The 243793-nt window shown below is 39.6% G+C and overlaps 2 protein-coding genes across 5 annotated transcripts; both read left to right on the top strand.

Annotated features, from left to right (window-relative positions):
• The first annotated feature begins 6881 nt into the window (after positions 1–6881).
• Positions 6882–149739, top strand: XIRP2 (xin actin binding repeat containing 2). Of its 4 annotated transcripts, XM_067549307.1 has the most exons (11): positions 6882–7283; positions 78520–78673; positions 105479–105642; positions 111698–111829; positions 129485–129592; positions 129915–129987; positions 130931–131064; positions 131828–141314; positions 141844–141845; positions 144852–144970; positions 147157–149739. In XM_067549307.1, the coding sequence occupies exons 1-11, from the start codon at positions 7122–7124 to the stop codon at positions 148742–148744; spliced, it is 12123 nt and encodes a 4040-aa protein (XP_067405408.1). In that variant the 5' UTR covers positions 6882–7121; the 3' UTR covers positions 148745–149739. The 4 variants fall into 4 exon arrangements, with proteins under 4 accessions (XP_067405408.1, XP_067405406.1, XP_067405405.1 ...); XM_067549305.1 differs by lacking the exons at positions 6882–7283; positions 78520–78673; positions 141844–141845 and adding exons at positions 91014–91216; positions 102386–102482 and having other exon boundaries at positions 131828–141317; positions 144837–144970; positions 147157–147294; XM_067549304.1 differs by lacking the exons at positions 6882–7283; positions 78520–78673; positions 141844–141845 and adding an exon at positions 91014–91216 and having other exon boundaries at positions 131828–141317; positions 144837–144970; positions 147157–147294.
• A 2715-nt stretch (positions 149740–152454) lies between these two features.
• Positions 152455–154594, top strand: LOC137154176 (zinc finger and SCAN domain-containing protein 29-like). Its single transcript, XM_067549873.1, has 2 exons — positions 152455–153078; positions 154068–154594. The coding sequence occupies exons 1-2, from the start codon at positions 152697–152699 to the stop codon at positions 154151–154153; spliced, it is 468 nt and encodes a 155-aa protein (XP_067405974.1). The 5' UTR covers positions 152455–152696; the 3' UTR covers positions 154154–154594.
• The last annotated feature ends 89199 nt before the right edge of the window (positions 154595–243793 follow it).

Genomic DNA, 243793 nt, shown 5'->3' with positions numbered 1-243793 from the left:
AGAGGATTTCCTGGGCATCTATAATACACCAAGTGACCAGTAGCATTGCCAAGAGAGAGAGAGAGGGGGGGGGAAAAAAAAAAAAAAAAAAAAAAAAAAAGCTCTGCACCAGAGCTTTTGGGCTGAGTGCTAGCTAAAAAGGTAGTTTCACTGTGAGTAAGAAGAATTTGTCTCCTGCTGGTTGATTCCTGCTGTGCTCAGAGAAACAAGACTGTGTACATGCTTTGTAAATAAATAGGATTGCAACAGATACCAGGCCTCCATCATCAAATTCTCCTCCTAACTGAAACAACCCACAGGATCCTGAATTTTATTGACCCCAGAGCTGTAAAAAAGGGGTAACAATATGCTTTTCACATTGGTTGCCTAATGTTTTCTGTACTAAGGATTCCAATTTAGCAAAGCATTTAAGCATATGCTTAAATCCATCCCTATTTAGTGGTCAGATTTAAGCACGTACCTAAAGTTGAGAATGTGCTCATGGACTACTGAATCAGGACCTAAACAAGAAGCCCAGCTACCTATCTTTTTCACAATGGTTAGACACTAGTTATGTTTGACTTGTTTAAGATTCTCTGCTACTAATACCCACCTCTTAGCGCTTTTCATCAGTAGATCACAAAGTGCTTTGCAAAGGGGGTAAGGATTGTTATTCCCATTTTAAAGATGGGGAAACCGAGTCACAGACAGCTTACAGTGACTTGCCCAAGGGCACTTAATAGGCTAGTGGCAGAAGAGGGACTAAAACCCTGGGGTTCTGAGTCCCAGTCCAGTGCTCTATGTACCAGGTCATACTACCTCATTGTCTGCTAAACACCCTTCCCTTTCATTAGGGAAATTTAAATTGTATTTTAATTCTGTTGAGTTGAAATATTTGTTGTTGGGTCACTTTACATAGATGGAACATAAATTCAAACCTCAGGGGAGGCTGATTCAGGAGTATGGTAACAGATTTCAGCACTTGCTCAAAAGGAAGGGAGTTGTGATTCTCCTCTCCAAACAATGAGTCACAGAGAAGGTCACTTGATCTCAGGGATGACTGACTGGGCAAGATCCACAAAAGGTACTTAGGCATCTTAATCCTAGTTTTAGGCTTCACTGTGATCTACAGAACTGCTGCCAAACCCTGTGTGCTCCTAAGTGTTCAGAATAAAAGTTGTAGCAGCACCTACAATTCTGCCTTTGGGCAAGTGCACTGGTGCCTTTTTCTAGGTGTCCAGGAGCCCCATCGCCCACCTAAGCCCCAAAGCAGGCTATTTAAGAATCTATCCACAGTGGAACAGTCATTGGGCCAGAGAGAAAGTGCACGCGCACGCACAAAAGAGAGAGAATGACTCTGTCCTCCAAGGTTAGGGCACTCACCTGGGCAGTGGAGATCCAGTCCCCCTTCCAGTCACTTTTGTGTTATTTATCCACAATGGAACAGATCAACAGGAGAGAGACTGAGGAAGACTCACATCAGAAGGTCCCATAGCTTAATTGTTGGGAGAGCCCTGTTCAAACCCTCTCCCCCCGCCCGCAAAGAGGGGAGTATTGAACATATGTCTCCCACATCCTAGGTGAGTGCTCTAATTACGGAGTTAAAGCTATAAGGTGGACAGCAGCTCCTCCACCATCTGTTTTTGTGTGGAATGATGCAGGCATCTAATCATTGCTGCAAGAAACAGCTTAAGTGCTTAAGCCACCGGACTCCAGGAGACAGGGTCTCTTCATGGACTGCTAGCAGAAATAGGTGCCTCCCTGCAGCTTCAACTTAGGCACATAGCTCCTTGAAGAAGTGGGACTTACACACCTCTCACTGGCATCTCCTATTGGATAGTTTAGGAGCTTTCCTGTCTAGCCTGCTGGCCTTTGGATTGAATTCTAAGGCATCTCTCTTCTTTCATTTATTGTATAGGAAGCCTAGGCACTGAACTCAGGCTTTGTGGATTGTAGTGTTGTTCCTAGGATTTCTAGCCACCCAGAAATGAGGTGCTGTAGATTTCAAAGCCTAAGTCCCTTTGTTGATCCAGGCCTTAATATTTTTCAGGGTGGAAGAATGAGCAAAGGTAATCTCTTTACTGGATTGTGCTAGAAGGTTTTTTGTCATAGCCATACAGTGCCTGTAACTCATATTGCATTAAAATGCAGTCTCTGCCCCTACAATACTGACAGCTGTATCAAATCTGAGAGAACACAGCTCTCGTCTGTCATCACAACCTTCATTGCAGCACATACTGATTACCTAGCACTCACTCATCAGCCCCCACCCTATTTGAAATTCTCCCTCATTAATTGTGAACTTGCTCGTTTTCCATTCATGATACACAGCAATGCTGCTGGCACTATCAAAAATAAAATATCTGAACAGCACTCTAACTCACCAGCCAATTAAGATATTTTTATAGTATCAACACATTAAGCCTTTCAGTGACTCCATTAATTATAATGAATCTGGTTTAAAAAGTTCAGCCTGTGGATGGTGCATTTAAAGGTTTATATTTTTAGGGCTTTGAAAAAAAATGTATTACTTCTTATTAAATCTTTTCTAAAAGGGCCTTTTTTCCTCTACTGTAGTGTCAGTTTAATGTCTGACACTTCCTTTTTAGGGGATTATTGTTGCTCTTGCTGGAGGTGGAAGAGGACTCCATGATCTAATGGGCCTTTTCTGTCTCCCATTGCTATGATCTTGTATATCACAGATAATGCAGTGTAAAAATGCAGTGCTTTTTGTTAAATGATTTTTATAGCTGTGGAAAACAAATGGCAAAATAATATCCTCCTTCCATTTTTACAAGGCTGTTATAAGGAGCCAAACATTGTGAGTTACAGAGAAGGAATCTATAAATCTTTCAGACCACTAGTCTAATATCAGTGGTCCACAAGCAAGAAACTTAATCATCATCTTACCTTTAAACTGATGTGCTAAATTCTGTTATCAGTCAGACTAGTGCTCCAGATTTAGACAGCCATTATCAAAAGCAGAATTTGGTCCATATGTTTAAGTAAACATGTTTCTCCATCACCTATTTAATTTCTTTTTATGCATGGAGGGGGATTTTCACAGGGATAAATGAAAGCAGAATTTAGCCTATCGGTGTTTAACTATTTTTGCCCTCAGCCTTCACACCTTCATTTCCTTTCTCTTCATGTAGCAAAGTGATATTCTGTTAACTGAGTAGCAATAAGATGCATACCAAGATACTAGGATAATGAAAACAGCCTGGATGTCTGAGTCACCACTGCATTATTCCAATTTTATGCCATTGTAACTCGATTAAATCTTAATATAATTACACTAGTATAAAATTGGAGTTATACACTGGTATATCAGAGCCCTGATTTTTTTTTTTTTTAAATAGAGATGAGAAACCAACATACTGATGGAACCATGAGCAAAATAGTTGTCCCTAAAATACTTAGGCTGTAAAAAAGAAAAATCAGTTGAACTAAATTTAGGACACTGCATAGGAGGGGATTTGGGAGTGGGGCTACCACAGATCCAAGAGCCTGCCACAGGCCATAGAAAACTAAAGACCCACAGAAATCAACAGAAGTTTCCCAATTAATTTCTATGGATTTTGAAGCAGGCCCTAAGTACCCACCTTGTAGCCCATAATAACCTGCTGGCCACCACTGCACTAAAGAAACTAGTTTTGGCTAGAGTCATACTTTAGACCCTGATTCATGAGAAGCTATGAGGTTCTTTCCCCATTCTTCTCTTGCATATGGAGGAAGATACATTTTATAACATGGCTTTATACCACTTACCTGGTTTCCCAAAAACAAAACTGTTTTTCCTTCAGGGTCTGAAAAGCCTGCAGCTTCATTGAAAAAAAAAAAAAAAAAGAGACCACAAATAAACTTAATTGCATTTAATACACACTAAATCTCAGTATGCAATGCATAAAAATAACCTCTAAATACCATTACTGTGATGAAATCTGCCACATGGCCAAATACCATGCTCATTGAGGATCACAGGTGCAAGAGCAGGCCCTACTTCTGCCCTCTCTCTACCCACACTTTACCCACAAGTTTCTCAGACATCTATTTAGAACAGAAACCATAGTCCCTCTTCTAGCCATGACTAGCACTCAGGCTAATCCTTAAACTAGACTACTTCCACCCATGTCCAGCAGGACTGGACAACATTCTTTTAGAAAGACTCAAACAGTGTTTTCCAAAATTAAGTAACTACCTCTGCCTCTTTAATATTTCACTTCTAACTTGTTGGGACAAATTAAGCTTTAACTGCAGTGCCCAGGGTCCATGTAAGGGTTCTCCACCACAGCCCCCCCCTTCAGTCATCCTCCTAGTCACAACTGACTCCAACACCCCCTAGTTTAGCAATCACCAGTGCAGTTTATTTACAGCATACAGTCCCACTGCCTTCCTACAACATGAAACTTGGGCTTCCTAGCCCAATACATATCCATGACCATAACCAGCTCTCCTCCTCCCTTCTTTATTTCCTTCACCTAGGCCTGTTTATAGCCCCTGGCTAATTAGGCAGACAGCTGCTTTGCCCTCACAAATCAGATACAGGTGTCCCTAGCCAGCTCCAAGTGACCTCACTTAATTGGGGCTGGCATGACAGAGGGCTAGCTAAGGAGTTAATGCCCAGTGCTCTGTCACAGTCCTGTAAAGATCTAGTATGCTATCCTATCAACTTAGATGCATAGGAAAGAAGATTAAATTAATAGTACTGCCTTGCTGCTCCCATGAAGGAGATGCTGTCTTAGACTCAACAGCTTTATACTGTCAGTTGTCACTTGCTCCTCTTAGCTCAATCCTCTAAAATATAGGCCAGTCCCTTTTTCATCTTTGCTCGTTAAAAAGAAAAGATATAACTTTCTTTTTATTCATTTATAGTACATAGTAGCTCCATACTTTGGCTGAACATTCATTCATTGATATATTTGTACTAATTTAGAAAGACAGTGGTTAGTGACTCATGTCTCATAGGGTCTTTGATCTAAGTTTGTAGTAGTGGTATCACTGTCTGAGATATATTTAATTAAACCTTGCTTGTCCTGCTCCCTAGGTAAAGTAAAAGTAACAGAACTTTGGATATTCCAAAAGCAATGAGTTTAACAGGAAATTATTAGACAGATGGAACATAGAGGTATCTTATTAATTTCTCCTTTCTTCCTTTCCTCCTTTCAATCTGCAGAGCAAACACAAAGTTGTATATATTTTTCAATTACCTTTCTCTATCAAAGTAACACCCTCCCAGCCCTGGTTGCAGTAACTGTCAAATTGAAAGTTCAAAGTGGTCTGTGTCTCTGGCATTTCTAATTGTATATGCTATATACAGTGAAAAGTAAAAGTTCTCTAAAATAAAGATTTAACAATACAATTTTCTCATTAGTGCAGATGCCTCCTATATTAACATGGACAGTGGCCTTGAATCAATAAACTTATTAACTATCCTGATGAGGTCACCATCATCAGTTGTGATGCTTAATAAGATCCCTTTTACATCCCTCCTACACCATAGCAAAACTACTGAAACATAAAAGAGACAGCTCTACCTTTATGGGTCCAAATGAATGCACCTTGCATCCACCTATGGCTATAGGGGCAGTTGTATCAAAGGGGAGAAGGACCTCCTTAAAATATGCAGTAGGGCTCTATCCAAGCCAATGATGTCTGCTAAGGAGCAACACTGAATCAGCTCCAGGTGAATTTACTGTTGCAGAAATTTTTCAGCCCGGATTGTGCAGAAGCAGACATCCAGCCCAGAGTATCCCTTTTACTGTTACTTATTAAACTATTGAAGTCTGCAGTTCTTTTAGCAATTCTCTAGTGCCACTTTTTAATGAAGTTATGTACAAAGGCTTTGTATTTCTTGTGTTCAAGCTAATTCCATCTATTTACCAGTCAGGCTTTGCATGAACAGAAATGGTCTTTCCCAAATCTGGACAATTTCTTCTGTTCTGAAGGAAAGGAATGCCTTTTTTTGGAGGAACTGCCTGTTTATTCAGTGGAATTCACTGTGCTGGGTAGGAAATCCTCCACAGGAGAAGGTGACTTTTAAGGCACTAGCTCTGTTTGGTTGCAAAGCCCCATGACAGGTCTCCAGATATCTCCAGGCACTTGTGTACAGCCCATCCCCTCATGCTAGTACAGCTCTATACATTTGAGATTTGATCTTAAACAGTCCTGGATTGTTATCCAAATCCAGTGTGCAAATAACTGCTTTCTAATATCTAATACCTCTGAATCTATGGTATGTAGGAAAGCACAGGGGGCTTTGGTCAATGGAAGTCAGGACCCTAAATACTTTTGTGGATTTGGGCCTGACTCTGAAATACTGGTTTGTGGATGGGACTTTATTCAGTGTGGTTGCAGCACCAGAGTGAAAAACAGCGTTACTTAATTTCAAGTAAGGTGTTTATGGTAAGGCTTTGTTCTAGACTAGGAAATCCTGGCAGTGCTCCAGACCATGAACTTGAACGATATTTGTTTTTGGAGCGGAGGCTATTAGTGATGCTTTTCCCAGCACTTAACAATAAGGGGTTTCCTTCGATGGGTTCTGTGCTGCATGGAAGGAAATGAGGGGCAATAGGCTTTTCCTGCTTCTGTTTCCTGCAGGCTGGGATCTTTCTTTCCCTTGCGAAGTTGCTTATGTCATTGACCCTCTGACGCTGCCCTTCCAGGCCAGCTCGCCTGCAAAGAAGGGTTCCAAGTGCCTCGGCTGACCTGACCTTCGGGGCCCAGAGCAGCCTGGGCCGGGCCATATGATGTCTGGGTGCGCCAAGCGCAGACTTGGGGCGGGTGTTTTCTTCTTCTTCACGCGTGGGTGCCCCCACGTGTTTTGACCCAGCCGCCTGGTGCTGCTTTTGCAGGGCGCCCTGGAGCTGGCGAAGTTCCCGATCGAGAAGGGCTCCCTGGAGCGCCTCAAGCAGCAGTGGGAGTCGGCGGGCGATGAGTTGAGAGCCGCTCCCCCGGGGGGCTCCGCGGGAGGCCGCCGCCGCAGGCAGGCCCCGGAGGGGAGGAGAGCTTGCCCCGCGCCAGCAGCCGAGGCCGCCGCCCCGCGGGAGGAGGAGACCCGAGCAGCTGCTGCAGCCGGCGGCCAAGAGGGGCGCGTTCCGAGCCGGCCGCCGGATAAGAGCCGCGGCGGCGGCGGCGGCACCATGGAGAAAGCGCCGCGGGCCAGCGTGGGGGCTGAGGTGGCCAAGGAGGAGCCCCGGGGCGGCCGCCGCAGGCTGGAGCGCTTCAACATCCCCTGGGAGGAGCTGCGGAGCAGGTTTGAGGCCCCCAGCGGCGCGGCAGCTCCGGCAGCGGGAGTCAGGCAGGTAAGCGCCACCGGCCGGTGTCAGACACATGCGCGCCCCCCCGCGGCACTGGTAGCCCCCGGGCCACCAGCCCTGGGCAAGGCAAGGTCGGGACCTGCCGCTGCCTGCCCCTGAACGCAGGTCAGGGCTGCTGCACGCACTAGTCCATCCAGAGCCTGCCTCTTCCCAGCTGTTTGATCGGCCCATGGTCCAAGGAATGGAAGGAGCCAGCCACCGAGGCACTGACTAAACACCTTTGTGGACCTAGGCCCTAGTGACTAGCGTCAAGAAATTCAGAGGGGAGGCTCTTCCTCCATCCTGCGCTTGCCCGTTCCCCCTTGTGCCTGTAGGTACAGAGCGCACTTTTCTGGGAGTTAAGGGCTCAGATCCTGCCTTGCCGTTATGCCCAGCACGGGGATGGAGGAAGAGTCTAACTCTGACTCTAATTGATTTTGTCATGGTAAATCCAGACTTGCACATCTGTATAAAATGGGCTCTGTGGCAGAGAGTGATGGGGCAAGGGCCAAAATAAAATAAAAATCGGCACGTGAAAGGGGAAAAAAAAAATCAGGGATAACATGAAGCATTTTACAAAATGAAATGAAGGTAAGATCAATGAGTACACTAAAGCACTGATAGGGTACATTGTTAGGATTTCTGATGTATTATGTGAATTCACTGTGTGAAGCAATTTTAATGCTGTAGTCCTCTGTACAAATATGAAAAGTTATAGGGAAAAGTTACTAAGTATGCACAGCTACTTTGTTAACTTAGCAATTTTATTTATAGAATAGAATTTGTCTTTAATTAACATCTTTGATAGTCAAGGTGTCCCATGGTGCTTTATCAGAATAAGTTTGATAGACAGTACAGGGACTGTGTAGCAAATGAGACAGCCGCTATGCATTCCACATACTTCACACACTAACTTGCTCTTTAAAGACTATTTTACGGAAAGAAAGAAAGAATAGGATCTGCTTGAGAGGGATTTTATTCAAGTACTTCTGTGAGATCTTTACTTCCCACAGTGGACAGCCACTGAATTCTTTTTAATAATACCTAGCTCTCATCTGTAGATCTTAAAGTGCTTTACAAAGGTCAGTATCATCAGTCCCATTTTACAGAGAAGTGAAGTGACTTTCCCAAGGTTATAGACAAATTAAGAATCTGGAATCAAAAAGATTTTCAGCTATTCTAACCAAAAAACAAACAAAATCACTCTGTGATAGAGAGAATGTGTTTTAACGATGTTAAATTAAAAGGAAGTCTTAAGGATGGTTGGTGGTGGAGGTAAAGACTGGGTCAGTGTTCGGACAGTTGGAGAAAGTATGTGCCATGGTGGTTACCATCACTACAGGTATGAAATCAAGTTCACTTAACAGAACTATTAATGCAAATTGTCCAGCATACAGCAAACATTTATCACATAAAGTTTTCATATATGTGTGTATATATTTATAAAATCAGTTAAAAAACAAAAGAAAAACTAAGATGTTTAATTGCCTTCTTGATGTGTGTATGCTACTTAGACATCAAGCCCGAGCAATCAGGCTTTGTGGAGATGTAGTGTGCAGGTGTTTGAAGTTGGGGGCTAGAATCCACCCTTTGAACTCCACAGCTGCTGCCTCAACCGATAAGGATCTTAGATGGTGTATATGCTACAGCCCCTGGGTTGTTAGGCCTACCGAAGCTACGTGATGACTGATCCCGGGTCCATCCCTTCTTGTACTCCAGTGACATCTTTTTGTACCAGACTGTGCCCAGAGTAGGGCAGAAACTATTGTATAGTTCCCATGTGAGGCTGAAGGCCCTCTTCTGTGGTGAGTTTCAGCCAAAAGAAAGAATAAATCTATATAGTCAGCACAGTATAGAACACATATTATAATAAGCCATCTTCTGTAATTAGGGTAAAAATTAAAAACATAAGAATGGTCATACCAGGTCATGCCAATAGCCCATCTAGCCCAGTATTGTGTCTTCCGACAGTGGCTAATGCCAGGTGTTTCAGAGGGAATGACTAGAACAGATAATCATCAAGTGATCCATCCCATCGGCCATTCCCAGCCTCTGGCAAACAGTAATCCCTGCCTATACAGGCTAATAGCTATTGATGAACCTATAAACTTATCTAGTTCTTTTCTGAACCCTGTTATAGTCTTGGCCTTCACAACATCCTCTGACAAGGAGTTCCACAGGTTGACTCTGCCTTGTGTGAAGAAATACTTCCTTTTGTTCGTTTTAAACCTGCTGCCTATTAATTTCATTTGGTGACCCCTAGTTTTTGTGTTATGAGTAGGAGTAAATAACTCTCTTATTTACTTTCTCCACATCCATCATGATTTTATAGACCTCTATCATGTCCCACCTTAGTCATCTCTTTTCCAAGATGAGAAGTCCCAATCTTATTAATCTCTCCTCATATGGAAACTTTTCCTTACCCCTGATCATTTTAGTAGCCCTTTTCTGTACCTTTTTCCAATTCTAATATATCTTTTTTGAAATGGGGTGACAAGATTTGCACACAGTATTCAAGATGTGGGCATACTGAGGATTTGAAGAGGCAATATGTCTTCTTATCTATCCCTTTCCTAATGATCCCCAACATTCTGTTAGCTTTTTTTGGAATGCCCCTGCACACTGAGTGGATGTTTTCAGAGAACTATCCACAAGTTCCTCCAAGATCTCTTTCTTGAGTGGTAACAACTAATTTAGACCCCATCGTTTTATATGTATAGTTGGGATTATGTTTTCCAGTGTGCATCCTTTGCATTTATCAACATTGAATTTCATCTGCCATTTTATTGCCCAGTCACCCAGTTTTGTGAGGTCCCTTTGTAACTCTTCACAGTCTGCTTTGGACTTAACTATCTTGAGTTTTGTATCATCTGCAAATTTTGCCACCTCACTGTTTATCCCTTTTTCAGAATAGATATGTTTACTTATATTTTAATAACTTATCAAAATAGGGAATACTTTTGTTATTGCTGAAGTCAGTGGAAGTTTTGTCTATGAAAGCATATGCTCCCTTCAATTATCACAGAGTAGAAAGGATCAGAATGGCCCTGATTCCACTGTGGGATAATCAAGGAGAAGAAAGTTGGCTAATATATGTCCCCTTTCCCTCTGCTACCAGAATGTGATACTCTGCTTCACTTGGCAGATGAAGGCATGGCCAAAGGGGAAGGAAACCAGTAATAGTCTCTGCTGCTAGCATGCTCATCTCCTTTCAATGCTGTCCCAAACTGCAATAACTATGGCTTCTAGAGACCATGGAGAGATACGTGGTACAGGGCTGGTGGGCCAGTGGGAATACATGCTATAAACTGTGCTCCCATAGCTAAGGAAAGAGGATGGGCTGGAAAGTGCAGACATAGGCAGCGCTGGGAAAAACATTTGTTTGGTTTGAGATTTGCTTGGTCTTCCCCATTTGTTTATCTGGTCACAGGCTGATACCAAAGATCCTGAACTGCATATCTGATGTCAAGGCATTTGTGATGGGAAGATACCATGCATTAGTGGTTTTTGATGTGCTGTGCACCTTAGAAGGCATGTATTTCCCTTATATACACTTTTACGTGTGAAGGGGAAGCATGTGACCCTGATTAATGGCTGTAGGATTTGGCTCTTACACAAATCTCTTTCCTGTTATAGTTCTTAAGCCAGCATATATGAGTTTACTATGTAAAAGTTATTTCCTTGTATACAAGAAACAAGTATAAATGGCTTATGCAAAAAGGGGGTAGGAGACACCAATGCAATTAGGAATAAATCCATGCACTGTTTAAATGGTCAACTGAACATCAGTCTCTTAAAGGAAATATAAAAGCACTGTGAAATCTACATGTAAAGAAGACTAGCAAAAATGTTTAGGAAAGTGAAGTGTTGGCTCAAAACACTGGCATAATGACAGTGATTTATTCAGAGTATCTTGAAAAAGCTGGGGGTGAGTATTTGATACTTTTGATTTTTCTAAAATAATAAAAAAATGAAAGTTGAGGCATTATTGCAGGTAAAGAGCTACAAAAAGCAGCAGTCACAATGTTAAGGAAGAGGGTAAACTGATGGTAGAAGGGAATTTTAAGCACATTAATATAAGTAATAGACAAATTTTCAAACATGATTGCTTGAAGTTAGACACTTAAATCAGTATTTTGACACCTAGACCAGACTGGCCTGTTTTTCAAAATAACTGACCACCAACAACTCTTATTGATTTCAACAGGAGTTGCAAATTAGAACATCTGAAAAATCAGGCCACATCAAATTAGATACCTAAATATGGATTTAGGTGGTAACTTTACGTATTGTATTCTTCAACGCCATCAATAGTCAGCAACTAGTGCCATCAGCAACCACATCTCCATTCATGAGCCAGCAAGACAACTATGCTCCTTTAGGACCGCACAGCCAGTCCTCAAAAGTCAGGACGAAGCACATAAGAGCTGGAGACAAATTATTCTTGGCCGGGGGGTTAGTTTCTAAAACAGAGTATGGCAGACTAATCTGGAGTGTGACCACTTTCAGAGAATACTGCAAAACTCTCCCTTTTTGACAAAACTTTCCTACCACAGATAAATTAATGGGGGGAAAGCAAAAGAGAAAAAGACCTACATACATGTAGATCCTAAGAAGACAGTCATCTCTCAGGGAAAGGAGAAGAACAGAAGACACATGAAGTCCACTAGGGACCTCGCCAAACATACCTAACTGACTTGGGAAGTGCTTAGATGCAACAGGGATGGGCACTGAGGCAGATAGATTCATGCCTGAAAATTTTGACAAAATATCTTAAAGATACATTTTATTTACATTTAAATTTGTCTTGTGGAATAATTTGTTTTTGGATTATTTTGAATTAGAGCCTTGCAATCTGACCTGAACCCAGTAGGACCCAAACTACAAGTGTCAGGGTCGAGCAAGTCAGAAAACAATCCAGCCCACTTGGGCTTGGGTCATGTGGTCTCAGCTCTTCCTCCTGCCCATGGGGTTGGAGTGGTGTAGCTGTGCGCCCCAGTCATGCTGACTGCCACCAGCTTACAGTGCAGTGTGTATTGCATAGTGAGTGTGCCAACAAGTTACTTTGCCCTGTGTGCACTGCAGAGTGAGAAGCAGAGAGGTACCCATGGCTGGCAGGAGTGGGGCACACAGCCATCACTGCGCCAACCTGCAGACACGGGGCGTGGGAAGCCTCTACTAGGCTGAGCCCCAAGGATGAGATGGTGGCAGGGCATTCAGAGAGCTTCAGTGGGAAACTCTGTGTCTGGGTCAGGTCTGAAAAGGATTTGACATTCTTGGATCAGCTGTGCCCAGATTGGGTTCAGGTCCAGCTTTAAAATTAGGTCCAAGCAGACCTCTAATTTGAATGGTGAATAAATGGCACCATTTTCCAGTCTGACAACTGTTATATAATCTGGTTTGCAAGAGTATCTATCCAGCGCTTTATTTTTGCTGGACAAGATATTATGGACTGATGGCAGACTTCCCTAGTGAAAATATTTACAAACTTTCAAAGGCAACTGCAATCCCATCTCATTTAGGCATGTCACATTGATGTACAAGAATTTGAATTGAAATGCCAGCCACCAGACTAAAACAATACTGACTCTCTTTCATCTGAGAAAGCTGCTGTCAGTCCATACATTGGCTTTCACTGACATAACAAGGCAGACTGGGGCAAATCAAAACTGTCTTTGCCAAGTGCATTTCCCCCCATTTTCATTCAAGGACTAGGTGTGAACATATTGAGACAGAAGTCAGGATTTATTTAAAATGCTTTGTGAAGAAGCAAGTTTCTTCAGCAAATATCAAATGCTATGTCTCCATTTGTACATATCTGAAGTGCCACATCCTAAATTTAAAAAACAGATCCACTCTTTTTTGTTTATCATCTTTCAATGAACACCCCTCAGTTAGCTGTTTGCAAAAAGAGAAAATATATGCCTAAATATTTGTGCAGTAGTGATTTATGAACATCTAGTCTGATTTTCTCTTATTATGGCACTTGATATTTGTTTGTCCTAATGCAATAACTTTAAAATATGTAAATAGCTAATGCATTTTTCTACTTAAACCAAAAAGGATTCTCCTATTTAGTCCTTTCCTCATATTTAATGGGTAGAACTCACTGGATTTCAGACACCTGAAACTCATTCAAGCTCTATTAATGTTTCTGCTCTCTGGAAGCTACCGAATATCAATGATTTACGACACTTAATAGTGTGCTAACTTGTTTTATGTCAATGTAAGTCATTTAGGGTATGTCATGAGAGAAGTTGCTGTGAAGCTTGGCAATGCATCATACATATTTTTGAGCAGGTAGAAAACAGTTCAAGAATGCAAGTTTGAGTGTAATTTAATCAAATGCCTACTCTGCACCAAACCTAGGTATGTATGAACACTTTCAAACTGACAAAGGCAATAAGAAAAAAACATAGCATCTCATCCAACAAGCTGTATAGTTAAGGCTGTCTGAAATTCCATTTAAAAATATTTTCAGGTTTTTATAGTTCATATTATTCATGTGTCAACCCCAAAAGAGTATTCATTCTAATTCCCCCCAACTTTCTTCAGCTCATATATTTAAACCAGAAACTGCTCCTTTGACGTGATCACTATATTGTGGATGTTCTTATTTTTTTCCTGAATATTTATACCAGGCAGGCAGGCTTTAAAAAAGTAGCAATAAACTGCTCTCAAATGACTCTTGGAGACTTTTTTTTTTTTTTTTTTTTTGGGGGGGGGGGGGACAGAGGTAACAAAAGACATCTTCAAGAGGTTGACAGTGATTCTTTAAATTAATAGACTGTCTGTGCCTCATGGACAACATTTTCAGAAGAATTTCTGTTGACATATCATGTAATTTATGTAATTCTTTAACTTCCTTTATCACCAAGGATGTTTGTATGAGACTGGGGTCTTTATTAGAGGGTTTATTAGCCCCCTGTTGTTTGTTTTCCACTTGAAGTCTTAATTCTGTTTGTTCCAGAGGGGTAGCCGTGTTAGTCTGTATACAGCAAAAACAATGAGAGTTCTGTAGCACTTTAAAGACTAACAAATTTAATTTCAGCAGTCATAAGCTTTTGTGGGCTTCAGCCCACTTCCTCAGATGCAGTTGGTAGAAATAATACAGCAAATATTGACTCTATGTTGTCAATATTTGCTGTATTATTTCTACCAACTGCATCTGAGGAAGTGGGCTGAAGCCCACGAAAGGTTATGCCCGCTGAAATTAAATGTGTTAGTCTTTAAAGTGCTACAGAACTCTCGTTAATTCTCTTTGTGATGTCCCAATAAGTTTTGATATTATTTTAAAGGTTGTTGTCTTCAAGTGAGGAATAAGCAGATCAGATAAACACTTAAGAAAAAAAGACACCAAAAAGATACTATTAATAATAAAGAATGAGGGGACTGGTATAGAAAATATTATATCTAAGGAGAATGGCTTCCACACAGAATGCCTTTCAAAGTTTTCCAAGAGGCACCCAAGAAGTTTAGAGGAAATGAGAACTATATGATTTAAGACTACTTACTGCAAGCCATTTCCCATAACCTTGTATCCTACCTGGAGTTCTCAATTGAGCACCCTGAGAGGTTAGTGACCAATGCTGCATGGATTTCAGAGGAACACTTCTATAGTCCCAACCCATTCAACTGTTTTTAACAAAGTGAATTCATAACAATAGATACACGTACATCAGAAATTAACAATCCCAATGTAAAAATGCTAAAAAAGCATTCCTGGGGTTGCACAGGTTTTTAAAAAGTAGATCTATCTCCAAACTAAAGGCAATCAAGCAAAAACAGTAGAGCTCAATTTACATATTGAAAGATTATTTATTTTGATAAAAAGAATTCAGATCTTTTTTACATGTTAATAAGCCTGAGCATTTAGAAACTTCTCTATAATAATATGGACTATACTGTTGCTAAGTTACACTATGGTTCAAATCAAATGAAAATCAAATAATGTCAGTTTCTTAATTATTTAGTGCATCGATAGGAGAGGATTAGATTTAAAGCACAACCACCACTACACCTTCTGATCTATGCACACTCCATCCATAGCCCCACAAAGTTGCGAGACCTCCTTGTCAACCTCCTCCTAGCGCTGACCAAAGTGGTCATCTACAACACCAGGGAGAGGATGTAGGCTGAGAGGGATGCTCTGTGACTGTGGGGCCTATTTCCATTCCTCCATCCATTCACGCATCCAGGCAGAGTTCCTCTGGGCCACATCCACTGGCTCCCTAGATACCTTCGACGAGCATTGGGCGCTGTCCTGGTGTCTCCTTCAGGTTCCCAACATTTGACCCCCACACCTGTTCCTGTTTTTTCATTTGTTGTCCCCTGCAATTAGTTGAGTCTCAGACTTAGCAGTCCCTTCCCTTAGGCTGGGGGAAGGCGCCTGCCCACCTCCCGGAACTCAGTAGGATAAGGTGCCTAACTGGAAAGTAAAGCACCAAAATCATTCTCCAAACCCAGTTCTCCAACAGACTAAGTTACTATGTTATTCAGTAAAGCAACAAAATTACATCCTGGTAATCCAGAGACTAGGTAGGCAAACAGCACTTGCATTCTATGATTGCTCTCACATGAACATTGTTATCCATTTTTATTGGCAAGAGAATATGGGTTAGATTTCCAACTGCCTTCTTTTATTAGTATCTACTACTTAATACAAAGTATTTCATAGCAATGAGAGCTTTAATCAGATGGACTTTCACTTTACTATTCATATAAAAATGGTTTTCAAAAAGAGAAATAGAAGATACCGAGGTGATGATTTCTAGAGATGGGCTTGGACTTGGGCATGTTTTGTGAAAGACTCTTTGCCTTTCCAGTGACAGAACAAAAACTTCCTTTTGGTTTCAGTTGCAGATTCAAAGCTTATAGGAATATAGAGTATTTTACTCAGTCCACATAGTCACTGCTGATTTCTGACATTATCAAATTAAAAAAATAAATCTCATTTTCCTCTCTGAATATATTTTGCCCTGCCTTCAGGAATGTGAGGGGAAGAAATGCCAACTTTAACAAGTTGATACACTATTTAGGAGTATGCAATAACTAGCCTTCAGCCTAGTTATGATTTATACAGGAGCATGCATTTAGCCGGTCGCAAGCATCCCATTACCATGACTTCATTCATGTAAGAGCATGAGGTGAGATTGCCAGACACAAGAATATTTGATCTGAGATCCCCTCAGTTTACTAGTATTCTTTCTTTATGTATTGTGCGGAGGTATACTTTAAACTGAGGGGCATTATGTTTGAATTTTGTGGTGATATTGCATATAAAATCAAATCTGTGCGCACATTATACATTTTAAAATATTAGGAATTATTACAAATAAATAACATAAATGACTTTTCCACTTTTATTTTGTTTCTTCTCTTTCCTTTTTTTCCCCTGTCACTCTCTGGACTCCTGGCTTCTTTTACTCCTCTTCATTTTTTCCAGTGCATTTCCATTCAGTCCAATTTCTCCTCCTCCTTCTTTCTATCTCCCCCTTCTCTGCTTCTGTTGTGTTCTCCCTCCCTTCTCCCAAGTTCTTTCACAAGAATCCCTCCTTCAGTCTGTTTTCTTCTTTCTCACCTTATCTATCCATATCAGTTTCTCCTCTCTTCTTCTCTCCCTTTCCTCATCCTCAATTTCTCAATTTTTTTCTTTTCTAATGTACTCCTCCCTCAGTTTCTCTCATTTCTTTAATTTTCTTCATCTCCCTTGTCTGTCTCTACTGCCTGTAAACATCCATTACTCATTGACTACCACGAGAGACCCCCTTCATTCTACACAGCCATCCACTTCCTCTCTCACCATATTTTCAAAGCCAAGAACTGGGACAACTTTATGGGAACATTTTTTAGAGTTGTGCAATATTCATACCATATTTTTCCAAGAAAACATGTGCTTATATCACTACTGCCAGTTACTGACTCATCAGTGACACATGCATATTTCTCAAAGTGAAGGATTTTCCCCCCAGTATTTAGTGTTCTGAATGAGTTTATCAAGAGACACTGAACAAGGACTAACACCCACTTTGAGCAAAAGAACAGATTTGATAGTGTTTACAGCTCATCCAACTTTTCTCTTTTCTCCAAACACTATTTATCACACTGAACACTCTTTCCACTGTACTGTTTGTTCTTGATAAACACAAAGCAAATTTTATTTGTGTAGCTACAGGTCTTGAACCAACATTTTGTATTTTAATCCCCCCTCTTTCCCTCCCTCCCCCCAAATTTCGATTGATGGAATGAAAAAACAGGAGATTTCAGGCATTCTGAAAGAAGTTCCTGGGACACCGTACCATCATATGCAAAACCAGGACACATGGTCACTTTGTTTCATCCACCAATACATCCACACACTTGCCCCCCAACACCATTCCTAGAGCCTTAGGGATCTTCCAAGAGGAGAGTGAAGGAGGAACTAAAGAACAGCCAATGGAAGAGATCAGTAGCTGTCATGAGGAAAGGTTTATGCAGTGGACCAGGGGCCTACCGGCATTGGCTGTTGTTATTCCACCCTGTCCCAGAAGGAAAAGCACCCTGAAAGAGGAAAGGCTCACCTTTCCCAAAAGGTTGAATCAGATTTGGATTCAATAATACATGGAGTAGTCAGGACCTTGCCTCAGACGCGAGAGCCCTCACAATTCGGTAGCACTTGGATTTGGAATCAGCTTTAGGCTCCATTTCTGATAGCTAAAGATGGTGGCAAGTGTGGAATAATGTGCTGTTTACTAGCCAGACATTTTTTTAAAAGTGACATGGGAACTTTAGCTTATACCTCAGTATTCCCTTGAGGAGGACAGAAGAGATGTCGTTTGAGAACTTATTTGATGGATGACAGGTCTAACATGCAGCGCCCAGAGTGACTTAAACACACACTTTTCTGGCCCAGAAACTAGAGTTCAAAATAATGTATGCCGGTCCCCATATAGTTCATATACCTTATAGTAAAAAAATGCTAGAAAGCATTTTTATATGAATATTAAAGTGAAAATCCATCTGAATAAAGCTTTTTCACTGGCACTAGATACTTGATACATTAAGTAGCAGGTACCAGTAAAATAAGTTGTAAAACTTGATGGGCCTGTTTAGCACTTTAAAGAACATATAAAATATCCCACAGGCTATGTTTAACTCATATTCTCAAATTATTTTAAGGTGGAGGGTCTTTTTAGTTATCAGTAGTAACCGTAGCAGAGAGTCACTTTTAATACTAACAGGAAAAAGGGTCTGTTTTGTTTTTGCTGTAAGGCAATAAAACTTAGTAGTGCAAACTCCACCATTCTCGCAGGAGTAAACAATTTATTTTTCTTTTAAAATCTGTTTGGAATGGAGAGCTGCTTTTTTAACTGAGAAATAATAATTGTCAGCACTTTATACAGCACTATAGATCTCAAAGTATTTTCACCAAAGCATGATTACCAACGTCACACTGGAAGTTGTTTTCAGAGATGGGAATAGAACTCAGGTCTTCTGACACCTGGTCCCATGCCTTTCTGGGGGTGAATTGGTCTCCTTTGCTGCATCAGGAAAAATATAGAGTGAATTTTGTTAGTTCTAGAGCCAAATTCTGTGCTCAGCTGCCTGCTTATGTGCTGACTTCACTTGGAGCGTGTGGAATCTGGCTCTAAATGTTATGATTTCACAATGTGGGTGTATGCCTCTGTGCTAGATGTTCTCAGAATTCAGTATTTCATCCTCTGTAGTAGGGTACAGATGGGAGCAAAAGCATAGCAAAGTTGTGGAAACACAACTGGTGAGGCATTGTAGAGGAGAAGCACAGCTTTGTAGGATGCTCCACTATGCAACCCCTCCCTGTCCCCTGCTATTTGTTTTCGAGCAACCTTTCCACACTAACTCTATATGAGCCATGCTCCAAAGCTAAAAGAATCTCTTTGTCTGGCCAGTATGAGGTGAGATCAGAGAGCATATTCTCTACACAGCCCTCTTGCTAAACCAATGAAACTCATTCAATAACTGCAAGTAAATTGCCACTTTCTCCAATAGTAGTCACTTGCCTTCTGCAGCTTGCACAGACTATTGGAAGGCAAAGAGTGCACAAGAATTGGAAAATGGACAGTCAGAGTGAGAAATAGCATTTTTGCAGATGTTGTGCATGACAAGATATGTAGGAAATGCCCCTGTTCTTCACACAGATCCTCAGGGACTGCATGATAGCTAGGGCACCCACTGTCTCTGCCGCAACTCTCTCCATTAACCTTTAACACAAAGACTGAAAAGCATGTCACTCTTCAGAGCCATAGATCCCACACAAGAAGCCCCTCCTTTTCAGTCATTTTATTTATTTTTTAAATTCAAGTTGGAAGCTCCAGCACTGAGTTACTGAATTGGACACCCAAAAAAAATGGGTGCTCGGTGGGAACAAGATTGAGCCCCAAAACTCTTTTTTGTTGCTTTGGAGGATCTGTCTCTTTTATATTTCTCAACATGTGGTCTGGGATCAGTGGAAATGAAAAATAATGGAAAATGAGAAGAGCTTCTGTGCAAGATTGCTCTTACATAAAAAAGTCAAATAAGACCATTAGTTTATGCTCCCATCTCTTTAAAGCCAATTTCATTTCTATAGATTTTGTTTAAATTATAGTCTTGGTACAAGTATCTATCTGAAGTGCTAAATAATGCAATCATAGTTGTTTTATGCAAAAAGTCGAAATGAAAGAAAGACTTGTCCGAAGACAAGAAAAAAAAAACTTTTCAGAAAAAAGTGCTGTCAAGCTGCTTTATCACCCACTGCACTTTGCTTAGGGTTTGTCTATACAAACATTTAGTTTGTAGCAATCTGGGGTGTGAATCTATCCCACACTAGCCTGCTGTGGTCTAACTGTCCATGTGGACCTGTTGGTGTGCGTTATCAGCTTGTTAATGCATTTTGATTTACTCCCATTTCAAAGAGGACTTCCAGAATTCAGCTGAAATATTCTATCCAGAATTCTGCCACACAGGCAAATGTCTTAGAAAATAGGCTTATGTTGTAGTCTTGAAATCACACATTGGAATTTACTTCCCCAGGTTTCTGAAAGAGCTAGGGGCCTCACATGCACATTGAACAGAAAGGGTGGCAAAAAGGAATCCTCCATAAGAGAATCATTGGGACATATGAGCAATTGTCCAATACCTCTTCTAGATTCTCAGTTAGGAAGGAGCAAGACATGTCTGCAAATGAGTAAAAAATCCAAACTTATGGGTAATTGTGTCAAAGGCTTCTGATAGTGCAGAAAAAGTCAGCATGGACACTTAAATTGTGTCCATTATCAGAATGAGCTCATCCTCCCACAAAACTAGCATAATTTCTGAGCCATACATGTGCAAAAAGCCAGACTGCAAAGGCTCCAGAAAGTCTATAGACTCCAAATGACATGAAAGCTGTCTCAAAACAACTTTCTAAGCAATATTACTCTAAAAGAGATTGTGAGAAGCAGAGTGATACCTGTGCTGCAAGCATTACTGTCAACATCTAAAGCAACGATCTAAAATCCACCTCTTAGGGGAATGCTGGTACCCTGCTCTTTCATACAAGGTCTTAACCAACAGTGGACTCATAAACCTCAATGATCCTGATATTGGCAGTGTGTCATCCAGAAAAATCCCTTGTGCCTCAGCAGATTTCCATTTCATCAATGAAAGTGGCTACACCTTGTGCAAACCCAAAAACCAAATGAAATCAAACCAAAAAACACCAAACCAAAAAAACAGAATAAGTTACAAATTCCTCCTTTGGGAAAAGCAAGAATATAAATGGCAAAACTGAAAAAGTAGATAAGCTGAGGTTGATCCCTGGCAATTTCAGGCCTTACATGTAACCCAGACTCTATGCAAAAATATTAACCTCATATATCATTAAAGTTATTCAAAACTGAGACAAGGTGGGTGAGGTAATCTCCTTTATTGGACCAACTTCTGTTGGTGAGAGAGAGACAAGCTTTCAAGCTTGGTGTGAGAGAGAGAGAGAGAGAGAGAGAGAGAGCTGTATAAACTTGTCTCTCTCTCTCTCTCAGCAACAGAAGTTGGTCCAATAAAGGAGATTACCTTACCCACTTTATCTCTCCAATATCCTGGGACCAACATGGCTTTATTATTCAAAACTGGGCGGTCTGTCCAGATGTCCATCAAATCAATGGCAGCATCACCAAATGTTATAGATGGCATAATCTTAATTTGAAAATGGCTTGCAAAGTGCTATCCAGTTATTGTAATGTACAATTAGTATTTTGTTAGTTAAAAACATTTCATCACTGTTAATATTGTCAAATATTTCAGGCATGAAAAAAATAGTACCTAATACTGTATAAGTGGCTCTAAAACACTGCAACATGATGTATAAAATTGAAAACTCCTCATACCCAGAGGGACTCATTTCAAATGGCCCAGCTTCTTGATAGCACTATTTAGAGAGGAGAGTCCAACCTCTTTGTCCTTAGCTATTACCTGTACTTGTGACTCAACCTAAACTGAAGTCAGAGTTCAGTTTGTTTTTTCTCCTGGGCATTCAAGAGTGGGAAGCCTGTGGTTATCACATCCAATTCAAGTTATGTTATGTAAAGTTAAAGTGTATTTGGCTACTTTATAAGTTAAAGAGAAACAACACAGAATAAAAATAGCTAGTTTAGTCACTGAAAAAGTTAGCTAACCAGGCTTTGGGCTTATGACTTATATTCTTAGTGTAGTGGCACTTCACTGGTATAAAAAGTGACTTTCCCTGGTGCTGCTTGTCCTGGTTTCAAATTTGGGTAAGTGGCAATGTCACTTTGTACATTGATGAAATAGGTATACAGCAGGAATTTGCATCAGTACAATGCCGGTGCAGCTATATTGGGGGACTAGTGACTATAACCAAGGTAGACAAGTTACACAGGACTTGATTCAGCAATCCAATGGAACAGGCCCATCACAGGAACATTTGCATTGTCCTAGTACTAAAAGCAGCTTGAATGCATGTTAGTTTATGAGAATTATACCCCCAAAATTTCACCCACATATTTAAACAGCAAATATTTATTGTGTGTTTTTATTCAATGTATGTCTTAGTATGACAAAATAAAAACACAGTATTAGGATAATTGCCATTAATATCCACTCTCACATATTTCTGTAAGAAACTGCTTCAGTTCACCTCAGCCTCTATAATTAAAATCTTTTAACCTGCACATTGAGAGTTTGAGCTCTCACAAATAAACAAGGAGACCACATACAAAATAGTTAGTCATAGAAACCTTTTATAATCTTTTTAGCAAATAGGATTATTCATCCATAAAGCACTTTAATGTCCATGTAAACCACTTAGATTTGTCAAAGTTCTTTAACCTTGTCTAAAAAGTTCCTACTTTGGCTAAAACACCACAAGCACATTTAATAAATCAACTGTGAAGGCAAAACCTGTTAAATGGTTTATAGTAGCCAATATCCATTTGTAATAAAATAGGGAAAAAATTCTAAAAAAACCCCAGCACTTTCTCCGGAAAAAGAGTTTCTCTTGATCACAGAGAAACAAAAATGAAACATCAAAATGTAATGTAATAATATTTTCACTTTGGGGTTTTTTAGTGAGACTCACAACCCAGCTCAGAACAGCCTTCTTTAAGGCAGTCTCTCCCACCTTTCCTCTTGGAGGACCTGCTTTCATGGGCTGTACCTAGAGCACCTGTGTGAGCTTGAGTTGCTGTTAATCCCCAGGACAGAGTTGGCTGTCCACAACCTGTCACATCACTGGTCTGTACCTGGCCCTTTCTCAGGCAACACTTCCATTCCCATAGGCATTTATCTCAAGATTCATTGTCAATCTGTTTGTTTACTTATGTAGCCCTTGACTTTGGAGCATCTGAGCACCTTCCAAATGCGAAGTCCCTCCTATTCATGTGCAAACTACAAACCGAGCTAGTAGAGTAAAGCTAAATCAAAGGGAGGGTGCTGGAATGAAGTTCTAACTGCTGTGAAAGCCATGGTCATCTTTAACTCCTGAAAGAATAATTGCCCTAGTGTATATGTAGCTCCTCTGAAGGTTCTGTCTCCTGAATTCATGGTTGAATGTAGCGGCCTTGAGAGGTTAAAGTCACTAAGACACAGGGAATCTCTCAAGCAGCTAGAACCAATCCTTTTCAGAGGTTTGTATTTCTGCACAGACTTCGAACTGGAACCTCTGTTCAGTGGGGGGTGGGGCAGTGGAGAACCACCTTAATGAGCTCACTGGGCCTGTATTACTGAGCAAACGGCCTGGTGCATTTTGCTTCCTGTTGGAGCTATCTGAGTCTGTTTGGCTTTATTCCCAGATATAATGAGTTGCAATAATCAAGCCTAGAAGTCATGAATGTTGCCTTCTGTTGCTTGTTCCAAGTTTAACTAACCCCATTCTATTTACATTTCTATTAAAAAAAACATAATAGCTTTACCCCCATTCCCATGACCTCATTTCCTTCCTAAATATTCTCCCTAGAGGTTTAGAAACTCTCTCCTTTTGGAAATACCCTACTTGTTAGGTCCTATTAATTGAAACAGGATACCTTCAGTCCCTACAGAGCTAAAGCAGAGAGAGAGGGATTTTCCTATTGCATTCTGTTACCCAATCTTTTCCAGTCACTCCTGTGTGCACATTCTGGGTCCTTCCACTCTTTCTCTTGCCTTTCTTGGATTACTTTTCTTTCAAGCTGTTTCTCTACAGTCCTGTTCTCCAGCCGTGCTATCTGAGACTTACCCCGTGTTGAATCTGTTTCACTGGCTTAAGCTATGAAATTCTCTCGCCTTTTTCTGAAACACGGCTAAGAAAATACCAGGCTTTGTCCTTACAAGCAAACATTTGGCAGTGTCACATGGGGTGTTGGCCCTGGTGTGCTTTCCACCAAACCATTCTTTCATTTTGTTTTTCTGCTGTGCTGCTTTGGGGATCTTTGGGCATGTAACACCTGTAAGTTCTCACCAGGTTAATTGTAGTGCTTGGGATGTTAGTGCCAGATTTAATAATGTTAACATTAAACCTTTTTATTTGGTCCTTCAATCCTTGATAACTGATATTTCCATGGCAATAGATACACGTTCCTGCAAATACCAAATCTATATATCTTATTTCTCCCTGAGGATCTGGTTAGCACTGTGTCCATCCTGCTTTCCCCAAAATGCCCTTCATTTCAGAGTTTTTCCTCTACATTTCTCCAGATTTTTGCCTCCCTGGTCAGAGGTGATGAGCAACCCCAGGCTGTCTTGTGACCAACTTTAAGTCATCCTTTTTAGTAGTAATTGTTAATTATTTTCATATATTGCTATGTAATGGATTTCTAGAGCACTGGGTCCAAACTCCCTCTTCTAGCATACAGCCTGAGTAAACCGGCTGTGTGCTGAGAAGGACCATGGGAATTGAAGTGAGGCTGCTGCATTACTACAGCTGCTGCCGTCATGTCTGTGATGCTCTACCCTCCTGCAGTGTGGGAATGACCATCAGATCTAAAGAGATACAGATCTCGAGCTGCATTCCTCGCTTTCACAAACTATCCCATGCCCAAACCCATGTATTGATCTGAGGGAAGGAACCCTTGAAGACCACGGATCTATTGTAAATGAGGTATTTGTTGGGGAGGTGCACAAACTCCCTAAATCCCTCCCCCTTATGCAGCAAAACTACATCAGTTCCTCTGTATCCAGGGCCTTCTGCAGCTGTGGAGCTTGGGAGAAGTGTGTCAAAATTTGTGTCATAGCCTCCTGAGCTACATCTATAATAGGAACTGGGGGTGTGATTCTCAGCTTGAGTACACATATTTGCACTATCTCTTGTGGAGCTAGCTTGCTAAAAATTGTAGTGTAGCCATGGTAGCACAGGCAGTGATGGGAGGTGGCAGGAGCTAGGCATCCAGAGTACAAACCCACCTGGATCTCCTAGGTACCTATGCAGGGTGTGTAGTCTTTGCCACTCCCCGTGCTACCATAGCTACACTCCTTTTTTTAGTGTGCTAACTCTATGAAAGCTAGCATGAGTATGTCTGTCAAGCTGTGAATCACTCCCCCACTCCAAGGGTAGAGAAGCTTTAGAGTGACATGGTGCCACTTTGTTTATCTGAGAAAGATGGGAAATAGCCATCCTTTACAGAGTTTCCTGTCTGAGCACAGGAATAGGCATATGGCATGTTCAGGATACATGTATGCTCAGATAATTTCAAAAAGATAAAAATAAAATAATAAACTCTAAGACGAAACTCCAATAGTCTATTGTCTTCTGAGAGCAGAACTGGGTCAATAATATTCTGCATTTGGAATACAGAGTTTGTTTTTAAAACTTGTTATATACTCTTGGTGTATGGAGTATAACTATAAATGCTCTTTTCACTAGGATACAAGTCCTTAGTCAAAAAATAAATTAAATTTCAGCATGTCAAGATAAAGAATTATGTATATTGCATACAATACATAAGGATAACATGACTCCTTTCAACTCCTCTAGAAATACTGCTGCTTTACTTTGCTTTGTACCACATTTATTTTTAAAGCTAACTTGTGAGATGACTAAGATTTCTGTCTATAGCTCCTTTGTTAATTTAAGAGTCATAAAATTGCTTTTGCTAGATTGAAATTTGGATTTCAAAACTAAACCCATACAAAAATCCCTGATGATTACATTTCCAGACTGTCCTTTTTACCCTTTTGAACTTGCTATCTTATTAAATGAAGAAAGGGAATAACAGTTGGCATATCTGGGTATTATAGGAAGTTCCATCAGAGTGAAGTGTTGCTTAATTAAATCCACACGGGTGAAGAAATAAAGCTATTAACAATTCTTTAATAATATTTTATTCACATTGATTGACCTTACTGGAGATATAAATAAAACACTATTGGTAAATGCCAATTACTTCAGACTGGAAACGTCCTATGTTTGTGAAAAAATTCTCAGTGATTGTTTTGCAGTTTGAAAAATCTGTACAGAATCACAAGTACATGTTGTCACTGAAGCAAAAAACTAATTTAATTCATATTAAAATATCTAGCTTTCCCATTACTATATTTAATTGTAGTGAGATCTGGGGAGTAGTCAATGCCCTTTGATATAAGGCTAAATGAGGGTAGAGTTGTTGGTTCTGACAGCTCACAGTTAAATATTTTGATGGAGAATAGGTTCAGCTTGATAGGAAGCCAAAGCTATGAAAACCTTAATTAGTGGAAGCCTAATTGCAGGGAACCATTGAATAATAAAGGGTAAATTCAATTAAAACATTTTTTCAACTGATTTGTAAGTTTGAAAATAAGTGTTTTATGCTATAAGCAATTTTCTCTACATTCTTGCTAGTCCTTGAAAAATTCCTAAATTAAAATTTAATAGCAAATTAAAAAGCTGTACTCATTATTTGTTGTTACCATTTTTCTTGCTTTCATTATTTTGGGAGACTGGGTTATTTTCTGACTCTCAAGAATCAAGGCACAACATAATTAATGTTCAATAGATTTAGATGCATACACAAATGCATTCTGTTTGGTTTATTGCACCTTCCTATTTCTAGAGTTCATTTGACAGAGTCAGGTTCATGGAACATTAAAGAGGCCCTCTTGTAACTAATTTGACACCACTGTCTACATGCCAATGGATTGTATCCCACATTATGCAGTTTATTGGTGAAGGTCTATGTCATTTCAGATGTCTAATCTAATACTGATGTCTAAGATCCAATACTGACAGGGTTGGACTTTTATTAAAAATTTCTATTAACCTCTTATCAGTGCAAGCACAATTTAATTCTTACCAATTTTCTGAGGAATCAAAGGAAGTTGTGATATCTGATAGAAAATACTTCGCATGTAAATCATCAAGTTAGAAGAATAAGAATTTGGACACATATGGATTAGCTAGTTAAAGGTTAGATTAAAAGATTTATTTAGGATGATTTTGGTCCTCCAATAATTTAGGTAATCTACACGATATGGAATCGTGTTGGCCCTAATCATTGCTTGTTTAACTTGAGAATTCAAATAAATAAATTTTTATTGGCATCACAGATAAAATCAGCTGTCTTTTCTTCTGGTGTAAATGGTGTTAGTCCAGTTTTACACGATTGTACAGACAGCAGAACATAGCCCTAGCTCTTCATCTCACTTAACTGAAGTTCTGTAAATCAAATCAATAACTCAGATTCTTAGGCTTAAATCCTTTCTTTTATGTGGCCAATAGATCAGTTAAGTGTGTATCAACTGACTATGGCTTCGCAGCCAAACCCCGAATCCTCTGCTACCATGGACAGAGTCTGACGAGATCTCTGCAACATGCCCCCATCTGTAGAGTGGATCTGCAGCAGTTCTACTGTCTTTTGGGTCACTTGCTCCTGCAGAGTAGGTGCACCTAAGAGGGGCTCATGCACATGTGAAAACTTAGCTCAATAGAAATAAGTACAGGCAATTTATCCTGACAATTTTTATAGAAAAAATACGATTTCTGAGGTGCTGTCTGAGTTATCATTGTTGTCTCCTTTGGAAATTTTGAAGAAAGGAGCCAAGGTAGCACAATGTTTGTTCATAGCTATGAGCTATTCATTTACAGAGATGTCCCATACCTTAAAACACCTTTGAGCAAAGAGTGGTGGTCTAACAAGATTTGCAATCCCACGGACTGAGATTGCTTTTCAAACAGGAGTGAATGTGTGTGTTCTTGTGGCATGGGGAAAGAAGCGGGAGAGAGCCCCCTTGAAATGTTTTCATTGTTTTAGATGGGAAATGAGAAGTAATCTAGAAGTTGTTTGAGAGCCTGGGAGCAAATCCCTTTTTAAAAACAAGAGACATGCTTTGGATGGAGAACTTCTACACCCTGCTGTGAAAATATATCCTTAAGTATTTTCACTAACCTCCCACTCTATCTTGTTTGGCATAAATAGCAGAGGTTTTGAAACCCTGCCTGCCTCTCAGAATCTGAAATATACATTAGTGGATTAAAAAAACACCAGGCTAAGGGGTTAAACATCTACTGGAAAAGACATGTTCCTGTAATTTTCTTTGTAACACCAAGAGAGTCCATTAAAACCAACAAATGATCTAATCAAGCTGAGAATGGGCGTAAAATGTGGGGAGAGTTTACTAATGTCAAAAACATAATCGGATAAGAAAAAAATAAATAACTTTTATGTTTATTTCTCATCAGGGTTGAGTTGTATTTGGTCTGATTTTTTCATTTTAAAATAAGGTAACCTTCAGCATGAAAGCAAAGCAGTACAGTATAGGATATACAATTTCTTGCTTTAGTCTATGAAAAAAAACCCTAAATTTTACCAAACAAAGCTCCTAAACACTTCTGGAGCACTAGCAACTTTGGGATTAAGTTCCTGCAGATTTCAGAATACAGAGTTTGGGGTCAGTTCTCTTATCCATATAATCTAATATGAAGTACCTACATTTCTAAAAACTTACATGGAAAATAACTTGCAATGAGTTAATTTTATGAGCATTCTAAGAGCTGTCTGAATTGCTGACTATAGGCTATATAATAGCTAATTATTATGATCCTATTTCAATGTTTAGTTCCATTGTCATTAATGAGAATTTTACCTGCATAAGGGCTGTAGTATTAGGTCATATGCTAACAGTTTAAAGAATACTATCCCAAGACTATGGTCTCTTTTTCCTTCTTCTATTACTCACAGGCCAATCTAAAATTCTCCTTAAATGACAAGTTGAAAGGAAAGGCACAATATGTAACATACTTTACAAAGAGAATCTGAGATCTAAAGCATCTAGTAGTGACCTTGGGAACAATGCATTTCTGGAAGTAGCAAAATCTGAATTAGTAGCATTCATTAGATTTGCTAAAATGGATGCATGTGATCAGATTTGGCACTCTTTCACAGATTTTTTGGTATCTGTTGAAACATAAGCCATAAAGCTAATCAGTACAATATATATTGGCTAATTATGTATGTAAAGTAGCAGACTAATTCTGATGAGACTTTTAAAATTTGTGGAAAACATGAGATGAGGTGAAGCCACCCAAAATACAATCAGATCTCGCTTTGTTACATCACAGATTCCATTCTGACCTGCAGGGAACGTTTCCCCCATTCCAACCCCTCTCTTTCTCCTTCTGTGATGTGATACCAATATTTTAAAAAGAGATCATAAAGGATGCCTTCCTTCATCTGTGATAAACCCCATGGGCTTTCAGGCAGGAAGGGTAAGATATGGGGAATCAATTGATTCTCATTTAAATGAAAATGTTTTCTCATATCTATAGCTAAGAAAGGAGATAATGCCACTTGGCAAATAGACTTATATGAAGTGCATTTTGCTGGAGAAGTTTACACATTGTTTCTGAAAAACATACTGAAGGTATAGCACAGACAGGAGAGAGGGAGAAGAACGTGGAGGGGATCTCAGGGTATCCTTCACCATGACTTTTACTTTACATTTGGTGCTATCTGATCCACTCCTAAGTTAAAAAAAAATTGCTCCTGCTTGTAGTAACTTGCATAAAACTTGGAGTAAAGAGCACAGGTTGCAGGAGGGAAATGTTTGGAAGAGACACCAGGAAATCAGTCAGTATGCACATGGCTATAGGGCTAGCTGCAGTTGTGGCATCTTTGTAAATAATTCTCTTTATAAACAGCCAGTTGAGTTTTACAAGCATGGAATCCTTTCTTGTAATACCCAGCATGCGATACATAAAGCATAATGGCTGCGGTCAATCTAGTGAGACCCACCGCAAGGTAGAGTGCAAGATTAGCAGACAAATAAAGCTGCACTTAGAAACAAAGTAAACAGGGAATACCGAGGGACTCAGACCAACAGGAATGCTGGATTTCCAAACAAAAAGTCTTGCACACACATAGAAGAAGTGGAAGGAAAAGTGGAGTCTGTATACAGAGCTGTCTATGTGGGATAAAGATGAGAAAATGAAGGTAAAACTTTCTTTTTTACTATTTCACTTATGAAAAAGGATGAGAAGTGAGTGAAACAATGTAATCAGAAATAATGCCCAAAACACTGCAACAGCTGATAATAGTGTCTGAGTACTATGACTGCAGGTAGAATGAAACTGTAGAGAGATACTGGTTTTTTTAATCTCAAAGCAAGAAGGAGAAGAAGGAATACATGCTTACAATTACAGAGCTGAGGACTTTGGCATCTACACTCAATTTTGGACATATTAAAGATTACCTAATTAAGGACAGGATTATTTGTGGGACGTGATTCCACTTACTGGAGAGGTTGTGGAGAGAACCAGAGCCTACCCTAGAGAAATGCCTCCGAATTGCAAGGATAGCTGAACTGTCCAGGGAGAGGATCTAAACAATAACAGCACAAATGCAGAACAAATACACAGGCTCAAACTAAAGGAACTCAGGACCCAGGACAGAGACAGACCAACTGAGAATTCAGAAATTGTGATCCAGAGCATACATTGTAGAAAACAATGTGAAAGACAAAGAAAAATGCCCAATGGTGCAAGGAGGAAACAGAATGACTTTGTCACAATATTGCAGCTACCCCAGGAAAGAATATCAGTGAATGCAGTGTTTGAGGATGTAGAGACTTCCAGTGAAGAGGAGGCTATCGGAAATGTGACTGTAGATCCAAAGACTATTAATATACTGCAGAAGAAGGCTGCCACCCATTCAATTGCCATGTTTGCAACTATGTTATTTAGATCAATGACCAGTTCAATTCCAGCTGGATTGTAGGGTCAGCTGCAATGTAACCGCAACAACAATGATAAGGAGCAATATTAGACTGGGCAAATGTGACTAAGTGCTAGTGATGTACAATAAAACTAGGCTTGGCAGAATTCAATTTTTTATAAAGTCAATATATAATAATATATTTTAAGCATCTTTTCCAATTTTTATCCATTTAATAATCATAGTTGCAAAAATTATGGAGTTTTAAGCTTTTTTGTTTTTTATCAATTTAAATAGTCAGCTGTGGGAAATTACAGGAGAGTCAGACAAAGGAGAGGGGGTCAGACAATTATTTAATGATAGTAGACATTGAGATTAAAAAAGTTAAAGATTTATAACCATTAAAGCACAAATTGTCAACTTTCTATGTCAAAATATACAAAGTAAATATCGTTCAAGCAAGCACTAATAAGCATTCTTTTTATCTTGCTTATCTGTTAATTTCAGTTATTATCAATGGAAATATTTTTGTCAGTTTGTGTATGTATGGTGAAGTTGACATTTGTCAATAAAAATCTAAAATTTCCAAGCCTAAATAAAACCATTCTAAGACCGGAGCACAAATGCAGGTAGTTAAAAATAAACTCACAAAACAAAGAGACGTTATTGCTTGTAGTTTATAGTAGTTGACAAAGAGAAGTACCACAGATTGTTGGGCAGCCGGGCAGAGCAAGCTGTGGATTTGATCACAGTACAACACCAGAACATCTCAGCTTGACTGAGGAGGGAGAATAGTCATCAGGTGCCTGGTCCAATATCCCAGTAGAATATAAGGACATATTTCAAGGAGATGGAAACCTAAAGGGTAAGTATCAATCGACTCCCTTATATAGCCTATCAGAGTACTGAAATGTAGAGTTCCATTCGCCCTGGTGGAGCCAATGAAGAAGGAAATGGCAAACATGCAAAAAGGAGGCATTATTACATCCACTGAAACCACACAGAATAGATCAGCAGTCTACTAGTGGAGAGCCAACCTGCAAGTAAACTGAGGATCTACATTGACTCAGAAACATTTAAGGCATTGAAAACAAGTCTCTGCACATTAGCAGTGTCTGAGGACAGACTATCCAGTTTATCCTGGGCAAAAATGTTCACTGTTTATGATGATAAGGATGGGTTCTGGCATATTGAGCTAAATGAGCCAGCCAGCCACCTGACAACCTTTGCCACACCTTTTGGCAAGTACGCTGGGGTATGAATGCTGTCACAGGGCATGCTCCCCACCCTGGATTTCTCTTTGCAAGAAGGCCTCAGACTCTGTTATGTAAGTTCCCCACAGTGTACTCTATTTACCATGTCTTATGCAGCTCCATGTCCTATCACCATACGGCTTTTCCCAAGCATCAGGGTATTCCCTTGGCACAGAGTGAGAGGTGGGGTGAGAGGTCTCACCTCCCTAAGATCCTGAGCTTCTTTGCCTTTCCATCCAGCCTTCTCATCTCCCTCCCTGTCTCCCATAAAACTGTTCCAACAGACAAGCCAGATCCTCTTGTAACTGGCTAATCACCCAGTTGTTATTAGTTCTCTCTCAATTTGTCCCATGTGGGGATTCTTGCAAGGTGCAGACTGTGAGCTAACCCTAGGCTACTCCCACTCTGTCTCAAATGTCTGTGGGCATCAGCCTGGCCCCATAGGTGTTCCAGTGGAAACCAGGCACTAGAGGGACACTAAGGGATCAAGATTGTACCTGATGACATTCTTATTGCAAGAGGAGATATCAAGAAAGAGGAAATCTAAGACCATGATACCAAGCTGCAACAACTCGTAAACATGTGCCAGGAGTGGACTATTAGGCTGAATGCAGACTATCTGAAGCTGAAGAGCCAGCTAGCATTTGCTAGGAGAGCCCTGGCAGACACAGAAGGGGGATATGCTGAGGTAGAAAGGGAGCTACAGGCTATGCTCTTTGGAGCGGTACAGTTCCATCAGTTCACCTATGAGCACAAGATGGACATGCAGCTTGATCACAAGCCAATACAAGGTGTCATGAAGAATCCACTGCTGAGTGCACCCAAACAGCTAGGATGCATGTTACTGAGACTCCAGCACTATGAGGTAAAGCTAAGGTACTGTCCAGGAAAGCCACTACTGGTGAAAGAAACACTGAGGAGTCATACTTTCCAGAATACACCTCAGATGGCTCTGTGGAACAGGAGGCAGAGTCTATCGGCATGCTATGCTATCTTCACATCTCTGATGGGAGGCTCCAAGCAGTCCAATAAAGCACTGAACAGGAGGGGGTGCTACAGGCAGTAAAACAATTCATATTTCAGGGTTGGTCAGATCGCAAGGAGCAAGTATCAGAGGAGATCACCCCTGCTACCAGGTGAGGATTAAAGGGGACCAAACCGTAATCCCAGCAGATTTAAGAGCTGACGTCCTGAGACACATACATGCTTCACACTTGGGGAAAGAGGGATGCCTGAGACGAGCTGAGGTCAGTAGATGACCAGGCCCAACTGAGAGTGTACATGGAACAGTGCAAGGTGCGCAAAGAATATAGTGATTGACAACAGAAGGAAAATCTACAGCATTATGAAATCACAACCCGCAAAAAGGTCAGAACAGACGAGTTTACTTTTAGTGACAGGGACTAAATGGTCACAGTAGATTACTGCTCAAATTTCTGGGAGGGAGATTATCTGGAGGACACTCAGGCAAGAACTGTGATCAGGAAACTGAAGGCAAATTTTCAAGATCTGGCATACCTGACTATGCTCACACAATGGGTCACAGTACACTGCAGCAGAATTCAAATGATTCAGCACTGAATGGGAATTTGAGCACTAGATATCTTCCCCCTGGTACTCACAAAGCAATGGATGGTGGAGTTCTCAGTAAAGACTGCCAAGATACTGATGGCAAAGGCAAATCAGACAGGAAGGGATCCCTACCTAGCAGTGTTAGACCATCATTATACACTCTTCCAGGGACTAGATAATAGTCCAGTACAGGGACTGATGGGTTGGAGAACCAAGACTCTGCTTCCCATGAAAGAGAGCTTGCTACAGCCCAGCAGAGAAATGACAAACAAGATACAGAAGGAGTTCAAGGATGCCAAACTAAGCAGGCAGCCCAATACAAGAAAGAGGGCAAGGACATGATGCCACTACACACAGGTGAGCAGGTCTGGGTTCAATCAACAAATAGCCACACAAAACACTGGCAAAAGGCAAAAAACAGTCCAAGCTTTAGTGGGACACAGGTCATATGAGGTAGCTACAAATTCAGGACAACAGTGTAGACAAAACCAAAGACAACTGTGGAGTAATGGCAGACAGCAGGCTCACCCAGACAGCCAGGGACCAGAAAGATATAAAAAGAGCCTTAGCCACCAGGTGACCTGACATTGGAGAGTCATGTGAGTATATGATCAGTACAGAGGACCAACCAGATGCCACACAACAGAATGAAGGCAATAATAGGGTGGAAGCAAGTCCCCCACCAATAGCGATAACGAGAATTGAGAGACTGGTTTGAAGACCAGCACACTTCAATGACTTCAAGGCCTAAGAGACCACAATGGTGTAGCAGTAAATGCCATGTCCCTGAGATGGGCTATGTACGGTTAATCTCTGGCCCAAGCAAGTAAGTAAGTGCGTGTACAAAAGCCACAATAACAATAATGGTTAAAAGAAAACATGTAGCAACCTGCATGGAACATGGAGGAAGGAGCACAGACTGCCGGGAGGGAAAAGTTTGGAGGAGGCACCAGGAGTTCAGTCTGTGTGCACAGGGCTAGAATGCTGGCTGCCGTTCTCTGTAAATAGTTCTCTTAATAAAGAGCCAGTTTAGTTTTCCAGGCATGGAGTCCTGTCATGTTATTAACCAGTGTATGGTATATGAAACACCCAGAAGTAATTTTAAGAGCTGCAGGAGTAAGTCATTTCCATTAGAGATGATTTAGCAGCATTCAGGAATGAGTGGGAAGCGCCATCAGAGGAAGGGAGATCATCTGAACTCATCCTTCATTTTAGAGCCAGATTTTTAGCAAGAGACTCTTGTAAGCCTTGGAAAACCCACTCTAGCTTATTGCTAGATTTCCTCATATAAATGAATACACACATTGTTATGGCCTTCACCTTTTTCTCAAAACAAGACGACCAATTGTGGTAAACCACATTTAATTAATCCTTATCTTTACTCAGGCAAATTACTCTGAGTGGGGTTGAGTGAGAGACACACATAATTTGGAATCTTATACTTAGCCTGTACACCAGAAATAACATTTTTTGATTGGAGCTGTATTTTGATTGGTAATTTATAAATTAAAACAACAATAAACACCGATATTACAGCACGCTAATACTGCAATGCAATTCAATACTGTCTTGCATCTCTGTAGTGCCTTCAGACAAAGCAACAGAGGAGATTTTGCAATGAACGTAAAGTTAAAATGGTTACAAGTAATAAAGACCATAGAATTCCCAGTAGCAGTTTTAAAAAATATTAAATAAGATAGCTGGCTTTTAAGGCCCTGATCCTGCAAAGATCTGCTCATGAGCTTAAAGTTAAGCACATGCATAAGTCTTTGCAGAATTGGGGCTTATGTTTAGATTTAAAACATACAATAGTTGAAGGATTTTTTTTTTTACTTTAATAATTAAGATGCTCAGTGCTGGAAAATAAACTGAGTAAAAGTTCTAAAATAATAACACTCCACATAGGATTTGTATTCACAAATCCAGAATGTGCTGTTATCTATGTCAGAACCAATATATGGAGAGAAATAAGAGCCATGAAATAAAATATAGACACGCTATCCTGTGACTTGTAAAGCATCATAACAATCCTGTAGCAAATTTACCTCTTTGAATAGAATCAGCACACTTCTTATCACACAAACAAACTAATATGTACAACTGAGTGGTTAGAACAAGGGACTGTGAAAGATTCATAGTTCTGTAGCTAACTTTGATACTGAATCACATTATGCAAGTCATGTAGCCTCTCTTTGTCTCAGTTTACCCAACTGTAAAATGGATGTAAATTCCTACCTGATAGGGGAATGAGTGGATTAATTACATGTTTGATAAGTCCTTTGGGATCCTTTGATAAAAGGTGTTATAAAAGGCCATTTGACTATCTTGTATTATTATTTATATCCCTTCCTCCCTACAGCAAGGCTGAGAAGCAGAATGATTGGCCTTTTCCTGTATGAAAAATAATGAATTGTGATAAACTGATTATACATTCAGTTGGGAGAGAAGAAATCAACTCACTGTGCTGATATTATATTTTTACAAAATGACAACTAATTAAATTATAATTACTGTAAATTATAGTAACATTTAAAGTTGTTGGATTTTTAAGACAACTAAGTCTTGTGCTGATGGGACAGCGACTATGTATGTTTTTCTTAAAATATGTTAAAGCATCCCAACTGGGAAAGTAATTTTATGAATAGATTTCTCTAAAAAGGAAGCAAAGAATTCATTACCACCACCATTCATTTAAATAATCTGGTATATATTCATTGAGCTGTGTCCGCTGCAGCAAATTTATGAACTGGTGCCAGAAAGTAAATGAAGGGAACAGATGTTTAATGTAAAAGGTTAGACCATCATTAAAATTGTTTAAACAAGCAGCAACTTTTCTCCCCTAACATTTATGAGAAATACTTATATTAATTTAGCAAAGACATGTAATGGAAAGGGGAAAAAAGAAAATTCACTACCACTGTAAATCAATTTCATAGCCTTATAGCACTTGCATCATTTATGCTTTGTATTTCTGTTAGGGATGAATGAAGGATACATAATCATTGAACAATAAAGAGTGTGATGTTCCAAACAAAATGATTACTTCAGCACAAAGTATAAAGGTTGATCTTAAGGGGTCTCTATACAATATAACTTTGGATTTTGGCATAAGCATTCATTTATATATTGTGAGTTATACTGCAAGCTTTTCATTTTCTTCCTTTGGTTTCCATATTTTATTCCTGAGGCTAAAAGAGCTGTTAACAGGGAAATGCCAAATTATCTATGTTACTTAAGTTATAACTTCGGAAGAGTAGCTTTTATTAAATTTGATATTAATTTTTCCCTTAATGGAAGTACTTCTATTTTGTACTTGTAACTTCTCGGTGAATATACTAGATAATTATATATAATTTGAAAAACTGAAATCATCTAAAGAAATAAATGTTCGTTTTGCTTATTCTTATTTCATTCATCTTTGAAGGGTTCTGCCATGTCACAATGTAGCATGATGCACTAAATAGCTGAGCTACTGGACGCCAGACATCCAGAAATGATGTGGCAGTTTATTGTCTGACTTCTACAACCTTTCATTCTCTTTAAAAAGTGAAGGGACAGGTATTCATCTGCTGTATATTGTCAAAGCTTCATTGAAGTCTGCCTCTAAATCTTTTTCTGCTGTCTATCTCAAATCTTCCGTCTGTTGGAGGTTTTCAAAATTCCTTCACTCACAAGTTGTGCCAGATCTTCACACTTTTCATGGCAGTTATTTTTATTATATTTATTTTTCTTGTTGATCAAGTACTGTCAACAATTACTCTTTTTTCCCCTCACCTCTTCTACCATTTTTTATTGAGTAATACAAACATATCAGTGGTACTTAATGATTATTCTGTATGATCTCCTTCCCATATCTTGTTTGTTTTAATAGTTTAGGCTGGTTTTTTTTTAAACATTCATATAGGTTTATAAATAGAGATTATAGTGATTTGTGAAAAATATGTACCAATCCGTCATAGTATTCTGCAGAACTGAATGTGAACTTGCCACAAATGATACAAATTTAATGACAACTCACCATTTCCAATATTACTTCTCATTATGCCCTTCCTAACCCAATTTCCACGTTCCTTCCCATAATAAGTAGCTCTTTTCATTCAAAATATGTGAACATTTTCCAAATAATTTGGAGCTTATTTAGTTTTGTATTGTTTAGTTACATTTAATATAACAGACACAACTTTCTTACTATTCCATCTCAAACGATTATACACTTCAGATCTGTTATTTTCTGCTTTCCTGATTTGGAGATGTGTATGGCAGAGGGAACAAGCTGCAATAAAAATCTCCCACTTATGTTTTAAAAGAATACAGTCAAATTATCCATGCTCATTAAAAACCAGATTTATTTCACCCATTTCTCCTCCCCTCCTCTTCTATTGTCCAAATTACTATGACAATGATGCATGTTTGCTTGTTTAGTGAAAAGAGCTGCAGATCATCTTGAAAAGTGAAACTTTTGTGTTACTCACAATTTATGAAAAGTAAAATTTGTTTTTACCCTTATTTACATGTGAAATATTTTTGAGCAGACTACATTAATATTATCATCATGAGGTATAGCTTGTTAGATAGCACCAGGAAAATAATCATACAGGATCAACTACTCTCTCTTTAGGATGTCACCTTTAAACTGATATTTTGTTCAATAAACCTATTGCTTAAAACTTTACTTGGCTCCTGCTACCTCTCCAGATTTCCCCTATTACTGTATAAATACATCAAGATTCACTAAGTGTACCAGTGTCTACCGATGAGGTGGCTTGACCTTAGGATTGCTATATTTGTCTTCAATAAATTGCACTGAGGTCAAGTATACTTTAAATGGCCATCCTTAGGTCTCAGGTTCTCCTAGAGTGACCAGATGTCCTGATTTTATAGGGATATTTGGGTCTTTGCCTTATGTAGGTGCCTATTACCTTTCACCCCGTCCCAATTTTTCACACTTGCTATCTGTCACCCTAGTTTCTCCCAACATGTGGTCTGCCCCCATGTCCTACACAGTTTCCGCTCCCTCCTCTCTTTGTCGTGAACTGCCCTCTATTTTCTTAGCTCTTGCTATGGCAATTTCAGGAGGTTGTCTTTTACCTGTTGTCAACAGTTGCTTCTAGCCCTATGCTCTGCAAAAGCATGTTTCCATCACCACTCTAATCTCTGCTAGGCAGATGGTTCACACCCCTGCTACTTCCTGGGCTGAATGAACAACAAATATTACTGACAAGCCTACCTAAAGGACAGTGGTTAGTTTCTGGCAAAGGGAGGTAGAAAATGATGGTACTCCCAATAGTCAGGATTCCCAGACCCAACCTTCTTCTCAGCAGCACAGGCCCTCCCTCTCCATTGTTCTAGTGTCACTAATAACCTCACCAGACATAAAAAAGCTGAGTCCCCACAGCCACTTTTGAATTGTCTAGTTTCTTAAGCATCAGTACTGCTGTATTTGAGATGGATAAAATTGTGCCACAAGCTGTGTTTGGCTTGTGGGCAGTACATTTGCTATCCCTGTCCTAGAGGCAATTTTGAAGTAAGAATGAGTGATTAGTCATTCCTACTATAATAAATATACTTTAATGGAAGCTAACTGTTCTTAGCTGAGGTTTTCATTTATTTGAAATGAATAATAATTGGGCCAGTATACCTATGTATACTATTTCTCTATGAAAGTTATATTTATGTGACAATGTGTCACTTTTTAAACTCATCTGCATGGTACAAAACAGATAATTAAGTATGAATGCATGTTTTTGCATCCTGCTTTAAAATGTTGTGTGTCTTTGGTTCTGTATATGTCTGGGCAAACTGTGCCTTCAAATGTGCAAAACACCTTGTATGAATATATAAACAAGTATCAGTGGACAAATGAGTATCCCTTTAAAACTGTGACCCTTGCCATATGCCAAATTTATCCCAGAAATGTTTACCCTAACATGCTCAGATATACACATCTTTAACTATTAGGTCACTAATAGTCACTATAATATGAGGCTTTAAGAAAAGTACTTAGGTTACTATTGTGATACAACCCTAATACAGATACGATATAGCAAGAACCAGTTCAGATGGTGAGCAGTGTATTCAGAATAATGGGGAGCTCTGCTGTTGGCAACAGTAGACGATGTGCGTGGGAGTGGAAGAAAATATAGTAACAAACTGACTCACTCAGGAGGGAAAACAAAACTGACATAATAGGAAATTAAGAATCATTTGGAAGCTGAAGGTAATTTAGTTGACATTTCAATGGAGAGAGCTTCTTGGACTGGAGATGGCAATTACAGATTTGTCCATTTTTGCTAGATGCATGTAACTATTTTCAAAATACTGAATGTTATTTGTATGTTACATATGTAGTACAGTTGTTCTTCAACATTATGTCAACATTACTGGCAGATGGCGAGGGTCACAGTTTTAAAGGGATACTCATTTGTCCACTGATACTTGTTTAAGCATGCAAGTTCCGTCATTTGCACGTGCAGATGATTGTTTGTGTTTGTAAACTGAGTTATTCCATGCAGCAGTGCCTGTTCTACAGAATGAAACGGAGATTTTGCATGCAGAAATGTTTGTGCGTATGTAACCCATGTGCCAAATAGGGGGAAGATATCTCTATAACAGATTTGTTGGAGGATGGCTCGGTAGGAGTGAGTTGTGTCTGGGTCTTTGTTGCTAGACAGATTTAGCACTCCACATCCAGAAGTTTTTGGAATTGGAAGTGGTAGTTTTGAGTATGCCCCAGTAGGCTCCTTGTTGCTGGGGTCAGACTCCATGAGGGCAAGTGGTCAGGGCAGCTTCTTTAAAAAAGGCCTTGTGCTCTGTATGAGTTGTTGGAAGCTGAGCCCCTAGAGCAGAAAGCAAGCTGTTTTCCCTAACTCGAAAGCATTTTTAAGCATGTTAGTGATATTGTTAATTCTTCAACAGGAGAGCCTTGGCAGTGTTAATTATAGAAAGGAGGAAAATAATTTTTTATTTTAATTGCATGCTCTGAATGTTGTTTGTTTTCTTAGCCAAATCATTTTAGTTAAATTCTCAAATTGTATGATTCACCGTCATTTCTGTAAATGTGATAATGGGGAAAGAGTCATTTATATTTTGCTATTCTCAGTTTAGTGTTTCCTTGTAACAGGTTTTTTTAAAAAAAGTCTATATACTTAACTGAGTAGTTGGGTTAATCTGTTAGCTGATCAGCTAACAGTTGATTTCAGCAGAGGAGGAGGAAGAGTCTTCATGGATTCCAGCTGAAGATTCCTACAAACAAGTGGAGGGAAGATGTTGCTTTTGACTCAGCAGACTATCGACTTGGTGATCAAAGACTCTAACTGAGACTCAGGTGAACTCAACCTAAGCTTTGGGAACTCTGAGTTTCTTCTCGCTGTGTTTCTGTGGGGACTGACCTGTTTAAAAATGTAATTTGTTTTCTTTATTTTTGTTTATGTAAAACTATGAAGATAGTGTATGTGGATTATAAAATAGCCATGTTATGTTGTAAAAATTAAGTAATTTATTATGTTTCTTTATCATAAGATTTATAAAGTTGGTACTTAATTAGGTTAATTCCTTTTGGGTTTTTTTGAGGGACTTGAATGTGAGGAGGTGGACCCTGTGCAATTATTGCTGAAAATCATTAAAGACTGAATTCTGGGTTGCAGAATTCTGGCTGCTTTTCCATGGGATTTGGATTTTTTTAGACACTGGAGAAGGGCAATGAAGAGAATTCTAGCCCACCCAAAGGTTACATGTGCACAAAAAGGGTCACCTTTTAAAATTTAACTTAGCTTTGTTCTCCAGATACACAGTTGACTAGTTCCCATACAGTAATATCTGTGTATCTCAGGGAAGAACTTGACCTTTTTACACTAAACAGTGAGTTTGCAGATCAGTAGGGTGGCATGAATGTAACTTTGAAAATAATTTATATCATATGACCAATTTTATTAAAGCTTTGGTTATACAATTTCACATGCAAAATATGTGCAAAATTTCATGTCTATTTGGCACAACTTTGTATGCAAATTGAGTAGTTGAGTGCAGAAAAATGGCCAGAATTGGCCATATACAGTTACTTGATCTGTTTATGCAATGCAGTTGTTGCTTGTACATTGTATGTGCATGTTTCTTTGTTTTAATATAGTCCATAATGTCTCAGCTGTGCAATACTACACCTTCAATCATTGTGCACAACTCTTTGATATCAATGGCAGATCTATGCATGTAATCATGGTAGAATATGGCTGCCATGGAGTGCATTTGTAAACTAATATTTTCAGAAAAAAGCCAAAACAAAATGGATAAGCTATTTTTGAGGAATAGAATTACAACAGAAAAACTGGTAGTATTTTTCACACTTCTATATTTGTGTTCCTATGACTCAAAAACGTTTGTTTTTTAAAGAAAAACATTGCAGACTATTAAATCATGTGGAATAATGACTTTTTGTGCTTTGGAACACCACCAAAAATGCTTGTGATGTGTTGCAGTGGCTTAGATAGTGAATTCACTTCACAAGCTTAAGCATGTGTTTTCATGATGCTATTCCATATGGTAACTGACCCGTTCAATACATGCTACATATTTATGCTTTAATTAAGGAACTACAAAACCTCCAGTACTTATAATAATTAAGTAAATACGCAGCCCCACAGCAATAAAATACCCAGTCATCATCTCCTTCCTCTCACCCAGGTATAACTCACATACACATGAACTACATTCAAGGAATATTAAGGTTGCAAGGAAAAAGCTGGAAGACTATAAAAAACCACAACCAAGTATTAAACTTCCAAAGCCTCATTGCGAGTATTAGAGGACTAATCCTTAACTGTGAAAATAGTTGATTTTGTCGGTTTCTAAAATCTTACATAGAGCTTTTTTGTTAATCTGTTTTTGTTGTTTGGGTCCTCAAACATGATCTCTCTCTTTCAGCATGATCTCTCCTTTTCCCCATCTGTCCCTGATAAGTTGTGTGTAAAATGACATTGGATATGGAAAACCCAAATACCAGTTTCATGGGTATTGTCAAGGTCAAGAAAGTGAGAAAAGTCACATGGCCAGAGAAAAGGGTTTACTAATGTGCGCTGGCTTACATTTTTGGTTGCTCAAAAAGGTTGACTATATCTGAATTTTTTTTAAACTTACCCATTCTAAAGATGTTTAGTAACACAGCTCTTATCTGTTTCACTGAACATTTTATGTATGTTTTTCCTGTAGCTATTTCTAAAGGCACAACTTGAGCTGAACTGAATTATTATTGTATTTTGGACCACTCAGACTTCATCAAGTATTTCACCAACTGCACTTTTTTCACGATAACTTGGGGGTAGGAGGGTTCATGGGGAAATTGTCACCACAGGAAAGGGAAAGTGATGGAAAACATACCTTTAAAAAAGACAAAAGTGCAATGGTTAATAAAGTAATACTATTTGAAAAATTGTGTGACACTTCCAACACTAGAGATGGAGCATGTCCAGATATGGAGGTGCCTGCGAATAGTTTTACTTGCAATGTAAAAGTAATTTGCTAACAAAAAATACTATGTTCAAGGCAGGACACAATAGGTTTTCCCACAAAAATGCACAGGAAACTTTTGTGCCCACCAGACATTACAGCCCTATTTCCGTTTGGAGTATAAAAGACAACAGCATCATTGTGAGTTGGGAACCATCTCCATGTATTATTTTTCCTAACCTTCTTTTTCTACAGATGACTTCTATATTCTCAATCTAAGTCTCTGGGCAGTTGTAAAATAACAGCAAGACAGGGAGTTTCTGAGGGGTAGCCATGTTAGTCTGTATACTGCGAAAACAACAAGAGTCCTGTAGCACCTTAAAGACTAACAAATTTCTGCAGGCATAAGCTTTCGTGGGCTGCAATCCACTTTGTCAGATGCAGGGAGTGTGTTCTATCTGCCTCTGTGGAAAGTCACCACCAGCTTTTGGCAGCTGTCTCAGGCCAGAGACTTAAAGAAAGACTCTCCCAAGCTCCCTTCTAGTTTTGAAAAGAGCCATGCTTCCCTCCAAGTGCATTCACGAGTCCCACTCAGTGCCTAAACACCTACCCAAAATAAGATGGCTTTTGTCCCTCCCTTCGCCTTCCCCTGCCTGGCTTCTTGGAGGAGGCTGAGCTTTCTTGTATGCTGCAGGGCCTCTGCCCAATAAATGGGGTACCTCCTATATTCTCTGCTTTTGGTATCTACGTTCTCAGAAGATTCACTCTCATTGGACCATTGATCTTTCCAGGAAATGGAAGGAAGTGTTGTGAGGAAGAGAGAAAATGCAGAACAATAAAAAAATAAATTGTTAAAGGAGTAGTTTTTAAAAACAAACCGGTAATTCAGTTTTTACTATAAATATATCTGTACTTTAGAATAGTGTATTGAGGGAGGTAATCCTCACTCCCACCTTTTAGCTGTATAATCTGATGCTACAGATTAGGAAAGTGATTTACTTTATTGATGGCAATTCTGGGCCATGCCTATAACTCTTTATGGCTACACAGTTTGAAGCTAAAAGATATAGAAATATAGGAGGAAAAATATGATTTTGTTTCACTTTTTGCTGTTTTTACTGCTGACAGAGTGTTGGAAGTTGCTGTATTTGCAGGAGGAGACATTTTCTCTCTCTCTCTTTTTTTTCCTGTCAGAGATGAGGTTTGATATTTTTAGTACTTGATTGAGGATCTGATCCAGCAGAAATTCTCTTCTTGGGAGTCCACATTTCTGACAGGCACCTCCATTGTACTACTGTAATGCTTTGCACAACTTTCCAGAGAGTTTCCTGGGCATGAGGAAGAGGAGCTTCTGTCTTCCTGACTGGAAACTGAAGCTGATGCTGTGGCATTCCCCAATCGGACCGTATGCTATTAAACTGGCTTAAGATAATGCAGAGCTAAGAAAGGAGATGAGGCACAGTGATTGATTTGGGTTCCTAATCACCTACCTCCTCTTCTTTCATAACATTAAATGACATGGCCAGTCATACATGGCCCAGAAGTTAGTCTTTGTAAAAGCTTATTTCTGCAAAACTTAAGACTTCTATAAAGGATTTTAAAAAATCCAGCATCTATAGATTTTAAAATAGGCAATCAGTAGTACTAAAAACTGGGTCAGAGTAACACCTCATGAGGAGTGCTTCCACCCACTTAAGAGGGACATTGGGGGGTCGGAGGGTTGGGGGGGTGGCTGGAAACCTGGGCCCTCAGCTCGCACGCAGCTCCCCACTTTGGAGCCCGGTTGATCCTGGGCTCTTGGCTACCTGCTTCCTGCTGCTGGAAGCCCGACTGCTCCCCTCTTGGCTCCTCACGGGGAACATGGAGCCCAGGCAGCAGCCTGGCAGGGAGCGGGGAGCCAGCCTATCTCTGAACGAAGCTGGTGCAGCTCTGCCCAGAGCAGGGAGCCCAGGGGCAGCCAGACTTTAGTTGGAGCTCCCCATCTGCTCTCAGTGACAGCCCGGCTTTCTTGTCAATTTCACAGCTCCAGCATCTGTGTACACTGACATAATTAGGTCAACTAAGATCAGCCTACCTCTGTAGTGTAGACCAAGCCTAAGTGGAGGGAATGCTCAGTGGGGTCCCTTTCTAGGCATTTCTACAATATTATCCCATCACGGGAGCAGGATTACTACCCCATTGACAGAATCATGGATCCTAAGTTTCTCGATCACCCTTCCCCACAAAGTGATTTTGCGTGTGGAACGGAATGTCTTGTTTTAGTGGAGCCTATTGTTAAGCAACCTCACTGTAGTGTTTCCAACCCATTGTACCACTGCACTAGGGCATGATGACCTGAATGTGAAACTGACTACAAAGTGGTTATTAAAAAATCATGTCTATTTTCATTGTCTAAGCTCAGTGACAAGTAAATCAGATTTTTAAAATATTTTAAGCTTTTACTTGTAACAGACATCTTTGACCCAAGTGCCCATTTCACTTAACTTTAATTTTCAGCATATTCTTATCTGAAGTATTTCTTTCTAGGACATTTTGGTACTTGTGACAGAGAAAGCATTTTTTCCCAACTATTTTCCCTTTTGTGCTGTTATGTCATCTTGTTTGTGTTGAGGGTATTGGGAGAAAGTTTGTGTTTTTGCATGAATGTAATTGGTAAATTTATCAAGATCATGTAGTTGGTTAACAAGTTTTTCTGGCAATTTTAAATAAAGCCATTTAATTGATAGGTGGAAAAATAGGCATTGTCTTATCTCTCCACGATTGTTTGCAGGACTGGTGTCTGGAACAATTGACCCAGTCCAGGACACCTAGATGCAATTCTTGCAGAGCAGAGTAGTGAGGTGGGAAGGTGGCAGGAGGTAAAGAAGTCCATTACTCAGGCAAGAGTGTGAAATCAGCAGTGAGATGGAAATATATACGTGTATTGTGTGAAGAGAGGGAAAGTTGAATAGGAAGGAAATAGGTCTGTGATTTGAAAGCACCAGAAGGGAATGTAGCAGAGCAGATCCATGAACTAAACAGGGTTGAAAGAGGCAACAGCAGTTAACAATGGAAGGAAGAGGGAAATAAATTAGGTGGGCACACTCAGGCTAAAGATCAAAATTTCATGCGCTTGTTCCAGCATCTGACCACCTGATGCTACTTTCAAGCCTTGCTATCAGGCTGCAAATCAGCAGGGAAAATAAACTGCACAAAATGTCTATTCCTATTCCGTTTTCCTCCATTATTTTTAGTTATCCTAACAGAATTTAATCCTAAGAATTTATCCTAATAGAAGTTGTACAGTTTGATCAGTTGTAGCTCCTATACATTTTCTACTTTCACGTTATCATGTTACTTCAGGTTAAGATTTTCAAAAGTGATTTTGGGTTCTTCAGCTTTGGGATAACAAACTTGAGATAGCTTAATTTTTTTCAGAAGATGCTGAGCACCCAACTCTTTGAAAATCAGATCCTTTAAGGTGTTTCAAGTTGGGCTCTGATAATTACCAGTCATTTATAAAATCGTGGGCCTAGTCTGTTAGATATTTTAGTAAAGTGAAAGAAAAGTATTTGAAAGGCCTACAACTTAAATTGGATAGTTGCTGGAAAAAAATGTAATGATTTGCTCTCACATTCAAAGAAAACATGAGCTAGAGTGCGGGAGCATTTTTGGTAGGACACTGAAGGTGATCAGTGCTTCTGAAATGTTTTTAAAATTGTTGACACCAAGCCAGAATAGAGGTTTTTTTTTTTTAAAGGTACTATGGGCAGAGGGAAAGGACAGAAGTGGGAGCTCTTCCTTTCAATGAAGGAACAGAATATAATGATCAAACTATAGCCTGATGCACTTGCAAGCTGCCAGTGAGTATAGCTGGGAAATATAGTAAATAAAATAAAACTGAGCACTTTAATACAGGATCACTCCATTTTAATGTGCTAATGAGTTTTAGCTAGTACTCCATAACTCAGTATTCGCAAAAAAACCAATGCAGCAAACTGCTCAGAATAACAGAAAGAAGACTTTAGTGAAGAGACACTGTCAAGGCTGTAAAAACAACAAGAGTTCTGTAGCACTTTAAAGACTAATAAATTTAATTTCAGTAGGCATAAGCTTTCGTGAGCTTCAGCTCACTTCCTCAGATGCAGTTGGTAGAAATGATACAGCAAATAGGTAACATATATAGGAGGCAAACTTTACTTTTAAAATGTCTCTGTAGTTTAGCAAACACTGAAGTGAGGGTTAGAACTGTGACAAAAACAGCTCTCGCCCAGGAATCTAAATTTCTAAATCACTCAATACAACCCTTGTTTTTAGATAAAAATTTGATCATGTAAAACTTGAGACATTATGCCTTTCATCTTTTAGTCTATTACATATTCACTCACCAATGTTCAAATATGTTAAAGTTACTATTTTAATCCTTCCTTCTCTATTTATTTATTTATTGGTAAATTCTCTCGAATACGTTACAGAACACTCATATAAGATGATCTAAAGTTCTGAAATTGCCACTTTTGTAAAGTGTGTTGAGATCTATGAAAGAAAAGTGCTATTTAAATACTAAATGTGATGCTTCCGGAGGGTACCCAGGGTTATGAGGTGCCTTGCTACCACCTTCTGTTAGCATGAGGAAGCCATGTTTGTGCTAGCCATGTCTGGGTCAGCTCCCCAGCACCACCAGCCACAGGTGAGACTAGCACTCTGCTCTAGCACAGTCACTCTACAAGTTAGCGATAGGAACACTTCAACTGTTGGGCCCACCAAGCATCTCCCTGGAGGGTCCAACCCCCAGTGCACTGAAAACTCTCACTGTTCACTGATCCATTTCTTCCAAAGAAGTGGTGCAATCCAGCTTCCTTGTTGCACCTCAGATCACTGCTCCACTCAACCCAAAGCACTTAGGTGTATTTAACAAAGCATAGACATTTAAATAGTAGCACATAAAAGGATTGGAAACAAATGGTTACATATAAAATAAAATCATAATACGCATTCTAGAGACTAGACTTCATCACCAAGTTACGCTTATGTCTGACCAGGTATTGCTCACTGAAAATCTCTGCAGCGCTTTATAATCAGGCAGACTGTGATCCTTCTTTCGTGAAGCATGCACTCTGTCAATTTGCCTTGCAGGTGAAGTATTCAGTGTCGCTCAGCGTGTGAAAAACTTACAGGGGCACAACTGTAATAAAACCACATAAATGAGCAGCAGTAGCTATGTCGACAGGAGAGCATCTCCCATCAACATAGTGCTGTCCTCACAAGTGGTTATGCTGGCAAAACTTATGTCGTTCAGGAGGGTGGATTTTTTCACACGCTGAGCAACAAAAGTGTTGCTGGCATAAGTGCTAGTGTTGACAAGGCCTGAGCGTAGACTAGCTCTAGTATTTGGGATGGGAGGTTTGAAGGGTACACTTTGCCAAGAAGCACACAACCTGTAACTGAATTATATATTCCACCAATACCCAAGGACTGGAGGGACTAAAATGTGTTAAAGATCAGAGTAATTCATACTGAAAGCAATTACACTTATAGGATAGAGGTGTACTCAGACTCCATAGAAGTTGGAGATAGAAGTGACCTATGGGGTCATCTAATACACCTCTTTCCAGTATAGCACTATACTTTACAATTTATTTTCTAGTGCTTTTTGTACTGTATGAATAGCAATATCATCTATCAGGAATGACAAACCAAAACCGAAAAACAACACCCCCTCCCCAAACACCCCTCAAAACATGGGAAGAATTTTAAACTTTTTTTTTTTGGCTACTCGATCAGCCCTCAAACACTCTCATTCTAAAATCAGTCACATTTTTCCCTGGTCCCCTTCAGTCATTGGTAAAATTTTGAAAAAGAAAAATTAGATATGCTTAGTAATTGTCAAGGAAGATATTTAATGCAAATTATTTAATCACCTAATTTACATATAAGCAGATAATGAGTATATAACCATATACTTCAGTTTAAAAAAAATGTTGTGGGGATTTAGTACTAGTGAAATTTATCAGCCTGCAAGTGCTGCAGATTGAAATTATTTGGTTATCTACAGGCAATGGCAGGGCAAGCTTTCCAGCACACACCGTTCCTTATGTTGGTATAACTACGTTGCTTGGGAGTGGAAAATCCTGGTTTAACCCCCAATGCAGATGGGAGGGCTTCTCCTGTCGACATAGCTACTGCCTCCTGGGGGGTGGGTGGAGTATTTACAAGACGCTTCCCCGTTGATGTAGGTAGCATCTTCATTAAGCACTACAGCAGCGCAGCTGCTCCGGTGCAGTGATGTAAGTGTAGAGAAGCCCTCAACCTTGGTGGGAGAGGGTTGGAACTTCCTTTACAGGTAACAGGAATAGTTCAGTCCAGGGCCCATGCAGTTCTTGTCCTCTCTGTCGAGTCCACCCAAAATTATGAAACTCAGTTTAGGAAACAGAAACTATTAAAGTGTATGACAGTGTACAATCCTGCATCTCTCCTCGCTGTTGTAAAAAGCAATTGAGTGCTACTTTGCCCACTTTGGGCTCTACAAAAAAATTCCATGACATTTTGTGAATAAATACTTGCAATTTTGTTCTAAAGCTGTTTTACAGGCCTAAAATGGCACTTTTCACCAGATGTCATAAATGATGCGAAATGTTGTATGTTGTGTGTGAAAATTGACTAGAATGGAATTTTAAAAACTGAAGGTTTTACTTGAAAATAGGCCCTTTTTGAGTGAAACTGGGCAGTTTCTAATTCCTAGAACATAGCGAGATGGCAACTGTTTCCCCCACCCCTATAACTAGATGATAAATGTTCCCCCTGCCCCACCACATAGTTCATAAAATTGAGAATGCAGTGCAAACACTGTGGGAAATCACTGTAAAAATTGTAAAAAATAATTTCATCTTTATCCAATTTAGAATATTATTATATATTTATATTGCAATGTTGCCTAGGGACCCTAATCACAGACCAGGACCCCATAGTGCTAGGTACTGTATGAACACCTAATAAAAAGACAGTCCTTGCCCCAAGGAATTTACAATCTAAGTACATGGAAAGAGACACAAGTTGGATACCACAGGGCAACACAAGGAAATAATTAAAATAAAAAGGGTTAGCATAAAAATCAATGGTCACAGCACACCAACTGCCTAACCATAGTCACGAATAAAATACTCAAAGTGACTTGGAACGAGACCCATTGATTTTTGTAGCAATTACACCCAATTAATATCAGTGGGAGTGAGATTCAAAATCAGTTTCTTTACGCACAAAGGGAGACTTCTCTGAAAGGATTCCATTAGTTCACTGTTTAAGGCACAATCTCACAGATGAGTTGTTTTTTCTTGAACTCCTTAAGTGCTGGAAATTTTTTTGTTACCTGCTTTACATACCTGGACCCTGGCTGCTGCCAACTCCTTCAAGCCTAGAACTTCCACTCTGCCGTCTGTAACTGCAAAGGAATTATCATTCCCTTTTCATGCTTCAGCTCTGGTCCTTGCTGCTAGGCTGGAGAGGGAAATTCATTTTTATTTCCAATAAAGTCTCACTATCCTGAAGCCCCAGTGCACATAAATTTTTCCACATGCTCCACATGCCTTATTGGCCTTCCCATAAAGTAAAGCAGGGCAAGTGATTATATTGTTTGGGAATTACAAACAGCCTTTTCCATAGCATACTGAGTACCATGTTACACTCCCAGGGGGGGGTATAATACATTTTTTAAGACATATGCAGTATTTAAATAGATGCGTCAATGCTGCTTTAGTAATTGTCTTATTACAAAAGGCTTCCTGTTCCATCCCCAGTCCCTCTCCTCTTGCTTTCAAAGTCCCTCTCAATATGGCTTAGATGTCAGGTGTGACTGACAATTTAAAAACAATCCCTACAGCTCTGCATAAATGCTAGATAAACTATTAGGCTAGAATCAATCAGTCATTAATCAGTCACAATCCATCCCCAGTGTTAAGTTAATGGAGTTACACCAGAGATGAATTTGACCCCGTATTTTTAATGAATCTCAAAGTCTGAGTCATAAGAAGCAGCAAATTTCTGTAAGTACATGAATTGGTCAGAGGCCAAAAAAAAAATTGTAATTGAAATAAGCTCATTACATTGTTGGCATCTAATCTTTTTCATCAACCAAATACTTGCAAGAGATTGGAACTATTGCAGCTTTTTTTAGTTAGAGAATTAGGGTTTCAAAAAGAAAAATCACATTAAATAAAAATGGCCAGCAGTACTTTGAGAATCATACAATGCTCTGCAATAAAAATGTAAATAGTTTTTGAATTGTCAGAAATCCATTTACACTGCTTGTCTATCTTGCTCTGCCTCCTTTTATACGCATGTGTGTGTGACTCACTAATGTCATCCACTTAAATCCGTCAGAATTCTCTTAAGGTACCTATAATTAACGAGGCTAGCAAATGAGATAATGGGTACATTGCATGCTTCACAGTGCATTTGGAATGTTAGTCATTATTCAGTTTAATTTTTTAACTTTACCTTTGTGCTCATATTGAAACATTCAGGAGGAATGATGCACTGATCTCAATCAATTTAAAAATAAAATAATCTCTTTTACCTGTAATCTGCTGTATTTAAATAATAGACTATTATTAATTATTAATATTATAGAATAGACTTTTTATGTGAGGAAGAATGGATAGCTGTTTTTCCCCACATTACTCTGTAGCAATATTGCAACTGAAATGTCATTATTCATGAGCCAAAAATGTGCACAAGTAATGAAAGATGAGTGCAGAATACAGTCCATAAATTATATTCTTTAGGGCAGAGACCATGTTTTGCACTGTGAGTGAAAAGCACCTAGCATACCATGGGCACTGCCACATAAATAGATAGTAGTAATAATAATGTCATAGGGGAAACAAACAACTTACTCTGGGCTGTGAGTAGTAACACTGTAGGAAGCAGGAATAATATTGGAAGAGCCCCTCTGAAATGGTAGTATAAATTGGGGGATGCATTGCTTCTGGAAGATCACGCCTCGCCCTCCCCCCCACCCGACACACACACACTAGGTTTTTTTATTAAAACAAATCTGAGTAAATTGCCTATGAAGCTAATGGTGAGAAATGTGTTTCTGAAGTCCTCTTTTCTTTATTATGTTGATGTCACTTATGTGTATGAGCTATATTCCTTTTTTATTGAATGGAGGTGTTGTGCAGAGTAGCTGGCAAGACATTTCCTCATGAAAAGGTAAACAGTGTTCTGTTATTGAGAGCAGAAGGAGAATATGTAAATTCCTTAGCGTGTTCAAAGAAAGCAGGATTCACAGATAAAGTGTTTGCTTCTTCTCTGTAAATAGCTGAATTCAAGATATTACTTGTAAAGATAGTTGAAATTGCATAATAGCATACCATTTCTTATGCTACCATAAGAATCTCTCTTACATTTTCTGAACAAAGGACCCAACTCTAAATCTCAGTAATATTGGTGTAAATCAGAAGTATTTCATTTAAATCAGTGGACCTGATTGTACTATAAAATTACTTTTGAACTAGTTTAGCTCCATTTGCTTCAGTGATGTTTTTGCCTGATAAAATACTGGTGTGAATAAATACAGCTGTGAGAAGAGAATCAGGCCCATACTTTTGGGTTTGTTTTAAATTTAAGATTGTGTGATTGTCTTGGGTTTCTTTTACTGATTTTTTAAAAATTAACTATAAAACTCTTGAAAGTGTACTTTTCCCTTAAATTACTGATATGCACTCTCAACTTTAATTGCATCATATTTTTTTATTTTAATTTTGATCTCGTGTAATTGTTCTGTTCAAATTGTTTTTACTTGCTATACTCAATGGTAGATGGTCTGCACAGTTTAATAAAATGTGAGATTATAATTGTATATAGAGTGACCAGATAGAACGTGAAAAATCACAATGGGAGTAATGGGAAATAAGCGACTCTATAAGACAAAGCCCCAAATATCGGGACTGTCCCTATCGGGACATCTGGTCACCTTAATTGTATATGTATAATGCATTCATTTCAGGGCACACTTTGTACATTGCATTTAGCTGACAAATATCTTTAGGCCAGATACTCAGCTGGTGTAAATCAGTGTCTCTCCAAAAGCTGAAAATGCTCAGAATTTGCCCATGAACTTTAAATTAAGATTGCTGGTATGTATACATACTGAGGAACACTACATTTAAAGAAAACACCTTGGTATTTATAAGTTTGGAAATAAATAGAGAGAGGAAGGTATATAAATATTCAAAACCACTCATACTTCATAAAATTGTCTCTCCTGGCTATGCGGAGCTGAGGAGATCAACAGGGCTGCTGCTAGCTCTTGTTGCACTGCAGATATCGCACAATGCCTCCAGGTACTTTCACTTGGCTGATGGCCTCCAACAAAAGGCTGTGGGTAAAAGCCATAGTACAGCTCCCACAGTAACATTGCAGAGAGTCACTTTTAAGCATTCAAATTAAAAATTATTTCACCAATTGCTTTCACACTTAAAAAAAAAAGATTCTAGGTACTTTGAAAGTCATAACAAACCCAATAAAACAAAGAAAACTCCTTTTCCTCTGCAAAGTTACAAATACTGGACTGATAGTGAAACCCTGGTTGTAATCTTAACTCTTGTCTTTCAGCTGAACAGTTCCATTTAAAAACATCTTGATCAATTGGCTAATTTTGCAGGAAAAGATACATTTTGGGTAGCATTTTCGAACAAAAACAAGCAACGTAATTACTACGTAAACAACGCATCCTCCTGCAAAGACAGGGCTCTAGCCCTAGAGCGATAGGAAAACCTCTTATAATGATAAAGGTTCCAGTTCAGAAAGGCATGTGCTTCAGTCCATCCAATAGGTCTTAAACGCAGTCTTAGTACTGCCCTGAATAGTGTTACTTTTCTGAATTCAGGCCAAAGGACAGAAGGGCCCTTATGTTCTCTCTCAGCCCTGATCTACACTTACCTGGAGATTCGGTGGCAGTTGACGGGAGTTACGCAAACTATGCAGAGTAGCTTGCGTAACTCCCGTCCACTGCTGTGCTTCCCTTCTGCGAGCCTTCTTCACTGCACTGCACCGACGGGAACTGTGTTCCCATCAATGCAGTTTTACGCCACTTGAGGGGGTGGTTTTACTCAATCAACTTCCTGATCGATTGAGCGGGTCTACACTGACCGCTCAATCGATCCAGAAAGATTGATCTGGTGGCAGTGACATAGCCACTGTCAGTATAGATATACCCTCAGTTACAACCAACTAGCAGTATGCAAACTACTCATACACATATTGTAACCATCCTGATTAACTATCATGATCGCTGATAATTTTGCTTAATTTACATCTTTTTTCTTCAAATATAACTACTGCATGAGTTTTCAAGGGAATTAAATTGTGTGAAAAGTTGGATGGGATAACAACAAGCAGATTTTGAGGTCGAGGAACATAAAATATTAGACAAGTCAAATTTAATATCGGAGCAACATTTTAATAAAATGGAATTCAAAAACAATTTCTTCCAAACTTGGCAGAAAGTTCCTCCTTAGACTTTAGGTTAACTTAGTTTTGCTAGCCAAAAGTGCTATTACCAACTCCAAAAGTTCAAAAAATCATGGGATTAGTGTAAAAATGTGTGATGTTTTGTGTTCTTTTGTTTTTGAGTCTGGTTTCACATTCTCAAGCTTTTTTCCATAGACACCAGGGCTAGGAGAAAAAAAAGAGAGCTGAGAATCTCACAACACCAGTGATTTCAATGGGGCCAGGATTCCACACCAAACATGAGACTCAAATCAAGAGAGTTGTTAACACTTCAATGATATGGGAGAAGGAAGGACATGTTAACACAAAGGATTACAATGGACCTTAATTTCAGCTTTACAGTAACTAGGTGTGGCGTACAAGCGCTTTGAGACATTTAATTCATTGAGCATTAACTTCATACTAGATGATAACATGAAAGAGTTAATCAGTGGTCTGTCAGGTGGCACAGTGAGGGCTTGTGAAATATGGTCATCATGAGTAAAAGTGGCAAGCACTTAAAATACAAAGAGATTTAAAGGCAGCACTCTCTCTATTTTGCATGATTTTCTCATGAATTGTTAGTTGACTTGAATTTGGTCTGGGGTGTTAGCAACCAAGATATCATAATATGGCATGGACAGAAAGAAAGGTTATGTTTACAGAATTAGTTCACTAGAGTTACAATTCAGTTCAAATTCTAACCTAGTCTAATATGTTTTTGTTCACCTAGAAAGAAAGAAAAAAGAAAGAAACATTTCTATTGGTAGAAAAAGGACTAAGCTATATAAAGATGTTCATAACCTCAAGAATTCTTAATGACACAAAGGACAAAAATATCGGGAAATGAGTTACATATTTCATGGACTGAATTTCTAAAGTATATTACTAGCTCTGCATCTAGAAAGAATACCACATTTTATTAATGCATTAAAAACATGGATGTGCATTAGAGCAGTCATTTTCACAGCAAGTCTGAGTGCTTCTATTTGTAGTACAATGGTACAAAGTGCAACCTTCTTATTTCTTCTATGACAGTAAGTGAAAAGTAGCCCAGAGATCCATGTTGTGAAACTCAGACTTTTTGGCCAACAAATCTTACAGTCACACTCTTAAAAAATATTTGAATAGTTTTGCTTGCCAGTGGGAGTTTGGTTCTTTGTTTTTGGAATGCATGATATGAAAAAAAAAATCTGTGACTTCTTTTGATTGAAACTCTATTTTCCTCCTTCCATATCCACTAAGAATATCTCACCTAGAAATCATACATGGTTTCATGTACACTGAAGATATGGTCCATGATCAAGAGCTATACCATCTCTGCAGAAGTGGATTGTTGTAGGGTTTTGTCATTACCAAAATCTGCTTTAAATTTTGTAAATTCCTAAGAAAATGCGTCAACACGTGATGAGGGCGGAAGTAAATTATTTAGCATTTGCTCCATTCATTCTTTCCATAAAAAAGTTTTTAAGCAGCACACTTTAATTAGAACATTGTTTGTCTTTTACTGACATATTTTAATTTTCCAAAGGCATTAGCATTGTATTAGTTAAATGATGCATTGAGTATTTTAATAAGTATAACCACTTGTGTATGTCTCCTGAATATTTCTTCTTTGGAAGGAATTTATGGACCAGGAGATTGGCATGGCTGGCATAAGTTGTAAGAGCTCATTGTAAGGATGTTCTGGTTATAGATGCACCCTACAGATGCCCTGTTCTCCTTCTGCATGTTATTGATAATGCATAATAGGAGTTACTTCTAGTCTGCAGGAACAGAATTGGGCCCTTGGGTATCATTAGGTTTCTTCCAACTTCTAAGAATTTGTTTAATAGTTTTTCCATGTTTTAAATCAATTTCTCGTCACTGATCAGAAGTCAATCAAGATGGATTCTCTCATTTCATTCTGTCCTGTCTACATTAGGACTTTTTGTTTCCTACAAAATGTAGGAATCATTTGGGTGACCTTTGTTTCGCTGTATTTGCCAACCAGCAGTAGTCTGGGTAGTTAAAGATTTTTAGGAATAAAATATCCATGAGTTTTACATTTCTGAGTAGTTAATTCACGAACTTTTCATTCTCACAGTCACCCAGTCTGTAGACATGGATTTCTTGGCAACTACCCATTATAGTTTCTCCTATGGTTTTCATTATTTGGAGCCTTATCCAAAGTATTTTGCTGTAATTGTCTTCATTATTGAATTATATCTCACTAGAAAATACTGTACATTTGTATATATCATAACATACAGTGGATATTATAGGGTCTCTGCCCATGCTGGATTTAGGATTGCCAAGCTTTCAAAAGAAGGGCAGAAAAGCAAACTAGGCCCTTCTTTCTTTCTGGGAAACAATTAGTCTTTCATAGATACCTTTTGATTAGCTTGGCCTACCTAAAACAACCAGAGAAGAAAGATTTCCTTCTTGGCAGGGTGGCCATATAATCTCACTCCTGCTGTTCAGGGACAGGAGAAATAAAAACAAGGTCCCTGGTCTCTTCCCCACTCTTTTCTATTCTGCACCACTTCTCCTTTCAAGGAGCTCCTCCCCATCCCACTGTAAGCCCTATCTTTTTATGGCTTAGTTTTTCGTGAGTCTTAGCTGTCAGCTCCACACTGCAGCTGCTTAATGGGCCACAGCTGTCAGCCCTTCTCTCCAGGCCTGACACCTGGAGCAGTGCCAATGAGATGGCTTCTTCTCCATTTAGTGAAGTGATTTGCCCTTTCATGGTTCAATTGAGAATGGGAGCTGGGGGAGATACAGCCCATCACAGCCACACGACTTATTATTATTGACTGGTTACTTACCATCATATCAATTTGCTGTTCTGCACTTGCCTTCCTTACTATCTATCAAGCCTTCTGCAAACTCTCATTTTTCCTCATTCTTAGCACTGCTACCTTCTTACATTTTATTTTCTCCACTCCTCCTTCTGTTTTTCACCTTGACCCTCCTCCTCATGACATGAATCAGCTATATCTCTTCCCCCAACTCCATACTCCCTTCTGCAAGCATGAGCTCTAGCAGAAACACGTTTCTGTCACTCCCTTTTGGCCCCACTTCTATCCACCTACATATATACTTATCTCAACTTGGCCTTTACCCCTACTGACTCCTCTTCATCCCTGGCAACATCCCTCTCAACTTATGTTGATTCCTCCCCCCGCCCCCACCCTCCCAGTGTCATTCTCTTGACCTGCATATCTCTTGACTTCCCAATTTTATCCTTCCCTTCCACTGGTCTCTTTGGAGGTTCCACTCTATCTTAAAAAAAAAAAAAACCTGCACAGTAATTAATGGCCATCCCAATGATCCTATCATTTCCTCAGACTTCACTCAGACAAACGAAATTCCTCACCTTTCCTCCTAATTTATGTCCTCTTTCTGTTGTTGACATTGTATCAATCCTCCTCATCATCCAGGCTCATAGCCTCACTGCACCGCCAGGGAGTTGTCTTCTCCTGCTTAGTCTTTCTCCACAAAATTTCAAAACTCATTTCTTCTGCAAAGCCCACAAAAACTAGCCAGTGTTAATACTGACACCTGCCCCTTAAGAAAGCAAATGCTCTGAAGATAGGCTCTTCCTCTCTGTATTTTCTGCTTAGTTTATAATATCCTATGAATAAAAATCATACCTTATTATGTCTTAGTTCTTTCTAAGTAAACTGTTGGCACTTAAATAATAAAAACAACCGTGACACTCTTCAAACTCTCTCTTTTCTCTCTCTCTCTCTCTCTCTCTCTTCTATATGGATCTTGTTACAGGAATGCTTTATTAACTAAGTACTATTATCTGTAGACATAGAACTATCCTACATATTCCTGAGTACCATATCTAGGGTTTTGTTGAACTAATAAAATTTGTGCTCTACAAGTGGTTCCTCTGTGCAGCTCTTTATATGGAGCTCTCAACAGATGTTATATTCCATTACTGACATTTCAGGTGTGAGAATCATCCTATTAATTTCGGTTTTGAGACTCATCCCAGATATGCCCACACGTGTCTTCCATAATTTAGTATATGTTTTAGCTCATACTGCATATTTCCCATCCTCCCTGTATCTGTGTACACCTAAATCTATAATACTCTTCTTTTTAAAGATTCCCGTTATTAATCTTCTGTTGCAGAATTTCTCTATTTCCTATCTTATTCCTCTTTTTGGAAGGATAGGACAGATTTTTTTGAGTTAAGCAAGAGCTTATAGTTTTAAAATGAGAAAAAAATATGACAACATACTAACTGTAAAAACTAATATAATTATAATATTGTAAAATAAGCTTCTTTAAAAAAAAGCTTTAATAGAATAGATCATTGTGTGTGTGTGAGATGGATAGATAAGAGACAGCATGCCTGAGAAAATTAGTCTAGCCCAAATAAACTGTATATTAAGATAGATAGCTAAGAGAATGCTTAACTTTATTTGTGGATCAAATTCTACCCTAACGTCTTCTGAGGGAGAAAAAGAGTAAAAGGACATTGGAAAATAATTGTTTGGAGTGTTGTTGTAGCCGTGTTGGTTCCAAGATATGAGACACTCAAGGTGGGTAAGGTTATATATTTTATTGGACAAACGTGCATGAGAGATTCAACACATGTTGTAGGAGACCACTTAGAATGAAGTGGGCAATTAACACCTCTGCAGTGGTAAGGCTACTAATCCTCCATTGTCCTAAGATTGTAGAGGTTGTTAATAGCCCACTTCATTTTAAGAAATAATACTTAACAATCTGTCCCACCTTATATTTAGCTTGGATTCTCTAGTTTCCTTCTCCACACCCAAAGAAGAGAATAGCTCTATGTAAGTTCAAAAGCTTGTCCTGTTGACCAACAGAATTTTGTCCAGGGGGAATTCTGCATCAAAAAATTCTGCACACAATATTTTAAAATTCTTCAAAATTCTGCATATTTTATTTCTCAAAATAACACAATCATGCCAGTTTCAATTATTTTAGTCATTTATTTCAGAATACCTGTCAGCAAGTATGTCTGTAACAATAAAGACAACAAAAAAGAGTACATCAGGACTAGAGAGTTAAAGAAACCACAGCACCCACATTGATCCTCACTGCAGGATCCACGTATAAGTTACCCTAAAGTAGGAAGAGATGGGGAGGAAGGCAGAGAGCAGATTAATCAGTTGAGAGAATGCATTAGCTTAGTGGGGTGTATCCCTGGTCTCTTCCCAGGGAGAGGTGAGCATGCTCCCTGCTTCTCTGATGGCAAATGGACCCCAAGACCCCCTTAGCTGCTCTCACCTTTCTTCAGCTCGCCCTCCTTCAGGGACTGTTCCCCCTCAGCTGCTCTTCCCACACTCAGCCTTATGCCCTGACCTCTCCCTTCCCCTGGAGATTGACTCCCCTTTCCTACCTCACTGGCTCCCCAAGGCTCCAACACCCTCTGTCACTGGAGCCCCTATGTGTCCCCCCTACCCATCCCCACCACCAGTGGGGACCCTGTATTCCCCCCTCCCATCCTGACTGACCCCTTCCTTGCCTGCCCCACTCCCCAGATGCCTCAGCTCAGTGGAGGAAAGTGACCGTGGGAACCACAGCTGGAGGACCCGAGTACCTGGAGGAGGGGACCTGCCTGCATAGAGCCTAGGGTTTGGGCATGTACCACAAGCGGACCTCTAGTGCGAAACTGGAGGAGCAGGTACGCCCTCTGTCCTTCCTAAATGGGGCCCGTGGCCAAGGCTCCCTGTGGCTTCCCCACAGCTGCTTGTGTCAGCCCCATGCCTCTGCCTGGTGGGCACAGCAACAGAGCTAAGGGGCGTGCACTGGAGCTGCACAGAGGTGGGGGGGGGAGGATCACCCTGCAGCCTCTGTCCCTCCCCTGGGACACACAGTCAGCGGCAAGCCTGCACCCGACCCTGACACAGGGCAAGGGCTGGGCCTGCCCCAGAAATACCCTAAGGCCCTGTCCCTCTCTGTACCAGGAGCACCGCAATAGCAAGTGAGCGGGACAGTCTTGCGTGCACACCCAGTCCCAACCCTGCTCAGGCTTGAGTTACATCTCTCCTGGTTGCACCTGACATCCGAACCGACGCGCCAGCTCAGGACCATTGCCGCAGAGGGACACATGACCTTTCTGATGGCTTCCATTTGCTTCCCTGTCACAATATATTATTTTGCAGGGAAACTAAAAAAATCTGCAGAGGACATGAATTCTGTGTGTGCTCAGTGGTGCAGAATTCCCCCAGGAGTAAATAAAAGGTATTACCTCACCTACCTGGTCTTTCTCACTGCCAAATGAATCATTTGCTGCAAGAATCCTTCTAACCATAGCAAAATTCCTCAGGGTGGATCTTGGGGATGAGACACGTGGTGGAGTACACTTTACTGATGCTCTGAAAAGGGATAGCTTGCACTCTGACTAGTGCTGACATGCTGCAGTCTCACCCCAACTCAGAAAAGCACTTAAGCATGTATTTAGGGATGTGCTTAAGTCCCACTGAAGTCATTCAAATTAAGAACATACTTAAGGGAATGATTTTTGAAAATCAACCAAGTGACTGCTTTTGAAATTCCCACCCAAATTGCTTTGGAGCCTGATCCAAAAACCACTATAGTCAAAGGGGGACTTTCCTTCAGTTGGCTTTAGATCATGCCCTTGCTGATAGGGATAGACTTTAGCATGTGCTTTGCTGGACTAATCAGCTGGGAGGACTAGATAGGTTCCCTGCCCTTTGAGCAGCATACCCTTTCCTCTTTTCGTCTCAAATGCTATAGAGGGATCCTCCCCTGGTGTTTGAACAATGGGGAAATGACTTCTCTTGCCCCTGTCCCCTGAGCACCAGTGCATACATGGCAACAGCAGGCCCAGTGTCCTTAGAAGATGTTCTTAGAAGACATTGAGAGTCCGAAGATACGTTGCATATGTTGATATGTGGAAAAGAGAACAAAGAAGAGAAAAATATAGGAAATGGTTTAAATTGGAATGTGCACACCCGATGTCAGAACAGAGCCTCTTATACAATGCTATATAACATAATATTTATATAAACCATCTGGCTCTCCCACTCTGTCAGTCACTGTGCTTGGGTAACTTTACTCCAAAACATATTTTAGTGATTATAAAAACTTTATAATACACTAAAAAAGCAAGAATGCAAATGCCTTCAAAAATTCCAAAATTATGGAAATAGACAGTGGGTGATACTGGAAAAATAACAGGAGGGAGAGACCAATACATTTTAAGGGCTCAAAAGGGTCTTAAGTGGTTCACAGGGCCTCTGCATTGAAAAGAATTTCAGCCAGAGTGTGCACAGAAATACATATGCTATTAGAAATGCCAGTGAAAACCAACAAAATACAAACTAGCAACTTTTTTTCCAACCCAGTACCAGCAATTAACAATAACATTGTTATTTGCAAACTGCACAGACAGTAAAATAACAGTCCTTAAATTTCCACTGTAAAAGTGAAAGTGTAGGCCGTAAAATTATTCTTAAAATGTGCATTATAAAAAACAAACAAAAAAACAAACAAAGTGTTCGCAGTAGTGCTGTTTAAATCTTTGCAGTTTAAAAGTTTATCAATTTATTAACATTAAAATGTAAATATTACAGTTGGCATGGGCAAATATTATACAATAGTATCTTTTTACAATTACAATGCAAAGAGAGCATTTGCGGTAGGAGTTTTAAAAAGAATTATAGTGCTCAAACAGAGAAAGTGAGTGAGGTAATATATTGGACCAACTTCTGTTGATGAAAGAGACAAGCTTTTGAGCTAATACAGAGCTCTTTTTCAGGTCTGGGAAGTATGCCCAGTATGTCCAGACCTGAAGAAGAGCTCCATGTTAGCACGAAAGCTCGTCTCTCTCACCAACAGAAGCTGGTCCAATAAAAGATATTACTTCACCCACCTTGTCTATCGAATATCCTGGGACCAACATGGCTACAACAACACTGAATAGTGCAAAAACAGGACAGTGTATTTGCAGTAGTGCTGTTTAAACCTTTGCAGTGAAAACAACATAAACATTTAATGTTTATCAATTCATTAACAGTAAAATGTAAAAAGATGACAAGAGTTGTTTGGCTGAAATGTTAGGCATATTATCTATGAATAAAGAAACAAGAAAATAGTCTCAGATACTCCTGGTGATTGTCATCATGTTTCAAAGCTTTGATTCTGCCATTCAGTGTGGTAAGCATTTCACTCTGTCTCAGGCTGTGATTTTGGAAAGAATGTCTCTGGCACCATTCTGCACTACTAGACACTGTATGTCTGAAACTGATCCTGAAAGTTAAAATACACCCTTGTTTGTTATAGTGCTGCACTGGTACATTGGTGCAGCTGCACCGCTTTCGTGTTTAGTGAAGACGCTATCTACACCGATGGGAGAGCTTCTCCTGTCGATGTATGTACTCCACCTCCCCGAGAGACAGTAGCTATATCAATGGGAGAAGCCCTTCTGTTGACATAGTACTGTCTACACCAGGGGTTATAATTATGTCCCTGTGGGGTGTGGAAAATCCATTCCCCTGAGCGATGCAGTTGTACCAACATAAGTTTGTAGTGTAGACCAGGGCTGAAAGTAAAGCTGTGTCAATTTTGGACTTTGTTTGCAGAAAGTTTCTGCTGTTACATACTGGCAGAGCTTTAGCCATGATTTATTTGGATTTTTAATACTGACTTAGTATGAATTTTGTTAGGATTATATATTGATTTATATTTGATTTAAAACAATAGAATAGTATTTACTTTTACAGATTCTTCCATTTTGGGATGCCATTTAAATTTTATCTTAACTGGGCATATACTTGATGCGGTGGTTCAATTAAAAAAAAAAAAAAAAAGGCCAACTTTCCTATCCTTAGGCCCTGTTTTTCAATTATGTTAGCTCACTCCAGTTAGCTTTACATGACTGAAAAAAGGCTTGTTAAGACACATGCTAACTAACACCTCTGAAGCCATGTGAGCTGGCTGTATGGGTTAGCCTGGGTTCTCTCTAATATGACAGAATGTCACATTCTTTTTGCCCATCAAAACCTATGCCTAGAAATGGGCCCTCCATGTCATGGTTTAAGCTCATTGCCATGTAGTGTGGGGAAGTTTGCACTGATTCTGCATGTACTACATGTTTTGTGTATAAACAGAGGGAATGTACTGTCCAAAGCTGTTGATCCAGCAGCAGCACAAAACTCATTATCAAACAGCATCTAACTGCTGTGCTGTTGCAGATTAGCATGTTGCAATCAGTAGGCTACAGAGGTTATGCATTATGCTGGATGGAATCTAAATTGATTAATTATGTCATAAGCCCCATACTGCTAACAAAGGAGATTCTCCTTTAGCTCAGATAGTTGTGGCTTTTGCTTTTGAATCAGCAGGACCTGGGGTGCATCTTTAATGTCACAGTGAAGTTCCATTTGGCAATGGGGTATGGCAAATCAATGAGAGTTTTGCCAATTAGGGGCATGTACCTGCCTAAGTTGCATTGACAATCAATGGGTTTACTGTGCATTTGAAGGCAGAATTTGGCCCCAATGTGTGTTTACAATGAACAGTCCCATTCTGACTTCACAATTACTCTCATTTTTCTCAGAGTGACTAGACTAATTCGGAAGGTATTTTTCAGGAGCCCAAGACTGCGGCTGTCTATCAGCTTCTCACAATCTCTGAATTACCATGTAGGCACTCATTAATTGCTGAAAAGGGTAGATGACTCTGGGAGCCAGGTCAGGGGACCAGGAACAAGCTCCAGGAAGCCGCTGTGTTTTAAGAAGCCTCCTGAGAAATTTTGGCTCAGTGAAATGGTGCATTGCAGAGAATGCAGAATCAACTGAGAACACTGGGGTTTGCGTCAATGTTTTTCCTTACTAGCTCCACAGAGTTTGTGCAGCAGGTGTTATTAGCACTCCTCTGCAATAGAGAGCTTAGGGGGGCTTGCAGTCAATCTTTGTAATGCCCTCAGCATTTCAGCAGCTGGTTGACATGATTCTGTGCTGGCTGCTTTCTAAATTGTGCTTGGATATTTTTAATTAACAAATGTGAAACACATCAGAAACTGGCTTTTATCATGTTGACATTTCCAGGAAAGGTTTTTTCAAACAGTCCAGTGTTAATGTCTTTCTGTTGTTTTTTTTGTTTTTGTTTTGGCTTTCCATCACCAGAGTTAACTTCAAGTCACTCTTGACCATTCCTCAATTCAGCACACTGCTGCTTTGAATTAAAATGTAAAGTGCCAGCATCAACCTGATCAATGGAGGTTGTAGAAATCCCTCCTTATTCAAAAATGAAATGACCACAGAATGCTTTATATTAGCAAAACCTAAGGGTATGACATAAACACAACTCTTAACTTGTTGTGCCACAAATATAGAGAGAGCCATCAATCCTTATCTAAACATCCAGGAGAATGACAGAAAGACAACAAGAGGCAGTGTCATAACAGAAGCAAGGTTAAGAATGTATTGAAAATTCCTTGTAAATAAAGAGAGCCAGGCAGTGAAATGCTACAACCAGGAAAACTTTCACTCTACATTATGGTCCTATTTCTACTGCCAGGGATATTAGAAAGCCTGTTATACAGTTGAGTGTATACACTTTATTAGTTTAGGTAAAGAAGGATTTCTCGTCTATATTTCTTAAAATAGACTAAACGTGTGATGTTAGTGAATTTATGAGGTAACAGTCCAGCAAAGTACTTTAAGTATGTTCACTTCACATTCACTTCAGTAGTATTCCTTGCATGCTTAAAATTACACACATAATTAAGGGCTTACTGGATCAAGGCCTTACATATTTGTTTAAGCAACCAATCAGATTTTCAAACAACGCAACCAAGTTACTGGCTCACAAAAGGGTTTCTGTAAAACTTTGGAAATGAAAAATTTGAGGATTTCACATTCTAAATACAAATAAGAAAGCCTACTGTTGTTTATATAATGCTCAAACCACACATCTGGGTCATGGTACCCTTCATTTACAGCTACAGAATCCAGGAACTATTAGCTCTGTAGCTTTTTCAGTGTAAAAACACTGAACTTCTGTGCACGTCCTTTACACCCCTGTTCAGGGATAATGAACCACTATAATGCCTGTACTCCTTGAGTATTAATAACTGTTTCCGCCTAACACCATCGGTAATACCAGGATCACAGAGAAGGGCAAGACAATGGCAGCCCCCACATGCATGCATGCTGCACTCTTCCCGAAAGTGATACCTTGGGATATATTATGGCTCTCTCCAGTATTGTTCACTAAAAGCATTAAAAAATCAGGAGTCAGGCCCCCACAAAATGTTGACATTAGCTTGAAAATCATGAGATTTAAAAATAGTAAATGTAGTGTTCTTTTTATTTGCCTTCTGGTATTGGGATGTTTAGGAATCACATTATCAGCCTTTTCTCCATAGCTACAAGGCTACAAATTTCTTTACCAAAAAAAAAAAAAGATTCTCAGGTACTAAATGGATTCCAGCAGCTGGGGCTCTAAGAAAAACATCAGATATCCACAGACAACACCACAGTGCTACAATGGAACTCAAAATAATGGTCTTGCTATATGGAGCATTGGCCTGAATCACCATGTAATTGAACAGAATGCATAGGAAGTTGGGGAGACAGAGAAAAGGGTGTGGTATTTCAACCAGAATAGCTCCTAGAGGTGTAGAAAAAATATGACTCTTTGGCTAGTATTTTGAGGTACTATAAAAACTGGGTAAGGCATATCTCACTAGGATTTTTTTTATTTACATATTTCTTTGTGTTGGTAAGGCCTCTATCAGCATCACGCTGACTGTCATCTCTGGTCAGATGTCGTTTTAGTTTAAGCTGTAAATCCTGGGGGCAGTAGGGTAGGTCTGTAGACTTTGTCAGTAGTATTTTCAACTGTATCTTCCAAGGCAATTTAAAAGATTAAACGTTTTGTACATTGAGAACTATTGCTTATAGTCTAATCAATATGGTGACACCAGGGCTTCCCCTTCTGTCCTGATCTAAGATAATTCAGTGTATGGAGGAAAGACAATAGTAATTTGGTAAATAGTTCTCTTCTATTTAAAGAATCTTGTGTTCTGGCTTACTGACCTTTAGAGCAGCAAAGCACAGATAGCCAACAAAAATCCACTATATAAATGAAAGAGTAGTCACTGAGGAGGCTAATACAATGGAAATCTTTATCTTTGACATATTCTGAATATAATGACTTTAAATATATTTATCTTTGAAATTTGGGATTCAGATGCTTTATTCTTTAAAATGTTCAAAGGATACGGAATAGTATGCTAGCAGTCGCTTTGGAAACATTAGATTATTAATTGGTAAATGTTAGTAATCATTGATTTCAGTATATACACTCTAACTGATGAAAAATATTTCCATCAATAATAACCCAAAATTTACATATAGGCAAAGAAAGAAAAACGCTGCTTGAGAATTTATTAAAGTCTCACCTTAACGTGTATGAAAGAGTTTGCAGTACTGGTGTTAGTGGAGCTGGAGCAGGAGCACCATTTAGGTAGCTTTAATGTTTTGATATCTACTGTTATTAAATAATTATTGGAGTGGCTCAGACAATTTCCCACAACTGTGAGAATCTAAATCAGTAAAAATTGAAAAAACGCTTAAAAATAAAATTTGATATTATCCATCAAAATTAAAAAAAAAACCAAAAAAAAACCAAACCCCAAGTTCTGCCAACTCTGGTTATCAGAAAGTAAAAATAGCTTTTTGTATCACTCTTCTTTCAATGTCCCAGTTACGTATGAGATCAGATATCATGGCTACTCAGTACATCTGCACCTAGGAGTTCTGTCATAGGCTTGGTCTACACTTAACAGCAGTGATTCAGTGACAGTCAATGGGAATTACACAAAGTACGCAAAGAACTTGCGTGACTCCCATTGACTGCTATGCTTCTCTTCTGTGTGCCATCTTCACGTTCCTGTCGACGCAGCGCTATGCCACTTGCGGGGGTGGATTAATAACGTTGACTTCTGGATCGACTGAGCGGGTCTTCACTGATCGCTCAGTCAATCCAGATAAGTCGATCTGACGGTGGCAACTTTGCCACTGTCAGTGTAGACATAACCATAGAGAGTTAGCTAGTGAACTAACTCTCAACAAATTATGATCCAAAAAGTGGACCGGAGTCTGCTTAATTTTGACTGTCTACTGGACCGTCATTGTTCCAATTAAGCAGCTGTCCCCATTAAAAGATTAATATTTTACACAGACACATACACAGAATCACAAAGAGCTTAACATGAAATAAAGCACTGCGCTCAAGAACAAAGAATAAAAAAGGATACTCCCTGCATTTTATCTGTTTTTTCCACTTTTAATTTTTACTTGGCAACTTTTGTAAGAATTACATACCTATTTAGCACTTAATTAAGCACCACTTGGCACTAGCCCAGTGCTTTCTTATTAAGTGGAATTTATGCTAATTATATCCTAATTAAGCAGCTGTCTTTACTAGTCACTGTCATTAGGCTAATGAGTTATCTGGGGAGACATCCCAATAAAGCAGCCCTCCTGGTTAAGGTTGTCCCGATTAAAAAGAGTTTATGGCAACTGTAATATCTTTCAGTAACTTTCCACGCAACAGTAAATAATGTACTCTCTGAGGGTCAAATCCAGGCTCCAGCACTACAGCTAGCTTCTAGAGAAATGTATAGTGGGGCAGGGAGAGGAATCCTCTCCTTCCCCCAACTGAGAAGCAGCTCTGCACTGCAGCTGTTCCACAGAGGCAATTGGAGACATTGGACTTAAGTAGCCTAGAGAGTGCCCTTATGTGGCCTCTCAGTGGAAGGTAGGGGGAGTAAGAGAAGCTGGGCATTGTCAGATAATTGGCACACTGCTACGTAAGAGGCTTCTGTAGAGCAAGGCTCTATACTGCATTGAGTGTGCACTTCCTCTGCCCAAATCCGGTCCTCACTGTACACTGGAATCACACCAATTTCACTGAATAGTGTCCCTCCATTAAGGAAGAGGTGGGAGCTTGATTTGCCTGTTGGGAGTAGTACGAATATGGCAGTGGATAATTGTGCAATGTAATGACAAAAATATCAAATCATATGAAGATGAGGACAAGTCTGTTTGAACATCTGAGAGAGAAATAATATAAAGTGGCTGCTGCACCACAATTTAATTATATTTCACAAACAAATCCATTGATGATCCCCAAAATTGTGCAACAATGGAGAAAATATATCTGCATTTATTCAGCAACATCCTTGCTCCCTACATATATGTATACAGATCACGGGACTAAAATTAACAAAACAATTTGCAACAGTAACACAGGTCTCCAACTATTTAATTTGAAATTGTACTAAATTGCATTCAATCTGCCATAACTAAATAATCTGTGGAGCTAGGATAACAAATTACTGTCATGGTATAAAACAGGAAAAGAATAGCACTAAGGCTATTAATACAGGGGACTAGTTATTGAAGTCTTTAAAAGCCAAAAGCACTGAATCCAAGAATATTGCAGTCGTGAAAAATAAGGACTGAAGCTCACTGCAAAGCAAAGTCTGAGATTCAAAGAAGCTTACACATGGGAAACTCAACAATAAAGATAAACAAGGAAATGTTACAATAGGATAAATGGATTCTAGGTAGAAACCTCAGATTTTCAGACTTATTTGACAGAGGTGCTTTTCTGAACTTTTAGGAACAACGAAGTAAATTAGATGATAATGTCAACTGGCATTTTCTGCTCTTAAAGGACTATCTATAATAGATTTTGGGAACAAATCTCACTGAAATAGAGCAGATATCTCCAGAATCTTAAAAAAAACAAAAAACAAAAAAAAACAATCTCAAAAACAGGCTAAAAGACAATATATCTTTGAAACTTGATGTCTAACTCCCTATTAAACCAAACTAGCCATTTACACAAAATTTATATGGCAAAAGTAATTTCTAGCACACAGATGTAAATTGGAACAAAGTCTTAGAAAAGAGCTACTTTATAAGTTAATGAGTGTTAAGGCAAATGCAAATCAAAATCTTCCATAGTTTATATGGGATCCCAGCTTTCAAGTACAAGCAAGAGTAAGAAATAACAATAAATGCTGTCATTGCTTAGATGTTATTGGTAACTACTAGCGTTATCAATTTATCACAGTAAATTCATGCAATTAACGCAAAACAAATTAACTAGATTAAAAAATAGTCACGATTAATCACACTGTTAATAATAGAATACTAATTTAAATTTTTGCCCACAAGTAGTTGTCAAAATTCAGGATGAATAATACATAATACTGTGAAAACGACTTCTAAAATTGAAGGCAAATCATGTTGAGTTGCATTGTAAAACATGTTCCTTTTTCCTAACCAACCAACAAACAAAACAAACCTTCCCCAGATGATACTTTCCAATTAAGGATAATCACTATGAGCCACATTCTGCCATTCCTTACTCACAGTAAGGATCCTGATCTATGGAGTGCAATTGATTTGAATAGGACTGCTTATACATTAAGGTATTACTAAGTAAAGATAGTAAAAAGAAGTCCTATATTTGAGCAAGAGAAAACAGAAAATAATATAATGAATGAAATACATATGAAAGTTCAACTACTGTATCTTAAACCAATTTAACCATCTAATATTTCATCTGATTTTAAAAGGAGTTTGTCTTAATTGGGAGTTTCAAATAGCAAATTTGCAACAAAAAAACAACAAAAAAACGAAACCCACCCAACAAGCAGGTTTTGTTTTATATTATCAGGAAATGGGCTTGTGATAATTTGCAGTAGAAACCGCAGGGTTTGGCCATCTAAGATTACTGCTGTCCACATGTACTCCTCTTGATCTGCTGCTCACAAACAGGGAAGAATTGATAGGGGAAGTAGAAGTGGGTGGTAACCTGGGCAGCAGTGATCATGAGATGGTCGAGTTCAGGATCCTGACAAAAGGAAAAAAAGAGAACAGCAGAATACGGGCCCTGGACTTCAGAAAAGCAGACTGACTCCCTCAGGGAGCTGATGGGTATGATCCCCTGGAAGGTTAATAATGAGGGGAAAGAACTCCAGGAGAGTTGGCTGTATTTTAAAGAAACCTTATTGAGGGCGCAGGAACAAACCATCTTGATGTGCAGAAAGAATAGCAAATATGGCAAGCGACTAACTTAGCTTAACGGAGAAATCTTCGATGAGCTTAAACACAAAAAGGAAGCTTACAAGAAGTGGAAGCTTGGACAGATAACTAGGGAGGAGTATAAAAAATATTGCTCCAGCATGCAGGGGTGAAATCAGAAAGGCCAAAACACAATTGGAGTTGCAGCTTGCAAGTGATGTGAAGGGTAACAAGAAGAGTTTCTACTCTACTCTAACAAGAAGAGGATGTTAGCAACAAGAAGAAGGTCAGGGAAAGTGTGGGGCCCAAATTGAATGGGGGAGGCAACCTAGAAAAGATGATGTAGAAAAAGCTGAAGTACTCAAGGTTTTTTTTGCCGCTGTCTTTACAGACAAAGTTAGTGCCTTGACTACTCCATGTGAAGCACAGTACAGGGAGGAGGTGAGTGGCCCTCAGTGATGAAAGAACAGGTTCAGGACTATTTAGAAAAGCTGGACATGCACAAGTTCACGGGCTGGATGCAGTGCATCTGAGGGTGCTGAGGGAGTTGGCTGATATGATTGCAGAGCTATTTACCATTTACTTTGAAAACTTGTGGTGATCAGGGGAGGTCCTTGCATAGGCGGAGTTTGATTACTTAATTGGGAGGGGAGGGGGGCAAGGGGTAGGGAGGTTAGGGCATCGCATGGGCGAAGCATGACCATTACATGTATTCACGCCCCCTGTTGGCGGCAGCACCCCATGGGGAGAGGGAATCTGCAGGCCCGTTTCCTGCTCTCCCCCACTCCCCCCTCCATGGGGACAGCAGGGGTGGAGTACCGAGGGAGCCATGTCCCCGGACACAGCTTGGGAGGAGGCGCTGGCCAGGCCCTCCTCGGAGGAACCGCCCCCTGCTGACATTCCTGGCGGCCGTGCCGATTGGCCCATGGCTCCCTCCTTGAGCCCAACACAGGGGCAGGAGGTGGAGGGGCCAGGTCAGCGTGGCCACTGGGGATGTCAGCGGGGAGGGCCTGGCCAGCGCCTCCTCCCAGGCCAGCCCCCAGGGGCATGGTGGCCCCCTCTGCTATGGTAAGGAAGGGGCTGGGGAGCGGGCACTTGGGGCTGGGCAGGGGGCTCTGCCAGCCGGGGGAGCACTGGCATACTGAGGGGACCAGGCTCCGGGCACCAGCCTGGGGGGGGAATGCCAGCTGGGCCTTGGAGGAGGAGCCGCCTTTCCACTGACATTCCTGGTAGCCTCCGCCTCCTGCCTCCATGTTGGGCTCAATGAGGGAGCGGCAGGCCGAGTGGTGCGGCCGCCGGGAATGTCAGTAGGGTCAGCCCCTCCGACAGCCCAGCCGGTGCCTCCTCCCAGGTTGGTGTGTGGGGGCATGGTCCCCTCCCACCCACTCCCTTGGTACGCAACTGCTGGAGAGGTAGGGGATGCCCAGGGGGGAAGGAGCAGCAGCACTGGGCTGCACGGAGAGGGGTTGAAAAAAATAAGTTGGGGGGGGGGGGGGGTATTGGCGCCCCCCCCCCCCCCCACCACCAAATTCCACCCATGAGTCCTGGGTGATTGGAAAAAGGCAAATGTAGTGCCCATCTTCAAAAAAAAAAAAAAAAAAAAAAAAAAAAAAAAAAAGGATAAGATGAGGCTCTGGGGAGCTACAGACCCTCAGGCTCACCTCATTCCCCAGAAAAATCATGGAGCAGGTCCTCAAGGAATCCATTTTGAAGCACTTGGAGGAGAGGAAAGTGATCAGGAATAGTCTGCGTGGATTCACCAAGGGCAAATCATTCCTGACAACCTGATTGCCTTCTATGATGAGATGACTGGCTCTGTGGATGTGGGGAAAGCGGTGGATGTGATATCTTGAGCAAAGCTTTTGATACAATCTCCCACAGCATTCTTGCCAGCAAATTAAAGAAGTATGGGTTGGATGAATGAACTATAAAATGGATAGAAAGGTGGCTAGATCATCGAGCTGAACTGTAGTGATCAATTGCTCAATGTCAAGTTGGTAGCTAGTAGCAAGCAGCGTGCCCCAAGGGTGGGACCGGTTTTATTCATCTTCATTAGTGGAAGATATGCTGGACTGCACCCTCAGCAAGTTTGCAGATGACACTAAGCTCTGGAGAGTGGTAGATACCCTAGAGGGAAGGTATAGGATACACATTGACCTAGACAAATTGGAGGGTTGGGTCAAAATAAATCTAATGAGGTTCAACAAGGACAAGTGCAGAGTCCTGCACTTAGGATGGAAGAATCCCATGCACTGCTATAGACTGGGCACCCACTGCCTAAGCAGCAGTTCTGCAGAAAAGGACCCGTGGGTTACAGTGGACAAGAAGCTGGATATGGATCAACATGTATGCCATTGTTAACTGCATATTGGGCTGCATTAGTAGGAGCATTGCCAGCAGATCGAGGGAAGTGATTATTCCCCTCTATTCGGCATTGGTGAGGCTGCATGTGGAGTACTGTGTCCAGTTTTGGCACCCCACTACAGAAAGGATGTGGACAAATTGGGGAGTCTAGTGGAGGGCAACGAAAATGATTAGGGGGCTGGGGCACATGACATACGAGGAGAGGGTGAGTGAACAGGGCTTATTTAGTCTGAAGAAGAGAATGGGGGGGGGGGGGGGATTGAGAAGGGATTTGATATCAGCCTTCAACTACCTGAAGGGGGGGTTCCAGAGAGGATGGAGGTAGGCTGTTCTCAGTGGTGGCAGATTAGGAGCAATGGTCAAGTTGCAGTGGGGGAGGTCTAGGTTAGGTATTAAGAAAAATGCTTTCTCTACAAGGGTAGTGAATCACTGGAATGGGTTACCTAGGGAGGTGGTGGAATTTCCATCCTTAGAGGTTTTAAAGTCCCAGCTTGACAAAACCCTGGTTGGGATGATTTAGTTGGGGTTGGTCCTGCTTTGAGCAGGGGGACTAGATGACCTTCTAAGGTCCCTTCCAATCCTATGATTCTATGACTCTGAGATACTTATAGACAGTGGTGCTGTAAATTTATGAAGTACCTGTAGTGTACAAAAAAAGAAAAAAGAAAACAAAAAAAAGACTCCTTGTTCTGTTCCTTACTAAGCTCCTTGGAGCAAAGAGAAATTGGGAGATTTTCTTTATTTTCTGGAATGCTTAAACATGCCCCTATGTTTTCCATTTGGATGACACACTGTAACTAAAACTGAGTTACAAGTCATATAATTAGAAAAATAGTATCTGAATATGGTATACAATTTCTTTTCCATTCTCTCTTTTCTTTGTGCGATTTTCTTTCTTGTTTAATTTCTTTGTTATTGATTGTGTTTAGTTTCTGCTAGGAGCTAGCAGAAGGAGGTAAAAATCAAAAGTAAATGAATAGATTCCTATAGTAATGTATTGAACTTCATCCAAGGATTGAAAATGTTTACTGTATTGTTTAGATTTCATAAGCCTATCACACAAAAAGTCATTTGGGAACAAAATCAGGTAGCGTATGCACATAAAATTAAGGCCATAAGAGAAAAGTCAACATGGGCTTTGATCACACAACACAAATACCAATGGGCCCCTATCCAGCATTTCTGGTAAGATTAATTGCTTTGTTGGATCAGGGCCTTGAGGACCACTGTAAAAAGTCTATGAAGTACAATGACCATTTTAGAAATTACCTTTATTCAGAATGTCATTGCTTTTGTTGATTTAGATTAGAATCTTAATGTTATTTCATGTCTTTTATTTGACTATATATTATTCTTACTTTTTTAATCATTTACTGCTTCTGGGTTTAATTAGCAAAATAAAACAGTATATAGAGATTAGCTGCATTTTTATTTAACATAACTAAATCTCAGCATTTCACTAATTTCATTGCTTTAGAGACAGAGAGGTATTTTCTATAATAATTTGCAGTTCTATTGCACAAGACCACAGGGCATTTAAATTCTGGAAAGGCTTTCACATATAATAATGTGGTGCAAATTAGCACAGTTCCTGTGGAATTTTCCCTTCAAGATGTCAGCCAACTTTATCATAAGAATTAAATAAAGTTACAGCACGGTTCTGGTAAATCCACACACACACACACACACACACACACACACACACACACACACACACACACACACACACACACACACACAGGCGAGGGCAGCTTGTTCAGCCCTTTTGTGGGTACTGTGCCCTCTTCGGCTATGATACGCCTGGGTGGGAGCGGGGGGGCCCCGGTTCTGCCCTGGGCCCCGACCCAGGGACCCTGTGTGGAGTAGTCTACAAACTGCCCAGTCTGTGACTTACTCCCTTCCCTGGGTCGCCTGTCCTTGGCCCCACTGCTTGCAGTCCACTTCCTAGAAGTGGGTGAGGAGGGGTTCTCCCTCAGGCCTATCCCTTGGGTCCCTGGCCGTAGCCGGACAGGTACCCCCTCTTGTCTCTAGTACCTTTTGGGGTTATAGTAAGTGGCAGTGGTTGCTCCAAGTCCTATAGCCAAGCCGCTCCGCTTCTCCTAACTCCCTTCCAGCTGCCCCTATCTGCCTGACAGGGAGGCTTTTAACTGCTGGGGCAAGCTCCTTGATTGGCCTCAGCTGGCCTAATTGGCCTAATTGCCCCGGAATAGCCCCAGCTGGATCACCCAGGGAACAGGGATTTGTTAATTCTGGGGCTAATATAGATTCCCTCCACTACTCTCCTGTAGCCATCAGGTTTGGCCCTGTCAGAATATATATATATAAACTTATGTTTGTTTTTTGTTGTAATTCAAAATTCTGTTTAATAAGATTGAGCCGGCAATGATCAGTTGTAGAAATCTCCCTCAGAAAATGATAGTATCTTATTATTTGGGACTTTTAAAATTAGAGTGGAGAAAATACTGAAAACGTATTCTAGGAAGCTGTTCTATTTTGGCGACCAGATGGATTAAATGACCTAGACTGTATTTCACTTTTGATATCATAAAGAGCCCTTTATGCATTTTGACTAAAAGTTGGCCTTTCTTCAGAAATATCCTTGCTTTTATGCCTGATAGATGGTTTGAGGGTGCAGAATTAAGGATGGATTTTAGGCTGATAAAGAAGTAGTTTGACCTTTACCCCTCCACTCTGAGCTGCTATTTTACTCCTTTGGATTATTCCTAGTGAGCAATTACACACTTACTTTCCTTGGCTTTTGTCAGATGAAGTACTAGTCTAAAGACTATATGCTCCCCTTGATCCAAACAGCAAGCTATCATGTCTGTGTTTTCCTAGGAAGATTGGTTCCTCAAGGATTCTGTTTTTATCTTCAGATTTTACTGACGTTTTCATTCATAGTTAAATACTTTATACCTTCTGAAGGGAAACAGAAAATCCTGCACATTTGCAGCCCCTCCATTCCTTGTCTGGAGTACAAAAAAACCCACACTTTTGCAAGGCAACATCTTAAGCGCATTAACACATCAGTTTAAAATATGCTTGTACAGATTAGTTTTAAAAGGTTTAACCATTAGGGATTCTCCATTGCTAGTAGCAGGGTCAAGTCAAACTAGTAAAAATATTTTAATATAAGCCTTCTTTTCATTACAGTTCTTTTAGAAGTGGATTTAATCTGCTACTAATAAAGATAACAGTGAAATACTTCAGGGTCGTGTTGAAGAAAATGAAAATGTCTTTAGCAAATTAGAAGGTCTTATTCTGTGCTTGAAAGATGTACAGTATTTTCTTTCCAAATAAGGAAAATCAACTGTGCAAATGTACAGCAGCAGTAAATACCTTCATCTCATGAATGATTACATTGAAGGTTTTCAGATCAATCAAATCCAGTACTCTTAGGTTCAAAGATGAATCAAATGAAAATATTAAGAGTCTAAGGGCCTGATGCACATTTACACTAACCCCACAGTACCTCACTCTGGCAATGTAAAGGGCCCTTTAGGTGTGTGTAAATGTAATTTACACCCATTTTATGGCTTCTTTACATTGCTGAAGAGTTGTGAAGCAGTCTTGGCATACCTGAGAATCAGGCCCTAAAACAACAAGGGACAGCAAGGTGGTAGTGGTAAACTGGTAGACCAACCTGACTTGACAAAACCACTAGGAATTCCAAAGCTACCAATAGGAGTTTGCTAAGGACCCAAATACCACCGGTGGAAGGATTGATTCTTTAAGAACTTGGCTTTTTCTGAGAAAATAATTGTATGGGCAAGCTCAAAATTCTTACATGAACTTGGTTAGTAGAGTTCCGTTGCTACCCACTCACCTATCAGATTAGTTTAGCCATGACCCTTATAGATGCAAATATCCATATGATTGTTGTGAGGTGTCTTCCTCCTCCCTCCTTCACCCAGGGAACCAGACAGGAAGTGTGAAACATCGGGACGGGGGTAATAGGTGCCTATGTGAGACAAACCCCAGAATATTAGGATGTCCCTATAAAGTCGGGACATCTGATCACCCTCCTTCTCCCTCCCACCCCATTTCCACATTATTAGATCTGAATGGATTGGGTCTAAGATAGGTCTCACCCAGGCCTGAATTTTCAGAGGAGCAGTTTTGTTTCTATTGACATCTGTGTCCATAATTTTGTACCTGCTGTTCATAGAATACAAAAATAGAGGCTGTGTCTGAAAATCAGGCGCCACATCTTTCAAACAGTACTTTGCAATATACAAGGTTTTATATGTGTATATGTTTCACCCTGTAAATTGTCATTTAGTTTATATTATGTAATAGTGTTTACAAGAGTAACACTACAAAACGTGGAAGGTACCAGAAACAAATTTTATTTCTTTAAATGCTGTGATTAAGTGTATTCAAATATTTCACAACACTGAAAAAGGTGTCAAGTCATTCTTCCTCTTATTTACATTCTCTTCACAAAATTTACCAAGCAGCCATTTATCTAAAGAGCTTTGTCTTTTAAGTTGAAATATATGAGAAAATACAATATGGGAAAGTTATATACTGTAATAAGTGTGTTTGAAAAGCTATGAGATGTTATATTCCATTTTCACACAGCTCTAGTTGCAGTATATTTGAAACACAGTTAATGTCACAAGTGACTTGTTTGTCATGTCTCTGCTTTATAGTTGTTTAGAAAATGTATCCTCTTTATACACAAATTAGGAAAATGCTCTCAGCGCACAGGGACCTATGAGCCTAACCCTTGAAATATAAAGTAAATTTTTACTGCTGGAGCTGTCTCGGCTCACTTAATTTAAAGGCTTTGTCCAGGGCTTTAGATCCAATGTGTCCCCCAAGATGGTGTACAGCTTTGCACTAATTGGCACATCACATGGGGAACAAACAGCACACCAAATCACCCAATTTAGTGACACCAGTTATGTTTAGAAACTGTTTACTCATTTTGTTTTAAAATACTGTAGACATTTTTTGTGTGGTGATAACTGTATTAACTGCAAGGATGGAACTGTGGTCCACTGTGATTAATATCATTCAATTGAAATATACTGGGTTAACATTACATTAAAAATCAAATTGTTGATAGTGTGTACATCTGTTCTCTGACCCATCTTTTAATGTTTATATATGTAATATAGCAGTTAATGAAATTCCTGTTGTCAACCTTTCTTTGAACAAATATACCTCTTTCGTGAGCAGTGGGTGTCTTTTATTGTGACACTTACAACCATAGTTTCTCTTTCTTAGGGGGGGCGGGTGGGGAGGGAACCATGAAAGAAATGGCAAGTGAGAACTGCAAGCTATTGCCAGGCATTACTCTTTGTTCAAATGTAAACTAAGCAGCAGATATGCATTTGTAACCCTCTGCAAAGTTATAAGAGTTTTACCCTGTAGCATATTGGAAAACATCACTCATGTAATGGAATCCCCTTGCTCCCCCGCCTCCTCACACTCCCCTCCCCCAGAAAACCACATCTGTTTCCTACTGATAGCTTTTAACACGCGTCCCCTTAATGTCTTCTAACAGGAAGTAGAAATGGAGAGAAGTTTGCATTCACCAACATTTAAGAATCAGCCTGGGAGCCATTCCATCATTTCTGTGAAAGATTCAGACGTGAAAGCCGGGAAAACATTTTTTGACAAGATGTCATCTGAAAATGGTCAGAACAACAACTTTGAAGGTTAGCCTAACACTTTGATCTCATTTCTTGCTTTTGTACCTTGTACAGAACACGTGAGATAAAGAATGTGTGTGTTTGTGTTTTAACAGTAAAACAAAACTGATGATACAGTATATGGTTCTGTTTTTAAGAAAACAGTAAAGGATGCACTAAAACGTGAATTTAGTTGACATCCCTTGAATTTTTCAAGTTGGGATTTTATTTGTATAGTAGTTGTGTACAATAGGAAGTTATCGGCATTATTGCAAACAAGACCTCAACACACATAACTATCTGTCCCCGTCCCCCCTCCAAAGATAGTGCTGTTACAATAGATAAAACAGTGCATTAATTTCTTCACACAAGAAGTACAGACATTTTTAGAACAATGCACTTTATCATCAAAGTGACAAAGGAAAATCATAATTGTATAATCAAAGCTACACATAATAAAAGAATTAGATGTGCTTATCAACTAAAAAAAAAAAAAAAAGCTTTCCATCTTTTCTTTTTCAGATGATTACCCTAAATGTGTTTAATGATTTTAGGATAAAATATGACAGAATGGTGTCACAGTTTTTGGGAATATATGTTATATAATTTTGATTTATTAATGTTTTGCAAAAGTCATTAAAATGCTAATAGCTCATATGCCTGAGATTGCACTGTTACCATAATTTTCAATAATGACAGAGCCACAAAATACAATACTCTATTAAAAATACAGACACCATTAGTCATTTTTGAAGAGGCAATAACTATATTGTACATTTTGGTAATTTGGAGTTAGCATTGTGTTTGTTAAAAATTATAACAAATAATATTAATAATAAAGCCCTTTTGCACTTATCTCTATGTGTAAACTGCCCACACCTTCAGCTTGCTAGTCACGTTGACCCTAACAATAAAGAAATTTTAAAAAATTAAAAATTAAGAAAAACAAAACATTCCATCCCTTCACTCCCCACAATAATACCTCTTTAGCCACAGTTTAGTGTAATCTGTATTCAGTGCAGAAGAAACCAATTCCACATGATACCCAGGAACCAAATTTAGCTGTTTGTTCTAAATGCAATAATAACGGGACAACGGGATGACTATCATCTAACTCCTGATCCAAAGGTTCTTTTCCCATTTGATAAAGCATGTTAATGCATCAGTTCAAGAGAGGTCAGGGCAAATCCTGGTTCAGAAAACATGTAAAAATTACTTTGATGGTCTCAACTTCATCACCAGATTTTCATGTGTTATCCAGACACTACTACAAAATTTGGCCCAATATTTGCTAGAGAGAGAGAGAGAGGTCCAGTACTAGAACAGCAATGTTGTTGTGACCTGCAGGTCATAGTTATAGTTTGGGGAGGGAGATTACACTGCTGCTATTCATCCCTTATTGTCATTAGCATAAAATACATCTTTATAATTTAAAATGGAGCTGGATTTGAGATGATATGTTTGGATTGAGATCAAGATTTGTATTTAAGCTTTTCCCAAATTCAGGGTAGTTCATACTCAGATTTTGATTCAGGTTCATGATAAAGATAAACCAGAGCTGGGAAGTTTGGATCTGGATTTGGATCTGAAATGTTGCAAAAATGTGTTCATGAGGAGAGTCAAATCCAGGGTCTTGGTTAGGACAACCTACTCCCGTAGATTTTCTGCCACTAAAGCCCTGGGCTAGAGCTTACACAGACCAAAGCTGGTATAAAATTGGACAATCTTTTTGCACAATATACATTCCTTTTGATAATCAGCCAACTGGGGGCCATCTCCACGTACAGATGCCATCTCTTCAGAAGTACTGAAGTATTTACGCCAGTGTCACCCTGAACAACTACATTATAATGCATGTGGGTGAATGAAGAACAAAGCACCTTAAATGTCAGCAGAAATAAAATTAGCTTCAACCTCCACAATAATGAAGGGAACTTTAAGAGTTATTAAGTAGGTGGAGGTTATGACAACACAGTTTTGTCTCTCAGACTTTTCTTGTTAATCCACACTAGAGGTATTTGCATACTGTAGTGTGGCCATACCACTTTCCTCTGTTCTGTCAATTAACTAATGCCATAACATCGTAATTGTCAATCTCATGTCCTAAATACAGGCTGCAATGCGGTTCAGTGAATTAGGAGATTTGCCATTGATTTACTGTGTGATCTTGGGCAAGTCCCTTAATCTCTCTTACTCAGTTTCCACTTCAGTAAACTAGGAATAGGAATCCATATCCACCCTAGTAAAATACTTGATGTTTGCTTGACAGATATGGCAATTTCCTGTAATAAACCTTACTGAATTAAGTTTAACTTTTTTAGGAATTGATTGTACAAAGAATGAAATGTTTTATATATTGTAGAATGGTATGTAACTTCTTTAAGGAGACAACGTGGCTAATATAAACCCTGGGAAGAGATATGAGCTTCAAAACACTCTTTGAGAAAATGTGCCAAAAAAGAAAGTTAAGTGGGATTCCTAGAAAATATTTGGGAGGAGAGGAATGCAAATTACCCATGTCTGGATCCATCCTTTGGAATCTGGGCCTTGAAGAGAGACCCATTGTCTGGCTGATTACCTAGTCACTGTCTCTTCAAAGACACAAACTGGATAAAGGAGTGACTCTCAGATTCATGGGGATGATTGTTCTGAGTCAAAGAAGTTCTCAACTGGTAACCATAGAAAAACCTGTTGAAGGAATGCTCACCAGCCAGAGCCTTTAGTAGAGTTAAGGGTGATCTTTGGTAAGCTTATTAGCTTGTGTGTAGATTTCTTTTATTGTTTTAATATGTTTTTTCTGTAATGCTTTCACCTTAAGAATAAATGTGCTTGCTAAGGAAGAGCTGTATGATAACTTAACTGAAGCAATGACACTGTCCACCATCATTGAGGAGAAAAACTAGGCCTGCTCAAGCAGTCTGACTTTGGTAGGCAATTCACAGTGTAAACAGGTAGCTGTGCAGCCTGGAAGAACTCTGGGCAGGAGGTAGAGAGACATTTGTCTCTGTCCAAAGAAGTGATGGCTGGGAGCTGGAAAGAACAGGTGCCCTTGCTGGATCATAAATAGGGAATAGAGTTGCAGTTGTCTTGACCTGTTACACTATGGATGAATAGTATTGTTCGAGTGCTTTGTATTATTATTGTAGAATACTAATACTGCAGTTGAATGTGATTTTTTAAAAACAACTAGAACCAGCCACAGGAACAAAAGAAGAATTCTACCAAAAGCATTGTCAGTAGTACTGAAAAAACAAAAGAACAAATAAGTGACCAAATAAGTTTATTTGGCTGGTTCTATATATCCCCCTCAATTAAATCTCCAATGGTGAGATCAATTTTGATCAATTTCTCTTAAGAGAAGAGCTATATATAAGAAAATCATGATGAAATGAAGCATCATGAATAAAGAACAAAAGGAACAAAATCTGATACTTGTTTGAACTTGAGCCTATGTGCATGTCAATTAACCATTATAGTTACTGAGACAGAGCAGATTCCAAAGCTGCATTTGGAGGCTGGCTGGTATCTGTAGCTGACGGAAGATTACTATTCTGAGAAATATGCTATTAAAAGGCTACTCATTACATTTTCCCCAAGACAGCTCATAAATCTGCACCCTAGAATGCTGTAAGAGGCACCCTAACATTTATAATGGTTAGGTTGTTAATCCAATTTGAGCCAAGTTAAGTTGTAATACTGAATATTAAGTAAAATGACATCATAGGATGGTATAAAAGATGAGACACCACTTGCTAAAAATCAATTTTTTCACTTGGTCTTAGACAGAATTGAACATTTAAATTATATCATTAAGGGTCTTATGACACTGTATGCCTATACTTTAGGAATTTATTACCCAGCCATTATTTCAATAAAGCTGAAACTTTTTTCTGTTAACAAAAATAATTGACTATTTTAGTTTTAGTGACTCAAAAGAATCCATTTATTTGGTTTCATATAGTTTTGTTCTCATGTTATAGTTAAGAAGAAAGGATTGATTTTTTTTAATGACATCTTTCAGGAATTAAATCCTCACTGTGTAGCCCTATTTCTTTCTTTCGATTCAATTTTTCAATCCTACTTCCAGGTGCATTTACAAATTTAGATCATACAACATGAAAACAGAATTCACACTAGATATAAGAGATGAAATTCTGACTCCATTCAAGTCTGTGGCAAAACTTTTATTGACTTGAATGGATTCAGAATTTCACCTTACATATATAACGTAATAGGCCACCCATCTAAAAGGATAAAAATACATGCCAACCATCACTATTAAAATTATAGTATTTATCACAACTCTCTAGCATTAAGCCCACTCCCTTCCCAAAATCCCCAAAACAATGGTGAGACTCCAAGTGTGCCCAGAAGGTTAACAAATTTAGACTCTGGCAGACCAAAGAGAAGAGTGATTTCCGGACATTAGGGACTTCTTACAGGAAATACCCTGCCATTAACTGCTTACTCTTTAAACTACTGGGATGGTTACTCAAATCCCTCTGCTGATTGCAACTGCTGTGGCATCTTTGAGAGAGAGAGAGAGAGAGAGGCAGTCTCTTAGATAATCAGGATTCAATCCATTTAGAGCTTTATAAATTAAAGCCAATCCCTTAAAGTGAGGTCGATTCTGAAAAAAGACTTTGTAAACACAGTATAGTGGAACTCCATATTCACTGTGTCTCAGTGATTCCAAATCAAGTTTGCTCCATTTGTTGTTTGTTTGTTTTGTTTTGTTTAACAAATAAAAGCTATTTCTTTCTTTTACTGCTAGTCTTGCAAATTTAGCCTGAGTTGAGAATCAAGATTTTTTTCTTTCTTGACCATCATTACTTCTAATAATAGTTCTGCAGGTCAAATTCCACCCTTCATTATTTTTATGCAATCTCATTTCTTTCACATATGTAACAGACAAACTCAGTAAACAGTTATGTTCATGACGCATACATAGAAATAGAATACAGCTCATGCTCTCATAGATGGGTTGGCTCTGTGGGCCTGACAAGTTATTTTTGTCATTAAAGTCAGAAGATAGGATTTTAAATCCCCCAGGGAACATATTTGTTGAAGAAAGTGTCATTTTTATATTGTCACATTTCAGAATAAAACTGCAGTCTAAGCTCCAACGGAAATTAGAACATCCAGCGCAGACCACAAAGCACTGGTCTTATGTGTCCTTGACATGAAACTCTGCTCAGTAAGTGGGCAGCTACATTGTACACTAGCTACAGTTTCCAGATGGCCTCAAGATGTAGCCCCATGTAAAGCTCACGACAACAGTATATTATAGTCTTGAGACAACAAAGGCTTGCTAATGGTATCAAGATCTGTATCTAAAGGAAAAGGTCACATGCTTTTCACCAGGCACAGTTAGAAAAAAGTGCTCTTAGCTATAGTTGTAACCTTAGAAGCACTCTCAGACCTAACACCTTAATTTGCAAACCTGTGTTACAAACGTTGGATATTGCCAACTTTTCTCTTCTCTCTTTAACCCACTAGTGACCTCATATACATATTAACAGGAAGGGTAGCAAGCTGAGAAACTGCCCAAAGGAAGTGCCCAAAACTACCTTCTGGGATCTATCACAAAGACAGAAGCAGAGGCGCTCAAGATGAATACCATCTTCTGCTTGGGTCTGCAACAGTGTCACCCACACCTCTGGTCAATTATAAAAAAGGCAACTGATTTTTTAAAAAAAAATCAAGATATCTTCTTCTCATCCATCATTGACGTCAATGGGAGTTTTTGATAGACTAAGGAATGAGTAAGGACTCTGAGATTTGGCCAATTATGAACAGAATAAATGTAGCATCATATACTATCTGGTTGTGCAGTCTAAATGCAGCCAAAACTCCCATTGAACTAACTGTATAGGGTTTAGTTTTGACCATGTAAAGACTTCAGGATCAGGCTGTGTATCAGATAATATAGCAAGGATTAATTAAATACTCTGCAGAACCCACAGCAAAAGGGTGTTTTCTGAGCCCTTACTATGTCACTGAAAGAAATCTGTGTGTTCCATTAATTTTCTTCCCATATAAAATGGAAGACATTTAGTACAATGTGAATTGAAGTGGGTTTTTGCATTAAGGACAATTAAAATAACAGTAAGGGTTTTCCTTAACTAATTAGAAGTAGAGTTCATTAAGTTAATTAAAGTAGGTTGTCATACCACCACTGCAGTGCTTGGTAAGAACACTGTTTTTATTGGGTGTCACTAGAGTTTAAAGCCCGTATGCTAAGCCAGTTAGTATGACAAAATAATGCTAAACAAGATTCAGAGTTTACAGTTCTGCTACCCCCAAATGGTAGATAAGCATTGAACATAAGGCAATGGCATAAGAATGCAACCTGTAATTTATTTATTTATGTTGCAGCTTGTTACTGGAGCTTTATGAAGTTCATCATAACATACGTTTTCTTTTTGATTTGTGCATTCAGTAATGGTTTTTGCTGATTTAAAAGAGGCATACGCTGCACATGTATTCAAACTGGCCTGTTTGAAAATCTGGTCCTGAAAAGCTTGTAAAGGAAAATCCTCACTTTCTTTGCAGGTAATCTGAACAGTCTCCAGGTTTGCAGGGTTTTGAGAAGTGATTTGCATTTCAAATGCCTCAAAATACACACTGATTCAGACAAATTAAATGTTATTGGGAATTGTTAATTAGTTGAAAGAAACTTGGTTAATTGTTAACCAATGGCCTGTATCCTGGGTGAGGAGGACTTGTTTTGCAACTGGATAAATGGCAAACTGATTGGGAACCTTAGGGTTAAGTTTTACTTTTTAATAAAGAATATGATCCTTTATCTGAGATTTGTTTGCAGAGTTGTAATGTTTGGGGTTAACATAATTTGATGAATGTAGTATTATTGTCAGTGGGCCTGATTCTCGTCTCACTTATGCTGGTTTTATACCATTTAACTTCAGTGGCGTTGTTCCTGATTTATACAGGTGTAAATGAGAGAAGAATCAGAATCATACTATCTGTATTTGGAATATTTGAGTTAGTAATTCAGTAGAGGGATACATTCTAAACAGTCCATATTTTAATCTGACAAGCATTTGGAGAGTTGATGTCAGTATGCAGTCAGTACCTGCTTGTTGTCATGTTTGTAAGTAAACTCAGAATTATTTTTGAATTAATCCCGTCTGATATTTTTTTTTTTACAAGAGACTTTAGTACTTTTATCTTGTCAAGCTTAAATTCTATGTTTGACAAATTTATCACTAAGCTTCTTCTGTTTGACTATTTGTCAGTTTCTTCACACTGTGCTGCAATCTACTTCTTGGTATAAGCTTTCTTGAGAAAAATGATGTTAGTCTGAGGCCTGTGGTCTGTCCACTATCAAACATCTATGATCAGTTGTAATTTTCTGGCTTCCCTCGATCTCTCTCTCTTCCTCTCCCACTTGTATAGATGAGTCATCTTTTCTTGTTTTTATAGATCTTCCTTAATTGTTCATGTAAAATTAATTAGTATATGTCACACACACAAAATTTACAAACGCTAATTTGTGCATGCAAGAACCCACATTTGTACATGAAAATTAGCACCTCGTGTGTGCAAATCAGTTGCACTTGCAAATTTTGCAGGAACGGTTCAGAAGTTCCTTTGAAAACGTGGAAGTCTCATTTCCAGTGATGATCATTTCCAGAGATAAGCCTCTCAAATCTAGACATTCTTGAAATTTGTTGTGAGTTAACATGAGTTATTTTGCATTAAAGTATATACAAACAAAACTTTTTGTTGTGAATCGTCTGGTGTTTTAACATGTGTTATTAAACACACTTTGGTAATGGGTTACCTGAGATATGGGATAAGTTTACCTGCATCAAAGTAGGTGTGGATGCATCCCCATAGCAAAATAACTGTGGTGCACCCACCTTCCAAGCCCTACTATTCACACTGCTGTGCTGTGTACCTGAGTCAGCTTGTCTATTTACTTGTGTGCCTTCCACTGTTCCAGGGTCATCCTGACTGGATTATACCTACCCATTTAAATACTGGCATGCAGTCATGTGTTGTCCTTTGCAATTCCAGCTTGTGGGAATTTCACATACCTATATGATACTCATCATTATTAAGCAGACATGCCTCGTGCTTCAGCATGACCCTGTGCTTGAAATCCAGGACAGCAGTGCTATCCTGTCTGACCAGTTACTGCTCATTAGCTGAGCCCCAAAATGGCAGTCCACTAGGTAAAGCTGCTCCAGGAAAAGATCTAGAAGTTTCAGCCTCCTGCTCCTCCTCATGTGCTTTTATTACCCTGGTTCTGAAGTCATTGCATTGCAGCAGACTGATTTATATTCATCATCGGGGGATCACAGTCCATACCAGTTTCCTCCATGTCGTCTGAGAGTGCTTTGAAAATAGGGCCAGATTGCAAAATCCAAGTGGATGATGGGATAAAGGAGAGGAATCATGGGAAGTTTTTTAGTTTGACTTCAAGTCCTGGAGGTCCCATCTTCTTTTTGATAAGCTAAACAGATTGAGCTGTTAAAGTCTCTCAGTGTAAAGCATTTTCTCCAGCCCTTGAATCATTTTTGTAGCTCTTTTCTGAACCCTCTCCAGTTTTGTAACTTCCTTTTTAAAATGTGGACACCAGAATTGTATGCAGTAAATTACCTCCCTACTCCTGCTCACTATTCCTTTGTTTATATATGCAAACATCGCCTAAGGTCTATTTTGTCACAGCATCACACCAGGGGCTCATATTCAGTTACTTTTCCACCATGACCACTAAATCCTTTTCAGAGTCACTGCTTTCTAGGATGCAGTTCCCCATTCTGTAGGTATGGCCTGCATATTTCCTTATTTTTAGCTGTATAGCTTTGCATTTGGCTGAATTAAAATGTATTTTGTTTGAATGGGCCCAACTTGCTAAGTGATCCAGATAGCTCTGCACTACTGCCCTGTCCTCATCATTATTTATTACTCTGCCAATCTTTGTGTCATCTATACATTTTATCAGCAGTGAATTTATAGTTACTTCCAGATTTCTGATGGAAATGTTGACTAGCACCAGACGTTTATCAGGCCCTGTAGAACATCACTAGAAACACCCCATTAACAACTATTTTTCAGATCTGTCATTTAGCCAATTCTTAATCCATTAGTGCTTTATTGATATTGTATAGTGCTTTTTTTTTTTTTTAAAGCAGAATGTTGTGTGATATTGCCTTTATCATCCAAACTTATCTCATCAAAGAGTGAAATCAGGGCTGTTGTATACAACTATTTTCCATAAACCATGTGGACAGGCATTAATTATATTCCTATTCTATAATTCTTCATCATTTGAATTAGCTTTTCATTTTTTTTTTCCTGGGATGGATATCGGGCTAACGGGCCTATAGTTATTTGGGTCATTCCGCTTGCACTTTTTGAATGTTGGTGCATCACTGGCATTCCTCCAGTGTTCTGGAATTTCCCTGATATTGCAAGGTTTATTAAAAATTAACTTCAGCATGCCATAAATCAATTTTGGCAACTCTTTTAGGATGGTGAGCTGGGATGAGACCCCATCATGGGATAGAAAGTGTTAACAGCCAATTACTTACATTCATTACACCTGTGTCATAATTAATTAGCCAGAGGGGCTGGGCTAAGAAGCATTAGGTGATAACTTGATGAGCTCCTAGGCTACACAAAAGGGAGAGAGTTCAGTCTGAAGAGAGGACCCACAAGGAGCAGAGAGACTCCTATGAAGAGGCCTGAGCAAGAGTCTGTAGAACAGATGCCTCAGTCTGAGCTGAAGTGAGGGAAAAGACACTAGAGTAGCTGAGAAAGAAGATTGAAGACAGAGCTCAGAGGAAGAGCTGATTTGTTTAGATGCTTTAAATATTAGTTTGATCTTTAATTACACCAAAAGGGATTTGAGCTAGACTCTTTTCAACTAGAGGGCTGAATTGTTCACAGAGGCAGATGGTTTACAGGGGATGCTGGAGATGAAGACCTCTTCAAGATCTGTCATGCCCTCATACCAGAGTGTTCTTGGGTGGTGAGAGTGCACTATAATGGATGGTTGAGGGCAATAACTCCTTGGCCAACTCTTCTAGGACTCTTGGGTGCAGCTTAGCTGGATCTGCTGATTTAAAAATGTTTATCCCTAATAGAAGCTAACATCCTCCTTAATTAATAATGGACTGGTAAGTACTTCATCATCCTCATGAAATTAGGACATCATCCTGCTTCTTTCTAAATATGGAACAGAAATATTTATTGAACACTTCTGCATCATTATGAACAATTTTACCATCTCCATCTAGTAATGAGTCTATGCAATTGCTAGGATTTCTTTTGTTCCTGATATACTGAGGGGAAAAAAACATTTATTTTTCTTACTCCTGCCATGGATTTTTCCCTGATGTCTTCAGATGCCAGTGTAAACTCTCGGAACATAATGGCATCTAACTTACATACCTTTTTTTTCTTTAAATCCCCTCAATTGAAAAAAGTGTTGATGAAACATTTACAAGCAGCTCAATAGCTGAGTGTCTATAGCTGTCATTGTTCTCAGTGAGCAGCAGTTGAACTGATGCTCATGTGGCCTATAATGCAAACATATGGATCTTCATCAACAGTAACTAATTTAGTTAATTCCTTGGCAAAAAGTGGCGGAAAGCCAGAGTTCTCCACTTCCTTTGTTTACTGCTCTGTCATCTAGTCTATACACTTTATATAGTTCTGATTAATGAGAAAATAAGAAGGCCTATGTAAAAATTAAATGCATGAGGCACATACAATATTTCATTATGTGGGCCCCATGTGAATCACACTGGAAAGAGCAGAAATTTCATAGCTTCTTCCTGGCTGAAGTAGCACACTTCAGTTTGATACACATCTAAGCTTTTCTGACAAAATATTGTGGAAGAAATACATAATTAATCCTGAAAGAATCAGCAGCTACTATTCAGGTGAGTAACATTTCTTTTCTCTATAAATACAGTTGGTGATTGAAAGAAAGAGGCAATCAAAGGTACAGCATTTAAGGTCTTAAAATAACACCAAGAGTTTCAAGTTCTGCTATACAAATAGCTTATAAACAGCACTTGCAGTCTAAAGCTACCAAGAGAATGGTCTCAGTTACCCTCTCTTCCCAGGAGGTTAATAAAATGCATTTCTTAAAAACAGCCCATTAAACTCACCAACCCCCAATTCAGCAAAGCACTTGAGCACATCTAACTTTTAAGCATGTGAGTAGTCACACTGAGTTAAGTGGAAAGCTTAAAAGCTTAAAAGTTGGGTACAATCTTAAGTGCCTTGTTGAATCAGGGCCAATATCAACAGCTTTAAGCACATCCATTTTCCTTCTGAAAATTAAACACGAAATAAAACTCTAGCTGCTAATGCACGGATGTTACATTTTTTAAGGTACCTGGAAGTATTTAATTGACAGGAATAGACCATATCACCAACAAGGCCACTCTCGTCCTAACCTGGGATATTTTCTTATACAATTTTTCCTTGAAGAAAGCATGTTTCCATTCCTTCTGATTTCTGCTCTCTCAAGATACGTCTTGCCTCCCTCTTTAGCTGATGTTCACTGATTCTCATTATGGTTGATAGAAGTTCTTTCTGTGATGTAGCAATTCTCTAACTTATTGTATGTGATAAATACAATGAAACAGCAAATTGGTCTCATTATACATTTTGGTTATAAATAGTATGAGATAACAAATACGGGGAAAATAGATTTTAAAAATATGCTTACATTGAGGGCCAAAATGCTGCCCTTAGATGCGTGTGTGCGCCTTGTATTGTAATCAATGGTATTCATGCATATTCGAGTGCAGAATTTGGTCTTAAATGTTTATTTTCAAATGTCTATAAACTAGTTTTACCATGGCCAGAAGGGCCTTTACAAAAAGTGTCCTGGGTTTTTTCCTTTTTCAATGAGGTATACTTGATCTGACATTCCATGAAGTGTCCTGGGTTTTTTCCTTTTTCAATGAGGTATACTTGATCTGACATTCCATGACTTCCTTGTAGAAGAGAATGTCTCAGAATGTGCCCTGCACTATGACTTTAAAAAAATGAAAAACAAAGCAAAGGGTGCTTCTAAAGAAAACATGGAAATATTTTAATTACAAACTTTACTTCTATAGGGCACCCAGTGTTTTACTGAAAATAACTCAAGAATCAGAAGTTATCTGGTCATAGTAACTTAGGTTGGAGAAAGTTTGATTGATTGAACAAGTGTTTAAGCTATGCATACATATGACAAAAGCACACTGTAATAGTGCCTTTACAAACAGGTTTCTACAACAAGTAGTTGACTCAGGCACAGGCTATACAGGCCTCGACCCCTAAAAATAGGCATCAAGTTCCATCTTTTACATGTGGGGCTATAATAAAATCAGCTGTCTCCACCTACTTGCTTGACAGAAGGAGAGGTGTATGCTTCAGTGGAGCTGGTCTCCACTAGACTGTATATTTCAGGGGACTGGGAACTTGTTCTGACAAAATTCAAGAAAAAAATTGACTAGGAGAGGACGTAAAGACTTCCTTTATAAAGAGAACTGCAGTTCTTTAAATCTTGTTGATGAGCTCTGAATGGTAGCAAAGGTAAGTGCAGCCTAGTATGTTAGAGAGTATTATATGTATACTGTGAGATAACTAATACCTCATGTAACCAGTGAAAAGAAACAGCTGATTTCTCAGGATAATCATGACAAACTGGGTAAATTTAATTAGCAAAGGATGAAAAAGCATAAAATGAATTGCATACGAAATGTGATCTTAATCATTCATCGCTGCTGTCTAGCTCATACCTAAAATGTAGTAAGTTAATAACTTATAAATGAACTTGTATTTTGAATGAGACACGTACAGCACAATGAAAGCAATTCAGGTCCTAACACTTGTGAGAGTACATAGTACGTCCATATGGGGATACAAGCAAAAATATGTTTCAGGACCTGGATTTCATGTATTTTGCATGAAAATGTGTTCAATTATATATTTAACAAATAAAATTTGGTATTTTATTTTATGGCTAGAAGTACATACAGAATAGCTATTTCTTGAATAAATGGCTAAAATGTCATGTGATCTCCAAGTTGCTTTAAAACGCATGTTTAACACTCAGACAATTGTTGCCAGTTGGATATGTTACGTCTAACTATAGCAACTGTAATAACCTTAACAATAGGGACATCGATTTTTATCTAAAAGAACAGATTTACATTTACAGATGTCATTTACTGTTTTTTACATATGTTTGTAAAACAAATCTTCTGAGATATTGGTGTATGACTTAATTCAGGTCAGCTATGAGCTGAGTGTTTAGATACTGGAGGTTAGAATGATTTAAGATTTATAATTAGATTGATTAAGTCACAAATATGAAGTGAGAGAAACAAAGTTGGTGGAGTAATATCTTCTACCAACACAACTTGGTCCAATAAAAGATATTACCTCACCCACCGGGTCTCTCTAATATTCCTGGGCAAACAAAAAATCTGAGTCTCATTACTTTAAAATCACACAATGAGAACACAAAATTTATTTTGCAAGGTTTAATGGAAAAATATTTTCTTTGCTAGTATTGAATTTTCTAAGTGATAAAGTGTATGTAAAATGTCTGTTTGAAACCATCCCTAAGCGTGAGACAATCAAAACATTATATTGGGTTTTAGCATGCAAATTGGAATATAAAATCAAAAACTTTTCCCAGGTATTGCTTAATATTTCAGATAGCCAATGGCCAATATGATTTAGTTAAGATTAAAATATCAGTGCTAAATAGCACGTGTGTAATACTTTCTGCATCATTATTATTATAATAATTTTTTTTGAAACACTGTTTCGACACAGCTGATATCAAACGTTGAAATTAATCCCATATTCACCTTGGCATATCTAGTTTTATATTTTTCTTTTGTCTTTCATATTAAGTAGTTATTTTCTTCTTATAGTTTATTTACATCATTCTAAGGTGAAGAGCTGTACATATGAGTCAGAACTTGCTATTTCAGTTAGATCATTGCCCCTAATGGTGCTGCATTGAGTAATAGCTCGACAGGGGCATTCAAAAGTGACATGCACACATGCAGGTGCTTTACTACATCAAGTATTTAAAGACCATTACCATGGCTGCCTGTGTGTAAAAATAGACATGCTGATAGTTAAGACCTATGTTCAGATATAACTTATATAGAGTAAGAGAGTATTTATAAATGGTACTGTGCTGTGATTTAAGAAATTTGACTGAACAATCTGCAGGGGAACAGAACTTAATTGTCACTACTGTGTTGCTTTTCTTTTTTTGTTTTCCTCATGAGAACGTTCAAGCTATATTTTGAAGTTTAATTAAATTGTCATTTGTCCTCTCCTAGACCCAAAGCAAATAATTTCTCAGCAGAATTCCAGAGTAAATCATTGCATTTTGGTCCTTATAAACCTAATCCAGGAATTTATGTTTAATACTCACTTGACTTCTTCAGTGTCCTAAAGATATACTGAATGCCTCTACACTGAAGACAAAATTTTTCAAACTTGGTTGCTTACATCAATAGGAGCTGGGATGCTCAGCACCTATGAAAATCAGGTCACTTATTCAGCTGCTTAAATATGGGTTAAGGAGCCTAACTTTATATATCTAGCTCAGAATGTTTTGGCCTGTATGTTTTCACATTTCTTCCAAATCAATGGTGCAGTTTGACCCATCTACATACAACATCTGACACTAAAAGGGTTAATAAATTATGCAGTTTGCTTTTCTGACATCCTCTTCACAGCCAATTAAATTAAACTTAAACCAGAACTCTATAGCAATGCGCCTCTGAAAAAGCTAAGAATGGCCAGTAAATTATATTGAATAACTTCCAGAAATCTGAAGGAAACAAAAATATGAACAAAGACGACAAAGAAAATTATTGCTTTATTTCAGTACCTAGTGGGTAAACTGTGTATTGGCCTTAAAGTAAGGATTACTCGTGTGAGTAAAGGTATCCAGCCTGAGGCAGTGAAGTAGTCTCACTGTCAGAGGTGGTGATCCATGAGCCTGGTAATGTTGGTTAAGCTCTCAGGTAACTGCACTCCACTAAACACAGTGCTGAAAAAACACTTAATTTGGTTCTTATTTTTACGTTTGGAATAGAACAACCAAATATTAGTGCAGGGCTTTCACAGAGTTACCTTTATACAGCCCTTTGTTTATCCCTACAGAAATAATTGCTTCCACAAAAGCCACCATTTTTCATTTTGCTTTTCACAACTTTTAAGAATAGGAGTGTTCAGAGAAAAGGAAAACATTAAATCTGTAAATAAAAGAGGTGACTTTTTTTAACTCTGCGACATACTGTAATCTGTTCATCTTCCTTGTTACATAAGCACTTCTCTCACAGTGCCTTGTCACTGGATATATATAATTTTCAGTGAAAAGTTTTTGGAAGTACTTTAAAGGACTCGATGTCAGGTTTTGCTAATTTTATGCAGGAAATATTGCAATTGCCTGTTGAATCACAAGCTCAGATGTCAGATTGCTCAAACATAAAAAAAAATTACCAAATTGCTCAAGGTGAAAATGTGACCTGCAATAAAAATAATCCTTAAAGGGGCTATTTTTGGAGTTTGCTGTGCTAGTCACAGACGTGGTGGCATCACTATGATAGGATCATGCACATACTCGACCTGTCTGTAAGGATTGATCTAAAATTGGTGGTTACATGTTTAAAAAGGATAAACAGCATGAGAGTCCTAGCTTTAAATACAGATGTAGTAATTGGAGATAGACTGAACTGATTCAGGAAAGTTCAGTTGCCTTCAAATGTAGGGGATCATCCTGTTTTACATGGCACTGTACTGTTGAGACTTTTTAAACCTAATGTATGCAAATCCAATGATGAGACAAAATGGGGTAGACATAAAGTGGGAAAATTAATTTGATTCTGGGAGTTGTAGAGTACCTGCAATTCCTATTGACTGCAGATACCAACGATAGGGGTGAGCACCCACAAGTGTAAGACTCTAGGGCTATGACTATACTGCACCTGGGAGTGAGCTTCCCAGCCTGAGGCCACAGACGTGTGTTGGCAGGGCACATGCTAGTGCACTAAAAATAGTTGGGTAGACACTGCAGCTCCGGCTCTCAAACCCACCCTATCACTCTAGGTTTGAAAGTCTGAGCCACAATGTCTACACAGCTATTTTCAGTGTACTAGCTCAACCCCTGTTACCCTGGTTGGGAGGCTCACTCCCAGATGCATTGTAGATGTACCCTAGGACATCAGACCACAGATCCTGGGTAAAGACTAGAGGATAAGGCTCTTACTAATGTTTTTAAAGAGCCCTTTCCAATCTATTTATGTGTCTCTTCTGTATCTCACTATATTATTTGTATTGGCCTTATCCTGCTCATCTGACTCATGAATTTCATCCCATTGACTGAGTTAGTGGGCTGAATCATGTGTTCAGGTGAGCAGGATTTGGCCTATGGTTTGCGCACTTCAGCACACCTCTTGTGTCACTGTAGTTACCTCTGTACAACATATAAAATATAAAGGTTCACTTGCTTAAAGATCTCTGAGACTCCTGCTAGTCAAAGGCTGAGGGCCAGACTGGGATTGCACCTTGCACAGGTGCCCAATGTGAGGAAGGTAGAAGGAACCATTTGCCTATTCATACTTTCCTGTGCAGGGACCAGCTGCAATCTTGGTGCCTGGCTGTATCTGAGTGCAAGGACTGATCTTTGCTTGTGTCCCGTGTTATGGGGCAAACTAAGGAGGCAGGGGGGAAGTGTTGCTGCCCCCTACTAAGAGATGATGCAGTTGGCAAGTTCTCTCTGTGTGCTGGGGAGATCCAAGAGATGCTGTAAACCACATGATGCCTCCCAAAGCAACTGCTGCAGCTTTCTCCCTCCCTCTCTGCTGCACCCAGCATGGGTCTTTTCACTTAGTCACATGACTGCAGGAACTGGGGTTTTATTGTAGTGGTAGGCAGAGCTGATGGCAGTAACAGACAAATGGCCTACCACAAAGGGTGGTAATATTCTTGCCAATATTCTTCAACATCTACATGAATTATCAACTGATCCATCTCGGCTCAAGAAGTTTGGTCTATGCCAACGACCGATGCATTGCTGCCCAAGCCAAGAATCTCGCCCAGATCGAAGCTACACTAACATTGGCACTCTCTGGGCTCTGTTATACCATGAACCAGTTGTGCCCCAACTCAGCCAAAAAAAAGTCTCTTCCATCTTCAGAATTGTGAGGCCAATAGACAACTTATCATCTGGAATGGGCTATTACTTGCCCACTGCTGGATTCCTGTCTGCCTTGGAGTAACACAAGACTGCACGCTCTCCTTCAGAGCACACATAAAGAAGACAAAAGGCAAAGGTAGCACCCGGAACAACATGCTTAGGGAGCTTGCAAATTCAAAACTGGAAACCAACCCAGCAACAAGAACCACCACACGAGCACTTCGAGAGCCAAATATGCATGACTGGTGTGGGAAAGATTGGCACACGCAAAGAAACTGGACCCTGTGCTGAGTGATAGCTGCTACTACATTACTAAAATGTCTAAAATCAACAAACGTGAACAGCCCTTCTGTGCTTGAATGGTTGACCAGATATCAGGAGAGTAGTCTCAAGCAAAGTGGAGTAATTATGACAGGGTAAAGATCCCACACACCCGCTACATGGCTACACAGGGGCAGTTGGCCACCTGAAATTGCAGAAGAGCTTCCTAACTTCAGTGGAACCAGCAGCTACATGACTGTAAATGTGGTGCACATGGCTCAAAATACTTGACCGGGACATCAAAATGCACATGGATGTTGCTGAATACCTTCCCACAGGTGCAGAACAAGGTTGGTCAAACTGAAGATGTTTAAATCCCCTCCGAACAAGAGATGGCAGGTCCAAAGTCAATATGCAGAAGTGGGACTATTTCAACATTTCAGGGAAACACAAACCATGGAAAATCTGTTGGCTCCAGGAGGAGCCAGGCACCACAGAAGAACTTTCCAGTACTACAGAACTACTGTTATGTGCCCAACACTGCATAAACCTTTGATTGTGGTGGAAAAACACCACAGGAGGAGAATAAGGAGGAACAAAGGCTATCAGGAAAACACCAAATATCATGAGGGTTGGCAACACAAGTTGCTAGCCACTGGTTTGTCTGAGACACAATTGTAGTGTGTAGTATTATCAGAACTGCAAGTTTACTGAGTCTGTAGCACTAGTTGCTGATGACTAGTAATCACTACACTCACTCAGCTCATTGGCTGAGAACACACTCTGGACACGCCACCAGCTCACAAAGGAATTAGGGAACTAAGATGAAATATAGTGTCCAGTGGCCTGAACATAGGCTTTTTTGAGCACTGAAACTGACTCTGTGGCTTTGAGCAATCACTCATCACTTCTGCCACCTCTTCATCATCTCTATAATTGAGAGACTAGCACTTTCTTATCTCAGAAGAGTTGTAAAGATTTAATTTATTAAATAAAAGGACTGCGGCTGCTGCACTGGTGGCTGAAGATGTAGTAGCATAAAATGTTACAACTCCACTACTGGACAGTCCAAGGGACAATCTACAGTCCCACTGGGAAGCTGTGAACCAGCAAAAAAGAATCTGGGAGGAGATGTTACACAAAGCTCCATTAGCAAGGATTTTATTTTATTTTGAGGTCCACAAGGCTCAAGTGTTGTAGGGTTTGTCTCCAGGCAGAAAGCACTATTTAGAGTCGGGAAAATTGGTTTTCATCCACAAATACTGCTTTTCACTGCCCTGCAGTGATGGAACCGTTTCTAGCAGAAAGCAGAACTGGCCAAAAGCCCAAAATATGCTTGTTTTGCTTTTCATGCAAACAGTTTCACAGTTTTAATTTTCACCTGCTCATGTGGTGTCTTTCTGAGGCTTTTGGCAATGCACTTGATTGTACTGTGGGAGGCTCCAGGTTCAAAGCTTGTCTTCTATTTTTATTCTGTCATGTGAGTTTTTTTTCATAATCTTTCTGACTACGCCTGTTATAATTCCTTGAGTCACATCTTTGAAAACTGGTTTCCCCTATTTTTAAATATGCTAAATACAAACATGTATCATGTATGCATTGATATTTAAATGGGCACAGTAATATGCGCTGTAATTCCAACAGAGTAGTCAGAATAAATGTTCAAAGACCATCACATTTGCACTCCCGCATATGTGCTGTGTTTATATACTGTAAACACATTGGGCTGGAATGTAAGGGTGACCTGGCTGCAGGACTCCTCGTCTCTCACTAGTATCTGATAATACCACTCTGTTTACAGCACATATGTTGTTGTTGCTGCATACAGAGAAACATGTTCTCCCAGGAGGCAGTCGGGGCACCCTTATGAGGTCAGGGTCTAGGTACTTCCTTTTCAGCCCTGCCCACCCAACTGGAATTCATTTTTACCAAAGAGGCATAAGATTTGAAAAGCTGAATGTAAAAGTCTCTCCTCTGTAAGTCTATTTGCACATCACAGGAGATGGAAAATGTAACTGTATGCACATGTGCGTGTAGAGATAATGGTAGACCTGAGAGGAAGGATGGTTCAGTAGTTAGGGCATTTGCTTGGGACTTGGGAGACATGGGCTGAGTTCAGTGATCTGCCACAGGCTGCTGTATGACTATAGGCAAGTCACTCAGAGTATGTCAATGTGCATTTACTGGCTGCGATTACAGCTCACATAGACACAGCCAAGCTACCTTTAATCTGGCTAGCTCAGATACTAGAGCAGTGAAACCATGGTAGCATGGACATCAGCCTGGACTAGCCAACCCATGGTTCTGGGCAGCTTGTGATGCCAGCTTCATTGCTCCAGTGCCTGAGTTAGCATGCTAGTTAAAACTAGCTTGGGTAGGCCTGCATGAGCCGTAGCTGTAGTCACATCCCGTGTAAACATACGTTCAGTCTCTCTGTGCCTCAATTACCCAGCTGTAAAATAGGGGAGAATAGCACTTCCCTACTTCACAGGGGTATTGTGAGGAGAAATGCGTTATAAAATTGTGAGGTGCTCATATAATATTGTAAATCATAGTCATTTCATGGGCCGTGTCATGCCAGCAGTTCTGAGATAAATAGAAATTAATAGGCAGCTTTGCTAAAAACTGATGGAATGATATATCCCCTCATTACATCCATCCCAAAGCACATTGAAAGTTCTTAAGTACTGTTATTTGTACTTGCAGAGATTTATGCAGACCATCTTCTCCCTTAAGCCTTTAGAAAGTGAAATAGCTAAGAAAATGTTCTGATACAACAAAGTTTAGCGGCAAAGCATGCTTACAATGAGTAAGGCAGGGATGTGAGCAGTGTAAGAGTATATGACTGGAAAGCTTTAATAGCTAACGGAACACACACTGCTCCTTTTCTCTCTCTCTCACCTTGTATCGAATTTTAAGGTATTAGGTTCTGATACCTTTTGGGTTGGATTACTCATGGGTTGAATATTTCAGTCTGTCCCCTCTCTATTTGTAATGTGAATGCTTCAACCAGTATAAATCCTTGCTCTGTAGTTCCTCTGTCTGGGTATGTTACTCTTGCAGCGTTAAATTATAAGAGCAAAAGGAAAAAGAGAAAATTATAATGCCAACTTCAAGAAACTTAGATAAAGTTAGCTGATTATTACATGAGAGAATAATCTGTGTATCCTGCTCCCAATTTCAATTGATTGTTATGATTATCACTTCTCTTAGCTATGTCAGGGTGCAGCATGTTTCAGATCAAGAGGTATTTTGGTCAAATTATTGATAAGGACGAGAAGCACTAAAATAATTTCTAACACCTGCTTGACTTACCAGCATCACACTCAACATACTCAGTTTCTTTCGGTGCAGTTTATAAGCATATTGATTATACATGAATGATGATGACGACTCTAAACATTTACAACATTACCTTTTCATGTCTGCTACAATTTTGGAACATAGTAACTGAAACCCTAAACAAGCCCACTATAGTTCAAATAAGTCAGGGGTGGGGAACGTCTGGCCCGCGGAGGGGGAATTCGGCGGCGGGCACTGCCCCGTCTCCCACAGAACCCCGCCGCCGCCGTGAAACCGCGGCGCCGCCAAATTCTCCCCCGCCGCCAGGGCCACCATCAGGCCCTTGACATAAAAAAGGTTCCCCACCCCTGAAATAAGTGAAAACATAGCTTTGTACTGTTTCCGATAGCATATTATTATGGAAATTTGTTCTAAAGGCTTTTATGCCACTGTAATCTTTTCTGAGTTAACTTATTTGCATGTTTATTTTTCTCAGGTACAAACTTTTCTTGTCCACTACTTAACTTTCCTTAGTAAATGCAGCAGCAAAGGGAAAGATGTTTGGCCAAATCAATCACTTCATCACTGAGAAGTTCAAAAGAAATACAACGGAATTTTAAAAAACACAACCTGTCGTCTCTGGCCACTGAGCATCACTCTGGACCGATATTTAGAGCTCAGCTGAAATGTGTTTCTGTAACTTCAGAATATATTTCTTAAAGGAAGGCAGGTTTGATGTACATATACCTACTCTTATATTATCCAGGGAAAAGGAGACATCTGGAGTGATTTAGGGATGCTCTGATATTATATGCAGTACAAAAGTAGGGGTTTAATAGCTAGATTCCAGTGGCCTTTACTAAAAAAGATAGATACGGTATATCCTTAAAATCCCCCTTTTCCTGAAAGAATGGAGTGTCCTATTTACAGGAATTCAAGGTTATTCAATCAAATTTTCCATGCAGTGCAGAAAAACCCTAGCAGAGGCAGTGAGATTTCCAGGCACTGGGATTGTATTAGATCTGAACTATCTATTAAATGCAGGTGCTCACAGCATACTTTCTTCACGTCAATCTACAAGAAGGAAAACTGTCATTAAGATGCATTTTTAAGGCATCTTGTCAGATATATGCAATTCCTTTAATGAACTGATGGGAACAGAAAAAATGTCAATATGCTTATGCTGTTTTTTCTAAGGTGTTCCAAACTGCTGCTTCCTTATTCTCTGTTACTGAATTACATATAGCCAGGCAATGTAGCAAGGAACATGCATTAGCTTCATACAAGAACTCAAGTGAAGTACGTTTTGGGCTAAATTTCACCTCCAACACATCCACACAGAAGCTAAGCTTATGAAGGACTTATGAATCCTTGAGCATAGGTGGGAGGTAGTTAACGTGAGCTACTGACCACATACATTAAGAATTGTATCCATAAATAATGATAACTAATGTCAGGCCAAAAGTCATGAAAATTATGCAGAAATTGTTAAACTTCCCAATTTTTAATTTCTCACATATAATTGGTATTCATGTAACTCAGCCATTCAGGAAAGGTTAGATGGAAAATCTGGAAAGAAGATGTAGAACATGCAGAAGTAGAACAAATGAGAAAGGATTACTAGGTCCTGCATTTTGAAAATGATAGATGCTTTCACTTGATAGAAGACAGCCTATGCAGACACTGAGACCGTCAGCATTATATGAGCAATACACTCATACTACAACCATATTATTATGGCTAACACATGAAAATATACTTCTTTGCTCCTATATTAGATTAATGTTTGTATAGGACTTTGAAATTGTAAAGTGCTACAGATATGGTAAGTATTACTTTTCCTTGCCTATTGTGTATTCATGTCTCTTTTATCTGCAGGAGTACATATTCAGACACTAGTGCTATACAGAATAATCGGTTTTGCTTAAGAATATATAGCCTAATTCTGAAGTCATAATTGAGGTAAAACTTCCACTGACTTCAGATGGGAGTTTTGCCTGCATCAGAACAGAGTAAGAACTTCAGGATTCAGACCAAGGCCATAAACATTATCTGCCTATCTTTCCTAGAAATGAATGGTGTAGGAATAGTGGCAGAACTTTCTAATGGAGGAGCCTGACTCTTTCATACTCCACCCCTATAGAGGTCCACCAGACCCTGGCTTTTCTAGTCTTCAGTGCACAATATAAGGTGTATTTATGTTGTTTAAGTTTTTGGTTTAGCCTTCATGGGCCTGAATTGCACATTCCAGTTTCAGGTGCATTTCTGGCCACAGTAGTAGCAGTAGCTACTTTGTATTTTTGCTTTATGTATTTGTATGGATTTAAAAAAGTGATTGTGACCATGCCTAGCTGCCAGTGAGATAACATAGGGCTTAAATAATCATAATAAAAATAACCATGTCTAGTAGATGTTCTTGCTTTTGTTGACTGAAACAATGCTTACATTTGAGAAGGAAGGTCCTGTGTGTAAGTGTGTATGTCAGGTGTGTTTCTTCTACTGTATTACAATAAATGATGCTAAAAAGACTGGCAGAAAGGAATCCCTCTCTCTCCTTAATAACTGAAGAACTGTGTGGATAACTTTTAATTAATAAAAGGAAATCCCTAAAAATGTAATTGAATATGAAATGTCCTTATAGGCCATTTAAATAATGTCTTGCTCTCATACGTATAGGAAAGGCTCCCCCTGCTGGTGTGTTTCATAAGAGTTCACTTAGATGGAGGATATATTTCCTATTGTGTACCATACACAATATACTATTCACATATACACATTTGTTCTATGTACAGCATAAAATCACTCCTCCTTCAACAGTTAAGGGAATAGATTGCGTTCATACACCTTTTGAAAAGCCCCAAAGAAATCCTTTGTTACAAGGGGGTCTTTTTGTCCTGCTGAAAACTGCAGATTAACTGCATTTGGAGGACAAGGTTCTTTCTTTAGAGTCATATCAAGGTGCCCTAACACAATTTTGTCTTTTGCAGAATATGAAAATATGAACATTTTCCTGTACAGTGGGAATCACCAAAGAAGCTGTACATGTCACAGGATTTGTTTGTTTAGGTTCTGTCCTACTAATAGGTAAATGGGATGACAAATAGGCAAATGACAGTGACTCTATAGTACTAACTTCTGGATTATCTCATTAACTAGCATATGGGTTTTAGTGTTCCAAGAGTCATTTAGAAAAAACAAAACCATTATTGCATTCAGGCAGTAAAAAAAACTTATAAGCAAACAGCACATCAAATGATTTTATTAAATGAAAATTGCAGGAAATGAAATGAGAATATTAAGTGGCAAAGCAATGTCTCCTACAAGTCCTTTATCCTTGTCTCGCTCTAGAAATTATCATACATACTCCATGCTCACATACAAAGGTCTTCACTTCCCCGGATTTTCCTTGAACTGCACCTTCATCCAGATAAAAATAAACAAAGCTGTATGCTCTCTCTGTCTACTGTAGGCCCATTTCTGCAGCTGCTTTGCTGCTGCCATTGCTAGATTTCCTAAATCTCATTTTGAGTGTAAATCTCACTTCAATTAATCATATTATCTGTCTCTGACTTGACATTCAGTACCTGAGCTGCATTGTAAAAGAAAATTTTATTCCACAGCAACTTTCAATTTTATTTGCCACTTACAGGAATATTCTGCGTTCATTAAGGTATTGTCGTAACTAGATCTAGATACTGTCTAGCTTTCAGATGGTTTTGTATTAAAAACAACACTAGAAATTAAGTAGATTTTTTTAAATTGATCCACAAAGCCTCTTTAACCATTTATTAATTTCACCTGAATTTAGGTTGGCTATTTCACAAGCTTAGAGGCTACTTTTCCATAATATTTTGGTTTAAAAATAATCTTAAACACTCAAGTGCAAATTCTGCCCTAATATTCATACATGCAATTCCCACTAATCTACAGTGATGTTTGATGTATCTGATAGCAAAATTTGATCCTCATGGGCTTTTTGAAATCTCAAAACATGACCAGAAATATCCATGGGCTAAACTAACTATAATTTTTAAACTAATTAAAAATGTGGATTTTGTTGTGCTGGCTTGCACAAAGACCCTGCCATTTGCAACGAGCATGTTAAGAAGTCGATTTATTATTAAAGCGAGTCTCTTACTATTCATTTGTATAGACTCCAAAGAGCAGTTTTTTGTGTAATGGAAAATGTGGATTTAGAAATAATAAAAACGATAGATGTACTGGACTTGCTCTTGAATTCAATTAATTGTTCTCTCTGTTTCACCTGCCAGTATGACATGACAATTTCCAGGGTAGGATTGCAATGATTTTACACTGAGAAAGATGTTACTTCTTTTCAAGTGCCAGGGAAATGAAACATGAACCACTCTGCTTATTTTATGCAGTCAGGTTACAGTATGTGTCACGGAAACAATAGCAAAGAGCACTATGGGCTATCAAGCAGTTTTCTCTACATTCTGGAATTTAGCTTTGAACATGGGATCTTCCCTGGTGACATACTACAGGAATAAATGTGAGTCAGTAAGGTACTGCAGGTGCAAAATGCCTAATAAAGCTGAAGAGAAGCTGTAAAACATTTATCTATATCCAACCGTTTTAAATATTAAGAGGTGTGCATAATGAATATACAGAACATAGAAACTTCTAACAGGCAGAAGTCCTTATTATTTTTGGCTTTTAGAGTGACATAGTAAACAAAAAGCTAGTTTTGATCTATCTCACAAATGACTCACTGCTCACATAACTACAGTGGGATCCACACTGGCCTTGTCTTCACTACTAAAAAGGTTCATTCTTTACCTTGGGGTAACTAACTTGCATGAGCTACCCTAAAGTAAAAACACAGTGAATACTAGGCGCTTCAGTTTTACTGCAAGAGAAACTAGGTGAGGTCAACCCACCTCACACATAGTGCTGATCTTGCTTAGTTTACCTCATGGTAAAATGAAAGTGCCTTATCTTTACTACTCTTTTTTTTCCTTGGGATTGTGCAGGCATGTTAATTACCCATGGTAAAGAACACACAGTTCCTTAAACAGTGAAGATGGGGCCATTGAAGACATCATCTTGAAGAACCAGTTACTGTGGGCTTTACCATTCTTTCCTGTAACTATCAACATATGCATGATATTATTTAATATTCGTACATAGCAAAGTGACTTTTCTGGTCAGGTGCAAAACTGTTAAGGTGAAAATTTCAAAGTAAACGGTCTTCACTGAAGGGAATGTATCTTCTTCACCTAATGCAGAGCTTAATATAATATGGGCGACACATCAAGTGAAGATCTTGAAAAAGCAAATAAAAAGTAAGCTATGATGAGACAATGCACATTTTTTTATGGGAAATGAGTCAACTTTGTGGGTGCAATTGCAAACTGAGGAAGTAACAGCAATATAGGTGTTGTATTTTATAAACAGTTTTTCAGAGTAAACGTAATAGTCTAAGTGAAAACCTTTGGAATGCTCAGCTACTGTACACTTACTTGGTTTTGAATTCATTATGAATGAGGTCAAAGTAATTAATTATCAGTAAGGTTTTAATACTCTAATGCAGACAAAATAATTAATAGTAAATGAATAAACTGGAGACAGACAAATTCTGCTCTGAGTTACTCCCTTGCAACCCAATTGATTAGAGCAGAGTTTGCCCCCATTATAACTTGTTGTGTATTGAGTTATAATGGTTTTGCTTACAGTGTAAAAGGATATATATTCAAGCTTTCTGGGGACCATATCTTTTTGCTAGACTACCAAGAAAATATATAACAAAATGTTTTGTTTTAGTATAGTTTAAAAAAAATGTTTATTTCAATAAGAAACATCGTTTCCATTGAAATGCCTCTTGGACTTCACTGGGAGACAGCTTGATCACTTTGGGCCTGATTCAGATCCATAATTAACTTTCTGCAGTTCATACCTTATAAATTAGAATCAATACTACATTGCCATAGAAATTGGATAACGTTAACTCTTGCAATCTGTTTTTGAAGACAATTTTTCTTTTCTTTTTGGGCTTAAAAATGCAGCTATTTAATAATAATAAAAATAAACCTAATATAAAATATTATGTTTGCTTTTAGCTATTGCTGGCTGTCACAAGCCTGTAAGTGGATTTTCAGAAGAAAACACAAACTGGAGTGATAGTGTGCCATTGGATTTCCAGGAGGCTGTCTCATTGAAGGAAAGAATGGCTATGTATCAAGCAGCTGTGTCCAAAGTAGAGTGCAGCAGCACCTCTGCTAATGTAAGATATTGCCCTCTATTTAACATCACAATTGTCTTCATAATTTGCTATTTCTCCTCACACGGGCTATATTCTGGTCGCTTATTTACAAAAGTGGTCCCACTGTTTTGCCCACATTATCTTTGTGCGGAACAACATTATAAATCTGAATTACCAACACCTACACAGCAAAGTTACCAATTAATTTCAGTCTCTTTCTAATGAGAATTTGCACACCACTAGTCTTTTGGAAGGCTCATTTTAATTCACTGCCTGTACAGTTTTTCTTTTTACTTTTGTATGCATTAGATCTATTAGGAATATTTAAATCAACACAGACATGAGAGATTAGCAACATAGTCACTCTGCTAACCAGTTATGATTATAGAAGAATACAGGTTTCTATACTATTACCAATTTTCATAGTTAGCAAGTAATAAAATTGTGTTCAAAATAATCCTTGCTGGCTGCTCAAGCTAAAGAATTTGAAACTATTGCAATGTAAAACCGCACCATGATACAGAAACATAAAAATTTAGGACTAGGAGGGACCTTAAGACGTCATCTAGTCCAGCCCCTTGCACTGAGGCAGAACCAACGATACCTAGCCTGTCCTTGACAGATTTTTATCTAACCAGTTCTTAAAAACCTCCCATACAATGAAAGAGCATTGTTTTATAATAAGATTATCAAAGCAATTAGTCATCTAGTATGTAAAAATAAAAAAAATCTAATGACTAATTTTGTTTTACTATTGTATGCCTGTCTAGTCAATAGTAATTTATTTTACAGAAATACTTAATATTGATACTAAGAATTATTAATACAATACCTGCCTAACAGTCTAACCTATTTAAAAATATGGTTCATATTTTTAAATATCATTTACATTTGTTCCTAAAAGAGAAACTGTTTCTACTTGTACAGCATACCAAAACTCTGCACATTATCAATAATTTCTGAAAAACATTTATAGAACTGAAATAACAAAGTAATAAGTGTACCAAGGGCTCCTAAAACCATGAATGAAGGGACAGTAGTCTTGAACTTGGTCACCATTTTTAGGGAACAGCCCTTATTGGGTGACAGTAAATAATTAAGGTACTCTAACAACTTCAGAATTAACAGAGTACTGCATCTGGGTCTCAGTTGACAATAGCAAACATACTTAGGAAACCGTATTTCAACCATGTGGTTTTCTTCTAGAGTATGTTAAAAAATGTAAGGGTAGTAAGTCACAGGGTTCTTTAATGGACCAGAAAATAGGTAGTTAGAATTTCTCTTTTAAGAAAGAGATGAAGTTAGAAATTATTGTAAAAGCAGAAAAGTTGTGAGAGGGGTGAGTATAGGAGTCCATTAATGAGTCTGGTCTCCTTTGAGTCCAGTGTGTTACTCTTTTTGGCATCAGTAGGAGTTTTTTGTTGGTACAAAGGGAAGAACAGACCATTAAAGTGACTGCGGGGACATATTTCAACATAAGAGAGACACTTTTTTTTTTTTTTTTAAACTCAATTAAGTACTGTAGAATACACCCCAGAGTTCTCTTCAGAATGTAAGGTAGGAGACTAAAAAGGAACAGTCTTAAAAAACCTAGGTCCTGGACCAATGAAGAGGAGAACTAGTGCGCACACACACACCACCACCATACTTCAGTTTCTATATATCTATAAAAGGTAGTGAAATTCTGAACAGCAGAAAGAGAAACAGCACAGAACTGAAACATGAGGCTGGTGGGAATTCAAGCATATTTGGTTTCAGTGGTCTGTTCTTCTATCATAGGTATCTCCAAACCTTGCAGAAAGACACAAACAGAAAGATAATGAAAATACTAGTTAATAGAAATGAATTGTGACACTTTGAGATGCTTTGCATGATCCTTAAGATGATGTGGCTCTGATTTTTTTGCCGAAGTTTCCTAAATGATTTCCACCTACCAAAAATCAGAGAAAATTACAAATTACTTTTACTTTTTTTTGTCTTCCCCAGGCTTCCTGAGAAGTTCACTTAAACACTATACAGAGGTCTCACTTATCTAACAACGAGACCCAGAAAAGTACGATAACATTAAAAGAGCTCATAGGACACAAATATTTGTGGTTGATCCAAGGCTCAGAGAGTCCTAGAACAAATGCTTGTGGAGTGTCTAGATAAGCATTGAAAAGGTTGAGAAACACTGAGAAAACTCAAGTTAACTGGTAGTCATGTAACTCAAATTACAGTGGTGCCACAAACTAGTCTAGACATACGATAGGTTATTTGGTCCTATGCTGTGCTGAGCTGTCATGTCACAGCACTTATCTGTATATGCAGTGTCACGCAACATTTCAGCACCGTGTGAAATTTGCAGAGAATTTTGATGAGTGATTCCTATTGCTAAAAATAGGACGTAAATTTGTAATGGTGAGAAAATTAACCATTGCAATAATTTAAGAAGGATTGTGGTGAGTTCTCCATCCCTTACAATATTTAAATCAAGACTGGATGTTTTTCTAAAATATATGCTATTGGAATTATTTTGGGGAAGTTCTGTGGCCTGTGTTATAAAGGAGGTTAGACTAGATGATCACTATAGTCCCGTCTGGCCTCGGAATTTATGAAAAAAGTTTGGTTTCCCCAAACTATAAAATACAGTAGAATTGCCTGTAGCTATTATACAGTATATCACAATAGCTGTTAAAATAACTCTGAGTCTAGCTGAGAAAGAGCAAAGCTCAGATAAGATTTAGAGAAAAATAATACCTAGGAAAAAGGTAGCTATTGCTTTCTGGACACTTCAGAAGAATATATTTTAGATCAACATGTAATAAGCAGAGTCTGCTTGATTGTAGTAAGAATTGAGAAGTAAAACATACAGGAACTCTAAATTACCCATAATAGGAAAAAAAACCACACTTACAAATTTTCCAGCAACAAGTTCTTTGAATATAATATACACTCTCATTTTAATTTGAAAAACTGTCTTACTACTGGATTTGTTTTCTTCTGATATACAATTAAGATAAACTCTTTCAACAATGGTCCAAAATGACACATTAATGCGAGATAATATACAAATTGCAAAATGAAACAGTTCCTAAAAACACAAATAAGAAGAGTTGAGAGCATGTCCAGATCCTAGGGAGCACAGAAGTAACTTTGCCCCTCTCTATCTAAGATACTTATGTAGCCCCTCCTCATTACTACACCTCACAAAATCCCTGTGAGATAGGGATGTATTTTCCATTTTATATCTGGGGAACTTGGATATCAACTTGACTAAGGCCTTGTATATACTAGGAAAAGATGTATTTTTAATAGGAGTTAAAATCCGAGCGTAAAAGGCAGTTGTAGTTTTCACATGTGGTAGCTGGTCAAAGAAAACCATAGACTCCACCCTCTGACCACGTGTGAAAACAACTGCCCTGTTAACATCTGTTAAAACACTTTTTCTCCCCCCTAGTGTAGGTAAGGCCTGAGTGATTTGTTCAAGATCAGAGGATGTATGTTGCATAGCAAGGAATTGAACCTGGCTCTCCCCAGCCACAAACTAAGATCCTAATCACTGGATTATTACAGCTACTGAAGGATTATCTCTTCACCAAGGAATAGTTGGGTGGCATGGCACAATCATACCGCTTCCAAGTGCACCTTGTTCTTGCAGCTGGTAGTGGGGAATTATGGTCTCTAACTTCTAGAATGACTGGTTAGGGCACAGAGTGGACTGGTGCACAGGAGCCCCTGGGTCACAGCAGTACAACTGTGTTTTAAAGTCACCTTTGCAACCCTTCCCGCCAAAGCAGTGATAAGCATTCCTCAGCCACAACTCAGGATCTAGGTCCCATGTGTTTAAACATACCAAACATACTATACTTCTGTGTCGTAATGTTATCTACATGTTGATTGTTGTTGCATATTTTGGGTTATATCAAGTACAGTTCAGTGCATACAATTTTTTTTGTTCGGAAACATTCTACCATCTTAAGAGAGCCTACCAATTTCAATGATATTCAATATGAAGAGTAGTGACTTTCTCTCAATATGGATAAAATGTATTAAGTGTGATGCCTGTAACTCAAAGGATCTCAATAAATTTAGCATGTGTTAAACACCCACACACACACGTACATCCACACACACACACATACCTTTGGCCGCAATCCAGAACTCCTTAGTTAAAACTCTGTTGAAATCAATGGTAATTTTGTGTATGTAATTCAAGATCAGGTTCTATGAGAAGGGAATTTGTTTAGATATGTGCCGATGGCTTTTGTGTAAGCAACATGACTTAGTACTGAAAGATTCATGACTAAAACTGCCCACTATAAATCTCTGAAGATTGCGTCACTTGTGCTAGGCATGCATGAAATGGTCACTTGCTAAAGCAACTGCTTGTTCACATTTGCTTAACCATAAATACAAACATCTTCAAACACAACTTCAGGACTTTTGCATCCTTTGAAAATAATGCTGTTTATGTGCCTTGTTGCTCTTGTCAGATTTACATACTAGCTACCCAAATGACTTGGCCATTATACGGAAATTACATCCCCACTTAATGGATGCTTTGCTTTCTGTGGCTGGGTTCACTGAGCTTCAATGCTGTGTTTTATGTAAGCAGTGTTCTATGGAGAGGAGGACAAGGCTATGTTTAACACTGCGGTTTAAACCCAGGATTAATGGAACTCAAGTTAGCAGACCCTGGGTTTGTTAACCTAGGATTTTTGAGTGTCTACATTCATTCGAACCTCAGGTTAGGAGTTGTTGAACCCTGGGTCGCAACCTGGGGTTTCCAGCATCTACACTGCATTATGGAGGCCCAAGTCCAACCACCCATATCCCAGACTTTCTGGTGCCCTCCCAAAATGTGGCTGCTCTAGCACTTCGTTGTGCAATGTGAGAAAATTTGACTGTCCACCAAACTTGACTTTCCAGAGGACATAGAAAATCAGCCTGTGGGATTGTGGAATACTTCTGGCAAACTCTCAGAGCACAAGTCCACATTGCAAACAATGGGGCTTGAACCCTGGATCCCAGCTTGTTTCTGGCTTGGACCCTGTACCCCCATGGGACCAAACCCTGGGTCAACATGATTTACGTGTAGACTGAATGGGGTTAGGCTCGAGCCTTAGTTCGAACCCTGGGCTTAAACTGTCCTGGGTTTACCCCTGGACAGCAGGAAAAACCTGGATGGCGATTGGTCATCATCCTGTCTGTCAGAGTAAGTGAGGAGGTGGAATCCATTGTCTGCACTGTTCAAGGGCAAGCCAGAGTGTTTTGATTTTTAATAACTAGCCCTCTAGTTCTACCAGCATCTCAATTTATGACTGCTTTGCAGTGTTCTCTGAGTTTATCACCTTCTGCAGGTTTGAGCCTGTCTTTTCTATGTTGATGTCTGAGTAGTCTTTGCAAATAGAAACAGTATTATACATTGCTGGATATACATGACTTATCCTTAGCATTATGTAGGAGGTCTTTGGGACCATAGATGTCAATTTTGGAAGACAGGACTTATGGGAATAACAGGTTCTATTGCTTGTCTCTCAGCACCTGTTCTATATCACCAGTTAATGGTGTTGAAGAAGCTCTGGATTAGGGAATTCCATAGACTGTCTATTATTTATGTGTTTTTAATCTTTCTAAATCAATGAGCTAGTAATCCCACAGGGATCCAGTGAGGTTTTAACAACTAGTCTTAAGTGTTTATATGTTTAGTATTTTTAAAAGTCTTATTATAGCTTTGTTTTAATACAATGGCTATGACATATACTAATATGCATGTGTTGTGTGCTAGCTTCTGTTGCAACATGTTCTAACAATAGATATCAGACATCAAAATGTATCTTACAGAGAAGCAAGAAAACATTTCAGAGTTTTGTACTTACTAGTTAAATATGGAATCTACTATACAATGAGGTAGCATTGCTTGTAGGATATGCTGATGGAAATTATCACTGAGTAGCTACATACATTTTGTAAATGTATGGTTAGTCAAGTGTTAAATACACAAATCATTTCTATTACCCAATGAAAATCATCTCCATGAATGTCTGTTCTTACTGCATCAGGTAAACAACACTTATTTTATCTATTACACTAGGCTATAGAGGAATCAGAGACCTGTACAGTACCTGGTGGCTTAGCAAGTGTGAAGAAACAATTTGAGAAAAGGGAAACTGCCTCTTCACAAAAGACCATTGATCAACACAAGTACGAGCACAAATCTGTACAGGTAATAATAATAACATAGGCGATATGAACTAGTAGGTAAGTTTAAGGAGAAATACTGTTACTTGCCATGCTGAACGTGCTGATTAATTTCACGATCACTGATAGACAATGTTTTTATACAGTACATACACAGTGTAATTTTCTTTGACATTTGCTACTGTAATCATATATTCTTTAGATAAACCCTCAATGTGGAAAAAGAGAGCTAGACTCATAGCTGATCTACAGGCAAACAGATAAGCATTGCGAAAACCTTGTCTTTGGGGTTGTATTTCATTATAAAAGTATCTGTTAGTACTTTGCATATATTTTACTTGAAGCGTTGTTAAGCCATTTTCCTTAAGAAGGAGTTTGCTGTTTCCTTCATATTTAAATTTAATCAGCTTCTCTGCACAGATCAAAAATTGCATGGATGAACCCAGATGCTACGTAAAACCACATTCCAAATGTTTTAGATAAAAGGGTTTTTGCATTTTATTACTTCATCATCATATATCATGAAAAATTGATGCAGAAGATAATGATTTTGGAATATGGGAAGATTTGTATAATAAATTAATTGCACTATCTATACCGTGCACTCTGAAAAATAGTAATGGCATAGTGAACAGCAGCATTTGAGTTTGTTTAAGACACATTCAAATAATATGAGTAAAACTTTATACCACAAGATAAAGCTAAAGTTTGAAAATAGTCATACTTTGTGTGTTAAATTATGGCAACTTTACACAAGGCCACTGTCTATAATTTTATTATTCACGAGCATTAGAACCCACAGCATTTACACACAGTGAGCTAAATTTACCCTGTGTGTGTGTCCTTGCTCAGTTCCCATTGAAGTCAATGAGAAACCTGAGTATTCAAAGGCATAATTTTAAGATTAAATAAATGAAATGTAAGTCAGAGTAAATGGTGGATTATGTCTAAGGCTGGAGCTCCATTCAATGGAAATAATGCATTTGCAAATGCAGAAATATGAAAAGGCGTTTACATTTTTTATGGGGGAACTGTGGTAAAATAAAGAATTTATGATCTCAGACATCTTTAAATTGAAATTGCGATTCTTTAAAAATAATTAAAATATGTTAGGGGACGCTGATTATCCAGGTTTCTACTGATCCTCGTTTTCTCTATAGTCATCTTGTATGACCTATTTAATGCTTTAAAAAGCATATTAATGTGTGTGTCTGTTGAAGGTTTAGGGAGAACTGTTACTTTTTCTTCTCCCTGTTTTTCCGTGATATGTGAGGGTGGCATCATATAAAACTGTTGTTGTTGGTATATATATGAATCCGTTACTAACAAACTAGACCTATATGGATAACTCATCCATTCTCTCACACTCTCAAAGTGTCATAGACACTCTTCCTTCCCACACAGACACTCATTGACTCACACAGGATTGGTTTACATGGCAGACTGCAACTTTATTTATTATTCCTTGGGGAGGAGCATCATATGGCCTGCCCTCCGCTGTCACATTCCAGGCATTTAACTGGTTCCAGTCCAGGTAACAGGGTTTTAACCACAAACCAAATAATAATTTGGAGTAGATCCTCCCTGAACTACCCCACAGACTCTGCTCAGTTGTGAAACCTCATCCCTTCCCCGAGTAAGTGGGGGTTGAGTAACAAAGGCCACAATGCTGGGGGTGGGCAGGGGAAGAACCTCATTCCACAAAGACTTCAGGCTCCTCCCCCGATGAACACATAGTCCAACTGCACCATGCCAGGTTCCATTGACTTCTGGGAGCTGCCTTTTTAGCTTTTACCTGCACTCGATACCAGTTGCAAGCTGTCATAAGTCAGTAATCTTAGCAACATTATATATACCTCAAATCCTAATATTTCTAACCCAGATGTGCCTCTGGGAGGCTGCAAAGAGGGTGAAAAACCCCACAATAATAATTTGGAACAATGGGGAAAATTCCTTCCTGATTCCTATAAAAAGGTGATCAGTCAGAGTCATGGCATCAGAAGCAGCACAGCTCCTAATCTAACATTAAGAGCAGAGAGGATGGGAGAGCTAAGCAGAGAGTGAGATGCTTTTGGAAAGCCTGGCTTTAGCTTAAATAGGCAAAGCAGGGGGTGGGTGGGGCATCTGGCAGTCAATCAGCTGGTCTCATTTCCCTTTGCTCAGGAGAGAACTGATAGGGACAAGAATCGTGGGGGGGAGCCCCCTTCTGTCACACGTGTTTTTGCTTCTCATTTCCTGCTGTCCAGTCAAAGGACCTCCATCCGCTAGAGGTGGTTAGAGAAGTTACGTTCTCACTATCATTTCTTTGTATTTCTTCTGACGTCTGACACTCAAAGTCATAGTCATTTCTCCCCTTGACATAATCCAGTATGTGACTTTTGTGCCTTCTGTGATTAATACAACTTTTCTTCAGATCCAAATGCAATACCAGAATTAGGAATTTCCATATAAGTAAGGGTCCACTCCTACAAGTGAGTAATTCTAGCTGTGGAATAGGGACCCTTTTTTTTTGGAGATATCAGCAATCAGAAGTATGGACCTGATTCCATATTCTCTTACACTGGTTCCACACCATTGATTTCAACAAAAGTACACTGTTGAAAATCAGTTTAGTGGAGAGGGGAATCAGACCCTCTATTAACTTTTATTGACCTGAAGGGGCAGATCCCCAGTTGGCATAAATTGACATAGTTTTCAGTCAATGGAACTATGCCAGTTTACATCAGCTGACATTTTGGCTCAATAAGAACTAAGCTAGTCAGGTTTAACAAGACTTAAGCAAGAACATTTATATTAGATATCTGACAATATTTAAATACAGTTAGCAATAATTATAGTAACAATTAGATTTCATTTCTAATATATTGAAATAGATGTTTCTAGGCCAGTTACATCACCATTTTAAGATCAGATTGACTCAACAAGTTTTGAAAAATAGAATAACTTTGAATGTGAAGTTACCTTCCAATGACCAATCATTACACTACTTTCCAAACTTAATACTGCTGTTGAAAAAATTCCTATTGAAAAGCAACAGGGAGGAGGAATGCTAGCCTTCTTACCTTTAGGAAGGCACCCAATCCATTTTTTTTTTTGTATAGGGGAGCTAGTAGTTACCGCTATAGTTAAGCTGCTTAACACTCCCCATTACAAATTCTTGCAACTTTTATTTATTTAATTATTTTTAAGATGCTTCAGCATTTCTGATGTTTGCAGCAGGACTTTTTAAGTCACCAAAGAGGAATTTCTAGGACCATAGACATGCTTTTTCCTTGGCCCATGACATTCTTTTTAGGTTTTGCTGAGTTATAAAACACTTGAAAATTGTTTTTTCTCCTCTTTCACTTATGTTTGTCCAGTAAATTTTGGCAGCCTGCCAGAACAACAACTGAACATAAACATTAAAAAAGGCTGCACCCACACCATCACCAAAGCAGTAGCAGCAGCTCACACTGCAGTGGAAACCCTGAAATCAGACAGCTTCCCAGACTCAGCAAAATAACCTGAGTACTCCACACACACACTCTTTCTCCCTGCCCCAGAATATCCGTCTTGTCATGCTGATAACTAATGTAGCTAGCTGAAGCTCTACAGCAGTGCTGAAGGGTCAGGGCTCACACCCTGCTGATGATGCATGTTCATAGAAATGTAGGGCTGGAACGGATTTCAAAAGTTTTATAACTCAGCCGAACCCGATGAGGGAGTTGTTACAGTTGCACATCACAGAATTTGTTTGTACCCTTTTTAATTAAAATTAAAAAAAATCTAGGAAATTACATTAAAAACTGTTAAAATAATGTTAAGGTTGGAAGGTTAAACACCCAAAAGTTAGGAAATGCCAGCTCTACAATTGCCTGTGAGATTTAATGCAGCGCCTCCTGGTGTGGAAACATTATGATACAGCCTTTATTTACACAATGAGGTACTATTCTATTCCACAGAACCCCCCCTGCCTTATGGGAACTGTAGCTGCTCAGCACGTCTAGTAGTCATCTGGAGGAATGAACACAGTGTGGGGAGTCAGGCATGCCTGAATTCTAAACCTGGCTTTGTCTTTCTCTTACTGTGTGGCCTCAGGCAAAACCTTTTGTCTCAGTTTCCCCATCTCTAAAATCAGAATAATAAATCTCTCAGTAAAAATAAATTCATTAATTTTGAGATGATCACCCGATGAGGAAACAAATAATTCTGCATTTATTGCATGGTGCTCAGTAAATAAGGCAGGAGTCACTAACTGAATAAGGAAGATAAAAGTATTGAACCTTTGCCTCATTCCCTAAGTGTTGTCCATCCTCTGCATTGAATGAGGCAGGATCCAATGGGAAAAATAGTATGTGATCATGTAATTAAATTGTGGATAAATTTCCAAATCACTTTACTTCAGATCCTAAATACCACTGACATTCTATGAGATTTAGGCTCCTAAATGTACTTACATAATGCCTGTGCACACAGCAGAATTAAGTATGCATGGGACAATTTACATCTGTTTTTTTTACATTCTAACTTTTGAGTGCTTGGCTTTGTAGCCTAATAACAGTCTTTTAACATAAAATGTTTTTAATGTAATTCTCCTACATTGCTAATTTCTTCTACAGAACATACCACTTTCTTTGCAACTTTTACTATTTTTCCTTGTTCTGATATTTTCTCTACCAGCTTCAACAGGTTTATAAATACAGTTCAGTACACACACAATCCCAAAACTCTGGATTATTTGAACTATTCAAACCTCCTGAGTCTGAAAAACAGGGCTGGAAAGCCCAAGAGAATGAACATTTTTGTTTCCAGTCAGCCCAGAAATACTACATAAAGTATCTCACAGTAGCTCACTATTGCACTTCTAGTTTCAGTATGAAATGAGAAATGCCAAGGCAAGTGAAAATCATATACACATTTAGAAAGTGAACTGAACTTTTAAAAATAAAATTAAGTGCTGGGTTAAGATCAAGCCGGAGGTGTGGGGGAAGGGGAGGTCAGGCCTGCTTTTATTCTACACCAAACTAATCTGTCATATTTAAGGCCATGTTCCGATACCCTTGTTCAGGAATAATTCCTTACTCAACAAGCAGCAGGGTATCAGAATCTGACCCTTAGTGAGTTAATCATCAGTTTCACTTTCTTAGGGCTGGACTGTAACATAAAAACTTGCCCTAAATAGGGGGAGCACATAGCTGTATTGACTAAGGAGCACACCAGGGGAATCACATTGAGGATCACAGTTTATTTCCTGCTCTTCCTCCCTCCTACCCTGCTCCAGAGGGGAAGTAATTTACTCAATATCTATGCCAGCCGCAGAATGTCATGTCAGCATGTTGCTTAGTTCTGCCTGGGATGCAGAGTAGTGGCGTGGTGGAGGCTCCTGCCCCCCTCTATGCTGTGACACACGATACAAGGAGCTTGCACAAGAGAGTAAAGAGGGCACTGAAACTCCTTTACTATTCTGTATGTGCATGGGGAGAGAAATAATCTTGCTCTCAAAGATTACATGTGGGGAAGAGGGGGAAGTACACCTTAGGATCCCATCTGTATATTATTGGGACACAGCAACTCATCACATCACTTACAATTTCATCATCACATCTGTTTGACATTCAGAGGGTCACACTTTAAGAAATTTAAATTTAAATTAAAAAAATTCAGTTGAGAGTTACTTTGCATCCTAACAAGACCTTCACATGCTTTCCTATATTTAGAGAAGAAATAACTTTTTAGTTATTTATTTTTAAAGGTGGTATTAAAGAAGAAAATAAACATACGGTGGGAAATATATAAAATGGCAGATGGAGTTACAAGAGAGAACGGTTTGGAAAAGAGGTGATTGTCTGTAGAATTCCCCACTTTTTCCCTCTGTATCACATGATAAATTACATCACTGAATTTTCTGTCAGGAGCTTTAGATGTTCCTGACCTTTGTTAGAATAGCTCTTTCTGCAGCCATCTCATATGTGGAGCCAATAAGGAACTGTGGCAGTACTTGTTTTTATACATATATCTACTTCCGTAAAGATCCTAATGCAAGTGTTAGCACTCAGGAAGATTATGTGGATTTGGTACAATCCCTAGAGGATGTTGGTTCAATAAAAAAAAAAAAATATTTTGATAGTTTGTGACAGATATAATCTGTATTCATTCTTTACAAAGACTTGCTTTGGAAAAGGAACTAAAATCTGTATTTTAGGTGCGGAACGCCCCAAATAACAAAGATAAGAGGGATAACTACATTTTTGTCATTTTAGTTCCCCAAAATTGCAAATTGGTGGCTCTTGTTCCACTGTGACATCCCTGCATGCACCATGCTGTTGATATCAAAGCTACCAACCTCTCCCACATCTTCACAAAGCATGGAGCTGAATCGTATAGGATCTGATCAGTGGAATACAGGGTTTTCAGAAGTCTTTTTTATTCCAAAAACTGTTAGAAAATTATGTTGAAATAAATCCTATTATACTAATAGAATTGCCACATATACAACTCCCTATAGTCCAGCTTCACTTGGATTCCTTAGTACAGCATGTTGCATGGGCAGGAGGGTTGTAGTGCCAGCAGACATTTTGATGGACTTGAAAGGGTAGTTTTCCTTTCCCTCTCATCTATCCCTCATGGTTTCCCACTCAGAACGTTATAATTTCTCATACTGTTGTCCATCACATAAAGGGCCAGACTTTGCCTGACCCTTTATATAAATGCATGGGTGTGACATGGGATAAGGAGACTTTTTTTTGCATAGCCAGCATAAGCATTAGGGAGGATTGCAATTCCTGCAATATGGGAAATGGAGAGGCTATTCTGTCCCTACTTCCCCTAGAGCACAGTGCCTCAAAGAAGGGATGCTCCAACACATAAGCCAGCAGAGGTAGCTGGTTTCACTGGGACAAAAAGATGAACTATGACATAGTAAGGCTGGATCTGGAAAGTGCAGTCCTTACTGTGTGCTGGGCCTAGAAGGAGCAATCAACTCCCTAGATTGGAAAATCCTCCGGGGAGGGACTTTGTCTTCTTACTACTCTGTCAGGTACAGTTCCATGCACACCAACTGTGGTATAATGTACAGTTCCATGCACACCAACTGTGGTATAATGAATGATCCATCTATCCTAGATTTTTCCTAGCTATCATGAGAATCTAAAGGCTAATATATAAAATTAATAAGTAAATTATTAGGTGAATTATCTTCTCACTGTTGCTATTTGGAGCCTCCAACACATAAAAATCTATAAGTAATTTTTAAAGGAAGTATTTGCAGGCTATCTACATTTTCCTCTGAAAATAGCTCTCTAATATCACAAAAGAAATCACCACAAATGACACGATGTACTGTGTAGAAAATACAAAATGAGTCAGGAGATTCATTGAAATCATCCCTATTTCAAAAAAAGAGTTTTGGTTCTGACAAATAGTATTTTTTGGTGAAAAAATCATTTTGGGGAAAAATTTCTTATCAGGTATAATTATTAATTACTCTTCAAAGCATGTAAGAAGGAAGTGGAAGTATCATATTATGAAGGCCTACAAAGGAGACATTTTAAAAAATACTATTTAATTGTATGAAATTGAAATTCTAAAATATGGATATGCCATTAACACCACAAGGTGGAATTGAAGAAGGGCACTGTTGGATTCATTATGTAACAGAGTGGTGGGGCCCTGCTTTCAAAATTTTGGCGATGCTGCCATGAAGAAAGACAAAGCAAGATGACAAATAGAAGGATGAACAAGACTAGAAGGGAGAAAGAAAGAGCGCCCCTAGAGTTAGGAGACAAATGTACAGAAAAACAGGGAAGGAAAGAGGCGCGTGTGGAGGAACAGTAGGAAAGGGACAGGAGCAGTGGATCTGCCAATGCCTTCCCACAAACATTTCTCTCTGAGAATTATGCCGGTTACCAAAGTTTTAGTTTTAGTTAGGTAGGCCATCTGACCACTATGCCATAAATCTAACACCAAACAGATACTTTCACCTCCCCCACATAAAAGCTGCTTGAATGTCCTCTCTGTTTATCACAGTTGGATCTTCAGACATCTTTTTTAACAGCAAGGGGTCTATTCTCTTCACTGATGTACAGAGGATTTATGCCTGTAACTTACATTAGTGTTAATAGGATTTATGGTGTAAGCCCCACACAAAGATGAGAGAATAGATGCTTAAAAGTCATCTTAACTGTCTTTTCAGCTTTTCACAAACCTGTAGAAGGAAAGCTGATTTCTACTTAGTCTTTATTAGGGATCTGATGTATATGAAAATCCAATTAGGAGGTATAATTCTTGGGATATTACTAATTGGATGAAAGCCTCTTTTCAGCCGTTAGATTTTTACAAGCTCAAGTTTCTTATTACACTGAAGATTGCATCTTAGGTGGTGTGCACTGACTTCAGCATGTCAGATAAATTCCATGCTTTCACATTTGATTCACCGTACAGTTAAATCCTGCATGGACAAGGTGCATTTGCATCTTTATTTGGAACTAAGGGGTGTCAGAGTTTTATGTTGATCATTCTGCCAATATTTTCCCCATCATTCTCATCTCAATATTTTTCCTCATTCTTGTTTGTGCCAGCTGGCAAAGGGTTAATTACTGTGTGTCAGCAACTCCTAACAGGCCTGACACACTCACCATACCCAACAGATCGCGGTCACAGTATTTATCTATAAAGAATGTCATGTGAGATCTTAAATGAAAGCTGGCGGCACCCTAGTCCTCACAGGTATTTCAAGTTGTATGTACAGAGGGTGTGTAAAGAGTTATAGGTACATGCTAAAAATATGTTTTAAACTATGTAACCAGGCAGAGGTGACAAAGCATGTCTATTCACTTATCCCAGTCTCTGATGTAAAGTAATCATTGTAAGCCAAACACAATAGAAGCTACATTTGCATTCCAAGTCAATGTGAGGATGTGATGTTAACATGGGAAGATACTGGAGACTAAAAGCCATGGTGTTGTCCTGACTTTGGAGGTGGAAAGACAATGGATTTTGAGGTATAAAAGGAAAGCAAAAGGACTCCTGTTTGATCCTGCATCTAGGAAATAATTGGGCAGTGCAATTGCATTCATTACAATGGGATCTCAATAAGTGCTTGAGTTTGGTTGAAAGTGCTGAAAAGGACATCTTGGTAAAATAGACTTCTTTAAACAGGGCCTTAGCCTGTTAAAGTTAAGTTTAGTCTATAAGAAGTGTGTTATGCCTTTGTTTGACTTGTAACCAGTTCTTCTTATAATATTTAAGTACTCTTTCTTAAATTTTAGCCTTTGTTAATAAACATATTTGTTTTCACTATAAATAGATTACTGTGCTAGTAGTCCATAAGAAGGAAAGAGTCTAACAAAGCCAGGGGCTAGAAGTTCTGCACAGCACTAACAAGGATGACTCAGGGAACCCAAAATTCCTCCACAGAGCAATGAGAGCTGCTGAGGTTGAGGGGGGAAGATGAGTCAGAAAACTTAGTAGCTCCACAAGACAATGAGATCTGTGATGAACAGTCAGGGAGTTTCATACCAGCAGGGCATTGAGAATCAGTGGGCCTAAGGGGAGGTGAGCTAGGGACTTTATGGAACCTGGAAGAGCCTCAGGACAATGATATCTTTTTTGGGAAACCGGAGGAACCAGATAATCTAGTTCAGGTTTTATGGACTGAATGATGAAATGGTTTAGAGCTAATACATAAAAAACTTTAGGGAAACATTTTTGAACTTAAGTGCTTAGAGGTAGAAATGTAAAATAAAGGGTTTTAGAGATGCTGAGCACCCATTATTCCAAAAAGAGAGAGGAAGTGCAGGCCAGTAAGATTAAGCACTGGACTGGGAGTCAGAAGGACCTGGGTTTGATTCCTAACTCTACCACTGATTTGCTGTGTCACCTTGCGCAAATCACTCAACCTTTTTGTGCCACTATTCCCTTATCTTTACTCTGGGGCTAATAATACTTACCTTCTTTTGTGAAGTGTTATCAGATCAATGGATGAAAAGTGCTATATAATATAGGAGCTGTATATTACCATTGAATAGGGCCAAATCCTGCCCAACTTATTCATTGACATCACTGAAGTGATTAGAAGAAGGAGCCAAGGAGGATTTGGCTCCGAATTAGAAAAATACAAATAAAAAGAGACTTCATTTCTTATGAAATTCAATGTTTTACTCAGCCCTTTTCCTCTGAAACTGTTTTACTCACGTCACGTAAGGTTACTTCTTGCCCCCATTTTTATGCTGACATGGGCCGTCTTTGCTGCCATTTATCTGCCAGGGGCAGTGAGGTCGGATATGGCAAGAAGTAATGTGATTGTCCAACTCTGGTGGAGAGAACCGATGATGTTTCTCTGAATAATGGATTTTGCCTGGCCTAAGGTTGAGTAGTTTTTAAATCTAGTTCTCCATCAAGCCACTCAGGTGGCTCCATTTTATCTTTGATAAAGGTGCCATTTCTTAGCATATCAGTCTCAGTATCTTTGCCCTTTATACCCTGTTGAGATTCACTCTCAAATAATCAGCAGAAATAGTCAAATTCACAGGAAATAAAATCACTCAGACTATATGGAATAGTCTTTAAATTTAGATTAAATAACTAGTTCAAGACCATAACATTTTATTTATACTTAATGGAACTCCACTTTCATGGAAAATGTGATTATATACTTTAAATAGCAGAAAGTTTATTCTAGATTACTGAATCAAAATCTTTCAGCTTGGATACAGATCTCAAAGTCTAGATGAACCCACAACTTTAAATAAGTGAAATATTTTTTTCCATCTTTTATCAAACAGTTGTACTGCAGGTAGTACTACATATACATAGTTAAATATTGCTATGATATACAGCATGTGTGGCTTTTCATTCAAAATATGTATGTGAAACATCCAAATATTCAACTATTTGTCTTTTTTTTTCTTGTGCCATAACTTCCACAAGCATCCTCCTGGTTCTCTTTTCTAATGTGAATTTAGTGGTTGCCATATTAATGACAGTGAAAACTAAAATCTAGGGTTCTACAAAATAGGGAGCAGTAGTGAAAGCTTGCCCACACTGCCTGTGCATCTTCATTCCTGTTCTGGGGAGACCTTCATAGGGTAACACTACTATTCACCCTCTGTAATTAGTCACTCTTTCCCTTTTCTGCTGAGACTGCTAATGAAGGTGCCAGTTTTGGGGTGGTCATGTGATGTGGCTGGCTACACACTCTGTCAGTCACATGTGGAACCTTATCTTTAGCATAATAAACATTTCCATACAGGTCCAGCCACCACCTAATCCAATAAGAGACATGTTTTCCCCACTACTCTCCCACTTGAGTAGTTGAACCAGCCAGAATGATTTTCTCTAAATGGTCTTGGACACAGTGTACTCTAGACCAACGGTTCCCAACCTGGGATGCGTGACCCCCTTGGGGGGATACCAAACATTACAGGGGGTCTGTGAGGCTTTAGTAATATTGAAGTTATTTAGCCCGCCAAGCTCCGTACTGGCCAGAGCGGAGGAGCAGCCTCGAGCTTTGCACAAGCTGGAGCGGAGGAGCAGCCCCCCCCCCAAGCCCCACACCAACTGGGCGCAGCCCCCTGGAGCTCCGCGCTGGCTGGAGAGAAGAAGCAGCACCCCCTTAGGGAGCAACAGCCCCAAGCTCCACTCTGGCCAGGCGCAGCAGCCCTGAGCGCCGCGCTGGCTGCAGTGGAGAAGCGGCCCCCACCCAGCCCCAAGCTGGCTTGGCTGGAGTGGAGCAGCTCTGCACCAATGGGGGCCTGGTGCAGCTCCGGCCAGCCTGCCAGCACCCGCCGCCTCCATTACCCTCAGTCCATGAGGGACTGGAAGAGGCAGGGCCACACAGGATGTGCGGTGGCGGCTGCGCCAGGGAAGGCTTAGCTGCTTACTCACGTAAGAGTAACTTATTATTATTATTTATGTAATTTAGTGTTATCATCACTGACTATAAACACACATGATGATGATGAAGGGGTGGGGCAATGGATATGAGGGGAAGGGGTGCATGTGTTTTAGTGTTAACTAGTGGGGCTTTCATTCAAAAAAGATTGGGAACCACTGCTATAGATGCTCTAGTTGTCCAGCCTGATTACCAAAGTGGTAGAACAATCTAACTATGTGGTAGCCACAACCTTAAATCGTCTACATCAACCCCATAGATCTCTATTGTTCATTGACAAACCACATCAGATGAACAGTGAAAGCAGAACACTAAATCACTGGTGACAAAAAATCCAATCTGAATCCGTTCAACAAAGGCACAAAGACTTCTTATAGGAATATGCGACTGCCACGTTGGAAATGAAGAGACTCTCTTCTATTGTGCCTTAGAAGCTGCAAAGTCACAGCTAGCAGAATTTTCTGTGGGGTAACTGGCTAATCGATCAAGACTGCATAACTTGAATGTCAGACACAAACACTTACTGCAGCAAAGAGCTCTCAGCCTACCTCACAACAAGGATAAACTGAGTATAAGCCAAACTCCCTGGGACTGAGGATACCAAACCAGAACAGAAAGCATCACCCTTTATTGAATTTGGCCCATCATGGAAGCAGAAGAAGCTGAGGACACTTGTCAAATGGATTCTTGTCCCTCCTGGCTATTTAAAGCCAGTGACAAGCAGCTAGGCTAGTGCTGGTGGGTGTGATCATTGCTTCCTTCAGAGAGGGGAACTGACTAACCTTCCTGAAGAATCTAAAATCTCCTACTCCTCAAGAAACCAACACCAATTCTCTCTCTTTCTGAATTCCCTGCCTAGGTAAAACAGGGAAAAGGTAGTCTCAAGCAAACTCCAGTGACAGTTTCTCTTGAAACTATGGACCGGCTTAAGACCAGGACATGGCACAGACACAGCACTAATAGCAATGATGGACGACTGCCTAATGGCTACAGTGCAAGTAAACCAAGTCCAATATCTTGTACTGCTCAACCTCTGTGCAGCCTTCAGTAGAGTCAGTCACTAAGTGCTGCCGACCTACAGAAAAAGCCTAGCCAGGGTGGCTAATGCAGCATTACCTGTTATGTCTACATGGCACACTAAGCCTGGCCTCTGACTCAGGTTTGAACCTGAACTCCCCTTTTGTCTACACACAAATCAGCCTGACTCAGTAGGTCAGCAAGCACTCTGGACCTGGCTCTTAGTATTCTGCTAGGGGATGAGTCAGAGCGCAAATCCCAGCCCTAAGCCCTGTCATTTTGTAGTGTGGACAGAAGTGAAGCCGCAGACCCAAGTCAGAAGGTCTGCATAGTGCAGTATGGACACATTAGCATGGCAGTGACACCCAGGTCCAGTAGTTGTAAACTCAGATTTATAATACTGAGTGGATGCTCAAGCAGCACTTGGAAACACCAAGTATACGAACCTGGGTTCACCGACCTGGGCTTAATGTGCAATGTAGACATACTACAGTGACTTCAAACATTCCTCAAAAGAGAATCCAGAGAGTTGTGGTAGGCATTTCCTACCACATTCCTTATTTTCAAAAGCCTTCAAATACAAAGTTCAACAGCAATCAATACTATCTGACCCCTTCTCTTCAGTATTTATATGAAACGTCTTGAAGATGATCCAGTACAACATGGGCTCCATTGCTCATAATATACTGACAATTCTAAGCATTGTATCTCCTATTCAGCAGACATGATCTATAGTTGCAAAGACATTCCAATGCCTGAATGAGAGCAGAACCAGGATAAGGAGAATCCTGCTCAAATTGACTCAATGTTGGTGGCAAGAAGAAATCATTTCAAAGAGGTTGCCAAAGCATTATCTCATCTTCCATTGAAGGCATCTGCATTCCATTAAAAAAGTAACATGAAGTCTCAGGATCTTACAGGACTCATCATCAACCCTGAACAAACAGGAAGCAACAGAAGCAATAGATACCTTGATCAGGTTAAGATCCTTGGATAAACGACTGCCAATGTGGAATGACCTATCATAGAAGATAAGTGTGAGCCCTAACTTGACATATTTCAAAGAATGGTGCAAGACTCACCTTTTTAAAAAGCCTCCACACAATGAGTGAAAGCAATGTAAACACACTGACACACAAAATAAAAGCAAAACTACCAAACTTGGGAGAGGTGAAGAGAATATACTGTGGAGTCCTGTAGGAAATCTCTTTGTGAATCTTCCATATTGGCACTTAGATAATACTGTGATAGGTGCACTAGAAGTGTTATAAAGAAAGGTAAACTGAAAGATCACATCAGATTGAGACCTGTTCCAATTGGCCACTGAGCAGCCATCATATGGTTACAAATTTCAGTAACTAAATCATACATCTCATGAATTTACTTATGCTTTTACCTGCAGGGAGCAATAGATCTGTACAGAGCTGTAGACTGGAATAAGTTTTTGGTTTAATGATAAGATATATATACATATAATGTTACATAAGTAGCTGCACAGAGAGACTGAATGATGAGCACAACATACAAATTAAAGTAAATACCAAAATGGTTCAAATATGAATTGATGAAAGGCTACATTTCCTAGTGCCGATCATCGAGCTATCCAGCCCCATTTTCTTTTGATAGATTTTCTGTTTCTCCATACAAATAATTTTACTCTATAAAAAGTTATCCTTTTTATTTTTCTGTCAACACAGGGATGGGAAATTCCAAAAAGTCATATAAAAGGAAAACTCAAACATAGTTCCAAAGTGTACATCACAAACAATTACTGAAAAACAAATCTTGGAACATTTTACAAAAGGATTTTATATAAGTTACTGAAGCCCAGGGGCCTTAAAATTGATGTGTTGGCCACTAACATATAAAACTAGTGTAGCAATTACAGTTCTATTCAGTAATAGCATCTGAAAGTCTGAATACAAATTCAGTCCCCTAAATGCAGATATATACAGATTTATGCATGTTTGCATCCTCCTTTCTAAAGATTAATTATTTTAATTTTTAATATTTTTTAATATTTGTACTAAAGTAGTCTCTAGAGATCCTGCTCTAGACTGCATTATGGTAGATGTTGTACATATACTTAAATAACACAATCCCTGTCCCAGACACAGTCTGTGGTAATGATAAGCTGGAACAGGTGGAAGAAACCCACAAAAGGAAGGGGTGGAGGAGAATGGGAGGATGAAGTGAAGTGACTATTGTACATAATAAACAGCTGTCCCAATTTGCCACATGACTAACTATTGTCTAGCTACAGTATGTTAAAGGAGGACCCAGACCATAAGGAAAACCATCATCATAGTAGTAGGTGTTTTCATACCTGGGTCTAAAAATACTGACATTTTTCTCTCCTGTTGTATTCTATATACCTGCACAAAGGGATACCCATAACTGTTCTCTCCTGATGGAATTATACGTGCTCTGACTGGTACCTGCCATCTTTGTAAAGCGTTTAGCATCTTGACCACAGCATGTGTCTATTTATCCTCTTGCTGTAGCGCCCAACTTCACAAATCCTTAAAGGTTTATAATATTCTTGTGGAGTTATGTATAGGTGAATCACAAAGTTACTTGTATTACTCCTTTGTTTCAATAGTGGAGGGATTTAGTATCATAATGTCATTAATATCCCATGCCTCTCTCTACCAGCTGCTTTCAAAGTACGGGCTCAAAATTTGGTCCTTAATGTTTAGGCCGCTGAAGGTACTGTTAATTATAGCTTTAGATAACTATGGCTATTATTTTATGTCGTGATTTTCTAGCAATATAGGAGTTACTTCATAAACACATAAAAGTTGCATCAATAAAGCAGCAATGATGCTGTGATTAGATTTGGTTTCTGACTGCATTAAGCCTTATTATATTCCTTTTTAATACCTTTATACAACTCAAAGAATATATAATGACAACATCAATATATTTTGTGTCTTATGATGAGTTTTTTCAGTAATGAGATCTTGACTTACAGATCTAACACACCCATAGTTAAATGCAGAGACATACGTATATGTAAAATATAACTAGGGAGAGAGAGGAGGGCAGAATTTACCCCTAAATATTTGTGAGTTGCCTCCCTTCAGTGTTAACTCTGGATCCTTTTTGTCTTTGTGGGGAGCCAACTCTCAAAACTGCTATATGCAACATCAGCCAGGCCCCCATCTTGCCCACCCCAAACCCTACGTGCACTTTGACAGTTCAAGCATGGCAGTGAATACAATAAGTCTTGAGGTTAGTGACCCACTAAATCATCCAGGGGGTCACTAGCCAGAAGATTTATTCTACCTACACCAGAGAATGTCACTATATGTGGGGCAGTGGGAGAGATGAGAAGGGATTCATAAAGCCTATGAAGGGGAGGCATGCAGCCTTTCTGCCATGGAGCCTGAAATGCCTGGCATCTCACTGTGCAGCAGGGATTTGGGGGCCAACCAGTGGATCTTCCACTGCATAGATTCCTCAGACATTCCCTTCATGTGGTGCTAGCTCCATAGAGGCTACCTTGGTCCTGAGGCTGGAGTAATAGCCATGGAATGGCTCTATTACCATATAGTGACTGAGGGCATGGGACGGGATGGTGCGGAAGGAGGGAGATTGTTACACCCATGGCTTATTTGACTAAAAGCAGGTGCCAAGGTTTCAGATTTAGGAAGTCAATGGCTCTCTATTCTTCAGGTTGTATTTCTACAGTCTCAGTTACACCACACATTGCCTCCACTTGTATTCACTTGAGTGTTTGGGACATTCTTCTTCTGAAGAAGGATTACAAACCTTTTTATTTTCTTTAAGCTGGAAGCTTAGATTCAGCATAAACTAATGAGTGAGTCCCCCTTTTACCAAGGAGTTTCCTGTTTGTCACAGACAAATAGGTGAGTTGATTTATCAAGCATAAATCTCAAAATATTCGAAAAACCTGTGCAAATGGATTTAAATAATAATTGTTTGCACTTATAGAATGCTTTTAAACAGTACGTCTCAAAGCACTTTATGAAGATTGTAAAATGGAAGAATAATGTTTACCAGATAGGTAAATGAGACGCAGAGAAGTTAAATGACTTGCCCTAGGTCAGAAAGCAAGTCAGTAGCAGAATCTAGGATGAAACTGCACGTAGCTATCACCACAGTAGGTGTCACAGACATGAAATTACAAGACACAGATATATAGAACCATGTCTGAAAACTTTCAGCCCTATGCTCAGTCTATTAGACCACAATTGTCTTTCTTTTCAAATATAAAAGCAACACATATATTACGTGGGATCTTCTGCTAAGACTGATGGCAGTATGGGTCAAAATTTTTAAAGTGCCTATACAGCCTCCATTTTGCACATACAAATGTGCACACGTGCATTTACATGTGCACACATCTTTGTACACTATCTTTTATGCAAAGAAATGATAGAATTTACTATGGCCTCACCTCTGCTAATAAGGAGTAACCTAGTGACTGTGCAGAGTCACCTTCATTAAAGCAGAATCGGCTTCCAATACTCTCCTGCTCATCATGTTGTACCTTATATTTATCCTTGGAACTTCCGTACCTGCAGATCAAACTCTGAGACTGCAGTAATGAAATGAGAACATATGTTCTATTAGATAAGCAGGCCTATCTTAGACTGTGTATAGTTCTTATCCATACAAACTAGTTAATAATGGTATCTTGCTGAAAAATGTATTTTTCAAACAATGCTATAAGTGATAAAATAAGCGAAAAGCCATTTGTAGGCAAACATTAAGTTTTTCTATTATTCATTAAGCTGTTACTATGTAATTACTTGTATTTGTCTTTAGGAGGTGACAAGTACAAGTCATCTAACAGCATCAAGCAGTAGCAGAGAAGCTGAACAGAATGAAATAACCTCCAAAGGAACTCAGCTGGAAGTCTTTCAAACCGAAGAGGTTAAGTGTATCAATTCATAATTATGTCACCAGGCCACTATCCTGAGATGCTGATACAGAGACTGCATATTTGCTTTGCTTTTAACACTGTTACCACTTATTATAACAAGATCATGATGTGCTGGTGTAAGCCTCCCTGATTTTGTGGTAGGCAGTCATTTTAAAATAGATGTTTTATAAGTGTTGCTTCAGGGTGTTAATTAGCTGGGTTTTTATTCAGATTTTACCTTCATAAAGCATTTGTTCTGAGTATCTGCATGCAAATAGAAAACTTAGACATATTTCACCAAATCCTGTATTAAAATTAAAACTTTCTCCACAGGTTTCTCATCTTGAGCAGGCTACCCATAAGACAAAATTGGCTTCTAATTTCACTCAACATACTGATGAAACAGGTAAAACAATCAGGAAGATTTTAAGCAGGAGAATAAAGACTGAGGGCTGGTTCACACTGACCGCGCGATTTGGCGGCAGTCGACGGGAGTTACACAAACTACGCAGAGTAGTTTGCGTAACTGATGTCGACTGCTCAGCTTCCCTTCTGTGCGCTGTTCACACTTCCCTGAGCCTGTTCCCGTTGACACAGCACTACACTACTTGAGGGAGTGGACTTACTCAGTTGACTTCCTGATCGATTGAGCGGGTCTCACTGACTGCTCAATCGATCCTGAAAGATCGATCTGGCGGCGGCGATTTTGCCGCCTGTCAGTGTAAACGTAGCCTAAGAAATGACAATCAACAAATAGACTTGTTCACACAAAAATACCATTGTTCACAGGTGAATATGGACCCTGATTCAGTAATCCATTTCTATTCAGCAAAACACACCCATTGACTTCAGTGGAATTTAAGAAGCACTTGCTAATTTAAGTACCTGTGAAGCACTTTGTAAATTACTTGTACTTCAAGTACGGTTAAATGATCTACTCATTTGAGGCCATGAAGAAAAGCCATTCCCCTAACATTTGTTCAAACAAAAACCCATTTATGCAAACATCTGTAAATAGTGAATAATAAGGGGTAAAATTAAGATTGATGTGAAATGCTCTGCAGAATATGAAAAATGTTCATGAACACTGTTTTTTCAGTTTTCAACCAATTCTAGTCCTGACTTTAACACAATTCATATATTGCAAAACTATATGTGATAATATGTTACTCTACAATTATTCTGTGGTTTTCTGTGTCTTTGTTTGATTACTGACAGTGATTCTCCAGCTCTGCAAGGTTGATTGGTTTAGTGTAATGAACTTTTTTTTTAAAGTAACTCGCTGTTAGACAATTATAATCAAATGCTAGGCTTAAAAAACCTTTTTTGTTCTTCTTTTCATATTACAGTCATCAATTCAGCTATGACTGAAGAGATCCCAAAGATTTCAACACAGTTTTTAAAACAGCACTTTGAAAAGACAGCCCAGGAAAAGGCTCTTCTCTCTGACAGAGAGACTGCAACACCTGCAAAGCATATTAAGGTCTGTGCTTTTAATAAGAGGAATTTCTGTCCACGCCAACTAGGCTGTTAAAGTTAGTCAGAATGTTGAAACATTGCCCTTTTGTGCAATCACTCAGATCTCAGCATATTCATATTTTGTTCATTTAGTTGATTTTGAAAATAAATATAACATTGTGGAAATGGTGGGAAGATGGGTGGGCTTGGAAACTTTCCACATTAAGAAGTAATTGAAATTACATTAAGTCAATCTAACAAATATATTTATATTATATGACAAACACCGTTAAAAGTGTAGCTTTTAAAAAAAACTTTGTTTTTCCACTGTCTTCCTCTGCTGCATGCAATCTCCTCTCTCTCTCTGACTCTTGTAAAAAATTTCTTGTCATCATTATTTTTCTTCAAAAATTTTGGTTGACACATTGGTTCATCAGAGGTAAATGCAGTGAAATATCAATTTCATCAAAGAATGAAACAAATATAAACTGCTGATAAATGATACAATCTGCATTGGTTGCAGCAGAGAAAGCAAATCTGCAAAATCACTGTGCATCTCTTTAAATGAAGTACATTACCTTCCAAACATAGGCTGTGTTACAATAGCATGTTCCCTTTAGGCTCAATTCTACAAGGCTCTGAGTAACTCCTGGAGGTGTTAGGTCCCTTTAAATCCCATTGCAATCCCATTGCTCAGCACCATGCAGGACTAAGCCCTTTGAATGCAATGAATAAAAGTGGTGATCTTCGAAATAATGTTTTTAAAATACTAATTTTGTCCCCTAAAGATTGAAAATGAGTACCAAGAAATTGTATGGCCTTCTGCAGTGAGCTCCTCTCCTGCTGCCACTGCTTCAGCAAGTAGAGTACATGAAACTTCTGTGACACGAAAATCAGAGTATGAAACTGCTGCTGCTGTTATTGCTTACACCAAGTCCCCTAAACATGGAAGCACAGAAGAGTTTTCTCCGCCTCCCCTACCAAACCCACTACAACCGCCATCGGAAATGAAAGAGTTTTCCCAGTCCCCTGAACCATCCACCTCTCCATCAAAGCCCATAATCCCTAAAGATTTATATTCAAAGCAAAGAAATTTATATGAATTAAAACGTTTATACAAACATATTCACCCAGAATTAAGAAAGAATTTAGAAAAAGAATATTTTAATGAAGTTTCTGATATTGTATCTAGTAAGGTTGAAATAGGCAGCTGTGTGTCAGGAGATGTACAGCAAGCTAGATACGTCTTTGAAAACACTGGTAATAGCCCTCAGAAGTGTATGAGCCCAGAGAGAGAATACCTAGAATGGGATGAAATCCTAAAAGGAGAGGTTCAGTCTATGAGATGGATCTTTGAGAACCAGCCTTTGGATTCAATCAAAGATGAATCTCCAGACCCGAGCAATATTAAAAGCATTGCAGATCAAGAAATCATTGCAGGGGGAGATGTAAAATATACAACCTGGATGTTTGAAACACAACCTATTGATGCACTGGGTACACATTCTTCAAACTCTGCAGAAAATACAGACAAAATTCCAGACTTAGCTAGAGGAGATGTCCGCACAGCCACGTGGATGTTTGAAACCCAGACATTAGATTCAGTGAATAAAATGCATCATGACAATGAGCGAGAGGAAACTTTCATTAAAGAAATTACTGGAGGTGATGTCAAAACTGTGAGGTACATGTTTGAAACCCAGCATCTGGATCAACTTGGGCAGCTATATTCAGTGGACGAAGTTAACTTGCTGCAGCTGAAATCTGAGCTGAAAGAGATTAAAGGAGATGTGAAGAGAAGCATAAAGCATTTTGAAACTCAGCCAATGTATGTTATTAGAGACAGCTTAGGTCAAATTCTGGAGATTAAAACTGTTCACCGAGAAGACATTGAAAAAGGAGATGTGAGAACAGCACGTTGGATGTTTGAAACACAGCCCCTAGATATGATTAACAAAGATTCTGTAGAAATTAAAGTTGTTCGTGGAATCTCTATGGAGGAAAGCATCAAAGGTGGAGTACACAAGGCAAAGTGGTTATTTGAAACGCAGCCATTGGATACTATTAGAGAGGACTCAGAAGTATCTGTCATTGAGAAAGAAACTATTCTAGGGGCTGATGTCTCTAGAAAATGCTGGATTTTTGAGACTCAGCCTCTTGCTACCCTAAAAGATAATGATGACTCAACTCATCTGCTACCTAAAGAAATAATAGGTGGTGATGTAAGCACTACTAAACACTTATTTGAAACCCTACCAATGGACGCTTTAAAGGATAGCCCAGATGTTAGTAAGCTTCAAAAGGTGGTTACCACTGAAGAAGAAAAAGGTGATGTGAGACATCAAAAATGGATTTTTGAGACTAAACCTCTTGAACAGATTAGAGAAGAAAGAAAAGAATTTGTAACAACAGTGAAACTCGAAGAAATTGACAGGGGAGATGTGAGTAGCTGCAAACATATATTTGAATCAAGCAGTTTAAGTAAATATGATGAATCACATAAAATCCATGTGGAAGGAATAATGAGTGGAACTGTAAAATTGAATAAAGCTCTTTTTGAAACAACTCCCTTATATGCAATTCAAGATAGTCTTGGTAAATATCATGAAGTTAAAACAATTCGACAAGAAGAAGTTTTAAGAGGTGATGTAAGAAGTTGCAGGTGGCTGTTTGAAACAAGGCCTTTAGACCAATTTGATGAGAGCATTAAAAAAATCCAGATTATCAAAGGAATATCTTCACAAGAAGTAGAATCAGGTGATGTGAAAACAGCTAAATGGTTGTTTGAAACTCAGCCTCTTGATTCTATTAAATATTTTAGCAATATGGAAAGTGAAGAAAGTAAAACAGAACAGACTACCGACATTATTAAAGGAGATGTAAAAATGTGCAGATGGCTGTTTGAAACACAGCCAATGGAATCGCTGTATGACAAAGTTGAGATAGTGACTGACAGTGAAGAAGTACATAAAGGAGATGTCAAAACCTGTACCTGGCTCTTTGAAACCCAGCCACTTGATGCAATAAAGGATGAATTGGAAACCAGAGTAAAAGTACACACTGTGAATCAGGAGGATATTCAAGGAAGTGATGTCCACACAGCATGTTTCCTTTTTGAGACAGAAAATCTAGAAAATATACAAGGAGAAGAAAAGGCATTCAAACAAGTAGTGGAAATTGATATCCAGCCTGGGGATGTTTCTACCATGAAGTATAAATTTGAAAACCAGTCACTAGATACCATACATTTCACTTCAGAGGAAGTTTCGGAAAAAATTAAAACTATACAAAGTGAAGATATACAGAAAGGGAATGTTCTACATTGCCGATGGCTTTTTGAAAATCATTCTATTGATGCAATAAAAGAAAACCCAGAAGATGGTACATTAGTCAGAACTGTTACAGATATAGAGGGTGGGAATGTAAGAAAAGGCTGCTTTATATTTGAGACATTTTCTTTAGACCAGATTAAAGATGGATCTGCAGATACCAGCACCAAGAAAACTATTAATGAAGAAGAAATAACAAAGGGAGATGTGAAAAACTACAGAATGCTGTTTGAAACCCAGCCACTTTATGCAATTCAAGACAAAGAAGGGTATTATCATGAAGTGAAAACAGTGAAGAAGGAAGAAGTGATTCATGGAGACGTACGTGGGACTAGGTGGTTGTTTGAAACAAAATCTTTAGGATCTATTAATGAATCAGATAATGTGTATGTTATTAGAGCTGTCACCCAGGAAGATATTCAGAAAGGAGACGTTAGCTCGGTCAGATACAGATTTGAAACACAACCACTGGACAAAATTTCAGATGATGAAAAATTAATTGTGCCCACTATTGATGACGTCCAGGGGGGTGATGTGAAGGCAAACAAACACTTATTTGAGTTTGAAGGACTCAATAAAGGCACGTATGTAAGAACAGTAAGTGTCAGTGAAATCCAATGCGGCAATGTTAAAACTTCCACTTGGTTATTTGAAACACACACTCTAGATGAGATTAGAGGAGAGAGGTCAGAGTATAAAGATGTCAAGACAGTCACAAAGGAAGATGTGCAAGAAGGTGATGTTCAGCATGCTGTGTGGCTTTTTGAAAACCAGCCTTTAGATTCAATTAAGGAAACTGATGAAAGTGAAATAAAGATAACCAGAGAAGAAATTCCACAGTCAGATGTAAAGACAACAACATGGCTTTTTGAAACGACACCTTTCCATGAATTTAATGAAAATAAGTCTGAAAAGCAAGAAATTATAGGGAAAAGTATCAAAGAAACTTTAAAAGAACTTTACTCTCACAAAGTCATTGAATATCATGGAATTATCCTTGAGGCAGATGAAATTGGCGATGTCAGAATGGCAAAATATAAACTAATGAATCAAGAGACTCCTGAAATACAAAAGGAAGAGATTATTAGAGGGGATCTAGGAAACATAATGATGAACCTGTTGTCCAAAAGAAGCACTACCAAAAGAGAAATTACAGTAAATGAAGATGAAAAGGGCAATGTCAATTTGACCAAAGCTCAATTATTGAACAGATCAACAGATGTTCATGTTGAAAAAGAAGAGGTAGTGAGAGGTGATATACAGCAAGCTATAAAAAACCTGTTTAGTGAAGATAGTTCTGTAAAACGAGGAATTTTAATTCAGGAAAATGAGAGAGGTGATATTAAAATGACACTCTATTCTCTCCTTCACAAGAGGGATGGCAATAAAATCCAGCGTGATGAAGTAATAGGTGGTGATGTGAAACATACTATTCACAACCTTCTGTCTTCTGCAATGCATAATGAAACATCAGAAAGAGAGAAAATAGATGATTCAGAGAGGGGCAATGTTCAGTTTTTCACAACATGCATAGAATCTGGAGCTTTGGATTGCCTAAAGGTATTCCAAACAGGGTCAACTGAAACATTTACAACCAGGAAACAAAAGGAGGAAGAGGAGGAGGAAATAATTGGTGGTGATGTAGAAGGCACAAAGCTGTTACTAAAGAAACAGAAGTTTCAGATTCAACGTACAGTTAATGAAACTGACATCATCCCTGGAGATGTGGCTAATGCAGTTAAAATTTTTGTGACAGAGCCACAAAATAAATCTTGTCATGTAAACAAACAAGATATTGTAAAACGTGATTTGAAAGCAACTCTAAATTCTCTCAGTCAGGCCATAAATCAGGCAAAATTTACAGAAAAGGAACAAATTATAAAAGCCGACATTCTTACAATATTGAAGTGTCTTAAAAAATCAGCCTATCAACTGAAAGAAACAGAGAAGCCTGATGTCATCCCTGGCGATATCAAGCGGGCCATTGAGTCCTTTGAAAAAATAATAAATACAAAAAATGAAATTCTGAAAGAGGAGGTTGTTCGAGGTGACCTTGAGTCAACATTAAGATCTTTAAAAGAAGCTCAGCAGTCTTTCAAAGATATAGACAAAGAAGATGTAATCAAAGGAGATATTCAGACTGCTGTAGAAAACACACTAGAAACCTCTGCAGAAAAGAAAATGGTACAGCATCAAGTAAGTGGTCATGAAGATGTAAAAAGCACCATCCAGAAACAGCATTTAGCCCAGCACCAAACTAACAGGTCACATAATCTGCAAAAGAATATTAAATCTGTCCATGAATGTCATGAGGCAACACATGTGGAAAATGAGACTTCCTTCAGGGAAGGTGTACAAGGTACTAGAAAGATCCATTTAGAACAAGAACAGAGCACTGGGTCGTTTGATGTAGATAAAAAACATCTAAAGAGTTTATCTAATTCTCAACAAATGGTCATCAAAAAAGTGGATGAATCAATGGATAAAAGCAGAATCCAGGGCAATGTAAAAAAAGAAGCAGAATATCTTACTGATCAACATGTGGCCAGCCAGTCTTCTTTCCATGGTAAAGTTAAGAGAGATGTGAGAACAAAGAAATCAGAGACTTGTAGAGCTCTGAAGAAAGATAGCACCTCCAGTGGCGTGCAGCCCATAGAAAAAATAGCTGAAAAAAACCAGAATCTACTTCATGAGGATAAAGACAACGAATATTCCAACATAAATTGTCAGAAGGAGACAAGACCAAAGGCAAAAATGTCAACTTATGTTGATAGCTCCAAATTCAGAGCTACTCAGCCAGTTAAAATGCTGGCTAATGGGATTTCTAAGGCAGCTGGCCATTTTCAAAAGCAAGTGGTAAAGCAAGCAACAAAACAAGCTCAGCATTCTAGAGAGGTTTTTGCAGAGAATGAAATAAACATTCAGCTGGGGCAAGCTGTAGTTCCCCTGACAGCAGAACAGAGTATAAACAAAAAACAAGAATTAAAAGTCACACAGGAAGCACACAATAAATTTAAAGAAACTGAAAGGAAGCAAAAGAGAGATGTTCATCAGCAAAATAAGAAATCTGTAGGACAGTTTGTAGGAGAGACTCAAGTGGGAGCTGCTAAGTCAGACTTCCACTTTTCAGTGAAAAATCCTCTGAATCCAGCCAAGAATACCATGGGGAAAGACAAGCCAGAAATAGATTCCTCACCTACTCCACCACCATCACCCCCTCCTCCACCATCACCACCATCAGTAGCATCATCTGAAATTGAATTTCCTCTGCCTCCGCCTCCACCTCCATTAATGATGCCATCTGATAGACAGATGTTTCCATCACCTCTGGACAAGGCTAAAGCTGAGTTTGATCATTTTCCTCTTCCACCGCCACCAATAGATGACAAATATGAAAGTGAGTTTCTGCCTGCTCTCCCTCTACCACCTCCACCCTCACCCTTGGTGATTCTTCCTACTTCTCAACCAAAGCAAAAGAAAGAACATTTTTCAAAATATCCAGAACAGTCACTGCCTGAGCCACTGCAATTTAATGCCAGTGTTAAAACATCATCATCAGGTAAGCCAGCTGGAGTTCCATCCTCAAAGAAATTCCTCAAAATGGAACCTCCTAAGGGGCTACAAATTAACAAGTCTAAAATGCCTCCAAAAATTGAACCAACTTTTCTTCAGACACACAGAGAAATGGATATCACCAAAACAGTGGAAGAAAGCAAAAATTCTATAACTCTGGTGAATGTGGTTAGCCAGGAACAGAAACAGAAGACAACACATACAAAAATAGAAGGGGTAAAAAGGCCATCGTTGGTTACAGAAGTGATTAATCCTCCACCCAAAGCTCTGCAAGAGACTCCACTGGCCAAGAAAAGAGTGGATTTTCCCCTTCAAAGATCTCCTTCCCTTCCGGCAGAGCCAACACAAATAAAACCTAAGCCTTATGTCAGAAAATTTAAAACCCCTTTAATGATTGCTGAAGAAAAATACAGGCAGCAAAGGGAGGAGATGGAGAAAATGCAAGTCAAAACTTTGTGTCATGAGACTGTCAGAACAAACAGTGAGGCTCAAGGAAGTCCAGTTCAAACAGAGTCAGTAAACTGTGTACCATTACAAAAATCAAACAAGCAGGATCAAACTCCTTTACAAGGTTCAGTTCCCGCTGTGATGTCACAAAAAATGACACCCCCCGATTCTGACTTTCAAGTCAATTTACAAGCAACAGGATCTCGAGATGATAAACAACTGTCTGCATCATTAGTAGTATCATCAGCTGTTGAGCAGCTTCAAAACATTTTAGAAACCTCATCAGAAGATCACATTAGAAAAAAAGCACTACAAGGTTCAAAGGATCTTACAAAACATAATTTATCTTGTCAAATGGAACAAATCCATCAGAAACATACTTTGCATAAGACAGAGCAGCTGAAGAATGTGGAGCAGTTGCACGTGTCCAAAAATAAAATTATCTCCCCTCATTTCAAAGTTAAAACTATCAAGCTTCCGATTGTAGATCAAAGTTTACATGAAGTACACAAAGATTCTGAGACACACAAAAAACAAGGAAATAATGCTCAAAATACTGTCAAACAACAAAATCAGAAAGAACAGAGAGAAGACATAAGTACTACCATTAGGAAAAAACAAAGTGTTGCAAAGGAATATCACAAGAGGCATTTTGATGGAAAGGTGCTGACAGAAAAACCACCTTTAAGACATATAGAGAATATGCAGGAAGTAAGGCAAAAAGATTCTAATCAAGTGAAACAAAATATAGTTAATGAGAAGGAAACAGAAAAAGGCAAATTCAGGCATGAGAAAGTCTCATTGTCTAAAGTAGTAAATCAGGGCCAGGTATTAGTTTGTCCAAAAGAGGAAAAAGTAACAATTCTAAAAAAACAAGATCAATTTAAGAATAAATCAACAGAGAAAGTAGTCAAGCAAAACATAATTGATACATGTCATGACTCAAAGACTCAAATTGTTGAGCAAAAGAATGTGTGTGTTTCTGAAAATAAAGTTCAAAATAAAAAGTTATCCCAGCAATATAATAGTCTGCAAGAAAGAGAATGTGTCAAAGACAAGGGCATACAACTAAAACAAGTCCTTCCAAAGAAGACAGCTCCAAAACAAGAGATTACACAGAACAAACCTTTATTTTCTCCTCCACCAAAAGGATCACAGCAGAAAGATGAAAAGTGTGCAGTCGATATATTAGAATTCTTGAGGAAACGGGAGGAAATGCAGCAAGTTTTGTCTAGAGTAAAACAGTTTGAAGCGGAGCCAAATAAAAATGGTATGAAAGCATTTCAGACATTTTTAAATAACATCCCAGTATGGCTGATAGACCAAGAAAGAAAGAAAAATATAGTTCATATTGCAACAGAAGATAATTTAGAGAGGATGAAAGAAGAGCTATCAGATATTAAAGAGCAAGCAGTCAAAATACTTGCCTCGTGTGAAGATACAATCCAGACAGCTATGATGTCCACAAAAACAGAGAAATCCAGAAATGACTCTGTTAGTTATGGAGACCCAGCACAGAAAATATCAAAAATCAGCATTGGCTCCAACAGAAGAGATTCATCTAAAATGAAAGAGGTTAGAAAAGAAGAAACAATGCACCGTGAAATTATACAGCAGTCCAGTGGAATCAGACAGACAGAATTCAGAACTTCTCCAGCATTAAGAATGAGATCACCATCACCTACTTATATAACAATTGAATCTAAACGGACAGAATCTCCTCTCAAGGAAATACTCTCTTCATCTCCCATCCAAAGAGAAAGTACTCCTGTTCCTTCCCCACCACACAGATCTGCAACACCAAAATCTAGAACACAAAAGCCAGCCTCTTCCCCTTCTCCTCCAAGGAGCCGTTCTGAACAACTTGCCAAACTGAAAGGCACCACAGCAAAGCTGTCTCAAGGAGTAACACAGCACTGGTCAGTAACATCAGTTCCCATTGTAGAAAAAAGATCAGAAATTATTAAATCTCCTGCAACCCTTCGTAGACAAATTAAGATTGAAACACATGCTATGATGGAGCCTTTGTCCTCAGCAACTATAAATGGATCTCAAGTAACTGCTGGTACAGTAAAGGACATAAAAGAAATACGTGAAGAAAATAAAAAAGCAGAGAAAAACAACAACTACATGCATCAAGATCCAGTAAACATTCCAGAATGCTTAGAGCCACATACAGAAAGTTTTGATGCAATTTCAGTTATACAAAAGTTTGAGATACCTAAGATTGACCAGTCAGGGTTTACTCATAGGTTTGAAGCCTCTGAACAAATAAGACATAGCAAAAAAGAACCAATCACGGTAGTTGAAAGAGTAGACAATGGGAGTGTAGATGAAATGGATATCTTATTAGGGAAATTGGAGGACAATCCAGGATTTGATATGAAATCACAGATGAGAGTTTTTGAAAAGAGTGAAATGAATAGCAAAATAAAGCAAGACAGACACACTTTTAACAAGGATGAATTTGGAGTGACATCTCTGGAGAATCAAAAGCGGAAAGATAGCTTCCGAAAGTCTCATTGCAGGCAGCCAAGAGATCCAAAAGAAGATACATCTTATAAACAAAAGCAAGGTGAAGATACAGGACACTCATTTGAACCTGTGGTGTGCTTGGACCGCTCTACTAGTCTGGATAGATTTGCCAACACAGTCACTGAATCAAAAACTGCCACTTCCACATCACAAAATACTGATGGTAAGCACTCAGGATTTGGCTTCAAGCATGCACCTCCAACATATGAAGATGTAATCTCAGGTCACATTTTGGATATTTCTGCTGCTGATTCACCAGAAGAACTACTAAGGAATTTTCAGAAGACGTGGCAGGAGAGTGAAAGAGTGTTTAATAGTCTTGGCTACACTGTCTCAGATACTTCTGATGCTGAAGTGAGAACTAGCTTCCATCAGGAATCAGCCTTTATCAGTGGTAAATAAGCATGCAAAGTGTGAAGAAACCTTAACAGCTTTAAAAAAACACTATGATTCAATCTCAGTATGTTGTGCAATTAATGAAAAGTAACATAAAACTAACAAACTATTCCTCACTTTTGCTGTCTCTCTCTTTTTCTCTCAGCAACCTTTAATCATTTTCCCTTTTCAAAGGCATCTGCTTTAAGTGATGTGCTGAATGTGTGACTAACAAATACTGATATGTTGGGTTTTGAGGACATTTTTGCCAAGGTAAATATTGTATTTGAATTTAGTATCAGAACAAAAATATATATGTTAATGCATCATAAAATATGTATAGAATGCATTTGATTTCTTACAGCAGCAAATAGGTGGCATTGTGCTTTTCACTGAGATAAATAGTTAAGCGACTTGTTTTTGCATGCAATACAATATAGCTATAATGGTCTGCATGTTTTGTATGGATCTGTTTTAAGTTTGCTAAACCACAGATCTTGAATTGGAACAAAAATGAATTTTGTTTAGGTAGGTTTTTATTAAAGGTGTGCAAAAGTAAAGAAGTTGTTTACAAAACTTAATGTGAAATCTTTTGCCATTTCATGCTGGGTAAATTCATACCTTGAAATTTTATTTTGCACTGAAATATACAAAAATGCAAAATGTCACTTTCACACTACTACCTAATATTACCATCCATTGTTTTGGAGGAAATATCCCCCCTCTGTCTCCTCTCTAAGAGCCTAAGAGACTCTTCCTTGTCCCACAGAGGTCTGGTCCCCATGCCTTAAGAGCTCCATCCAGGACTGCACTTTGATATGTCTTCACTGCACAGTTAAGCTGGGCTCTTACCTGTATTTTACCCCAACCTTCCCTACCATCCACACAGGAAAATCACTGGCCCAAGTTTGGAGCTGCTTTAAGTTACATTATATTGCAGTGTGGCTGCTCACATCCAGGCTAGGCTAACTGTGATGCTCAGACAGGATACTTCTCACCTGGGTTAACTGCACAATAAAGACGTAGCCTTAGTACACTGTCTCTAGCTTAGGTATAGGCACACTTGTAGCTGGAGGTGCAATTCCCAGCTCGAGGAGACATACCCTTGCCAGAGTGCTAAAAACAGAGCGTAGCTGCAGCAGTGTGAGTAATGGGAGGGGCTAGTCACTCAGAGTACATACCTAGTATCTTAGACAAGTAATTTTGGGATGACTAGCCCCTCCCACCACTCATGCAGTCATGGTTAGGCTCTATTTTTAGCCTGCTAACTCAGAGATAGTGTGGAAATGTCTCCTCGAGCTGGGAATCACACGCCTAGCTCCAAACGTAGACATCCCTGAGACAGTCAGGGAACCTGTAGAAATACCGTATGAATCATAGAATTCTGGAAGATTAGGGTTGTAAGGGACCACAGGAGGTCATCTGGTCCAACCCCCTGCTCAAAGCAGGACCAACCCCAACTAAATCATCCCAGCCAGGGCTTTGTCAAACTGCACCTTAAAAACCTCTAAGGATGGAGATTCCACCACCTCCCTAGGTAATCCATTCAAGTGCTTCACCATCCTCCTAGTGACATTTTTTTCCCTAATATCCAACCTAGACCTCCCCCACCACACCTTGAGACCATTGCTTCTAGATCTGTTGTTTACTACCACTGAGAACAGCCTATCTCCATCCTCCCTAGAACCCCCTTTCAGGTAGTTGAAGGCTGCTATCAAATCCCCCCTCATTCTTCTCTTCTGCAGACTAAACAAGCCTTGTTCCCTCAGTCTCTCCTAATAAGTCATGCTCCAGGCCCCTAATAATTTTGTTGCCCTCCTCTGGACTCTCTCCAATTCGTCCACATCCTTTCTGTGGTGGGGGGGCCCAAAACTGAACACAGTACTCCAAATGTGGCCACACCAGTGCCAAATAGAGGGGAATAATCATGTCCCTCAATCTGCTGGCAGTCCTACTACTAATGCAGCCCAATATGCCATTAGCCTTCTTGGCAATAAGGACACACTGTTGACTCATATCCAGATTCTTATCCACTGTAACCCCCAGGTCTTTTTCTGCAGAACTGCTGCCTAGCCAGTCGGTCCCCATCTGTAGCAGTGCATGGGATTCTTGCGTCCTAAGTGCAGGACTCTGCAATTGTCCTTGTTGAATCTCATCAGGCTTTTTTTGGCCCAATCCTCCAATTTGTCTAGGTCACACTGTGTCCTATCCCTACCCTCCAGCATATCTACCACACCCCCAGCTTAGTGTTGTCTGCAAACTTGCTGAGGGTGCAGTCTACCCCATCCTCCACATCACTAATGATCCTCCAGAGTTCCCTCAGGCTAACAATACAGTTTGTAACTATATCTAGACAGTACCACAAAAAGTGCCATGAAATTTTCGGGGACATGAGTACAAAGATAACTTCATGACCACCTTTGATTAATTTATTCACTGATGGGAAAAATTTTGCATTCAGGTAATTGCTAAGCAAATTTTGAAGATTTGAATTTCTTCTTGGATGTTTTGCACAGCTCTTAATTATGGTTAGGAGATATAGGAGCAGTTGTAAAGTCTACACTGCTATTCTGTCTTAATTTACAAATTACTATAAAATCGATACTAGTGGGCAAATACAAATACTATAGCAATGCGGGCCACATTCTCATCAGCAGAGAATTTAGCCGACTATAATGATATATTATTTGTATTTGCCTATTAGCATTGATTTTATAATAATTCATAAATCAAGACAGAATAGCAGTGTAGCTTTTTCAAGCCCAGCAGACTGTTTTATCTCCCTCTCCTCCTGCCCCTCACTTCCCTGAAATAAACTTTCTACTGGTGCTTTGTAGTTTAGAGTATAGCTACTTTCCTTTACAATCAATTATGCTTCATAAAAGAAGAAGAATATCAGTATTGTAGCTAATTCTCTCTTGCAAATTAACTGAACAAAATACCAGCCATGAAAATTAAAACTGTAAAAAGCTCAGATAATTATATCCCTATCATATTTGCAACATGTGTGTGTAGTTTGCAGGTTAATGCAGTAATAAAGTTCCTTGATGTGCTTCTAGCATAATTAAGCAAAGCTTTCTAATCAGAATTTCAAACATTCACCCACAGCTTATATATCTCTAAATCACATTGCAGATTCAAAGATATGGGTTCCATATAAACATACTGAATCTGACTTAATTAACATTCCTTTTTATGATACCATCTCACCTTAACAAACAAACGTTTATTCTGTATAAAGGGCCAAATTCTGTTTGGCTTCCTGAAGTGAAGTCCCATTCAAATTCATGAGTCTACTCACCTGAGAAAGTGAACAGGATTTTGCTCTCAAAGTGTTACATTTAGTTGAATTATAGTTTGTCCCTGAAATTGGTAATTTAGTTATCCATTCATGGATGTACTGATGAAAATCAGCATTGCAGCTTTCCATATAAACAAGACATTTTGTGCATGGACTGATAAAGTAACATCTTTTAGAAATACATTCTAACACATGGCTGAGGAGTGATATATAACCTTTTTATAATTTTGGTTCTAGAAACTGCAACTTCAGGAAAAGGAAACATGCATACTTTGTCAAAAGAAAGTTTATCCAATGGAATGTCTAGTTGTCGACAAACAAATATTTCATAAATCATGTTTCCGATGTCACCACTGCAGCAGTAAATTAAGGTAAGAAGGAACTACCAATTCGTTCATAGAAAATCTGCTTTTGAGGTGCAAGTACCACTGTAATTGGCATCCCTGTAGCAGACAGAGCTTTGAATCAGAAGTCAAGAGAACTGAGAGCTTTTCCAGGCAAGAAAGTCTAAAGTCAATAGGAATTTTTCCCTTTCCTTCATTTGGAGCAGGATCCAGGTCTGAATAAACATGAACATAAATAAATCCTGTCATCCAAGAAAAGAACTGAGTGTGCTACTAGAGAACTGTAGAGAAGCTTGGACTGTACTGCATGTTTTCCATCTGTTCTGTAGGAAAATAAATGAAGGACTTCACTCTCCAAGGCTACCATATACAGTGGCAACTGTCATGAACATTTAAAAGGCATTAACTTAAAATGCTAAGGATCATTCCTCTTGGCAGCTTAACTTTCTTTCGTTAAGTTTAGTCCATTTATTGTAAAGTGTTTCTATAGCTGTAGGGAATAATAATCCATTTACAGTAATAAAAATAATTAAAAAAATAAAGTGAGGTTCTTGCTACCAAAAATACTATTCAAACTTTTAGTTTTTACAATACATAAAGTTGCCAATACTGAAGCCCCTTTTTTTGGAAGAACAATACATTAAAATTAAAAGTAAATTTTATTGTCTTTGCTAAAATATGTGTAAAGATATTTATAGAAATGTAATTTATGAGTTCTTATAATGTCAACTAAAAAAGTCCTACAAAAAGTGCAAACTACGTCAAATTACAATGAATGAATGAATGAATATAAACAAATAATACAAGTATGTAGGGACAAAATTAGAAAGGCCAAGGCACAAAACAAGATTAAATTAGCTAGAGAAATAAAGGGTAATAAGAAAACATTCTACAAATACATTAGAAGCAAGGAGGAAGACTAAGGACAGCATAGGCCCATTACTCAGTCCTGGAAGATGGGAGAGATTCCAGAGGAGTGGAAAAGGGCAAATATAGTGCCAATCTATAAAAAGGTATATCTTGACATCAGTAAGACTTTTGATACTGTCTCACATGACCTTCTCATAAACAAACTAGGGAAATATAGCTTAAATGGAGCTACTATAAGGTGGATGCATAGCTAGTTGGAAAACTGTTCCCAGAGAGTAGTTATCAGTGGTTCACAGTCAAGCTGCAAGGACATATCCCCCAGGTATCAGTTCTGAGTCTGGTTTTGTTCAATATTTTCATCAGTGATTAAATAATGGCAGAGATAGAGAGTTAAATTATAACATTTGTGGATGATACCAAGCTGAGGGGGGTTGCAAGTGCTTTGGAGGATAGGATTAAAGTTCAAAATGATCTGGAAAAACTGGAGAAATGGTCTGAAGTAAATAGGATGAATTCAATAAGGACAAATGCAAAGTACTCCACTTAGGAAGGAACAATCAGTTGAATACGTACAAAATGGGAAATGATTGCCTAGAAAGGAATACTGCGGAAAAGGATTGGGGGGTTATAGTGGATCACAAGCTAAATATGAATCAACAGTGTAACACTGTTGCAAAAAAAAAGCAAACATCATTCTGGGATGTATTAGAGGAGTGTTGTAAGCAAGACACAAGAAGTAATTCTCCACTATACTCCACGCTGATTAGGCCTCATCTGGAGTCACATGTCCAGATCTGGGTGGTAAATTTCAGGAAAAATGTGGATAAATTGGAGCAAATCCAGAGAAGAGCAACAAAAATGATTAAAGGTCTAGAAAAAATGATCTATGAGGGAAGATTGAAAAAATTGGATTTGTTTAGTCTGGAGAGGACTGATGGGGACATGAAGTTTTCAAGTACATAAAAGGTTGTTACGAAGAAGAGAGAGAAAAATTGTTCATGTTAACTTCTGAAGATAGGACAAGAGGCAATGGGCTTAAATTGGAGCAAGGGCGGTTTAGATTGGACATTAGGAAAAACTTCCTAATTGTCAGGGAAGTTAAGCAAAGCACTGGAATAAATTGCATAGGGAGGTTGTGGAATCTCCATCACTGGAGATTTTTAAGAGTAGGTTAGACAGACACCTGTCAGGGATAGTCTAGAGATAATGCTTGGGTCCTGCCTTGAATGCAGGGGACTGGACTAGAAGACCTCTCGAAGTTCCTTCCAGTCCCCCAAGTCTATGAAACAATGTTCTTGATAGATTTATAGATGCTATCAAACAAATTTTCTTCCATTTGACAGCTTGGGAAATTATGCAGCTCTCCATGGACAAATGTACTGTAAACCCCATTTTAAGCAGCTTTTCAAGTCTAAAGGAAATTATGATGAAGGTTTTGGACACAAGCAACATAAAGAATTATGGAGTTCCAAAGACCAAAGAAGCTCAATTGACAATGTTCATGCTGAAGAGGTAAATCCAAGTAATGAGACAACTATCAAATCTAAGCTTAATACAGAAATTGAAACAGACTTGCATTCAGATATTCAATATGGGTATTCTGAAACATTGGATGACAATTTGAAAAGATCTACAGAAAGAGGCAAATTAAAAGTTACATGGCCTCCTTCTACAGATGATATGATACCCCAAAAAACATTTTCTATTGAAGAAGAGGTTAAAATGAATAAGCCAAAGTGGCCCCCAGAAGGTTTTGCACAAGAAGTCTCCAGTACATACACAAATAAACCTCTGGGCAATAAAAATGACCCTCAAATAGAAAATATCCATACTGATCTGAGAGAGAAAGAAGAGCGAAGGGAAGGTGACATTGTTGACTCACAACAAAATCAACAGTCATCTTTTAGTTCTGTGTCTGAGAGGGAAGAAGCTACAAATATCAATGAAGCAAAGATAACTGAAGCAGGCAGTAAGGAAAAAGATGAAAAAAATGAGAATGTGGAAGATAAGGTGAATGAAATAGAGGGATCAGAGAATAGGAAGGAAAGTGGAAAGGATGTTAATGAACATAATGTGGTTGTGCAGAGTGCTGAAAAGGAGCAAGATGAAAAATGTAATGAATCTGGTGGTGTAGAAGTTTCACAGGTTACTAACACAGACAAGGAGACAGTACTAGATAATCATAAAGAGTTCAATGTGAGTAATAATAATAATAATTATACAACTTCTTCACACTTGAACATTTGTAGGCAGGAAACCTCTCTCTCAGTTATACCTAACCCAGTAACAAAATTAAGCCATGCAAATCACACCATGTTTGACTATTCATTTGAAAAGCTAGAACTTCATGGTAAACCTGAATTTCAAGAAAGCTATTCTAGAGATGTTGTAACCGTTGCACTTGAAAAACAAAACTCCAAAGATAAAAATACTGTTACCTCATATAGTCTTGTTCAAATTAATACAGATGACACTTGTCAAAAACCTTGTACCAGCAACGTATTAGTTTTAAAGGAAACCACTAATACAACATTCCCTTTTGATACCAAGTTGCTAAACATTGGGGAAGAACCAGAAAATGACAATAGGTTAAATACTATTTTATGTGATAATGTGAAAAAACCTTCCTTTCCTGAAAAAGATTACATGTTTTTAGACTTTGATCTGTTAAATTCTGTAGACATAACTAAAAATGCTTCCAGTCCATATTCTAAAGAACATGGGAATTCTGATATGGAACTAAATGATATTAGTATCTGTCAAGAAGGTGAAATAATGGAACTATCAGCAAATGGCTCAAGCACAAGTTTAGATTTACTGAGCTCAAGATATATAGCTGTTCCATCATCTCAAGGAGATAAAATCAAGTCTGAGCATCTTACTGTAGAAGAGCAAATCAAAAGAAATAGATGCTATGATGAAAATGAATAAAATAATTAAATGATCAGCTAAAATTGTCACTCACAAAGTATGTGGTAAAATATTATTTATGTCTACAATTAGTGGATTAGGCATTTCTGTAATCATTATTCTACAGCACTTCTTGAGAAACTTAATATACAGAGATTATATATGAATGTTTATTTGTATTATATATCACCAATTCATATTTTATTTTTGCTTAAATTACCTTTCAGTCAATGGAGTGGCAAAAAAATATGATTTTTTTTCCAGTTCAGATGAAAATGATTTGTATTCTTACAATTCTGTATGCTGTAGGCAATATTTTAACAATATGACTATCTTGCTGATACATGAATCAATTCAACATTGCTCTTTATCATTTGTAATGAACTAAGTAGTAAAGCACCTGGTGTGCAGAAGAATGAGGAAAAATATTTCTACAACTTTTTTTTTCATGTATTGTTATTTCTATAAGTAAGTAAGCTGTTTTGCCATGATAAATTATGTACATTTGTTTTGTTAGTTTATATTAGAAAAAAATTTTTTCTAGCAACATCATGAAGTACTTGGTTAAATAATTGAATAGAGGCCACAACCAGTGAGCAAATAGTAATGGATATTATATCATTTTGCTGTCTACCTGGAATTTTGATGTCCCTTCAAAGCTTTGAGATGTGTACTGCACGTTATGTTGCATGACAGCAAAAAAAAGGTGTGTAAAATTATAGAGGAAATAGCATGAGGAAGAACATCAAGGGTAGAACTGGGACAATATTAAAGATGTGGGAAAACAAGGGAATAAAACAGAGGTTATTTTACTAAATTATTCAAAAATTATTTTAAACAAACTCCTCAGTTTCAGATTTAAAACAGTACAATCTTATTCAGATTTAGCACTTTTTATCCTTAACGCTTTTATGGCATAGTATGTTTTTGCTATCTTAACATTATTATAGCTTGCATGAAACAGCAACACATCATTTAACTGTTGACAATGCATAATAAAAAAGCACTTTACAAAATCTATCTTTTGAATATTTTTTAAATCTACTTTTTCTAAAACAATTGTGAAATTATTCAGACTGTAATCATTTTAATTTAAGAGGAGATTTGTCACAGTGAATGTGGAAAAATCTCTGGATAGTTTTGAACACCAAAATATGGTGTTCAAAACTATCAGTTTCTGCAAGCACTGGTCCACACCCTATGCTATGAAATGGTGGTGATCACTTGGAGTAATTTCCAAGTAGAACAGGTAGCCAATTTCCTACATAAATTACAAATGCTTAAGCAGCATACTCCTACCACAAAACTATCGTGCTGGGGTAGCAGCAAAAGATATCTCCAGGAATACAGCACATTACCCAAATGTGGGGCTGTGATTGTGCATATGTTGAGGGAATCTCCCATCTGAAGTTACACACTATATATGTCTCTCACTACCCCCAAACTATGCTTATGAAATGTAGGAAACCCCATTTAAGTGTAATTAGCTTGCTGCATGAAAGGAGATACTATGGTGATAGCTGGCCTTATATAAATGTTGGTGGATGGAGATAGCTTGTGGACCATGCTGAAAGGCCAAACCACTAATAGGGAAGTATAGGTAATACAGTAAGGGAGCAAGCCACACATCTGAGGTGAAATCCTGGTTCCATTCAAGTCAATGGCAAAACTCCCAATGACTTCAACAGAGCCTGGATTTCCCCCCAGAAGTGGGAAGCCTAGAGCTGCAGTGGATGCCCAGTGATTTAGAAGATAGTTGCAGACATTACAGAACCTCAGCCTACAATGATTTTAGGTCATATTTACTGCCTCTTCAACAGGCAGCCTGGTGCACATAATTGACAGGGTGATGTGGTGCTACTTATGTCTATTCACAGATCTTTCCAAGTAAATTCTCCCCTTCCAGATAGTTTTTCATCGGAGAGAATATATCATGCAGTTTGTTTATTCTTCCTATTCCCAAAACGTTCTTAATACATTTCTACTACTTGTGGGCCACCTCCTGAGTTTCTAACTCAGTTTCAACTCAGGCAAACTCTTGTAGAATAAATTTCATTAAAGTTTGCCTGAAAAAAAATGAATAAAAAAACCCTCGGAATTTAGCCATGTTATTTTAAAATGCTTTTTAGCAGAGTATTTTGAAGTTCTGGTGTGATTATGGTAAACTATAAAAAATAGGATATTTGTAAATTTAATTGGATTATTGCACTTATTTTTTGCTTTCTGAGTTGATGACATTAGTGTTATATCAACAACATTTTTTCCTAAGACAACAAAAATATTTCTCAGGAGATACAGACCTTGAATTTAATTCAATTAGAATTTTCCCTTTGAGTCATTTTGTCTAAAATATGTTTATCTTTAAATGAACTGAACTTTTAAAATTTGCCTTTTCTAAAACTAATGATTTTGTACAAACAATTTAAATACACTTTCTTGAAATGTCCCATCTTAGCAAGGTGTGAAATGTTTGATCAGGCCAGCAGGGGAAAGACAACACCTGGAGTCCTGAAAGGAGGGGGAATTACAGGGATGAGCTCAGTTGTTTTAGGGCCCAACTCCTGTCCAGAATGCATATCAAGATTGTGCCTGGGTGAGACATGGAGCAAGGGAAGAGGAGAGATATTCCACCTCTCCCTTCTGCTTTTGTCTGGTCTCTGGTGGGGAAGGCAGAATTTATTCTCTTGTGCTCTTCCCCTCCCGCTTTGCAGGATGTGATGCCCTCAGAGTAAGTGGCAGCCTTCTGCTGCTGCTCTGCTCTGCCTGCCCTATAATGGAGTTATAGTTTGAACGATGTTTCCAAGATGCTGTGGGTCTGAGTGATCGCTAGTTTTTGGGATCAGGAAGGAATTATTCCCCTCAGAGAAAGGCTGATGAGACGTTTGTTGGGTTTTTTCACCTCTCTCTCAGCATCCCAGAAGCCTGGTTTAAGGTTAATGAGACATAAGAACAGTGATTAAAAGTTGTAAATTTATAAGTGGAATTCATAATTTAGTCACCACTAGCTGCTGGTGTCCTGTACAGTTGAGAGGTTCTCTGGGGTTGGTTCCCAGAGGTAATCATGACTGAGAGACCCAGGAGATGTCCTGGAGACAATGAAGCAAGAAGGGGAGACCTTTAGTTTTCATAGATTAAGGTACCTTTCATGAATACCCACATTACCCTTTGCCATGGGAGAATGAGAAGATTCAGGGGTGAGCTGACTCCTAATTAGTCCAAGGAAGCCAACTCTGAATATTGGTTATTTGGCACAAGGCCATTTAACACTGCACTGGACCCAAATACATATTGTGGGATGTGTGAGGAGTGAAGGGGAGGGGAAAGGTAGAGATTAGCCATTAAATCCAAAAAAGAAAAGTTAATAAAGTTTCAGCCTTCTGCTTTAAAATCCATCCTTGTGCCTGTGTTTCATTCTCCTACATGTCCTGATCAATTACTTTGGCCTGGTCTACACTTGACAATGGAGGTCGACGTAACGCCTCTTATGTCGACCCCTAAAGTATGCGTCTCCACTGGCACGTCAGTTCCGCCAACCTAAATCACAATAAAATTTAACTTAATAAAACCACCTCCGCAACTGGCGTAGTGCTGACATCGAATTCAGTGGGTTGAATGAGCATCAGTATAGGCAGAACGCAATGTAAATCAACATCATTGGCCTCTGGGAGATATCCCATAGTGCTCATTCTGACCACTCTGCACATTTGCACTCTGCTGCACTGTGGCCACGTAAATGGGAATAACTCTTCCCCGCAAGCTCTGGGAAATTTTGAATTCCCAATTCTTGTTTGGTCAGCATGGAGAGAGCTTGCCAGCACAACTGGTCATGGCGACTGCATGCCCCAAATGCGCTCTAGCCTGGAGCCGACCTGAGGTCTTGGATCTCATCAGTCTGTGCGGCAAAGAGTCTGTTCTGGCTCAACTCTGAGCCAGCAAAAGAAATTTGGATATCTACAAGAAGATATCTCGCGGCATGTTGGAGAAGGGGCACAACAGGGACACTCAGCAGTGCCGCGTTAAGATCAAAGAGCTGAGGCAGGCTTATCAGAAAACTAGGGAAACTCACAGCCATTCTGGCTCCTCTCCCAAAACATGCCGATTTTATGAGGAGCTGCATGCAGTTCTCAGCAGAGACCTCGCCACTATGCCACCACGCAGCATTGATACCTCTGGGGAATCCAAGTCCAGGATGAATGAGGACGAGTCCGTGTACGAGGAGGAGGATGAGGAGAACAGGGAGCAGACGAGGGTGGTATCCCTTCTCCCGGAAAATCAGGAGCTGTTTTCAATACAGGAGCAGCCCACCCACACGCAGGAAACCGTGACTGACCGGGATGCTGGGGAAGGCACATCTGGTGAGTATGTGCTGCAAATTGCATGTTTTTGGTTATATTCCCCTGTCCATAATCTTGTACCAGTGGGAAAAAGTGGTGTGTGTGGCAGTGGGGCTGTGCTTCCTCGTACTTGGTGTGCTTAAGCACTGGGTTCACGCCAGAAAGGATTATTTATGTCCACAGGGATGCTCCGAGAATCCTTCATGCATATCTCCAGGAAGCTTTCATACAGGTACTCTGCAATCCATTGGAGAAGGTTTCTTGGGAGGGCAACCTTATTTCTCCCACCATGGTAGGAGACTTTCCCCTGCCATTCTGTTATTAATTGTGCAGGCATCACCACAGAACAGCGCATAGCAGCATAAGGGCCAGGCCTGTTGCCAGATGCTTGCAGCAAATCCTCCCTTTCCACCTCTGTGATCCTCAGCAGGCTGATATCACTCATGGTTACCTAGGGAAGATGGCGCACATTTACAGTAGGCAACCAAGAAAGTTTTTTAAAGTGTTTGTTATTGCACACCCAGGGATGGTTTCTTGGTTCAGCACAGCTCAAGTCCCTAAGCAGGACGTTGTTGGTATGGCCCTTGGCCATCCGCAAATGGGTTCCCATTTTTTAACTCCAGAGATGGTTAACCCGTACCTACTCTTTCTTCTGCCTGTTAAAAGCCTTCACCCTTTCTTCTGCCTGTTAAAAGCCTGATCAGTTGGGAGCCCCACATCCATGCTGCTCTAGGGAGCATGGACCTGTGCAACATGAGCCCTGGGGATTTCACTAACACAGATGTACTCGCCCCTTGCTTACCATGGCTGGAACAGCACTCCAATCCCTGCAATAGTCAAGCAATGGAAAGTGGTTGTACCCTTCTCTTGGGAATGTTCAGGGGACTTATTTTTACATTTTAACATTGCTTTTCATCCATGGGATGAGTTAACAACGGGTACCTTATGCTTTGCTTCCCTCACACTGGACAACTTCACCTTCAACACACCATCGACTCATACTCCTGCAGAGTGCCTGTTGCAGATAAGAAAGCAAAAAACCAAACAAACCCGGGATGACATGTTTAATGAGCTAATGAACGCCTCTGGCTGCTGACACAGAGCTAAGAGCGTGGAGGATTTTGTTATCTGACAAACTGAACATGGACATGGACAACAGGAAGGCAACACAGCAGTATGAGCATTCAGCATGAGAAGAGATGCTGCGTATAATGCGAGATCAGTCAGACATGTTGAGGTGTCTGGTTGAGCTTCAGGAAACTCAGCGGCAAGAGAGACTCCCTCTACAGCCCCTACAAAACTCTGAGTTAATGCAGTCTTTCCCAGCCCCCACCCCAAAGCGATCTAGGAGGAGGTTGAGCAGGGTGCAGTATGTGCTGCACTCCTCGCCGGTTGAGGCGAGCAGAAAGAGGTGACGGCCCCTTTAAGGAGTGGGGATGTGTGATTCTTTCCTGTGTGCACAGCAAAATGGGCTCTGCACCCCTGGCCCCACAAAATGCATGTGGCAAATTCCATTCTGTTCCATTTCCCCCCTATATGAAGGATCACCAATAAAGAAAGTACTGCTTTCCAATTCATTGCTCTTTATTTATTTATTGATAAAAAGGGAATAAAAGGAGGGGAAGTGGGGGGGGGATGGATCAGAGGAGGGAGGGGAGGATTGTGGGGAAAAACATACTGCTTCACATTTCATTACTGTTTGTTTATTGATAAGAAGGGAATAAAGGGAGGCAGAATGGAACGGTGGGTGAGGGCGGGGGGAGAACTGTCTTGGTGGGGGATGGGTAGGGGATGCGAAGTGAAAGCACAGCACAGATAAGCAACGCACATTACTGTTGTGTCCTGTGGCAAAAGCGGTTTTTCAGTGCTTCCCTGAGGCATAGCGCTCTGCAGTTGGCTCTCAGCGTTTCAGTGGCATCAGGCTGGCTGAAAAGTTTTAGCAGCCAATCTGCCGCCACCACCCAACCCACTGGGAACTTCTCCCCCTTTATCTCACAGACATTATGGAGCACACAGCATGCAGAGATAACTATTGGGATGTTTTTTTCACTGAAGTCTAACCTAGTGAGCAGACTCGCTAGCATGCTTTTAAACATCCAAATACACTTTCCATCACCATTCTGCACTTGCTGAGCCTATTATTAAAACGCTCCTTCTCATTGTCCAGATGCCTGGTGTACGGCTTCATTAGCCAGGGGAGCAAGGGGTAGGCAGGATCACCCAAGATCATTATTGGCATTTCAACATTGCCAATATTTATTTTATGGTCAGGGAAGAAAGTGCCTGCCTGCATCTTTTTGAACAGATCTGAGTTCCTAAAGATGCATGCGTCATGCACCTTTCCAGACCACCCCACATTGATGTCGGCGAAGCATCCCCTGTGATCCACAAGGGCCTGCAACACCATTGAGAAGTATCCCTTTAGGTTTATGTATTCTGTGGCAAGGTGGTCCGGGGCTAAGATAGGGATATGCGTGCCATCTATCACCCTGCCACAGTTTGGATTGTGGAAAAGCCTTCCACTATGTCCTCCATGTTTCCCAAAGTCACTACTCTTCTTAGCAGAAGTCTATTAATGGCCCTGCACACTTGAATCACATCTACTCCCACGGTGGATTTACTGACTCCAAATTGATTCCCAAGTGACCGGTAGCAGTCTGACATTGCTAGCTTCCACAGAGCGATGGCCACTCTCTTCTCCACTGTCAGAGTTGGTCTCACGTGAGTATTCATGATTTTCAGGGCTGGGGAGAGTTCCCCTCAAAGTTAAAAGAAAGTGACCTTTCGCATTCAAGAGTTCTGCAGCCATCGCTCATCATCCCACACCTTCATAACAATGCAATCCCACCAGGCACTGCTTGTTTCCTAGAACTAGAAGCAGCGCTCCACCAACTGCAGATGGTGCATGACAGCCTGCAGCAAACGGGAATTGTTTCGTTCTATGGCTTGTAGCAAAGTGGCCTCTGTAACCTCGCAATTTTCAGCACTGCAGCTCCTGTCTGAAAATACTGCAGAATGAGTTGTGAGGTGTTTGTAATACTCATAATAATAGTGCAGAGCTGAGCGGGCTCCATTCCTCTCAGGCAATGGTGTGCACATGGCAGAAACTGAAGGGTTTGAGAAAATGGTGCAAAAAAGGAGATCGCTTGTTTGTTTTGGACTGGGACAAGAAGGGAGGAGTACGCTGCATCATGGGAGGACAAAAATTTCCCAAAATCTTCCGTGGCTACTTGCACTGTGGGATAGCTACCCATGGTGCACTGCTTTGCTTGTCAACACAAGGATGGTTAGCAGGGACGCATTGAGTATGGTGTGATCATTCTCCTCCAACTTCTAAAATTCGGTGGGTGAGAGTCAATTTAAAATAAATCGACTTCACTCCACAATGTAGACATACCCTTAGGGAACTTCAGGGTACAAGAGTGGCAGATGTAATTTATGTCAATGTATGCCTGCATAACCAGTTTATTTTCACCAAAAAGTAATATTTCTGTCATAAAATTATCTTATGAAGTATCAACAATAAAAAAAGTTCAAAAGAAAAATAAGTCTCTCTTTTAACCAGGAAATTAACTTACAGGAAGAGAGGACTCAATTAAAGAGCTTAACTAAGTAATACAGTGGATATGGATCACATGTTCTAATAAAGTGAGAAAGAGAAGAGCTATTGTAAATGACATACCTACTACCAGGGCCAAAGCTCCTTGGCCACTCTGTGACCACGATTCTGTTGAGTAGGGGATTCAGAAGGTTAGAGTTGGACTCCACTGACCTTGTGCTCTATGCTGCTCATGGGTTGGCCTCTTTCCCCTCTCCAGTGGTAAGACTGAAAGGATAGGAAACAACTGAATATCCCACATACTCACTTCTCTGGTAGTCAGACCAGATTTCTACTTCCAGAATCTTGGGGTTCTTATGCAAATCATAAGGTGGTCCCAGCAAACATGCTTCAGAAAGGAAAGATGAAAGCTAATAGCGGCAAAAGAATGTAAGTGATAGGAGGAAATGAAATTGGGATTAAGAGCTCTCTGAAACTTTGCTCAAGAGCTTGAAGCATGAGTAATCCAAGACAAATGAGGCTGAAGCTCAATGAATAAGTGTCTGATATGCGTGGGATATGTACTGAAATCATGTGAATGAATTTGCATGTGGGATCTCTCTTGTCCTGCACATAGGAACTACAAAAAAGGTCAAATGAGGCTGCAAGATATGGTCAGAGCGAAGTGCACTACACATTTTCTTTAAATTAAATGTTTACTGAAGACCAGGTCCTCAGCTGGTAAAAAGCATAATTAACTCCATTAACTTTAATGGAGCAGCATTGATTTACACCAGCTGAGGGTCTGGCTCTGAGTGTTTTGAAATAACTAACACCCATAAAACTCATACATTTGACCTTGAGAGAACTAGGGAAAACTGTTTTCATGAGCTTAGAGGTCTTCTCCCAATCACCAATAACTCTTAAGAGGCTGGCCGTCGCTGAGATGTTTTACAGTTTCAGGATTGGCTAATTTCCTGAGTTAAGGAGGAGCCAGTAGGGTTCACTCTGCTTGTGTGGAGGAGAGATTCTGTGGCTGCTTAGAAGTTGAACTTGATTCCAAAACACCTTCCTTGGGGAAACCTCACAGCTACCAGGTCTCATTCCCTACTTCAGGCAAGGAAGTAGCAAGGGGCAGGATGCTCTGACAAACAACAGTACCTGGGATGGGATTTTCATAGCATAAAAGCAAAACTGGTTCCATGCAAAGAACCAACTGGCATGAAGCATGAGTCTTATATCTCCTAGGAGTAGAGGAAGTCACATCCAGAGTTCATTTTAGCCTGAGGGAAGAAGGGAGGGCTCTCATTTGAGAAAGGTATGAAGAAAAGGGCAGGAAGGGAGATCAGACTGAGGGAAAGGAGGAGGACACAGGTTTCCTCCATTCCTGTCATTCACATTTTATGGATTGCTGGTCTGTCCTTAGACGTATTGGTTTCTGAAGTGGTCAGGATAGATTCTGGATCTGCAGGTGCTCCCTCAAGAGCTTGCACTTTTATCCACTTTATTATTTCATCAATAAGAAGGTCTAGTCTGATATAGTATTAGCAATCAGCACTTCCCTTGCTGACATATCTGCAATTTCAATATAGTTATTCTTGATTTTTTCCTGTCTCAATAAAATCTTCAAAAAATTGATCAAATAACTTGACTTTAATTTTCTGAGATCTAAAGAGGAATCACACTGAAATATAAATGATTATGAGGGTTATGATCAATTTAAGGAAGATAATCCTTCCCCGTAGGAAAAAAACCAGTGCCTTCCATCTGGGTACACCACTTTGGACTGATTATAGAAACAGATTCTATATGAATGTATGTAATTCTGGAAGAGATATCACTGTTATGGGTTATGTATATTTCTAAAGGATTTGCAAAGTCCTTGCAAGTCTCCCCATTGACTTCAACAAACTTTGGATCAGGCCCTTAAAGAATAGCATATGGTTATAAGTGTCTATCTCACTGAGACAGCTGAAGGAGGTTATTTCATGTCTAACAGTTGGAGAAAGTCTAGTCTTGGATAGTTTGAAATCAGACTACATTTTTTTTTCCAGTTGAAAATGTTTTCCTCCTATTTCCCTTGTTTCTTCACCAAAAAGAATCTTACAAAATATAAATATGCTGGGCAACAGAAGGCATTTTTAATATGGTGTTTAAAAACATGTTTTCTTAAAGATGCAAATTATTGTTCAAAATGTACAAAACAACAAGAAAACTGAGTAAGGCTGTAAAAAAAGTCTGAGCGCTTCTGATCACAAATCACTCAAGCTTTGCTCTTATTCTGATTCATCTGTACCAATCTCTGTATCTGTGCATACAGAGCCTTACAGCAGTAGCTCTGACTGACCTTTGTACAAACTTACTCTTTTTCTCCCCCTCATTTAAATAAAGGGAGTATTATGAACTGTCATCAGAATGGCTGATGAATACTTCTGACAGCACAAGTTATAGCCATTGTGCTATATAAACCAGGCCAATTCTAAAGCATTCACTGAAAATCTCATAGGATTTATCTGTATTTTTCCATCACAATTCCAATATTCCAAGCTATTGCAGAATAAGACAATAGGGCAACTTCATTTATACAAGAAACTAGAAAAATGGGTTACTGTTCTAAAATCTAAAACAATTGAATGAATTGTGAACAAAATAAAGAAAACCTTATCCAAAATAAAATAAAATAAAAACTAGCAAGTGAGCAACAGTTCTTAGCATAAAAAAACGAGGAAGTAAGAGGAACAGACAATTACCATTCATACAGCGTGGACTATGTTTGTTTTGAACATCAGACTAAAGAGAAAAGACCTTAGCACTTTTACAACTGATTCCTGCTAGACCTTTGTGTAAAATGTGGCAGCGTTCTCTGGAATACCAGCACTTCAAAGGTGAAATACCAGGTATTTGGGTATGGGTATCTTTAGCAGAACTAAAACAGTTCAAATGAATTACGTCAAATATGGCAACATCCTTTAAAATGCCTTAATTTGTAAACATGCTAGGTTTGGACCCAGTTGAATTAATTTTGGTGGCAGATGGATTACATTGTGTTTTAGGGTTTGTTTCCATTCTCAGGGGATGGTAGGCACAGAGACATTTCCTGTGTTTGGAGCTGGTGTGAGTGTAGCAACAGATGAAAGCTCAGAAGAGATAGAAGAAAAAAATATTTTCTCTCTGCAGCTGGATTGACTGAACTGCTGTCTAATCAAAGTATTTTTGGCTATGACAGAAGAAAAGGGCAAGAGGTTGTTACAGTCTATTTAGGGGAAATTCTACTGTATTGTAATTATAGTAATTTTAAAATGTAATTTGTTTTTTGTGAGTCTCTGCATTTTATGGCATTCTCTGTAGAAGACGATAGTTAAGATTCCTCTAAGCTATTTGGAAGGGTCTAATTTGTTGGGAGGGGGTTGGGTTTTTTTTTTTTTAAATGGAACAGGAAATGGTTGATGCCCTGATTCAGCAAAGCACTTACCCATCTGCTTAACTTTAAGCATATGTGAAATCCCATCCCTGTTCAGCAAAGTACATAAGCATGTGTAAATTTAAGCATGTGAGTAATTCTACTGCAGTAAATTGGACATAGACTGGTGCTTAAAATTAAGTATGTGCTTCAGTATGTTGCTGAATCAGAGCACAATGAAGGTTTGTTCTAATCTTTCAAGAAATTGTTATAACCGAGTAAGAAAAATACTCAAAGAGAGACAGGTTGACAGCAATAGACTGGTAAACACTGATGAGCTGGACATGTCTTATGTAAGCCTATAAGCTTATGAAAGGTATCCTGGCAATTGTAAATCAATGTAAACAAATTGCTAAGACTAAAAGGAAGACGCAGCTAGGCTCCAATTCTGCAGCAACAGAACGATAGAAAAGAGGACCAAAGTTACTCTCATAAACACACACATTCCAAACGCTATTGTATGATGAACAAGTCTATTAATCTTACGTGTCTCCCAAAATCTCTCACTCTTCCTCAAAATCCTTAGCACAGCCCTGTATGATTACTGTGGGCAGAATCTTGGTTACATTAGGGGAGAAAAGGGAAAAAAACGTTTAGTAACCTACCCCAAAATGCTGGTCATCTCTGCTACTTAAAATTTTCAGCCAACCTGAATGTTCCAACTCTTGCTGTGATGATGTGAGCTGTTGCAAATGACTAACATGCACTCTTCCTCACCAACTGCTTAAGCAGTACACAAGAAGGAGGGCAGGACAGGAGATGGAATCAAGGTATTTGTAGCACTGAGTAGGGATTTGCCTCGATTAACTACTTTCTGAAATTCTCCCACTATTCCTCCAGCTCTTGTGATTTTACAAGTTGTGTGATAAATGTTGATTTTTTTAAAGCTCCAACTCTTGGAGTCATGTGAACACATGGAAATCTTGCCTATTATAGGAAGGCAGGAGGGAGTTTCTAGCCCTTGTGGTTGCAGAGAAAAACTTGAAAATATGAACCCCAAAATATCCTAAAGATTAAAAAACCAGAAGGTAAATGAAAAGGACCTAAAATGTACTGCCTTTGAAAATCTCATGGTTTTTAAGCTAACCTCAGGATTTTTTCATATTTGGGGTTGGCAATGTTGTATCAAAAGTAATGTAACAACTGTGCCCCATGTTACATAACACATTGGGCAAAATAGTCACACATTTGGCAGCCCTGCTGAGATCTCACTGTGACCAAATGCACCCGTTTTCACATCCTACAGACCATTGTAATAATCTTTGTACAGAATATGCTCTATGAGATATTAGTTGAAAACTAATAACTCATTGGTCAATAATATCATGGTAAAATGTATGGAGTAACATTATATGTAAAGTTATTAATAGAAGATGAAATTATGTGTTTACCAGACAAGTCTGGGGAGGGGGTAAACCTATTTCTCAAAGACTAAGGACAAGCTAACGCCTCTAGTCAGGTGTCAACGTTGATTGGCAATCACCTGTCAAGTGGTCATTCTTTGGCAATGAAGGGGCATAGGAACAGATAGATTTGCATTTTAGCAAACAACAACATGGAACCTCTTTCACCACAAGACTTCACATCACCATCCTCACAGGGGAAAAAATTTTATCTAGGGGTAACCCTCAGGGAAATGCATTTCAGAGGAGGATTGGACTATAAAAACGAGGGACAAAACCACTCCAGGTATTCTCTCTCACACACACACCTAAAAAGATAAAAGAACCAGCTTTGGACTTCAGGAGGGGTTCTGACATGAGAATTTGATCAGCCTTGATGCTGGGAACATCTGGTAAGGATTTTACCTTGAACCAAATCTAATTTAAGTTTAGCTGCTAGAAGAATTTGATCCTTATTTGCCTTGTAACCATTTCTGACTTTAATTCCTTACGTTTATACTCACTTAACATCTCTCTCTTTGTAGTTAAATAAACTTGTTTTATTTTTTAAATCAAAATGAATCCAGAATTGTGCTTAAACTGAGCTGTTTGGTAACCCCATTTAAAGATGCAGGCTGTTGAAGATTACTCCCTTCCCGGGATAACAGACCTGTATCATCTGAACTGTCCAAGAAGGGAATAGGCAATGCAGAACACACGTTTTGGGGGAAAATCCAGAAATAGGAGTGTTGGAGTCGCCCTGCAAGTAGTAACCAGGGCTGCTGGAAACCAGGGTGTGGCTGATGTGTTGCTGACTGGCTGCTGGGATCAGAGTTGCTGGGCCAGGGCTGTACCTATACAGAGACACTCAGACTGTTTGGCTATTTGTGAGCGGCCCAGGTTGGAAGGTACAGCAGCACTGTGAGGCACCGAAGGTTGCAGGGTAAAGGTGACACAGTCCCTCACTGGTCTGGGTTGCCCCCTAGAACAGGGGTGTCAAACTCATTGGCTATGGCGGGCCAGATTTGAATTAAATGTACTTCAAGTGGGCCATACATACCATAAATCAAAATACTAGGCACTTTTGGAGCGCTGTGTCTCGTGCACACAGCGCTCCACGTGCTGCCGCCAGAGTACAAAGATCTCGTGGCAGCGCGCGACGCCGCGAGATCTCCCAGCGTTGTGCCCTCTGGTGGCAGCACGCGACACCGCCAGAGAGTACAACACCGCGAGATGTGCGGCAGCGTGCGCTGCCACCAGGGGCCAGACCAAAAAGGTTGGGGGGCCATATCCGGCCTGCGGGCTGGATGTTTGACACCCCCGCCTTAGAAAGTGACATTCACACAGTCTGCAAGCAGGGACCTTGAGAGGTCATCTAGTCCATCCCTCTGCACTGAGGCAAGATTAAGTATACCTGTGCTGGTACTTGCACATTTAATGATTCATTGTTGGCAGTGAAGTGCGCTGGGGAGCTTGGATTCAGGGGCAGGATAGAGGCATGGAAACTGGGGGAAGACAGGCTAGGAGTCAGGAGAAGAAGGGGAACAGGCTGTGCAACTGGAGTGGGGCAGAATCTGTACTGTCATTTTGAGATGTTCCATTTTATGAATGTTTCAATGTTACAAACTCCTCATTCCCCAAATAGTTCATAATCTCCCTCTCCCAATTACAGCTTTCATGAGCTGTCCCAGTTACTCTGTCAGTGTGCCTCGTTTTGGTACAGATTCTGTTTCAGCTCCTGTTCTGGTTTGCATCTGAATGTGCTGCCATAGCATTGCTCAGCCACCGCTTTTCTGACTCCTTGATCCTGGAGGCTGCTGGGGACCAAACTGATCCCTGGTGCAAATTAGAGCTTTGGAGTGGTTCTAATTTGTGCCAGCTGACAATGGCTTCCTGGGAGCTGCTCCTCCAGCCAGGATCATTGGAGGCTATAGTTCTCTGGCCATGACCCTTGCACTTGTGACATGTATGCATCTTCAGCAGCTGGTGTAGAGCTTGCTACATCACCTGACACGAGCTGAGGATTCCCATATGCTTCCATAAGGCAACTTTAAGTCCCCTTCTGCCACTGTAGCAGTGTAAAGTTAAGAGGAGGCAAGGATCTGGCCCAAAGTTTCTGCATCACAAGTTAAGTTTTGTTGGTTAAAATTAGAGGGTTCTCAAAATATTGGTGGGTGTGTGCTTCAGTGTGATTGGCGGGGACGTTTTAGTGCTTTAATGTATCTTTAACACTGTGAAGAAATAGTTTTCAAAATATCGATGGACTGCTGAAGAAAACATTTACAGATAGGACCATGGTCAAAGTTTGCCCTTACGATGCTGGCTAATCTTCAGATTTCTAACATCTTCGATACTTGCCATCTGTGTAGGATATTGGGATGTCCTTGAGTGGTGTGGTGTGAAGCAAAGGAAGAGTTTCTGGTCACTGCAAGATGGGGCCAAACCAGTGGTGTCATAGTGGTGTCATGACTGGCCTACTTCCTTCATCCATCCTACTTCCCCACTTGCTCCAGCTCTCACTGCTGCTGGTTTTCAACTACCCCGTCAGGTTGGAAACCAACATGGGGGTATGCATCAGTGAGGCAGGCCAGTGGCAGGGAAGCACCAGCCTGGAAATAGCCACAGTTGCACTCATTGTGCAGAGCTGTATCCTCTTGGCACCGGGATTGGGATGTGCAAACCACGCCAAAAGGGGTCAGAAAGGCAAAGAGGAGGCAAGTCTGTATCCTTCCTCCTCCATGATGTCCAGCATGGCTGGCTGGACACAGGGAAGAATCCATGCTGTGCCTCCTGAAAGCACAATGTTGTAACTTACTGGGAGACACCTCGTGGTGCTCTGCATGGTCCTCAGCAAAGGACTGTGTCCATAAACCACAAGAAAGCCTAAATGTTTAGGCTGACTCATGCGAGTTATCTTTTTTAAGATATAAAAGTCATGTGGATAGAGAAAAATCTAAACTCTTCTGTTAGAATTCCATTCTAGAACGTCTTTCATTTAAGACGTTGTCAGATCCATATTTTACCCAAAACAAGTCTCTACCACAGTGAAGTGTCCTGTTGTTTTAAAAAAACAAAGAAACTGCTAAGGAAATAAAAACAGACTCCTTCCTTTCTAGTAATGGTAACTGCGAAGGTACAGCAAAAGTATTGTAAAATCCACCAGTTCCTAGGACTGCCATGGTCCTGCTTTGAAAATATCAGACTATGAAGAAGCTGACAAAGCCTTGATAAATTGCTGTAAGAACACCATCAGCCCTGGGTTTGCTGAAGACCTGCTGCTGGGCCATGCTTAATAGCAAAGCAGCATAGAGAAGAAAATTTTACTGGACTTAAATTCTGTTGCTTAGACTTATGTTACTAACAGAAGTTTGCAAGTCTACAGGTGTATCTTTATTACTACCAAGACAACCGGTGAAAGGTATTCCTTTAGCTCAAGTAGTTGATCTGCTAATTTTGGATCCCACAGGGTCCACAGCAGGGGGTTAAATTTTCTTCTAAGATGAAAAGGCACTAATTAGATAGATTGAAGAGTCTGATTTAATGTGTGTTGCTAAATCAGTGCTGGACTTTATGGGGCTTCTAAATGTGCAGTCCCTTTTCACTAACATAATTGACAGCAAGACTTATTTGGAGCTACTTAAATTGTTTTTTTATAGATGCTGACTATCTGCTGTTCCCCTGGGAGTCCTACTTTAGTCAGGGACCGCTTCAAAGCTATAAAGGGACTTAAATAACACTGCTACTATACTGCTGAGGTGGACTGCTCCTCTTGGGTGAGGGCCTGATAAAAGGTAAATGCTTGATTACTGCCAAAGTATAGTTATGGTATCTGTTTTCTGTTCAAGATTTATCTTTCTCAGACATATTAACAGGCACATCTATATTAGCATCTTAAAAGACCTAGCACTTAGCATGGACATTAAAAACATATCATGTTAGTGATCTGCCTTATTTAACACCATACAAACACTTTTTGCAGTTTGCCTGCTATAAATATTTATATGAGGCCTCCTTTTCAAAGTGCAGGATAATTATCAGAATTACTTACATAAGATGTGGAGGTGTACTTGATTCAAGTGACCCAATTGGTGAGTATAATTACAAACACATTAACAACGCTGTGGGCATACACAACAAAGAGCAAAACATCCAGTCAAAAGAGACAGATGAAACTACTGTCCATAAATATACATAATATTTTCTTTACTAATGCCCTGATTATGGGGCAACTGAATTAAATAATGTGCGTGAAATTCTTTGACCTCCTTCCCCATCATTGACATCAGTAAAGGCAGGATTTCACCCTGTAAGTGCACATAACCCTTACAGACAACGAGTCTCCTTTCCTGATTTTGACTGAGAGAGATGGAAAGTGTATTCTAGAGATCTTAAATTTTAGAAAGTATTTGGGTTAAAAAAGAAATTAGGAAGACAGCCGAAAGGACTCTGACTTCGGACTTTCCAAAGCATCAGATTAGACAAACCAGAACAAAGATACGAGAGGGAGTGGGATTTTCAGTATATGCCTAACAATACATACAACAAGCGACTTAAAGTCAAACAGCAGCAGATTGGGTGCCTGATCCTTATGAATGTATGCACTGGGGTAGGAGATGGAAGATGAAAGGAGACTTCCCAGTCCATTAAGGACCTGTGGTTGGCAGAATCCATGGACAGCTTTCTCTGGGGACACAAAAAGTCCCAAAAGAAGAGAGACGGGAAGAGCAAGACACAGTGATGCAATAAACTGCTTCCACTTACAACTGTGTAATAGTGGGCATATTCTCCCTGGACAAAAGGGAACTTTTCCTCAGGTGTGAAATTTCTTCCAGATTTCCCTAGGAGCAGTGCCAAAACAACACAACTAAGCCCTAAATTTGTACATTTAAGTACTCAAAATTCAAGAAATGCCAAAATTTAGGTTGCATGTACAACCTTATCTCTGTCCAATTATCTGCATCCGTTTCTAATGAAATTTTTAATTGTATGATGACATACAATTAGCATGCCTTTCAATAGCTGTGTACTTTACAAATGTAATCAAAAATACACATGCAAAATCGACTCTACATTTACAACACATGATTGTCAAAGTCTCATAACTTGGCCAAGTCAAAATTCTTTGGAACACTCAAAGGCACTTCTCTTCAACAAGGGCTATTTCTTCTACACAAAACTTCAACTTTCTGCTCTTGACTGTTTCAACACTAGACTTGTTTAAAACACAAGTCTGGATTTTTATTTTTTGTTTAGAATGAGGATTATTATTTGTATTGCAACAGTGCCTAAAGATGCAGTCAGTGAACATGTCTTATTGGGTAGGCGCTATACACACCTGTTGAAAAGATGGCCCCTGCCCAGAGGAGCTAACAATCCATCTATCAGATGTGTAATTTTTCCAGTCTCTAAAGAATAACTGGAATTATTTTCTCAGACTTTCCAAAAATATTCACTTTTTGGCAGAGACTGAAAGGGAAAATTTCAGACCAAAGGAGGAAATGTTTAGAAAGTTATGGGTGATTGAAAGAGGAGTACAGTGTAAACACCATAGATGCTATGGCAAGGGAGCCATCTGTAAATACCTAGATAGGCAGATTGCATAATCTAACTCAATTGCTTTAACTATAGTAATCACTACTGCTCCCACTATAATGAATTAACAGCTAATCTATAAATAATGGCTCCTTACATTTTAAAATGTGCTTTCAATTCATTCAGCTTTTCTCTGAACATACGTAAAAGCTCTCTGTGATATTAGAGACAGGGAAAGAAGCAGCAAGCTACAAATTCAGTAAGTGCAGTTGGACACAATATATAGTTGCAGTTTCAATTTTATGAAGCTTTGTTACAGCCTTCAGTGAAGCAAGATTAGAGGAGAAATATTATGTATACTCACTAATGTTTTGATTACTCTTTTCTTTATTTCCCCATCAGCTTTCCTCTACGAGCTGCTGTTCCAGTTTGTGGGAATGGTGCTTTTGTTTTGAAAGATATAAGCTGAGTGTTGGTGAGGCTTGGTCTAGGGGCATATGTTGTCCCAGGTAGATAGTGGCTTTCATGGGTCTGAGGAGGAGGAAATAAAATGTTTCTTTAAACAGCTCCTGTTGGTTATCTATGCTGTCAGCATGCACTAAAACAAGAGCAGCATAGACTATGCTTTTGGACTGAGATGTAACACCTGAAGCTTCCCCCCACCCTTTGGGACTAGGTCTGGGGGAGTGTAATAGGTTACACTTACTGCTGAGGCACCCGTTGGGACTAACTCTGGGAGAGTAACTCCACCTGGTCTGATGCCTCTTTACGTGTCTCACTCATGCTGCAGCACCTCTCATGCTCCAGGAATTGCAGTGCTACCTCTTTGTGAGTTAGGAAGCTTCCTATTCATGGCTTGGCCCTTAGGCTAACTCACTGTACTTTCTCCCCTTCAAGGGATAGCCAAATCCCTCTGGACCAGCTGTCCAGTCCGTGTCTCTAACAATCCTGTGCCACTTCCCCTTGACTGGTGGGGGAACCCAGGACCACCCATTATGCTGGGTTCCAGCCCAGAGACCCTATAACAAGCAGCCAAGATCTACACAATTCCCTTCCCTCGTGCTATTTCTCTGGGCTTCTTCCTCCTTTAGCTTCTCAGACTTTATTTCCCCACAGCTCCTCTGAATTTGGCCCTTTCTAACAGGAACAAGATCCCAGGACTTCTGATTCCCCCACAAGTTTTATTCCTATGCACACCCCTCTGCTTGGAGGGATTGCTTATCAAGCCTAAGGCTTCCTCAGGTGTGACCTATCAGGTTAATTGCCCACTCCTGAGCCTCATTAGCCCTTTCCAGGTTAGTGTAGGGGTGAATACCTCATCCCAGCAAGTATTATTGCAATCACATAGGATACTTCTGAAATGATCTTAGAGGCATCATGATACGGATATTTGGCCAACTATTTATACAAATATATTTATGTTGATATGAAGCAATACACTGTAAAAGGCATCAGTTCTTGAAACTGGCATAAGACAAGGTATATGTGCACTGGAGATAGCAAGAAAATAAACACAACAAAAAATTGGAAAAGGAAAATACTTTTTGTTTTGTGCTATGGGTGCAAAGCTTAGGGCTGCTGTTACAACAAAAGGCAAGACAGCTTGTTTACCAAGGTGACATGACTTATGACCCTATCCTGCTCCCATTAAAATCAACTGTAAATCTTTCACTGAATTCAATGAGGGTAGAATCAGGTCTTTAGATACCAAATGGCTAGATCCTTGGCCCAACTTCAGCATTTTTGCACTGTTCCATCAGTGCAGATGGCTGTCAAGCCAATATATCCAGCCAACAGAGGATTCCCCTGGCATAGGAGAATTCCCAGGTGATATAGAGGTGACACAGACAGCTCAGTGGAGAGGAGACATGTTGGGAGCATAGCTGGTCAAAATATGTTGCTAGTGTATTGCTATGCTCTGGCTATTTCTAGCTGCTGAAGTAGTCCATAAAGGCAAGGGCAGCTGAAGCAGTTTACAGCAGCCCTGAAGCTGCTTTAACTGCTGCTAGTGTCCAAACCAGTCCCTGGCCAGCTCCAGGATTGGGGAATGTAAAGGAAGCATATAACTGTTTTTGCTGCCCATCTGAGGTTGTGCATTGAGCTCAGCCAGAGTCAAAGACTGGTCTCCAAGATTCCTTAAGAATACTTAAGATATATAGATAAATTACATACAAATTAAAACATTAATTATCTTACTGCATTGATCAAAATGTGTATTTTAACTTCCATGACTCACCATCTGTAAGGATTAACCACACTCAGTCTCTGGCTATTGCTGTCTTCAGGGAAATGGAATGGGAGTTGTCGGTAAGCAGGTGCATTAGAATGTAATGTAGAATGTAATGTTTCTAACCATATTTTACAAAGCAATTAAAATGAAAACAATATTTGAACACAAAAGTGGGTGTAAATCAATGAGTGAGTGTGCAATGGTTGGAGAAATAGATTTCAGCAGAGGCAAACACTTCAAGAAGGAAGTACATGTGTGAATCCATTACTAGCTGTGTCCATTTACCAAATCTCTCTCTCTCTCTCTCACACACCCACCCACCATGTATGTTTGTAGAACATCTCTCTCCCCCAGTCTGTGTGTGTATACTTATGGCACAGGCATAGCTGGTATCCTCACCTATAGCTAGGATTGCTTAACACTTTTCATGATAAAAACTTTTTTCAGCTGTTTATATTTTTACCAGTCTTTTTCTGTTTGGTCTGAAATTTTCTATTCTGGTTGTCTTCCTAAGCCTGAATTCTTTTCTTAAATTTCAAGTAAAATGGATGAAGCCTGTCTGATTAGAGGAAATCCTCTGAGATTAGAGGAAAATACTTTGTTTTCCGTGTGTTAAATTACTACAACAGGTTTGTAGAGAATCTCTTGCATTTCCAGGCTTTGGAGCAAGGGATTGAATATTGATGGGTGGGTGGGTGGGTGGGAGGGGTACCTTTGAGTCAGGGATGTGCCTTTTGCTGTCTCCAGAAAATTTGGCTAAATTTGGCTAAGTTATAAACCTTTGAAAAATCTCAGTGCACACATATTCAGTAGAGACATATTAGGGGTTGTCAGCTAAATTCACTGAATATTCCATCTGCACTGGGCGGGCTCCATCTCTTCCCAGCTCTTACATGACAATGGGACTGCACATGCAACATCCCCACAAGTGGCTGGGCATGTTCCTACCTGGGGCTGCAGAGGCTCACCAGTACTTTTCCTAAATTGCTCCTCCCAGAGGCCACTGTGGTGGCAAGCTCACGAACTGAGAGCAGGAATACTGTAGTGTCTCTCCGGGGCTCTCACTGTTCCCCCTGCTGGTACCCAGGCAGATAGAGAAGGAGGAATGCAGAGGAGTGAGGAATGGGGTCAGGAGCCAGTGGGGAGCATGAACAGGAGTAAAAGGGGGAATAGGTTGCTGGGGAGTATACAGGCACGGAGGCGGGTGAGTGGCAGGAGCCAGGGGATGGGTAGGTACAGAGGAGTGGGACAAGAGCTGGGGTGGAATGTGCAAAGAAGAGGGAATGTGGGGTGGGCAGGAACAGAGAGGAATGGGGTAGACAAGAGCAAAGGGAGGAGGAAGCAGGGAGGCATATCGGGGGCGAACAGGAGATAGGAAGGGGTGGTAAACAGAGACACCAGCTGGGCAAGTAAGGGCAGAGGGAAACAGAGAGGCTAGGAGTACAGAGGAAGAAGGGTTTGTAATACTTCCCTCCAGAACTTGGAACTGAACTGAGGTATCTTGAATCTTTACATTCTACTGCCGCCAGCAACTAGCTATGAAACCCACTGGCAAAGCATGTGTCTCATCCCCCTCAACCAAGGTCACAAGTTATTGTGGGGGACAACAAATAAAAAACAGGGATGGCAAGACAGAAACGTGTAGAAGGAAATTAATACTTTTGTATTCAATGTAGGGTTTGGATGGTGTATGGTAACTAGGGCCTGGGCCACACCTTGAATGAGAAGGATAAAAATAAACATTGAATAACTGTGCATTCACTGAATGAGGGAGGCATCCTATGGAGAAAATATTATGTGATCATGTAATTGAAAACTGCATTTGAATGCACATGCACAATAGTAGGGGTGTAAATTAAGGTTGCATGGGCACTCTTAATTCCGGCATTTCTTAACTTTTAAGTTTTTGACTTTGCAAACAATTGCCTTTTAAGGTATTTACTGTGTCTATATATATATATTTACTGTGTGTCTCTCTCTCCACACACACACACACACACACACACACACACACACGCCCCCCCCAATTAGAGCTACTAGGTTCTTTTGAAAATCTGGCCTTGACTGTGGTTTTGGTGAACTTTTGAAAATGTAGTCCTTGTGGACCAGCAGGGCTTTAAATGGAGGTATCCATAGGAAAAGAGACTCTAACTTTCCAATGGACCTAGCACTTGCTTCTAGTCCTGGAGGGACCCAAATACTAGATTTTAAAGTCAGGACATTTTTAGGTTTAGAAAAACTATTTTAGGTCCTTTTTTAGATGTTCTACTTATGTTATTTTCAGTCTTTTCACTCCCTCTGAGTGCTGCACAACTAAGCATCTTGCATTACAGGCTGATGGATTCAAGAAATACAGTAGTTCCAATAAATTTTGTGAAACTCATTCAAATTTTCCTTCCTTTAAAATAGTTTTTCTGTAACATATACAAAATACATGCTGGAGAAGTGTGGTAAAAAGGTTCTATTGGCTCTTGGTTGTAATGTCCTGCATAATTCACTCTGGACCACTTGCGATTAATATCACTATCCCAAACCCTGTATGTTAAAATCTATATACCATGCGACACCACACCATCTCATAGTCTCTTTATTCTAGGTTGAGCTGGTAGTGCTGACTATTAAGTTAAGGTTGACTAACACTTTTCATTATAAGACTGTTTTCAGTTGTTTATAAGTTTACCAAATATTAACCATTTGCAGCAAAGTTTTCAATTCTGGGTGTCTGCCTCAGGTTGATTTTTTTTTAATGTTTTAGCTAAAATGGCTCATCATTTCCAAGAATGAGATTAGGGAAAAATACATTATTCCCATGTTAAACATTTTTTTTACAACTGTTACATTGAGAACCTACCACCTCAACCTTAATTTGGCCCCTTTCTAGGTATGCATTATGATACAGTCTTTAATTACTTGACGACACACTATTTTTTCCACAGTGCCCCTCTCATTCAGAGCACAGAATGACCATGCTCTGAGGATGAATCAGGTTTGTGTAGTGAAGGAGACTGTCATCTGTAGGACCACTGCCTCATTTGTTGCAAATGTGGGAAAATGTGCTGAATGAGGGATTGCAGGAAGAGAAAACATTGTCTCATCTGTAAATTGAATGCTGCCCTGCAGAATTGGATTCTATTCCTGTCTCTACCACAGAGTTCTTATGTGAAGCTAGTCAAATAACCCAGATCAAACTTTTAACAGTTGGTCACTAACTGTGTATTCTTCATTTTCTGGGTGTCTAATCCGAGACACCTGGGTCTAGCACTCATAACTGCAACTCAAGTCACTGGGAGCTATAAAATGTTAAATACTCTGAAAACTCAGGCCCAAGGCATATCAAATTGGACACCAAAATTAGTGGACATCTGACATTAATCTCTCTATGCCTCAGTCCCCCACATGCAACACTGAAATAACAATACCACTTTACTGCACTGGGGTATTGTGAAAATAAATTCAGTAATGTTTTTTCATGCAGAAATCAAAACTTCTGTCTTCAGAGCAGGGTTTGAATAGCGTGTAGTAAATAAGCAATGGGGCCGCACACTGGAAACAAAGTATTGACCAGATGCTCATTAAGTATCCTGTGCACTGAATGAGGCAAGGGTCCTGCGGAAGACTGTATGGGATCATGTAATCAAAGATTGTATCATCATGCATGCACATGGTGGGGATAAACTAATGTTGCACAGACAACTTTAATTCTGGCATTTCCTAACATTAGAGTGCTTAACTTTGCAACCTAACATTCTTTTAATGCATGTAATATGTGTATAAATAGACAAATGTTCATACACACACAAATAGAACCAAAACATGAGCATAACAATCAACAAATTATTGTAACACAGATGTATATAAAGAGAGAACTAACAAAAGATTAATGCAGTGCCACTAAATTTATTCGTGGTCTTGCATTTGTGAACATTAGTGTTCATTCTCCCTGCCTACTCCCTCTATTTTTTCTTTTTCCATCTCGTTGTAGCTCTACTTGCACTGGAAGCTCTTTGGGGCAGGGGCCACATGTACTTTGAAATGAGGTGTAGCACACTGTTTGGTGCTCAGGATCCAATTCTGCTACCCTTACTTAAATCGATTAATACCTTAGACCCTGAACCTGCAATGGCATTCCCATGGGTGAACTCCTGTGACCACATGAATGCCGTTGCAGAACTGGAGCCTTATTTGGCAAGCAATTACACTGATTTTGATTGCACAGTAAGATTACATACTCAATGTATGTAAAAATCAGGATGACAGAATCAGGTCCTCAGTACATAAATAATTCATAATATAATAATGATGATTCTAGCTCCCAAACTCTTGTGGCACTAGTAACAGGGAATACAAACCCTGACTTTTGGTAGCATTTCCCATCTTCCCAAAGAAGTTGTCTAAGATCAAGCTACACACCTCTATTGACTAACTTGTTCAGTGAGTAAAACGGCATCCGTATCAGTTGATGGGGAGCCAGGCTATCGCAGGGTTATTAACAGCAATTGCCAGATTATTCTGGGACAGCCTTAAAAAGGCAATTACATGTAAAATTATAAATAAAGTGAAAACATTAATCATGATTAAACAGAATCACATTGATTTTTTGTCAGCTGGAATCAGCACCCAACTGTGATCAAAAGAATCTGTCTCTTGGTTAATCCAGTTCAGAGCTGGATTAATTTTAAATTAATTTCTTTGGCAATAGCATAAATGTTTGTTGAAATAGATGGTCTGCCTGAAAATGGAAAGGAGGGGGACACCACTGACACTAATTTACAAAGGCTCACCTTGATCCTTAGGCTGACTTGACCAATGTAATAATTTGTTTTAAGGGTTGTTCTATGGCTGACAGTGCCAGCCTTAGGGAAAATGGCACCCTGGACAATTTATATTTAACTATATTATATTATACTATATACTAATTATACCATATTATAAAAATTTATATTTTGGCGTCCCAGGGCCCCGCTGCCTCCCCAGGCTTCTCACCCACCTCTCCTTTGTCCCTGGACCCCGGTGCCTCCCTGGGCTCTCCACCTTTCCCTTCACCCCTGGATCCCGCTGCCTTCCCATCCATCCTCCCATCGCTCCTGGCTCCTGCTGCCTCCCTGTACTCCCTCCCATTGCCCATGTGCCCTGCTGCCTCCTCCCCGCCCCATTCCGCCGAACTCCATTCCGGGGCCTCACACCTCAGGCCTACCCTTCTCCTTGCCCCTTGACCATGGTGCCCTTCTTCACCCTGTTGCCCTGGATGGTTGCCCATGTCTCCCACCCATAAGGCCAGCCCTGGCTGAGTAGTGTTGCTTAGGTCAGAAATCAGATTCTCCCATCCATCCCTTTTCCAGCCCAAAAGGCCTACCATGCCTAATGGTTTAAGGCAATTCAGATTAAATATATATTTACTGAGTCTTTTAATTGTTCATAAGTAGTGTTGTTACATTCTGCATGCAAGGACCAGTGACATTGCTGTGAATGACACTATATAAATATAAGCTGGTTTTGCTACCTAACGTTTCAGATAAACACCTGTCTCAAAGGATTGACTGAGCATGCTGAAGGAGTTGCCTTGCTGTGTTTATGTGGAGGTAGTTATTTAGCTGACATAATATATGGTAGATAAATCTTAAAATAATAAAAGGAAATATTTCTTCACACAGCATGAAATCAGCCTCTGGAATTCACTTACACAAGAGGTAATAAAGTCAAACGCTTTGGGGCAAAGACCTTCTGTTCTTCTTTGTCTGCATAGAGCCTAACATGCTGGTGATGCTATACAACTAAATATATAAAAAATACGTATGATTATAATAAATAGTGCAGAAAGATTTCAAAGGAGGCTGAATAATCTTATGGCTAATTATAACAATACACAGTTTTATTTTGTTAAAATATAGTTAATCAAATATTATTCAAGCTGATTGTTACTGGCAGTGCTGTTTATGTGTTGATCAAACATCCAGCTGCCAGAAAGGAGAAAAAATGGATCCACATACATTTATGAATAAAAATGTTGCATTTACAGTTTAATTGGAGATGGCCATGTGTTTCATTATGCCCCACAGGATGGCTCAGTTGAAGGGTGGCCTGTTTGCCACATTGAATGGCAGCATTCAGAGAATCTGGGACAGAAGGAACAGGGGACACTTTTTTTAGTTTCATTATTAGTCTCGCTCCAGTGCTAGGGAAAGGGTTCATCTGTCACTGGTTACAGACATAAGAAGGAATTTTCCACCATGCAGAAAATTTGCACAATTGGCAAGGTGTCTTATAGGTGGTGGTGGAGAGCTGTCCATGGTGTTTTAAGACTTGGCGCCCTCATGTGTACTCTCATGTGTACTCTGTACATCTGGGAAAAGGGTTTAATATTTTATTGAATTATTTTTGGTCCTCAAATCAATATGGCAGGTTTTGAAACTGAATCTGGGGCAGATTCACCTATAGTTCTAAGATTCTTTGCCTGCCAGTCAAAAGGGATCCAGACACCCACAGTGAGTCACAGGTGAGCAGCAGGTAACTATGCAGCATGCATGTGACTATTGGTAGTGGCTTCCTGAAGTCACCTTGAGCTGGCTGAACTGCATCACCAGTAGGAAAAATCAAGTACTCAAGAGTGGAAGAAAGGCAACAGTCTACCAAGGGAAATGGAGTCAAAGTTTGTCTCTGGAGGAGAGAGGAAGGAAGAATGTGAGGAAAAGATTTGGTCATTCTAACCCTTGCTTAGTATAATGAGATCCTGATTGGATCAGAGGTGTATAGTTAATTTCAGAAAATACACCTGAGACCTGTCACATGATGTCTGCATTAGCAAATTTGGAAGTGTCCTCCACTGTATTGATTTATTAGCTCTCTTTTAAGATTGTCCTTTAAAAACTCTCAACCAACACATTTTTGTTAGATAAAAAAAGATAAAAATGAAGAGTTGAAAGAATCAAGTGGCTGCTGGAGGTCCTAAATTGAATTTTGGGAAAATTCTTTTTGGCAGGAGACCATTAGTTTACCTTTATTTTTAAGTGGGCAACCTTTCTAGTTCATCCCCTATTGCCACACAGGAGAATGTCTTGATATTTAGATGGAGTAGTTCTTCAGACCATGGGCATTAGCACTGGGATACAGATCATTTCACCTCTAGACCATCACATTGGATCAGGCCCATGGTGCATATGCCAGTTGCTCAATTTCAGTACATTTGGGTCTCAGTACAGTTCGCAGTACAGCTGCCCACATCACAAATACCAGCACAAACACCATCATTCAGACCTTGTTGGCAGTCTCAATGGTAAAGATGAAGATTTAATGGGAGTGATTCCTGAATTATTCTATAACCTCTGAAGGTTGTTGATCCAGAACAGAGTGGAGTTGTACCTACAGATTTGCACAGGGATGGTATTACTTGCATGTCTTGTGCTGTGAATAAAAAGAGAAATTCAGCTCCTAGTTTGCTCCTCTTGTACTAAATTCATGTTTAGAAAGTCAGCAAGCTGTCCCCCCGATGAGACTGAAAGATCAGGTCTTAAGAAGGAACTTAGTCCATATATGCAGTGTGTTGGGATATCAACCCCAATTCAGAAAAGCATTTAAACATAAACTTTAGAGCTTTGCTGAACAGTAAGGGATTTAAGCATGTGCTTATATACTTTGCTAAACTGGGCTCAGATTTTAGGTGTGCTATTTTCTCATTTTTACATTTTCACTGTTTTTAGTGGTTTTATATTTCTACACCTTCATCAGCAAGTCTTTGACTGGGCAGGTTTGGTCTGATCAACAACATATTTAGCTGTTGTGATATGATATATTGCTTTAGTATTTGGACCAAGTGCTATTTAGTGATCTTCAACACTTTTGATAAATTGGGTTAGATATATTACTGATATTTGTAGTTTAAGTGGAGAGTTTTCCTGACAAGCAGTGATTTAGCTACCATACACATTGGAGCTGTTTATATGTTCAGGAGGAGCTGCTGTGGAATGCTAAAACATAGAGGGCAATTTTATGAGATGAAAATATTGTCAAGACAGAATTGTTGATAGCTTTTGTTTACATTTTAAGATAAACTTTCATTATATTTTTTATATTTAAAACTTTATTTGCTAGTTATTGAGAAACACCTTAACATAAAGGGTTTATTTTTCTTATTCCCCTGGATTTGCAGGAGATATAAAATTCTAACTGTAAAATGCTTTTGTTTGTTCTGCAGCATCTGTAAAAATCTGAACATTAAATAATATATCGTGTTGTAAGATATGGTATGGCTCTATGACATCAAATGTTAAAAATTTTTCTCTGATTTAAAAAAACTGCACTATAGAGTAGTTTTATAAATTAAATTATTAAAAAACACATTTTTCTGGACTTGAGATGGCTCCTGAACTATTGTATAGTAAAAAATATTTCTTCTAGCTTAAAAACTAAGCCATCATTTTTACTTCAATGATAGTGTATCTAAAATCTTTAATGCAAAAATAGTATTGAATATTTCCTCTCAAAAATGTAAATGCACCCAGTGTTCAGACTGTGTACAGTTTGTTATGCTAGACCCACATCTATCACTGCTGCCATCTAAAAAAGGAAAACAATTGAAGGATGGGAGCAAAATAAATCTACTATCCTAGTGGGTCAGTCTAACCAGAAGGAAATTTGGGTACACTGATGTAGTTTGCAAGTAAAGAGCCAAAAACATGTAACATTTACTCTCATTCAGTAGCATTTAACTCCAGGGTAGTAGCACTGAAGTCATTGCGAGTAAGGATATTGGAATCTGGCCCAGATAAATCAGGAAAAGATTGTGCTGCTCAGATTTCCATTGCCCTTCAAACTGTATAGTCCTATTATAGCATAAATAACATATTAGTCCATTGGCCACAATAGCTATTCACACACCACCATATTCACCAGAAATATTTTACTACTTTGTGGACACAATTTTACAAGGCGCTGAGCACCTTAGGAAGTCAATGAAAGTTGAGAGAACCTGTAGCAGGCCCACCTACCATATAGGATTAGGCCCTAAGGACATGCCACCAAATAAAACACATATTCTTTTGTCAGAGTGAGACATTCTGGAAAGATACATACGTAGGATTCTTCCCAATCCTTTCAGATGGTCTCATGGCAGTTTCTGTAGTTTCAACACAGCCCAGCTTTCTTGTTTGTGGCTTGACTAAGGAAAGACATTAAGTCAAACATTCCTGTAAACCAAATATTAAATTGACAGATGAAGTACCCGTGGATAATTAAAATAATCCAGCAGTACGGTGTCCATACCACGTGTTTTCAAAACAGTATGCTCCAGAATCAAGGCAACAAAAGATTGAGGAAGGGGAAGACTGCTACTCAGTTGACGGGCAGCCTATGTCAAAAGTATTAAACAAAGGAGGTGCTAAGAGACACTTGCACATAGGGGACAATATCACAATGAGCCAAATTCTAGCCTCATTTATTCTGGATTTACACCGGTGCAGATTTACACCACTCGCCGTTCCCCTTTTGAGTGGAGAGAGAATTAAACAGCAGAAGTAAGTGGAGGGAACAAGGGCCGCAGGTAGCAGTTTTGTTCCACCTTCCTCGCCTATGAAGGACTAAACGTGTCTCCTTTCCCCGGCCAGTGCGGCATGCACAGGAATGCATCTCTCCCAGGATGGGTACATGTTGGCTGTCTCTCTCTCCTTGATAAGATTAGACTGTAAACTCCTCTGGGCTGGGAGAGTGTACAGCACCTAGCACACCGCGTGGGACCAGAACGCACATAAGGGTCAAGGGAGCTGCTGCAGAACTGCAGCGGTGCAAAGGAGAGCGGGATTTGGCCCCTGGGGGTCTCTAGCGGCGGTTCGGATGCACTTGGCTGCACCGCGAGCGGCGAGGCGCGGAGAGCGAGAGACCAGCGATGCGAAGCCTGCGGTATGTTTTCCAGTCCCGGACCCTGCACCCTCCGCAAGGCGCGGGGCGCTGCTCCCCGGCGCGCGGCGCGCGGCGCTGCTCCCCTACTCGCACGGGCTCGGCGCTCTCGCAGAAAGGAAACCAACCTGGCGCTGAGGGAGGGAGGGAGGAAGGCGGCGAACGTCGGGGCCTTCCTCTCTGATTGGTCTCCCCCGCTCGCTCGCTCCCCCCGGTTCCGAGCAGGGGGGAGGCGGCGATTGGCTGCCCCGGCTTGTCAGTCGGAAAGGCCAAGTTCCATTGCGGGCTTGGCTGCTGCTCTGCTGCCGCGGCGGCTGGCTGCTGATGGAGAAGTGATGCTGGCTCCCGGCAGCTGGGCAGCAGCGGCAGGACCGGGACCAGCCGCGGGAGCCCAGCCGAGCACGCCGTGCTGCCAGCCAGGCGAAGACAGCAAAACCAGCTGGTAAGGTCCGGCAGCCGCGGGGGAGGGTGGATGTCTCTGCCTCGCTGTCTGTATCCATGCGTGTCTGTGTAGCCACGGCGCCTTTTGTTGGAGGGGCTGGAGGCGAGGCAATGCAGGGCAGCCTCCCTGCACAAGGCGAAGCGCTGTGTGTGGGCAAAATGTCTGGGACACAGGCAATCGGGTGGTTGCTGCTGCCGCCGCCGCCGGCTGCAATCGACTTTGACAGCCAGGGGGTTGCATGCGTGCGTTAGGATCCACACTTTGCAAGCGAGGGACCTCTCTAGTTATCCTTGCCCGCAGCCGGATGCCCTTCAGAAACCAGAGGGATTGCTGGAAAGGAGCGCGTCTTGCTGGGAGGCTCGGACGCGTGCAAAGATCCGCGGTCTCTCTCTCTCTCTCTTTCTATATATGTATATAAAGCCGAGCAAATTGAACTTTACTGCCATCATGAAAATGGAAAGCGTTAGCATGGTCCTTCCACGGGAAGGCAGAATCCACAGAGGCACAGCAACGTCCCCAGCGTTGCTGGACAGGAGGCAATATTTGCCAGTGAGGTGAGCAAACGGAGGGCGGCTAGTGAATAAATGGCCAGGTGGGACTGTTCATTGTATCTTCTGTTGTAGATTCAAAGCCCTCACTGCTGGCAGTACAAGCCGAGCTGGTCCCTGCTCCACTTTTCTCGCTGCTGTTGAGCTTCACAGGGCTTTGGATTTGCAGCTGATGAATTGCCAATAGCCAAACTCAGTCCCTGCCCCTCCTGAAGCAGCCGGAGACAGTGTGTGAGTCGCAGGGTTTGGTTTAGGGTTGCTTCCCAGTTTTCTGTAACTACAATAAACTGTGTTGCAGCGGGGAAAGAGGCTTTGCTTTTGGGTTCGAGGCAGAGGGAGTTTAGAAGTCCAAAGGCTTTCCAGTGTGAACTGGCAGCTTCTTCAACGGTGTGTATAACCATTTGCCAGCCTCCACCATTGACTTCCAAAGTGTTTTCTGTGAGGGGAACTATCGGCGCTTTCAGAGAACGATACAGGGTAACTGCTACAAAAGACAGACTGCCAATTAACGGAATAGTTTTAACCTTCTGTTTCTGTAACCATCCCAACAGGGTACTGGAGTTTATTTTCAGCAGAAAGATCTTAAATGAGCTTGCTTTTTTTTATCCACTGCAGATGGGTAGTGGTGGTTGGCTGAGTTTGAATCAGTTTCCCTCAGTAAAATTGACCAGAGAAGCCATTTATTGAATACTGTTTTTAACTTTAAAAAAATTGTTTTACTCATTCAGTTAGCTTTGACTCCTTCTTTTAGGGATAATTAAAATTCAAGTAATCCAGATGGAAAGTATAAAAGCGGCTCCGTCATGTGGTCATACTATGGATGGAAAAATAAGTAGTGCATGAAAGCTGTGTTTAAACAACCATGCACCAAGGAACTCTTTTGAGAACAGTAAATTACTAGAGACCCTGGTAGCCTGATTTTGACCTGATGATATTAAAACACTTTTAAAATGAACAGATTATGTAAACATTAACTCAGACCATTTGAATGGAAGATTCACATGCACAGAAAAATTAAGGGAAAACAAATGTGTTATGGCTAATTTATGACTTTATAAAAAACTTAAAAAAGGTAAGTTCAAAGAAAATTTCTAATATAGTAAACAGGAGGGGGGTGTGTGTGAGAGACTATTAAGACTTCTAAAGAATTCCAAAGACTAAATCCTGTCTTTTTCATATATCATTTTCTTTTTTTCATGCTTTTTAACCTGACATTCTCAATATAAGACCAAACATTGTTAGTCTCTTTAAAAAGGCAGTGTTTTAAACCAAATTGAATATTCTTAATTTGTTAAAATATTCTTTAATTTACCTTTAAAAGTGGTTTGATTAATTTTATTATTTTCTTAATTTACAAAAAACTTAAAGCTGAATTATATACTATTTTAAATTACATTAAATTTAAATTAAATTGGTATCCTTCTATACTTTGTAAGGATGGGCTTGAACCTGCATCCATTGATGTCAGTGAGAGTTTTATCATTGACTTAATTGGAAGCAGGACAGGACCCAAATCTAATATCTGAAATAATCAATCTGAAAAGGCTAATACACCTGATTATATCTTACATTCCAATATGAAGTGTAATTTGAATTATTTTTATTTATTTTATCTGCAGATCCCTCACCATAGTACTTTTAAAATGCTATTTGACATGCTAAGGAGGTGTTTTGTGTATTAAAGTGTGTATGACACATCAAGAACACTTAATTCCAAGTGTATGATTCTTTTCTAGCTGTGAAAAAATCCACAACAGTACTGTATCTATTTGATGTTCTTGAACTTGCAAAGTAATCTGATAATTAACTAAGTTACTGAAATTTATGTATTGACACCATGCATGACAAATGTTGATTTTTAAAAATTACAAAATCATGTGATAGATGGCAGAATGGACAACAGCTGAAAACTATATCATCACAAAGTGTTTATATTTCTGCTTACTTTGGAGAGATGAAGTCCAGTGTGATGGCTGGACAGTAAATATTAAGTGTAAGTGTAAGACCTTTTATGGCTAATATAACATTCTTCTTCCTACTGCATATTTAATAGATAAATATCTTTATTTACAGAACATAAAATGCTATTTAAATTCAATTGCCTGTTTAGCATATAGATTTTCGGTGGATCTAGCAAACTCAAAAAATGGTTTCAAGAGGTGACTACAAAAATATCAGTTAACTTGACACAGTCAGTCAATTTATTTAAAATATTTTAGGTTAATTTAGGAGCCCAGGAAAGAGAAAATAGTAGTAGTAGCAGCTAGAATCAGGTACAGTGCAGGTAGTCACAAATGATGCATGTTCTCCCATGTTCTCCAACTCAGTTATGCTAATCTGCCGCATACCTCACCCAAACTACTTGTATATGCCTCCTGAGGACAGATAGTGCCAGATTTTTCCAGTGGTTTTGTGACATGGATAAAAGTTATTTTTGACAAGGGATTAGGTGGAAACCACCAAACTAATTTTTTTGTGACCTAGACCAGATTTTAATCTAGATATCCAGATTGTGAAAGAATAGTCTATTCATGGTCTGAATCCTTTTCTACAAACTATTAATCATGTGAGGAGCTTCATTTCCTTCAGTGGAATTATTTATAGGATCAGGTCATAATTTACTGCATCACCTAAACTTATTTAATAACTATAATGAAAATGATCTAGTTATCATGAAACATTTTACAAAACTTGAAACATTTTAATTCCGTTATATTTCTGTGTAAATGTACCTGATCTAGTGTCAGTAATATATAAACGAAGAACCAGGAAGCAGGATTTTGTTTTAATAAAAGGCCCAATCAGCCACTAGACGTTACCATGATTTGACCAATTATATGCTTTTTTAACATATTCTATAATTATATACTTATTAATGTTCAGATCTTTCTAGAGCTAGATCAGGATGACAGTGAGGTTTCTGAGACCACATTAAATTTGCTTTTTTTAGATTTCTTGTTTATAAAATAAGCAAAATAAGTCCCTCCTTTCCCAATACATCTGTAAATCTAACCAATAGGACACTTATCAAAATAACACAAAATCCTAGATTTTCCTTGCCTGGATTAGCATCAGTGACTTTTGCAGGGAACTATTAGTAAATAAATAATATAAAGAGGAAATATAGAAAGGAAGATCAGTTGTCCTGGCACTCTGCAACCTGCTCTCCATTTAATTGCCTAAATAAAGATGTATATGAGAGTACTAAAATAGTGTTGTAATTTGCCACATGTGGTAGTCAAATGATTTATTTTGATGCAGCTAGGGAAAACAACTTGCATTCTGTTTGGAAATGAGAATTTTATATATATATTTTGTTAAAATAAAAAAAAGGTTTGCGAGCAAATTATAGAAAGAACAAATGAATTTTAAATACTTTATGTAGCTCCTTCTTTCAGTTGTATTAAATCATGCAAACTGTATATTGATCTTTTGAAAGCTAATTCTGTTTTTGAACTTCATTGAAAATACTGACTTGCAGCTCTGAGTACAGTTGCGTGCTCTCCAGCAAATGCAGTGTCTGTAACTTCTGGTCCATGGAAGCTGTGCAGACCTTCCTGGATACACAGAAGTGTAAAATGCACCCTAATATGACTTTTTACTTTCCCCACTTACTCATCTGTCAACTTGTTCCAAAGTGTCGCAAGATATTGATGGGTGTATAACACTGCTTTATGCTGCACGTGGATACTTAAGACTGCCCCTTGGAAGCTGATCCTCCTTCCATTGACTTGAGTGGACGTGCTCCTGTTGACTTCAATGGAAGTTGGATCAGGCCTCATAAAGCATTTTCTGCTGACGTCCTTGAGGATTGCTCTTAAGCAGAGACTACAGACTGAGGTCCACAGGCTAAGGACAACTCATTTTCCAAAAGACTGAGAGGGGCAGAGGCAGGCAGGTTATTCTCTAACTAACTGATGCTTGTATGCAATGTGTGTCCCGGGATATTAAACAGATAAGGTGGGTGAGGAAATAGCTTTTATTGGACATACTTCGGTTGGTGAGAGTGACACGCTTCTTATCTGGGAAATGTACTCAGAGTGTCACAGCTAAGTACATATTATTTAGCAGAAATAGTTAACACATATTTCAAGGATTCAAGGTGAAGTGGCCCATTAACACCCCTCCAGTCATGGGGAGGGGGGAAGGAATGCAGCGAGTGGGGAGAAGGCAGCAGGGGTGGAGTTGTAAATGGATAACAGATTGTTGTAATAAGCCATAAATCCAGTGTTTCTATTCAGTCCATGATTTTTAGAGTCTAGCAAAGTTATGAATTAAGCTCCCAGGCTCGTCTTCTGAAAGTGTTGTGCAATTTCCTTTGAGGATGAGGGCTGATAGCTCAGATATAGAGTGATCTCTTTATGAAAAGTGTTCATCCACAGGTGATAAGGTGTTTTTATCTTTTATCATTTTCCTCTGTGAGTTCATTCAAGAGTGTAGTGATTGTCCGGTTTCATCCATATTGTTGTTATTGGGGCAGTTAGTGCACTGGATGAGGGACACCACATGTTGTGATAGGCATGTGTAGGACCCAGGGATCCTGAGAGATGTGTTGTTGGGAGTGTTGATCATTGTAGCTATGGAGGTATGTCTGCAGGTCTGCTGTTCCGGCAGGGTCTGGTTCCACCTTGGGTTGGTGTGTCCTGGTCTGTGGAGAGCTTGCTTCTGAGGATGAGTTTGAAGATGTGGGGGGAGTTGTTTAAAGGCCAGAAGACGGGGGTTCAGGAAAGATTTCTTTCAGGATGGGGTCCCCATTGAGTATGGGTTGTAGTTGTTTAATGATACCTTGTACGGGTTCCAGTGTGGGGTGGTAGTGACAAGAAGGGATGTGCAGTCAGAGTGGGTTTTATTTCTGTATTGTAGCAGTTTCTCTTGGGGTATTTGGGTGGGCCATTCCATGATGTAATCTACTTCTGTGGTGGAATGTTCTTGTTTGGGGAAGGCAGTTTTGAGTGTATTAAGATGTATATCCCGGCCTTTCTCCTCAGAGCATATTCTATGGTATCTAAATGCCTGGCTGTAGATGACAGATTTCTTGATATATTTGGGGTAGTTACTGGATCTATGAAGACAGATGAGGTGATTTGTGTGTTTCTTGTATATAGTTTTTTGTAGGGTTCCATTGTTGATGGTGATTGTGGTGTCCAGGAATTTGATGCTAGGGTTGGAGTGTTCCAGAGAGAGTTTAATGTACGGGTGGTGGTTATTGAAGTTGTAGTGGAAATCTACAAGGAGTTTAAGTCATCTGTCAAGGATGAAGATATCATCAGTGTACCTCTGATATATCATTGGTTTTGTGGTACATTTGTCCAGGAATTCTTCTTCAAGGTGGCCCATAAAGAGGTTGACATATTTGGGACCCATCCTAGTACCCATGGCTCTTCCCATGGTTTGAACAAAATTGTTTGTTGTTGAGTGTAAAATTGTTATGGGTGAGGATGAAATGGATGAGTTTGGTAATGTGTGTGGGGGGGATATCTGAGGGTTGTCCATTATCTTGTAAATATTTGAGGCAGGCACCTATGCCATCATTTTGGAGGATGTTGGTGTATAGGGAAATGACATCCATAGTGGCAAATATGATGTTCTAAGGGAGGTTATTAATGTTGTGGAGGAAGTCCATGGTGTCCTGGAGGAAGCAGACCTTTTGTGTGGTAAGTGGTTTTAAGATGGTTTCTCTGAGTCCCACCAGATAGTGATCAAACCAGCAGACAAATGGGGTGTCATCATAGTCCTCAACCATGATGACAATATTAACGAGGCCTGCTGAAAATTTTATGACATCACCTATTACAAAAGAACTCAAAGAGGATCCCAAACTACAACTTACCCAGGAATTTAAGGATATTATCAAATCCTACCCCCAAAAAATCCAAGATAAACTGTATAAACTATTCTAGGGACCTTCTACATGCTTCCCAACATACACAAACAAGAGAACCCAGGCAGACCCATTATAACTGGCCATTGCACTCTTAGTGAAGGAATATCAGGACTCATAGAAACCATCCTCAAACCACTCACCACACAAAGGGCCAGCTTCCTCCAGGACACAACAGACTTAACTCCACAACATTAACAACCTCCCCACATTCCTCCCCAAATTCCTTTCACCACTATGACTAGAGGGGTCTTAATAGGCCACTTCATCTTGAATGGTATGTTAACTATTTATGCTAAACAACCCATTCCACCTTGTATTTAGCTGTGACACTCTAAGTACGTTTCCCAGATCTGAAGAAGAGCTCTCTGTAAGCTCAAAAGCTTGTCTCTCTCACCAACCGAAGTTGATCCAACAAAAGATATTACCTCACCCACCTTGCCTCTCTAACTGATATTTAGTCATCCAGAAAAAAATTCTGAGGGGCAGTACAGCCTAAAAATGTGTTTTTGACTGACAGCAATATTCTGCAGCTCAGCCTGGTGGAAGTGAAGGACAGATATGGACAGAAATGGCTGGTCTCTCTAAAACGTGGGTATGCATATGGGGCGTGTTAATCCAGTTTTAGGGCTTTAGGAGTTGTGATGGACTGAATGGGCCAAGCTGTGATAATGAATTACGAATATCATTTACAGTCTATGAGCTCTCTTTCCCACCAGTCACTGCAAAAAACAATTATTATTATGCTCAACATTCACATTTCAATTTTCATCCAAAAGCACTGTTACCTGTTATATACAGGCATAGTTTCATGCAGTACTGAAATATAGCCACATCTAGGGTTTTGCAGTGCACAGCAAGACTACACAACAGTTTAGGATATTTTAATTTTGGTGTAGTTCCATAATTTAAAAAAAAATAAAAAATTGGGGGATCTGACCAAACCAAATATTGATTTATATGTACCAGCTCTTTTGAAAAATGCCATATACAATTGAAACCATATGAGAAATTCAGGTAGGCAGAATTCAATTATTCCTATGGAATTTTCCCAGGACACTTAGGTTATTATCTCTGCCTTGGCAGAAAATGCCTTGCATTATTAAATAGCCACAAATCTTCATTGTGCTTCTTGTAACATGTTTGGGTACAGGCTTAATCAAAAGAGAAAAGGAAAGTATACTACATATCAAATCATCACCTCCTCTTCCACGCTTAAGTACTTCTTTTGAGGTCTCCTATCCAAGTACCAGGTTTAACCATGTTTATCTTGTGAGATCTGACACAATCAAAGCCTATGGTGTTTTGAATGTATATAGCATGCAGGAGCTTGCCTCCCTCTGAGCTGTGCTGCAGTTCCTCCATGTGAAGGGCTGTTGTTTTGTTGTTTTAGTTCTTCAGCAGGTGGCCACATTTTCACTTGAATAGTTAGCCCTGCTGAGGAGCAACATCTGTGGCTTTGTGGGGGTTGTGCCTGCCTGAAGGCTGCAAATATTTCCTGCTGGATCAGGCCCTTAATTTGTTAAAGGATACTTTTACTAATTTATTACTTAGAGTTGGGTCTTGTATATTAGAAGAGAAGTAGAATAAATAATACCATCTCTTTGATATAAATTTGATATTTACTTTACATAGCAGGAAATTAAAGTAGGGGAGCAAAATTTTTAACATTATCTGTAGTTACTCAGACCTTAAAAGAAAGTATTATGGAGAGTGTCACATTCCAGGGTGCAATCCAGTGAGGGGCTTTGTCATCGTCTGCCCTGCAACCTTGGGTGCCTCACAATCCTTTGCTGTTGTAGCTCCCAACCTGGGCTACTCAGAAACAGCCAAACAGCATGCAGGTCGCATCCTGAGTGTTTGTGTATAGCTACAGCTCTGGTCCAGCAACTTTAGCCCCTGCAGCCTGTCAATAACACAGCAGCCTTGGTTACTACCTGCAGGGAGATTCCAACACACTCCTAGTCCTGAATTTTCCCCAAAATGTGTGCTCAGCACTGTCCAGCCCTCCCCTGTACAGTTCAGATATTAAGGTTCTGTCGCCCCTATAAAGGGTCAATATTAAACAGTTTGCTACTTTAACTTGAGTTACCATACAGTTCAGTTTAAACATAACACTGGATTAGTTTTAATTAAAAGTAAAACAAGTTTATTTAACTACCAAGAGAGAGATTTTAAGTGAGTACAAGTATTAAGGTATTAAAGTCAGAAATGATTACAAGAGAAATAAAGATAAAATGCTTTTTAGTAGCTAAAACTTAACAAGCTAGACTTGGTTCAAGGTAAAATCCTTACTACAAGTTCTCAGAAACATTGCTGATCAAATTGTCAGTCAGTGTCCCCCAAAGTCAAATGGTTGGTTTGTTTGTCTTCTGAGGTGAAATGTAGAGAGAGGGGTAGGAGAGATGCCTTGGGCTGTTGCTGCCTCTCACTTTTATAGACCAGTCACCCCTTGAAGTCATTCTTTGGGGATTACCCCTCAAAGCAAAGTTTATTCAAACAGTAAAGAAGGTGAGGTGGAGTCTTGTGGTGAAGGTGGCTCCACACACTTTCTTCCCCCCTGTATATGCTGAAATGCAGATTTGCCTTGTCTCCTGCCATTTCCCCCTTTTCTTGTCTCTAGGACCCTGTTTACTACTTATATGTAAATTGAGGTAAACACACATTCTTTTGTTTAAAATAGGCCCCTGTAACAATTTTTCCTAATCAGGTCTATGTGGTTTTGAACATGTGCTAACAAGATCATAGAGAGGGAATTCATAACTTTACATATAATCTTGCCATGTATATTTCACCATGATATTATTCACAAGCAAGTTACTGGTTTTCAAATTATACCTCACAAAATATATTTTATACAGAGATTATTACAATAATATGTAGGATGTGACTGTAAGGGTGCTTTCAGTTACAGAGATTTCAGGTGAAAGCTAGTTTTCTATTACAATCCAAATGTTGACTCTCTTACCTCTATCCTAACTTTGGCGAAACTAAATTGATCCATACGGATTTTTTTCATATGTGATCTGATGCCAGAATAGGATGGAAAGTTAGTGGCAGATCAGTCAAGGCATTTCAAAGGTATGAGTTTGTTTAAAAACAAGTTTTCCACTTTTTGGAAAGCTTCCAAATTCTAAGTGTCATCATATCTTAAAAATGGCTTGGACACCAAACTCCAAATTTGTTATTTTCTCTTGAACACAGGGAACACAGGTGATTATGGCTAGTTCTGGAAAGTGCGCTGATTAATAATTTAGGGCTATCTTGACCCCTTCCCATGATAAAGCCTGTGTTCAGCAACATAGGGGAAGGAAAACTCCTCAAGATGCCTCTCACAGTGTTTCTCCCAAACCATTGGATTGATGGAATGGGTACAGTGGGGTAGAAGGTTTGCCCTCTTAGTGGCTGCAGTTAAAGTTACGCTTAATCAAACCAAACATTTGTAAATATGGAAATACACAATCACGGTCACCTAAATAACCTTAACTCTGCCCACACACTACTCAGTAAGCCAGGGGTTCTCAAACTGGGAGTCGGGACCCCTCAAGGGGTCATGAGGTTATTATGAGGGGGTTGTGAACTGTCAGCCCCAGCACATGCCATGCATGGCTGACAGCCAGAAACCTGCAGAGATGGATGACCGAAGAGCAGTGGCTGCTGACCTGGTGCACTGAAGGCAGCGCCGCCCCATCAGCAGCGCAGAAGTAAGGGTGGCATGCCATGGTGGGTAGCATGGCCTGGGCGGGGTCATCATTTTTTTGGGGGGGAGGGGGTGTCAGCACAGCCAGAAATATTTTCAAAGGGGGTCCCAGGAAAAAAAAAGTTTGAGAACCCCTGCAATAAGCAAACAATCTGTCTCAAACACTACCTAATTAATCATCCTTCATTCACATATTATATTTTATACCTACACGAAAGCAATGGACAGACCCTTCCCACATTTTCAATAGAGGGCTGTGTGCCATAAATAGCCATTAGAGAATTCACTGCAAATTTGTTCATGAAGTCAATGCTCCATGATCTGCACTGGCTTCCTATGGGTTTCTGGAGGGAGTTTAAGATGTTAGTATTGATCTACAAAGCCCTGTATGACTTTCCTTAGGACTTTCATACCGGAGATGCTGCCAGTCTTCCCAGGACATACCACCACAGTGGAGATCAGCAGAAGTGCTCAAATTGAAACCCCCTCAATATAAAAGAGAGGGGACCACTGGCAGAGTGTGCGGGACCCATTCCTGCAAAATGCATTTTCCTATCCTGGTTCAAAATAGCCAAAATTTGTTGATCTTCAGGGTATGCTTCTTCGGAGGGCTGCTGAAGAAGCAAGTATTGTTGAGGATCATGATTAGGGAAAAATGGGGCATTTGTTTTATTGTTGTACTACCTTGTTACTTAGTATTGTTTATTAGGAAGTTACTGTTTCTTTCCTTGCTATTGTTTTAAGTATACGTCAGAGGCACCTAAATTGTTCACATTTTTTGTTTCTTGTTATTATGTTGGTAATCTAAAGAATAAATAAATAGAGAATTTACCTTTTCAACCCTTTAGAGACTTCATTTGTTCCAATACCTGTAGATGAGGTCATCTTTGGGATCTGCCAAGTACACCTCACTATGATACAGTATTTAAACTGTTGTGCATCCAGCTTACAAAATCATGGTCACGTGTTAGTTAGTCCAACTACTCAAGGTTGCATTCTAATGTGGGGTAGTGAATACAAGACTATGGAGTACTGCATGGTGGCATGTGAGGATGTCATGGATGGGCATAAATACTCCTCTACAGAATTTGAGCATTGTCCTCAAAGACTATGGGACTTGAGTAATAGTTGACAGGTAAATCTCATGAGGGGAATGAGTGGACAGTGGCAGAATTCATGAAGAATACATTCTAAAGGCATACACACTGAACAACATTACTTACACTGCTTATCTGACTTACACAGGCTACTATTTTAGGGCAGAGTTTGGCTCCTAATGTCTAATTATAACAATAACATTCTTTTTGTTGAGATGTACATAATCATTAACCCACTATTTGTAGTCCATGTTTCTGAGACATCAGCACAATGCTAGTAGTTTCTCCTTATTATGAAGGAGAGTATTTTTCTACGGGTGTTATACAAAAGTGTGCCATTGATGCAATCACCTAGAAAATAGTCCATATCCATGTACAGAGAGTATGAAGCCTTTTTACAGAAAATAATTTTCTTCTCAATTAAGTAAATCAGATTTTTGATCATTTAGGCACCTAGGACAAGTATCGTTAATAGGGCTGCAGATCTATCATGGAATATTTAAAAAAAAAAAAAAAAATCATGGAGCAGTCATGGTAAATTTAGTAAAGGTCACAGGTTTAGGGGGAAATGGTGTGTAAGGTCACCAGAGTGCCATTTAAAGTGAGTGGAGAGAAGCAAAGGAGATAGGTCGAGACCTGGGGGCAGGGGCTGATTTTGCCCCCAGGGAGTGGGAGGCCCTGGGGGTGGGGAGGTGGCACTGGAAAGTGAGCCCCCCCCCACTCATCCTGCAGCAGTGTCTCCTATCCCACAGGGCTGGGCCCAGCTCCCTGCTCTGGGCCTTGAGAAGTAGCACACAGGGTCAGGTTTGGCTCAGCTGCCCTTCCATCATAATGGGGAGGTGTCTGGGCCAAATTTGAGTGAGCGGCTTAGTAACTCCATGCACCAGGTCACAAAGTCACTCTTTCAAATTTGGCTTGGCCTCTCTCCTGTCAAGTCAATGGGTCAGGTGGGCCAAACCTGAGGGCTCTGCGCTGCCCCCAACCCGGGGTCAGGTCGCCATGCTGAGAGTGGGATCATGTAACCAAATGGCAGACAAATGGAAAAATCACTCTCTTCATGACATTTTTACCACTGTGACAAACCTGCAGCCCTAATAATTAGCATATTTCGGTTCTACTATACAAACTTTTTAGTTTTATCAAGCTTTGGAAGATGACATCCATCTAGAAAAAAGCTAATGAAAGAAAACTGTTCAAATCTCATAGACTTTTTTAAAGTAACAACACATCAATTCTGCCTGAAAATGTTTGACAGCCAGTCTTTGAGTACTATTGGTGTTTGTTATTAACCCCCAGATAGTGCTTTTCATCTCGAATGTAAGCTTAAAATGGTTCAAAAGTGCTAGTTGTATGCTGCCTGGAATTGACTACTGGACGCACTTAATAATATAAGCCAAGAAGCAGAATGACACAATGTTTAAAGGTTGGCTGCAAGATTCAAATAAAGTACATGACAAGTGATCCTACTATGGAGATGTTGACTTGAATAGAGTAGTTTAGGTCAAAATCAGCATATTCATTAAAGTCAGTGGTGTTTGTACATGCAGAGTGATTGATGGACTGGGTACAAGGTTCCAGTTCTGAAAACATTCATGCAGGAGTTTAATTTAAAAAATGCAGTTAGTATTACTGACATGCTTAAAGTTAAGTACATGCTTAAGTGCTTTGCTGAATCAGGGCTAAAGTACACAAAATACGTTGTGTTCTTGTGTACATTGTGACATCTATAATTAGAACAACCTTTTTTCTTGGCACACTTATTGGAAGTTGTTTTTGATTTGAAGATTACAGACCTTTATTTGAAGTTAGACATTCACATAAAGGAACCAGTGAATACTAAATAACCTCTAATAATCTGTAATAGAATTTCAGTAGCTGTAGTCCACTACTTACTTCTACTAGCTCGATCATATTTAACATTGTTACATTACACATTGATGATTTACAACTAGTTAAAAATGTTTGGAGCTAAATTGTGTCCTCAGTTACACTGGTGTAAATCTGTAATAACTGATGAAATCTGGTGTCAATGAGAGCAGAATTCAGTACTGTATGTTCTAATCACAACACAGAAGATACATTGAAGGACCAATTTATGTAGCTACTCTATTCAGAATATTTCTCTTCCAGATATACAAATTCATGATATATTTGGATTAGTGAGAAAAGAACATAGTGCATGAAAGTGTCAGATAACAAATTCTTCACTGTTGCATTCATTAATGTTTTTATCTGATAGTTAAGACAAGACTAGTAACTTATTATTTAGTATTAAAAGACACTTTTCAAAACAATTTCCAAATTGAGACGTGAGTGTGATTTTTTTTTTTCCTCCTCATGTATTATACAAGGAGATAGTATTCATTTTTCCTCTTTGGGAATTTCATGTCAATATGACCTGAAATTTTCTGTGAAATGAATTTGGTGACTTTAGTCCACCTAATGGACTGCTTTATAGGTTTCTCTCTTAAAATGTTGTACTCAAGTTCTATACAATATACTATTATGCTGAAGGGTGTTGGTGACTGACAGTAAGCATGTCAGTTGAAGCTAATGGACATGCTAACTATTTTTCATTCTGGATAAATGAGGGTCCAGTTAAATGCCCCTTTATTTAGAGAGAGAGCTGAAACAATAGAAGCCACTGCCCAAGGCACAGGACCACAAAGGAAGGCCTGAGCAAGAACTGACTCAGGGAGACCTGATTTCCTAGGACTGATAAGAAGCACAAGGGCTGGGATGCTGATAGACTTTAAAGCCAGAAGGGGCCATCATGGTCATCTAATCTGACCTCCTGCACAGTTACTGAGTCCTCAAATCACTGTAGGCAATCTTGTCATACCATCCCCACCATACATTTATCAAGCTCAGTCTTGAAACAAGTTAGCTTGGTGAAAGAGTGTGTGTGTGAAGAAAGCCAGAGAAATACTGGTGAGCATGGCCCTGGGAGGAAGCCAAGAGGGAGAGAGCTTCGTTTGAGCACAGCACTGTCTAGAAAGCAGGCTTGGAAATTGGGAGCAAGGTAACTGCTTCCTGTTGTTGTTCCTACTGTGTTCAGGGGAACATTCCTTGTAAATAAACAGGACTGCAGCAAAGAAATATCTGACTCCCATCATCTATTTCTCCTCCTATCAGAAACAAACAGGCTATGCCATGAAAATTGACTAATTGCTTTAGCCAAGGAACAACAATACTATTTGGGCTGTACATAATTTTATCAGAAATATACTATACTGTAGTAATAAATTCATGGTCTCTTAAGACTCCATGGTTGGGACTGTGTCTTCAGTGTAGCCATTTGGAACTTAGAACTCAAATCTTCATACTCCAAAAACTGAGGCCCTTTTGACTTGAGTTAAAAGGAAATGATTCTTAGCAGTAGAAGACCTATGAAACATAGCTGAGCAGTTTTGAGTCTATCCAGTAGAATATGTATATGTCCAGTAGTGTATACACAACTAGCCACTTAATATACATTAAATACAGCATTTATGTAAAATTCTCAAAATCCTGAACTTGTGCTATATAAGCTTTTGTTAGTCTAATGTGAATTAGCTGCCATTTAAAGCAAAGTAGTCTTAGTCAGAATTAATGTTTTATACACAAGAGTAGAGAACAATTCTTTATTTCTCTGAAATAAATAATTCATCTTCATACCTCTTTTTTATCTTTAATTCAAGGAAACCTAAGGGAATGTTATTGCATTGGATGCTGGTGGTTTAGGAATTTTGCCATTTCATAGGTGTCTCTTTCTTTGGTGGAATGGTTCTGGATAAATCAGATTGTGCATGTAATGTGTGTAGTCCTATTATACATGCTCAGTTGAATGCCTAGAGCCTGGTATATGATCAGGAAAAACTTTACTATCTTTTCCAAAGTCGGTCTGTATTTTCTATTTGATTACTCAGCCAAGTTACTTCAGACTTTTATTTGACCATAGATAATTTGACTATTAGATTGTCTTGTAGTTAGAGTTCTGACATCAGCAAAAAAGTCGAGTTATATTTGAATGAGTCTTGTGCACTTTGTATTGTCTGCCAATGAACTGAAGAATCAAACTTATTTTCAGTCCTTTCTGAAGGCTTTTAGGCAAAGACATGTTTAATGCTTTGACTGCATGCTGCCATACACTTTGGAACACTACAGGGAAAATGTGTTATCTAAAACTATTTTAAACAAAGTCCTTCCCAGTTAGATGCCAGTATAATGTCTACATAGTTTCACAAGCCTGAGTAGCCCAGCTCCAACTGCATTACAAAAGATTTTATGGATTGCATTTTAATCTAGTGTATATTCTGTATTTTAGCTGTGCTATCCAAAGCATTTTAAAATACACATTGCACACATTTCAGGCTCAAGCAAGTTTTATATTGCTTGTCTGCTCAATGTGAACAGAGCTAAACTATATTTGTAAAACATACTTGTGCTTATAAAGAGAACTTGTTTAGCACCTGATTTTTAATCACAATTTTAACAATTTGACCCTAGCCATGCTTGCTGACAAAGTGGTGTAAATTATTTTAGCATTAAGTGTTTTAAGAGGGTTTAAGAATGCTTCAGTTACCACATTAGAGTACATATGTAGACACGATCATAAGCTTCTATTAGTCTATAACATGATCCTTAAGTGCTTCCTACAAGTCACAACACTCAATACTGATAGTCAATGGTACTACTTCTGTACTATGCCCAGTAATAAGTGTTTGAAGGATTAGGGCTGTTATAAACCACTACAGATCTTTGGCCTTGTCTACACTTGTAATTTCTTTCCGGCAAGAACTATGTTTACAAATCATTCTGGCACCTTTTTTTTTCTATGTAAATAATCTGTGAAGCAGTTTCAAGCATTACCTTAGGAAAAACTAATCTATGGACATAATGGGCAAGATTCTTGGTTACATTCTGACCCCATTATGCTACTTACCCAGTGCAAAAGGGCCAGAAAAGCAGATACATCTAGCTAGGTGAGAATTCACCCCAACTGAGGGAGTGCTCAGCTGAAGATGAGCTGGCATAGGTGGCACCCAGCCACCACCAGCTATTTGGCCTCAACATGGAGGTGGTGGGGCAGAGGACGGGCATGGTTGATGTATGTTGAGCACTCACCAGGCTTGTGGCCTCTAAGAGACTGTTGCCAGCTGGCCTGAGTTGCATCTATGCTGATGCTCAGAGCAGAAAAGTATCAGGGAGCTGTAACTGGCTTTCTAACAGCCTGTGTCCGGTGCACTGAGTGGAAACTCCACACACCAGAGAATCTCAGCCAGCATCTTCATTATGATGATGGAAATGCTGATCATAAGTTTAGCCCCATCTCTTTCTGAATTCAAAAGCCTTCAAAATATGCATTAGGTACATACTTATTTATTCATGCTTAAACTGTTAATCTGCTGTGTTGTTTTGTGAACTGCTCATAAATTCTGAAGTTATTTTGTTCTGGTAGAAGTTATTTTTAAGGGCCTGTGTTTCATGACTGTATGGTGCTATATGTGATTCATTAAGGAGGATATCATTTCAATAACATTTGCTTTTCTTAACCTTACCTACTGCAACAATTTCTGGTGGAAAAAAATTCAGATTTATAATGAGTGGTTTGATGTTGATGTTTCTAGTGTTCGCCAACAAATAAACAAAAAGCACATCAAACTTTTATGACAGTATTATATATTATATATATATGTAGTTATTTTATATATTTCTATCTATCTATCTATCTAAAAGAAGTAATAATTCCTAATTATACTGGACGTTTAGTCTACTTCCCTCTCCTACAGGGTGGACAGATAATAATATAGTGTAGTTAAGCATACCTTGTTATTTCATATGGAATATTAGAATTTATGTTATGTGATCACTCTTCTCTATATAGAAAGATGAAGATTTATAGCATCTGATCTGTTCTGTTGTATGAAATTATGAAAAATGACAAAAAGGATGCAAGGCAATGTTTGTGGGATACAGAAACTCGGTGGTGAACTCCTGACTTTCTGAACTGAGGACTTTCAACTAGAAAATACAATTTTCTACTAAAAAAACATTATTAGGCAAGATACTGTCCAATGAGACGCAGTGACATCTCTCTAAACAAATAGATTTTTCAACTATGTAATATAAAAATATATTGTAACAAAGCCATTTGCTAAATAAACTCATGAGATGTACTATATTAAAAGTTACACTGATATTAGGGAAAAAGCAATGTAATTACTTCCAGTATTGATAGTGCAAAGAAAATCTGGTATAATTGTGGCAGGGAATATTAAAAGCCACTATTGTCTCTGTTTGAAGATATATTGTTTTGTGATAATGAAATATTGTAATAATCTCAGCTGCCTCTGGAGAAGAATATTAACCATAACTCTCTGGAGTTACTCTTAAATCAATGTGTCACTAGTTGTTATGTTACATAAATAAGTTTTATGAACATTTGGAAAAAAGAAATAAATTAAGTGACCATATTCAGAACTAACAAATATATAAAGCCCTTCAGTTTCAGTTTTATTTGTTAATTTTGTTGGAATTTACCAGTATTTATTTGAAAATTTAAAACATGGGTGAAAATCAGTAAGAACTGAAAACGAAGGGGGGCAGACTGGGACAGGGAAGAGGTGCTCAGTACTCACGGTGACTGGTGGCTAGGGGCGGGTGATACTCACAGCATAGTGGTTGGATGGTTTGGCTGCCAGTACCCCACTCCCTGATGGTCTTGCTTCCTATTGTGCAGAAGAAGTGGATGGGGCTGGGCTGAAGAGCCAGAGTCATGAGGGTCTCTGTCCGGCAGTGAGTGGTTTCAGCTGCCAGAACATGGCTCCCTGCCCATCTCGCTGCCTAGGGCACAGAGCCCCATCCACTTCTCTGCCAGACAAAGCCCCCTCCTGACCCAGGCTCCTTCAGCACTGAAGGTGGTGTTAGGAGGGGGCTCTGTCTGGCAAGAAGCCAGTACCCACAGGGAACAACCTTACACTCCCATGCTGATCCCAGCCCTTTGCTGTGGGTCCAGGACACAGAGCCTGTCCACTTCCCCTGTCTGACAGAGCCTACACGGGTGAAGCGGATGGGGCCACAATGAAGACCCAAGGTCAGGAGGGGGCTTTGTCTGGCAGAAAGACCAGTACTCCTGGGGTAGCCTTCTGCTTCCCTCCTGACTCTGGCCCTTCAGCAGGGCCCCACCTGCTTCCCTTCGAAAAATTTGTGAGGCCCCAAAAAAGCCAAAATTCAGGTGAAAGTGGGTGAAACCAATACTGGATTTGTCAAAATCCAGGAATTTTTTTGGATAAAGTTGGTAAATATCGAAAACAAAGGGCCATACAAATATATAAAGTAAACTAAAGTAAAAATCTGCAAAGGAGAATAACTATTGTATAGTGAGGAGAATATAATTACAGGGTCCTGATTTCCCAATAAGTTACCTATTAAGGGCCTGATCCGAAGCCCACTGAACTCAATGGAAATATTCTCTGGGACTTCAACTGCATTTGGATCAGGACTTAAGATCTCAATCCTTCTTCCTTTGAAGTCAAAAGGCAAAACTTCCACTGACTTCAAGGAAGCAGGATCTGGTCCTTAGTTCTTAAATAGTTAATACTGTTTTCTTTTATATTTATAGTGTCAAAGATTTTTTAGTTCCGTTCCCCTAAATTTCTTACAGGCTACAGATGCGTCACAAAACAGTCTCTGCCATTTTGTAATATTTCAACCAGCATTGCGCTGCATATATTGTATTTATTCTTTTTCTGCCAGGATTACACTACTAAATCTTGGTGCTATAGTTCTGAAAATATTGAGAGAGATCAATGTCAGAAACATTTTTGTATGAGTCTGGGTTAGAAATGTAAATTGTCAGCCTTCTGAATATTAACACTTTTACATGCATTTTAGTTTTTTAAGGGGATTTTAAATTCTCAGAGGAAAGGGCATTTCTTACTCATTATTGAGCTCTCTGACTCAGGCTCTCTTTTCAAGAAATGATAGCTTCAGAAAAAGGAGAGAAACTACATATGATTAAACTGTTCACTAATATTTTTACATAATCATGGTGAGGATCTCTTCTCCATTCAGAGCTACCCCTGTGTAACTCTGATGATTGTTAATAGGAGTTTTGCACACACATTGAGGGGAGAGTAGAACTTGGAGTGTAACAAGAAAAAGCAAACAGAGATGATGGAAAAGATCGAATTAAAAATATTTTTGTTAACCTATTAGCAAGTGTTTTGTTTTTATGGTTATGGGGTGAACATAATGACATTTAACACATTGTCTTCAGATTTAATTCTTTAAGATAGTTTGCCCCAATTTTACAGCATTTTTATATACTTTGGTTTTGGCATCAATAGAACCTCCTTCTCATAGCAGAGTGGCTTTTATCACTTTTAAGTAAACTCTAAATTTTAATCACATGAAAAAGGAAAGAGAAAATCAATGAAAAATAAAAAAGGTATACTCCATTTTTACAAGTGTGGTTTGGAGGGAACAAGCAGGACTGGAGAGAGAGAAAACCATAAGGAACTACTTCATTCTTTTCTCTTCTGGCCAAACCAATGTTTTATACAAAGGAAAATACATACTGTGTACATGTCTTTCGGCATTTTTATTCCTTCCACTGAAGACACTTTTCACAATTTTTTGGTGACTGAGCACAACTCAGTCACTTTTTGTAGGGAAGAAACATTCAAGTATGGAGACAACTACTATATAAAAGGTACAGGTACCTTAGAATTTTTTTTAACATCTACTCTTGTACTTGAAAGGAAAATAGTCTTCTCTCTCATACCTTTGGGTATTAGAAGGATTCAAATAGTGTCTGTCATCAAAAGATGTGATGAGGGAAACCTAATGCACATAAACTCAAGAGAAGTCAGTAGGAGTTTTGTGTACAAAATTAATGTCTAATCAGGCTTAAGATTATATTATATTAGTGATACAAGTATAACTATGCAAAAAGCTAATCTTCCAAATACCAAGTCACAATATGTAGAACTCTTCTGAAGGAGGTCCATTCTAAACTCTAATTTTTCTTTCTGTAGAATAGTGACTAGCTGATGGCTCTGATGAAATGTCATTTTTTGTGGCAAATAGTTGCTGAGTGACATTAAGGATAAATATTTTGGCTCAGGGCTTTGTTATGTCAGTCATCAGAACACTTATTTTAATAAGTGTCATCCATGCCAACCAGATGTGTCAGAGCTAGATATGCCAATGCTTCTTTTGATTTATAGTAGAAAAAACACATGATCCCTCACTGAGAAAATGCATGCCTGCTTTATAAAATTAGATGGGTCTCCATGAATGTGTTCATGTATCATGTACAAAATTACCTTAATTATGTGTGTATATTATCACCTACGGAGCCAGCTTCAGAAAAACTGCATCAAGAAAGGTTTTAAAGACGCTTCCCTTTTCAGCAAGGACCTTGCACCCCAGGGAGGAGTCAAACCAAAGAGAGAGAGTAGTGTCACTGCCATTGCCCTTCCCATCAGGGGGACAGATTGAACTCCTCCTGGAGCATTTTAGATGCTCCACAGACAGAAGCTGCTGAGGGGAGCTGTTTCCACCACTTGGACTCTCTGTCAGGCTGTGTGCTGGTGGAAGCTGATGTAGATCCTCGGGTGAATCTAGCCCTAAATCTGAGCAAGACATTATTCTCAGTTGTGGTGCTGTATGCACCTCGCTTACTTATAGATCTGTTACCACTAAAATATATATTGTCCACAGGTATGATATAGGGGGAGTCAGAGAACTGGTAAGGCATCATCAATTTTGAAATTAGGAATTTGACATATTACACACCTTTTAAAAATAACTTTCCTTTGGTTTTAATATGTTAGAAATAAATTGTGCTTTTAAAGATTTGCAAAGTTTTATTTCACTTGAATTTGGTGACAGTGAAAGGTATTAACTTTATATCTCTAGAAAATAAATTCCTTTTTTATCCTCAGAATGGTAACAGCATGAGCTGCAGCAGTTCAAGCTCCATCTATACTGCTATGCCAGTGTGTCTTATTCTTTTAAAAGATGTATTGGCTATACCCATTCAGCCTTTGACCTGTTTATTAACTTAGGCCTGGTCTACTCTGTGAAGGTAGGTTGATGGAATGCGACTTCCATCGACCATATAACATATGTGTCTTCATTGGTCAGTTCTGTCGACTTACATCACGGGAAAATTTGACTTAATAAAGCCACCTCTGCAAGTGGCGTAGCACTGAAATCGAATTGTTTGGGTTGAATGAGCAGTAGTGTAGGCGGAGCACAGTATAATTCAATGTAATTGGCCTCCATGAGTTATCCCACAATGCTCTGCTGTGACCACTCTGCATGTTTGCACTCTGCTGCACTGTGACCATGTACACAGGAAACAGCCCCTCCCCTCAAGCCCCAGGAAATTTTGAATTCCCATTTCCCGTTTTGCCGGCATGGAGAGAGCTTGCCAGCAGAACTGATCATGGAGACTGCACGCCCCAAACGCGCTCCAGCCTGGAGTCAACCTGAGGTCTTGGATCTCATCGGTCTGTGGGGAGAAGTCTGTTTTGGCTCAGCTCCGAGCCAGCAAAAGGAATTTAGATATTTACAAAAAGATATTGCGCAGCATGTTGGAAAAGGGGCACAGGAGGGACGCGCAGCAGCGCCACATTAAAATCAAAGAGCTGAGGCAGGGGTGTCAGAAAACTCGGGATGCGAACAGTCATTCTGGCTTGTCACCAAAAACATGCCGCTTTTATGAGGAGCTGCATGCAGTTCTCGGCAGTGACCCCACCACTGTACCGCCACACAGCATAAATACCTCAGGGTAATCCAGGATGAATGAGGACGACTCTGGGGAGGAGGAGGAGGAAAACAAGGGCCAGGCAACGGGGGAATCCATTCTCCCTGAACGCCAGGAGCTGTTTGTAACCCCAGAACAGCCCAGCCGGACGTAGGACAGCGTGAGTGACCGAGATGCCAGGGAAGGCACATCTGGTGAATATGTACTGCAAATCTCATTTCTATGGTTATCTCCCCAGTTCAGCTTCTTTTCATAGCGAAAAAAAAAGGGTGTGGTGGTGGTCATGGGCTTCCTCGTTGTTAGTTCACCTAAGTAAGGAGTTTATGTAAAAGAATGCTTATGTGCACAAGGATGCTCTGAGAATCCTCCCTGGATATCTTCAGGAAACTTTCATTTAGGTGATCCTTAGGTACACTGTGATAGAACACATTCCCCCGCCACTCTCTTGTTAATTGTGCAGACATCATCGTGGAACCCAGCATAGCAGCATAAGGGCCAGACCTGTAGCCAGATGCTTGCAGTAAATCCTCTCTTTCCGTCTCTGTTACCCTCAGGAGACTGATATCAATCTTGGTCACCTTGGGAAGATGACACAAATTTGCAGTAGCCGTTCCATACAATCATTTTTTTCCCTTCTGCCATGGGAGATTTTTGGGGTACGTAAACTGCAAGTTACAAGATAGCACCTGACTGCGATGGGACTTAGGGGTTGGGAGACAAGTGCCCACATATGGTTTCGCTCGGGGAACGGCACTACGACCCCTGCAATAAGTAGAGATTGGCATGCGAGTCTGCTGTTCCCTTGGGAATATAAAGGGGAGTTATTTTTACATTGCTTTTCGTCCATGGGGCCAGCTAACAATGGGTAGCTTTGCTTGCCTTTCAGTGGACAGTGTGGCCTTCAGCTCAGCATCTACTACTCCCACTGACCACCTGTTGCACATTAGAAGGCGGAAAAAAAACAACCTCAGGATGACATGGTCGCTGAGATAATGAATGCCTCTGTGGCTGCTGACACAGAACTAAGAGCCTGGAGGATTTCATTATTGGAGAAAATGAACATGGACATGGAGAACAGGAAGGCGGCCCAAGAACATGAGCATACAACACAGGATGAGATGATGCGCATAATGAGGGATCAGTCAGACAAGTTGAGGCATTTGGTTGAACTTCAAGAAGAGCAGCGGCAGGACAGACTCCCTCTGCAGCCCCTGCAAAATTCTCAGCTCCCACACTCTTTCCTAGCCCCCACCCCCAAGCGATCAAGGAGGAGATTGAGCAGGTTGCAGTACATGCTTCACTCCATGTGGGTGAGGGGAGCAGAAAGAGGCGCCGGCCTCTTTAAGAAATGGGAATGTGCTGTTTGCACAGCAAAGCTTTTCTCTGTGTCCCCTCACAGCCTCATTACAATTCATGCAAAGTGTTGAAATAACTTCCTATCCCTCCACTGTTAATGATCAATAATAAAAATTTACTGCTTTAAAGATCATTACTCTTTCTTTATTGAGACCTTGGGGATTAGCGCTGGTGGGGATGGGGGCTAGCACACTGCTGTAGTGCTGGGAAATGGGTGGAGGATGGAAAGGGAAGACAGAACACAGAACACAGATTTTTTCAGAAACATTAGGTCTCCCTGCAAAATCGATTTTTCAAGGCTTCCCTGAGGCACAGTGCTCTGGGGTTGGCTCTCAGCATTGCACTGCTGTCTGACTGCTCAAAATTGGCAGCCAGCCTATCTGCCTTCATGACCTAACCCAATGGGAACTTCTTCCCTTTGTCTCACAGACATTATGGAGCAGACAGCAGGCAGAGATAACTGCTGGGATGTTATTTTCACTGAGGACTAGCCTAGTGAGTAAACTGCGCCAGTGCATCTTTAAACATCCAAATGCACATTCCATGACCATTCTGCACTTGCTGAGCCTATTATTGAACCTCTCCTTCTCACTGTCCTGGTGCCCAGTGTACGGCTTCCTCAGCAAAGGGAGCAATTGGCATTTCAACATCGCCAATGTTTAGTTTTTGGTCAGGGAAGAAAGTGCCCAGCTGCATCTTTTTGAACAGACCTGAGTTCCTAAAGCTGTGCGCATCATGCACCATTCCAGACCATCCCACACTGATGTGGGTGAAGCATCCCTTGTGATCCACAAGGGCCTGCAACACCACTGAGAAGTATCTCTTTTGATTAATGTCTCTGTGGCTAAGTGGTCTGGTGCTAAGATAGGGATGTATGTGCCATCTATCGCCCCCCCACAGTTTGGGAACTCCATTGTGGAAAACCCATCCACTATGTCCTGCATGTTTCCCAAAGTCAATACCTTTCTTAACAGAAGTCTGTTAATGGCCCAGCAAAGTTGTATTACAGCAGTTCCCACGGTGGATTTACCGACTCCAAATTGATTCCCAACTGATCGGTAGCAGTCTGGCATTGCTAACTTCCACAGAGCGATGGTCACCCACTTCTCCACTTTCAGAACCGGTCTCAAGTGAGTGTTCATTCGTTTCAGGGCTGGAGACAGCTCTGCGCAGAGTTCCAAGAAAGTGGCCTTTCACAAACGGAAGTTCTGCAGCCACCACTCATCATCCCACACCTTCATAATGATGCGGTCCCACCAGTCAGTGCTTGTTTCCCAGGACCAGAAGCAGCGCTCCATCGACTGCAGATGGTGCGTGACAGCCAGCAGCAAATGGGAATTGTTTCATTCTATGGCTTGTAGCAGGGCGTCTTGAGTAACATCACAATTTTCAGCGCTGCCTGTCTCGCCCTTGAAAATACTGCAGGATAAGACGTGAAGTGTTTGTGATGCTCACAATGATAGTGCAGAGCTGGGCGGACTCCATGCCTCTCTGGCAATGGCATACACATGGCAGAGACTGAAGGGTTTAGAAAAATGGCACGAAAAAGCATTTGTTTGGGACAAGAAGGGAGTGGAGGGAGGATGTTGCATCATGGGAAGACGACAACCTTCCCAAAAGCCTTTGCGGCTGGTTGCACTGTGGGATAGCTACCCACAGAGTGCTGCTTTGATTGTCGATCCAAGCACGGCTGTTGGGGACCTAATCACTTGACGCAATGAGCGTGGTGTGATCATGCCCCTGCGACTTTTAAAATTCAGCCGGTGAAGGTTGATTTTTAAATAAATCAACTTCACTCCGCAATGTAGACATACCCTTAGCAGTTGCTTAACTTTGGGCATGATTTATCCTGTTGTCTTCAATGGAACTGGTGACATAAATGCATGAGCCTAAGCGTTTGCTGGCTCAGGCCTAAAATTGCCCAAAAGTATGTCAGTTATGGGTTTGGGGGTTTTTTTGTGATAGGGAAATAAAACCACTCACAGAGGCCACCCAACAGCTTTTAAATATGACTTGTGGTCATACTGACCAGAGCTACACTGAAACTTCTGACTTACAGCAGCAAGTTTTGCTATCTGTTTACCAGCACCTGTAGTCACTGCACTCCGTCTGTCTTGCTCCTATGGAAGTCAATAGTAACATTCCTGGTAGTAGGACTGGGCTTGAAAATAGTAACATTTATTTGAAGATTTAATATTGCTTCAGTTAATGTCCATTGCTTTTTAAAAATAATACAATTGATGTCATTTTGGGATAGAATAGTTTCTCCAGTATCCTTTAAAATGTTCATTGTTTAGTAGAGAGAAGTTTAGAAGACTGGATTGTGTAATTTACTAATGAAGATAAACTAGATCAAATGCAACCTCCCTATAGAATATCCCTGCCAATATTAATTCCAGTTAGTTCCTAGAACATTTTCCTTCCTTTTTGGACAATAGTAAGAAATTTGGCATTACATTTAATTAAATGTAAATGAGTCTTATTTTTTAAAGGCATTTTAGTCTAGCCTCAGTAATATACTTCAAGCCTAAAAACAATCAGTCATATTTATTTGTATTTTTAGTTTTGTGATCATTGTGCTTTATAAATAAACACAGAACCTAACGATTGTAGAATAATACTTTACACTTATACAGCATTTTTTATGCAAGTATTTCAAAGCACTATACGAACACTATTTTGAAACGCTCCTGTGAGATGAGAACTCTTACATAAAACTCCTAAAGAATAGGGATGAAACCAATACATGTAATATAGTTCTATAGAAATTATTCTAACATGCATCAAATTTAGTAGACTATGCATTCCTTTCTATACGTTTTATTGAGCCATCCTGTAGCATTCTAGATTACACTCATTTCATACACAGCATTCCTATTGGCTTCTCTCTGAGTTATGTGAATTAGGTCTCCGGTGTCACATCTTTATGAAGTTCTGTAGTGTAGTCCCCAAACAGCTATAAAAAGGTTAAACGTTTTTAATACATTCCATAGGACATTACCATCACAAATCATCCCGTTCTGAGCAGCTTCACTGATGTAAAGGGGCCACTATCCTGGTGAATTCAGCCACCAGGGAATACATTTTGCATGGGGTTTCCTGTGGGTTACTACTCTCTGGCCCCGCTGCCCCCAACACAGAGGCTGAGAAAAGAGCAGCCCTAGCCAAATCTATGATCTGGGTATCTTTGGCTATTAAAGTTGTTTTGGGACTGCTTTTCTTTTCTTGTTTATAAAAGGACTATTGGCCCAAGCTGGGCTGCCTGGGAGAGGACTGAGGGGCCTTACCAAGACTATGGCAAGAAACCCCTGCTCATGAGGGATGTAGGGAAGCTTCAATACACTCTGTGGACTTTTTACACCCTACGCCTGTCCTGTAGTTTTTCTTGGCCCCTGAAGAGTGCATGGTCACGTACTCTTATCTAATTTCATGACAGGAGCTGGACCCAGAGTATGAACTTTGAAGAGGTATGAAAAATGGCATAACATTTTATATTGTGAGACTTAATAAATGAATGGGCCAGATTCAATCGAGTTGGCACCCTGAGGTATAAAATACACTTTCTCTGCACCAGCCATTCACCCTTGTTTTCACTGCCACCCTCGCTTAGAGTTCCCGCTGAGTGGAAGAGTTTTAGGTTACAGCTGGGGCTCTGTGGGAGCTATGACATCAGAAGCTGCTGAAATGATGCAATGAATCAGTCTTTCCCTGGCTGTCCTGGCCTTATCTCCTTATAGGCCCATACGGGTCTGTACAGCTCCCCCTCCTCACACTGAGTTAAGGAGAAGTTGTCTGCTACCTGCCACCACTTCCTTCTCCCCAGGTAGAAGTGGGCCCAATATTTCCCCAACAGGGAAATCTTGTGACAGAAGATGTTGTTGAAGTGTGAAGTATTAATTATTAATTATTTTCTTATTTTAATTAAAATATTTCCTGATGTAAAATGAATCCTAACAGCACTCTCACAAATCAAATTTCCCTGTTCACTGGTTCTGAAGTAAATGTTCATACAAGTGGCTCATTAGAGCTTAGCATTTTGAACAAGGAGCAGGAACCACTCATGCAAGGCTATCCTATGACATCAACTATATTCATCTTAATAATTTTGGGTCTATAACTTAGGAAGCAGTGGCCAGCTTGAAAGCTCATATTCTTTGGAAATTGTTTACAATAGGTCAGTGATTGTACCATCACATGCACCCTGAAAATGGAGACTAGAAAAACATCCTTTTCTGATTCTCTGCTGATTAAGTCCAGCATCACCACTCTTTTTCGCATGTTAGGCAATCTCCTTTTCCATATGATGTCCTAGCTCCTGACTTGATTAAAACACGGATATAAAGAGTTAGCTTTTCTTGGAAAGATTTTTCTCAGTTTGCATAATTATATTTATGACCCAGAACTAAAATTATTGAAGTAGGAGTTTTGCATGGGAAAGGACTGCAGAATCAGAACCTAAGGTTCTAAAAATGTCTCTTAAGTAATGTACAACAGGACCATCAATCAGAATAATATGATCTGTCAGTAGCCAAGACAACATAGATATCTGATCCAAAAAAAAGTAAGTATTCTTCTTCAGAAGGAAAAAAAAAATATACAAAGGGGTAATTTTTTGCTACAGTTGCTATGGAGCTGCATGCACAATATCTGGTAATAATGGTAGTTGTTTGAAACGTACCACACTGATAATTTATCTCAAACTGAGTAGAGCTGAATATTGTTTTTTAAAGGGGACATCTCATTGTGCAAAATAAGAAGATAAGATGGATGATGTTAGTAATATCAAACAGTAGACCCACAATGGTATACAAGGTACAGTAGATACATGTCAGCAGGCTGACAAGATCATGTAATTCATAAATGATTCAAAGGTCAGGGGTGTGATTAGGTGAGCAGAAAATTAATACATTGGTGGTGGGGGGAAGTGAACAGGTAAGATGATAGAAGAGAAATCCTCTATGTAGATATGTTACAGACATATCTTAGAATACTTTCACTTGCTTCCAGTTCTGAAAATCCCAGGTGGCTGATTTTTTTTTTTTTTTTTTTTTTTAAACTCCAGGACTGAGTGGCTGCTGTATCTGGAAAAAGGCTGCTCAGCTAGGGAGTGTCAACATTTAAAAAAAAAAAAAAGTCCCTATAAATCCTTAGATGTACAGTTTTCATTAGCATCTGGAAGATATTCAGCTTCTCATACTATACAATTCAGAAGATAATTGTGCCTTCGCTAGCAGTTTCAGTCCAAAAACACAAGACTGACAATTTGGTATTCTTCATATAAAATTGTGTGCAAAACCTTAGCTCTGATTTAATATCTGCATGAGTTTCAACCATTTCCACTGACATGTAATAGTCCAGTATTATTAAATATTTCCATTTTCAATGTGTTAGATTTCAAAGAGGCATTTCCCTGACACCTGAAACCTCTCTAACTCTTAACTTCCTTTTTCCCAAAAAAGGCCCTCTATTTTTGGAGATACCAGGTCTGGAAGTCACTCAGCTGGACTCTTTGTCTGCACTGTTCAAACCTGGTATGCTTCAGGACTACTTTGGCTCCTGAATACATTACATCTTGTAACAGCTACTGAATTTGTGACCTTTGTCATTTTAGCTGAAAACCAGAAGCCCTATTTGTGATTGTTTTTCTGTTCTTTTCATTTATTTGATAACCTATATGCATCTCATTCATATTTGGGTGGTTTTTAGCTGTTCCTTTGTAGCTATGTATATTTATGTTTTTATTTTGGCTGTTTATGTTGAGCTGTGTATGAAAAATCACTATTACAAAAAGACTAGCCACTGTAGCTGTTGTTGTTTTCATTATGTACGGCATGTATCACCTTTTTGCCAGTCTACTACTGAAATAACTTCACAAAACCTTCAAGATTACTACTAAGGACATTATTTTTGTAAAGAAAACAATATGACATATGAAAATTTCTTTATAACTTAGAAAATCCGCACAGCTCATATTTATCTCTTTCTCCCCCAGAATTTAAGTTTTCAACCCAAACAAGGAGTATGGAAAGGACCAAGGCTAACTCAAGGGTTTTTGCATCCCATGGCACCCTGGAAAATATATCGTTATCACAGCCCAAAATAACACTCAAAATGTACATCACTGTGGGATTCTTCCAAGGTGTTTTCTTTCCTTCTGAGCTGGTCACTGTTTACATTAATTTTCTTTCTAGCTTGTGTTTGCTTTTTCCTGTTTTTTATTATTGTTTGTTTGTATGATTTCTGTTAATTCCTTTTTTCTCACTGTTTGATAGTTTTTCCCCCTCTAGTCCCTTCTGTGGTGTGTGTTATTTGATGATGTCTCTTTCTTTCTCTTAATTTCATTCTTGCCTCTTAGGCACTGTCAGTTCCTCCATTTTTTTTCATTAGAGAAACTTTTTACCCCTACCTGCTTTGCATATAGCCTGACCTCTTTGCTGCCAATAATGATGTGGGACATATAGTGGAAAAGTGCAATGAAACTGATTTTTTTACTGGAAGGGATGCCCCCCACAGTGGTGGCCATACCAGCAATACCAATTATCTTTAAAAATTCTTGAAAGGTCTAGATGAGACCTAGTTAGGACTGACAGAGCTTCTTATTGTTTATTCTGTCTGAAGTGGTAAGGCAGCTCACTATGAGAGGGAAATGTAGAGTCAAGAGCAGCAGGAAAACCTTTTAATTATACTGAATCCTGGTGGGCACTATAATGAACATTTTGCTGCCCATAATATATCGCTGCCTAGGGCAATTGCCTTTTATGTGACTATGGTGGTTGGCTGATAAGGAGGAGTAGGTTTTAACTATCTATTGTGATACTCTATTTCTGTGCTTGTATGAGATCGCTAGTGTGCTTTTTTAGCTCCTTGGTCCTGCTCTAAGAGGTAGAACCTATCCCTCTATAATATATTAAAGATAGGCCTGAAGCAGAAGTCCAGATCTAAACAAGTTTGAACTTTACCAGAGTGACAGCTAGCAAAGATTTGGAAAACAAACAGAACTGGATCTGAATTTGACAGATGGCTCCTATATTTCTAGAAGGAAAAACCAAACCCCTTGATTTGAACTCTTCTCAAATCTCGGATATTTGAAATCCAGATCCAAAAAAATTGTTTTTCTTATTCAGGACCACCTCTAATATGTAATTTGTCAATAGAGAGTGGAACAACACAATTCTGCCATAAAAATAATGAATGTTTTCACATTAATGAATATTGAGGAAGTTGTCAAACGTTCCTAGACATCAAAAACTTAACCTTATATCATAGAACATTAGTTTTCACACCTGTAACGCAAAATATGATTCTTTGGTAAATGGCTTTTAATGAGGAAGTATAAGAGCAAAATGTCCCAATTGTACGAGGCACTGTACAAGCATACCAAGAACAGGCCCTGTCCCAAAGGACTTACAATCTAAGTTATTGTTTATCATTTGTATTTCCATAGCACCTAGGAGTCCCATTCATGAACCAAGACCCTATTGAATAGGCGCTGTGCAAACACATGGTCCCTACCCCAAGTTAATGATTTATTTCTAGCCACACTTCAAATAGAGGTTAAATCAGCATGTGTAGTTTGTATTGCCAAGAAAAACCGTGGTGTTGTTTGCCTAGGGCAAGCCAATACTTCCTAGCACGTCATTCTTCACAGATCTTAGTTTCAATGTAGATGAGTCTATTCACAAGCCACAACTTTTTCTCCCACTTGAAACATCTCTAATGTCAATTGGGAATTTGATATATCACTACAAGTTTATAGATTCTGTTCTATTAGTGGTATCCTGAGGATTGCAGTTAAATCACTGGGTGTCTTTGCATTTTCAGAATTGTTTTCTTTTCAAGTTCTCGTTCAAGTGGTTGATAGAAATAAAAATATAATGAGAAATTACCAGTAAAGGAAGGCATGGTAACTTGATATGTTCTCCTGGATATAATGTGTGTCTTACAGGATAAACTCTTATCAGGTTGATCATGTGAATGCTTTAGGAAAATGTGTTTATTTATATTGTATACAGCTGAGAGAGCTTTAGCAAAACTCACTTGGTGAATGAACTTGTTTTGGGTGTCTGTGTATGATGAATCCATAGAAGTAGTTGTAATTTCTAACTTTTTCTTCTACCATTTTTTTAATTATGCTTGAGATTGCAACTAAGCTTCCCTCCAACTGATAGCCTTTGGGAATGGGCTGCTGAAAATGAGAAATCGTTAAGACGACAAAGTGAATGGCTATGAAAATTGTACTTTCACATGTATGACAGTAGCCTTTGACAGAATGCAATATAATAGTCACCCAGAGCTGCATCCCCAAAGCAATTTACGCACCCTAACTGCCATTTTAGGCACCAAAGTCCAAAATTTAGATCCTCAAACCCCCCACCTAATCCTGCAGTTGGTGTTGTACCCACCTACTTGTTAGTGCTACCCTAAGGGTGTCTTTCTCACCTGCATTTAGGATGTTTCTGTCTTACAAGGGGAAAATCCTTACCATTTATAAATATGGACCTCATTGGTTTTTGTACAGTGTGCAACATAAATATGAAATATCGAAACTGAGCCAAGAGAGGAAGAAATATAATATTCTGCTAAACATAAACATCTTCAGAGAAAAATCAACCATTTCCAGAATCAAAGGTCAGGAAAGTGAAAGGCCAAGAAAGGTATCTACCTTTCTTTGGAATTTAGAAAACAGAAACAGAAAGCTCAAACCTAATGAATATAAAATAAGTAAATAAATTAGCGTGTCTCATAAAAATTCTGCTTAAGTGACGCTTTTATTGAAACATGGGCATCATATTGGACATTATAGGATTTTTATGTCCATTTCAAAAGAAAAGTCGGCCTTTTATTTTTAAAGTTTTAAAGTCACCAAAAGTTATGCAAATTCTAAGATTTCCCAAATTGTAGTCCCAATTCAGGGATTAATAAGACTCAACATGCACATGCCTTAAGTCTAAAAACAGAAAGCAACTATATAAAGGGGGAAAATGTGCCACACCATGACAGAAGTCCCTGAAGAAGTTTATTTGTAGCCAAATTGGAGTGTTCTCTCCAGTCCATTTCAAAAGATAAATAGTGATACAAAAAACCAGAAGACAGGGAATATTTATTTGTAAACACATACATACCAGTTGTGGGTTTAGAATTAAGGTATGAAAATAAGCAATACCGTGTTTGTTGGAAGAACTACTGTATAATAAAAGTTTAACCTTTAAAAAGGCATTCCATTTCCAAGCCATGCACTTGTTCTTTTTGTCTTGTGGTCTGTTTGGAATGGTTTGGGGGCATATTTAGCAAGTAGCTAATAATTGGGCTATATGCATGGAAGGCTAAGGACCAAATTCAGGGATCCAAGATCCAGTCCAAGTAGATGGGCTATGTGCTAAATGTCTACATGGGGCTGAGGGAGGAAGCAATCTTCTCTTCTAGACTGCAGAGCTGCTGTGAAGTGTAACATTCACTTCTTCAGTGTGACCCAGCTGCTGGAGAGAGATCTGGAGGATCAATGCAGTAAGTGAATCCTCTGGTCCTGCCACTGACATCTGTTAATTTCTCACTACTGCATTTTGCCACTACTTGCCACTAGTTTTTGCACAGGTGCAAATGCCTATAAAAGGTGCACAAACCATTGCAAACAGACCACAAGACAAAAGAACAAGTGCATGGCTTGAAAATGGAATGCCTTTTTAAAGGTTAAACTTTTATTATACAGCAGTTCTTCCAACAAACACTGTATTGCTTGAGACTCAAGCCTTTCAGATAAAAAATAAAAGGATTTTAGGACCCAGACATATACAAAGGCAACTACAACAGAGGTCCAATAATTCTGCTGATAATGAGACTCTTCCACTATTGTTGCTCAGCAAGCGAATGTTGTCAATTAAATCTATGTTCCAATCAGTCTTGGGCTGTTAAAAACTCTTGGTCCCCCCACACTATCCTTCAAAAAAGTGTCTTATACTAGTGTTGTACTACAAAGTTTGCAAATGGCCAGTGCATACTTCTCGTTTTGCTACATGGCTACATCTTTCTGGGCTGTGTAGATGATTCTTTGCCAAATATTGCAATTGCATGCAGTATCTTTGGGGGAACATACTGTTACTAGTTTTGTGTATCACCCATGGACCAATCATTATTTGCATGATTGTGTTTTACTCCAAGGAGGGTTACCGCAGCTCCTTCAGGAACTAAAACTATAGGGGTGGTGATTAAGGTGAAGCACTCACATTGTAAACACCTCCAGAGATGAACCGCCCCCCTGGGGAGGCTTGCATACACTGATTCAAATCGTTTATTCAAGAAGCCACCAGACAAAGAAAGGGCTTTTGACATACAAAGGCTGGGCTGAAACTGACTCAGGACCTTTTTTCTGATCCAGCAAACGGACAGGACCGTCTGTCCAATGAGAGCCCCAACCCTTGCTGAAGGGCTAGAAAGACTTCGCTCTACCAGGGCCCCACAAGACTGATGGGTGGCCTCTGGTAAGTTTTTGGCATGTATATAGGAACTTTTATTGTTTTATATTTTCTCTCTCTAATGCTTTTACCTTAAGAATAAACGTGCTTGCTTAGAAGGAGCTTTTTGTGGCAACTTGTAACTGCTGGCAGTACACTATTCTTAGCCCTTGGAAAGAAAGCAAAGCCCAGGCGCTGGCCTTTAGGTTGGCTTGCTGGGGATATTATAGTGCAGCGGTTCTCAACCTTTTTTTTACAGAGTACCACTCGGGTCAGGTACAGTCGGGTCAAGTACTGCTTCACCTGACTGTACCAGACTGAGTGGAACTTGGTAAAATTGCGGGGTTACGTGGAGGCATCGATGCCCTCCGCCGAAACCCTCCCACCGTTTCCCGGTTTTCGGCGGCAGAGACGATGGGACTTTCAGCGGCGGCGCGGTTTCTCAGCGGCGGAAAATGGGTTTCACGGCAGGGGGGGTTTAATTCGGCGGCAGAGAAATTTTTGGGCGGCGGCGGGGGAAGACATTCGGCGGCGGCACGGTTTATCGGCGGCGGAAGGGGGGGGGATCGGCGGCGGCGGGGTTTATCAGCGGCGGCAAGGGGGGGGTTCGGCGGCAGCGGGGTTTATCAGCGGCGGCAAGGGGGGGGTTCGGCGGCGGCGGGGTTTTTCGGCGGCGGCAAGGGGGGGGTTCGGCGGCGGCGGGGTTTATCGGCGGCGGCAAGGGGGGGGTTCGGTGGCAGCGGGGTTTTTCGGGGGGGTAAGGGGGGGATTCGGCGGCAGCAGGGTTTATCGGCGGCGGTGAGAGGGGGATTCGGCGGCGGAATCGGCGGCGTGTTTTCCCTCGTGTACCACTGAGCCGTCTTCCGCGTACCACTGGTGGTACGCGTACCACCGGTTGAGAACCCCTGTTATAGTGTATGGCAGCCTTGAAATGCAGGTCTCTGCCCAAGAGAGATGACAGCTGGGAGCCAGAAACCTTAAGTGTGTGCCCTCAAGGGATATCAGAGAGGGAACATTGGTGCAATTACCTTGAAACTGTGACAGATACCATCTCAGACTTCTGGCAATTTTAGTATTTAGCTTAGCCAGAATACAGAAAATAATGCAATCTAGAGTATGGTCTCAAATGAAATTATTAATTCAGTTAGACATAAAACCAAGAAAGGTTTCTTGTAGTAGATGTAAAATGTTATGTTACAGTAGGACCTCAGAGTTATGAACACAAGAGTTACGAACTGACTGGTCAACCACACACCTCATTTGGAACCAGAAGTACGGAATCAGGCAGCATCAGAGACCCCTCTCCCCCAAAAAATAAATACAAGCAAATAGAGTACAATACTGTGTTAAATGTAAAGTACTAACACAATAAAGGGAAAGTTTTAAAAAAAGATTGGATAAGGTTAAGAAACTGTTTCTGTATATGTTTAATTTAAATTAAGATGGTTAAAAGCAGAATTTTTCTTCTGCATAGTAAAGTTTCAAAGCTGTATTAATCATAGGACTGCTTCCCGCCTGGTCACATCTCCCAGCTGGGAGGTGGGTGGTAGCTGCTAGCTTCTGGGGGAGGCGGGCAGCAGCCCCCCCGCTTTCTTCCGGGTCCCAGCTCCGAGGTGGGAGCCCGGTGGCAGCCTCCTGTGTCTTGCAAGCTGGCCTCGCAGGTGGGCGGCAGCCACCGGTGTCCTGGTTCCAAGCCGAGGAACAGCCACATCCCTGGGACCCAGCCGGCGCGGAGCCTCCTCTGCCCCAGCTCGGACTGGGTGGCTGTCAGCCAGATGGCACCCCACCTCCCTGGCTCAAAGCCCGGTGCCCAGAAAACTTGTCCATTTCACACTGTAGCTGAGCAGTGAAATTGACAACTAAGACAGCTGCAGATTTCACCAGTTACCCTCTTTTCCTGTTTTTCTCTCTCTCTCCCTCCTTCCCTCTCTGTCTCTCACCCCTTCCTCCTCTCAAATCTATGCCATAAAATTTGGCGTGACTCTTTATATGCCCCAGCATTGGCATGCTGCTCAAAGCCTCCTAGCTTTGGCCAACATCACCTCTCGCCCAGGTAGGTACTTGAGTTACGCACCCCTGGTATAAAGGTGGTAACCTTACCTACACTAGATCTGACATCTGTCATATCAGGGCCTTATATACTCAGCCCTTCTTCCAATGTATGGCTCACATTAGTCTGTAAATATAAAATTCTGTGGAAAATTGAGTGTTGGGGTACTTATTAAAATTTTCAGAAGTTAGGGGGTACTTGCTACTTAAAAGGTTGAGAAACACTGATCTAGACCATCCCTTACAGGTGTTTGTCTAACCTGCTCTTAAAAATCTCCAAGGATGGAGATTCCACAACCTCCCTAGGCAATTTATTCTAGTGCTTAACTACCCTGACAGTTAGGAAGTTTTTCCTAATGTCCAACCTAAACCGTCCTTGCTGTAATTTAAGCCCATTACTTCTTGTTCTATTAAATCAGTGTTCAGTTGTTAACTTTTGAAAAAACAACCATAAATGTTTTGTTCAGAGCTGCGAACATTTCAAGGTTACGAACAACCTCCATTCCCAAGGTGTTCGTAACGCTGAGGTTCTACATCTACTGCTGTAATATTCTGGCTTTCAAATGTCTGCAACTTGATGGCTAATCTACTGAATCTGGGACAATTCTAGTACAATTATGTACTGAGTTCTTGATAATTACTTTAGATCAGCTGAAAGGAGTTACACAGCACTGCAACAATTAATGTCTTATCTATTAGGCAGTAGGGCCTGCTTAGCAGTAACATCACTAGTTACTTATTGTGTCAGGCTGATTATATTGAACTCAGTCTCACCTACACTCCCTACTCCATAGAGTGTTTGCTGAGTGTAACCAGTAAGGTAATTAGCAGCAAGCTAATTTTCAGGAAACTTGCAAGCAGCTTTTTCTTAATGGTAAATGATACAGTAAACAAGCAGGATGAAGACCCCTTTGGTGTCATTATCTCCTATGCATGGTGCAAGTCTGACAGTTTCCACAGAACTACACAGCCATGTGCAGCTCCCCATCCTCCTGCTATTATGATGGCAGTTAGAAAATATAAGGGCAAGGACAGAACACTGGGTTAGCTCAGATCATCAGTAGACCATGAGGGCAAGGATAACCTGAAGATATTAATCTGCTGAAAACTTTTTGTAAATCTCTTTAATAGCATGGGGATCTTTTCAAAGAAAATGAACGTATTACAAGATTCTTTTAATGACATGACCTGGATGGCCTCCTCTCTTTCAGAGACTCACATGAAAGGGCCAAAGGGAAGGAAACTGCACATGGTTCTTGATACCCTTTTAACAAGAGAGATTAGATGATCACGGTGGTGATCATAGTGGATGAGGCCCCTCAATCCTTCAGAAGTAGGAGCTTTTTCTGACCCTCCTCCTGGGCCATTAACCTGTTCTGCCATTAACTTATTACTCATGCCTGTATATCAGGTACTCAGATGCCTAGCTACTAGTATCAGTGTCAACCATTCATTGTAGGTGTAACAGATGCCACTGGAGTCAGCAACTGACCCTTGTCATGTGACCACCTTGGCCTATATCATCTGCATGGGGCCCAGAAATAAAGTCCAACTTCTTACCAGCTCTCCTGGAAAGGGTCTGCCCCTATTGCAACAGGCACCACAGACATAGCTGTAGTTTTTCGCAAATACAAAAATCTATCTGCAAAAATGGAGGCAATTGTTGACAATCTGGGCCTCAAACATTAATTTTCAGCATAATCTGTTAAAGATATTCATTTACCGTCATCAAGGTGGGCTTTCGAAGGAACTGATTTTTCTGACTGTACGAGGAAGTACCATGACCTACTACTGTTATGCTCTAGACATTCTTAACCTAACAGAAGTACTTTCTTGATGCAGAGAGAGGCACTGAATGTACTGAATACATATTCATATTTTTCATCAATCTAGTTTGGTTCGGAGCCCACCCGCATTAAAGAAATGTATATATCTAACAGAATTCCCTCTCCTAGGATTTATTTTCATGTCATTTCTCTCCAAAATCAGTGGTCTTCCAGTTCTATTACTTCTCACTTTAAATTTTGCATCTTAGCCTAAGCTAGTTAAATTTCAGGTAACTGCCCTCCCACCACCAGTGTTTTATTGTAGTTTCGATGACAAAAAAAACAAGCATAAAAAAATGTTGGTGCCATACTCAAGTTCAATTCCTGCTTCTAGCTGCCCACTCCTCAGTGGGGAACATTCCAGAGGCAGTTGTACTCAGCCCTTTGACAAAGATATGCTAAGTGTCAATCAGGAAGCAATGTCAATGGATGAATTAGGCAGCAAAGTTAATAGTTGTCAAAAGGACTCTGGTACAGAGCAGGATCCGAAAGATGGGACCTCAAGAATGGGGGTATTAAAACAGAAAGAATGAGAGAGATCAAGGAATCTTAGAGGAAAATACCTGTTAACTATACTTCATTAGTAACCTCACCTTGAATTTATTGTCTTGGAAGGAAAACTGGAGGCAGTTTAAAAAGGCTGGTTATTAGTTACACTTGGGTAGTTGTGGCAAAATATAGGAGAGGTTTAGGTTTTGATTACTGCAGTATTTAAAAAAAAATAAAGCACTTACTACATAATTTATTGTTGGAGAATGGAAGGATTTGTTTTTGTGTAAAAGAGAGAGGAGGGTTTGTGGGGGGGACCCATCTGTGAATAGAAGGAGCTACATTATATCTGTAAAATCTGAAAACATAGCTTAACAGAATTTTGCAATGGGTGAAATTAATTTTTCTAATATAAAAAAAGATTAGACGATAATAATTCTGATCCATCTTTTACTCCATGTTTCTATTGTGCCTAGCACACTGTGACCCTGATCATGACCGAGACCTCTGAGTGCCAGCATAATGCAGATGAGAAGTAATAATAATGATATTTTCTGTCCAAAAAAAGTAAATACTAAGCCTGACTAACTTTAGAAGCAATAATTACCTACTGTTTTCACCTCCCCCCTCCCACCTTAAATATTTCCAAAACCTTTGAATCAGTTTCCTATTATTAAGGTCAGCTGGCTAGTGCATAGCTCAGTGGATAACCTGCCTGCAAATAAAATATAATGCTCCAAAAAGTTTTCTGTCTGCTAAAAACCCAATCCTAAAAATATATAAGAAATACTTCAACTGGAAAAAATGGCTTGTGTGTACTTTGAGTTATACAAGTTAGCAAACTTCACTTGTTCAATTTTTAAATGTAGTATTTTCCCTCTCATTTCTTTAAAAATGTGCAACTAAAAACTTGCATCAAAATCTATTTTCAATTTTCTCAGCCATTTCAGGACCATCTGACCTGGAACTAACAAGTAAAAACATCTGCAAAGCCGATCGCTCACTATCATTAATATGTATAACTCTAAAATCAGAAGGGCTGAAGAGATGCATGTATAAAGGAGGATTTGGAAGTAAACTGATTTGGGATTCCACTGGAATGATGTCTAGACTGTTACTTAGAAAACTTCTTAATCTGTTTCTGTAGCTCAGATGCCCTGTGTATATGTATGGCAAATGGAGGGTGTACTGTTACATTATTTAGTGGGGACTTTCTCCTGATGTGCATTGTGTTTTCCTTTTATGCAGCTGGTACCTGGCTGCATTTGATTTTTGCTTGTCAGCCCACAAAGGATCTTTGCATCTAAGTCAAGGACTTTATCTACATTGTTAACAATTTGAAAGCAGCCCTCAAGTTCCCTTTCATATTTTGAAGCCAGCTCTTCAGGAAAGCAGATGTCAGGGCACAAATTAATTAAAAACTCTTGGAGGCATGGACTGATCTGGAGATGGGGTGGAGAATGAAACAGTGATCAGGAATTCATGTATATTTTGTTCCCTAAAGCCCGCCAAGTAGAGGCACTCTCCTTTCTTACATCTTTCCAGCTCCCATTCCTACCCAGCTATGGAAGGACTATTAGCTGGGTATGGCTTCTCCTGGCTCCTGTGTCTGCCTGTTCATTTTTTCTGCATGGCCCATTGGCAGTGCTGATATTTTGGGAGATGGGGAAAGTAGGGTGAGTCCTACATAGCCACTTTCCTCCTTTCTAGGGTTCCACACCATGGCTTTCTCCCTAGTTCTCCTCCCTACTTTGCTGCACTGTGAAATGGAGGATAAGGATCAGGATCATCAGTTAAAAAAATTGCATACAATAACTGGAAATATGTAACAGATTCTGACCTTCTGGACACAGAGCTGCCTTTGACTCCAGTGAAACTTATGAGAAAGGAATGCAGGACTGGGCCCTGTGCCTGACATAATTTATACATTTTTAGATATTATAGATAGGTTCAGAAAACATTGCGAGCCATGGTATAGTGAGAGTAGCTGAGGTTTAGCATTATGCTATGTAACAGAAAAGTTTTGAATCTTAGTTCTCAACATAGATCCTTGTGTAAACTACATGTGTAACTATAAATTGCTTTGATAAATTATTTCAGTAGCATGGAAGGGGAAAACCTCCTGCCATCACTGTACTCTGCATCTACATTACATTACAGCAGCACAGTTTAGAGAAGTTTTAACAAAGCAATGCACGAGCTTTAATAACGCAACTCATCAGTACTACACTACAACTCAAAATCACATCCAAAAAGATATCGGATTTGTTTGGGAAGCAAAAAGTTGGTAGATCATCCTCAGGAACTACTACACAGCTTGAGAAATGTAAGAAAGTGAGCAGACCCACAAGAAGGAAACATCCTTTAATACCACTGCACTGCCGATGACCATGTTAAGCATTTTGCACAACCCCTCTCTGAAAACCTACAGAAGGAGGACATCACACTTGATAGACCATTGTGGAATGTGGAAAGTGTCCTGGTAAACCTGGTGGAATTGTGATCATCTGAAGGAGTTTAGTGAGGTTTGAATTGTATTGATATGGCATGTACGGCTATTGTAGGGGTAGAAGCACCAGGAAAACAGAGATGGGTATCCACCATATCAAACCAACTAAATTCCAGCTATGTAACGTCTCAATCACTAGGAAGACAAGATACTCATAATGATGATATGCAGTTACACTATTGCGGATCCATGTTTGAGGTGATACATAAAGCAATCAGTGAACTCAACAGAGATTTACAAACAACCATGACATCATCTTGGCTATCTTTGCACTGGATCCTTGTAGTGAGATGTTCCTCAATATGGTGAGAGTGACTCCCCTATGGTTTCTGCTGATGCTGATTTCTTCTGATTTTCTACAGCACCAACTTACACACGCCACATGCTTACTTACAAGATCATCTTTGATAGTGTCACAAGTGATCAAAGACAGAGTGACAGAGGAGTCCTAGAAGTGTGAGAGTTATTTAACATGGCCATGACCTTCCCAAAGAATTGGCTAACACCAAGAGATGATTCTCCACAGTGAACAGAATCAAGATATATTTTCACTTAGCATTGTCACAGGAAAGCTTGCACCACCTGGCTATGAATGCAGTAGAGCTGGGTCTATATTACAAAATAAGTTTGAATAGATTGGCAGATGTGTTCACTCGAATGTACCCATGACAACTAATGTTCCAATAGGCTGTTAAAACAACAGAAAATAACATTAAAAAACCACAAATACAGAATATTTATAGCATTATTATGCATCCTAATTTTGTTCTTAACGGTAATATCATAAGTATAAGATAATTATATTTCTTAAAATAATGAATAAATGATGAACATGCTGTCTTTGTTTATTTTTTGTTTTATTTCATACCATGATTACACTAGAGTTTAGTATAAGTGTAGTGTACCCATTGAATTCAGAGGCCTGTGTGTGTAACTAAATTGTTATATACTGGACACATGTTAGTTGAACCTGGATCACAGTCTTTCAGTATCAAAAATAAATGTCTTTACCAACAATATATTAGTTTAGGTAGAAAAGGGATTTTTTTTAAATAAAATATTTTTCTGGTGTTGCCATTACAGTCTGTTTATCATTCTGTTCATTATTTTTTAAAGATTATCGTAACAGACTCTGTATTTGTCAGTTGCTAACTGAAAACAAACCATTATTTCAGAGCATGGAAGAACTTTAATTGGTCTTTGGACAACTTAAGACCATGAAAGACTTTCTAAAGCCCCTTGCAAATTCTTTTTTAAGCATTTAAATTCAAGTTAAGGCCACTAGTGAAAATATTTGTTCACAGCTGAGAAGTCTAGCCGAAATTCCTCTACCAAACATTGAAATTATTTCATTCAAATTAAAAGATAAATGTATTTAACAGATGTTTTAGGTTTGTGTAGATCAGTGTCCAGGTATTTTCTGTCTCCCTTACCTGCATCCAGAGCTGTAACTAGACATTTTGGTGCCCAGGGTGACATATGGGGGGAAGGAGTTGCGGGGTCATAGGCATACCCATATTTTTGGGTTGTGCCTCTCCTTCCCACAACCTGGACAGGCTGATTGCCCACTGAGGTGAGTCAGTGGGTGGAGGTGCTGCTCCCTCCCTGAGCCCCGCCACATGGGGCTGGCCCTACTGAATCCCACCATGTACGGCTAGCCAAGCTCCCTGGCATTGCCACCCCTGTGGCTTTGCACCTTGGGCAGCTGCCCTCCTTCTCTGCAGCTTCTGAGTCGTTGCATCTGTATTCTACAGAGTTTAGATCTCCATCTCCGATGCAGTAAGACTCTGAATTTTAAGGACATTAATCAGTTGATGCATTCCTCTTGCTTCACATGTTTTTCAATGGACTCTAAAGCTTTCAACCGAAAGCAGACTCTTACAATTCAGCATTGGTGCAAACTGAAGCACTCAGTTCCTTATTGAGTCATAGGAGTCCGATCAATTCTATCCCATAAATATCCTTCTTTTTCTTACTTCTACAGACATACATTAGTGATTGACAGTCTGTCTGATTAATTGTCCATTTACTCAGTATTCTAGGAAGAGAGAGTGATATTAGTTTTTAATCCCATCTTCCTCTCCAGGGAAGTCTGTTCACATCTCTAAGGAAATCTCTATTAAGAATCTACTGTTTTAACCCTCCTCTCAGTGCTGATGAGCCTGGCTTTTAAGTTGAATCTTGAATGTAATCAAAGTATTACAAAAATAGACTAATATCCATATGGAATTCTAACAAACTGATATACATTACAGAATCAACAAACAAATATTTTTACTCGCCAGTCATTTACGACAATGTAGCAAAGAAGCAGTGTATTTTGCTCCTGATTATACAATGAAAAACACCATGCTTGAGTGGTATTTGTACACTGCTACTCAAAAGAGTTCTCCTGTATACATCTCAAGAATATCTAAAGTCTATAAAACCATTGTGTACAGTGGGTCAGATAGGCCATCATCTGATGAGCTATAGAAGTCAATACAAAACTTGTTGTTGATGAAATGGGCTAATTCACTTGCTAATGAACCCAAACATCTGAAATACCTGTGCTTGCTGACACCTATATTTGCTTGGTTTGCAGCTGATGTCAATTGGAAGAAGGAAAAAATGGCTTCTGCTATATCGGGTACATTTTATTTATTAAATCCACACATGTTGTCCTTTATATAGTATTTGAAATTTTCTGCTTGTTGTATTTGAAATGGCACTTATGATGAGACAATTACTCTCTCAAATATCTGCTAAATGAATGGAAAATGAATGCCTTCGTATTTTTTGGCTTTGCTTGTTCAGTGTCCCTTATTTATGTGATGAATGAAAAATGGTTTTCACAAATGAGAGCTCATCTCTGAACAGAAAGCTTTGTGCAATGTATAAGGAGAGGGAGGAGCTGCAGGTCAAGGGATAATTTCTATTTTCTTGCTGCATTTTGCCAGTTATTGGCAGCATTTCCACTTGTATATGCAATGACGCTCTGTGGGTGTTGGGAGTAAAATCTCAGAGTACAATATTAAGGACAAGTTTTTAGCAGGGGTTTATTCAGGAAACTAGCTCCTCATACTGGAGAATAAGGTCGGTAAATCTGAAGGAGAGTCAGTGACTGAAGCTGTTCTTTCACTACAGTGGACCTTATAAAGGGCTGGCTTACTTGCAGGCCACTCGGTCAGGAAGCTAGTTACAAGGAAGTTCATCTGGTGTCTGTCACTGGCTAACAGCTGCTAATTTACAGCAGGACAAGAGTTACTCCTTGGTCACAATTACCAGAGTTAACGTTTTCATTTTATATATAGTTTTTTTCTGTGTATTAACTCTTTCTCTTTATTTCAAACTCATTTTTGTCATTGAGAGTTTTACCTGGTAATTTTTTAATCATGGTAGCTAATTGTGGTTAATTATGGTGCAAAAATAATGGTCGGTGGGAATAGTGGGGGCTCTAGCAACTCTGGAAATTAGTTGCCAAACATAGGGAGGTACCATAATATGGACTCAGGTGTCTAACATATGGCACCCATGTCTGAAAATTTTGGCCTCTTTTTCCCATAACAAACAGTGGACGTTCAAGAGAGGAAAACTCTTACATTCAGTTAGCATTTTAGTAACTGTTTACAAATTCCTGAGAAATGCATTAGGAGATATATTGGGGGAAATATGCATCACTTGTCCAGAAAGCCAGATTTTGCAAATGGTTAAACTGCATTTTGTTACCTGTTGGCATGTGGTCTGCCAAATGAAATATTGTAGTCAAATTTAAAAAAACAACAACAAAAAAACCCAAGTATTTCATCCTGATTTCCCCTTCCTTTGTTTTGCATATTGTACAATTCCATTAAATATTGCACCTGATTGTCCTCTGGCACTATAAGAGATTTACATCAATGGAACTCCCATGTTGGTAAGCGGAAAATCCGGCGCATCGATTGATTGGCATCCTTTCATCTGTGAAAGATGCTGGAAATTGCAGCCTATGCTGTAGGTGGTTTGCAATGTCTCATGTGACTAAATAGTCCAATCTGAGATTTGCATAATCTTTGGCAGTTATTGCATATATGTGTGTTTTGGTTGGAGCGGCTTTCTCTTCAAGCTGTAGGAGCCAGCTCCTGTCATGGACTTTGATGCCCTGATGAAGACAATGACACCACTTGTTACGATCGCTTGCCAAAGTTTCCCATTGGTCAGGATCAATTCCAAATTCCTAGTTTGCATGTATCTTTATAGCAAAGCTTGGTACATCCTGTTATACTTGTTTCCTCTGATAGCTCCCCATATAGTATGTCCTTAGATATGTGTCCATCTTCCAACCTGCTCAGAAGGCCCAGCCATCTTTGCTTGAGCAGGGCTGTCACATTTGGTACATTTGCCCTTTGAAGAACCTCTGCGTTGGTAACTTTATTTTGCCATTTGATGCTGATTATATGGCATAAGCAGCGTAAGTGGAAAGTATTTAACCTTTTCTTCTGATGAGTGTAAGTTGTCCATGTTCCCCCACCATACATGAGAGTGCTGAGGACGCAAGCTTGGTAGACTAGCATTTTGGTCTTGATGGTAAGCTTTGAGTTGTTCCATGCTCTTTTTAGTCGGTCTACTAAACGTGATGGCAGCCTTCCCAATGTGAACATTTAGTTCATCCTGTGAGAAGTTGGTAGTCACTGTAGAATCTAAGTAGCTGAACTTTTGGACTACTTCTAGCTGGTTTGCATTTAAGGTGATAAAAAAAACTTGTGGAACCCCCTGTCCTTGTACAACCGTTTTCTTAATGCTGATGGTGAGAGCAAATACTTGACAAAGCGCTTGAAAGGTAGTCCGTGAGTTCTTGTAGTAGATCATCATGGGCTATAAGGGCAGCAGCATCAGCAAATAGAAGTTCCCTGATTAGCACCCTTTTGATTTTAGTCTTTGCCCTAAGTGATAAGACATCAAAGAGTTTCCCTTCCGATCTTGTGTGGAGATACACTCCAGCTTTCACATCCTTAAATGCAGAGGAGTACCGAGAAGAAGATTCCAGAGAGTGTAGGGGCCTTGCTTCACTCTGCTTTTCATCACAAAACTGTCCGAAGTAGACCTGTCAAACTCTACATTTGCTCTCCTGTTGTCATGAAATGAACGTATCAGACTTAACAAGGTTGATGGACATCCTATCTTTTTTAGTATTGCAAATAGACCTTTTCTGCTGACTGTGTCAAATGCTTTTGGTTAGGTCCACAAAGGCAATGAAACATTAAAATAACAAGATTTTTTTTTCAGTAAGAATGGAGAGTATAGATGGACATGATCTGTGTAGAGAGCAGAATAGCTTTTACAGGTTTTTCACATGTTTTGCAAAAAGTAGCATGCGACTAGAAGACTGCACCTTGTGAGTCTAAAGCCACAGTTGAAGGGAAACAATAGTGTGAAAATACAGGAGAACTGGTAGCCATCAACACCCACTAAGTTGCTTTGCCCACCTTCTTCAGGCTTAGGTATTTTAGGACTGGAGTTGTGGAACCAGATGTTCAATTATACTCCAACAGTGAGTTTTGAGAGTCTTAGCCAAAGCGAACACCTGCAGTAAAAAATGGAAATTTGTAGTAATGACAATCCTGATGGCATTGACAGTGTTGCAATGAGAATGACTTGCAGTCAGCAGAAAGGGTCAGACAGAGGATGATTCTCATCCAGATCATCATTAGCTGTGAACACTGTTGCTTGCTCCGCCGTAGGCAATGGGCCTCCTTAAACACATCTATTCATATTATGCTGCGCTCATACGAGACTGACCTTTCCAGTGTTGAAGTTTATAAATTGAACAAAACTCTTGTGTGTCTGAAGACAGTGAAAGTAAAGGCAGAAAGGGTGAACGTCCTTTATAGCTGAAAAAGACAGACAGCCTCCTGCAGTATTGTAATCTCTAGGCTACCAGTCTCCAGCACGTGTCATTTTGGGGAAAAAAAATTTAAAATTTAGTTAATTGTTTTCACACCAGTGTGTTTATTGTATCATTTTTTATTCAAAGTGTAGTAATAGTGTTAATAGCCATTTCTCCAGGGGAAGTTATAGGATATTTGTAAATAATTCTCCTGAATAGTTAGTTACGGTTTTGCCTTTTTGCTTTTTTTTTGGAGCACGTTGCTTTTTTTTTGGAGCACCTGGTATGCCGTGAGGTAGAGTGCAAGTGGACCCTGTACTCCTGCAGCAAATGCGAGGGTCACTGTTGCAGTCTCTGTGCTTCGAGACATGCAGGGACTGCTTCTTCTGAGTGCTCCCACTGGAACAGTCTACCTCAAAGGGGCCATAGAAGTCCGGAGGGATTTGGAGGAGGCAGGCCCCAGGGCAGATGGGATATGCAGCCTGCACACTCCCTTTGCCTCCCCCACCCTCAACCTGTAGTAGGTAGCTACAGAAGAAGGCATGCTGCTGCTTGTGCTCCTTTCCCAAAGGCCAAGGGGTTAGAGCTGCTCCACACCACCACTCAATAAAGGCCATACTTTGGCCTTCTGAGTTTAAAATGTGATTCTGTTCTGTAAAGTGAATGGCATTTTCTTACTCAGGATGAGGTCTTTGTTTGTTATCAGCCCTCTCTGCTGATTTTAGTGACAAAGATAAGCTTTTAAGGCTTTTTACTCCTGTAACCCTGCAAAACCCAATCAGCCAACAGGGAAGGAGCTGGAATGAATTCCTTCTTATGCATCAAGAGATTTTGTAAATATTAACTAGCTACACCTGTTCAGTGCATTGAAAACAATGGGATTTGCACAGATTGTTACTGAGTGCTTAATCTTGCCTAAAGAACCTTTTTTGTTATTAGGGATAATGAGCGTAAAAGAACCTAGACGGATTCTCATATCGGTGGCAGAGTTGTCAGAGATGACAGTAAGAATATATATACCTTTTGTTTTCCTCATATCCATTTTTCTTCTGGAAATCAAACCAAACACTTTAATTATACATTCATTTTGTACATTAATCTTGGACTTCAAATTTTTCTTTTCTCACAACATCCATTCTATATTTCTCAAGCAGAGACTAAATAATCTGAATACAAAATAAAATGAGATACTAGGAAATTCAGTTTTTAAAAAATCATATCCCATATCACTGTACCCCAAATTAGTACTGTACACTATGAAATAAACATAGCTAAATAATTCCCCACCGTACTCCACTGATACCCACTCAAAGTTTTGCTCTTCCAAAAATATTGAATTAAAATTAGTCTAATTTCTGTTTAAATTCTCTGTCTGTCTGTCCCCTTCTCTTTCTTTCCATTCACTTGCTTAATGTTAAGTATGTGACTTAAATGATACTATTAACATACTTAAATACCTTGCTGAATCCAGAGAGGGGAGATTCAGACTTCCAACCTTTGACAGTAGGGAGCAGAGTGCTAGAAATAAAGGGCCAGATCCTCAGTTGGTATAAATTGTCTAACTCTCTTACATTTATTCCATGAGTGATTTATTTTATACTTTTGTGGAAAGACAACAAAAGTGGAAACAAAAATACAAAAGGATGTTAAATTCTTTTCTTTTTTTGTTTACATTATTCACTATAATAAATTCTCCAGTCTCAAAGAGGTAACTATAATATCTTACTATTTTTGTCATTATACATTTAAAGTAATAAAAATAATTGTTAGTACCAGTCTTCTCTAACTTTGCAAAGAAAACATTGAGAATTTTTATTAGGAGCAGATAAAAAGGGTGAAAGACAAGAGGCAGCCAGTTCATTCTCTATAGAAGGACTGGGAATATGGGTGGGGGAGGGTGAGTGAATGGAGGACAGTGCAAGGGGTGAGATACAGATCAGATGAGGAGCTGGTAGGGGGGGATCTGAGACTGACTGGGCAAGAAGACTGGGGACAAGGAGCAGAGGGTGGGAACGGGGACTAGCTGGACAAGGAGACTGGGGTGAGAATGGGGAAGACTGAAACAGGGAGTCCAGAATGGTGAGATTAGGACTTGCTTGGCAAAAAGACTGTGACTGAGACGAGAAGCCTAAAAAACGAAGATTGCGTGGGTGAGGCAAATGAGCCTGGGATAGGGAAGAGAAAAGACTATGATGGACAAGTTGGAGAGAGCCTGTGCTCACGAGAGAACACTGTCTTTCACAGCCTGAAATGGAACCTGAGATTCCTGAGTCACACTGTTTCACTACCATTTGCAAATATCTGTGAAACTCACTGGCAATTGGCAAAGAATCTTACCTTACCCAAGCAACCTTAATTCTGGCATATCATAACACTAAGTTCCTGACTTTGCAATCTTAATGTTTTTGTAACGTGTGTGTGTGTAAAATATATAGATCATGTCATTTACCTAAACAAATTGCAGAGTTTAGGCTCTGGTTTCATCCTGGAATTTTTGCAGAAAAAGAAGAAATCTAGCCTTATAAAATGAATCAATTGTATTATTTATATATATACTAGGTACACCGTTGTTTTAAAGGCCCAGGAGAATTGACATGAAGTTTTCAACTTCCTATAGTTTCTTGCTCTATCACTATAGTCAATAACTAATTTTCAGATATTTACTTTATAATCCAAAATTCTGCTAAAAACTAGCTAGATCTTGAAGAAATATAGGTAGAAAGATAAAGTTTGCATATGATACAATAATGTCATTTTAAAGAAAGTTGTTTTTGGTTCTAAGCTTTCAGTTTTCAGTCCACAGGATATTCATATTAGCATAATATTTTTCAAATTAGTGGCTCTATTGTTAGAGCTATCAGTGGCGACAACAGACATCCTTATGTTATTCCTTTTTAAGGTGTATTTTTCTTAGTGAGGGAGCCATATACCAGTATACTAGCTCTTAGAATGTTAAGTGTAAAGAATGTACTTGTTTTCTGTGTTTGAAGCCAAATCTAAGTTGTTCAAGACACATCACTAGAAACAGCCACTCAACTCTATCAAAGACCTTCTTTTCATTAAGAGATAACAGAGCAAGCCCCTATTTCTTTGACCAGACTCAGTGGATACAATTTAATGTATATTGTAGATTGCGCAAAGATTTCCTTCTGGGAACAAAGCCTGTTTGATATTTATACATCATTGTTTGATCCATTCTTATTGTCAATATTTTAGTATAAGTGTTAATATCTATATTTAAAAGAAAAATGAATCAGGAGGCGCCACAATCATCTGCATTTTCTCTCTTTGTGAAGCAATATGATAGTATCTTGTTGCATGATTTCCAGGAGATTATCCTTTTAACTTTAATTTTGACTTAATATGGGAATGCATTCTTGCCTAAAAGTTTTAAAAAATTTTGCTGTAGGGCCACCTGGTCCTGGGTTTTCCCCAGCATTAAACTGTTTATACCCCTTTCAATCTCTGCTCAAGATATTGGCTCCTCTAATCTAATAACAACATCTTTTGATATATCTCGCTGTTTTACAGTTTTAAAATACTGTTATATCTGCTCTGTAGAGTTTGCATATTGTGATTTATAGAAACTCTGAAAGGCAGATTCAATAGCTTTAGGATATCTTATCATTCCCGTTTCAGTTTTATTTGACAAATGGCTTTTTTATTAGCTCTCCTCCCAAGGACATAAGCTAATACTTTATCAGTTTTGTTTCCCTTTACATAAAAGGTATGGGGGTTTTGCTTTTTTCTCCCCAAATTTTATTTGCCGCTTAGCCTTCTCATTCAATAATATATTATGTTCTCCCTTACACATATAAGTGCTGAGTATTTTTTTTTGATTTCTTGTATGCTTATGAAGAGCTTCTAATCTTTACACATTTAAAAAGAAAGTAATTCTTTCCATCTGCTTTTTCTTTTAAAAGCTACTAGTCATGCCATGCACTCTCCCTTAAAATACTGCTTTGGCAGCTTCTCATAAGGTAGCATCAATGATACCATATCATGTAATCTTTTTTTTTTTTTTTAAGTACTGATAGTTTCCATTATGTGATAGAATCAGGAGGAGAGCTATTAAAACCAAAATATTTGTCACGTTGTTTCTTTTAATTCTCTGATATGATCTCCCATGCCAAAGAGAACCATTGTTAAATCAGCAGTTAGTCAGTGGAGAGATAAAGAAAGAAGAAAACAAAGGATGACAAGGAAGGAAGGTATGCTGAGGAGACATAAGGGCAGAAGAGAATGTATAAAGCATCTTTTATATATTTTGTAGAGAAACTCAATCATTAGGGGGACAGCAGGGAGTAACTATCTCTTTTACTTTGCATCCTCCCAGAGGTCAGCAGGGCCCAAGCATAATTTTTTCAGGCACAGTACAAACTTGTAACACAGGCCTCCTCCCACACACATACCACAATTCCTGCAGCCTGGGCCCGGCCCCCCAGGGCCTGATAAAGTGTACCCCCGCCCCCAGTGTGGGGGCCCTGGAGGTCAGTATGAAGCACTGGTCCCCTGGGGTGAGTTATAGCAGTCTGTGCTAACCTGTCTGACTTGTATAAGGAAAAGGGTCAAACAGTGCAGGATATATGTATCCCAACCATGCCATCTTTCCTCTGGCCATGTGCTTTTTGCCACTGGAGGATACCTCTTGCATTCTTCAATCAGAATCCATCACAGTGTGGCACTAGCTCTCTCTCTCTTTTCAGTGTCCACATTTGGTGCTTCTTCTCTGCAGTTCTCTCTCAGATGTCTTCCATATCACAGTCTCAGTAAGGAAACTCAAGCCTTTCTACATTTCTTTAAGAATTTTTGTGTAACAGCTTCAGCACAACCACATCAGATTCTCAACTGGTGACTGGATGTAGCTCCAATGACAATTTACACCAGCTGAGGATCTGGCTCACCTTTGTTTTTACAGCAGATCTGGATCTGGCTAATTTCATCTTTGTTTTTTCCTTTAGGATTGCTTCCCTGGTTTCTTAGATGTTCCTTCTTTATTATTTTGGAAGGCATGGTAGGGATTAAATTAATCCTGGTGGTAAACTTCTGGTTTTAAATATCATCCTTCTACCATCTCTGGTCATGTGACCTCCCTAGAACTACATTGTCAGTTGTACACTATCTAAAATAGACACACATTAAATATAGAATCTCACAATAGCATATTAAAATAGTAATTTTCCACTAGTTCTCTGCTTTCAAGCATAGAAACACTGTTCATTTGCGATTTTAAGGATTTACAGAACTTTACAGTGTTTGAGACATAGGGTTAAGTTTATAATTGGAGTATCTGCAATATTTGCAAAGTTCCAGATGGCTTTTTCATAGGTATTCTCCAAATATAAACATTCTAATGTGCGGAATAGCTATGAGATGAAACTGTTGAGAATAATTTTGGAAATACTATTTTTCCCAGGATTCGCATGCTTACAGAACCAGATTTTGAACCTTCTTTGTTATGAAGAAGGCAAAGTGCTAACTATGCATTTGCTCATGTTTGCAAAATTATATATACATTTTGCCTCTACATCCTAGAGAGGGACATAATGGTGGATGAGAAAATGAATTATAAAGCAGATTTTTTGAACACAGAAGAAAGGGTTTTTTTTTTTTACTTGACCCAAATTTAATGTTCAAAAAAGTTGTAAGTCCCCTGTTATTGTTTAAAAATGTATGTGTCAAGACATTTAGGAAAATATTCCTGTAATTTTTCATTATAATTTTATTACATGCAGAGTAACACTTTCTGGATATTAATATTAACACAGAAAAGCTACTTCAAAAGAACATTAAGGTTGTGACAAAAACCAGCACATGCAAAACAAACTGGGCCACCCCCGTGATAAAGTTTTCCACTACCATATGTTTCAGTTCCAACTATAGCCCACTTGCAGAAGATGAGAGCATGTTGGAGTTTGAGAGTTCGGAAGCATTGTGTAAGCCTTGCTGGTCAAAATGGAGACTGGCTTTTTAAAAATGAGTATGCACAATATTGCAGGGCCACAAGAGGTGGAAACTAATGTCACCTTACTTGAATTTAGTGTTGTGCTTTACTGTACAAAATCATTTTGTTTTGGGGGTAGATAGTGATAGAACCAGGGAGGAGGAAAATGACAACCTGTCAATGACAAGAGTTACACTCACAGGCCAATAATTTCAAATGTGGGTGCTTCAAGTTAGTTGTGCAAATCCATAATTAGGTACCAAAGGAAGATTTGCAGAGGCACTGAGCATCCACAGCTCCCAATTACTTCAACAGGATCACCTCTGAAAATAGGCTGCTTCTTGAAGCGATTCAGTATTGATTAGTGGTCTGTTCTAAAGTTGATTGAACCCAGTAAGAAGACTCCCATTGACTTTAATGGACTTTGGATCAAATCTTAAGTGCCTGATGGCAGGCACCCAAATTTGCAGATGTTGGCCACGTTGTTTAGGCTCTGGATATGCATGTCAACATGGCCTGGACAGCAAGCAAGAACCAAAAGATGGCTGTGTGTGGTTACGCAGGTTCCACAACAGAAGCTGAATTTGCTATGCAATAGCAAAGTAATTTATCTGGTGTTTATCACACATCATATGTCTTATAATACCTCTTTATACAATGAAGTATCATCTTAATGCAACTCTACTGTGCTGTTTTGATGGGAGTGTCTCACGATTTTATTGTTCTTTTTGAGATGTGTGCATTGCAGCATGTCACTAAATAGCAAACCTTAATTACTGGGATGAGTTCTATTACATCAGGCTTTTGTAACTAGTATTGTGTTGTCGGCTTTCCCACCACTTTAATACAAACTTCAGTACATTACTACCATGCACCTGTCAGGCTGAGAATTCAAATTCCATTGTGGATTAGCGCACCCAGTTTAATGGGAAATAGTGGACATTTGCTAACAGAGTAGAGGTTTTAATCTGGTGAACTGGTGCACTTACCAAATAAGGTTGTATACTGTCACTATGGTAGAGGAAAATGTGCTTGCATTATATAGAAAAGATGGCTTTTTTTGTCTGTTATGTTTCAGTGTTCTCCGAAGATAAAGTAACTTCACAGCATTGGGGATTTGGATTAATTAATTCAAATATCTTTTAAAAAATATTTTAAAAAACATTTATGATATTGGGCTCATTTGAAGTGAACAAATTTGGCATAAAGACAGTTATTTGGAGAAGTATATTATTTTTACCTCTGCCGTTAGAGTTATGTCAAAAAGTCAGCATTGGTTAAAAAATGGGAAACAACTCTGCTGGCAGGTTCACTATTCATTTTTTACACTGACTGGTACAATATTGTTAAAAACTGGTACAATCAGTTAAAATTTATTGAAGGTGGTGGTAGCTTGAAAATAAAAGCAATATATTCTCATACATTGACCCTCCTTCAGCATTTCTTTATAGCTGGCTTAGGCAAGGTTTTAATTTTTTTAAAATAAAGTATTGTATATGAAGTATTGCTTTTTAATGTTTCAGAAACAATACGTCAATATTATAAATATGGACCCAATATAATTCATTTTGAATGCATGTACCAATGTAGGTATGAATGAAATTAGGTTACTTTAGATAACTGAACTCCACTCTATGGGCCTCATTAAATGATATATTCTTAGAATGCTATGTAACTGTAGGTATTGTTGATCTTTCTGAGGCTCTTAATTGGGTTAATCATAAATCATTAGAAATGCTATTCCATTTATACCACTCCTACCACTGTAGCTGACATGCCTCCGGGAGATTAAAAAAAGCAATCAGATTTTTCTAAAAGCCAACTTTAACTAGAATTCCTTTTTCTTATGGTTACCGCAAATTGTTTCCCATTTCTTTCAGAGTTCTCAAGCTGTGTTATTCCTTCAAGGGATTCATAGTGACATTGACATTGGGTATTGTGGTCTTGGGAAGTCCTGAATGTTTGCTCATGGTTGGGCTGAGGAAGAGGGCAACGCATAATGTGGGAAAAGATGCTTTGCCAGATAGTCAGTTAGACTGCTGTGAACTATATTTGTAAAGTCCTTAAGCTAATTTATAATAATAATAACGATGATCTTGTCTACTTTTCCTCCTCAGCACTATGTGAGGCTTCTGATGTAAAAGTTTTTTTAAAAAAATCTAAAGGATGGGTGTTGCAAGTCAGAATTTGACCTTGCGATATGGGACAGAATGCCAGATATCTCAAGCCAGTACTACTAGTCCTTCATCTCCATGAATATTAAGTTAACTTTCAAATCTCCTAGTGATAGAGAAATCTTGTTTGTCTTGGAAAAATCACTGTCTCTTCAATTGACTTAATAGATTTATGATGACACTCTCTCTTTTTCTGGTAACACTGCATTGTACTGAACTCAGATCACTGCATGGAAGTATACAGCATCATCACTAAACTATTAAACTGGCATTTCTTTATTTTTAAAATAAACCTAAAATGAAATTCTGGCCCCACTGAAATTAATGGGAGTTTTTCCACTGACTTCAGTGGGGCCAGGATTTCACCATTACTTATCTATTAAGGTAGAAACTTTTGTATTTACACTGCTTTTTAGGATTGATAATTGCAAGTTATATACTATTGCAAGCCACTGTTTAATACAAATATTTTATCTTTCTTTGGTACATTTGTGCAGTACATGTTAGTATTAGTTAGTTATTGCATAAAAATGTAGAAGATTATGGTGATGGAATTTATTCAATATTTATTTTATTTATTCAAATTTTGCTCTTTAGGAAATGCCAGGAGTGATGCAACAGATAAAATGATATGAATTACATAAATTCTAATAGGATAAGGCTCTAAAGAAAAAGTACATGCCTGTCAGCACCACTATATATGATTGGAATTTTAAAAAATCCAGTTTCATTGGCTATTTAACATACCAGGGAAGGACAATGATGAAGAGATAAACTTCTAAGATCTGGAAGTGTAAAATATGCATAAGGGAACTTGGAAGAAAGCATAAGAGCCAAATGCTTCCTTTGGATGCAGATATGCAGTTCTCATGGACTAAAGAGCAAAATATTTTTTAAAGTTAAATAGTGTATGCTACCAAAAATAAAAGAAGAAAGCGACAGAGAAAGACAGTAGGGCTGATAAATGTGGAAAGCAAATCACGCAGAGATATGAGATTGATTTTGCTAAATGCAATTATTTCTTATACATAAAATAAATGGAAGGAGTAACTTTTAGGAACGTGATATTCATTTTCCAGAAATAGAAGAGGGAACATGAAATGTTAAAAGCAGGGGACAGTGTTCTTTGCTGATTTTTCAGAAATGATTTACCTATTCACTAAAGTTAAATGCAGAACAAACTAATCAGAAAGAATTTCAAAATATCACATTAATGGTAATAAGACAACATCATTTCTGCATCTCCTTATTTACCTGAGGGAAGGAGGGGAGCATTTATTTTCACTTCCCAGTATCCCTCCCCGCCCCCGTCACACAGAGAGAATGGTGTCATTTATAAAGATGCCTAGTCACTGACCTGTTTCCAAAGGAAGTCATACTTGTCTGAGTATCATTGTTCTTAATGAAAGCCTTTGACAAAACTCCTTAATTGATTATTATGACTGCTTCTCTGCAGTCTGTTCCAGGGCTGTCTCACTTTTGAGCTGACTAAATTGTCACCTCTATGTTTGGTTAATATAATATGAATCTGATGTTATGTGAAGGGCTGATTAGTCCATTACGGAAGTAAAATCTGCTTCTACTTTGTTAAAATATTTTATTTAAAAAGGAAATCATCCCCCATAGGTGATTTCAAGGGTCTGGTCTTTTAGGTAAGCACTCCATTTCTCTGTGAAATGCTGGAAAATAGTTAGTTATGTAAGCAGTTCCACAAATAAATCAATATTTTGGCCGTCAGATCTCTGTCGCAGGACAGGATTCTTTTGACAGTATTTAGCTGCCACATGGGATACCATCTGCAGGGATTGGGTAACATTTCTAGGAAACAATTTGCTATAAGGGCCATTATCTATTGATGAATGTAGCTCCAAGGGAATGATTGATGATCTATTGATTTGATGATCTAGAATTGATGATCCATTGAGAATGTAGCTCCAGGAGAATGATGCTCTATCAATGAAGCCAAGTCTCTTACATCCATGGCATCACCTTGAACAATCAGCATTTGCTAAATATGTCACAACCATTTTGTACACAAACAAGGGGATACTTCTCCACCAGAAAGAGGCAAATCTGTTGCGAAAGGGTTGTGAATTGTGTACTTTCCCTTCAAGAAAGTCACAAAGGGAACCTTGAACTGCAATGTAGACTGGCTAAGGCTGAGAACAAATCAGCTCAGAAAGTAGCCACTCAACCCATCTGTACTCATGAGAATAGTGTGGAGCTTCATATCATAGAAAGGTCAGCGTGGCTGACCCAGCAGAGAACTTCAAAGAATCAACCTGTTAACCCCAGGTGAGAATCAGAAGAGCCCTGGCAACTAGGACAAACTACTTCCTTCCTTTGCTATCATCCCAGGCATGAGAAAGAGAAAGCTTGGTGCAAAGTAGACATACAAAAAACTTTATAAAACTTGTTAAAGGTATCAGCTGTATCTGCAGGTCTACTTTTCTGTTTGTCATTTATTGTCTGACAAGGATACAGAAGACACAAGGCACGCAAAGATTGTCCATGGATAAAAATATATGCATAAATGTTATAAATTATAAGATTAAATTCCTAAAGGCATGCAAACACTTGTCCCTTTGATTTCTACCCTGTATGAGAAGAAGTCCTCAGCATTTGCTGAAGAAATATTCAGGGACCTTGACTGCAAGTTGGATGTAGAGACTTCCTTGGATGCAGCACGTGCATATGCTGTGATGTCCTCTCTATAGCTATCCTCCCTCCTCTTATTTCATTGCTGGCTATGTCCTTCCCTTGTCTTCCATTCAGTACTAGAGAGAGAATTCCCCCCCCCCCATTTGTTACTTTGTTCTTTTTAATCATAGTGTGTGCTAAAAAGAGTAATCAGGGATCATACTTACTGAATTAACAGTTTAGCCTTCCTGCCCTGTTAAGGAAGTTTATATAAACATTTAGTTGTTGTTTTAACTTGCATTATTAGCACCATGGTTTAGGAAGTATACAGGATTAAACAGGATGTTGATGGGCAGGGTCCCTTATATTATGCCTGTCTGACTGACAGCTCTGCTGCTTCCAGTCACTTCTGTAATGGGGACCTAATCTACCTGTGAAGGATCAGCAGACACTGTATCTCAGAGAAAAGCAACTGACAGGTAAGGAAAAATTGTTTTCTTAATGACATCCGTATTAGATGGATGTGAACTGGCTGCAGTACAAGCTGGATAAACCACTGATTTGTACTAAGCAAACTTGCTACATGTATAGATTTTAATCTTGCTTTACATGGAAACAATCATCTGCCTAGAGTTTTTGTGATATTTTTGATTCTCAGTAGCTATTTAAGGACTGTAGAACTTGCATTACAAATTGATTTTTATTACCTGATCATTGTAAGACTATAGCAACTTTATAGTTATGAGAAGTAGTCAGGACCTCAATTTTACATCAGAAAGAATACACTTGTGATAGCTCACTGCCCCTTGCACAATAGTGAGACATCAGTTAACAACTGAGCCAGAGAGAAGGGTGTCACCAGTGCTATTTCCTTCAACATCCTGGGCTTTCCTTGTAGTGCTCCCCCTCCAAGTTCTGACTTTCAATCAAAGGGAAGAAATTAGAAAAGTTTATAAAGGATGAGATGACAATGAAATATTTGTAAATGCATAATTCAGGTAGGAATGCTCAACCTGGATTCATAAAACAGATATCATGCATGAGAGATTTGCTTAAATTCTTTGAGTGCATCGGCAAATTGGGTGAAACAATAGACAATGTGTCAGTTTCAGGAGAGCATTAGATTCCAGATAAACTTTACTCTTAGACAAAGAATGCATTCTAGACTTCAGAACAAAAAAACAAAGGGTGGTAATAGAATTAAATACTACAAGATGGAGAAAAACTAACACGGAATAAGGAAGTAGGCAGTAATTTGAGAGAGGAAAAGGCAGAGATAGAAAGAATAAAGTTTCTAACGTAAACACAGAAGGATTGGTGAGTCTGGAAATGTGCAGTGAATTTAAGGGCAAGCCAAAATGCATCTAGTGTTTAGAAGCACTAATGATTAGTCAGACTTCAGGCCTTATTATGCAGTGCTTATTGCTATTAAGGATTCCCTGAAGTTATCAGGAATTTTTTCCAAGTAATGACCAGAGGCCTATGTCCTCAGCCTATATAACTTAGGCCTGGTCTACACTAGTCACCTTTTGTCGACAAAACAATCCTGGTATACACACTGCAATGACCCTTTTGTTGACAAAACTGCCCTGTTTTGTCAACAAAATAAAATCATAAAATAAAACTTGACAAGAGGCGTAGAGCTTTTTGCGACAAACTTTTAGCAACAAATCGTCAGTTTAGACACTGCTGTATGTTTTTGTCGCGGTAAATGGCCTCTGCAAATGTCCCACAATGCCAATCCTGACCACTCTGGACATCCGTTTGCACTCCGCTGCTCTGCAGCCACCTGCTCCTCCCCGTATAGGGTCACGGTAAGTTTGAAATTTTTATTCCACTTCCTGCTTGATCGGCGTGGAAAGCTTGCAGCTCATCTTCCCAGCTGACCATAGCGGCTCCACACAGCAAACGCTCTCCTGCTTGGAGCACACTGGAGCTGCTGAACCTGATCGGTATTTGGGGGGAGTCTGCCGGGCAGTCCCAGCTCCACTCTAGCTGAAGGAACGTTGATACCTCTGGCCAGATTTCTCATGCCATGATGGAGAAAGGCTATGAGCAGGACACGCTGCAGTGCTGAGCTAAAATCAAGGAGCTGTGGCAGAGCTACCACAAGGTCAGGGAGGCAAAGCGTCGCTATGGTGCAGAGCCAATGAGCTGCTGCTTCTACAAAGAGCTGGAATCTATCCTCAACGGTGACCCCATATCCACGCACAAGATGCCTGTAGACACCTGTGCGGCCCTAGGGCACCGTATACTGGACTGAACCTGGACAAAGAGGTCATTGACGAGAAAGTGGAGCTGGAGGATGACCTGAAGCTGGGGGAACAGTTTGATTGCTGAGGTTGGGAGTCAGGAGTTGTTCTCGACCCCAGGAGGCTACAGCCAGCCCAGCCCTTCAGCTCTGGCACTTAGGATGTAGGAGAGGAGAGCTCTGGTAAGTGTTTGGAAGCTGATGCTGCTTGTGTACTGGAGACATGGGGGTCTTTAGCTTGGCTAAAACATACAGGTACTTGAAGGGATAGAAGAGCACAGGAGTAGCTATGTTTGCTTCTGCTTTCCTGTTCCCTTGTGCATTTAGGCAGTCCGGCTGAGAAGCACGTTAATGCATGATTTCGTGGGTATCCTCTAGTGTGACCTCTAGGAAACTTTCTTGGAGGTACTCTCTGATTCTCTGCCTCAGATTCCTGTGCAGAGCAGCTATGTTTTTGCCCCCATTGTAGTTCACTTTCCCATGCCAATTGGCAATCACTTGAGTAGGTACCAAAGCAGCGCACAGTCGTACAACATAGGGACCCAGTTTGAAGCTGCTTGCATGGAGGAGATGCATCCTAGCTGACTCTAAGGAGTGAGAGATCTGCTTCTATGGCCCCTGCTTGTGGAGAACAGTGGCACAATTTGAATTTTTTTCCCCCTATGTACCTGCATTTATGCACACACCGAGAATCCAGACCTACTTGTATGGCCTTGCCCTCCCACCATCTCACCATTCTCAGGCTGATCAAGGAGCTGTACTATGCGTAGGGGGACAGTGAGAATGAGATGTGTTTCACGGTGATTCATGTGTACTGGTAGGGGCAGTCACAATAACAGTTTTGTTCATTGTTTGTTGTTCTTTCACAGATGTGACCTTCTCAGCCAAGGCCTCTATGCCAGCAGACCGCCTACGACTGATAAGGAAGCAACCCCGGAGATGCAAGGAGGAGATGTTCCAGGAACTCCTGTTCTCTGAGGCATCCAAAAGAGAGAAAAGGGCATGGAGACTATCAATGTCACAATCTCAGAAGATGGACAGACAGGAATGAAAGGAAAACTAGGAGAGAATTTTAGCTGACCACGAGCACATGATCAGGGCCAGGGAGGAGCAGACAGAGCTTCTAAAGACAATAGTGTCATTGCAGACAGAATTCATGCAAGTTCAGCCCCCAGCTTCAGCCGCAACAGAACTTCTTCCCCTGCACTCCACCAACTCCCCTTACACATTCCTACCAAAGTTACGGACCATCTCGCCACCCCGTCAGACAGCTATGAGAATGACAGCTGGACATACACGCAGCTGTCATAGCTGGCACTAGCCCCCACTACTTTCTCCCCTCTAGGATTTGTCTGTGTTGTGTGCTGTTTTGTGTTTAATAATAAAAGTAAGCTCTCAAAACAAGAAGCACTCTTTATTTATGTGTTGAGCATGATAAGTGCACCTACCACTGACACACATGTACAGCTGTATAGCGGTCATAGAATGTCACAGCACAGTTTCAAAAAACACCTGATGGGTTCTCATTGTCAAAATGGGCCCTCAATGCCTCCCTTATGCGTATAGTCCTCCATTGTGTCCCTCTTTACCCCTGGCTGGCTGCTCATATTCAGATGCAAGGCGATCCGCCTCTGTGGTCCACCCAGGGGTAAACTTCTCGCACTTAGCTTCACATAAATTATGGAGTACACAGCAGGCAGCTATAATCACAGGAATATTGTCCTCATTTAAGTCCAGTCTGCCGTAAAGGCATCTCCAGTGCACCTTTAACCTGCCAAAAGCACATTCAACAGTCATTCAGCACCTGCTCAGCCTGATATTGAAGCTCTCCTTGCTGCTGTCCAGGTTATCTGTGTAAGACTTCATGAGCCACGGCATTAGTGGGTAGGTGAGTCTCCCAGAATCACTATGGGCATCTCAACATCCCCTATTGGAATTTTTTCATCTTGAAAAAAAAGTCCCTGCTTGTAGCTTCTGGTACAGGCTCGTGTTCCTGAAGATACGAGCATCATGCACCTTTCCTGACCAACCCGCTTTGATGTCAGTGAAATGCCCACGTTGATCCAAAAGCGCCTGGAGTACCATAGAGAAGTACCCTTCCTATTGATGTGTTCCCTCACAAGATGGTCCGGTGCCAAAATTGGGATATGTGTGCCATCTATTGCCACGTCACAGTTAGGGAATCCCATTGCTGCGAATCCATCCGCTATTTCATGCACATTGCCCAGAGTCACAGTCCTTCGCAGCAGAATGCGATTAATGGCCCTGCACACTTGGGTTAACACAACTCCAGTGGTGGATTTGCCAACTCCAAACTGATTAGCAACTGACCAGTAGCAGTCTGGAGTTGCTAGCTTCCACACAATGATTGCCACTCGGTTCTCTACTAAGAAGGCAGCTCTCATTCTGGTGTCCTTGCACTGCAGAGCAGGGACCAGCTATGCACAGAGCTCCATGAAGATGGCTTTGCGCATTCGAAAGTTCTGTAGCCACTGCTTGTCATCCCAGACCTGCAGAACGATGTGATCCCACCATTCAGTGCGTGTCTCGTGCCCAGAAGCGGCGGTTCATAGTGTGTAGATGCTCTGTGAATGATAACAGTACTGTGGTGCTGTTTGTATGCATGTCACTCAGCAGGCCAGGCTCCTCGGATTCCTGTTCCGATTCAGAGCTTATGATGTACTGCATGACCAGCCACGATATGTTCAGAATGCTAAAAGCAACAGTGGAGAGTAGTACAGGATCCATCTTTTCAGATAGAGACAGCAGGCACGCAGTAAACGGCAGGGAGCCATTGAAAAAATGGCACAAATTACTGCCAGCAACGCAATGAATGATGGCATGGAAACACAATGCACCATGGGACATTGAGCCAGCACCCATGCTGTTCCGCACTCCTCTCCCCCATCCCAGAATTCCTAGTGGCAAAAGCTGCCAAGTTGCACGGTGGGATAGTCACCCACAATGCACTGCTCTCACTGTCGATATTACAGCAGCAAGTGTGGAAGCGTTTTTGTGACAAAATGAAAGCTGTGTGGACAGGCACGAGTGCTGTAATTATAGCTCTTTTTATCACAGAAAAAACTACCGTCGACAAAAATTTCTAGTGTAGAAAAGGCCTTAGAAAAGCAGATTGAGGAGGATCCTAAATAAATAAAGGAATGAAATGGCTATGAATGGGCTGATGCTGTTTGAGAAAAATCACAGATTTAATAGTGTGACATTGGTAAACCAAATACCAGCTCTTGCCAAGGCTGTAGGCATCAGCTGAACACTGACAAATTCATAGCTCAAAAACAGACCAGCTCACCTGTATATTAAAATTGTTCAAGATGGGTGTTGAACCTGTAAGAATGTGTTTAGTGTTTAGACTGGATAAAATGCTTCTAAGTTGTTGCATGCATTAATCTTACTTGTAATGTCTGTATCCCGTGCTACAAGATAACACGGTACATAAGTTTTGCAGGAAAAACAGGTTCCCCCGCCCATCCAGAAGAGCTATCAAGACTAAATGGGCCATTGCGGAACATCACAATACAAAGGCTAGTTTAATGGCCTTCTTACACCCATGAAGGTACTCTGTGCAAGAAAGCACATCCCATTAGCTTGAATTCTGGAAGAGGGAAAAAAAGATAGCTGACATCTCTTCACTGTTTCGATTCTTAAAAGGGCTGGAACTGAGAAACAAAAAAGCAGAGATCCCCATGGTCACCCTGGCTTAGTCCTAAAAAGACATTCAGTACTAACATATTACTACACTTCTGTCATCTTTTGGTATCATAGATTGAACTCATTTGTGTATATATGGTACCTGCTTTAACTTGTAAATAACCCTCTGATTTATTTGTCCTTGTTAATACATCCTTTATTAGTTTAATATAGGATTGGCTACCAGCGTTCTCTTTGTTGTGAGGTCTAAGGTACAAAGTGACTGGGAGCAACCTGAATTTTTTGTGTAAGTGACCATTTATCAGGAAGTCCAGCTTGCCAGTGGCAAAATTGACTGGAGTGCCCAAGCGAACTGTCTGTGACTCCATGGTAAGATTTTTACAGTGATCCAGAAGTTCACATTTGTTACTGGGTTGGTGAAATCTAATTAGAGAACATACCACCAGTTTGGGGTGTGTGGCATGCTTATGACAGCCTGCCCTGTGGTTGGCTGTCTTGATTGCGAGCCACTCCAGACAGCATGACAAAGAGAATGAATAAAGTACAGATGCTGAGGTAGAGACTAGAGTTTGATACATCTTGGTGGAATTTCATTTATACAAAAACTACTCGGAAGGTGAAACAAGCCGCCAAACTCAGCAGTAGAAATAATGCACATCAATTCAGGATGGAGCTGAACATTTCTTTGCAATGGGTGGTAGTCTGAGATACAACAACTAGTCAGTTATTTAGGGGTAAGATGATGGACTCTGAATTGTTTGCTATCTCTGGAATTTGAGAAAACATCTATTGTGGGTATGACATCTTTTGAAATCAGTTTTTGCTGACAGGAGAGGGAATGTTGCTCAATGAAAATTGGCTATAAAGACAACTCAAATCCATTGATCATTTTATTTTAACTTGAACTAACTGACAGTGTAGTGTCAGATCACACAGCATGAGCCTCAGCAGTAACTATGCAGGGAACATTCCCAGTGAATGATCTTAGTCTTGGACCAATTGGCCTTTGCTCCTACCCTCTTTCTGGGGACCAGAGTATCAAGCCCCACCCCCATTGCAGCAGTACCTGAGTCTGCTGTATT

This window comes from Emydura macquarii, unplaced genomic scaffold, assembly GCF_026122565.2.
Source record: "Emydura macquarii macquarii isolate MOO-44397 ecotype Brisbane River unplaced genomic scaffold, CSIRO-AGI_Emac_v2 contig_1253, whole genome shotgun sequence".
In the NCBI taxonomy this organism is placed as follows: domain Eukaryota; kingdom Metazoa; phylum Chordata; order Testudines; family Chelidae; genus Emydura; species Emydura macquarii.
This window is presented reverse-complemented; position numbering and strand designations above follow the sequence as displayed.

Bases quoted from the DNA above. Each gene is read 5' to 3' on its own strand.
- XIRP2 (XM_067549307.1), top strand. From the start codon at position 7,122: ATGGAGAAAGCGCCGCGGGCCAGCGTGGGGGCTGAGGTGGCCAAGGAG. The intron at 78,674-105,478 runs GTTAGCCTAACA...GTTTGCTTTTAG, and splicing joins TCAGAACAACAACTTTGAAG to CTATTGCTGGCTGTCACAAG. The intron at 111,830-129,484 runs GTAATAATAATA...ATTTGTCTTTAG, and splicing joins ACGAGCACAAATCTGTACAG to GAGGTGACAAGTACAAGTCA.
- LOC137154176 (XM_067549873.1), top strand. From the start codon at position 152,697: ATGTTGGAGAAGGGGCACAACAGGGACACTCAGCAGTGCCGCGTTAAG. The intron at 153,079-154,067 runs GTGAGTATGTGC...ATACTCCTGCAG, and splicing joins TGCTGGGGAAGGCACATCTG to AGTGCCTGTTGCAGATAAGA.